The 283767-nt window shown below is 40.1% G+C and overlaps 21 protein-coding genes, 2 long non-coding RNA genes and 1 other non-coding gene across 33 annotated transcripts in view; 9 read left to right on the top strand and 15 right to left on the bottom strand.

Annotated features, from left to right (window-relative positions):
* The first annotated feature begins 81944 nt into the window (after nt 1-81944).
* Nucleotides 81945-104103, top strand: zhx2a (zinc fingers and homeoboxes 2a). 2 transcript variants are annotated; one of them, XM_072394747.1, is made up of 13 exons: nt 81945-82139; nt 94576-94992; nt 95308-96027; nt 98302-98514; nt 98657-98920; nt 99057-99272; nt 99398-99482; nt 99654-99839; nt 101068-101474; nt 101659-101911; nt 102041-102197; nt 102468-102587; nt 103369-104103. In XM_072394747.1, the coding sequence occupies exons 2-12, from the start codon at nt 94894-94896 to the stop codon at nt 102583-102585; spliced, it is 2718 nt and encodes a 905-aa protein (XP_072250848.1). In that variant the 5' UTR covers nt 81945-82139; nt 94576-94893; the 3' UTR covers nt 102586-102587; nt 103369-104103. The 2 variants fall into 2 exon arrangements, with proteins under 2 accessions (XP_072250848.1, XP_072250847.1); XM_072394746.1 differs by having other exon boundaries at nt 81945-82359.
* A 2703-nt stretch (nt 104104-106806) lies between these two features.
* Nucleotides 106807-111970, bottom strand: derl1 (derlin 1). The gene is made up of 8 exons (XM_072394748.1): nt 111639-111970; nt 110013-110124; nt 109837-109901; nt 109155-109181; nt 108652-108747; nt 108458-108510; nt 108133-108243; nt 106807-107692 (listed from the first exon to the last, which is right to left on the bottom strand). Exons 1-8 carry the CDS (start codon nt 111789-111791, stop codon nt 107548-107550), a joined length of 762 nt encoding a protein of 253 aa, XP_072250849.1. The 5' UTR covers nt 111792-111970; the 3' UTR covers nt 106807-107547.
* A 5191-nt stretch (nt 111971-117161) lies between these two features.
* Nucleotides 117162-127213, top strand: tbc1d31 (TBC1 domain family, member 31). Of its 3 annotated transcripts, none has more exons than XM_072394742.1 (23): nt 117162-117541; nt 118152-118292; nt 118432-118547; nt 118809-118987; nt 119173-119324; nt 119506-119665; nt 120287-120487; nt 120622-120783; nt 121030-121109; nt 121200-121346; nt 121505-121638; nt 121973-122118; nt 122250-122429; nt 122503-122735; nt 122844-122916; nt 123074-123153; nt 123255-123390; nt 124275-124367; nt 124853-124981; nt 125162-125356; nt 125535-125604; nt 125813-125983; nt 126256-127213. In XM_072394742.1, the coding sequence occupies exons 1-23, from the start codon at nt 117471-117473 to the stop codon at nt 126408-126410; spliced, it is 3204 nt and encodes a 1067-aa protein (XP_072250843.1). In that variant the 5' UTR covers nt 117162-117470; the 3' UTR covers nt 126411-127213. The 3 variants fall into 3 exon arrangements, with proteins under 3 accessions (XP_072250843.1, XP_072250844.1, XP_072250846.1); XM_072394743.1 differs by having other exon boundaries at nt 117163-117541; nt 121985-122118; XM_072394745.1 differs by having other exon boundaries at nt 117163-117541; nt 125876-125983.
* A 273-nt stretch (nt 127214-127486) lies between these two features.
* On the top strand, nt 127487-132811 carry LOC140316775 (uncharacterized). Its single transcript, XM_072394740.1, has 6 exons — nt 127487-128609; nt 128767-128898; nt 128999-129114; nt 129262-129429; nt 129598-129722; nt 130739-132811. The coding sequence occupies exons 1-6, from the start codon at nt 128315-128317 to the stop codon at nt 132003-132005; spliced, it is 2103 nt and encodes a 700-aa protein (XP_072250841.1). The 5' UTR covers nt 127487-128314; the 3' UTR covers nt 132006-132811.
* A 1-nt stretch (nt 132812) lies between these two features.
* On the bottom strand, nt 132813-136416 carry cunh8orf76 (chromosome unknown C8orf76 homolog). The gene is made up of 8 exons (XM_072394741.1): nt 136260-136416; nt 135484-135585; nt 134861-135004; nt 134306-134356; nt 134051-134195; nt 133660-133768; nt 133278-133410; nt 132813-133146 (listed from the first exon to the last, which is right to left on the bottom strand). The coding sequence occupies exons 1-8, from the start codon at nt 136362-136364 to the stop codon at nt 132988-132990; spliced, it is 948 nt and encodes a 315-aa protein (XP_072250842.1). The 5' UTR covers nt 136365-136416; the 3' UTR covers nt 132813-132987.
* A 289-nt stretch (nt 136417-136705) lies between these two features.
* LOC140316788 (uncharacterized) lies at nt 136706-140399 on the bottom strand. The gene is made up of 5 exons (XM_072394760.1): nt 139666-140399; nt 139302-139331; nt 138617-138893; nt 138039-138187; nt 136706-137530 (listed from the first exon to the last, which is right to left on the bottom strand). Exons 1-5 carry the CDS (start codon nt 139697-139699, stop codon nt 137184-137186), a joined length of 837 nt encoding a protein of 278 aa, XP_072250861.1. The 5' UTR covers nt 139700-140399; the 3' UTR covers nt 136706-137183.
* A 91-nt stretch (nt 140400-140490) lies between these two features.
* On the bottom strand, nt 140491-153131 carry LOC140316785 (zinc fingers and homeoboxes protein 1-like). Of its 3 annotated transcripts, none has more exons than XM_072394756.1 (8): nt 153049-153131; nt 150807-151138; nt 150211-150674; nt 149676-149885; nt 148622-148837; nt 148171-148335; nt 146578-147807; nt 140491-144648 (listed from the first exon to the last, which is right to left on the bottom strand). In XM_072394756.1, the coding sequence occupies exons 2-8, from the start codon at nt 151018-151020 to the stop codon at nt 144367-144369; spliced, it is 2781 nt and encodes a 926-aa protein (XP_072250857.1). In that variant the 5' UTR covers nt 151021-151138; nt 153049-153131; the 3' UTR covers nt 140491-144366. The 3 variants fall into 3 exon arrangements, with proteins under 3 accessions (XP_072250857.1, XP_072250855.1, XP_072250856.1); XM_072394754.1 differs by lacking the exon at nt 153049-153131 and adding an exon at nt 152846-152936; XM_072394755.1 differs by lacking the exon at nt 153049-153131 and adding an exon at nt 152486-152836.
* Nucleotides 153044-166483, top strand: LOC140316791 (uncharacterized). The gene is made up of 3 exons (XR_011917344.1): nt 153044-153118; nt 157559-157687; nt 166204-166483. It is a non-coding gene; the product is annotated as an uncharacterized lncRNA (long non-coding RNA).
* LOC140316782 (ATPase family AAA domain-containing protein 2-like) lies at nt 154372-170778 on the bottom strand. 2 transcript variants are annotated; one of them, XM_072394750.1, is made up of 29 exons: nt 170412-170778; nt 169288-169442; nt 168980-169035; nt 168677-168887; nt 168415-168496; nt 168164-168245; nt 166555-166737; nt 166180-166300; nt 164561-164662; nt 164104-164212; nt 163258-163373; nt 162711-162885; nt 162149-162237; nt 161856-162015; nt 161393-161483; nt 160903-161080; nt 160618-160754; nt 160254-160386; nt 159753-159939; nt 157806-157991; nt 157538-157673; nt 156935-157131; nt 156636-156795; nt 156400-156522; nt 156117-156284; nt 155310-156023; nt 155051-155184; nt 154736-154864; nt 154372-154579 (listed from the first exon to the last, which is right to left on the bottom strand). In XM_072394750.1, the coding sequence occupies exons 1-29, from the start codon at nt 170610-170612 to the stop codon at nt 154550-154552; spliced, it is 4545 nt and encodes a 1514-aa protein (XP_072250851.1). In that variant the 5' UTR covers nt 170613-170778; the 3' UTR covers nt 154372-154549. The 2 variants fall into 2 exon arrangements, with proteins under 2 accessions (XP_072250851.1, XP_072250852.1); XM_072394751.1 differs by having other exon boundaries at nt 168677-168857.
* LOC140317464 (small nucleolar RNA SNORA5) lies at nt 159461-159594 on the bottom strand. Its single transcript, XR_011917763.1, has one exon. It is a non-coding gene; the product is annotated as a small nucleolar RNA SNORA5 (small nucleolar RNA).
* A 329-nt stretch (nt 170779-171107) lies between the features above and the next one.
* psma2a (proteasome 20S subunit alpha 2a) lies at nt 171108-176338 on the bottom strand. The gene is made up of 8 exons (XM_072394761.1): nt 176262-176338; nt 175647-175723; nt 175044-175176; nt 173919-174041; nt 173587-173668; nt 172537-172610; nt 172165-172222; nt 171108-172088 (listed from the first exon to the last, which is right to left on the bottom strand). The coding sequence occupies exons 1-8, from the start codon at nt 176300-176302 to the stop codon at nt 171972-171974; spliced, it is 705 nt and encodes a 234-aa protein (XP_072250862.1). The 5' UTR covers nt 176303-176338; the 3' UTR covers nt 171108-171971.
* A 1148-nt stretch (nt 176339-177486) lies between these two features.
* mrpl32 (mitochondrial ribosomal protein L32) lies at nt 177487-179788 on the top strand. The gene is made up of 3 exons (XM_072393330.1): nt 177487-177639; nt 177879-178075; nt 179452-179788. The coding sequence occupies exons 1-3, from the start codon at nt 177543-177545 to the stop codon at nt 179701-179703; spliced, it is 546 nt and encodes a 181-aa protein (XP_072249431.1). The 5' UTR covers nt 177487-177542; the 3' UTR covers nt 179704-179788.
* A 1708-nt stretch (nt 179789-181496) lies between these two features.
* On the top strand, nt 181497-182738 carry LOC140315740 (uncharacterized). The gene is made up of 2 exons (XM_072393329.1): nt 181497-181785; nt 181994-182738. Exons 1-2 carry the CDS (start codon nt 181652-181654, stop codon nt 182343-182345), a joined length of 486 nt encoding a protein of 161 aa, XP_072249430.1. The 5' UTR covers nt 181497-181651; the 3' UTR covers nt 182346-182738.
* A 264-nt stretch (nt 182739-183002) lies between these two features.
* On the bottom strand, nt 183003-186066 carry LOC140316774 (coiled-coil domain-containing protein 127-like). The gene is made up of 4 exons (XM_072394739.1): nt 185964-186066; nt 185298-185435; nt 184522-184766; nt 183003-184338 (listed from the first exon to the last, which is right to left on the bottom strand). Exons 2-4 carry the CDS (start codon nt 185425-185427, stop codon nt 183898-183900), a joined length of 816 nt encoding a protein of 271 aa, XP_072250840.1. The 5' UTR covers nt 185428-185435; nt 185964-186066; the 3' UTR covers nt 183003-183897.
* A 216-nt stretch (nt 186067-186282) lies between these two features.
* sdha (succinate dehydrogenase complex, subunit A, flavoprotein (Fp)) lies at nt 186283-193556 on the top strand. Its single transcript, XM_072394757.1, has 15 exons — nt 186283-186368; nt 188116-188202; nt 188402-188563; nt 188724-188867; nt 189106-189270; nt 189375-189523; nt 189661-189785; nt 190885-191053; nt 191135-191330; nt 191417-191588; nt 191893-192011; nt 192135-192246; nt 192334-192464; nt 192687-192800; nt 192889-193556. Exons 1-15 carry the CDS (start codon nt 186306-186308, stop codon nt 192973-192975), a joined length of 1995 nt encoding a protein of 664 aa, XP_072250858.1. The 5' UTR covers nt 186283-186305; the 3' UTR covers nt 192976-193556.
* Nucleotides 193557-197185: 3629 nt separating this feature from the next.
* Nucleotides 197186-211263, bottom strand: LOC140316773 (uncharacterized). Its single transcript, XM_072394738.1, has 3 exons — nt 210983-211263; nt 206101-206319; nt 197186-197513 (listed from the first exon to the last, which is right to left on the bottom strand). Exons 1-3 carry the CDS (start codon nt 211127-211129, stop codon nt 197364-197366), a joined length of 516 nt encoding a protein of 171 aa, XP_072250839.1. The 5' UTR covers nt 211130-211263; the 3' UTR covers nt 197186-197363.
* Nucleotides 211264-222445: 11182 nt separating this feature from the next.
* LOC140316770 (phospholemman-like) lies at nt 222446-234159 on the bottom strand. Its single transcript, XM_072394737.1, has 8 exons — nt 234024-234159; nt 226857-226913; nt 226074-226106; nt 225838-225861; nt 225568-225642; nt 224728-224764; nt 224572-224615; nt 222446-223195 (listed from the first exon to the last, which is right to left on the bottom strand). The coding sequence occupies exons 2-8, from the start codon at nt 226888-226890 to the stop codon at nt 223176-223178; spliced, it is 267 nt and encodes an 88-aa protein (XP_072250838.1). The 5' UTR covers nt 226891-226913; nt 234024-234159; the 3' UTR covers nt 222446-223175.
* Nucleotides 234160-234482: 323 nt separating this feature from the next.
* Nucleotides 234483-237181, bottom strand: LOC140316772 (uncharacterized). Its single transcript, XR_011917343.1, has 5 exons — nt 237148-237181; nt 236924-236956; nt 236511-236525; nt 235248-235272; nt 234483-235114 (listed from the first exon to the last, which is right to left on the bottom strand). It is a non-coding gene; the product is annotated as an uncharacterized lncRNA (long non-coding RNA).
* A 7998-nt stretch (nt 237182-245179) lies between these two features.
* Nucleotides 245180-247673, bottom strand: LOC140316769 (uncharacterized). 2 transcript variants are annotated; one of them, XM_072394736.1, is made up of 6 exons: nt 247531-247673; nt 246898-247035; nt 246370-246572; nt 245743-245890; nt 245447-245575; nt 245180-245350 (listed from the first exon to the last, which is right to left on the bottom strand). In XM_072394736.1, exons 2-6 carry the CDS (start codon nt 246971-246973, stop codon nt 245301-245303), a joined length of 606 nt encoding a protein of 201 aa, XP_072250837.1. In that variant the 5' UTR covers nt 246974-247035; nt 247531-247673; the 3' UTR covers nt 245180-245300. The 2 variants fall into 2 exon arrangements, with proteins under 2 accessions (XP_072250837.1, XP_072250836.1); XM_072394735.1 differs by having other exon boundaries at nt 247485-247671.
* A 1896-nt stretch (nt 247674-249569) lies between these two features.
* Nucleotides 249570-252750, top strand: cd22 (cd22 molecule). Its single transcript, XM_072394734.1, has 7 exons — nt 249570-249689; nt 250471-250815; nt 250909-251130; nt 251330-251617; nt 251903-251984; nt 252090-252132; nt 252213-252750. Exons 1-7 carry the CDS (start codon nt 249653-249655, stop codon nt 252261-252263), a joined length of 1068 nt encoding a protein of 355 aa, XP_072250835.1. The 5' UTR covers nt 249570-249652; the 3' UTR covers nt 252264-252750.
* A 959-nt stretch (nt 252751-253709) lies between these two features.
* LOC140316767 (cell adhesion molecule CEACAM6) lies at nt 253710-258384 on the bottom strand. Its single transcript, XM_072394733.1, is given in 9 exon segments — nt 253710-254215; nt 254218-254260; nt 254594-254696; nt 255029-255340; nt 255521-255784; nt 256958-257163; nt 257265-257344; nt 257589-257698; nt 257877-258384. Coding segments are annotated over 9 exon segments (1203 nt in total). The 5' UTR covers nt 257941-258384; the 3' UTR covers nt 253710-254194.
* Nucleotides 258385-258669: 285 nt separating this feature from the next.
* On the top strand, nt 258670-272413 carry hpn (hepsin). Of its 3 annotated transcripts, XM_072394731.1 has the most exons (13): nt 258670-258881; nt 259542-259694; nt 266465-266572; nt 266769-266810; nt 266961-267090; nt 267707-267826; nt 267948-267988; nt 268334-268499; nt 268650-268840; nt 269581-269676; nt 269969-270111; nt 270266-270430; nt 270794-272413. In XM_072394731.1, exons 2-13 carry the CDS (start codon nt 259658-259660, stop codon nt 270836-270838), a joined length of 1284 nt encoding a protein of 427 aa, XP_072250832.1. In that variant the 5' UTR covers nt 258670-258881; nt 259542-259657; the 3' UTR covers nt 270839-272413. The 3 variants fall into 3 exon arrangements, with proteins under 3 accessions (XP_072250832.1, XP_072250833.1, XP_072250831.1); XM_072394732.1 differs by lacking the exons at nt 258670-258881; nt 259542-259694 and adding an exon at nt 263405-263423; XM_072394730.1 differs by lacking the exons at nt 258670-258881; nt 259542-259694 and having other exon boundaries at nt 266245-266572.
* Nucleotides 272414-272617: 204 nt separating this feature from the next.
* Nucleotides 272618-276076, bottom strand: LOC140316979 (B-cell receptor CD22-like). Its single transcript, XM_072395061.1, has 9 exons — nt 276033-276076; nt 275666-275967; nt 274731-275009; nt 274329-274619; nt 274099-274177; nt 273871-273910; nt 273476-273604; nt 273278-273387; nt 272618-272834 (listed from the first exon to the last, which is right to left on the bottom strand). Exons 1-9 carry the CDS (start codon nt 276074-276076, stop codon nt 272774-272776), a joined length of 1335 nt encoding a protein of 444 aa, XP_072251162.1. The 3' UTR covers nt 272618-272773.
* A 3216-nt stretch (nt 276077-279292) lies between these two features.
* The window catches only part of LOC140315739 (sialic acid-binding Ig-like lectin 10), a 9553-nt gene continuing 5078 nt past the window's right edge, over nt 279293-283767 (bottom strand). Inside the window, exons 10-19 of the mRNA XM_072393328.1 lie at nt 283575-283680; nt 283092-283255; nt 282636-282785; nt 282318-282449; nt 281431-281512; nt 281240-281288; nt 280995-281081; nt 280777-280910; nt 280396-280520; nt 279293-279887 (exon numbers count right to left, since the gene is read on the bottom strand). Of these exons, the coding sequence (XP_072249429.1) occupies nt 280418-280520; nt 280777-280910; nt 280995-281081; nt 281240-281288; nt 281431-281512; nt 282318-282449; nt 282636-282785; nt 283092-283255; nt 283575-283680 (1007 nt within the window). The 3' untranslated portion in view covers nt 279293-279887; nt 280396-280417. The remainder of the gene's footprint in view (nt 279888-280395; nt 280521-280776; nt 280911-280994; nt 281082-281239; nt 281289-281430; nt 281513-282317; nt 282450-282635; nt 282786-283091; nt 283256-283574; nt 283681-283767) is intronic.

Raw genomic sequence — 283767 nt, 5'->3', positions numbered from 1 at the left:
AAATCTGAAAACTTTTTGCATAGCACTGTTTCTCCAAATTGCACCCTGCTTTGCACAGTTTGGAATGATTATTTTGACAGTCATTGTTACTTCTGAAGGAAAGATTATACTTTGGCAAAGTAAAATTGTACTTTAATGTTTTTGATTTTGCAACAATATGCAGCTGTAAAACATTTGCAAATGTTTGACCACAAATTAACTAATTATATGTAATTTAAGTACTTTTAAATGACAACATTAAAGTGACATACCAGCTGACTGCTTATTTATTTAGTTCAATGTCTGTGAATAAATGATTTTCTGCTGAGTATTCCATCATTCGTTGGTGTTTAAATAAGAGATTAGTGATATGATTACCATCATATATGCTTTTTACAGTGTAAATTGCATTAGAGCTTTGCCAACAGTTAAGCTACATTGCTGGCATAGACACCATAGTTTAGTCCCTGGTGATCGCTGCCGTCCCTCTCCTTCCTGTCTTCCCTTTTGACCTACTTTTTGGTTTATTCCCTAAAGTCTCATCAATCAGAGTCAGCACACAGCTCCTTGGTGGTATAAATTTTCAAAGATCCGCTCAGAAACACTTCTAACAATACAAATAAGCAACACGGATCAACAAAAAACTAATTTTAGCCCCCGAGTTTTCATGTTCCTGCAGTGCATGCGTGGGTTTCCTCCAAATTCTCTGGCTGCTTCCCACAATCCAGAAATATGCATCATTCTGAATTATGCTTAGGCGTAATTTGAAGAAACAGAGTTGTGCAAAAGCTTTCAGATCTCTCCGGATTCCTGTCCCTCACGCAATATGATCAAGGAGATCTGATCAGACCCAAATTTATTTTCTCCATTGACAGCGAGCTCAAAAATGCAGAAAGGGTTGTAAATAAATTTTTCTCCACCTCACAATGAGAGCATAGTCCTGCAACAGATATTGGCAAAATTATTGCCAAGAGTATTAGTGATTTTTTAAAAGCTCAGGGTGATCATGCCAAATACGGATTTGAATTACTTGCCTTTTAGAAACTAAAAGTCTGATATCAAATGCAAGAGTTTTGTCTTTTAAGAATTATTCATAAGATCCTAAATGATTAAGAAACTTCATAACCTCCCCCTTTTTCATATTGTAGCATATATGAAAATAAAGATATGGTTGTATCAGCTCGATGTACAGTGATATTATGGCTTTTACCTACTAATGACCCTTTAGTCATCACACTGTAACATATTTAATGTGATGGGCCAAAACATGAAAAAGACCAAGATGCACTGACCAGTACATACACTTAAGAAGCCTAAATCAGTCTCTTATGGCAAAAACTTCAGGAACATAACACTGTTCGCAGAGAAGAACCCGGAAACAAGCAGACATTATACGCAACTATACATTATACCTAAGAAAAAAACAGGCACAGAAGTATTAATACAATCTGACAATAGGAACACAAAAGCAAGGAGGGTAAATATACCAGATAAGTGATTAGTTTTACAGACTGATTTCTTTAAAGCTAATGCAACTGAGAGCAGTAAATCATATGGATGTAAGTACTGAACACAGATTAAGAAAAAAGGAGTAAATAACAAACAAGTACACAACAAGTAAATAACACGCATCACAGTCAAGATCTACCTTTAATAACCAGTTGACATTTCTTTGTTGTGTAGAGGATGTAAAGTTTTATTCATTTTACTTAAGCCAAGTTCACACTACAGCATTTTAACATCACAGACAAACAGCCACACATGAAGCAAATCCAACTTCAACTGTGGACTTCATCTGTGTGAATGTTTCAAAGATGTGATATGTGAGTCTCGTGTACAAGACCCAGTTTCCACCTGAATATCCAGCATCTATGATATTCAGGGACAGTCAGCAGAGCAGGAGTTGGTGAGTTAAGAGCTCCAGCCAACGAGGGAGAAAGAGATGGGGTTCTAGGACATGACAGGGGAAAACCTGGGGGAGGAAAATAACATACAATGAACATGACAGAGAGCATGGTGAAGAAACTATCGTCTGCTCAGCAAACAGTAGAATTTAGTTAACAGCTGGTTGGCTCTTTGATGCCTCCAGCCAGCAATACTGTGACACTCATAGATCAGCAGCTCTGAAAAAACTTGGAGTTTGCACTTGGCTTTACACAGGCTTGTGGAAAAGTGAAAGTAAAGACAGGTTAACTGTTATTGTGGTACTGAAAACTGTGGCAAGTACAGTAACTCAACAAGAGCAGAGCCTTCTTGACAATCATAATGTCTGGGAAAACTGTATTATCTAACCAACAGTATCTGGGTTTCCACATCCGTTAAACAAATAAATGAACAAAAGATGTGTCTTCCTAAAAAAAAATCCTGTTTTTTACCACACCCCATCCTATCAAGAGATGATCATGTCTAGACACCAGCTAAAAGTCACTCATGTAATGGGAAACATTTCCAAAAAAGGTTTTATGAAATCTATCAAAATGTCTGGAGGGTGTTCCTCCACAGGTTTATGTCCACCCAGTTGAGGTGTCCTTGAGTACCAGTCTTCAGTAAATCAAAACCTGGATAACAGTAGAGGCGGACAGATTTTGGAGACCCTAACCTGACCCACAGTTTGAGAAACATTGACAGTCTCCAGCTTTTCAGCTTTTTCTCACAGTTATCCAGGAGGAACACCCTGGTGAGTATCTCTCTGCCAGAGCTCTACATATGTTGGCCAGAGTGCAACACACAAACACTCATTCACACACACACACACACACACAGAGTTTAGGTTGTAGAAGCAGTAGCACCACACCCTGCAAGACAACCATGTTATCAATGCATTTTCCAGATTAATTTATGCACATTGGTTTTCTCCGGTTTGGTTTTCATTTTTCAAAAACATGGTCAAATGGATTTTTGCAGGAAATACCGACTTGTTTTATATATATATACAGATATACATCAATATATACATATATGCTGGTGTAGTGATGATGCTACCTCTTACTGTTATAGCAGCTGCTCCTAAAGCAGCAGATGTGGGTGAAGATGACAGCAGCAGATACTCAAATGTGGTTTTGAGAGGTCACTCTGGGGTTAAACACCGGTTGGGTGGGTCACTTTTTTCCTACCTGGAAAAAATCCAGAACACTGGAATGTACAGGAACAGAATTAAGTTCTGATTTATAACGTGTAAATGTTACCCCTGTTCTGATTGATTTTCTCTTTCAAAGTCCATAGTGAGAGGATCCTATACAATTACTGCTTATGGTAAAACAGCCTCGTCAGCTTAGTTTTTTTTAGACTATTTGGGGTTGGAATTCACAATCTGCTCATCATTACTGCTGTCGTTAGCCACAGCAAAAACAAAAGAAAATGTCCCATTTTCATTCAAATACAGGAGAAATGATACATATGTCGGAGAAACACAAAAATGATGAGAGAAACCGTGTTTATGAATTACAAAAAAAAATTAAAGGCCACTGCTGGAAAAACAGGTTTTATCAACAGAGCCAGCTGTGAGGCGAGCGGTGAGAGCAAGCAGTTAACTGTGATGATAAGAAGGGCAGCAGGAGATACAGAGGTTTGAAGTGTTTGGTTTGGACTGCTCTGCTCTGCTCTGGCTTCTGCTCTGGGCTGACTTCTAAAATAAGGTCAAGAAAAGAGGGCTGGGAAGATAAATGATTGTGAGAATAAGAGACCAGGACAGTGATTGATGTTGAATGGAGGTGGCACAGGAGAGCCTGTGTCAGAAGCTTGTTGATCTTATAATGTTTTTTTTTTATTGCATTGAAGTATAATTTTACAAACTTCTCTTGAAAAGTACTCTGACCACATCCTCTGTTTGGCTGTGTGGTTGATGATCATCTATGATCTGTGTCCAGACCGCAATCTCTCTCAGACAAAAAGAAAAAAGTCTAAGAAATAAAAAATGCTTTCTATTGATTACTTTTTTTAAAAAAAGAATTATAAATCACATATATAGAGCAGTAACTGGAGATAGGCAGAACTCAGAGTCATATCCCACCCTCCTCTTGTGGGAACCAAGCTTTTAACAGTTCACTCTGCCTGGCAGCTGGCCTGAAAAAACAGTCTGGGTTGTTGATTACAAAGTTGTGTGAGATTTAAAAGACAAATCAGTGACAGTGCTGGACCAGCACAAGAATTGTGGTTACTGTAATTTGGCCCTTAGGAGATCATGTTGATTTTAATTTCAGGGCTGGTCTTATGTACAGCATTGCTTTACTGACTGTGTAAAATTGACATAGAACTGTCCTTTGCAGTGATGCAAGGATTTGTGAAAGGGTGAACGGTTGGTGTGCAGTACTCTGTGTGGTTGCATATTAATGGCTCACAAGGTCAGGTGTAGAATCTGATGTAGACTTGGAAAGCAGCTCAGCTGTGATCTGTTGGAAAAGGTTGTGTCATTATTAGGCTTTTAAGCACTTACCTTTCCTGAATAAGAAGTAAAATACCACATAAAAAGATTTTGTGACCAAAACAACTAGCAATCAATCACTCAAATTCTAAATTTTCAGCAACTTTATCGCACTGTAAAATACTGTCAATATTTTGCATTATTTTATTGCATAAGAACTGGAGTCCTGACGTCACCATGAATCCTTTGACCTATCCACCTTCTCAGGTTCAACTCCTCATCATCTTCCTTACAACACTTATTACTCCTGAGCCCCTGCTTAACTTTAACTTTCTCTTTAGTTAGCCCCCTTTATTGGACACTGGAAACGTATTGCTGCTTGACTTTACCTGCTATCTTGTTACAGATGCTTCGGGGCAAATCGACAGACTTCTTTATCTAACGTAGGTTTATGCCTGAGTTTACACTTAATATGCACAGACACACACACATTTGAGACTTTAATTTTTTATGCGGTCACAGCAGTTTTCATGCATCCATCCTTCATCTTTCGCTTATCAAAAATCAGGACACAAAGGCAACATGTCCAGGAGGGAAGCCCAGACACCCCTCTCCCCAGCGACACTCTATAGCTTCTCCTGGGGATCCCAAGGCATTCCCCGGTCTTCCGGCTCAGCACCCTCCTCACCACAATGGTCCGGCACAGCAGCAGTTTCGGGTGGTTGTCAGTTGGTTGTAGTCTGCATCTTTTTTTTTAGATGTCACTAAATCGTGGTCACCTGTTTATTTGAAGAGATATTTTGATATTAAATGGGGTAGATTGAAGTAGTCTGTAGTAGTGTTTCACCTGCAGTAGAGAGACGCTCTGTTTGGAGAAGCGAGGTGAAATTCTAAGAGGGGAGCCAAACTAACAAATTCTCATATCAGGTGCCACAGAGGACCTAACTTTTCTGTATAAAAAAAACAAACAAATTTCCAAACATTTAAAGTGGAATTTACACTGTCTCACTTCTGAATCAAGCAGTGACACGGGCTGTGAACTGTATAGTACCACAGATGTTCTGTGGCTAAGAAAATGCCGAGAGAAAGTAAAAACTGCTTCATGCATAAGATGTAGAAGTGATGCTATGTAAATTCTTTCAAAATTGACTTGATGTAATGTCTATTTTATATGGATCAAAACAGAGTGTTCACAAAAATGGCTGTGAAATTTTTGAGAAGAAGATTTTTAGAATGTTTATTTTAGATCATGTTTATTTTATACTGTCACTCAGCGAGTGGACTTGGCTTCAGTCAGCGACATAAGAAACCTAGCCATCTGCTGAGGAAAAAAAGCATTTACTCAGCAGCCCTGTAAAACTGTGTGGGTGTGAGTGTTTTTTGGAGGTATGAGATAGTCTTTATCAGGCAAGCTCTGCAGTCAACATGTCTCCAACATAACAAGGCATCTGTAAAACATAGAGACGCAAAAAAAAGAAAAAGAAAGAGAATATTGTTGTTCTGATTAATGGGGCTGCCCGTTTACAGACAGAAATAACCCAAACCTCAAGTCTGCCTGCATGTAACCTGACACAGCACGATGACCTTTGAGTCAAACTGCTTTCCACCTCGTCATGGTCAAATCGATTACTCTCTTTGTGAGATTGTAGGCTATATTTACAATAGTTAAACTGTCTGACTCAACTTCCATAATAAAGCCTACTGCAGGTATAAAAATACTCAGCTTAAGAAAAACTCTAAATTCATGGGAGATGTGGGGGGTGGAGGATCACAAAGAAGGCCAACAGTAATGATGTGACAGAAAGATGTAAAAGAGGGACGCTAAGGAACAGAGACACAACACTGCAAGAGTATTTTGAGAGAGCAGCCTTGTAATCACTCCCATGGTTACACCAGTGAAACTAAATAGTTACGTTAGCCGGAGGGAGAGACTAAATAGTAATGGGAAAAGCAAGTTGGACTATGTTTTTAACCTTGATTGTTTTTCAGGCCACAAGCATAAAGTTCAAAAAGAAGAAATTTAAGGTTTTTTTGCAGGGTAGATAGATGTAAACAGATGTGTTAACCTGTGTTGTTATTTGTATTTCAGTCTTTGCTGTGCAGTCCACGCCTCCAAATTCTATACATGTCTGTTAGCTACTTGATGTGACATCGCCGCCGACAGCCTTTCATACAGTTAACCCCCTAATGGTTGTTTTTGGTCATTGTGCAAACAGACTTGAGCCCTTGGCTCCATGTCCATGGCTGGACATGTTAACAGGGAGCACTGATGAAAAGGACTACAGGTACCTGTTACTGTTATCACAATCTAAAAGACAGCTACAACCTTGAATTTTTTTGATGTGTGATGAATCCAAAACTAAGAAGGTGATAGCTGGCAGTGACTCAGGGATGCCTTCAAGTGTTAAAGAGCTAAGCTTGCAAGTAGGATACAAAGTCAATAGTAGAGTCCTCTCAAATTTCATGTTTGATCAAGGGGCAGATGTCTTCAACAAATAATGCATGCATGTAATGCAGGCTTAGAGAGACATTCTTAAAGTCTGTATAGAAAAGTAATAAACGTGTGTCACATCATTGGTAAATTTGTGGAACTAGTAACTAGTGAGTACATCACTGTCAATGCTACTAAACTTGTAGAAAAATTACAAAATGAATCCTCTTTTCCCCATCATTTCAAGGCAACTTAAATAGGAAAACTGTCAGGAACCAGCAGGACACAGGCACAGGGTTTTCAGAATAAGTTAGTTTATTTATTAAACTACTTACGTTTCTCCAGGACAGAGAAATCAACAGGCTATGGAAGACTAACACACTTCCCTCAATAACTATGAAGAGGGCAGTGTGACTATAAAACGTATCAAAATAATATTCACTCCACTCCAGGAGGAAAACTGAAAGAGCTATAAAAGTTTAACAAAATAACCTGGCGCTCTCTTCTAAAGAGGCAATAAGAAATCAAACTCTCTCCTGTAAACGGAGGCACTATGAAAAATGACCAAAACCAAAATCTCTCCTCTAAATGGAGGCACTATGAAAGATTACAAAATTGCAACCACTCCTTTAGCGGAGGCACAATGAAACTTGAAACACTAGGATACAAAGCAGGTTATAAAATTAGACGAAGCTAGACTATGACTAGGAATCAAAAGGTAACAAAACAAAGCCACTCTGATGGAGGGAAAAGCTTTCTCGCATGGACATGGATTCAAGGCTGTGAATATCATGGAAGGCTAGGATGAAGAACTCTCACAAGGATTGTAACGAACACACTGGTACGGGACAGAGGGAGACGCAGACTATAAATACACATGAGGGAAATTGGGAACAGGTGGATACACTCTGGGATCAGGGAAGACAATCAGACTGGTGACACATGAAGAAGGGCAAGTGACCTGAAACGAGAGGGAAAGTTACAAAAACTATCTTGTTCTGCAAATTTTAACATCCAAAGATGCAATTTCATAACAAAACCAGCAAAATTAGCTGTCTTAATGCCAAAGTTAGCAGGTTGCATTGAAATAGTAAGCCAGTTAAATGCTAATGCCTCAAATAATCATAGCAATGTGGTGTTAGAGGAGGTGTGGCTAACATGATTATGTTGAAGAACGGGCTTTTCACATATTCCCAATCATTTTAACTAATGCGTGTCTTCTGAAGAAACTTTTTGAATTTGCCTTGATCAGACTTTATCAGTACCTGTCCACTGTGAGGCCCATGTAGCATACTGCAGAAGTCTGCAACAATTGCTTAGTTAGTCAAAACTCTCAATGGGAAATGCTTTTGGTCACTGTGTGTGTGTTAAAAGATTTTCTGCCTCTGGTTTTCAAAATATACACACAATTGCTTCGGTATTGTCATATCAAATTTTAAAATATTTTGGCAAAATATCAGTAGGGCTTTAGATTTCTAGTTTAATGCTTCGAGTGGGGCATTGGACAATAGATGACCTCACGTTACATAAACAACCTGGATTAGTTCAGCTTTTCATCATGGGTTTAAGAATAAACATATTTTCTTTGGGGACTCAACTCTTCTCATTTTCTCATTCATATCAATATAAAGTATATTTGTAACAGTTCTCCAAAGGAAAACAATATTAGTGTATATTAGTTCCATAGTTCATGTGCTATGCTCCCAGTTATGACATAGTTTCCCCAGTCATATCACTCTGTTTATCTGAGGGATTGACTGTATTAAGTTAGCAAGATTGACAGGTCGACGTGTTTGGGGGGGCCATACATGCCACACAGGTTGGTGAGAATGTGTTCTATGTTACCACTGTCAGGCCTGGCTTACATATCCCACTACAGATGGTAAAAGAGACAGGCTAAGGGGGAAGAGAGGGATTACAGGAGTCAACAAGAAGGATGGATATACAAAAATATTTATAGCAAAGGGGTCAGAAAGAAAGAAGAAATAGAGCTTTTAAAGGGGAAGAGAAGATAGAAGAAGTTAAGAAAGATACCAGTGGAGAAAATAGGATACAATATGATACAACAGGTTTGTTGTCCGTTACAGGAAGATTATGCTGGTGGTGTGTAGCTGCCAGAAAAAGTTTATGTATGCATTTGCCAGACAAGGACTTCTCGAACACAATGTGCATAATTAGGGCAAAAACGTAAATCATTATCATTTTTAAAAGAGCACCTGAGCATGGCACACCAACACATGTGCTGACAGTTTGATCAGGGATTCAGATGTGCTAGTTGTGGCTAATGTTGCCCGGAGCCTCAGATTTCTGTTAAACTCACATATCTCAGTCCCAGGCTGAGTCCCAGGCTGCAGCATCACACAAGTTAGTTTATCAGATTTTGAGCAGATTTTAACCCTAACCCTCTTCTGAGATGAGCAAGAGCTCACAAAGCTTGTTTGTTAGTGTTGTGATGAAGATGGATGTTTTTTTTTATTACGGGAATAAATAAGCATGGCCCCATGAAGTAGCTCTTTTTGACCAGTTTTTATTTCTTAATTTAACCAAACAAATAAGAAAATGGCAACATTCAAGTTTTGTGATGATTGTTTGGTTCATAAAAGTCAGCAAAATGTTATGTCGTCACATTAGACAATGCTCATAGTTGTGCGCCGTCAGTGTTTCAAAAGCTGTGAACTCAAAGCAGTGAAAACAGCAATGAGAAGACAATGACAAAAAAAAGGACATGGGATGGTAGGTGGAGCAAAAAGTTGAGTTGAGCAGAGTACTGACAAAAAGTATTGGTACATGGTAAACCTAGTTAGACTAATGGGAATTGAGGGAACAATGGGGGATGGGGCAAAGTTGAAACAAAGATGCCAGTGTGAGGTTGGGAGCTGAGGAAGGAGGGGAAAATAGAAACCATGTGCAGTTACATAAAATTTGTGTCACCCTTTCACCGAGTGATACACTATGATAGAAAGAGGAAAGGGGTTTTTGTGTGAAGTGGTGTTGTCCGTCTCATTCTTAAAGCCTCTCTTTCAGTGTGATTCTGCCTATTATAAAGCCTGTTGGAAAAAACTCACACGGAGTAATTACTTCTTAAGGTAGGTACAGTATTTACTGTAAACTTACCTGGTTTGCATTTTTTAAAGAAAATAAATAACCTAATAAAAATCACAGAACCAGAATTTTATTTCCATATTTTTGGCCAATTAAAGCTAAATCTAAAGCCGTTTCACATAGCTATTGTACCATATTGGCGCAAAAAATATGTTGCTATTCCCCTTTTGGTATTTCACACAGATCAAACAGGGTGCTCAGTGGCACATCAATGTGTGTGTGTGTGCACACAGCAAGCCAACATTGCAGAATAAGCAACAGTCTTGTTGATAAGAGCACTGTCCTGCACCCTGACTTGCTTGCTTTACACAAAGCTCTGTGACAAACTACAATGCCGACTCAGAGACAACGTATCAGTGGTGCATTCACTTCAACCTCCATTCCAACCCAGTAGTTACACATGGGGCACTGATACAGAATGAAGGCACAATACTCCCCCTTTAAATGACCAATATGAAAGGGCTAAAGATATCTTCACTACAATTCAGTCATATCAGGTACAATGGTGCTGTCAGATGTTACAACTCTAAACCAAGAAAAAATACCGGTTTTGCGTTTTATACAATTTACTCCATAGCCCTGTTTGTTTTCCAAAGTTGTACATGATTGTACTTTTTTTGTCAGTAGAAGTGTTAGTATCTTTCTTTACCATGTACATTCTCTGTGGTGATTGCGTGATGGGTTAGAGGAGTGGGCACCTTAACCATTCTCATGATTTTTGGTGCCTAAGAAATGCTGAGAAATTTCTGTGTTGCTAAAAATGTTTTCCAGGTGCATCTATTACAATAGGCATACATGCTTTAGTCATAAAAAAGCAATTTAAGCTATCTAACCGTATATTACTTCAGAACCTCTGTTCACTCTCTCTTTAAAACACTTTTTTGTAGCTCTTGTGTCTTTATACCACCCCCTGCAAAACATCACATTCTGCTCTGATTAGTCTGGCTAACAAGGTAACACTGGTTACATAAAGTAGCACCTATTCGATAGCTGTGATTCCATCCAACTGACAAATGAATTTGAAGGGAACATGTGAAATATCATACTAACTGCACATAAGGCTTGTTGCAATAGCCTGGTTTGAATTGAAGAAACCAAGTTGCAGTGTTGTCAGCAAGTGACGGTATTGGCCAAGTTGCATGTGCCTGCGACAAACAGCAGAGTAGTTGCAAAAAAGACAGAAAAGCTAGATGAATAAAACAAAGACAAAGCTGATGGTCTGGGCCATATACCTAGGGAAAGTAATGAGAGCAGGAACTCTTGGCAACCGGACTATGTTTTTTATCCCTTTATGTCAGTGAGTTTTGCCATTTTTATTCTCTGTTAGCAGAAGCAGCTGGTCATTCACATGATATGAGTAACGTGTTTCTATAAGTGTTTCCATTTGCCCTTACATTGCTGAACAAAAATGACAAAAACCACCACAAGCAAACAAATAAGAGAAATGATTAAGCTCTCCTATCTTTACCCTTTCCATCAACATTACCTAATGTATATCTGCAAATGCACTTAAAAATACAATAATGGAAACATAAGGCAAACCTCCGTAAACATTTTTAATTGCTTACACAACCAAAAATAACCCTAACCCAGAACAAGGAGAGACTCCCACATAAGTCACTGTGTTAAGCATTGACTGCATATATGGGATGGACATGATCACTTGCTCTCAGAACTGAAGCCGAGGTAGAATGGCCTATATACTGTACAACTGATAGGTGCAGGATGCTGGCTCCATGAAACCCTGATATAATTAAAAACATTTTTCTGCACTGGTCTAGATGCTGTGCTACTGGAATAATTTCTGTTGGTAACACTGTTACATCCATGTCTTGGATGCAGAGCAGGAACAAAATTGAGGGAGAGGAGGAGGGAGCTCAAAATACTTCTTCCCTTGACCATAATGGGAAATGTAAGATCAACTGCAGGAAGAACTCTATAACACCTCTCTATCCAGCCGTCACACTTTATGGGCAGAGACTGCAGATAGAGAGGTAATGGTAGGGATTACAGTGAATGTAAACAACAGATGGTGTAATGTAGAACATTTCACTGAGAATGAGCATCACTGCAGCCCGAACATTGAACTGTTTGCTATGAGTTTTTATTGATATTGTTATATAGCTGTCTTGTTCTTATCCCTAAATGACCTATACTGCAGTTATGTAATTTCCTTTCAAAGACTATTGAAGTATTGTTAAACTGAATTGAAATGCATAGAAAGAATAAATTAAAAAACAAATCGAAGCCAAAGCATAACATCTTTACTCACCATGCTTATACGATATGAATTAAATAGATATTTGATTCCAATCAAATTTGAACACCAGAATTTGTGTGGGCTCTCACTTAGGGCTGTTTTGCTATTTGATGCCTGTTGCTCTCATCTATGCTCTCAGTGGTCCTGGCAGAGGTAGCAGAAATACAGAAAAGTTTGTTCTTTTGAGACACTCTAATCTGCCTGCCTTGAGCACCTTTTTATTAATTCATCAGCTTTTTGGCACCATTTTTTACATGGGGTCATGTAGTTTCATCCCTGGATGGTTAATCATCTGCACTCCATCTCTCTCTCTTTATTTTTGTTTTGTCTGTAGTATGCAGTATCACTATTTTATCCAGTCACAAAGTGAAATGCATTGGTGTTATCTTTTCCAAAATTACTTGCACTGTGAGCATTTGTGCCTCACGTGTTTATGATGTAATGCTTAAAAAAATCAGCCAAATGAGTTTGTTCTAGATAAGAAAGATTACATAAAAACACAACAGCCAGAACCCAGTCCTTCTTTATTATTTTTTATCTCAACTTCTGATTGTGCTTCTGCATTCCCACATACATAAGTGAAGATGTGTAAAGTACTGACAGTACAGTTGAGTGTGTCATGGTACTGACTGATGAGCCTAATCAGCACTAACCCTAACCACTTTCCACTAGGCTGCTATGTTTCAGAAGCAATAAAACACGTTTATGTGCCTTTCAGATGATGTTTCTCTTCAACGTTCCTGATGGACGTTCATATAACATACATTTAGAATGTTCAACACCAACATTGTCATGTTTAGTCATCCAACAATGAATGTGGTACTAACTGTGAAGAGCTCTTAGACCAGCCCAGTAACACCTACAAACTACTGTATGTTTACAGTGGAATCTATCCAGCACTTCCTTGCCGATCCAGAAAGCTACAGAGAAATTGTCCTAATGACTAGAAACACATAAAAAGCACACATTTTAAAAGGGGCATCCAGACACACTGATGATCTCCCAAAGTCTTATATGAACATACCACGAGGAGCCTGCTGTCAATCTACAATATTTGGCAAGCTGACACATACCCAGTGTTGTTTATTTTAAGTGTTTTTCTTTGGGCCATCATTCCAAAGTTTCCAGCTGAAGCACTCTTCACACATTATGTCAACCTACTGCACTTTTGATGTGGTGCTTCAGGGCACTGAAATATCTGCTTTAACCTTTTGACTTCTGAATGACCTGCTTAATGATCTGACTCAACCATGAAGCATCTATTATCTTTACTGTGTCACTTCCACATCCTTGACACTGAAACTACTTCTAAGAGAGTGACACATGTGCCAGCTGTGCCCTGTTAACTCAAAACCTTTTCACACAAGAGATCATTTTCTCTCATGTATGTCTGAGTGGCTGATAATGTAACTGCTACATTGAGCAAAGTTCTTAACCTCATTGGCCTTTGAATGGCTTGTCAAAGTTCTTCATGTTTATACCATTCCTTCTGACCCATCTGCTCATTCGATGCCATAAAGTATACATGTACATCAAAGAAATGACCATAAAAGAAAACTACACGTTTTATTTAATGTACCTTCTCTTATCATGTGTTTATCTCATAGGCTTTTTCATGACTTTTATGGGCTACAATCATCACCTGAAAGCTTATCAAAGAACAATGATGATTAATATAAGCTTTCATTAATAAACTAATTATGTCTGTAAGTTACCCCTGAAGATATTGGACCATTCAATACATAGTCTGGAAATTACGCAAGGTTTTACAAAAGGAGTTTAGACAGCATCGTAAAATTACCCCCCACTGACTTCATAAATTACCATTCTGACCACTGCTGGGAGGTGACGTGAGGAAACTGATACTTCAGACTCCTGCTGGCACAACCTGGTGGCCCCATCTTACAACTCATGACAAATTTCCCTTTTGAATTTGGCCACATTTTTAACCTCTGTCATGATCAAGGGACAAGAAAAAGAACAGCAATTAAAAGATGATGTTCTTTGAATAAAAGTAAGTTCATGGTATTCCAGCTCCTTGCTTTGACAACATGTGCTGCAGACTTGTTGTTTGCAGTACTATTCCCGGAAATGCTTTCAATTACTCAGCATAAGCATTCAAAGGAATCCTTGAGTGAAATACTTAGATACAGTTTTATTAGAGGGACATTTAGTTCAATCTACAAATCAGCTCTGAAGAAACCAATCAGTCTCATCATGCAAAGCCGATCTTTGGTTCTGTTTTTAATTTCATACAACATTACTTCCATTGTTGACTTAATAAAATACAGCACAAACATATCATTGCACATCACAGGAAAATTAGCATTGTCACTGGTTTGAATTCATAACATTCTGGATCAATTAAGAACAGGGGTTGAGGACATACTGCTGTACATACATACAGCAGATCTGTTGGTGTGTGTGCTTGTGAGCTTGCAGTTTTACATCTGCTTGACCCCACCTGTGTGTGTGCAAAATATTCTCCAAAGATATATGAGCAAAGCATGTCTATAGTTTTGTGAATATGGTGATTCACCATATGTTTGTGAAAAGTATGCTTTTATGTCACTTTAAACCCTTTGAGAAGAAATTCACTGGATAAAAGTAACTATACTTCAAAAGTTCGTCTTTGCACCACGTCGTCTGACAGAAACATATTTTTTCTATAAGAAGTGACAAAAATCTTTATTTTTCTCTGTATTAAGAGGAGGTCAGTTGTCAAGTTCATGCATACACACTGTTCTGAGGTAACAAGCTGTCATGTGTGAACGGATTTAGCATTCACAATTAACAATACATTTACACAAGTATCACAAGGCTGCGATACTTTTCATTTCTGTTATCACTATACAATACAACAGCTCAGAATCAAGTTATTTTCTTATTGATACATAGCTATATAGATAGACTTTCAGTGCATTGCATTCTGATCATTTTACCTTTGACATATATCCAAGTTTATACCTTTGCAAATCCATTCAAGTGTCTTTTTATGGTCTTGTTATGTTTATGCATCACCTCTTAATACCAAGTGAATCATATTTATCAAGGTACTAATGTCATGAGGGCTTTTGTTTTGTACTTTGTCTTGTCTCGTCATTTCCTGTTTTACTTTGAAGGATTAACTTTCCCTCTCGTTTCAGTCACTTGCCCTTCTTCATGTGTCACCAGTCTGATTGTCCTCCCTGATCCCAGTGTTTCCACCTCTTCCCGATTTTCCCTCATGTGTATTTATAGTCTGCGTCTCCCTCTGTCCCGTACCAGTGTGTTTGTTCCAATCCCTGTGAGAGTTCTCCATCCTAGCCTTACCTTGTATTCCACATCCTTGAATTCCATGACCAATCGAGAAAGCGTTCCCTCCAGAGTGTTTTTTTGTTTGTAAACTTTTTTATCCATAGCCATAGTCTAGCCTCGTCTAGTTTCACAGCCTGTTTGGTTTCCTCCGTAAGGAGTGATCTTTTGTTTGTTAAAGTTGCATAGCTCCTTCGTTAAAGGAGCGATTGCGTTTTAGTTTCTTGTACGTTTCATAGTGCCTCCGTTAGTGGAGAGCATCTCTGATTTTGTATCGCTTCTTTAGAAGAGAGCGTTAGTTATTTGTAACCTTTTATAGCTCTTTCAGTTTTCCTCCTTTAGTGGAGTGAGTTTTGTTTTGATAAAGTTTTATAGTCACACTAGCCTCATTCTAGTTATTGAGGTTAGTGTGTTAGTATTGCACAGCCCCTTGATTTGTCTGACCTGGAGACTCATAAGTGGTTGAAATAAATAAACTGACTTATTGTGAAAACCCTGCATTTGTGTCCTGTGTCCTGCTGGTTTCTGACAACTAAAATGAGTGTTTTGTTTTTTGTCTGTGTCTTTATGTTCTACGAAGTAGTAAGTTGTAAGTTGTAGTAGTAAGTAATATGTTTTTGCATGCTAATGTTAAGTTGACTTTTCACTGAAATTAACATATGCAAATGACAACATTTCCAACGTCAGACAGATAAATTAGATAAATAAAAGAATGCAAGAAAACCAATTAGATGTCAGTTACATATGTCTACTGTTGTGTAATTTTTCTTTGGAATAAATAAAGTATTTTTTCATTTAATTTCACATATATAATGTTATATATCCCAAGTAGGATGTATAAAATCATATTATATGAAAATAAGTTAATCTCATTCTTACTTGAAGAGAAATACAACCCCATCTGCAAAAAAGTTGCAATGCTGTGTAAAATGTGTGTAAAAGAAGGATTCGCAAATTTCATTCAAAAATATTTGATTTACAACAGAACATAGAAAACATGTCAGAAACTGAATGTGGGGCATTTGACTTTTTCATGAAAAATGTTTTGCTCATCTATAATTTGATAGCGAGGACAGGACCATGTTTACCACAGTGTAGCATCCTCCCTGCTTTTCACAACAGTCTGTAAACATTTGGGAACTGAGGACACCAGTTCCTCTTGGGGAGAAGAACGTTATCCAGTTCTTGTCTGATATCAGATTATTCCAGCTGCTCAACAGTCCCTGGTCTTCTTTGTTGTATTCTGTGTTTCATGATGTGACAGGTGTTTTCGGTTGGTGAAAGGTTGGTGAAGGTCTGCATACAGGCCTGTCCAGCACCTGGACTCCTCTACAAAGCCATGCTGTTGTGATAGAGGCAGTAAGCGATTTAGCATGGTCTTGCTGAAATATTTGAGGTCTTTACTGAAAAAACTGTTGTCTGATTGGGAGTATGCATTGCTCTAAAACCTGTATCTATGTCTTGGCACTGATTGAGCCTTTCCAGATGTGCAGTCTGCCAGTTCAATAGATACTAATGTATCCCCATACCATCAGAGATGCAGACTTTGAACTGAGCTCTGAGTGCAAGCTGGATGGTTCCTCACCTCACTGGAGAATGTGCCCTGAAATGTCCCCCTAAAAACTGATCATTTTCCTCAGTCAAATTAAAAAATGTGTTCAGTGCTATTTAGTTATTCATATATTGCAAATAACAACAAATGTCATCTCAAGGCCCTTTAAAGATACAGTCAAACTGAAGCTAATTACAATTCAATTACAGCAAGTTCATTCAAATCTAAATTAGTCCAATTATTATAATGCTAATTAAAATTGTCTTGCCAAGGATACCATGAGATCACATAGAATCTACGTTTTAGTGCAATCCCTTATCTAAGCATGCATAATGACAGTAGAGAGTTTAACACGATTTTACCTGGAAGTAACCTGAATCATTGACATTACTCTGTACCATAGATTATCTCCACTGCTGAAATCGTTATTTCTGAGAGACTCTGCTTTTTTAAGGTGATTTATTGAGCCCTCTCAAGTTAATAACCAATTAACCTAAAAAGTTGCAACATGTTCCTCCAGCTGTTTCCTTTTAGTTCCACTTACTCTGTAGCCTTTTTTATGTTCCTGTCCCAAATTTCATGAGACGTAATGCATCCATCAAATTCAAGATGAGCTCTTTTTCTTTTCATGAAATAGTAAAATGTCACTTTCAGTAATCATTATTGTGACTGAAATGTTGCTTTATGAGATTTGCAAATCATTAAATTTTTTCTTGGACTTGGAGCGGATTGATTTTCACCCCTGGGTAGGGAATATATCGGAATGGGGTTTTTTTCCACTCTTTTTCTAATTAGAATCTCTTTGATTTACAATCACAGGAGCTTATCGCAATGCTTCCACATGATTTGAATTAGATGTTATCGTAACTTTCTCCATGAGAACCCCAATCAGAACTTTAGAATTACTGTTAATCTGTTCATAGTCTGAGTTTTTTTTTCTGAATAATCTATGAGGCTGTTGGCCATATATTTGAGATGAAGTCTAATGAAACAAACCATAAAAAAAGACATTTTACTATCAGTGCTTCATAAACTAGTCTCCTCTGTTTTAAATACTGGCCCGGAAATGTTGTAAAGTTGGAGTTCATGGCCAAAGTAATTACAGCCATACTTTCAGTCCCCTTTCTGTCTTGGTTTTGTTTCTGACTCAACCATTTAGTCACCTCCCTGTATGACCTCAATTTAAGTGGTCGCAGACACTGCATTAATCTAAATTCTGCATGGTCTAAATGTAGAAGTGAAGGAGAATTCAGCCCAGATTCGGCTTGCAGTCCCACCCTCCTGTAGCCAGGCTGCCTGTGGTAGACTGACTCCTGACAGATTAGCCATAACCAACCTCATTAACCCATCCTGCTTCTCAAGTCCTGATAGAGCCTCACCTCGTCAAACGTGAGCCAGCAGAACTCCTTGAGAGGCAAGGTGGTCATTCAGGGAAACCTTTGAACTGTATATCTTTTAAATCGACAGTGCAACTTCTTTAAAACCACATTTGCAGGAAGAAATGTCGGGTTTTGGAGAGCTCACACAGAGTTTCTTCTGAGAGCCACCCAGGGCTTTAGATATGGTGACCCATGCATACACAAGGCCACTGAAGCATTGTAATGATGACTGTTCTTTATGGAGTGCTTTACACTTTCATACACTTTAATAAAAGGGAAAACAGGACCTGCATAAAACCTTGTGGGTATGTTAGTTTGACTTTGAATTATTAAGCCCTTAACACTTACCCTCTATTTGATATCAACAAATTCTGTAAGATTTTCTTCTATAAACACTTTGTTGACACACAATTAGCAACTTGTGACTGATCTGGTAAAATATTGCCAATGATTTCATGTATTTGTGTTTACGTTTGTGTGTGTGTACAAAGGCCACTGATCCATATTCAGGGAATTACAACCCTCAAGTCAGAAAATATTGCAAATCAAGTTTGCGAAATTCTGTGTTTGAGTCTGTTTTACTCCCAGGCTGGAGATTAGTGCTAAAAATGGAGCTAGAGCAACATAAGCCAGAAAATAGGTTTCCCAACACCAGTGTGCAAAAAAAATTGAAAATAGAATTGGATATTCTAATGTCACTATAGGAAGAAGAAAAAAAGATTATACTGAGATAAATGGTGAACAAAACCTTAGAGGTCCAAAAGCATTTACCAAAAAATGTATTTGTTATATGTTTTATGTTATACCTACTTCCTTTTTCAGCTAAAAGCAGCCCTCAATTGTTCTGATCCTTCCATCACCTGTCTGTCACAGACCCATTAAAGAAATGTTTAAACCATGGAGTAGAAAAGCACAGCAGGACATGGACTAGAAGTTTTGCTCTTAAACATGTTGCAGCCTGTGAGTTTGAAAGTCACATTATTGGTCATCACCACAACTATATCCATGAAAGCACCACCACAAAATACCTCCTTCAGGCAGAACACTCACATATGACGCAGTCTACTGGACACATATTCAAACCAAGCTGAATTCGTTTCCAGAGAGGATTTGGTGTGATTTGATTCATTGCTGTTTGAAAGAAGTTTTCATTTTAGTTTCATGTAGATATTCAATTTGAAAACAGGAAATTATTCAAAGTTTCAAAATGAAAACAAGTCACTTGTGTTGCACTGGTTTGCTGTCTTCAAATATATATATTTAACGAAAAAGAAGGGAATCAAAACAATTTATAGAAAAGAATGCATTTGCACTTGTTTGACGTACAAATCTGGCACACATTTGTCATGAATTACTATCAAGTTGATTTAAAGTAGATTTTCCACACATTAAATCTGGTGATGAATTATAAACTGTGTCAGCACTGGTCAATGGGCATATTGCATTTGTTTTTACCTTGTAAGCGCCAATGATGGGCACAATTGCCATTTTCACTGTTACATGTTATGTGATATCTGGCCTGATGTTTAAAATTGTGGTCAAGTTCCGCTCACTGGCACGGGTGTATGAATGGGTCAGACCAACTGTCACGTTTTACTTCCATGTTGTTACAGAAATCTTGCATTGGTTGTGTGCGGGATCTGCAGCAAACTCTTAGTCAGCTGACTTGAAACTGCAGAATCCCGCATTTTATTAGATTTTTGTACCATTTTAACTACATCTTAAATTTTTTAAATCAGGTTCTGATTTGTAACGTAGATATAATTTAGATAAGCATTCTCTCACATCTCTTGATTGTTTACATCTGTACATTATAAATTTCTTGCCACCCCTTTCTTTTTACCAATTACCTTAATTCATTTACATGTCAGTGTGTGAGATCTGAGTATCGCCTGATGAAGATTGACAAATTCTGCATCTTTGAGTCAGCTGTTAGAGTATGGGAGTCTTCAGTGACATTGCTGGCATTTAAAAAATAAAATTAGCAGAAAGTAGCTTCTTGTTGGGATTATTTATTTTGCCTTCCTTTACAGAAGCAGTATTGCAATGTTTGGAGCTGACATTATTGTTAACAGTGTATGTAGCAAAGCCACAAGCATCCAATAAACACTAAATGGACCACAGACTGAGTTGTGTTGAGGCTCGTTGGAGGATGTGAAAATCTCCAAGTGTTGAAAGCATCCAAAAGCTTCCAGAAGGCTTCAGCATTTGGAACCACTGAGACTGTTCCTGGAGCTAATTACTGTGTGCCAACAAAAATAACCATGTCACTCCAGTGCCAGCACACACACACACACACACACACACACAGACATATCTTTTGCACTCACACCGAACACAAGGTCCAATTTTGTCCCCTTTGCATCAAGAGGTGTATCAGCTGAGGGTCACTGCAGCTGTTCCTCCCACAAACTGCACCTGATAACCACCCTGGGAGCAAAATGCAAGCACACACTGAAACACTGCTGTATCTCATTGTGTGAGACATAAGATAAGGAGCAGTTACTCTTACACAGAGTCAGTTCTGCCAAAGGACAGCCTGAAAACTGCTAGATGTGATAAATAAAGAACCCACTTAAACACAACATGCATGTGGTGTCTTTGTTTTCTTCTGAGCAGAAAATTATCTTAAGCCACCTGATTCAACAGCTTAACATAAAATGACAGGAGGCAATGGGCCTCACAGGTCTGCTGGAGAAGCATGTTGTAAAATGCAATGTTGGGTTCCAGGTTATAAAAGAAGGTAAGAGATACATTTACAGGCTTGAGTCTGAGTCTTGGTAAAAGTCCCATAATGTATTGCTACTGGAATCTGAATTTATTAGATAAATGCAAATAAACTACATTTCATTTACACAGACACTACTCGGGGGCCTTAGCAAATGCAATATTAAGACACATGAAAGTGATGGTACTATGACATTACTTTTACAGAGTTTTAGTTAGGTCCCATTCAAAAGGCTAAATGAAATGTAAATAAAAACTGAATGCAATGACTTGGAAATATCATAAGCCAATAAATTATTCACAATAGAACATAGAAACATATCAAATGTTGAAAGTGAGACATTTTACGGTTCAATGAAAAATATTAGCTCATCTTGAATTTAATGGTAGCAACATGTTTCAGAAAAAGCTGGAACAGGTCCATGTGTAACGTCCACTCTTCTGCACTTCTGGACACATCAGGCATGTTGCAGTTCAGAGATGAGGTGGCATAGAAGGATAATAGGTCTTATGTAGCCTCCGATTTATTTTTTCTCGAGTCTTTTGCAAATAAATATATTATTTTTCTCCAAGTGCCTCCTCACCATGTTTGAAGCCTGTTAGCAGCAAAGTTGTTGCATCTATTTGAAATTGTAGACCTTTTTTTAAGAGTTCACTAAATCTCTTTTTTTTATGTATTTTTTCAACCATTTCACTTGAGGTACTATAACTGCCTAATATTTATAAACTATAGTAATCATACACCCACCCTCATTGCACAAATACATCTCAATACATTAATGATTAAATGCAGAAGAAAATAGTCCCTGTATATGTGGGTGACATTTTTTGTAGTTTGACTGGATATTGTGGACAGCAAACCTTAGTCAAATATGTGGATAAGCTCAAATTACTAAACTTAAACAGAAAAAAAACAGTGCTCAGGTATTTAGTGGATTATAGCTATAACCACAACGACAATCATAAGGTTCAGTGTCAATGACTCTAACCCTAACCCTTTCAGAGACTTTTTAAAAAGAGAAAAAGAAGGAAAAGCTAAAAAGCCCCAAATTATATCATTAAGTCATTTCACTTGTGAACCAAGTTGACCTCACTCAGGTAAAATGGTGAAAACATATGTCAAAATCCACGGGAAATATCCTCCGTCCTCCACCTTTAATGACTACAACCGGATTCTGTAGATCCCGTTTTCAACCCTCAAGGCTGTAATTTTCTGGGTGATTACTTCCCCCTCTTTAAAGACGAAAATGGTTTTCATGCGACCCAAAATGTCCTCTAATTCTCGGATAACAGAGTCTTCAAGTCCACATGTGTCTACCTGTGCATTACTGTTCATGAGCATGTGTGGGCTACGTGTGTGTGTGTGCGTGAGTGTGTGTGGGGGGGGGGCATTCAAAGCAACAGCTGGTCCTCAGGTCCATGTGTCAGTGTGATTCTCTCTACTTTTAGGCACTGCAGCACGTTCAAGGTCAATTATCCTTAATTGAAACATTTATGATTTAAATTTTCATATTATACAATTAAAATGGCATGTTTGACACATTTAACTCAGAAATCAATGTTTGCTACTACTTAAAAAGTATTTTTCCCAGTAAAACTAGATAAATATCTATGACTCAAAGCAGTCCCACCTAGGGACTGCTAGATTTTCTTTGCCCAACTGACCCTCCTAAGGGTCACCTGACAGTGGACATGCCTACATAGGCCAACACTGTGAGACAGACAGCCATTTAAGCTCACACATGTGGCAAATATTGAATCACTGATCACTGACATGACATGTGTGCCTTTGGACTGTGGGAGGAAAAACCAAAGCACCTGGAAGAAACTTACGAAGGCATTTGAAGAACATGCAGACTTCACACAGAGAGGCCAACTGGGAGGTTTAAAGCCACAGTACAACTGAAATTCAAAATAATTGCAAATCTTTCAAAACCTCAGTGGTTTTGCTTGTCCTTGAATGCAATGGTTTATCCATTTTTTCTTACTTCCCGCTACTTTTTAATAATCAGATTTAGTTTTGTGTCAGTCTTGTGCTGAATCAGATAGTAGACGCCTCTACTGGGTGATTTTCTGAATGCAGAAGTCTTAATTTAGACATCAAGAAATAGCAGCAGCATTTTGAATGATGACTAATCTAATTTAAGACCATTGTGATATGGTGTTGTCGTCTGTCATTGGGTGACCAATTGTTAAGCCGTACCCTACACAATTTAAGAGCTACTTTTGTGGATCTGGACCTACTGATTCCTGTGTAAAACAATGATCTGTCACTTTTATACTTTTTTGTATGAATTAATCAAACAAGGTAACTTCTTGATATTGAAGAAGCTTAAGATGATGTTTTTTTTTTCTTTCCTTTTGACAGTGACCAGTTTGCTGTGGCTTCATATTTATTATATAGATGTGAAAAATGTCTTCTTGTGCAATATTTTCCAAAAATATTGAGCAATTGCTTTAAGCGAGCATTCACTATTGTCTTAAAAGCTGAAACTACAAAGTTTCACGACTACTTTGGGAGTTAACTGTTATGAGTTGTTGATACTGAAGCCAATTTTGAATGCAGTATTTCAATGGTACTACTAAAAGGAACTGCAGCTAAAGAATTATAAACTGACAAGCATATGTCAACGCATAGGGGCTTAAGCCAACATATAAAGAGCATGACAATAGCCAAGACTGGAGAAAACAAAGCCAGGAGATACTACTGATAACTGTAAAGGGTCACTGGAATCAAAGAAAAGAAAGAAGAAATTCAGAAGGGGACAGAAAAAGAGAGGCTTCTTGTGACTGAAAGATTAGTTTTGAAGTGGTTCCTGATGTCATTTTGAGAGGATTTCCTTTCTGAGCTGCACATCAGATTACATGAGGGTTTTAAACTCAAAAGAACAATTATGGAAACAGAAGAGGACAGTTATGAAACTGATGTTGACGGGGTAAGATAGAACGATGTTTGGATAACCACTACGGGAGTAGTTGTAGATTTAACAAAGAATAACAACAACAACAGCTCAATAGAAAGGATGAAGAGGGTGAGGCTTTCACAAATTATGATATTAATGATATGAATATGAAGGCTACATAAAAACAACTATAGTGGTCCACTGGTCAAAGAGGATATCAGGCAGGGATCAGTTCTGTTGTACTTGATTGCTATGTTGAAACAAGTTAACATGGAAGTCTATGTGCCAGATTGGTACCAGTCACATAGATTCTCCAGGTGTTTATGTTGCAGAAATCCCTATGAGATCCTATGTAAATTTGTAAAGCTGGTCAGAGATGCTGGTTGCCAGACCCCCCCCACGTCTGTCACATAAACTTGAGCGCACACATATTCATGTAAAGCGAGGTGGCCCCCCACATGTCAACTGCTCTCTATCTTAGAGCCAACTCTTGTCCCTGGCATTGTTGGCGGTGGTCCCTGTGCAAGAAAAAGCAGGAGAGTATCAACAGTGAAATCTCCCAACAATTAAGTAAGTGCTGTCCAACATACACACACAAACTGTGCACACACAGTGCTGGCCAACACTGGCTGTGCTGTTCACTGTGTTTTTTAAGTGTGAAATTGAGCCCAGATGCTCGGGAACAGGAAGATGATGTATGTTGAGTGTGTATATGTGTGTGTTTGTGAAGCAGAGATTCCCTACCCAGAGATAAAACAATGTTTTATTTTATTTAATTCCATTTAGTTTTATTTCTATTTTATTGCATCAATGCCTTCTCAAGATCAACATTAATCATGAAAAGTCCAAACAGATGTAGGTGATTAATGTTAGTTAGGGAGGTATTAAGAAAATGTTAGATGCTATCTTTAGGCAAGCAAATAAATCTATGTCCCTTTAGGAATAAGGCGCACTCACGCACACTTAGGGGGTTATTTCTGATCAAGTGTCCACCCTTAACTTTCCTTCTGTTCTTGAGCAAAGAGGGGTCACAGACACATGGAGGAAGTGTTTCCACTGGAAGATTTGCACACACAACAGCAGCGCACACATAAAGACACTCCGACATCTTTTGAGTTTCCACATCTGCTAATCACCAGTCGAAGGAGAGTCACAATGATGTCTCCTATCTGTATCTGAGTGTGTGTTATCCGCTTCCGTCTGTAATGTAATTTTAGATGGAGCCAGAATGGTTTCCCATGCTCACCTACATACAGACTGATACCCACACAAACACACATTTTCTTGCAGATGGGGCTCCTTGTTTTTCCTTCTTCTTTTCTTTTTCTTGGATGTGATGAAAATTAACACTTCATATGACTTCACAACATATTGAGATCCATGACATAAATTATACCACAGGGTGTCACCGCTCTGTTCAGATTTCTAATCATGGGGCGTCTTCCTGGCCTAAAGTGGCCCCTTGTTATCACATCTGTTCCACTTGATGAGGCAGAAAGGCCATCCGCTGTTATTTGACTGACTGATGACTGAGATGCACTGCTATCGTCCTGCTTTGTGGAACAGGATTTATTTGCAACTTGTATATGAACACCAATATGCAGCATGTTTCTTATAAAGGACACAATAAACAGTCTTATGATGGGCAGAGGGACTGACTTACTCTTGATATCTGTGCTCTCATTATTTGGGTTATGATGCAGCTACTTTCTGTCTCCAGGTGACAGGTGGTCACCTTCACACATGTACCATGAGGCCAAGACATAAGCTCAGTTTATATCAACAAATGATGTAACAAGAAATTAAGTAATCTTCAGTGGTATATGACCTATCACTATGTTTGAAAATGTCAAAATCTGAAACGCAAACAGTTTTTTTATTATTAACAGCTCAGTCCTGCAAGGCATTTTTACAGCATTTCAGGTACGCTAAATTTTCACCTTTTAGTCATGAGCCCGCCTCTTTAGCTAAGCAGATGTCATCAGAACAAGGGTTATTGGGTCTTCTCCAAACAACCTGAAGTCCATCATTTTCCACTGAGAAAGATTATCCACACGTGGGAAACATTCAAGACAGTTGCCAATCTTCCCAGATGTGGAAGTCACAGAAAGTTGGACCCAAGGAGCAAACCAAAAGCTTTGTCAAAAACCCAAGAACTCCATCTCAGACTCTCAAGGCATCAGTTAGCATGTTAAAAGTTAAAGGTAATGATGGTAAAATCAGAAAAAGACTACAGAAATATGACTTGTTTTGAAAGGTAGCCATGAAAAGACGTCCTCTTGCTAAAAAGAACATGAACAAAATACAAACCCCCTGGAACAACGTCTTGTGCTTAGATATGTGACAAAAGTACATCTCATACCAGCTGTTAAGCACAGTGATAGAGAGAAGCCAATATCCTCAACTCCCTCATGACTGGTTCTTGCTCTACTGAAATCATGTGAGATGCAGAGAAGAAGTGTGAGATGTGTGTGAGACGGTGACCACTTAAAGATGTGGATCATAAACAGTTGCTTGCTTACTACCTGTGTAATGGACAGAGACATCACTGCTCAGTGGTGGAGCATCTTTTCACTCTGAGTCCATATTTGCTCCTGTATTGTTTCTTTTTTCATCTCACAATCATAAAACATCGGGCTTTTAATAATGTCTCTAAAGACATTTACCAGCACATCAATTTACAGAGCAGACGTGCATTTCATGTGTGTGTGAGAGAGTGTGTGTGAGTATTTGTATCACTCAACTCTTTTGGAGCATAAATTTTTTTTCATACTTACATTGTGAGAAACCCCTGCTTTTTTGGGGCAAAAAGTCATATCAATATGAGTCATTCAGTTCTAGTATAAACACTTAAGTTTAAGAGGTAGAAAAATAAGTATTCATTGTTTGCATTAGGATGAATCTTCAGAAAATGAAAGTAAGTCCTCCTGAAGTGTTGGAAATGTTACTGCCTGCGTGAGAAAGGCGGGAGAGAGATGAACTGAAAAACAACTCTTCATCTAGTATGACTTCACCATGGGGTGTGAGCCCGCCTTAAGTTTCACTCTGATAATGGGGCTTAGGTCGCGACCACGGCTGAGGTTCAGTCAGGGCACGGGCCAATCATAAATGAGTAATAATCATTGCGTAAATGTGCTGACAAATGGATGGATGTAGCGGGAACGATCGTGATTAAACTGGCTTCAAAATGATTAGATGAACCTGGCTGACAGCTCATTTAAAGTTGTGACACAACTTTGTATGCATTATGAATTCAATATATGAGTCAAACATAAGCCTGATCAGCGTATCTCATTGGTGACCATAGCCAAGTATCCATGAATTTATGTTTTTTAATTCCATCTCTGCAGGGTTTGATGTAGCACCATATGTTGTAATGGAGTTGGTGTGTCTATATACTGTATTATATTACTCATGCTACCTTTTCATTTTATCAAGAAAAAAGCTTTGTATTTCCCATGGCACAGAAACCTCAATACTGTTTGCAGGGATCTGACGCCAAAGACACCAGCGCTACATTTACAGTTGGCTGAGAGCCGCTCAGCAGAGTGAAACACTAAAAATCACAGAAATGAGTTGGGACAGAAAGAGCTTTGCAGATGTCAAGTAGAGTGGAGTCAGACTACGTGAGCGTTTTAGCTGCTGGCATAAATGTTTTAGAAAATGGCAAGAGTGTGATATACCATTGCGCTTGAAAGCTCTTTAAAAATGTTTACATTTCTGCATGAACATCCCTTATGTCCAACACAACCAAATTAAACTAATGTAAAAAAAAAACAAATTTGTGTTGTTTTAAGTGGCGAATAAATGAGAACTTTTCTGCCAACACCAAGTGACAGCCTACCAAAGTGACCACATTTTTGTGACATTTTCAGCTTTAAACTGACATATTAAAATTTAATTATGTAAATCAATTACATGCTGATATTAAATTACTTATTAAGTTGAAATCATCAATATTATCACAGGAAAATGTACTGTATGTGTTACTGTGTAACGGTTCCACAGAAATAGATGCTTTATCTCTGTGTAAAGGGAAAGATTTAGGACTTAGATTCTTTAGTAAAATGACCTTAATATCTGATGAGACCGTCTGCTTACTGTCTAAGATTCTTCAGCTGTGGCTTTGTTTGTGAACTGAGATTATATGCTCACGATTGATACCATGTAAGCAGTATTTACTTTGTGTTTCATGAAACTTGTGTGAGCATAGCACATAAATTAATCAGCAAGAAAATTAATCAGCAAGGAAAAAGAGTTGATTGCTGGAAGTTTTGAATTTGCCCTTTTTTGGCTTCACATGATATCATTTGGGGTTACCTCCCACAGACACACTTGCACAAAACAGCGCACGTCAGTCGTCGTCATCAACACTGGGTGACCGTGTGTCCTAATGAGTCAGTATGACCGGAACACCCACACAGCAGATAAAAGGAACCCCTAGGACTCCGCAGCAGAGAGTGTCTGTGTGAGGGTTCTTGTGTGAGAGCCTTTGGGGGGATTAAGTGCTTGTCCAAAAAGTTAAGCAATCTACTCTTCTGGGGAGTGTCTGGAGAGAAGCCTCTTTTAGGCCTCCTTTACAGCTCTCTGTGTCTTCCAAAGAAACTGTACTTGTGTTATTATTCAGACAGGCTATCCCACAGATGTGGATTTTCAGTAACAGCTATAGATTCTGACACTATCTCAAGTTGATGATTGTCATTTTGTTAATTTGTTTCATCATCATCAAGTTTTTTCCTTGAATCTATATTGTTTAGAGTGTTTGTCTGATTTTCCAATCATATATGTTATTTAGGAAATGAATATGAAATTATTTGTCTTTTAAAGCAAGCAAACTTTTGATTCTGTTTAAAACAAAACCAACAGAAAAAGATTGCACTGGAAAGTTAGTAATCTTCAACCATTTTTCAACAAATACATCAATACAGGTCAAATTCCTCCTTGGAAAAAGGTACACACACTCTTATCCTCATAAGCTAGCCTGTTCCCATTTGGCAGAAATTACTTATTTTTGGCATTTTACATAATTGTTTACCAGACATCAGCTCTCTGAAATGTTTGAGCACATTTCCTTTCAAAATTCTCTCAGTTGCAAGATGTTTGCGGGTTTTCAAATCATTTCAAATCTCACTGCAACAGTTTAATGGGATTCAAATCGGAATTTGGACAAAGAAACTGAGTGACCTTCCATTTCTTCTTAACATTTGTGGCAGATTTGTTCATGTAGTATAAATCATTATTTAGTTTTAGGGTCCACTTCCAGTTCAGCTTAAACTTTCATACAAATGGTCTTAAGTTGTCTTCAAGCACCTTTTGATGTGATGCAAACTCATTGTTAAATCAGAGGCATTAAGATGCTCAGTTCCTGAGGCAGCAAAATAACCCCAAATCATTATCCTTCTACTGTCATGCTTCACAGCTGAGCATTCACTTGTAAATATTTTTTTGCCATTGTTTACTATTATTGTGACCAAAAAACTATTTGTTTGATTCATCTGATCAGAGCACATTAACCCATTGATATTTGCTCTCATGTTATTGAGATGCCAGCAGGGTTTCTTTGAAGATTTGGATCATTGACAACACTGCAGCATATACAAGCAATGTTTTCTGGCAGTTCTCCCTGTTGTTGACTCCAATCATGGCCAAAGACAATGAACTTATATTGCTAAGAACAATAATTCATGGGTCAAAACTTTAGTTTCTGATTCAATTCTATTCACAGGCTACCTGTTCATCATGTTTAATTACAAATCCATAGGGATTTTTCAGTAGGTCACATATTACCCATCACTTCTCTAACAGTAAAAAATGCACTTCAGTCTGAAGATCATTCTGTCAGTTCAGTATCTTCTGTAGTGCAACTCATGCCTTTAAGGACAACTTTGTACAGTCAGTTTCCAAGTATTCAACGACAATATTCCCAACAGCAAAGTGATTACTGATGCTCTGTGAGACCAAAAGAAACCAGGCATTGATGCAATTACCTGTTTTTTTTTTGCTATATTCTTATTATGCCAATCTTTTGGCAAACAATATCAATATCAGAGCAGTCCATCAGAGCTATCGGCAATTCTTAACAGAGTGATCAAAACTGGGGAGGGGGGTTGTTTATTTTCAGCTTGCATTTCCTGGGAAGAGGCACTGATTTTGTAACACTTAATGCTGAGCACAATGCACGAACCCTTTACAAATCATGACTCCTCAGCATGGCATTATGTGGCTGAAACATGGAATTAGTCAGAATTACATGCCAGCACAGAAAGCAGCAAGCTTGCCCTTGGATGGTTGTGAGATGTTTTCAGTAATTAGTTGAAAATAGAGATCAAGTTGACATGTGGGTTTAAGTGAAGATAAAGTATTGGTAAATCAGTCTAAACTGATTTTTGTCTCAGCTAAGTGAAAAAAAATTAAAAGTGTTGCTGCTACAGGGCTTTGATTTCATTATGCTAAGTCGAGTTCTAACTCTGGATGGTCCCTGTGCTGGAACATGTCACAGAACTCCTTGTTGGCAAGACACCATGACTATTATCTTTAAGATAATGCAGTGCACCTTAGAACTTGTGTTTGGTTGAGACTGTAAACAAAGCTGACTTAGACCCAGTGCATGAAAATCAATGCATTGGAAACATGTGGTGGACTGCAGCAGGCAGTGGGCTACACAGGACGGTTCAAGGACCTTCTAAGAGGTAATCAGATTTAATTTGTTAGTAAAAAGGATCAACATCCTGCCTGTCAGATAAGCCCAATCAAATTCAGCGGTATCTAAATTTTTTGCAGAAATCTAGATTAGGGTCCACAATAAATCTCCTCACACTGAAAAACAAAGAATTATTCTGTGATTTATTTATTTTTTTGCAAAGAAAAGGCACATCAAAAGCTCAATTAGAACTTCATAACAATTTATGATATCTGTTGTTCAGCATCAAATTTCCCCTGTGTGGTTTCTGTCCGTTAGTTTTCCAGAAACATGTACCTTCATTTAGCTCACACTTTTATCCAAAGCAACTCACAAGTGAGAATTACACTAGGGGGGCATTGTGAGGTTCAGTATCTCACACAGGGACACTTAGATATGTATACTGGGAAGTTTGGAATCAAACCAGCAAATTGAAAGATGGCAGCTCTACCTCCTGGGTGACAGGTGCCCATTTAGCTCTTTAAATATATCTGACCTCAACAGTTTTGTGCTTGTGTACAAAGTGACCAAAAGAACAAAAAAAAACACTTCCATTTCCATTTGAATTTAAATTCCTGACTACATTCTTCCAAGACTATCTTCTTTGAATCCATTCAAGGTCTCACTGAGATTGTATAGATGGTTGAATGGTATGAAAATGGGAGACTATATAAGTATAATGTAAAGATCTTTGGAGGAAAAACTATGTAACATCCCTCGGGCTAAGAGAACATAAATTCTGTGTGATGTTTTAGATTTTGTGGTGAACTCAGTGAGGTGCCACATTGACAGTTTAAGGGAGGCTGAGTTCTCTTTGAGTGATACATGCAAAATTCAGTCTTGCAACACAGGAGGAAAGAAGAAAATGAGCTCCATGTGTGTTTTAGATTATTTTCTTGGTTTGTTCCCAAAAATACCAAAATAGAAACTTTTGTCATTAAAAATTCAGGGAAAAGGTGAGAACTAATGTCCTGTTTCAGGAATGTATTAAGAATTCAACACTCATTTCAAAATAAATGTCTGCTTTCACAGTCTTTATAGGTAAATAACTGTGGACAAGTCACAAATTTTACTCTGAAAGAAAGTGAAAAGCCAGTCAGCTGAGCAAAGTAGCTAGCACTTCACACGGAATATTGTTCTTTAGCTGTTGCTCTGTAGATTTTGTCTTTTATTTAACATAGTCTTGATGTTTTTGAACACTTAATGACTGATGGAGAGTAAGTGGATTGTATAAAGAAGGACTTTCTGAACGTTTGACCAGTCACACAGCAAACAGCCTCGTCTCAGCCAGCTAAATGATTTGTACAGCGGCTTGTGTTCATCTTAGATAAGTTAGATATAATCAGATAAAAAACTGACAAATATGAGAGGTAATTTTAGTCCAATTCTCAGATTTTCATCTAACTATATACAAACCGCAGTCATTGCAGTGAGGCTTCTGTCGAAATAAACAGCAAAACTGAAAAGGACATGGATATTTTGAAAGATTATGACTAGATCAGGGGAAGGAGGAGATATTCTGGGAAGGTATGCACATATCTGGATTCGAAAAATGGTGATTTAAATCTGTGACAATTTCTGTCACTGATTAGCGAGATTTGCACTAAGGCTTATTTTTCTCCATACCACATCTCTAAAACATGACGGATCCTCCTCAGTGATTAACATTTTAAGACAGGTTCTTTTTATGAAGTTCTGCACTGTTTGCCCTCTGTACTCACTGAGTTCAATTTCAATTACATAAGCTCACAAGAATTGTTGCAAAATACATCCCAAAATACACAACATTTTGTGGCCAGTATGCAGAAGAGGTTTTCTTCTGATGTCACAGTTTCAGTTCCTTAATTTTTACTCTTATTTTGTGGGAACCGATCACTTTTATTTGCACTGGCGTGCCAATTTAGAGAGGCCTATGGCAACTGATTTTGGATTTTGGATTTCTGACTCAAAGTATTTGTAAAGCTTTGAAATTTCAGCAGCTTGCCTTTGCTAACAATGATTGTGAACCAGCCGTAGCCCTGACAAATGTTTTAGGGTCTGAGATCTATCAGTAAATGTATACAAGACCTAGAATACCTTGAGGTGCTCAAACTATTGCAAGATGGTCTTATTAATGAATTAATTTATTTAATTATCTATTCATTTAGCCTTACAAATTTGTACAAAGCAAACAACAACTTATTTTTGCTTTAAATGTTGAAACTAATATTTCATCTTTGACTCAGTACCTTTTGTAATCAGGTTGTGTTCTAATCACTTTTCTATTCATATTAACAGAAATTCAGAAATGACACCGCATAGCATTCCCTTACATCATTACTTTAAAGGTGACCGTATGACTACTAACAATCAGAATTGAATCTGGGTGTGTAAGGTCTTTTATTCTTACTTCTTAACTCTGTTTACTCAAGTCTAACGTTTCTCTTTTGACCAAAGCATGACAAACATGAATATTTATCATGTGAATGGAGGAAATCATTCATATTCATAGAACGGCTCTCATGTCAAAGATGTCATGAACACTTATGTATCATCAACGTACAACAAAATTTCCAAAAGTTCATGTTACCATCCTACTTACAGAACAACGCTGAGTGAGGAGTCACAGTGACAAAAAAGTAAGGTAAGTTCTCTTGTTTAATGGTTTATATATGATAGAAGGGGGAGGGTAGTTAATTGAAAGGGACAGAACACAGCATGATACCTAAATCATACTACAGTCTTTAAAAAATTTGGTAAAGTAATGTAAGTAATTATGCAAACATACAAAGTGCTGGGTACATAATTCACTGAAGTTACATGGGTCTTATTAACAAGAAGCCATGTGAGGAACAATGAAAAAGCACATCTTTTTCAAAGCTGCGTGACATGCCAGGTGCATGTGTTTGTGGGAACTCCTCGTTCTTTTACTAAAATATGTAATCAGGATGATCCCAGAGAATTGGTACAGGTGTTTGCCTGCCGGGATGAGCCTGCTGGGCTTCATACAACTTGTGCTGCATTGCAGCTACTTGTGTGTATCCACACTGCCGACATTTCTGTTGTAGCGCAGAAGCTTTGATAAGCGCCATGAATACAGAGTTGTGACTTGAATAGTAAAGACAGGAAAGAGAGAAGCTCTGAAAAAGAAAAGTTTTATAATTCTGTCAATACGCCAACGTCAACCAACATCTCAAAATGGGTTTTGCATAAAACTGTGGCAGGTTCCCATCAGAAGAATTTCTGGATCAAAGTACAAAGGATCAGTTAGTGAAGATTGCAGATAGTTTATCACCATATCATAGAACTATTAAAGGAAAATGTTAAGGTATCTATTAAAGAGAATCTGTATGGGTTGATGGTTTTAACACCATCCAACTTGGCTGGGAAGTCAAGGATTTGCTCCCTGATGTGACTCTGAGAAAATTAAAATACTTAGTTTACTGAAAAAGAGTAATTAAGCTGATCTTTAAAAGAGGAGCATGATAATGTCAATAACTCCTTTGATCATTTAATTTTTTTGCTCTTGGTTCCCCTTAATTGAGGAAGACCTTTTTGACTTTGTTTGAACGCACTGCTGATACAAGAGGGTGATTCAGACTGACCATTGTTACCACAGTGTGTATTAGCGGATCGCACTCAGGAATATGTTTTCTTGTTGAGTTTGAGTGACTGACTATGATTACACCAAGGTGAAAAGCTGCAATAGTGAGGGCATATGAGTTGGTTCCTGAGGCATACTGCCAAAGTTTGCATACCACATGGTCATTCAGCGACATACACAACCTTTACAGAAATACAGTTATTAAAATGCAAAAGAAAATCATCACCATAGCAAGCTAATATGTTTCGAGTGTCACTGACATACTGCCCACATACCAATACTACACTAAAATGTGTTTTGTGGCTGATATAAGATCAATATGACAACCGTATGTTTTTGCTATATATTTTCACTCATCAACTTCCCTGACGCTTACCTCACTCGTAAAAAATATGCAACACCCAAATCTCTAGATGTCATCCGGCCGCATCCAGCTATGCCTTGGACACGCATCACAGAAGTCGGTAGAAATGCTTGACTCTGTTAACATGAAAGCTAAAATGAAAATGATAACATTTCACACACACAATGCACATGTAGAACCAACCTTTTATGACCACGCTCACGTTCATTTAATCCACAAATACTGTACGTTTTGCCAACTCCATGGGACCAATATTTGGTACATATGATGATTTCATTCAACTTCCAAAACGTCTACAAATCATCTCAGTTTTAGTTAGACACAGTGGTTTATGCTGCTGTTTTTACTTCAGTTCAATTCTATGTAGTGCAAAATTACAACACCTCAAGGCACTTTTACATAGCAAAACAAAAGTCTTAACAATGACAAGTGGATGAACTTGTCAACAATTAGTTTGCTGTCCCTTTAAGGTCCATTTCCAGAAAACCCTTTTTTCTTTTTCTTTTTTTTTTACTATATTTGCAATACATATTGTATTATTATAGCATTTACTATCTCTCTGGTTCAAAGGTCCACCCAAATCTGCAGTCAGTTTTTCTCTCTTCACTCCACATTTTTTTCTTTTTACTTGATCGGATCCTTCCCGCTTTTCCCTTACTTGCTCATTTGATTATGTTTTTGATTTATGGTGGGTGTCAAGGACAAGCAAACAACTGCATCTGGATCTTTCCAGAATATTTGCAAGCAAAAATAAATATGGTATGTTCTAAAGTGCACACACAGCTCAAAGCCTCCAGTTTCACAAGCACACAGCTGTATACACATGCATGGCAGCAAAAGTGTCCAAATACAAAGAGAGAAAGATTCTGAATTTCATAATCACACACACACAGAGAGATCCAAACCTTTCCAGCATGCAGTGCACACTTATTCATTTATTGCCATGGCAATGATCAATAACATTCCCACCCTTCTCTGTTAAACCCCTGAAGTCAGTGACGCACAAAACTGTAATTCATTATAGAGTCACATACATGACCTCAAAAATGAAGTCCAAGTTTTTAGACGTAGTCTATAATCATGATGAGTCAACAAGTTTTTGCTCTCAAGTAAAATATATATGTGGCAGGTTTAAGTTTTAAAATACATTGTTGGAGTTCGTCTTTATGTCATGTGAATGCTGCCTTGTGCAAAACATTAAGCAAATTAGAAAGAGGCCATCTACCAATTTTTGAACATTTGTTTCTACATTTTTAAGCTGTAAACAAATAAGTTCTGAAGTTTGGCCAGCAGCTTAACAAGTTAACAATGACAATGCTAGTTTCCTGCACTTTTAATCTTTATTTATATAATTCTTTATCTACTCACACGTTAAACTACTAATCTACTTGGCACTAATTCAAATCAAATATGAAGCACCACAACACTCTTATAGTTAACATCACTCACAGCTGAATACATTTCTTCTTTTTAATGTTCTATCAGATTTCAGGTAGATATGAATATCTTAAACACGCAGCAGATTAAATCAGCTGGTTGAGCTCAAACATGCCAGCAGCCACGAAATTTTGGTTAGCTTAATGTACACATGAATAACATGATTGCCTTTGAATGTCAGTGACTAAATATTCAAGTGCTGCAAATATCTATATCATTCTGTTCAGTTACAATGAATGACTCCATGACAACCATCTGATACTCTGTGTTAAATAGACCCTATCATAAAAAGATATTTTGAGTTCTATCTAATGCCACAATAAAACTTGACAATTAACAAGCTCATATAACAGTAGGACCATTCCTCACATGGAATATCATTTATACACCTGTGAATTTACTATTATGTAATATCAAAATGTCTTGTGAGAAAAAAAGTCTGTTTTTCTTTGACAGCACAGCACCATCATTTTTGATGGAAATGTTGCTACAATCAAATCCATCTACTGACATGACTAACATGGGGTCAAATAAGGTCCATAAAGAGTTTGCAACTTTTTTGATTTAATTAGATAAAAATAAATATATAAATAATATTAAGATAAGATAAATAAAGCCAACTGTTTCTTCAAATGTCCTGTATCCTGTACTGTTGTGAGTTGTGTGAAAGGAAAGAAAAGGAAATGTGAAAAATGACATTGCAGTCTATGGTTATAAGCTAATATAGCTGATTGGTTTGTGGTTTAATCCTCTGGCTTCAAATTTAGCTTTTCAAAACTAGATTATACGGTTGAGGGTTCGAATCAGTCCTTGGTGTATACACTCAATTTAAGTGCTCCATAAATGACTCAAACTTCCATCTTTTTGTATGTTAAAACAGCCGAATTGCCAATAAAACTGCTCTCATTTATAAACTTTTCTGTTCCTTTTGTCAAACGACTTAATGTGTCAGAAACTGTGTCTGATATTAAATGTCAACTTGTGGTCAGTGAAAGCATTTCCAGACTGTCGCTTTACTTTAGTAAAGTCCTGATCTGATCCGCAGCATCATCTGACAAAATCGCCATTCAAGTAACTTTAAGACAATGTTTACATGTGTAGAGTTAAACAAAAGAATGTGAATGTTCAAATGTGGCAGGCACCAAAAAGCTCTTTAAATGGTCAATTTGAATATAAAAGCTCAACATAAACAGAGCCCATGAAATATTTATGAAAAAGCTGACTCAATTGGCAAAAAGTGCTCCCCAAATCCCTGAATCAACATATGATGTCCTATTGGTGATGCTTTCAAATTTGTCTGTGTGCTGTATGAAGTTTCAAAATATAATCATACAAAAAATGTTAATCGATTAATATCAACACTTTCCTTTTTTTGTTGTTGTTGTTTTTGAGCCTGTACACAGTTATTCTACATCAAGCGTGAGTATTGGCTTGATTCCAAGTCATGTGTACACACATATCGTGGAAAACATCCCCTTAACAATTAAGTTTACCATTTATCTACTCTTACTTTCTATCTTTCTAAGGCTCAGTTGAGAATTAGAAGAAACCATCGTATTTCAATCCATATTTTACTGAACAATACAATGGAAGCATCATCTGCAACTGCAAAACAACTCAACTCATTTTGGCAGCAGTTTGTCCAAAGTGTTTTTTTAACACTGATGACTCCGGAGCAACCTCCACCAACCTGCAACTCCCCTAAAGCCCCCTTTTCCACCTCCTTCTTCTCATCTCTTTGTTTTCAGGGTTTTTCTGATGGTTTGGACTCAACATTTGTATAACAAACAAAAAAATGTTGCCATGGATACACTCTTAGCATCCAAGAAAAACGCAATAGTGCATCACTTCTGAGAAGGAACTCCTTAAATCCCTGAGCTACAAGTGTTGCTTAACGCTAAATGAATAGCTGATAATCTAAACCTGTTTTTTGGGGGGGGCACGTAGGTATGATACCTGTGTCTGTGTCAGAGTTTAAGAGTACAGTAAGGTTTTGGGCACGCCTTTACATTTTTGATGTTTATGTCTCACATGTGTTTTGATTTATCATTCATCAAGTGTATGATGCCTTGTTTTTAAAGTAATCTGTGTGCTGCCTGTGTGTGATGTCTCTGATGGGAGTCTGTGCAGCAGAGGGACTGAGGTGGAGCAGGGTTAAGAGGTTAAAGGTGGTCTCATATTCTAGAGTCACGGGTCCTTCCATGGAGATGAGAAAAACAAGTAAAGCTCTGGCCAGCTACCACTATGGAACAACTTGAGATGAACAACTTCATCATATTGCAGCAGCTTAAGATGAGTCTGCAGTTTTATCTCAACAGGCTTCTTCATTTTGGTATCTCTGAACTAGAGAAACTAACTATTTTTCATCAAAGGTTTATGTGGTTGCACATGCCTTGAGTTACTGGACATTCATTACTCAAAATAACGAATGATGATAAAATAGGGTGGCACTCATTCTCATTCTCACCTCTATAAGGTTTCAGGCTCTGTTTAAGCCTAATTTGGTCATCAAAAGAAAACCCTAATCATTCTTACTCCCAGAGGAATAATAATTTACCTCTCTTCTCTGTGCGGTCATGAAGGAGTAGCTTGTCATTTTACCTCATTAAATCCACCATTTCATCATAGTATCACCCCAAAACAGAGTTGTAATACACTGAACTGAAGAAAATGTTTAGGTCAAAACACTATTTACCGCTCCCATGAATTAAAATGTTACCAGCATGTTGGTCCAGTTCAGTGGCTGCTGTTGACTTGGCTGTGCATGTATCAGTGTCATCTGTTATTTGTTATCTGTTAACATGTGTCTGTTATTTTCATCCTTTAGGCAGAGGCTTATGACCAACGCGACACAGAGGAAAGATGCACTTCAGTGCAAAATGACAATTAAGACAAGTCAGTAGCAGTGCAAGATTTTGGAGTTTAAGGAGTTTTTTTTAAAGGTGGAAAAGGGTTCTGTGTTGTCTGCTCCACCACTTAGGGACCACACTTGAGAAGAGTCTAAATTTGGTTTTCCTGCCTCACAGTGAGTGCCAGTTGTACTTGAGAAGACCATTTACTGTGCATAGTGGCATAACATTACAAAAGCAAATGATGTGCCTGCACAAGAAGCACTTTCCACAGTGATGTAAGCTTGAATCTCGCTGATGATATGTTGTGCATAGTAAGTGTGTAGTAAGTTTATTTATGAAAAACTAGTCAGGTGGTCATCAGTTACAAATAAACCGCTTTATCAAAGAGTTAGTTGGGTACTATTAGATGAGACAGAGAAACCATCTGGCTGGGATGACAAGAAGTTCATTTGGAAACAATACAAGGTGGAGCAGAATGATTTGATGAGTATCAAAAGTATGCAAACATCTTGAAAAGTTGCCTTGAAATGCCTTGAAACTCGAACTCCTACGAGGATTTTGGACTTAAATGTTACGCTGTCGTCGTTTTTAGGAAAACTTTTTTTTTTACAAATATCACAGGGATGGACAGTGGGCTACGATGATAGCCTATCAGGCAAGTCCAGAAAGTTTCCCATATTCTCACTATTAGATGTTAAGCAATGACTCTTCCTGTATCATTTGTGTTGTTTCATCCTGCCCCATAAAAAACAATGACAAATTTCAGTTTCGGTAAACTGAAGTGTGAACTGTCTTATGAGAGTTGAGTGAAAATAAGAGTTTGTCAGATTAGACTTGATGAACAGTCTTTCTTTTATCTTGGTGCAACTTATTTTACCTGAATAGTTAATCAAGCTTATTTTTATGGTCTGTCTTGTCGCAATAAGAATCCAACTGAGTTGTTAGTAAATTACAGCCTCCTGATTGTTTGTTTGCAACACTGATCCTGATAGACTGCTTTGGTTATAACTCAAGAGCTGGTTGCCCCTGTTTTTTTACATAAGTGCGAATTTAGAATTCAGAACTGGACGCTCCCATTAGTCCTTTAGAAAGCCACTGTCACACAGAGATCACTCATTGATTGTGCTCAGAAAAATCCTATACAATGTTAATGTTACCGCACCTTAACTTTTTATACTGACAAATTAGATGTAGCATAGCATCATTCAAAAAAGTATGCCAGTATCAGGGCACATGAGTCTTGAAAACAGCATTGTGCAAGTGCAGCATGTCCTGTCATACCTTCTTTCTTTTGCACATTGAAGTTGATTCAGGCCTGGCACTACAGCTGCTGTTGGGTCAGAGGTGCAACAACTTTGCCCAACCATTCCAATTTTGGAAATTGCCAAATGCTACTTTGTTTTTTACAGGTGCTGGTTATATCCATTTATCCACTGTTACTGTTTAGTTTTGGGACTTAAAAAAAAATAAAAAATAGTCTATCATCACCAGTCATGTTTCACAAAAGTTTTTCTTAAAAATCTGCTGATCTGAAGCTGTCATATTTCCAGAACACAAATACATATAGAAACAAACACTTACTGTAGCCTTTCTTCACACAGTTGTGCAAGTTTGGACCTCTCTAGGATACTGGTAAAGTGCATATGTACCCTCTCTCGAGTCAGTGAGAGTGATGTAAATCATTCAAATGCTGCACATCCCAGAACTGGTGAAGGCTATAAAATGTGATATGTTCTTTAACACAGTCAGCTGAAACTACTTTAAACAGAATCATTCAAAGCTAGTATTGGTCCAGCGGGACTTAGATAAAGATTTTACTACAGCAGTTGTGGAACAATGAATTATTCACTTATTCAAACACTAGTAGTTAGTACTGGCTCCTTACATTTCAACAAAACATCAACATATTTGACATTATGTACCACATTTAACACATAACGCAAATTAATTCACAACCAGTGATTTAATAAAATTCTTTTTAAAAAAGGGGAAAAGGCTGTGTTACGTTAGGACAAGGCTGGCAGACTTTTACTTTAGACCTATCCTGGACAGGGTAGTGAGCTCATGGAAAACCTTGATCTTTTACAAAGCACCCAGCTGGTTTCTTAGCTTTCCTTTAATGGTTGAATCATGGGATGGCAACAAACCACTGAAACACATTTGGGGCCAGCAGTAGCCAAATGATTAGTAGAAGAGACATTTACATGGAATGCAGTTGGTTTAAATTCCCAGAAAGACTGAAAAACTGTGTAGTGAACATGACTGAACAAAAAACGACTGTTGAAGAGTCCATCGGCCAAACACTAAGCAACTGCTGTTACGTTTCACCTCCGTCACTGGCTGCATCATATCTGTCTCTAGAGTAACATTATCCCATCAATACCATAATCAGTAATTGAAGTAAACTCTGTAGTTCTTAACCATGGCCATCAGTACACTGAAATTAGTAAATGTGAACGTAATGCAAAGAATCATTTTTAATTTACAACCAGTAACATCCCATAAAAGGTCATTGATAATTGGCTGCTTAAAAGATTACATCAACAAGGAAAGGGGAAAAACAACCATCACCTCATCAATTTAAGCAGGTGAAGTTGTGCTTTATAAAAAATTTGGAAGTGTGAAAAGCGACACAGATTAATTTAAACTGTAAGTGTCTTTGATATAGGTGATTGCTGATAAAGCCTTTGCACACAAAGTTTTTATCTTCCATCTGATGTTGATGCATGTTAGAAAATGAATATAAAGTCATATTATGTCAGTCATAATGATATACCAAAGCATCAGTCAGATGTCTTTTGAGAGTTGTTTGAATGCTCAGAGCCAGCATACATGCTAGCATCATTATCAGAAATGGCATTAGTCAAACTGATTCGCTTTGTTTCCATGCAACAAGCACTTTATGGCAGACAATAATAAATCGAAAGTATCAAACTTTCCAACCGACATTCTGAAATACACCTGGAAATAATGTGATAATTAAAAGCTGCTGAAACATTCCTTGTACTTCACACCAATTTGGATGGATCCAGTATTTTTTCTACTATCAAGAACTAAGAGCCTATCCTAGCTGCCACTGAGCGAGAGGCTGGGTGCACTGTGCATGAGTCGCCAGTCCATCACAGGGCTACACAGAGGCAAACACTCACACCGAGGTTAAATTTAGAATCATCTAACATGCATGTTTTTGGACAGTGGGAAAGAAGCCGGAGTACCCAGAGAGAACCCACACATACACAGGGAGAACATGCCAACTCCACACAAGAAGGCCCCAGTCAGCGTTTGAACCAAGATTCAAACCTCTTGCTGTAAGGCAACTGCACTAAACACCGCACAACCATGCAGAGGTAAAATAATTTCATTACAAAAGCAAATGTAAGTCCTTTCAAATAATTAGGTCAATTGGCAAAAGGTCAAAAACATGAGAAAGGCAGATTATCTCAGAAGATTAACAGAGGTTTAGCGATCTGCAAAAACCTGCCACTGTAAATTATTGACCAATTTCAGGCTAACGTTCCTGTGAATATTCCATCATCTAGAATACATGAAATGATAATAAGATTCAAATAATCTGAAGACATCGGCGTGTGTTAGGGACATGGCTGAAAATCAGTATTTGATGCCTGTGATCTTCAGGTCCTCCGCACTGCATTACAAAAAGCATTATTCTGCCATGAAAATCACTGCATGGGCTCAGGTAATCATTGTTGTCTGTGAACACAGTTCACAAACGCAGGTTAAAGCTCTGTCATGCAAAGAAGAAGTCGCACATAAGCATGATTTCCAGATTTTTGTAGAGAGATTTGAGATTTGCAAATCATTCCATTGTGTTTTCATTTACCCAGCACCCTACCTTTTTTGTAACTGGGGTTGTAAACATCCATCTGTAATGCTTTCATAAGAAAGATACTATTTTCATTGACCATCTCCACTATGTTTCTTTAGAGAAACCTTCACAATATAAAGACACACAAATGAAAAAAATGTCTTCATTTTGTATATAGTGTCAATAAATACAGACTTTGCAGTCCATGTTTTCAGAAACAGATCAGCTTGTTATCACTTCTCCATGCATTTAAACCTAAAAGTTGAGAAAAAAAGCACGATTTAAAAATGATTTATGTTAGCATAAACTCTATGCAAAGGTCATTGTGAACATTAGTGTCACAACGAAGAGGAATTGTCCGTCTTATCTCCTCTTGGGAAGACCTTTTAGATTATTAAGGTCAGGAAGGCAAATCCACGGTATTTATCCGCTCTTTCAGATTTATATTTGAGGAAGTCAGCTGTTTTTTTTTAACTTAGACAAAGAGGAGAAATGTTTACTGGCTTTCTGTCATTCGTCATCAGAGCTCTGAAGTATGTTTTGGTAGTTTTGATGACTAATCGAACAAGGAGTTTACTGTTCACCAAACTTAGGGGCCCAAACCCACTGACTGAGAGTAGATGTTATGAGAGGAGAGGTTGACAGGATTGATAAGAAAATATTATGAGACATTAAAGCTGATATAAGGCAGAGTGGTCATTTAACAATATTTTTAGTCTACAATGATTGCTAATGTTCTGTAGCCACACAAAGCAATTTTACCAGTTTTAACAGTACTCAACTCCACCATTTGTGGGGTTCAGAGTTCCTGAGCTGAGCTATACATAGAATCATTTTACTTTTTAGAACCTCTCTCGGTGCTTGCAGTGAGGCAAGTAGATTTGAGGGTTAATGTTGCAATGAGCTTTGAGTTTTAGGTTCCATGTTTATGTTTCTGTCTGTGGCTGTGTGTGAGTTTCCACAACTTCAAAGGCTTTCTGTGGCCCCTGAGGTCATCATAGGCAACATTCAGGTGTTTCCTTTGAATAGACAAATACTGTCAACAGCATGCGTTTACTAAAAGGAAATCAGGAAACCAAAACCAAGGTTTTACCCAAAACTGTAAAACTTGCAATGATAACCACTCTGCAGAGAATTTAGGTTATTCATCCACTAATTACTTGTGTTTTAATTAACATCTGCTGGGATGAAGCACTAGCTGTGGCTCCTGCTGTCATTTGAACATGTGAAAACCTTTTATAAGTTCATTGCTTCAAGACATTCACTTTCACAACCTGTTGCTTTGAGATAAAAGCAACTTCAGGCCACACAAACACAATTTCTAACTAGTTAGCTGAGGAGAAATAATCCCCCGAGGAAACACGTGTGAAATACTTCAGGTCAAGAACCACATTCTTTTTCAGGGGAGTGAGTCTTCTAATAAAATCTTTCAGGTCCAGGTGAAGGACAGATCTTCAGACAGACAACAAAGACCCCTGTCACAACACTGTACTGTCTGTTGCTCAGTCAAAAGCAGATGTCCTCTCTCTCTCTCTCTCTCTCTCTCTCTCTCTCTCTCTCTCTCTCTCCCCCCCCCCCCCCTTTTGCAGGGAGTGTCTGTTAAGTACATACTAATGAGTGGGCCAATGACCTCGTTCACCTGGAGGGAGAACAGTAACCAGGATGTTGTCTGTCTGGGAGTCTGGATGGATGACTGAATAGCTGGCTGCTTGGCTGACTGTGCACCCACCTCTGACTCTTTTCAAGTCTTTCACTCTGGCCTGCACTTTCTGTCTCGTGGTACATTTGTTGAGAGAGGTGGGGGAAAGCAGAGGTATCCTCAGAGCATCAGAGGAGTCAGTGGAGATACATACAGTTATAATCTTATAGTAAGCAAACCTTTTGTTTCCCTGACAAAAACACTTGGTTGATTTGTTACCACATCATTCTATAGGTGTTATCTGTGCAAATTCTTCTCATACATATGAGCCAGTATGTAACCACTCTCTCTGCTGGAAGGCTGTTTTTACAAGTCATATAGACAGAGGTTTATATCATCACACCATCCCACATTGCACTTTCCATCATGGGATACTGTGAAACAGCTTCTGCACCATTATTTCAATTATCAACTCCAGGGGCTTTAAAACCAGCACAGAGCCAGTTTTCTTTTTCAGTTTGTTCACTTTCTTAGAGTCATTAACTCTGATGCAATTAAATTAGCAGCCAACAAATGGCAGCCAAGAAAAATAAAGTTTGCTCTGTCCCTTATAGTAAAGCCTTAGTTTTATCTTTCCTCTCAAGAGGAAGCGATCCACCAGTTCTCACTATTTAGCCTCCTGTTCACTACTGACACACCCAACAACCATAGAGTCAACTGAGTATTTCTGTAGTTGTCAGGACTCTAGAGTCTGGGCGCATTGTAATTGAATGGACTTGCATTCTCCCATGCCTGTGTGCCTTTGATTGACATCTTTCTATTTCTGCACAATAAATGGTACATGGACTGCATTCACACTGGTATAGTGCTTTTCTTTTAGGGTGTACAGATTAACCAAGAAGATTTGGCATCCAATTTCAATATAGAAAATCCCTCAATCAAATAAAATGTTTTAGAAACTGGGTGACGGCCCCATTCTTCATTTAGAATCTTGCAGCAGATCCTATGCAGGTTCCATAAAAGATTTTCAAACCATCAGAGTAAACATAAGAGTAGATCTGCACCATTAAAACGCCAGCAGTGCACAGAGTGAGCAGAGTTTGCTCACCAATTATATCGCTGTCCAGCCCACAAGATGCCTGATTCCAGACTTATATTTATGTCGAAGTAAGGAATGAATTCTTTTTTTGCACTATGAAGTAACAAAAGTACTCTGACCCCTGGTTTAAAAAAAAATAATTAATACTATAGGATAAGCAGTTAGATATACACAAAAGTTGAGCAATGAATCAGACTACACTGAACTGAATTGCATTGAACCAAACCAAATCATTTTGTATAGAAACGTATCATCCGTGAAATATATCACAGCCCATCTATGATTACAAGGCAGAAATGCACAACCAATTAGTAACATTCACCCTTGCATAAACACATTTATAGAACACATCTTCTCTAATTTAACTTTTTTTTTTTAAGTGAATAAGGAATGGCTATTAAAGGCTGTAAAACATTTTCTCTGAATGATGTGTCTGTAATTCAGCATTCATCGAAAAGCTTCACTCTTGACAGTCTGTGCAGAAAATACTGTGTACATGTTCTTCTGAACAGATTATATGAAAACACTCAAATCCACTGTGTTTAGAAGTGACAGAGAAAAAAAACCCAGAGCAGTGAAAATGTGATGGGAAATTAATTACTGAAAAATAAACACATGACTCAGACATTGTGCGGCTAACAAGGGTCATGCAGCCTGCAATATATCAACATGAAAAAACAGAAACTCTCTGATTGCATGGGCTTTTTCTCGTAGTATTCATATATCCTCTTCCTGAATGGTTTTATATTCCTGCTTTAGGTAATTATTCTAACTACAATTGTTAATGTTTTAGGCAAGTAATAAAAAGATAATTTAGATAAATCACTTAAGATGCCTATGTTCTCTATTAGAATATTATCCCATATCATATGTTATTACTTCATCAATAAATATCATGAATTCATTTACTTAAAACTGCAAACATTGTACTACAATGGACATGTAAACAGGAATAAAGTAAAGTACAAACAGATGGTCATATCAGTATCTTAAAAAGTAAAGAAGTTATATTCTGTTTAAAGTTCAAAGATGAACATTTAGCGGCTTTGATCCTCCAGTCCCTTGTTTACCTGCAGTGTCTTATATGTCGGCTTCATGTGCCTTCATCATAGCCACAGCGAATGAAATCCCACAGTGATCTCATCCAAAAATGTGGCCCACATTCCCGTTTTGGTTTACATCCAAACTTCCTGTCTTCTGGGCAGTGAATGCAGCTCAAAGACCAAAGAAAGGAGGGATGTGTGTGTGTGTGTTTATGGATAACTAGAAGAAAATTTGATTTGTGGCTTTCAGTATTTAGCTTTCAGATTATTTGAAGCTATGTGGCTGTCAGAGAACATGTGTGTTGTATGAAACAGTGGTCTGAAACAGAAGGGGAGACAGAAAACCCTGTATGGACTGAAGACTTATGAGGGAATACACATGAACTATCCCGAGTTTAAAAAAAAAGAAAAGAAAAAAAGATGAAAAACAAGTCTCAAATTGAGGTGGGACTGGTCATATGAACACGTGATGATATAATAGCTTGATTCCACCCTTCCATGAATTATAACATGGCGGGGTATCTTTGCATTGTGGGATGAATTCTCTGCAGGGATGAACATGTGGATGTTAGAGAACTGGAAAACAAAGAGTACAAATTATGGAAATACACACCCTGCTGTGAGGGCTACTGTGAATATCTTTTGTGTTATGGAAAAATTCGTTTGCATTGTGAATATAGGCACACTGATGGATGGATGGATGGATGGATGGATGGATGGATGGATGGATGGATGGATGGATGGATGGATGGATGGATGGATGGATGGATGGATGGATGGATGGATGGATGGATGGATGGATGGATATATGCACTCAACTCCAAAATCTGAATCAAGTGTGTTGTTGTTGTTGGGCTGCTAAAAGACTTATACAGTAGAACAGAGGTTCTGAATGTGTGGTCCTAAAAAATGTCCCACATGGAACCGTAACATTTTTCTATACAAATGATACAGTGGAGCTTTTGCATTTCTAAACACCCATTTGTGCATCCATTTACTCAGCATGTCTTGTTTTACCATTATTGACAGGTAAATATTAAAGCAATCATAGGTGTGGACCTCTACATTGCCAGTCTCAATGACCTGAAATATCAAAGCTGTGAAGGAGAACTTGTTCATAATCTGTTTGATTCAGTGGACAAAACATTTTCATCAACATGCAATTTCCCCCAAAATAGCCATATAATAGGGATTATATTCTAGTCAGCACAAAATACCTTTCAGAGACAGCCTTCAATACCTTTAAACAATAAAAACAAAAGGCAGTTGCAGAATCACAAGTGTCACACCTGAGATCTCATCACAAGCCAGAAGTGTGTAACCTTAAGGTGGTTTGGTGGTGGAGAAAGCTCTCAGGGAAAAAAGGTTGGGTTTTTTACAACCCATATCAAAAGAGATACCTTACAAGAATCACAAGCAACTACAAGGAGTACCACTATATTAAATGATTCTCCACATTACCATTCAAGTCATGTTTAGTACCATAGTAAGAGGTCATGTGGAGGGGTCAGTATGCATGTGCATGTGTAGCATGTCAGACTTTTATACAGAAGAAGTTTTCTGCCAGAGATCTGCAGTTATTCATAGGATCTCCTATTTTAAAACAAACATCCCATATTAACCACATTTTTTCTCCGTAACTTTGATTAAAGTGTAATTGCCACTTTCAAATTGCAGAAGACGTCTATACTTCCAATTTCTGTACCTGCTTTAGGCTGTTCAGGATCTCAGGTTGTTGAAGCCTCTCCCAATTGCCGTGGGGCAAAAGGCCAGAGACAGACAACCATGACAACTTAAATGGCATAATAGCATTGGAGGAACTCCTTATGGGTTTCACAGAGTCCTACAGTTTGTCACTGATGACACTGAGAAATCCAGAAATTAGGACGGCTCGGTCTAAACCAGGTGATAACTGAGATGATGAATAAAACAACTTACACACACTCGCTGGACGCACGAAATGTGAGAGGTGACATGTGAAACGATGTGTGAATGTGTCAGAAAATATCCTGGAGCTGTGGCTGCCACTGTGCAAGTGAGCTTGTGCTGGTGAGAGTTGTCCTTTCTGCTGGCCTTCACGCTGCTTTGTGCACGCTCACACACATGCAATGCTTATACCAACACAATAAGGAGCCTCATCTGCTGTTCTCGACATGATTTAAAGAAAACAGTGATTTCCACAACATAACTTCCACAACTCCATCCCATGCTGCCTCCTGCGCGTTCTAAACACCCCTCCTGCATCTCCAGCAGAAAGCGTCCTGATGTGTGCTTGTGTGAGCAAAAGAGATTGGATCAAATTGTTTAAACATTCTACCGAACATCTCTGGTGTTCATGTGTGAAAAGGGATTGAGTAAAATGCTCAGAAGTATAAACAAGCAATAACCTCAAAGTGTGAGGAAGCTTTGCTGCAAAATGACTCACGCTGACATAACTTGTTGTCACAGACAAGGCAGTGACTGGTGTGCAGTAGAGCTTAGCAAGGGTTTTGTTTTTTATTCAGTTTGTTCTTCAATTAAACACCTCCCAGGCTTCCCACAGCCTTCATGTGAATCCAGTGTAAACTTAAACTATATCTGTGTGTATGTGTTTGTGTTTTCCACTGCATATGACATGAAGGTCTACAAAGTGTCTTTGAAGCCCTGTCTTACCTGACAGATCCCACAATGTGGTTCCCATCAGAACCAAACGCAGCACAGCAGGGGACAGTGAGATGGAAACATACCATAATTACAGCAGTTCACTCAGCTTTGCTTCTACATACTCACACAGGCCGGTTTTATATTACGACCCCAGTTAAAAGCAAGAGAATAGAGGCTGAACAACAGAGAGTGTGGAAGCAAGGGATTGAAAAAGAAAGACAGAAGGAGCACAGCTCCTTGAGGGTACAGAGAGAATACCCAATGGCTGGAAATGATTAAGCGATTTTGAATTTTATAATATGCTTTGTGTTTTCACTATGGAAAAGCTCTGAGAGAAACAGGGTCAGCACAGAGCAAACTATTAGCCTTAATCAGCTCTGATCTACTTGCAATGAGGGTTTTTAGTTTCATAAGAAAAATGGTCTGTCTAAATGAGCTGCCAGCACACAGTCCTTCTGTCAGTGTATCACTGCTTCTTAGGCCCTATGAAGAGAGAATGCATGTCGGTATAAACAACAAGGTTGTACGCTGAAATATTATCTACTTGGCAACCTTTGTCTTTTGATTATCAGTGGCTTAATTTAAATAAAGTGAGGTTTCAGTTCAGTTATCTTATACTACAGAAATGAGATGCAAATTGTTGCAATGATCCTCTTTGGCCAGCTGCTATGCTATATCAATGTCAAAATCAGCTATGTTGTTGCAAGCATCTTGCACTGCAGTACGCTGTTATTAAGAACATACAGATAAACTCAATTCATCATGGGTGCTTCCATCACTGATTTATGTCAGTGTGTCAGATGTTTGCATAAAACCAAGTACTAAGTATACAAGCTAACTCTTGATTATGTATTTAAGGTCAAGTTTTAACTGCGTCCCAATTACTTATTCGCTTATGGGTAAAATGCTAATCCGGTAATGTTGTGCATATGTTGTCAGTTTATTTTTTACAGACTTTGTCTCATATGTGCTGAACTGAATGGGCACATATGGAAAACAGATTACCACCATAAACATTAATTGCAATTACACTACAGCACACAGTAGCTGCTTGTCGTCAGCAGCTGAAGATGAGCATAAACTTCACATCCAGAAAACACCAGCTCTACATCTTGTAGCTATTCATCTAGATGACTTTTGATATTTCTTTTCTTACACAGCACCATATACAATACCTTTGATTTGGGAAATCATGTCTTTCACTGAATTGTTATGAAAAGTTAGTGTTTAAATCTGCTACCAACTCACACCCTTGTGTATCTAATCAAATCTAACCACACCATACTTACACTGCTGAAGACTTTTTGTTTCACTACTGTGATTTATTAACAACCATACTGCAAAGAGAATCTGACCACTTTTACACCAAGCTGTGATGTGGGTCTGCAGCACTGAAACCACAAATGTTAAATAAATATTCTACCAAAAGTGATTTAGATTCTTTGTATATTGCTATCACATTGTTACATGAAGGTTACCTAATTTATTCTAGATAATACAAATATTTCATAAATAATATAAATATGACTTTATTATCTAGGTTTGTTGTTGAAAGAGAAAGCCTGCTCACTCTCACCCTCCTGTCTGCATATTTCTCCACACGACTCATAGTTAGTCCAGCTGGATGCGTCACTATGTAAGATGTGGATGCAAGGAATTGTGGGATGGAATTATCTCCTTTGTCTCATAAAGGATGGTCCAGTGTGTCCAATGCTGAAGCAGATCTTGAAGGAAGCATTGGAGCGCCTTTCCTTAGCATTTGGATAATTCATATCGCTCTTACCATGGCTGCCACATGTAATTTCACTCAGTTAGGAAGGTTTTAAGCAAAACAGACCCACTCGTTTAACCTTCCCAAATGAAGCATTAAGAGGCAGGCTTAAATTCATCAAGAACAGGATGTAGAAAGATCAGAATGTCAGTAGTTGATCTGGTGTCCTGAAAGCTACACAACAATGGCAGCACATATGCAGCATCTGCCTTGTTTTACATTGAATGTGTGATACCGCTTTTCTTATTTGACATTATCAGCTGTTTGATGGTAATGTTAATGGTAATGTGTTTCACATGGCTTAATAAGTAGAAATATCCACTTTATGGTTACTTTGCAGCCTGCCACATTGAAGTTGTAGCTACAGTAAAAATACTTAAGGAAGGGGCGATTGTCTCTCTTTTTTAGCATTTGGTGGAATAGCAAACTGTCCTTGGTGTACCCTACCTCTTACATTGTGGTAGCTGGGATGGGCTCCAGCCCCCTGCAATCCTGATTAGGATAAGACAGGATAAAGCAGGTATGTAAAATTGATTGGTTTTGCAATTTGGGGGAAATTCATCTTTCCAGGTTAGAGAAAAAAATAATTAATTTTGATTTTATTTTCTATCATTTTGGTATGTTTGAAATAGCCTAAATGTATGTATTTATTTATTCAGTATTTTATTTGATCTAACAGCTGAATAAACATTTCCAACTCTTTGCCATATACATTGATTACCAGGGGTAATCACAGTGAAAGAGTTAACGGCTTCACCAGCAACTATTTGGGGAGATAGTGCTACACACAGCATGCTAACACACTCAGAATAACAACACCAACCTGCTAATGCTAAAGAGATATAGAATTTTATGTTAGCTTGTTGAAGCCATTAGATTTTGTTGACCTGTTGGTAACATTTCACAGCCAAGTGTACAGAAAATCAGGGAATTGTTATACTTCCTGAGGGGAACAGAACTGTGTTTCCTCCTCTGATGGGCAAGGATAGATGTGACAAATGTCCTGACAATTCAATTCAGATATTTCCGATACTGAGATGCTTCAGATTGATGTCCCAAAGCGAGCATGGCAAAAACTCAAACCGTTAAAAAAGACAGTAAACATTAATCAGTGGTTCTGGATAAAGTTGTTCAAGGCCGTGGGATGATGTTTTTCATGTTTTCTGTTTGTGTAATAATGGCAATTTCTAGGCAACAGCCTTTACTCTGCCTCACACTGTAATTTATGACTAAAATTGATTTACGGTGCTTTACTCAGAGACATGAGTAAACTACTGCTTTAAAAGGTTGCTCTTGATATGTCAGCCTTCATATCTGAGTGTATTAGTGAGTCACTGAAATTGATGAAACCCTGAACTGCAATAATGTTCACATGCTGAAAGTGTGGAAAATGTCTTCTCTGTCCTCCTCTCATTTTCTGTGTCTAGCAACATTTGGTGGTAATCCAAAGAATTATGCTGCAACAATACCCGATTGTGTTGAGACAACTGTAATATGTTAAGATTGTAAAATGTTGCCAAAAGACTGAAGAATAGTTTGTCTTTATGTAGTTAATATAGTTCAGAGAAAACTGGAGATCAGAAGAGCACTCTGTCAGGGACGATGGTGCAGGAAGGGAGGACCCAGATACTTCAAAAAGTAACAAGATTTATTAACAAAACGAGGAGCAAGAAACAAAAGGAGTGGCTGAGCCGGTTATCAAAAATGCTTGAACTGTGAAAACAAACAAAGCAAGACAAGACTATGACATGAACAAGACTAAGACTATGATTAAATAATGAACAAGACTAAGAGGCAAAACCAGACTTAACAATCGTGGCGTGAGCGTGGAAAGTAAAGTGAGGATTTTGCAATGAGTGATGGTAACCTGGAAACTATATACTGTGGGGAGGTGATTCGTGATGAGGTGCAGCTGTGGAACAGAAAACAGGTGACTTGAGTGAACTAAGTGACAGGGGAAAAAAACCTGAAAATATGACAAAGAACCAGAAAACATAACAAATGACCTGAAAACAAGAATGTCAAAACATAAACCGTGACACACTCTGGCTTAGTTTACATTGAATTGATAGATTACAGTGAGAGTAGAATAATAAAAAAAAAAATTAAGAAAAGTTTTTTTTAGTATGGATAATATTTACATACACCGATGCACTGAAAATGCTTGAAATGTTGACTTTGGATTTCCTTGACAGTCATATACATTTGCATCAGTCAAAATGTCCATTTCAAAGGATAAATGTACTGAATCGCAGAGGGCAGGCACACTGACATCTGACCACACCTAACTCAGTGTTGGGCCACAGGTGTTTCCCATCATCTTTTAGATGAAAAACACCTGCCATGTGACATCGCCACGGTTTCCGTCCAAGGTACAAGAATTTCTGCAGTATGTCCGTTTCTGCTGAGTTGTAACACATACGGTAAAGAGTAGTTTGGGCATTATTTGATACCTCTCTCTACAGACACGTAAGAGCTAAATGCAACTGCAAGCAATGATGTAGGTCTGAGCAACTTGTAAGCATTTCTACCATCCGCCTTTATTGACCTAAATAAAGGCTTAAGGACGTAACACAACACATGTTGCTATATTGTTGGCAACAGGAACTAAGCCAGTTTGCAAAGTCTAACTGTCAAAGCTTTTGAAATGGCTTTTATATCAGAGCCCTTGCTTTATGTTGAAATACCCTGTACATATTTTAGTGCTGATTTTTAACTTTCAGGATAAACATTCTGAAAAGTTTATTTCGAATCAAACCATGATTATTCCAACAATCCTAAACTTAGTCAGTTTAAGCAACCAGCTTAAATCTACTGAAACAGCAAAAACAAAGTGTGAAACACAAAACATTGGTTTCACATGGGGAGCAAGCCACAGTCTTTAAGGGGAAAGTAAAAAAAAAAACTAAAAAGTCACTACCGTACCAATGTCCTCCAGTGAACTTTGTTGCTGTTGTTGATAAAGTAGTGCTTTGTCCCAATAAAAGAAAATAAAGAGAAATAAATAAAATGATTAAAATGTAATTAAAATTATTAAAAACAAGCAACAGTCAGATAAATTAAAAGATACCGTGCAGATTTCATGCATAGACACATGAGAAAATAAATGTTTTTAAACTGGATTTAAAAATGTCTACATTTGGTGACAGTTTAATCTCCACTGGCAGTTTGTTCCACTTGTTTGCAGAATAACAGCTAAATACTGCTTCTCCATGTCTGGACTCTGGACTAAACCAGCTGACCTGAGTCCTTGGATCTAAGAGCTCTGCTGGGTTTATATTCTGAACATATCACAGATGTATTTTGTGCCTAAACCATTCTGGGATTTGTAAACCATCAGTAGGCTTTTAAAATCTATTCTGTGACTTACTGGAAGCCATTGTAAAGATTTTAAAACTGCTGTGATGTGTTCAGATCTCTTAGTCCTGGTTAAAACTCTAGCAGCAGCGTTCTGGATGAGCTGCAGATGTTTAATGCTCTTTTTGGGAAGTCCAGTTAAAAGACCATTACATTAATCGAGTCTACTGGAGATGAAGGCATAGACGAGTTTCTCCTGGTCTTTTTGAGAGAGAAAACCTTTAATTCTGAGTTGGTAAAAAGCTGCCTTGGTGACAGCTTTGATGTGGCTGCTGAAAGTCAGAACTGAGTCTATCAACACTCCAAGGTTATGAACTTGGCCAGTGATTGTAAGGGCCCGAGTCTCAAGACATTTACCAATGCTGACCTTCTTCTCTTTGCTACCAAACAGAATGATCTCAGTTTTGTCTTTATTTAATCATAGAAAAGTCTCTCTCATCTAGCTTATTTCCTCCAGACACTGACACAGTACATCTGCTGGGCTGCAGTCGTCTGGTGACAGAGACACAAAAAGTTGTGTATCGTCTGCATGACTGTGATTGATGTTAAAGTTCTGTAACATCTGACCCAAAGGTAGCATACAAGTTAAACAGAAGAGGTTCAAGAACTGACCCCTGGGGGACTCCACAAGTCATGGCCACTCGCTCAGATTCATAGCTGCCAATTGTAACAAAATAACTCCGGCCTTCTAAGCGGGACCTGAACCAGTTAAGGACCACTCCAGAAAGTCCAATCCAGTTTTCCATATCTTCCGAAGGACGCCGACTTTCACCAAACTGCTCTCGGTGATTAGATGAACGTATTTCAAGCCAGAAATAAGGTCTAGCTTTTAAAATACCAGAGTTTCCCTTTAATGGCAGCTGTCTTTACTGACTCAAAGAAAAATGTCTGATGCCAGTGAGCTGTTACTATTTGTAGGAGATCACTTTCTAATGAGGTAAAAACTGTTTTTAAAAAGTCGATAATTAATAATTAAGTTTACAAATGAACATACAACCAAGTGTGACCGATGCAAATACTTTAACATGTTAGTTTGTAGCACCATCGTTTTGTGTTATTTTGGCCAAAGCATGTAACAGACATTTCATTAAGACCTCAGGATGTCTTAATTCAGGATGTAGTTTTTTCCAAAGCTGCAGTCTAAAAAGTCTCGGTTTATCAGGGTGGATGGATCATCATCGTTCTCATCTGTGAGTCACAGGAAGCAGTCTGGTGAGTTTGACTGCCAAAGGTTCAACACACAAAAACAGTGCAACTGATTAAGAGACACCCTGGCCAAGAATTCAACTGATAAGGTGAAACTCACTGTGCTGTACTTTGGTCGCAAAATTCTCAGACACATCCTGGAGATAATATTTGTCTATGGGTCTACATAATGAGGGTCAAGATATTTATATTCAATCTTTTATCATAAATACAAGAGGACTGGAACTTCCAGACCTTTGACTGCTGAAGCTGTGTCATAGAAAGATGTGATCATAACAAGCTTATCACAGAAAGAAGTCAGACCTGAAGAATGATGATGCTGTTCACAAAATTCATTCAATGCCTTTTACAGCAATGAAATTTGCCAAATCTATTACTATTTTTCAGACATAGGAATAATTCTAACAGATAAAGACAGACAAAACTAAGATGACGACTGTGCAACCCCATCATAACATTTTATAAGAATATGGGAATTTTTCAGCTCAGGAGCAGAGATTTATTATTGGATTGTCCAACAAACCTACATTTTTCAATACTTATAAGTAAGAATAAAACAATACAAAATCTAAAATACCATGTGTAAAACATAATGGAGTTTGATGGGGACAGAAAACAAAGACCTAAGTTTTACAATAATCAGGGAGAATTAATGGTTCATCAAGCAATGCATCACCACAGATCAAGCACAGAAAGTATGGAGCTTGCAAAGACATCTAAACTTGGACAGAAGTAGAATGCGGTTTGATGTTTTAAGCGTTGGCATCCTGTTCTGTCACTCTGGTCTCCTGCAGAAAGAAACCCAAAGCTGGGTTGAGTGCACATATGGAACTGCTACACTCTCCCAAGGCGTTTATGTTTCTCAACATCTGCTCAAAGTAACAACACTGACCACAAATCTCTGTGCCAAAATGTTGGCTCAATATTAGCATATGGGAGATTCATAAGTGCACTGTGAGTAAAAGTTAAACCGAGAGGTAAAATCATAAAAATGATGTCGCTCTTCAACAGTCTGATGCAGATTTGTGGCAGATATGAGGTTTTACGCCTGATCAACTGTCAAGAAATAATAAAAAAAAGAAATTCTGAAAAAAAAAAGCAGTGAGTTGAATTTGAACCTTAAAACATGATGTATGGGGAAAAAAACATCTGCAAAGAAACCACATGTCCATCCAGCTCTGTGGCTTCATATGTTGCACTGCTGTGTAGAAAAAAAAAATGGCCAAAGCATTTTATTTTATACAATTATGTATAATATACAGATGTAACCATTGTATGTCTTTCTTTTATCTCTGTGTTGAACTGATCTCAGTTTAAGGAAAAATTCTAAAGAAAATTCTGATTATTCTCTGCTGGAAACACATAAGAGACGACCAGCAGACAGCAGATGTCCATCTTCTGAAGAACCTCCAACATGTTGCCAAAGTGAAATAATATGTGAATGGATACAGGCATACTGTTACCCTTCATAGTTAGTTGGAGATGATTTGAAATTGAGGAATCATATGCCAGTAATTCCGCCAAAACAGTTCTGTAAGCAGCTCTGACTAAATGACCAATAAGCAGAAAGAGCAAAAGTAGCAGGGCTTTCCATTGTCCTAGTTTCCAGGAGTAGAACTGAGGGTAAAACTTGGTTTTATGATTAGAGTTAGATTTTAGGTTATAGTTAGAGTTAGGGAAGGGGAAATTCTCCCTCCGGGAATGGAAGGATGGTGCGCAGTCCATCTGGTCCTCAGGCCACCCGTAACTCCAGTCCCGACGCTGCTGGCAGGGCTGCTGGCGGGGCCGCTGGCGGGGCCGCTGGCGGGGCCGCTGGCGGGGCCGCTGGCGGTGTCGCCAGTAGTTGACCCCCGTCCAGTCATCCATGATTGTTTTGTTTTTTTAAAAGACATAAGAAAAAAGAAGCAATCAAATATTATCTAGGGCTAGGAGCAAATTAATGCATTATGCCAGTAAAGAATCCCCATTAATCACAAGATACTTTCTTTTTTCTAAAATATGTCTGTGTGCTTGATTTTTAACAATATTCTTGGTCCTTTACCAGTAAAAGTAATACAATGAAAGTATTTTCTAAGTGTGTTGTAAGTGCTTATTGTAAGTGCTTATCAGAAACTGTTTCACTGCTTACCTACTGATGCAGGTAATGTCCAGTAGTTTGATAACATCCTTCATGTATCAGGTTTACAATATGCTTCTCATACTGTTAAACTACCAGTCAAAGTTGTGGCATGTTTGCATGGTTCATTATTTAACTGTTGTGATGTAGTTGATAGGTCTATCCAAAAAAGGAGATACAGACACTGAGATTATGATTAGAATGATTAACTACAACATTTAAGGGGAATGAAGCTGAAGTGGAGAGGTGATGATGGCTGACCAAAACTCAGGCCTGATGGATGTTGGGAGAGGACGACGGGAAGCTTGACTGGCTGGAAAATAATTGAATATCTTACATATTCTGGTGAACTGAAGCATAATTTTACTCGTGTTCTGTGGTCCTTGCTGTGTAACAAACTTGATTCATTTTCCCTTTTGAAAGTATGTATTTATGTATATATTCTGCTAAATTAGATTTTTTTTTTTTTAAATGAAGATCTTCAATTTTAGATCTATTTTAGATCTTCAATTTTAGTCTAATGTGGGGCATTATCTATTAGTGGGATATTATAGTTTCCACTCACAAGTGAATCAAATCCACATCATTCCTGTGAAGTTACTCAGTAGCACAAAGTCTTTCACATACTTAGTATGTGGAGTAGCCTACTCCAATTTTGGTAAAAAAAAAAAAAAAATCAAAGGGAACCATTCCCAGAAGTGCCTTTATCACAGTAATGCAGATGGTTGAAGATATGTTAGTCAGGGCTGGGTTTATCTGATGAAGATAATGCGCTTTAAATTCCAAATGAGCCATTAGTACCATAGTCATCAGTCAGGACACCAGAGAAAAAGTGAATCACTATGTGAATTAACATCAGGTACAATGTATTTCTCATAATTTGCAGTCTGAATCAGAGCATAAGAATATAAGCAGCTTACAGCTGTCGAGACCCCTTGGAGGTTTGTATGAGCTTTGGGTAAACACAAGCCAAGCAGAGTTACAGAGTGACGTTACACTATCAACAGCTGAGACTGGCAGGAATATCATTAGTTTCCTTCAAATTAAATTGATGGACAAATAGACTTTACTAGAAAGGATTGATCATATTTTTAGAAGGGACTTAGTGGGTTTGTAAATTATCACTAGCCTAAGTCACATTTATGATCCTAAAGACAACACATTCTACGTACGACCCAAAAATCAGCTGTCAAGACATTTTATACTATCAAAATATGGTACTTGACATCACTTAGCTGGTTAAACAAAGTTTTAACTAAATTTTATTATGAATTCTGCTCGTGCCAAGAATTGTTGGATGATCACCAAGTTGATTTTCTGTTCAATTTTGTTGAACCTATTTCAGCCTAGAACACTAAAAACACTCCAGAAAATTGGCACTTTTAGATTTTCATATTTAAAAAGCTCTTCTTTGACATTGAAATGAAGGTTTTAATATCAGTTACATCAAAAGCTTGCACAGTTTCTTCTGTCATGGTCTTCAGCTCACTTCCTGTGCTGACGTCATTTGGTTCATCTCCTCTCTGTCTGAGCTTTCCTCACCTCCTTTCTGGCAATCAATGCAAATCATTCTCACCTGTCCTCTCCCCCTCTTATACAGGTCTACAGCTCTTGCCTGTTGCCAGATTGCTTGCTCCCTGAACTTGTTAATGAATCAGTGTTTCTCTTCAGTGTGGATTTGGACTCCTGTGCTTTCTGAATCATTCTGTGTTTGGATAACGAACTTCGGCTCCCCAGTATAGGACCCCCTCACCTGCTACCTACCTGCACCAATAAACCTTTTTGAATTCACCTCCTCTGTCAGTTATCATTGAGTCACTATTACCACTCAATCATTATATTTTCTGCTATACTTATTGCATTATGCACTCTTCCTGGGTATCCAGGACATGTTTTCTCATCATCCACAGCTGCTGGTGGAACAACTGACTGCCATCACTTCCACTTGTAATAGTCTTGAGTACTACTCTGCTGTTATTAGATTATCACAAGATTGTATGTAGCAGAACATGATAAAAATCCTCTGATCTTAAAAAGAGGTAAATATCACCTCAGATGAACGACAACACATGACATAAATATATATATATATATATTAAATATATGTAATATATATTATATATATATTATATATATATATAATATATTTTTTACCATTAATCAATGTAATGACTATGTAATTCATTTCATGTTACAATGTTTTGATATGCTCATACAAAAGTATGCATTATAATTATATTTGTTCAATGTCATGGAATTGGCTACATTACAGGACAAAAGTTGATGCATTGTAAGATATTACAGTTACTAAGCTGTTTGTGTTATACCCACTATTTGGATACATTTGAAATGTATGTACTTTTTTTTTTGTCCCAATGTATACAGTTTCAAGATCCATTCTGCAAAGCTGCAGAGTGTATCTTTAACACTACAGAGCCTGTAAGAAACAAGCCTTTTCTTAAACACACATTTGCAGCCAATACTACAGGTACTATGTTCTACATTATTCATTCACTATAGTCATTCACACATGATCTAGTATGACCTCTGTATACATTGCGTTCCAGCTGTCACTTTATATGATGCATTGTGGAGCAGCTGGCATGCAGCCTGATCCTATACACGCAACACTTTACTCTACATTTGTTTTGCAAATCTTCTCTTTCCATTGCTTACCGTGTGTGTGTTTGGTTTTTGTCAACTCCTGGTTCTACACGTTGCAGATCGCGGTGCTTTTATCAATGGGAGATTCACCAGGACGTGATCTTGATCCCATCAGAAAACAGGGTTTGTTTGAGGATCATTTAGTTATCTTTCCAGGGGTTGTAAAAAGATAAAAAGAAGAAGTACATTACCATCCATGGAGCAGCACTGCAAATATGACCAAAAATGGATTTTGTTTGTTTAAAAACAAAGCAACAAGGATTACAGTGTTCCAGACTGGAAGGTCACAAGCAAAACCAACTTTTATTTTTGTCTTTTGCTAAATAACAGCAATGGGTGTCATCATACCCATTGATGATGGGCTTAAAAAAGAAAAAAGCTGTGGGTGGTCTTGTGAGGGAATTTAAAAATGTCTCAGAAACATTTGAAACAAATTATTCCATTGCATGGAAAGTAATCCACTGATAAAGTTCAAAGAAGTTCCAGGACAGGCGATTCTTCAGCATAAAAGTGGGCCTGTTAGGCAAAAAAAAAGTTTCCAAGAATCCAAAATTGTTGCAGGATCTGTAGGTAATTCTTGCTGCTGTAGGTGTCAAAGTGCAAGTCTGCACTGTCAGGTTAGATTAGATCGATTTAAACTCTGTGGGAGATATAGCAGGCACGAGCTTTTGCAACCCAAATAGAGCATTAGAATACAAGGCGTACAGATTGTCAGTAAACCACTTGGCAAAGACCATATTGTGCTCTAAACAGCTCAATCAAAAAAAAAGAGTTGTAACAGCAGAAATGTTTCTGTCGGCCTAAAAATATATTTTCCAGTGTGTTTAAAAATTTCACCAAGCTGGTCTCACTGATGCAAAAGCAAGATGTACCTTCTGATGCTCAAATGTTTTTACTCCAACTCTGTACAAAACAGTCAACAAATGTCCTTATCCTGTAATTGTCACAACTGTGTCATTATCTATTTCTTCTTTTTCTTACATTTTTGAGAAGCATCCATATGTGTTTGTGTAGCAAAACTTACCTTGCCAAGATAGTCTAACTCCACTGTAGCATCTTAGAGAGGAGTCAGCTTTCTCTCTCTCTTTGTCAGGCAGTAATAACTCCATAGTAATAACAGGACTATTGTCCAAATCCAGAGCTGATGAGGCAACATTTGATCCTCTGATTGAATTACCAGGAAGGAGAACAGAGAGAAAAAGGGGCAAGAAGAGTAATTTACTTTTATAAACATTTGTTCTAGTGAGATGTGGAGGTTCCTGTTGTCATTGGTCCATTATCAGTACCACTGGGATTTAACAAGTTCATCTTTGTCATCACCATTTTAGAAACTTTTTATATCAGAATAATGAGAGACGTTCCAAGATTAAAGAATAAATGTAAAGAATATGTAAAAGTTCTTTAATTGGCTGTTTATTCAATTAAATTTTCTACTGTGTTCTAAAAATATGATTGTTCCGTCAATCATCTTTGTGTTTAGATGATTAATGGAAAAAAGGAATATAAGATGTACACAAGTGTCTTATTTTAGTGTCAAACGTTCATGTTGGTCTATTTTTTCACCCAACACATCTTTATAAAGTGTCAGTGTCAGATGATCTGTCTTCAGATTGTTTTTTCTGCCCCCCTGTGGACAAAAATGTACTAGTTGTTGCAGTATGATGTCAACACACTAAGTGAGCTAACAACACTTGTATAGTATATTTATTCTTTGTATGTCACTTCTCCTCCGGACTAATTTGATCTGTGTAAATCAAAGTTAAAAAGTGTTGAGGAACTAATGCACAAATATGACCATATTCATAGAATAAAAACTAAGCTAAGTTAACTTAGTAGTTAAAAATCAAGTAATTGGTGTGCATGTGCAATATAATGCCCCTCCTGCTGTGCAACATATCACTAAATTCTCTGTGCAGTGAATGTTGGCGGGAAATGAATAGCAGCTTGTGTTTAACAGAGTGAAAGCACCTTTACCTTATTTGGCTGAGTGACAGACTGATAATAATAGTTCTTTAACTCTTTTCGGGAAGCCATTTGAATTTCCCCCATCGAGGGATGAATGAAGTATTTTTCTATTCTATTCTACTTCTATTGTATCAAATCTGTTTTGGTGTGTACATTTTTAATTTCTTTTTAGCTCTTGTTCTATCTCCTCTACCTCACACTTTTACTCTCCACCCCTCTCTGAGTGGGTTGTATACACAATGTGGTTGCAGTCTCTTTGGCCCACAGGCCATCAAACTGTATAGAAACAGTTTGAGTCTGTTAGTTGTTGGTCATGAAGGCCAGCCCTCTAAGGGCCCTGTTGTGAAGTATTGCACAAATTCATCACAATTGGGCAATCGTGACAAAACAATCCGGTGTGGTTTAAATGCACACTCAGAATGTCTGCCAGCAGATGGCTTATATTTGTGAGACTGTGTGTGTAAGTATGTTTTAATCTAACCATGTAATGTGATAGTAAATGTTTATGTTAATATTGTGGGTTATGGAATGAAATACGAGAGAATCCTCAAAAATACAATGCTTACCGTATCCCGACACAATGATGAAAGCACAAATTCCGCTCACATAAATGACAAAGACAGAAGAGAAACAATGATGCTCTGTGTTCAGTACATACTTTTTGTACATTAGAAATAGTCAAACCATTTTTTTGTATAGAGATACAATAACATAACTGTTTTTATTAATGCTAACCAAAAGCAGACTCTCAACAACTGCAACTGCTATTACAAATTTGATTAAATAACCAGCTGACAGATTGTGGCTGCAATAAAATGATGAAAGAGGGCCATTTCTGTCTCAGATCCATGAGTGAGGAAATGCTTGGCCGACTGTGAGAGTAATCCACAGCAGAGGGCCAGTTCACTTTCTATGCCACAACAACTCATCCAAATGTGTGAACACGAATAAGATTAATTAAAAAACTATTAGAAATCTGAATCAGAGGGAAATGTTTTTTCGTGGAAAAGCTCTGTATCAATATATGTGGCCGTTTCTTCTGTTGGTGCAAATGAGAACCTACGTAATAACAGCAAGAAAGATCATGAGCTTTGCTTTGCAGGGGCTACTATTACACTGAAAATGATTAACATAGAGTTTGAGAGCAAAATAAATACTTTTTTTTGTGGGGTTCAGAGGGTTTGAGTTTGGACACAGGCAGACAAAAACAAAAGCGCTGTACCGTTCTCTCGATGGGCTTTCAGTTTTCATTAAGCATGTTTACATGACTTTAAAATTGCATGTAAACATCTTAATCCGACTGAAATCATACAAAATCGAGCTTCTCAAACCTGGACTAAGACACCCAGATAACGCAGGTGTGGACCAAATTACTTCTGTATGTATATGCTCAACTAGACTTAGCTTAGATGCTCCACACAAGCTCCAAAGCGCCAAAAAACAGACGGTTAAACGCAGCCGAAAATGTCACTTAAAATCAACCCCATTAAGACTAAGAGTCAACTCACACACGGTTTACAGCATTTCCAGACTGTCGCTCTGCACTAACAAAACCCTGATTTTATAACAACTTTATCCAACAAATCACAATTTAAGCAACTTAAAGACATCTGCGCAGTTGGTGCCGCCATATTACATATATACGATGATTTCGCACATAAAGCTAGAAGCAGCAGAGTGTCTCAGTTCTGCTCCCATGCATGTAGACTCAGGTCTAGTTGACCAAGCTGAGCTGTAACCATAGCTTGGCTCAACTAACGGACATTAGAGCTTCATGGTTTCACCATCACCAGGCACTTTCACAGCATGAAAATCATCCAACAACCAACTCCTAGGATTGTATGCTACATGAGCTAGCTGCTCTTGCAGTTGGGATCATGTCCTCTGCTCAGCCTGGGACGTTGGAAGCAGGATTCCAACATACACATTTCAGAATTCTACAGTCTGGCTTCTCATTCACTTTGAATGAGAGGATGTCTCGCATTGCCATATTGAATTGTTGTTGCATTGCTTCACTTTGCAACTTAAAGTGGAAACATGACAAATTTCATCTCAACAGCATGATTTATGTCACTACAATTATTTCGTATTTACATATCATGTATGAGCAAATTATACCGAAGCGAAACCTGAGGAAGAACCACATCAGTATGAAGCACATCAGTAAGTCAGTTTCTCAGAAAAAAACCTTTTGCTTGCCATCTCCCAAAATTGCACTCACTCGATTTCTCCCTGAGACTCCTTTTCTCGTGCCTTAGTCCCTCCCATCAAAACAGAGACCAGAGGAGTTGAGGATAGACAAGAGGAGAGAGGAGTCAAGATGAGAGGTATTTAACATAATGAGAAGAGCTTGCTTCAGTTTCATCATTTTAAACTGATGTCAGTTAAATACGAAGCGTGACACAGATTAATCATCTAACACTTGTTTTGTTGCAGTCCACCACTGCATTAAATATGTTTGTGACAAAGTATATATTCACTTTTATAAAAAATAGGAAAAATACTATGAGTTGACAGCACTGTTTTCTTTGTTTCATGGTCAGACTGAAAGTTACTGGAAGACTCATTATTTTTTCCTCAGATGAAGTGGTATATGGAGCTGAGACTAACTGGTTAGCACGCTAATATCATTTGATAGAACAGCTAAGTAAACATCTAGTTTTCCCCAAAATGTAAAACCATTCTTTTGATCATACTAGTGAGCTGTACTTACTCTTGAACGTGGGGCAGATTTTAATAGTCCCTTAAAACATAAGGAAAAGCAGCAGCCATTCAAATTACACCTACAACTGTGCAACCAGCTTGGTTACATTTTGTTGCTGAATAACAATGCTGTGATTGTAATAGAGTAATAGAGCTGTTAGCCCAAATGTTGCCAGGAAGCCAAATGTTACCTCACTGTCCCAATACTTTGTCTGTAATCCCTCACATAACCCCTCCCATTATCTGGCTCCTTCTCTCTCACAGCTGCACACAGCAGACCAGGCTTCCATCCAGATCTATTTAATAGTGCTCAGTGCTTTGCCGCTCACATGTATGCACATAATCATAAACATAGAGACACAAAAGTAAAGAGAAAGCTTTCAGAGATACTTACAAAAGGCTCATTTGTATGGTTCACATCCACTATGTCACATCTGTGCTAAAAGGCATTTCCACTGACATTATCTCTGTACATGTGTTATTGTCTTTGGAGGAATATTACAGTCACTGTTGCTTTCACGGTAATATATGGGGTTAGTATTTGTATGCATTTTCCTTTCATTTTTGTATCTGAGCAGTAAGTCATTTGAAGGCTTGTCAGAACTGCATATTAACTATTTAACCAGCTTATTCATTCATGCTCTCATTTGTCTAATAAAAACAAGCCATCAACACAAATAATCATCTAATGAGGGTAGATTGTTTGAGTCTTTTGATTACCTGGAAGAAAGAGAGGCCACACACAGAGACACACGTAAAAGCATAGATAAACAGGTATGAAAAACATAAGCTAAGATTTCCTGTCCTGGGAAAAAAAGAGAACAAGATGTTGCAGATGAGTGATATTTTATACAGACAGTTTACTTATGAGACAGTAACACACTTTACTGAAGGACCACTAAATGAGCCAAGCAATAATTAAATCCATATGCCAAAGCTTTACACATGGGGGTTTAAATCTCATTATGGGTAAAAGACAAAGTTTATTTATAGGTAGGAGGTGTGGGGAGCCAGAGGGAGGATCCAGGTGAACGGGAAACTCTGAGAGTAGAGGGAGATCGTTAGTGAAGGTCTGAGAGAGTGTTTTATCCAGGTAAAGGTATTGATCTGTCCTTACTGAATCCAGGTTGGGTTCCAGAGTAGAGAAGGATGCTGGCTGTGGTGCAGTGGCTCTGAGCCAGTGGTGAGGCGAGCAGGCAGGTTGGTGAAATAGGTAGGTGTGTCGAAATCCACAAGAGAAGGCTAAGACCTTAGCTTGGGAATCCAGAGCATGGAGAACAACGAAGGAATCGACATTGGGAACACAGGAAGGCAATACTCAAAGGTAATATTTTTGAGCAAGCACATGAATCGGCCTAATTATCACTGATATAGTGAGACTATCTGGCGAAGACTGGTTGTTCTTGCACATCCTTAAGAAAGTGTCTTGATGAGGCCAGACGAGGAACAGGTGTGAGAGCAGGAGCTAACCAGACTCCGCCCTGCAAAACATGCTCAGTCTCACCTAAGACCCAGAAACAACACCATAGCCAAGCATGTGACACCGCTAAGGAAACTCCAAAAGCTAAAAGTGGGGAAAACAGTGGTTAGCACCTCTGATGTTGTACTGATAAAAGAACTACTACAAAAACAAATGTTAATATAAAATAGAACATTGTCTGAACACATTTAGGTAAGTAAAACTCCCAATCAGAGACACGCAGGAAAGCTGTATAAACCACAATGTTAGCTATCCAGGAAATATATCTGAAGTTAAATAACTTCATAAGCATACCTTATATCTTGGCTGTTTTGCCACTCCACTCAGACTTATACTGAATCTACCTACAAAAGCATGCATTTATGGCTTCAGCACATAGTTTCTGAATAATGGCCACATCACTCAGACACATCTGAGGAGTATTTTTGTGCTGACCGTATATGAGTAAGAAAATTCCAGCAACCAGCTTTAGGAATCAGCCCTATCCATCATCTCCATTGTTAATGGAACCAGGCTACAATGCATGATGATGTGAAAATACTGTAGTGTACAGCAGCTTTGCCCAACTTTTTATGCGAGACTTGGCAAGTTTGTAGTGCACTATGAAGTGGTCTAAAAGTTACAGTTGACATTTGAGTCAGTACTAATGGCTTACTTGCTTCATGGTGTACTGCTAGTGAATGAGTGGATGATTCATACAGCCTAAATCTAAAATTTGGTTGTTTTTGGGGGTTTTTTTCAAGCCACCATCTGTAAATGAAAAATATCCTCGTAGAATTTAACAATTCAGTTACTTAAGTTATCCATCCATTTCCTATACCGTCAATCCGTCAGTCGGGTAGTGGGTGGGCTGGAGCCTATCCCAGCCAGCAGTCATTGGGCGAAAGGCGGGGTACACCCTGGACAGGTCACCAGTCCATCACAGGGCCACATAGAGACAAACGAGACAAACAACCATGCACGCTCACACTCACTCCTATGGACAATTTAGAGTCACCAATTAACCTGACATGCATGTTTTTGGACGGTGGGAGGAAGCCGGAGAACCCGGAGAGAACCCACGCATACACGGGGAGAACATGCAAACTCCACACAGAAAGGCCCCAGGCAGGGATTGAACCTGGAACCCTCTTGCTGTGAGGTGACAGTGCTAACCACCACAACACACTTGTGAGAACACAAAATAAAGCTAAAGAATAAGCAGCATACCTCAGTACCTATGTCAGCTTTTAGCTAAATTGGAAGTTTGAGCTACGCTATACTTCTATTTCATATTCATGTCATTCTCAGTCATTTATGTTCTTGGTTTAAAGATAATCAATTAATCATTGACATGCAGACAGGACCTCAAACTTGGACCTCAAACTTGACCATAGGTTAATTAATAAACATGCTTGGATGGATGTCAACAGTTCACGCAGTGTTGGCACAGCAACCACTTGGATATCTGCTAACACTCTCACTAACACGCATTTTTTAAACAGTTTTAACACTTTTCAATTCGGCTCAGTTTGATATTTTGTATGGATGTTCCCTTTGATTTGGTGGCTGCACTCCTCTGTTCACCTTGATCATCAAGTCAAGCGTTAACAGGTGGATTATGCCTGCTTCTCAGAAATGACACAGCAGGTGAATGCCGTGCGTGCACATTTCTTGAGCAGTGTGTCTGAGTCTCTGCAAGAGGAAGTTCGTCTGATACTTGTGTGCATGTATTGCTCTCTGTTCTTTCTCATCAAACAAAGCCTGCTAGATTTAAAAGGTAACAGGCAAATTAGCCTTTGGCCTTTGGTTTTTCACTAACGACCTCATGGTGCTCTGTGTCCTGATTGGCTCTAGCACTGCAGGACAGCACCTAATTGGATCAGCACAATTAGTCACATTCTTACCAATGCTGAGGGTTTCTTTTCATGTATTGATTTACAGCTACATTTCATTTGAAACTCATGCGAGCAGACATGCAATCACACTGCTAAATCTATATGCACGCAAATCTATGCACAAATGCCACTGTAATCTCTGACTAAAAATTCAATTCTCATACTGTTGGTCATACTTAGCACTTTGCTGGCATTTGTAGTATTTTCTGAGCAAGCAATAGTTAGAAGTTAAGATAAAGAGTGCTTTGCTGACATCATAGAAAACTCTGGTTTCATAACTGGAAAACCAACATCTTAAACATTTTAGTACCTCTCTGCTAAATGTTTTTCCAACCCCTTAGCTGTATCTTTGACATAGAGGTCTTTGCCCCTCGGCTTTTGTTTTTCTCTCCATAACATTTTCATGTTCTTGTTTTACTCATCAAACTAGTCAAACATGTCTTATTTACTTACCCCTTTTGGTTACTTTCAATTTCTAAAGTTCTAAAAACAAAATCAAGTCCCTTAGACAGTTAATTATGTCACTTCCTGTAACACCTATATATTTCAGCCTGATTTTCCTATTTTTTGGGTTTTGCTGATCATCTCTGATTTGAAATATATCTTCGGACCCTGAACCTTCTGTGCTTGTTTTGTACTTTGTAATAGTATGCATAATACTAAACGCTACATGTTGGTTTGTTTTCTCCTGAACCCCCCACCCACCATTCGAATTGTTCCAAGTGTTTCATTTGATGCAAATTTAGTCTGTCCTCTTGACTGCAGGATGAGTCAAACAACTTTATTTCATCATTTTCCAATTAATGAAAAAATTTTATCAAAACTATCTACAAAGCCATTTCATTTTTACTGTTTAACCAAATTCTGTTGTAAAGGTTTTAAATGAAGTAAGAAATATTGTCTACAGTTGCTATTAAATTTGTGGGAGCTTTAAATGAATGGAGACTTGAATATTAGGCAATGAAAAGTAACATTTCTAACAACAATATCACAATATTAAGAAAGAGGATTTGGAATGAGTTGACTGTTTTTCACAGCAACTCATTGTTTTGCTTCCAAACAAGTTTGATGAGCGATGTGTCTTTCACCTCTCCAGACCACCATCCCATTGCTCAGCCCTTTGGAGCATTTTTAATTTCTCCCTGTGACCTCAGGTCACTATCAGCCTCCTAATGAACCTGATTTTGAGCTTCATCAGACGCTGAATAAAGCTGAACACTAGCATGAGTACGGAACATTTTGCAGATACACATATCATCATAAGTTTAAGTGAATACTTATAATTACTTTACATTAAAAGGGCACATTGTGAAAAAAACATCCAGGGCTCAAGAGCATTTATTTGAATAGCTAAAGTGATCATAAATTCCTATATAACACAACTCTATTTTTTTATTTTTGGGCCATAAAGTTCTGAAAACATCTAATTCAATGAGCCATTTCGTGCTATGCTATAATCACATGAGTCCAAATCAGTGCAACCAACCTCCTCATTTTTATCTCCACCCAAACTTAAAAATGGTGTATTCTCTGTATCTTGGAAGTAGAAAATCCCAAACTTATCCCAACCTGGGTGAGTGCGAAGCGTAACTCGTGAAATTGTTATGCCTAAAAGACGGATCATTTCCGACAGTCCATGGCTGAACTGCAGACGAGGGAAATAAAAGTATTTGAGAATAAAATTGCAAGTCAAGTTTTTTTTTTTTTTTTCTAACAGTTTTGTATGCCCTAATGTTAATTCTCTGGCTAAGTACTGTATGCCCTCTCATACAGAAATGATATGTTTCAAAGGTTATTGAGCATGATTTCTGTCAGCTTTACATGGAAGCTCAAGGCTGTAGGGCAGATCTCAAAAGATCATACCAGACCGGAAGAGATTAGTGGGATCTTTTGGGACCTATACTTCCAAATACCTTCAATTACCAAATGCCATGAATTCATGACATTTCATTTAGACCAAAGAAAAACTATGTGAGGCTGTGAAAAAAGGTTGTTCCTGGGTACTCTAATATATCATTTTCAGCAAAGCTGAGAAATAAATTTGAAAAGTCAGAGGAGGAATGATGAAGGAGATTGTGTTCGAGTGTCAGGGCTACATAGGACGCAACTTCAGTTCATCTGCTGACCATTTGGCTCCAATTAGCAACCCCCTCTAGCTCCAGCTTCCTCTTTATCTGCCTCCCTCCTTCCTTGCCTTCTCTGTTCTCCTTTCACTGCTCCCCCCCTTTCCTCAGCTTCCTATACCAAACATCTTTGGCACAATTACCTCTTGTAACCTTTCTGTTTTGACTTTGTGTGTGTGTGTGTATGTGTGTACCCAGCCTCCCACTGCCTTTCTCTATAACAGGCCACCACCAAGGTAGTCCCCAGTCTGTTTTAAGACATAGACACTAAACAAAGCCGCTACAGTTAGTCAGAAAGTCCACTGGGCAGCACAGGGGTTTGAGGTCTGTAAATCACTGCATGGGTATAACGAGCACTTACCGGCATGTGACATTTTAAATTATATCCCTATGGTGATATATTCACATAAAAAAAAAATCAACAGAAATCTCCTTTGCTATATGAAAAACTGAGAGAATTTGACATTTCACACATTAAGATATTCTCTCCAATATTAATAGTTAAAATAAAATACCTTTCTCCACATGAATATATGAGGATCTGTTTGTTTTATAAAACAAGATAACATTAACCTGGGCACATACACACACATTTATGGTTAATTTGCGCTTGGTTGCTGGTGTTTGTTCTCTCTCTGACTGGTGTGAGTTCCCCTCAGGACGAGAACTTATTGAGTCATTTGGAGTCCCCACAGTTTAGACCACCCAATGTTCAGACTCTGTGCCTGTTTGTTGCACAATCCCAACCTTTATCTGTCTTATATCTCCTTCTTATCCAGTCATGGATATAACCTATTGAAAATCAGACTGGAAGCTCAAAAAAACTGTCCATTTTTTTTAAGGGAGCCAGCCTCTCAGCACTGCTGGGGCACCGACACAGGGGGCCACTGCTAAGCAACATGGAATTGACCAGCAGAAAAGCTGAACGTGGTTCAGCTACAACAAAGAGTCACAGCACTCTGGTATCTATGCCATTTCACCCTTTATACCAACCTTGTTATAAAAAAAAGCAAAATATTACCTGCCATAACTTTCCAGAGTTGTACAATCTGGTCTGTCGAGCTCTGTTTTAACAAATAAGTTTTCATTCTCTATTTTTGATTTGTTCTTTGCTAGTAGAATTGTGTGACAGCAAACAGCAGATGTGCTTTGAGCTAAATGCTAATGTTTATGCTAAAAATGAATTACAAAGTTAGCAAAACAGTGTCAATGCAAAGTTTGGTAGTACAGTATGTAAGTGTAACGTTAAACACTGCTGGCATTTACTAATAAGCACAAAATACTAGATACAGCTGAGGCTAATGGGAGTATAACTGGTCAGAAACCAAAGTACTTAGCAAAACCTTACTGGTGGCATTGATTAAAAGTTATAATGAATAATATCTTCCAAAATTCCATGTGTTCCATCAAGCAGACAAGGACAAGACTATTCAATCATTAAGTCAGTTGCATAGATGCATGTACAAAATTAAATGGCAATTCATCGGCTGTTTCTGAAGTCTAAACTAAAGGAGTGAACAAGCTTGCAACAACACTGCCATCTGCTTTGATTTAAATGGTTTCAATTATTTGACAATTTGATTTAATCGTGTTAAAGAAGCTATTAACTTTTGGCACGCATTCTCATAAAAGATGTAAAATTCTTTGTCCGCTGCTGTTCTTTGATTGAGGATGTTGGTGTACAGCACAACTATTTGCCCACCTTTGCACTCATATCATATAAGATCCTCTCTGTACATATAATGTAGTGTGGATCCCTTTGTTAAACTTCTCCTACAGTAAGAATGAGGTTACCTACTGTTCATTCTCACTTTTTTACAAAGCGGCTAATGAGTTACACACAGTTTCTCTGTGTCTGGTTTGGAGATTTGCATTTTGTTTGAGGTAGAGCAGCTGTAGCGGTTATTCAGGAGGTTTACGAAATCCTTCAACAAGATGAACAGTTACAGAATCCAGCTTAAATTGGTCAAAGACATATGGGACTGTCATGTTGGATTTTCGTGAGTCAAAAGGGCTGACATACAAATTTCATTGTTCATATCAGTTCCCGACTGAAGGCTAGGCATGAGTCAAGCTGTTAAATTCTGTTGTTAATTTACTGATTTATAACCTACATACTGTAAGTATGATCTGCATCACATAAGTTGTTGGTTTTGCACAGCTTAGCTCAAAACATAACAAATCCTGCATACCTTCATACTCCAGACATTCAGAGGATTCTGTATGTTTCAGTATGATGTGATTTTCTTCTTGAGCATGAGAAATATGATGTTTCCAGAGCATCATTCATTAACTGTAAAACTGCCTATGGACAAGGCTTTCTTAATGTTGAGGAATCACTTATGATCAAAGAAATTCTTTCCTGTTATAAACAACTCCACACTCCAGATGATGAGGGTACATCAAGGTAGTTCGCTTTCTCAAAGCTGGTACAGATGTCAAGTACAGATACAAGTGGGTTTTAGAGTGGGGATAGAGGCTAACCAACAGAAAGCAAACTGTTTTGGGTCTCCCAAGTTTTATAGACGTGGGGACAGGTAACTAGAATGGGGAAAGTAAACTTCTTCTAGGCACCACACACACACAGAGACACACGTGTATGTCAGTAAAAAGAGAGAGATGGGGGTAAGTGCAGTCATTTACAGGAAGTTTTATAATAGATAAGCAATAGTGAATGAAAATAAGGGGTTTGGCAATCCCTCCTTGTTCTCAGGAAGTAAAATACTACCTTTTTTTTAAGAGCTATGAGCCGTTCACAAGGAAGGGGGGTAAAGTCCCAGGGTCCACAAGACTTAATGTGGATATACACAGATTCACAATGTTTACCCAACACAAATCCACTTAAAGCTTTAATCATACATGTATATTTGTTTTTTTTTCTATTGCAAAAGTCCATAAGAGTTAAGGTCTAATGCCAAGAAGCAACAAATTTATAATATTAAAAAAAATAGCTGGATTATTGACTTGGTTGGCCATAGAAAAGAATATGGCTGCTAACAACTTGTTGAGAAAATATAAGGTATTAACTTGTTTTATATTAAAAAAAATTAATTACAACTTGATGACTTAATGCATAACCTCAAATCGGTTGGGATGGTATGAGGATTAAAAAAACAAAAAAAAAACAAAACTTGTTACTATGTTTTTATTGTTATTTGATTGTGGATGGCTCAAGTTATTTTTATATTTTGTCTCTGACTTGACTTCATTTAATCTGCTCAGAAACATTAATTCCTTCATTTTAGGCCTGAACCTTTCAGTGCATATTAAAGGCAAAAGTACAACTCTAAGTTGAAAACCTGTGATCTTTGACCCCTTAGACAATGCTGCATTCAGAACAGTCATTCATCATTAGCTGATATAACCACATGGGCAAGGCACTACTATAAAGAACCTTTATCCAGCACTACATTACATTCACAAATGCCACTTAAAACTTTAAAAAGAAAAACCTTAAAAGAAACCTTACCCTTGTCCTTGTTCAGAGGCAGCCTTGACTTCCCTGGGCTCTGAGGTATCTGGGATGGGCCATCATGTCAGACCAATCAATATTCTTTCTTTTCTTTTGAAGAGATAGACACTGTGCTTCAAGCTAAAGACAAAAAAGGCCATCCTAACTGTTATTAGTATCAAGTCCAAAAGCCGGTATGTGATGGTAAAGTTGTATTAGTGTCCTAGGCAAAGGTAATTTAAACTAAACCTCATACAGCCTTCAAGATGACATCTATTCCATGGACATCCATTCATTTTTAAGCTAGACAATTCAAAGCCCCATTCTGCACATTTTATAAAGACATGGCTGTGGAAGAGAAGGGTGCAAGTACCAGATTGGACTGCTTGCAGTCCTAACCTGTCCACTGACACAAAATAACACCTGAACCTCAAAACGTCATCCATTCTGAATGTAAAAAAAACAGTTAACAAGTTAACAGCAACAATGCAAACCAGACACTAATGATCAGGACGGGACCTGTCCTACACATTGTGTAGCACCATATTCCATCCCCTCCAACCTCCAAATGCAGATGTGTGGTTTATTAAATGTGATGCAGCAGTCAAAACCTCACTATTCAACAAAATGCTATGATACTCTGTTACTCTATGGGGTTGTTGTAATGTTCAGTCGGGTGAAAAAAAACAGCTTAAATCATGACTGTGCACATGCATCAACAGATTGAATATATGTGATTATTCCACTTTTTGCCAGGAGACTGTGTTGTGTGTCCATCTCTTTGAGTTTTGCTGCCACCTCTGAAACAACCAGTCAAAACTACATTTGTTATAAAACACCAAAAGAAAACAGCATGAAACTGGGTAGCAATCCAAATCCCATACTGGACATCAAACAGTGTTGTTAGGGTTCAAACAATTTTCCCCTTCAGTGACAAAATATCTATTCACTGCTTTTCCTCTCCATTATTCCATGAAGCTGTTTAACCCGCATCCCTGGCCACGGTCAAACATTCAATTAAACTCGTAAATCTGAGTGAATTAAACTGGAATATATCCTGCTTCCGCGCTGAGTGCAATTCAAGCTGACCAGCTCAGGCTGTGGTCGCAGCAGTGCCCCCAATCATTCATTTGCTGGCTGTGGTTCATTTGGCTGTAAATGGACACCATTAGCCGGTAGGGTCGTTGAGCCACTTTAGGCTAATTAACTTTCCTTGACACGCAACACATCCAGCTGGTAGGCTCATGTTTGGGTTCTTACAGAGAGAAAGGGAACAGTTTAACAGTTTACATCTTTTCATCTTACAAAGTCTATCATTGTGGGGTTTTGCTTACAAATTAAAGACTGACTTGGCTTTTTTGGTGCAGAGGTTACCACAGCTGATGCTGTAGTGTAAATGAAAAAGAAATGTAGTGAAAGGAAGGACAGGGAAATGAGAAGGAACAGAGGTGAGGTAAGGTGAGACTGAAAAAGTTGCAGCTGGGGAGAGGTGGGAAAGGATGCAAGCTAGTGAAGCAGGACTTTCGTGTTGTTTTCATTCAAGTTTTTCAGCTTTACTGAAGGATTTTTCAGTATCTTGGCTTACCTGACGCAACAGCTTTGGTCCTCATGTATTTGAGATTTATATCTTATGTGTTACACACACACACATATATACATATGTGTATATATATATATATATATATATAAATTAAGTGGATACAGCATTTATTGTGATACTGGAAACATTATTTTAATATATATTTTAAATAATATTTTATATTATTTTCACTGACTCCTACAGAATGGCATCACTCACTTCTCTGAAATAAAACTGTCAATGCTGAAAACTGTACAGAGGAATCAAAATATCTGTAATCAGGGAACGAAATGATAACAAAGATCAACTGAGACGTTACTGTCCAAATAACAGAGAGGATGGGAAAACAGAGAGAGGGAGACCGTTGAATGACTCAATGAGAAATGTACACAAAATAGTGGGAAACAAGACAGAGAAATGTTGTGAGGATGTTGTGTTCTTCAGGAGATTATAGCCTCACCCCGAAGCCCTGCAATAAAAACTTCATATATACCACTGAGCTGTGTATTTACCAGATACAACCACAGCACTGTTTACATCCCTGTCTTATTTGTACTGTGTGATGCATGTTAAGTTTCAACAAGACAGGCAAGAGATGCTCTTTGAAATGCAATATATAACTAAATGAAAGGAGAAATATCCCCCATAAAAAGCCAGCACATTGCAACAGTTAACACAACGTTTGTGTTATATACTCTGATTACAGACCAACACTCAAAGTGCATCATGCATACGTAAACCTGGCATGTACACAGTGAAACCAGTGCAATTAAAAGAGATATGCACATAGAAATGTCTCAGCTGTGAGCAGGAACCAAAGCCTCAGTGACAGTGGATATACAGCAGAGAAATAACCCATCATGATTAGTCTAGTAAAGCCAATAAGCCAATAGCAGTGTTCTGTCAGGTTTGCTAATATACCACAAACAGAGGATTGGTACCATGCTCAGGCTTCGAGCAATGCTGTTCAAATTCTACACAAATACTATCAGAGGTGTTATCTAATGTACATTAGATGCACATCATTAATGCTACTGTTTTTTGTCTTCCTTTCAACCGTGTCATTTAACCTCGTTATCATCTTGCTCTCCTCTTCTGCTTCTCATACTGAGCAGTGAGCAATCGTTTGTCCTTCCATCCCTTCATTCATTTCCACCGCTTATCTTATATTTCTAAAGAAAGAAGGCTACACTTTGTTCTTCTCCCATGTCATGTCCTTCAGCTCTTCCCAGGGCGGCAATCTGACTTTCACATGCACTTCATGCCCATTAGGTGAAGGTGAGAATAACTGGATGATGTGACTAATTTTTTTTCAGTTACTTGTGAATGTGAACGTTTTCCTGGAAGGACTGAATATATTGCCAGTCATTTAGAATGGAAGGTATGACCTTCCACGACGTTAGACAATACAGTCATACTCATTAGTTATTTTCCTCCGTTATCTAATCTGTAGAATCGCCGGGGAATAAATTAATCAATTTATAAATCTAAACTCCCTGACTTGCAGTGCGAGCAAAGTGCTATGGCCTCGGAGCTGATTATCAAGTAAACCATACCATTATATTTGGTCTAGTGAAAACTAATTGGAACATTAAAAACTTTGAAATACTGAAATACTGTACCTTAACCACAGCTGAATAAAACTATCCAAGATCTGGATTGATGTCAAAAGTACAAAAGGGACATTTTTTTTTTTTTCAAGTGACATTGTGTGAAGTATTTATGAATGTCTTACCTGCAGAAGTCAGCGGTCTCGGAAGAAGTCTGAGAATCACATGGTTGTTGGCTACTCAGAACAGGGTCACCGGAAGGGCAAATTTTCATGATTACAAAAGATCTCAACTGTAAAAAATGAACAGCAGATTGGAGCGAGCACTATATTGTAGATCCAGACACTACATGTCTGGTGCAGACGCGATGTGTTGTAAATATCCACAATATAGTTCTCACTCTGAGTAGCTTTTATCTTCAGCTCGACCATCTAAATGTTTCCAACTCTCCAAACTAAGAGCACTCTGACAGCTGTCTATTGTAGCCAAGACACTAACAGTCCTGAATACTACACAAAGCTGTTCTTTAACGCCCTCCCCCCCCAAAAAAATACAGAATCATCCTTTTGATCACTTCTAAACTGACCCTTGCCCCACCTTTTAAACTTTTAATGCAATGTGGTATAAAAAAAAGTGATGCAGCATAGTGTATCAAACTGTGTCTTGTGTGATAATAACCAAGATAATGGTTTAGTTCTACATAGACCCGTTCACAATGTTCATAACGTGTTAGAAAGACAGGAAGGCTCTTTGCCAGTAAGACCTAAGGCAAACCTCTCCTATGTGGGGTCTTTTTTTCTCCCCCAAGTTGCAAAACTACAGTTTATTCAAAACATAGATTTACGTCATTGACCCTTGTCTTATGTCTGCGAGCAAACCACTGGAACAGATTAATTTCCACCACAGAGGAGATTAAAGTGAAGTGAGTGGTGCAACATTTCTTGAAAGTTTGCTTCTTCCATTTTTGACGGTGCTGTGCTCCATTCCTTCAGAGGTCAGCACCATCAGGCCGACTTGCTACTAGAACTCATCACTCGTTTCTCTTAGTTAAATAGAACAAATCTCTAAACACTATTTAGAAAACAAATAGAGGGTTTACATAAAAGGTCATTACTCTCTTTTCTCTCCAACTTCCTTCATCCTTTTCTTTGTTCTCTGCTGGTTTTATCTGTTCATCTCCAACTCCAGCGTCTTCATTTGTTCTCTCAACTTCTTTTCTTTCCCCGTTCTCCTCTCTCTCTCTCTCTCTCTCACCCCTGTGATTTCAGTTGTTTTAGCCTCTGCTATCTCTCTATCTGCTTTCCATTTTTCTTCTTCCGATACTAGAAGCCATATGGTCTAATTGTAACCATGTGTGCGTTTGATGATTACAGTGGTAGCTCTGTCAGACTCTGAGAAATTGTACTGTAACACATGGAGGTGGCACCCACAGACGGGCACAAACCCACGCACATCTGCAGCTTGCCAGCGACAACCTCTCACAAAAGATGTACATTTCAAACACACAAGAGGAAGCACTTTCATTTCTCCTCACAATTCATGTCATTGTGGTAAATATTTTCATATCTTGGTTTGGTGAAGTGACAGTATCCTTAACCGCAAGGATAAGTGTTTCACAGAAACGGAAATGGAGTAATGAATTGCTGTTTAGATGGCTCTTTTCCTCTTTTTTGTGTGCCTTGGGAAAACATGTGATGTCAATCTTTTTTCTATTGTGCTGTTGCCTTGCTCAGTTAGATGAATGCTGGTTTTGTCCTGAAGAACAAAAGAATGAGAAATAAAAGAAAGCTGTAGAAGTGAGAGTGGAGAGGTAGGAGCAGGAGGAGTGGGAAAAGAGAAAGAGCGAGGATTCTGGTTTCCTCCCTGTTATGACTTTCAGGATTTGGGATTTTTCCCTAATCAGTTTAATGAAAGGGGATGGCATGATTAAAAAACACTCATAATTGTGCAAGAACCTCTGCTCCTTTGAACAGCATCCACAGTGAAATTCTAAAGCTAGCCCCCAGTACATCTGTCTATTCATTAAATCAGCCAGCCTAATGAACTTAACTGACCTCCAGAACCTCTAGTTTTAGTTAACCACTTTTCTGCTGAGACTGAGAGAAGGTTTGTCTATTGGCCTTCTGTCCAACTCCTTCTCTTCATCCTTTTTGGTATCTTGCTCTCGGACACTTCAGCAAGCTACTTTGCCAGAATACATTGTGGGGTCCACCTTCATTTCTTCTCCTCTATCCTTCCTGTCCTCTCTGTGGTTTCCCCGCTCTTGCTTTCTCCTCCTCTTCATTTGCGATGTCATGGCTGCGTGAACAGCTGTGTCACAGTTGAACCTGAACGTGGGAAGAGAAGTCAGTTTGAGGCTGCAGCGATAACGTGATAAATGTCTCCCACCGGATGAGCGGTCTTTGAATTTATCTCCACCAAAACAGTTTCTTCATTACATTCCAACTGTCTGCAGTGTGAAAGAGCCAGAACTGCTCATCCGGGAAATAAACGCGCAACTTTGAGACACAACATTCGCAAAAACACATACACTTACATTCACAAACACTTCCCGGGAACTGAAGCATTGTTAAACTGTGATCTAAACCTATTAAGACCTCTTACAACATGTGTGCACACCTGATCACATGGGGGCACCTCATATAACAAAGATATTATACTGTTTATTACCAGCTACAGTAGTTGGTGAATCATTTTAGCTCTATCTCCCCTCAGGTGCTGTTTTGACACTTGTGAAGCTTTCACAGTTTACTATAATGGCTAGATTTGGATCAAATGTTGCTGCCTTTGGGATCTGTTTCAGATCTGTTCTCATTGTTTTCCATCAAAACATTTCAAATGAGCTCTTAACTGTGAGTTCTTTTATCTACGTACTGTTCAACAAGTCTGCAACATCAAAAAATGCGTGAACAAATCCTGGTGAAATTCAGAGGAGAGGTTGCTCATGCAAGCAAGCTTCCATTTCACCAAACATATGACACTGTCTGTCAAACTTAGAGACAGAACAAAAAACACCCATTTTTTGTTGTAAAGATGAAAATTCGATTTAGCTTCACTGATTCATCAATCCAACAGGCACACATCAGTTCGGTTCTGCAATGTCAGTGTGATAATACAGCCATTTGGCACCACCTAGTGACGCTTTATTTCACTCACACATCTACTCAAGTTCATTTAAGTCCAGCTGTGTCACATGATCTCAGTATGTATACACCTGATGGGAAAGGCCCCAGAGTCTGGAACGCCACAAAGCAAGGAGCGGGAAGACAACCAAGGACGTCTTCAAATATTGATCAGGGAGAAGGTTTGAAGGACGTACAGATTAGGGTGGAGTTATCAAGTGATAGACTCTGAATATCCCTCAGAACACCATTAAACCCATTCCATCAGGAAATGATAAGAATATGGCAGCAAAACAAACCTGCGAAGACAGGGTGGACCACAAAATCTCACTGACCAAGAGGGTGACAAATTAGCCAAATGTAACCACAAAAAAGCTGCAAAGCTCCACAGCAGAGAGGGAAGTGTTTCTGCAAAGGGACACTTTAGCTCATACACTCTAAATGGTCTTCTTATAAAACTAGCCATTGCTTTAAGGAAAATGGAATGTTTTGAGTGTGTAAAAAGGCGTTACAAACTCTTCAAATACGTGGAAGCAGGGAGCTTTGGTCAGACGAGACAAAAACTGAACTTTGTGGCCATTAAGGAAAATCCTGCAGAGGTAAAAACCCACAATCCCGAGTATATCGTCCCCTCAATTAAGCATGGTGTGGGCATCATCATGGCGTGGTGATGTGTGTTATCAGCAAGGGCTCTGAAAGTTCTCAGAATTTAAGCAATTATGGATTGTGGGGAAAATAGTATGAAAAACCTTTTTTCAGTTTTCTAGAGAATTGGGACTAGGGCAGAGGTTCACCGTTCAGAATAACACTGACTCGAAGCACACTGCTAAAGAAGCAGTTGAGCGGAGTGAGGGGAAACATCTGAATGTCAAAGCCAAGACCTCAATACTTAAAGGTTGCTGTATACCAGCAGAATCCATCCAGCTCAAAGGAGCCTGACAGGTTCTGGCTTGAGGAACGGACAAAAGTCCCAGTGCCAATGTCACAAACTTATTAGATACATACCCCAAGAGACTTTTCTGTGCTTCCCAGTTGAAAATGTTGTGCAGTCAAAATGGTAAATGTACTCTGAGAAGACATCTGAAATAGCTTCTCAGACTCAAAGGTACTATAAAAAAATAAAAAATAAATAAAAAACACGTTGCTCTACATGATAAGTTGGTTATGGTACACATTTTCCAATTACAGCTCCTCCCTCTTTGAAAAATATTAAATCCTCGAGTGTTTGAGCTGCAAGGAGTGGCCCCGGAGCTCGCTGCTGCGTTGGCATGATTCCTGTTTCTGTATCAAAACAAAAACAATGAAAACTCCAGGGTCACTGCTGTGAAACTAAACCTGTGCACTTGACCAACTCACTATAGACACACTTTAGCACTTTGACCTTTTATCTATTTTGACAAACAGGGGGAATCACATCAGTTCCCTGTTGAATTTGCATGAATCCATCAGTATGTGGTGCTCAGGCCTTGCTCAGCAAAACTGAAATGGATCCAGAGGAGGTCAGTGTTTTTCTTTTTCGCCTCAGATCCGTTTCATCCCTATAATCTCTGACTACCAGCTGACCTCACACTTACCTTTATGATCCAAAAGCGAATGTGTTTCCTGTGAGCTTAGCAGAGGCAGAGGTGTGTGAGGTTTCCCCTGCTGCAAAGTGCGGGACAGCCTCCAGCTGAGAGAGCACTGCAGCAGCTACTCACCTCCCATCACATGCATACACGAGCCAGAGATACCGGGTGGGCGGGGTGAGAGGTGGAAGGCGGGACTATGGCGGCAACAAACGCCCCCTCTGATGCTTTCATATTCAATAAGCTCCGAGCTGAGAGGCTGGCAGGCATCACTGAGGACAACTTGACAGCAACAAGGCTCAGTTCATTCATTTTCAGAGCAGCAGACACGCTTCACGGAGACAACAGCGGTCCTCCTGTCATTTGGACGGAGGACTGTTGTACTTTCCACATGCTGCTATTAAACTTTTCGCGGATGTAGGACTATGGAGCCGCTGTGGACGGATACCGGCTCCTCGGTACGGCATGCAAATACGTACTCTGACGTCGGCGATCATGTGGCTTTTGGCGTAGATCCTCCTTGTGATCGCCAATTTTTTTCTTCACCGTCGCCTGTTGTCTCTTCGGTTATTGGGCTGCCGCGAGAGTGTTCAAAACACATTCTGCGTGTTTCTTGGTTTAGCAATAGCCGTGGGATTGCGCCGCACTACCTGAGCGTCGCGCCAAAACGGTGGGCAGGTAAGAAATGGATCAACTCTTCCTCTGTTTTTCACGCCGCTCGCCTCGGCTGCCCCTGCGAAAAGTCCCTCAAGTTAAGACTGTGTTTAGTTGTTTGTTTGTGCCTCTCTCGTGGCTTGCTCTGCCTTTGCGTGGCTCCCAAACACCCACACGCCTCTGTATAAATATTTTAACTTGTCTCGCCGCATGAACTTTGCCTGCCCCGCCGATAACACCTGCGTACGGAGACCGTGTGTCCGCCAAGTTGTTAATTGGACGTTTTCGTGCCCGAGTGTAAGTTTCACTTTGATCCGTTGAGACGGTGGTGGGAGAAGGCACAGAGGAGAAACATCGTGTCTACTTTTCCTCCTCCCCGTGTCGACATAACCAGCAAAACATGGCCGTCTTTGCCGACATGTTGTTACGTCGATGGCGAGAGGGGGAACATTTGGGGAGAGTGTTTTTCTGCGCCCCTCTGTCACATCTCGGGCTGGCCGGTGGGAACGACCGTTAAAGTCCGCACCGCGGCTGAAGCTGCCGCTCTCATTCAGCCGTACGGAGGTTTGAGTGCAACTTTTGGAGTCCGACGTTGTTCGTAGACTTTGATTTGAGGGACTCTGCGATGTAGGCGTAACGTTACCCCTGGTGATGCCTCCTCCCCTCCCAAACCACGGTTCTTACTGCATGCAGACGGTGCTGTAGCATTAGTCCGCACATTGCAGTGGGCTGGGAACTGCTGTGAAAGTCAGGCGTGGTTCTTCTTCGTGTGTTATTGTTATCTTTATTAGCAACTTTGGTGATTAAAAACCAAGCGCCCCTAAAGTGTAAGGAGGCTGTATGTACTCCACTGGAGCCAGCGGCTTCAGCCAGGGCGAAGTGTGTCCTCAGTGCACCCCGTGACACACTTTGAAGTCGTAGGTGTTCTGGGACACTTAACATTACGCGACTGGAGTTAGATGAACAGACAGGGCACTTACCAAGGGTAGTTTTGGAGTAAAAAAAAAAAATGTTGAAATGTTGCCCACTTCAAACACCACTGTTTATTCTGGCATTCTCCCCAACAACAGCTCACAAACAAAGCTTGTGTCGTAGGTTTGTTGTTACCTGAGTAAAAAGGACATGTCATGCCAGCATCAGGACCACAGAGCATTCTCTCTAAACCCTACCAAATAAGCTATATATGTTTGTTGTTTTTTTTGGAAACATGTGGGCCGTCAGCTTGGTTTTAATTTTCACAGCATTAAATGTATTAGGATATGAACAAGTCCTCAGCTCTGGTGATTACAGATTTAAAAAATGTGAAAAGGAAGCAGTGGTATTAGGCTAGTCTTTCCAGAATCCAAATAAGTGACAGGGATGCCAATTTATTTGGCATGTAATGGCACAGTAAGGGTTGGGGTGGGGGGGCTGTTCTACACTCCTCCTGAGTGGGCTTTTTTATTGAATTCTGTTGCGTATGTTGCATCTCAAAGTAAAGCTCTCATCCAGCTGTTGTCGGGGCATCTTATGAAATATTTCCATGAGATAGCATTTTCTCAGCACCTGATGTTCTGTGTTTCTATATTCTCTGATTAGCCCTCCAACCCCGTCCCTGCAAAATATTCAAAGTGATTTTGATCAGAGCGCAGTTAACCCTCCTGTCAAGCCCGTTACCAGCAATTCCTCAGGGTATAAACTTGGGCTCCGTTCGCTTAGGCCTGAACTCTTGCTCTTTCCTTGTGAAGGGAAGTTAGGCTCGTGTTTACTCTTCACATGTTTCCTGCTTGTGATCTCCCAAATCAGAGATAGTGCTGTGTAATTTGGGCTGTCAGTCAGATCACTTTTATTGGTGGCTGAACAATCAAAGCCTACACCTGCCTCTGATGATGAAAAGCACACAGCCCCACACGCTGACAGTTGTTGCCAAGCTTTTTTTTTTCTCTCTCTACAGAAACACTCAGCTGATGTCTCCTATTATTAGCATGTAACAAATTCCATTTCTGTACTGGCAAAAAAAGAGAATAAAATCATATTATGAATTATCGATGGTTTTGCATAACTCAAATGTTGACTCTATTAAACCAGTTTGCCAGAGAGAAGTTATGGATTGGGGTAGGGTGGTGATTTTGATCCCTGCCGTCCGGTACATGGGACCATATTACTGTTTTTACAGTTTGACAGATGCAAGATTAGGTCCGTTTTTGTTTTTTTGTTCTCAGTATTTGCTCTAGGGATTAGGAAAAACGCACAGATGTCACCAACCTACCTTGTTGCACAGTGAGTATGAAGAAAAGAAATGCAGCTTAAAAATGATGTGCCGTGTTAACAGTAAGACAGTCGGCTGTTGTTGCTTTTTGAAGAAGAAAGCAGAGAAAATAAATCTTCCCTTGTTTAAGTGTCAGTTTCTCCCTGCTTTGCCTAACCACGCAGTCTTTCTCAAAGAACTGTGCCATCTAAGAATGTCACAGCCAAAACATCCAGCTGCGAAGTAATCTGCTGTTTGTTCCTACAGGCATCTATTCGTTTACTGTAGTCGGATGGTGGAAAATGAACAGGGTTTAGTCTGTCACATTTTATTTAGATCACAGAGCATCAAGAATTGGTGTCAGATTATAACGGCGAAATTCAAAGGAAACACAAGGATTGTTCTGTTTGGACAGGTTTCTTCCAACAGTCCAAATGCAAGCTGTGAAAGCAAAGCGGAGCCAGAATTGTGCGTTGCGGTGGTAAAATAGTGCCACGTGTTGTGTAAACATCCAGCATGACATCAAAATAAGTCAATCATTGAAGATTATTGGTGTGGTCTGACGGGGAATTGCTGGCAGTTGTCTCGCAGTCGGACGCTGCTTGCATGTGTCAGTCATACCTGCAAAGTTGCTTTCTGAAGGTGATCTGGAGCAGTATGTGGACGGTCAAACACGGTGTCCTGAGCGGTTCGGTTTGTTTCTTTTCTTTGTAAACGAAGGACAACAGACGGTTGTGATGTGCCCGCTGTTGTGTCTGTTCTCTGTTTTGACCCGGTTTGAGTGAAGTGGGGCCACATTAGTGGTACTTTGATGAGCTCCTTCAAAGCGAGGCACTAAGCAGTACGGTAAAAGCTCAGTGCTACAAAGTAAGGCTGGAAAAATAATATATATTAAAAATGTTTTCAGGGCTGAGGTGCACCACAGTTTTGACCATTTTGCTTTAGTTTGAATACATTTATTGATGACGACATTATTTTAAAACATTAATTACTTTGTCATTATCAAATCATATTTACATAACTGAGGATGACTTCTGTGTTGTTTGGATACGGCTGTGATTCAGGAGGTACAGTGGTTGTCTTCCAGTCGGGAGGATGGTTGTTTGATTCCTTGTTTCCCCATTCCACATATGATGGAAGTGTCCTTGATCCAAACACCGAATCCCACATTGCCTCAGATCTATTCTTCAGCTGTGAGTGTATGATATGAGGTTAGAATGTGTGTGTGTAGAAAAGTGCATTTACTGGTCAACAAGACTAGAAAAAGCACTATTTAAATTATAGAAATCCGGTTAATTTATTTACCTACACAAAAAGTCAGGATCATTTAAACAAATCAGATTTGTGCTGAGTTTAATCCAGTTTTATTTACAACACCAGTCCTGCTCTTAATGTTATGGAACAGCTTGGCACAGGGGGGTGTAAATAATCATGCGTCAAAGGTGTCATTTCACTCTCAGGGTTTTGCTCAGATCCTAGATGTTGTTAATTGGCCTGTGGATCAGTGGTTAATTTCGTAGTTGTATATTCCAGCAAAACATACACCCTCGGGATTAATAAAGTGTCTATCTATCGACACCCATGTTTCTATTCACTCGTTAAGGCATTACCGCAAAAAAACTATGAGCTGTGTGTGACTGTTATTTTTAATGCTGTGCTAGCTGAGCGGTTGTGGGTTTCAGCACATTGTTGTTTCTCATATTCATCAGGAACATCCACCATTTCCTGAACGCACACCACATTTCCACATCCAGTCCCAAGCTGTATAATGGCTGTCCATTCTCTTGGTGAAACACTGGAGTGAGTCATCACGGGTTGGAGGACGGAGGTTGTTGTCATCACTGCCTGTCGTGCTCAGCTGGGCTCTGTGATGACATCACCAGGATCCATGTACACAGGGCTTTGTTCCAGTGTTTTGGGTTCTCTTCTCTGGCTCCTTAGATGTGTTGTTTAGGTGACTAAGGCAACCACAGAGATGAGCTCATCACCTGTAGGTGGGGCTGAGCAGGAGAGTGAGATGGAGAGGCTTCACAGAAGGACAGACGGAGAGGGAGCTGTGAAAGGGAGTAGGTGTGATGTATGAGAGAGATGGAGAAGAGACAATTGAATGACTCTTCATGTGAAAACAGAAGTGAAAACACTAAAAACCAACTACTGCACCTTCACCCGAGAAAACAATTATCCGTGTTGGTGTCGATTTTCACCGTAAATGGCTGTGATCCGCTAGCTCAAGACTCAGTTTGGTTCCTGGAAACCTTCCCTCAGAGCAGCAACATTTCCAGGTAAAACGCAGAAAAAGGTCACAGCGTTCTTGCGTACGATGGCTTTATGAGCCTCTTAAGCTAATCCCCGTCTCTTCTGGTGTCGCCATCTCGTTCCCGTCAAATTTTATTTTGGGGGAGAAAAAACAACAAAACCAGAGAAAACTGACTACACATCTGTGGTATTTAAAATGTTAGAATTTCAAACTGAACTAAAGGTGACACTGAGAATCCCAGTGAGTGACAAAGAAAAGAAAGGAGACACTACAGGCAGAATGTCTGAGTATGTGAATGAGAAACAGGAGATGACCTAGCATAGCTACTGCAAGATGTGTGTGTGTGTGTTAGAGAAAGGATGCTCACACTAGCCCACACGGTCTGTGCCTGCACCCAGTCACCTCATCAGCAGTGGGATCACTGTATTTTATTAAAGAGCTCACTGCTTCAATTCTGCATTTATTATTATTTAAGTGTGCGGGTGGCAGAAAGTTGCACAGTGGTGTGCTTCTGCATTTGTAAGTATGTATTAAACTACCTGGTGTGCATCATCCAGCGGCCAGTGGACTTGTTTCACCCAGACACCCCCGCGTTGTACAACTTTTACTGTCTACTGAACAAAAAGTGCACTTAACAATAAGAACATAAAAGTTAAAACTAGTTTCATGCACACACTCAGTATGTGTGTGACATGTAGTTCATGCCTGAGCATGCATGTAGACGGGGGGGGGGGGGCTTCTGCACTGCAACACGTCAGCCAGTGGATGGCTCAGATACACCCCTCCTGCCAGTCTGAGACCAATGAGGAAAGGCTGGAGACAATACACAAGCCACACCCACTGCAGGGTAGGCCGAGATTGACGGTTGGTAAATCCAGCCGCACAGGAGACCCGAATGGTGGCCAAAGCACATGGCAAACACAAAGTATTCTTCAAGCTGGACTTACCTGGAGACACTTGAGGGGCCTACAGTATAGAAACATGACATCTCATTGCTGTGCAGTGGGACATTATCCAGATTAAAAGGGCACAAGATAATTCCCTGACTCCACTTACAGTAACTAAGAAGTTACTGAAGAAATTATATATATATATATATATATATATATATATATATATATATATAGATAAAAAAAGCATTTTAAATTATTTAAGCTCCTAAAAATGGTGCGATTATTGAGAGGGTACCACCATATCTGTGTGGCTGGTTGGCTTTGTAAAAGGTTATGGGGAAGAGAGGGGGGAAAAAGCATGAAAGTTGAAGAGGAGTGGGAGTGTGGGGGGGAATGGGATGACGACCGCAAAACCAAGTCAAGTGTTGTGGGGCATTCCAGTGGAAGCTACATGAAAATGCTGAAGAAGAGTAATTTAGACCAATATTTCTTTATTTGTTGTAATGGAATTTCCTTTCAGTCCTTCAGCCGCTGCATCAAATGATGTCTACAGATACACTGGCCTTGTGTGAGGGACTACAGGAAATAGCCGATGTGACACAGCTTTAGGTGCCGCGTGGCATTATGTGTGTCGGCTTCAGAACACACTGAACCCAAGTCCACTGTAGTTAGACTCTTATGTTTGTAAGCTGGCTTGCTTTGAGTCCAGAGCAAACTGCTGTGTGACTGTTTAGGAAATCCTCACAAAGGCTGTCTCAGATGATATTTATCTATGTAAATGTATGCTGGCTTACAATGAAAAGGGGAGCCCAATCTCACTAGGCCCCTGATTGAATAAAAACATTGTTTTTCTTACATTTGAGGACGGTTAAAAGTTGAGCGGGATTTCAAGCATCGCCGCTGTCGTGACGCTGACTGACCTCTGTGAGATTTCTGCTCTTAGGCGGAAGCACAAACTTGCGTGCTTTCTGTTGGTTGTAGAGTTGCCATAGCAACGCAAGCATCAGCCGCAGAGTAGGTGACACTTAGATATTTTTATAGCTTGCCCTTTTTGTGTATCATGGCGCGGCAGCGTGTTCAGAGAGGAGACGGTATTGAGGGAGAGGTGTGTGTGTGTGTATGTGTGTGTGTGTTTAGCGTTATGCTAACTGCATTAAATGGAAGAAAATGTGATTCTTGATCAAAAGCAGTACAGAATGTCCGCAGTATACAGTAAATAGGCCACCTGAATAAGGCCACAGCAGTGATGACCAGGCTTATTTTCCAAAAGTTCAAATTGAAACTTTGGCAACTTGGCACAAAAGCAGATTCCTGTGTCGTGCTGCAGTTGTGACAAAACGTTTTCCTTTATGTTCTGTTATATTGAGAAAGAAACACCATTTGTTTATGTCCCTGCCCTGCCTGCAAAGCGGCTCTAACCCATAGGGGCATGGGCCCAGGACCACGGCTTGTGTCCTGTGGTCTCTGGCACTGGGATGGACTTGTTCCTGTGCATCCCACAGTTGCTTGATGAGATTGGGATCTGAGAGGTTGGAGGCCAGATCAGTGCCTCTGGCTCTGTCTCATGTGTCAGGCCTTTTCTGAGCAGTTTTTGCACCGTGGCAGAGCGGTTTGTTCTATTGGAGGAGGCCACTGCCACTGGGGAGTGCCGATACCATGTGCACTTGGTCTGCAGCGTTTAGGTGTGAAAGCAACATCCACACAAATGCTAAGACTCAAGATTCCCAAGCGGAAAAAAATGGATCTTAAATTACAGAAGAAATCTTAGAAATCATATTCCTTTTAGTTTGACCACCGTGGAAAGCTCTTTAACTTTTCAGAGGTCTCGAGTGTTCCAGAACTCTTGTGGTTTGTACAGTTGCAGCTCTGTATACATATGTCATGCTGCCGTGCTCTATTTAGAGAGAAGAGGCATTCTTCTATGGTACTAACCATTCCAAACAAGCCGTACTTGTTTTCTAATTGTACTGTCATAAACTTTAACATTTAACATGCTAACTGAGTGCTGCAGAGTGCCTTTTGCAGTTTCTCTGAGCATTGCACACTCTGACCTTGGGTTGAACTTGCTGAGACATCATCTCCTGGGAAGATGGGCAACTATGTTGAATGTTTTCCACTTGTGAAAAATTGTTCACTGTGGATGATGGATTCCGAACGGTTTGGAAATGAGCTTATGGCCTTTCTCAGGTTGGTGGTTAGCAACATCAGTAGAATCACTGCAAGCTGCTGCTCATCAGGTGCGTTTGATTGGCAGCCCCTGGCTGCTGCTTTCCATCCTAATTGCAATGGAAGTCTTAAGAATTTATTTAGTTTTAGTGAAATAATGTCATTTTGTAGTATGTCATGTGTTGCCTTAACCCCATTTACGACCTGGTCAGAGCGATGTAACTAGTTTTCATGTCCTGATATGTATAACTCTAGCAAAGTAATTGGCTGTACTGTTTTTTTTGCTCATGGCTGATCTCTGGTAGTGAAAGGACGGTTTTTGTCATTGAGTCACATTGAGTCTTCATACCAGGCCAGCAGAAGTAGCACTGCTCTGTTGCTATGCAGAACCTACCAAGCACTTGAACACAGTGCAGCACTTTGCTTTGGTCCAGAGGAGCGGCGTGATGAGATTTAAATTAATTCTGCAACAGTCCAAAATTCTGCCTCCATCTCCTTCCTGCTGGGACACGTTGTGTTAGTTGTGGTGCTTCTCATCCTCACCCACACAAGTCCGACGCACACATTGTGCTCCTCACTGCAGTGGCTGACTTGTGGATCACGCAGTCAGGAGGGAAAACGCACTCGAAACAAGACGGAGATGGAGGAACACGCCCTGCAAAGCCACAGAGCTTAGTGTGAACTCCCTATGTGTAATGTTATCGGGATTTATCGGACCCCAGTTTTTGTTAAAGTGAAAGCAAAGCTATGTCCATGTTAGGGCCAGCGTGGATGCAGCTTGTGCTCTGTGCTGCTTTCTCACCCAATGCTTGTCATTTTGGAGCTCCGGTGTGACCGCCTGCTTTGTACTTCATGCATGGCTTCAAGTGGCTGGAGCCAGAGAGGTTGCCATTCATATGCCTTTGTGTTTGTGACTGCATGCCTGCTAAATCTGGCATTCAGTTAGCTATGCCACTACAATACTTTCTCCAGCCTCATTCTTCCTCCAACAACAATGACCTCAACCAACATTCTACCAGTTATTTGGTCTATTCGTCCAGGAGAGAGCTGTAGTGCTGGCTCATGGCCTCATAAAAGACTAATCGGCCTAGCTATAATATGTAACATTTACTTAACCTTGAAAAAGTTATCTTGCAACCTTTTCCCTCAACCTTTGAGGAACATTTACAATCATTATCATAGTCATCCTTATCAGTGGTCTTAGAAAATAATCACAACATGATAAATGTCAGTCATTACAGATCTAGCCAGAATGCGTAGGTATTGATGTGCTCTGATAGATGCTTTCTCACCTCTCTGCTGCGGAAGGCCTCGCTGCTTTCCCTAAATTACGTTTTTTTGTATGTGCAATGTGAGACACTCGCATGCCCGGCCGCACATTGAGATTACATTCATGGCACCCAGAAATGGGAGCAGAGTTGTGTGCTTCTTTCTGACTCATCTGTTCTGTGTCATTGGCTTCTCACTGCTGTTTGGATGCACGTCCATCCAACAGTCCCATTATGCTTCTGACGTATCGGCTCATCGGTCTGTCTTCGTATATCAGACCAGCTCAGTGGAACGCAGGATTTGTATTGATCGCCACTGTTCTCTCCGTTATGGCCAGTGTACAGCTTAAACTTATTAGTGCCAGGGCTGATAAATGTATTCGCTGCCTTCTTGCATTTTCAGAAAGAAGGGACTGCTATTACAATGCACCAGGCGGCCAAACAACAGGAAAGCACAGACTGACAGACAGGCAGGCAAGTGGCTGCCAGGCTGAGTATTCATACAAGTTTAATGAGCATCCAGACAGTAGGGAGTTTGTGGCTCCTGCACAGAGCTCGCTGTACACACACTGCCTGATGAGGTTAGACACACTAATGGAACAGGTGGGAGTCTGACAGTTCGACCTGGGTCGTGAACAGAGCTCGAGTTTAAGAACGCAAGTCTGCAATTAATTAAAACTTTTGTTTTTTAAAAGGTAGAGAACATGTGGACAGCTTAGGCAGCTGATCACAAGATATTTATATCCAAATTCTTGCAAAGCTCAGTTCCAGAAGAAGTTTTCTTTCAAGGACATCAGACTATTATTGTTTTTTATATATAATTATTATTATTATTATGCGTTCCCTGGAAGCCTCTCTCTAATATCGTCCTAAAATTGTAATGACTGTTTATTATCGACTTAGTATTCTTTTTATTCTCGATTGCACGTATCGTCTGTGTGTGCTCCTTCACTGAAATGTTGAGAGAAGAAAAGTCTGTTGGTGTACTGTTCAGCGGTATTTTCTCTCTGTTTGAGATGGTAGGCACACACCTTAGACCGCAACTACTCAAACCAACCAGGCTGTTTGTGTTTACAATGTGAAACAAGTTTTCATTTTATCTGAGTCAGACTCGGCTCGAAACCTGACATGTTGCAGCAGCTGCTCTATATACACGTATATATCTCAATGAGTCGGCTGGCAACACAAACCAGCATCTGATGTTAGAAAACTTTTTAGGAGCCTCAGCGAGCCACAAGTTGATGACACCGACTGATTGCTGTAGTTGCTGTAACTTTAGATGATGCATAAGACATTAGCTCATCGTGTTTTGCTCTGCTTGTGTGGATACACATCAGTAGGAGGTAAGAATCCAGCTTCAGCTCAGCGATTTCTCTTCTCAGTCGTGTTATGCTTCACATACCATCACTTCAAACAAGTGTTGAGGCTGTGTGACCAGTGAGGCAGCTGAAGTTCAGGAGGTCATGTTAGGCGGCGTTTGTGATGCAGCTGACAGAGGCATTGTTTTATTTATTTATTTTTGACCAGATTTTCACTACATTTTCAGGACCACTGAATATGCCATTCTTTCCATCATATTTACAGCATTCCTGGCGTTAAATCTCTACAGCGTCCTCAGGCAAAGGCAAAGATTTTGACCTTTTCTGCAATGTGTTGAGTACTTTTCTGTGATTATTCTGGAACGTGGAGGCCTCTATTTGGTGGTACCTAATCTTCCAGTGGGATTTCCCAACACATCCGGATAATACCTCTGCAAATTATTTCCCACCCCCCATGGATTTCAAGTAGTTTTTGTCTGTCTTTTAAAAGACACCAAACACATTCCCACATCCAGTTGGATGATGCCTGTATGTACAGCCTCTGTCGGTGACATGGATGTAGTTGCCACTTTACTACAGCTCCATGTCCACTGTTGCTATGACAACACCATGGTAATGGGGCTTCATTCTAATGATGCCTCAGTGGGTTGTTCGAGGAGTTGAGATATCTCGGGACAATGAGTCGACTCGTGAATGACGGTATTCGAGCTCTAAAAGGCTCCAGCGTCATTTGATCCATGTTGCTGTTGGAGAGTTCCAGATTAAAAGTGTATCACTTGTAGGTTATTACAATGCACCTCCAGAGCCTCCAGAACCTCGAATCATATACTTCAGCTACTTGGCTTATCATCTTCATTTGGTAACGCTGGATCCCTGCTGAAATATTGAAGTTGTGATGTGGACGAGGGGCTTGGATTTAGAAGAGGGCTTCTTCTCTGTGCTTAGTTGGTTTTGTGGAACCTCATTACGTCCTGATAGAGGAGCACCACTGCTGCTCCGACTCATTTGAGTTGCACTCGTATGAATATGAGTGTTAAGCTTATGCGTGAGACCTCCAGAATATCAATACTTTTTCAGTCAGATAAGCCTCGCCACTCATTAGCGTCCAATATTACCCAAGGAAAGTTTTTGTCCTTCCTTTTTTTTCTTTTTTTTTTAATGCTTCTTCTTGATGAGGTCATTTTCAAAAAAGAGAAACAATAAAGCCACTCGAGGATTTGAAAAGATTTGTGTGTGAAGCTGATTCATCTCTAGTTGTCTTACAGTTCCCACTTTGAAGCACATTCTGGTGAATGATTCGTCGGTTTTTCTCAGGACAACTTGTCTTACTGACAGCAGCAGACCTGTCAGCTGCATAAATTTACATATCAGCCAAGGTATCAAACCATGGAGATTAATCCCCAATGATAGACAACTCTCTGGTGTTCGCAGGTCTCTATAAGTTATACATTTAATATGATCTAATATTGATTATGGTTAAAAAACTATGGGGGAAAAAACGATGAATTTGTGTTTTAATAAATGTTAACAAAGTCCTCAGCCTGGTGCTACTTATCTACACTTCACATTGACTGGAGCGTTGTCAGTTCTTTATCACACCTTACTGGAGGTATTGCCTTGATTGGTTTGACTAAAGTTGTGGGGATTTGACTCACTACAATTTAAAATGTTTTTTTTTGTCTAGTTTTTCCTTTTGCGTTTCTCTGCCAGCATGAAACAACAAGTGCTCATTAAGAGGGGCGGTTATTTTTCAGTCCTTCTGTGGTGTTATTCCTTAAGTTCCATACAATTACCTACAGTTGTTGCCTACGCACAGCGTTTTGTACAAAACATGTTTAAACCAGCCTCTCTGGTGCCAGCTGTAATACCCAGTAGGGTTTTTTCCCCTTACTTTTGTTGTTTGTTAAAATGTAATTTTCACTTTAGAATAAAGGACTGATGTTGAAAAACTGAAGCATGGCTTTTAAGAGTGTTGTTTGCCCATTTGTTGAAAATGGAATGGTTTGCATAAATTATTATGTAAACTATGTATGCAAAGAGGTAAAAAAAATGCGGATATCTTTCTAATGTTTGAATGCTTGGTCTTTATACTCTCCTGTCTCCCATCCAGGCAACTTCCTGTCATGAAGTTCAAGAGGGTGAGCCAGCGCTGGAGCTGACACTGTCAGCAGAGCCAGCCCACACTATTCTGCAACCAGACCTTCACCTCCCATTGCCCCTTTTCTCTCGAGTCACTATCTCAGTTCTTTAGACCATTTGGCGGCTGAGTCCGATCCCAGAAAGTGTCTCTTCTTCAGCATATTGGATAGTACTTTCTCAGTGGTCCTGCATCCCGAGACAGGAGCCCTCTTTACCACATCCCTGGCGAGGCACAAGCACCAAGTGAGAGCAGCTGTCCACCAGGACAAACCCCCGATCTGCCACCACCATGTCCAGTCGACGTAAGGCCTCCACCCCATGTATGATCCGATCACAGGAGACCATGGTGGAGCCGCATGATGAGGCAGAGGAATCGCACAACATGGAGGTACTGTCAGAAAGACCAAAAGTTGCATGTCTGTTACATGAAGGATTCTACTGTATTAGATTTATGATCACAAAGTTGAATCTTGTGAGACAGACAACTGATAATAGATTTTTGTGCATAAAGTTTCTGTAAATTTGTCATTTGATTTTTATCTTATCACATCCTTATCTTGAATACATTCATTTGATATATATATATATATATATATATATATATATACACACAGTACCAGTAGGTCAAATAATTTCATAGGTGTTCCCAAATACACATTTGAAAACTCCATATCTAATGACTTGTGCCTTCTCTTTTTGCCAGACATTAGCAGAGAACCATATTCAGGAGGCACCTATGAATACAGATCTACCTACACCAGCAGAGCCATCCGTGGACTTGGATCTAAAGGGCAAGGCGTCAGAACTCCCCGTGGCCCCTGACAAACCAGCAACAGAGCCACCAGACCCTTCCAAACCACAGCGTAGACAGCAGGGAGGCTACGAGTGCAAATACTGTACCTTCTCCACGCAGAATCTCAACACCTTCAAAGAGCACGTGGATGCCAACCATCCAAATGTCATCCTCAACCCACTGTACCTGTGTGCAGTCTGTAACTTCAACACAAAGAAGTTCGACACTCTGACAGAACACAATGAGAGATGTCACCCGGGGGAGAGCAACTTCAAGTTCAAACGCATCAAAATGAACAATCAGACAATCTTAGAACAGACAATAGAGGGCTGCAGCAACAATGCAGTCATTTACAACGCGCCAGGTGCCAATCTCAGCAAAGGGGACGAACTGGGCACTGTGCCACTGAGTAAACCCACCACAGTGAAAACCGGTAAACAAAAAATAATGTCAACAGATACCAGACGGACAGAATCTCACATGGGTAAACTGGCCCCTGACCTCACCAAGAAACCAATCACAGCGGTCAGCGTGAACGGGACTGTCATCATCCCGGAGTCGACCCTCCTCAAAACAGACGGCCTTTCTCACATCATGCCTTCCTTACAGCAGCCACTGAACTATACCCAGGTAGGATGCAATTCTTTGTTTATATATTGTTCCAATAAAATAAAAGGAATATTTTGACATTTAAAAACCTGATCATTTGCTTTCTAGCCAGTTATGCAAGCTGTAATCGAACAGCTTGCATGCCTGTACGTTAACGTACTGTCATGATAAAAATAAAATGCACCCTCTTTGCATTGATGTTTTTTCTTATATGGACATAGAATTATCTGCTTCATGGCAGGTCTTGAAATTCGATAAATACAAGCTCAGATAAACAACACATTACATAATACACTTTGTCATTATTTGTTTAACAAAAGCTAAGCCACAGTGCGGACAAATTAAGTCCATCGCAGGATTCAGTTGTTTGTAGAACCATCTTTGAGCAGGAATAACTTAGTGATTGTTTTCTGTATGGCATTATGACCTTTACGAGTGTAGGTCCACTCTTGTGTTCAACCATGCTTCAGTTCATTGAGGTTTGCAGCATTGGTTTATGCACAGCTCTCTTAAGGTCCCATCACAGCGTTTCAATCAGGTTGAGGTCTGGACTTGGACTGGACTGCAAGGTGTCCAGGTCCTGTGGCTGCAAAACAGGCCAAATCATCTTTCAGGCCAAAACTTAGTTGCTCACACTTTATGATAATTAATTAATCGGGTACATTTAATTGTTTGATCTTAATGAAGCAGTCGGGGTGTACTTGTGTTTTCACTCACAGACTTTTGGTTTGGTTTTGTTTGCTGTACTATGTCAGGTGTTGTTTATCTGAGGTTGTATTAACCCAATTTTTCTTATTTTAATTACATCCTGACATGCAAAACTTTGAATTGAAAGAGGATGTACAATTATCTTTTTCACATGACTGTATGAAATGACAGATAGCCGACAGTTTGATTTGGAGTCTCTAGATTCTGTTTAGATTCATATTCATCCTGTTTTACTTGTTGTTTAACATGATCACGAGTCGGCTTTGAAGATGCCTGTGGGCTTTAAATTCAGCATCGACAAAAGACTGTTATTTTCTTCTCTAACTTGTAGCCAAACAAGATCACTGTTCCTTTAAATCCTGGCTCTGCAGCTACAGTCTCCTTAAGTTAAAAGTGAAAAAGGTGACGGGTTGACATTTTAGAGTTTGAACGGTAAGGCCTTATTTTTTTTAGTTTACAGTGTTTCTAGGACTTTTTGAGGGAAAAGTATTTAATTTAGTGCCAATTACAAGGATGAAAGTGCTCCTTTGAGCACCAATTCTAACTAGCTGCAAATCTAACCAAGGGAGGCAGAACACAGCAGGTCATCTAATCATGCAAAATATCACATCCAGAATGAACTATCACCAAGGGCCCATTGAGGGTAAATTGTGGGTTTGCTGATTGCATGAATTGGGGACCATCAGCCAGTAGGTTGATGGATAATTTGAAGTGACTGCTCTTTGTTTTTATGCATACGGTTTGGCACTAATGTAGCTCACTGTCTACCACCCTTACCATGACATCACTGAAAGAAATCAAATGACTTTGATCTGCTACTTTCTACTCTACATCTTCTTGCTAAAAAAAATCTCTTTTAAAAAAAAGAGAAGAAAAAAAAACCATTTAGTTTGATAGCTGACCACTCTGGGTTTGTAAAACCTAAAATCTATTTTTTCTTTACTTTATGTTTTGGTGAAGTAGAGGAAAAAAATATGGAATCACCTCGTAAATTGCAATTCTAAAACAAACACTTGCACAAGCCCAAATATGCAGCGAGTCGGCAGTCAAAGGAGAGTTCTTGCCGAGCTTAAGAAGCTGTTTCACCGGCTCATTGGCAGGAAACATGTTCTCCGTCCGTGGAAACAAGGGAAAGGTTTATAAAACTCCCTCAAGAAGGTAATTCAGCTCAAGGTGTGGCAAAAGGTGTGGGTTGGGTGTCTAAAATTTGCAGCAAGTACAAACAAAATGGGAAAGTTGTAGAAGGGAAACATACAGGTCGACTAAGGCCGAGAGTGTCAAGACAGAAAAGTTAATGTCTGAAAACAGAAAATGCACAATAAAAGAAAGGAATAACAAATGGGGCGAAGCTTACAGTGACTGTGCTATATGTCCATATGATGACATAATCTTTATTCCTCATGACTAAGCGATTCCACAATGTTATCCTCTGCTTTTTCTGAAGAAAAAGAAAAAACTGAAAAGAAGTCAGAATGTTCAGGCACAAAATTGCATTTATTACACACGTGTCTGGTAATAATTTTATTCACATCATTTTGTTTTTTTTCATCGATTATGACTCAAACATTCCGTCTGCATGTGTTTCAGGTGCCGAAGGTCGCAGTGCCCCTCAACACAACCAAATACAACCCCTCCCTTGACAACAACCTGACGCTCATCTCTTCCTTCAATAAGTTCCCCTACCCGACACAGGCGGAGCTCTCCTGGCTCACTGCCGCCTCCAAACACCCAGAGGAGCAAATCAAAGTTTGGTTCACCACACAGAGGCTCAAACAAGGCATTAGCTGGTCACCTGAAGAGGTATTGTCATGATGAATTATGTGTTTGCTGCTCTGTTCTTCTCAAGTGTTACTATGTAAATGAGATGGTGACAACGTTTTAAATACAAGAAAATATGCAAGTGTTTGGTAGGTGTGTAACAAATCCATTCCTTCTATGACAGGTGGAAGAGGCCAGGAAGAAAATGTTCAACGGTACCATCTCCTCAGTGCCTCAGACTTTGACTGTGGTTTCTCCAAAGCTTAACTCCCACTCATCAACCAACCAGCTTGTTCACACCACAATGTCTAAATCCCTGCAGCCGGCAGCCTCTGTCCTCCATTCCCTCCCCAGTCATCTCCTGGGACAGACCAGCCTCGTCCTGACTCCTGTTGCCAACGGCTCCACCGTCACTTGCGCGCCGCTGGCACTCACAGTGGCTAACCAGGTACAACAGCTCAGGCTGAAATGAAAGTCTTGTGGATGTAGAAAAAAAAAAGTTAAGAAATTCAACAGCAGCATAAGCTTGTTCTCACTTGGCACATAACTTGATGCAGGGAGATTAACCTCCATGATTACTGCAGGTGGGGCAGTCGCTCAAACGACCTTTGGCCTCTCCTGTGATCACCACAGAGAGTAAACGACCGTCCATCATTCAGACCATCTCCGCGCCCATGGCCGCTTCCAAGCTGGCATCACCCAAAGTGCTGAGTTTCACTGTCGACCCCAATAAGACAGCCGAGCAGCTGTCAGTGCTGAGGTCCAGCTACACACAGTGCCCCTTCCCTGAGGAAGATGAGGTAAGAATAAGTGAGTCAGTGGACTTTTAGAGTTTACTTTGGTTTTTTTTTTCCCTAAACGCACACTCACAAGTCAACCCACTCACTGGCGGGGTCATCTAATGCTGTGTCATGTCATGTGGTAGATTTACAGGCTGATAGAGACCACTGGGCTGTCCAGAGGAGAGATAAAGAAGTGGTTCAGTGAGCAGAGGCTTCTCAATCTCAAAGGTATGTTGTGGAATCAGTGTTGACATGATGAAGTCCTCCAGACTCATTTGCATGTTTTAAATAAGCTACATTTAGTTCTTTGAGAATAATTCTCTGCCCTATACATGTATTAATCACCTGTGCTGCCTTGGACAAATGCTTAGGTGTTTTCTTTCTGTGTGTCTCTTGGAGGTGTACCTCCTCCACCTGTGTTGGTGAAGGCAGAGGCAACACCTCCAGTCAAAGACGGCCCTGTTAGGAGAGCAGTCCCCAGCCAGTTTCCCCTGCTGGAGAGAGTGAAGGGGAAGTCGTCAGAGCAGCTGAAAGCGCTGGAGGAGAGTTTCCAGAGAAGCAGCTCTCCAACAGAGGCAGAGCTCGGTAAAGCCATCGTTACCCACGTTTCATAAGAACGTGAACTTAATCCTTTACCCTGTCACCACCGGAGCCCTTCCAGTGCAGTCATGGAGGTGCTGGAGACAATTCTAAGGTGGTTCTGTAAAGAACCAGCTTCAAGCAGGCTTCATTTGCATCATTACAGCACTCTCCAATACACGTTTGAACCTCTTCACGTACATTTTTAGATTTGTCGAGGATCCCAGTTTTAATTCCACAACAGATCACTGTGTTTGCCGTGCTTTACCTGCTAACTGACGTCATGATATCACCAGTTTGTTTTCTGATATCTGCTTTAAGCAGCAGTCATGTTTGTGAACGCTCTCTGCAACGTTGACTGGTGTTTCTAAGCAAACTGAATTTATATGGTGTTTCGAGTGGGGTCTGTAAACGCCGGCTGGTGATATTAAAACACCCGACAATATTATTAAAACCAAGCGCTGTTTAAAGATTCAGTTGAAAACAGCAGTTGTGAATGCCTCTCTGTGGGGGCGCATTGGGCTCAGACACGACTGGTGATATTAATACATTAAACAGCATGAAAATGAAAGGAACACTAAGCTCATGTGCTTACACTGCTGCTTCAACTATGGAGAAGGAATATGTATAACTGAACATGGTAGTTCTCCTTTAACAATCTGTTAAAAGACGCCATAATAAGAAACCTCATTAAAACTGGTCTTAAACATTTAGAATCTGATACTTTTTTGGAGTCTTGAGAAAAGTGATTACAGAATTTTTCACCTTCTTATTATTAGATGTCCGATAAATTGGATAATTGGTTGGCACTTAGAATTATTCTTTTCTTGTCTTATTAGCCACTCAGCCTTCTGTTTACCCATTAACGCATTCACACTGAGAGTTTCATCTTTATTTTTTTGTATACATTCTGTACTTTTACCAGTCGGCCTAATTAGCAGTTGTGTTCTTGTTCTTGTCAAGTTCAGCGTCCTTACTAATGATTTAGATATTTAAAGAAATCAAGTTGTGTTTTCTTCCATTCATACAAGCTCCCAGCATGTGACTTGATTTTCTTTCACCCCGGAGAAGCAGCATGCCATCTCTGGTGGGATTATACACGACAGAAATAGCAGAAATGTTTTTAATGAGCCCCTTTTTAACTCCCCTGGAGAGAGACTGAGATTTCTTAAAGAGAACCCCTCCACATGGAGGTAACACAGATCATCTGATGAACCCAACTCTTTTTCTGCAGACCAGCTGGCCCAGGAGACCAGGCTGTCAAAAACGGAGGTGGACTGCTGGTTTTCGGAGCGCAGGGCACTGCGGGACAACATGGAGAAGGTTTTACTCACCATGGCCTCCAAGAACACAGAGGACAGATTCGAGCGGCTGGGAGGAGCGCTGCTGAACGGCGTCTCTCATCAAGAGCAGGACGGGAAGCCTCTCCGCTCCCCTCCTCACCCACCAACCTTCTCCTCCTCTTCCTCCTCCTCTTCCCCACCTGTGCTCGCAGCTTCCTCGCCTCAGCGGCTGAATCATTCCTCGTCAACGTCTCCTCCCGTCCTCACCTCATCAAGCTCCTCTTCGCCACACCCTCCCATCCTGTCAGCCTCCAGCCCAGCGCCCATCTCTGGTCACTCGCTGGCCCTGCTCAGGGAGGTAAGAGGAAGTGATGAAAACTATTCTTCATTAACACAGTTCAGATCAGAGGACAGTGTATGAAAATATGCCACTAAGTGGAATTAATTTTTTTGTGAAATTAATTTGAGGTAATTTAGCCTTCATGGCTTCAGTTAACTTAAGTTACTATGTAAGTGATGTCCACATAACCTTGTCCTGACAGATGTTCTGCCAGACCCAGTGGCCATCTCCTGAGGAATACAGCCAGCTGGAGGTGCAAACAAGCCTGGGACGTACTGACATTGTCCGCTGGTTCAAGGACCACCGCTCGGCACTGAGAAACGGTGAAACGTTGGACTGGATGGAAGGTTTCCAAAACCATAACCTTGTAGAGCAGCAGAACGCAGGCCAGGAACAGAACGGCCAGAGTTCTGAGAGAGACCAGAGTGTTTCCTTGGAAGTCAAGGCTGTGAAGGGTGAGTTTTTTTGGGGGAAGATCATAGTGTTCTTGCTGGTTTATTTTGTAGTTTTTTCATCGTTATTACTATTTTGCAAGAGTGTGATACTATTGTTATCTTTTGTTGATCCAACAACCCTGCGTGCAGTGGACAAGGCTGGTGCGAACGTAGCAGCTGCAGAGAACTCCAAACTGTCCAATCAAGACGAAGTGCAGTTGTTTACTGACGTACTAACCCAGGGGATGACAGACGTGAGCCGGAACAGACAGGACCAGACCAGCTGCAGTCCTGCTGACAAAGAGAGGCGAGTGAAGACATTTTTTTTAACTTGTTTTATACGGACAAAAACCAAACTCATTTTGCTGCTAATATTTGATTTTGTTTCCCTCAAAAACAGTCGAGAGGAACAGAATCATATGGTAGCAGCAAGATAGGATTATTGAATTACTCCACTTTACTCTTATTCGTCCCATTAACTAGATTTTCATGCAGGATTTATGCCATTTTCAAAGTCAAACAGGAACAAAATGCTCTTTTCTTTGCAGTTCTTAGAAGGAGTTTGTTTTGTTGCCAGGTGGGGAAAGGTCACTGTGGCTGTTGCAGAGGAGACCCAAGCGGAAGTGGAAAGACAGAGGCTGGCGATGGACACGGACATTCTGACTCTTGAGCAACCAGGACGAGTAACCGGTTGATGGTAGGTTGAACAGGCGAAATGGCCTTTTGATTGTGACCCCAATGGGCTTAAACTGCTGCAGTAAGAACAGAGGAAGGATGTGTTTATAGATGAGCATCAGATGTTTACAGCTTCTGTCACTTGTTTCTTTTTGTTCATAGCATCGATGGTTCTTTTGGAAATGATATGGCTAATTTACCAGCAACACCCTTAGTTAAGTAAACATTTTAGTGCAGCTTAAAAGCCTGTCGTCAAGTTTTTATTAAATCTGCACAGCTCAGGGGGTAAAAAAGAAAAAAAAAAAAAATTTGACTGTTTCCACATGGCTGCTGGTGTTTCCAAGTTTTTCACCCACTGCATGCTGGGATACGTATCAGCCATCTGTGACCCTGAACAGGAAGGGTTGTGGAGAGTAAATGGATGACAGGAACGGATGGACTCTGAAAGCCTCAGCTTGTGTTTTGGCTTAAATAAATGGTGAACTGTTGCTTTAAGATGCCACAGCTGCAGCCTCCAGTTAGCCAGGGTGTTATTAGTGTGTAATTACATCTGATTGGTCCTTCATAAAGATGGCATACACCATCATTAGCATCAAACACAGAGGCACTTGAGTCCTATGAAGGTAAAGCCAAAGATACAAATGATGATAAACTTATTTTTCAGTTTATCATTTTTATAACCATTGTTTATGTTTTCCCTTGATTTCAAAGTGTTAAAAACCTTGTATTTACTGTGGACTTATTGGTAAACAGTTTGTCTGATATTTGTCAAGTGTTGATATCAGTTGGATTATCTGTTCCAGGTGGCGTGGATTTTCATTGATGTGGAGTCACCAGCCGTTGCGAGACGACCAAACTTGGAGCCAGTGATGCGTCTGCCTGTGATGTCATCACAAAGCGCCATGGACTGTTGTGTTCCAGTGTTGAAGCACTGACGTGAGGTGCAGACGCTGACGTGAAGAGGAGTGCCAAAGCTGGACTTGATGCATTGTTCTCACTACCGTGTTGGGGTTTTTGGTTTGTTTGTTTGTTTTTTTTAAAAAACACACCTGTAAATATTTTTCTGTATTCCAAAAACAAGAAAAAGATTTGTACAGTTTAACTAGGCAAGTTTTATTATTTTTTATTGTTTTTGAATGTCAACCCCCCAAACAGGAATGTTTTTTTCTTTGTTGTTGTTTTGAGATCAAATTGTATCATAGTCTATTTGCTGAAAATCAGCTCTTTTTTTTTTTTTTTTTGGTGGCGAAAATCATACATGACTTTTACTCATTATGAGTACATTTTGATGGCACTTGCATATTTTCCCATGGTAGTGATAGATATTCCCATACTGGGCTGTTTTCAAACACCTTTATAGTTACAGTGGTGACGACGGGAATGATTCAGACGCGTTAGAGGGGGGTGTAGAAGGAGTGTGCAATCTAAACACGGCCTCGGCTTCTCCGCTGAGGCCGAACACACGGACAGACAGCGGCTGACAGCAGTGGTGCAGATGCTTAAACATCCTGGATTCTGGATTTTTTTTTTTTTTATCAGTATCGGAGACGTGTTTGTGAGGCTGAGGCAGTACAGAATGTTAACTTTTCTGATAGAAAAATGATAAATGGGAGAGCAGAAGGTCTGTTCGATCACACCATGCTGCCTTCCCAGCTTATACCCCATGTTTTCCAGCAGCCTCGGACGAGGAGGGCAGAGCGCTGTACGATTTCAACTTTTCTCTTCTGTGTTTTAAAAAGACTGAACACACCAAAAAGCCTTTTGGTGAAAATATCACATGCAATTTGAATAATCAGAGCTATTTTGAGTCATCCATTTTATCCAGCTGTGGTCTGTGAACACTTCTCGTCTTTCTGTCTTTAGGTAGGACCCTCTGTCCAAGCTGGCTCTGGTGATCTCTGTACACTCTATAAATGGAGGTTCATGAATGTCTGACATGCAGAAAAAGAACCTTCACTGCTGATTTTCTGACAACAAAAAAAAAAAAGCATTTGGAATGTCACAGCAGCCAAAGCTGTCATGAACTGCTTGCATGTTCAAGTGTTTCAGGTTTTTTTTTAACTCCTTTTCAAAACATTATTTAAAGGGTTCTCTTTCTTTTCTGGGTCTCGTTTAAAAATCCATGCAATATCTGTCCAGGCCAAGAAAGTGAAGGCCGGCCTGTCATTTAACCCTGATCTGAACAGCAGGTGTATGGCTGTACGCTAACTGCATGTCGGTTCCTGCCGCTTTACTTTCATGTTCAGAGTTATCTGGAGTACTGTACGTTTGGTCGACTAGTACGGAAAAACTGCTTGCATTTTCATTTTCTACTTCAAGTCTGCTGCAATTCAATAAAAACTCAAGTAACTGGAAACGGCCCTTTGGTGTAAATAAAATGAAAACATTTAGACGAGAACAAGGCGCAAGGAGACGGGTCACGGTTGTTCGTTTCCGGACGTATTTTGTACAGAACACGTTCAATATGGGAAGTCCGGCAAACGTGAGAGCTACTGAAGGCTTTCAGTGGGACTGCTTTTGGACTTCACTGTGGCTCATAAGACAGCACGAGAGCGGATGTCACACTGTTTGGATTGTTTGGAGGCAACTTCAGAACAGATCGAGGGCAGTCTATTTAAAGGAAGAGCTTTGTGCCCACGTAGAGTAATGTGTCATTTGTTTGGAGTTGGTCTGTCAGAAACATTTTTCCCTCTTGGGAATTGCAGGTTTTGCGTTTCGCTGCCTGATGTAAGTGCAGAGTTTGACACCTTTTTTCTGTTTAAGTGGGATAGAACTAAAATCAGACCATCTCTGGCTGAAATTACATTTTCACACAACTTAATGTAAGATTGATGAAGCGCTTTAACCTTTTCATAATTGTTTCTGACTGCTGGAAAAAAAAAAAAAAGCGTTTAGTTGGCTCGCGTATCCTTTAAATCCTTTTATGCTCGTCAGCTGCAGAGGTCCAAGAAGCTGTCCAGAAGCAACTGCAGAATACGAAATGTAACATTTACAACGCCAATTTAAAATAACGTTGAGGCGCTGTGTAAAAAGAATGCAATCATCTACAAATCTCATTAGCCAGTATTTTATTCACAATGGAAAACATATTTAAAGGGAGACATTTTTTTATATTTCATGAAAAATATAAGCTCATCTTTTGTATAGTGGAAGGCTGCATGGAGGTGTGGTGGTTAACACTTAGGTTCCTGGTTTTTATCTCAGCTGAGGCCTTTCTGTGTGGACTTTGTATGTTCTCCATGCACGTGGCTTCTTTCCTGATACCCCAGCCCCCTACAGACCATACATATGCATGTTGGGTTGTGTTGGCTCTGCGATAGACTGGCACTTTGTTCAGGGTGCAGGCCCCAGTCCTCCTCCCTCGTCCATAAATGCAGGTTAAATCCTGCATTTGTGCAAAACTTGCTGTCTTCTCTGGGTCAAAGCTTTTTTAAAAAGACTAAATGGAAAACTGACAAACCCAAATTTGAAATGCTTAACGCAGCGCCTTCTGGACTAAAGGAGAGAGGGACCGTCTCTGCCTATTTGATGATATAGGGGCGTATTAGTGCTAATTTAACTGACAACTTGCACATCTTGAGAGGCACCATCAGTGCTGAAAGGTATATACAAGGTTTAGAGCAACATGTGCTCCTGCGTGTAGAAGAGTCCAGGTGCTGGACTGGCCTGCCTGCAGTCCAGACTTTTAACCAGTTGGCACATCATGAAATGCAAACAAAGAAGAGCGGGACTGTTGAACAGCTAGATTCCTATATGAGACAAGAATGAGACAAGATTCCTCTCCAAAAGGTCCGGCAAATGGTCTCCCGACAGCTCCCAGATGTTTACAGACTGCTATTGAAAGAAAAAGGGGTCGCTACACATTGGTAAACAGGGCCCTGTCCCAACTTGTCCCAAAATAATAAAAATGTCTCACTTAGAGCATTTGATATGTTTTCTATGTTACATTGCAAACAAAAACATTGTTTTAAAGGATTTGCAAATACATTTTACACAGTATCTGCTTTTTTTTTGTCCCATAACTGGTGTATTGGGAATTACTGTTTTGAAGAGTCATTAGAGTAACAATGAAAGTAATGGTTTGTGTTCATCCTAACTCCATATTTTCCGAGATGCGTGCGTCCTGCCATAAAGTCATCATCAACCGGCCAAACGAGGATAATATTTTCTGAGCATTCTGGGCTCTTGCCAGACTCGTTTCAAAGCCTTGTATTAAGGAAACACACTTGGACTCTCTCATTCTTTCAAAAAACAACTGTTGTATTTACAAAAGAAGAGCAACAATCCATATTTCCCTCAGTTTGGTTAAGATCAGGTCTTAAGACAGAAAAACATCCAGCTCTGTGCCACAAAGGCTCAAAAAAAACAAAAAAAAAACATTTCACACGCATGGAATTTCAGACCTGGAAACAGAGCTCTAAATAGCTTGGCCCGTGTTCTGCTGAGGGATGGCGGATAGTGCTGTCCCAGTGCGTTGTAATTACAAAGTAATCTGATATGGCATCACAGAGGGAGGAACTCGGGTCAAAATCAACAGCGTGCTGGTGTGCAGCTGCAACATCTCTCATCTTCGCGGTCCAACAGCAAATAGTGGAGAGAAAGAGGGCGGGAAAGAAGGAAACGAGAGGGTGGCAGCAGGATCATCACAGAAAAAGAAACTATTTATTTGTTTTTGTCTATCGGTTTCACATGGACACATCCGCAGTGGTAGAAAGAGTAGAGGCGGCTTTACTTGGAGAGCTGAGCCTAAAGCCAGAGTCTGAGTCCTGCTGTGCAGTGCAGTATTAGTTAAAACGCACACTTCCTCATATTTCATCCTGCTGGATTCTTTAAAACTTAAAATGGACGTGAATTAAATTTGAGGTCAAGATTTTTTTTTATACCCTAAAAAGAGGAGAGAATGCGAGGAAGCAAGAATTTTAGCCCAAAACATCGACTGCCCAGCCATTAGTTAGTGAGAGCTGAGGGGGTGCTGTTCTCTCTCATTCATCCCCGAGGCGAACGCCTTGTCCCCAGTTGTGACGTCCTCTCAATCCACCTCCTGCCTGTTCCTGGGCAGCTGGCCTCCTGCTGGGAGGAACTCCAAAGCCTGACACTCCTCCCCTCGTGTTAGGGAAGAACCGATACCTGGAGGGAGGAGGGAGATGGTTAAAAAGTAGCATTTGAGGAAGGAAAGTGATCCTTCCAGCTTTACAGGATGAGAAACTTTGAAGTATTGCTACAGTTCAAGGTAATCCAAAGCCATGGCCATATCGTTAGCTACATGAATGTCCGCCTGGCATATTTGTTCGTTCTCAGACCTGAGTCTGTCATCACTGAGCATGGTGAATGGCAAATGATTCAAGATGAGTTGGTACAGTCAAACAATCATCCAAACTAGAATCCTGTAAAGTCACTCTTTTTCATGCCACTTGCAGTGTTCACTGTGGCAACAAGTGCCAATTACAATGTAAAAGAGAAGGCTAAAACACAGCCCCAGAGCGGGAAAGTAGCCACAAACGTGTGAAATCCTGCTCAGTAAAACCTGACTGAGGTTTTTGTTCTGCTTTAAATAAACATGAACTTACAAGAAGTCTGGTGTGGTGAGAAACGAGCGTCCTCCCAGGTCCATGGGGTATTTGAACATGAGGAAAAAGTAGAGATGGCCCACCAGGTTTCCTGTCAGCTCGTTCACAAAACTGCACAGTAACAAACAAAGGAAGACAGATCAAACTTCACAGCTATACAGTGATATTAGGAAAAAGAAGAAAAAACGCCTCATGTTAAACTTTCTGTCCCCAGCTTTGACCCAGAAGTAACCGATGAAGCCGCAGAACAACAGCAGTCCACTTACAAACTGTACAGGATTGTGAAGCTGTTCAATACAGCAGTTTATGTAAGGTTTGTACTTACGACCCTCCGATGATAAAGTTGAAGACAAGGATGACCCAAGGTAGATAATATGCCTGGAACAGACCAACAAAGAGCAGCTTCACACTCTAGCAGTACAGTAAGTGCCAGCATCAGCAGTCACGATCACTGTTTTGATGTTTTATCATCATTTTATGACTTTCCAAGATTAAAATGCAACATTTTAAGTAGGTTACCTTGAATCTTGTTCCGAACCAGAAGGACACAATCATGTCTTTGTTGAACTGAGCCCAGACGTACAACACTGACATAATAAGAGGGATCATCAGCAGCTGAAATTATTAAAAAAACAAAACAGAGTTAAACCAGCGGGCACTGATAACTCAGGTGTTTTCACTGTAACTGTTCTTTTTTTAATCCAAGTGAGCAGCATGTCTAAAGGTCTCCAATTAAGATGTCTCTTGTTCTTTACTCCGTAACAAAACGGAACCATTTCCCGGCTGGTACCAGAATATAAACCCCTGTGACAGGCACATTACTGGTGAGCTTCAAAGCAGCTGGTGGTCGCTTTAGAATTAGAGACCAACTCTGCAATTCTTTCTTCCAAAAATGGCAGCCTTTTCCTTTGCGTTAACAATATTTAAACTGGTATCAACAGGACCTAGAATCCAGTCCGAGAATTCAAGAGATGGTTGCAAACAAGTACAACGTGTTTTACAGTACTGAAGAGGATTCTCACCTGCATGTTCATCAGCACCCCAGTAATCTACACACAAAGAGTCAAGGACAACAGGTTCATGCAGTCACAGTAAGATTCAAGCAGCCGGTGACCCCTTCAAGTCCACCACTCCGCTTCAAAAGGACCTGGTGGTCCCATTTGCCATTTTCACGTGAGCAAAATATCTGACCTTGACGGATATTCACTTTTTTAAATCATTCATCTTTTCACTTTTACCCGAGGTGACAAACCGGAATGTATTCTGTACATAGAGTTGGAGATTTTCCGGCTTACGACCAAGAAACGCCTGTAAAAAGCCCAATAAGCTGACAATTAGAGCGTAAGTCCTGACAAAACAACACAGAGGTGAGGTGTGGGCTGGACTGTACTAGTGCTGCATGTGACCTAGATTAGGTTTCTCTGCTCTGCAGGGGTAGACTGACTCTGGGCCACTGGCACAGAGCCACCCTGACATGGCACACTGCTGCAGAGAGAGAGAGAGAGAGAGATGGGGATACAGAAAAGACAGATGAAAGAAAAATGCAGAGAGGGAGCCAAAGCGGCAGAGTGTCAGTGTCAGGGTGAAAACAAGATAACAGGAATGTAGTTTCAGATGCTAATAGGAAGATTTACAACAAGTAGATGGCAATAGTCATTAAGCCCTCACTGGATCTTAAACCTTGTGATGTCAGCCAAAGGATACAACAATGCAGATCCAGTTGAAGAGGAGCATGAAGACATAGTCTGCAGGTCTGCCATCAAATGCCCCTAAAGAAGAAAGGCAAAATCATTTGAGGATCGTATCAATAATAAAACCTACTAGACATAAGAAGCCTTTTAAAGTGACAAGTGTGTAAATCACAAGGCCAGCAATCTCACCTGTTTCTAGCCGAGAGGAGTAATGGTAGAGGAAATATAGGTTGACTAGGAAGAGGAACCCAGTGTTGGGGGTTATTGGGAAAAAAAGGGTGGCTGTCACTGGTCTCCACAGCTGCAACAAAGAGAAGAGACATTTACACAAAAGAAATGTAGGCAACTGAGCCTTGTAACGCAATTCCAAGTGATAACTTTTAAACGAGTAATTACTTTGTCAGATGTAACTTGACAGAGTCATTTCAGCTGTTTAATAGGTCAAAAACTGCCAACCCTGGTCTGATGGTAGCTCCTTAAATCTGAGAACTTAAAGCTTTTCCACTGCTTCGGTTGACCATTGTTTGACGTTTCAGAAACTTAAAAATATTCAAAGTCTGTAAAATAGTTGTAGCCAAATAACCAGAATATGATGGTGGTTTTTCTTCCCCCAATCCATTTCACATTTTAAACAGCTGAACAAGTGGAGCAACACCATGATAAGTTATAGAGCTACTTCTAAGCTACACTGCCACACAAGTACGGTACATCATCACACAGTGCTACAAAAGGTGTAACAACTGCACAATCAAGCAGAAAAAAGGATACGAGCTCTATCCGTGGTAAATTATGGTGGTGGCTGGTTAACGTCAGCTACTTTCTAAACTGTTATGTTAATGAGTGACGTCTATAACAGGGCATTAAACTCAGGAGCCGTTCATATGCTCATGCTGCCATCAGTCTGGGTTCTGCAGACAATCTGCCACAACATATGTGAGGTGGATTTGAACTGAATTGTGTGTAAAAAAACTTTACTATACCTGTAAAAAAAATTTTAAAAATGTACATATTTCTGTTAAACTCTGAACTTTAAGAACTTATGTTGTTGTTTCCATCTTAATGAAGCAAATTATGTGTTTTGTTGTTACTGTAACCCCATGTGATATTTTGCCTTTTCCAATAAAAAGATTTTTGCTTCTTTATGCTTCTTCTAAACAACAATACCAAAATTAATTCGTATAAATAGCATCCTATTTGTCAAAGTTACCAGTTACTGCTAAAATGATATGTTAGCTCAGTGGAAAAGGAAAGCACATTTCCCTCTGAATAAGTCGTTTTAACGAACTCCAACACTGAAAGTGGCTTGATAAAAGGTCATTTTACCCCGAGGTGGTATCTACAGCCCACGTTCTAAGGTTACATAAACTCACTGTAAACCTTGTGGGTAGCTCTTGGTGGGCAGGGTAATACATACAGCCTGAGGGCAATTCAGACTGGAAGTTGTTCATAATTACTCTAAAATAGTGTCTCCGCCTTGTGGAGTGCGCGAGAACAGCGCCTGAAGAAAAAAGAAATACAATACTAACATGAACGTATTATATGTCTAAAAAATAAATAAACACAAACTTTAGCTTTGGTAAAATGTTAGGATTAGGTTTTTCAAGAAGTATTTGTGTGTGTCTACACCGAGAAGCATTTTGACAGCATCCGGAAATCCAAACCTCTTGCGTCTCGCCCTCTCATTGGCTGAAGCATAACGAAAGGCCTGTTAGCCACCTGCTAACTGACCGAACACACCGAAATAATGTTTCTCAACTACCACTGGCTCCAACACACACACACACATACAGATGACCGGCACTATCAAAAACTTACATGAAATCTGCTAAAGATGAGCTCCGGAAACAGCAAGAAATTTCTGAAATCGACCAGTCCGAGCTTCCCAATGAAGGGAACAGCAATCGAAGCAGCAAACCAGGTCCGGGTAATTAAAGGGATGCTTCTGAACCAGTCACCGATGTCCGACATCTTTCCATAGGACACCAGCCAATTTCTAAATACGAAAAAAAGCTCTTCTTCAAAAGTGACCACAGACGTCCAAAAAACTAGCCCTCTTGCCCTTATTTAACAACTGCTCCACTGCTAAGTTTACATGACGTGGCTAATCACAGGGAGCTAGCTTCACATATGATGAAGTCAGTGAGATCAGGGGGGAAACATCCGGTTTAGCTTTTCAAAGTAAAAACCAAGCTGACGCTTTTACCCTTAATACTGATACAAACTAATATTAAAAGTAACCATCAAATCCATTTTTAAGGGACTGATATTACTACTAATGCACGCAGTCCAGGTGATTAGCAATGTTCATCAGAAGACAGTGATCATTAAAATTCTACTAAGCCTATGTGGAATTAAAAAAGAATATTGAAGGTCAGAAACAAAATATTTTAATGATGGGACAGAGACAGTGGATTTGATGCAAATAATGATTATTCTGTCATTACGATGTCACCGAGATTGGGACTTTTACTTTAGTTGGCTCAATGGGCAAGTGCATTTACCTAAACTATTCTTACTTTCTTTGACAGTGAAAGAGGGAAGATGTTTGAGTGATACTCTTATTCTGAAGGAAAACCATCAAGACGGAATATATTCGAATCGAAAACCACCACCTTTTGTTTTTGCTGTCATTGATGTGGTACTTCCTGCGAAATTTGCAAATGCGCCCACTTGACCATCCAGAGGACGCCAGCAAAGGAAAGAGGCGTGTCAGAGTCCGCATTTTTTCCTCCAACAGCCACCTGTGAAGAGTGTTGATCTAGTCAAAGAAGAAGCTGGACAAATTCTTTGAGACAGGCATATATAAGCAATAATTGATTTATGAACAATGTTACAAATCCTATTGAGGAATCTCATGTTATCACACCATTTCATTTAAAGGGATCTTAAGTTTATGTTTTCAGGTTTTGGTGCCTAGACTTCGAAATAATCTGATTCAGTATGCCTCATTTCAATGTAATGATGCAAAACCGCAGGTATTCATATGGTCAAATAAACATCTGATGAGTATCCATAGAAACCAACACCCCAGTTCTCTGTAGGTCTTTCAACTCAGTGTACTGGTGGTGATAATCCAGATTCATGACAAATTTATCAAAGCTTTTTAGCACTTCTGATATAATGGCGAGCCGTTGTATTATCATAAACTGCAGGTACGGTGATTTGATGAGACTGTTTACTCAAGTAATGCATAAATATGCCAGACTGGGAACCACTAACTCAAGTCTAATTCAAGTCATAGAAAATATTGTACTTTTTACTTTGCTACGTGGTCATTTGTAGAGTAACTTAACGTGACAATCTCTAATTGACAATAACAGTGTTATCATTAATCATTCTGAACTTCTTGACAATGACATTGATCTGTCTAACTTGAATGTCTAAAGCCAGGGTGTTGAATAAGTTCCCTGGAAATGCAGTTTCCTCAGCAGGTTATTTCTGTCTTTCATTTCCAACTTTCATAGAGAACAGACCACCAGTTTAGTCTGTGTAAAAACATGGATCGTGATCAATCCAACATCCCACTGCACTCATGGTGCAATTTAATGAGTAGCATACGGGTCTGTTTGTCAAGAAATTGTTTTATGCTGACACCAGTTGCTGTTAAATGACATGCCACAGCTTCAGCTGTACTGATGAAGAGCCAAAATGCTCGGTTGGTAGAGCACAAATGCATTTTAAAATGCGTCCATATTGTTAAGTAAATAAGAAAATTCTATTAGTATCTTATCTTATCTTTTTTTTTTAATATGTCACTGCTCACCGTTTTTTAAATATGGGACTTTGCTTATTTTCCTTTGTGTGAGGGCGATGCTTTGAACTTTGGGATTCATTTTCTTGATATTTTCATACTGAGATTAAATGCTTGAAGAGATCAGCTGCAAACAAATCAGTGATAGTTTTTTGGGGTTTTTTTCTCTATGAGGCTGCACTACATGATATGATGTACATTATGTATCTATATGAACTAATAACGTCAGCATGGGATGTCTGGTGAAGATAAGGGTGTTGTGAAGGAGAAAAATCCATGAAATTAGAAAAGAACATCCACGATAAATGTTGAAAAACTCTCTGCATGTCTGTGATATACCATAAAATGTTCTAGAATGTTGACTGCTGTAACAAGGCAGTGAGAATCTAAGAATCTCTCTGCAGATTTCAGGAGTCTGTGACAACTCTCTCCTTTTGTGGATCCGGATGATTACGAGTACTCTTGAGTCTTTTGAACTTATTGTTCTAAGTTTTTAAATGCAGCTTTGACAGTTAAGTCGGATCTGTATTAAGACGCACAGCCACAAAACACCCATGAAGTTTATTGAAGGAACCAACGGCGTCTACAGACTCATCAGAGTATGAAGAGATTTCTTTGGTTAGACTGTCAGCATTTTCAGGCACTGCTAAAACAAAGAGAGAGAAGAGTAATTGATCTGATAAGCAATATGATCTATTTTCTATCACAGATGTTGTTTGGCACACCAATATTTGAGCAGGCCATGCAGATCTGCTGGCACATCAGCCCCTACAAGAGTCAAGTAAGACCTACTCTAATTCCAAGTCCACACCAAAATTAAACAACAGGTGAAATCTCTAGCTTGTGTTGTCAATTTTGTCATAAACAGCTGATGTCCTGCATGTTGCTTAGGTTGCACTGCTGGCTGAACTCCTGAGGCTGCAGCAGAATCAACAGCTCCCATCTGATGTGGCCGCTGAGGACATGGCCAAGCTGCTGGTGGGGCAGAGCAAGGCACACTCAGAGTGAAGTGGGTCACTGAGACACACACACACATTTTCAGTTGAAGTATTCTGACTGCGATATCTCTGCGGCGCTCTGCAGTGTTTTAAAACGAACCCTGTATCCTGCAGACATCCCAAGATCATCAGCCAGGCAGAGAAGTATGCCAGGAGTCTGACAGAGCAGCAGCGGCACACCACAGGCTCAAAGCTTCTCCGCCCTCAGGAGGTGATGATGGAAGTTGTTCAGAAAGTCCTGCAGGTTTACCGGTTGCCTCCTACGTGAACTTCCTTAAGCTTGCCCTCCCAGCAGCTCAGTAAGATGGCTGTTGGGTGAACACAAGCAGTTCAGGACCAGGTGTCCGCTGCTCTGTCCTCCATGCGCCTGCAGATCACTTTCTCCTGCCCCATCAGACATGACGTGATCCTGTCTATCCAGGGAAAGGGGGGACAGGTTTACACTGAAGACCTCCTGGTGGAGAAGCTCAACTGCTTTGAAGCACAGCTGCTGAACACCATCACTGGTGTTGCAGCGGGAGAGATCCGTGTTCTTTTTCAGCCTCAGAATCAGACAGAAGCAGACTCTACTGGCTCCATCACCTCCTGTGACTCATTCTGATGAAGCTCCTGCCATCACTGCAGTCCAGACTGTGCCAGTTTTGCTGTTTACACCCAGTGAGGCACAAGAAACCTTCTCTGACAGTCTTGATTCGGTTTTCACTGATCCTACTTCCTGCGATGCCTTAAATGCACCAGCAGAGCAGCCAACGCCTCGCTTTGAACCAAGCTCTATTGTGATGTCAGCTCCACCGTTTCCTATGGCCTCTTCTTTCGATGCAGCTCCTCTCCTTTGCCACATCGAACCAGCACAGCAGCCTAAACCCATTTCAGAAATAGATAATGGTGTGGTTCCCTTTTAGACCTCTCCTTCTTTCATGGTGAGGATGTTTGTGATGCACCCAGCAGAGACTCTGTTGTAGTTTCAGCTACGCCCGCTGATAACACCACCTCTGATGAAGCTCCTGTCACCACTTCAAAGCAGGATGCCCTGACTGTCAGTCAGCATAAGACCAAAGCAAAGACTGTGGTTGAACTCAACAGCTTTTTTAACCGGTTATTCTGCTGCTTTGTTCTGCCTGAAGATGATGTCTAAAACAAATTCCTTAGTTTCATAATTTTTTTTTTATTTTCCCTTTGACTTGTTAATTTACAAAATAAATTTTTAAAAAGTACATCTGCATCTGTCACTTTCATTTCTTGTTAACTATTCAAACAAGAAATTAAGATGTCACCCAAGGTATCATCAACATCTTTCAGTGTTTTGAATAAAACCTGTCGTAGGAGCAGGAGCAGATGCATTTAGATCCTATGATTCAATTAAATTAATCATTTAATTAATCAAACTTACATATTGCAACAAATATCATCTCAAGGCACTTCAATACCTGATTCTAAATATTGTCAAGGCTTTTGGAAGTTTACCACTCAGTACCTGGCAGATTGGTTTTCGCACATCATAGATGTGCAGTCCAGGGTCTCATGTTTGACATTCGAGATCCTGTCCTGACTGGAAACTGTCCTCATGTCCATTCTGACTGAGCCTACTGAATAGTGGCCACATACAAAGGGGGAAAGCGATTATGAATCTGAAAATCCATCCATCCATCCAATGATTTTCCACTGCTTATCTGAGTTGGGACTGCAGAGGCAACAGGTCTAGAAGGGAAACACATCAAGGACTTCTTTTTCTCCAGCAGCACTCAAGCTCTTCCTGGGGATCCCTTGGTGTTTCCTGGCTGGAAAGGTTACATAATCCCTACAGGGCGTTCGGGGTCTGCCCCGGGGCCTCCTCCCAGTTGGTCGTGCCAGAAAAACCCTCAATGCTGACTCTTTTTGATGCAGAGGAGCAGCAGTTCTAGTCCAAGCTCCTCGCCCCATCTTTAAGGCTGAGCCTGGCAGCCCTTCAAAGAAAGTGAATTTCAGCCACTTGTATCTGCAATGTCATTCTTTCAGTCATCACCCAAATCTCATGACCATTGGAGAGGGTTGGAACAAAGACAGACCAGTAAATTGTAAGCTTTGCCTTCCAGCTCAGCTCTCTTCACAAATACGGTACTGTGCAACGCATTTGTCCGTCTCCCCTTCCGTCCTGCCATCGCTTAGTGCCCCATACTCCTTCAGCACTCCCCACACAACTGCTCCAGGGACAAGGTCATAAGCGTTCCGTAGGCTCAATGCCTGCAAAGAGGAAATTCAAGGTCAATTGTAGTGTGAGCAGGTGCTTTTAAAAAAGTCAAACAAAATTAAAATAAACAGAGACATGTAAGTCGGGATTTCAGATCAGTCAGTTCTAACAGTTCTATAAAGTAATATCTAATTTCAGTGCATTTATTTAGTTCAACATCTATATTTTTTTTACATTTCGTTTTCTTAAAATGAAGGTGGTTTAGTGTATGGGATGATGTGAAAAACAGCACTTTTTCATACACTGGAATGCCCATAATTAACAAACGTTAAACGATTAATGGATTTATGGAAAGTAAGTCTCGAACTTCAACTCCCACAATTCACGTCTTCTTTCTTTTTTTACGTCAACGCGAAGCGACAAAATAACCGTCCTCAAAACAAACAAAAAAATCTCAACAACTTGCACTTTAACGATATAGCTTAGCGTGAAATCTGTGAAATTCTTAGTGACAGCACTTCTTGAAAAGCTTGTCTCAGTATCCCTTACGTTTTGTCTCGTTGTCTCTTGAAGAGAAAAACACGAATGTTGCTCTTTTAAATTTCGCGCTGTTTGCTCCGCCTGTTATTAGCATGCTAGCCTGTTAGCTAAAGCAATGTAACGTCAGGTGAAGCAGTAAAATACAGGGTTATCTCCATGTATTTCTTGAGTTCGTACTGTCTTCTTTAACAATGGAGGTGACGGACATCGGAAATAAAGAGGAAGGGAAGGTCTGGCATCGAAAACCTACACCAGGGAGGAGGTAGGTTTTATTTTTACATTTTTTAAAGGATGCCTCTTTACAGCATTAATTTCCCAAAACAGTAGGCATTTGATGCTGCTAGTGGTCGCAAAGTGAATTACTGACTTCTGTTGTTTGTTTTTTCCTTTCTATCTGTGCTTCAAATTTCAAACCTTGATATGTCTGTATCGAAAAGTTACATTCAACTTAATCTTAGTAGTTATTATATTACACTATCAGTGTTGAATTTGGACTGCCAGATAATTATATTTGCGTTTGAAAGGCTCCACGAGTATGAAGTTATGTGCATTACCGTCACTTTTACAGAAGTCTCACCTCAAATAAACACCTGTGGATGCGACTTCCATATAACGACAGTGCTGTACACCACTTCCATAAAAGAAGCTTGAATGCACAGGTGTGGGTTCAGATGGTTGGTGTCGAGGTGCACCAGCAGAAGCAGCAAAGAGAGTTTTATTATGATGAAAAGCTATGACCAAAAAAAAAAACCCAGTTTATTAGTTTATCTGTTCATTCATTTTTCCCATGGGTAACTGTGGGTAACTGATAACTGTGAATGTGTCACTTTTCAACCTTCACAGCCGATAATGTTCACATTTGTCTTCCTCAGTGTGTTAGTGACAGTGATCCGCACTGCTCAGCAGGCCAAGACGGTGCGTTTCCTCCATGTGACCTTTGACACCACAGGGGATTCCTTCCTGGCTGGAGATCACCATGGCAACATCTATGTCTTCGACATCAGTAGGAACAGGTGACCGACTTGGGAGTCAGGACCAAAAACACTCACAAACTTATGTCTTGTTTCTGAGTTTTATCTTATCTACGAATTAAAGTGCCAGGTTTTCTCCTCCTTAAACTCTGCATGCTTGCATATCAATTCTCTATCTTAGATTTCGCCTGGTGCAGAAGACAGGACAGGCTTGCACTGCAGTGGCATTTAGCCTCCGCAGAACCACAGAGTTCCTTGTCGCTTTGGCTGACTACACTATCAAATGCTTTGATAAAGGTAGGATGGACACATCTACATAAAGTGTTTTCAAGTTATACTCTTAAAAAAAATCCTTTTGCTGCCCTGTTTGAACGTCCTTTGTGTTGGTAAATCAGGCAATCTGCAGTCAGTGTCTTTCTGACACAAAGCAGCTGTTTATGCTCCTGCATAGCCGGGAGCTGGTGTGTGGCGGTTGAGCTTGTGCTCACCACCACATTAATAGTAAATGCTTTTATTTTTTTGTCTCCCTTCTCTTTGGTTTTCTATTTCGTTAAATAGACACAAAACAGCTGGTCAGTTGGATGCGAGGTCATGAGGGAGCAGTGTCATTCATCTCCATCCACAGCTCAGGACGCTATGCAATCACCACGTCCTCGGACACGGCTCAGCTCTGGGACCTGGACACCTTCCAGAGGAAGAGGAAGCTTAACATCAGGCAGTCTGTCGGCATACAGAGGGTAAACATGCAGACTTAGTGCTTTTTGACTGCTTCTCAAGCAAGGATTTCATTTAGTTCTTCATTTTAAGCTACTATTTGTCTGTTAAAATGATGGTACGTGCTTATTCTGCTCTCCCCCTGTTTTTCTTTATTATTACTTTTTAGCTGTCTTTTTAGAACAACGCACTGTTGCTTCTGTTGCAGGTGTTCTTCCTGCCTCTCAGCAACACCATCCTCAGCTGTTTCAGTGATGACTCCATCTTTGCGTGGGAGAGCGACACACTTTTTTGCAAATACCAGCTCCCAGTTCCTGACAGTGGACCCAGAATCTCCTACAAGGCCTTCGCTGTTACACGGTAGGTCTCTCACATCACAGCCCCTCACTAGCTTAATGACAATATAGCCTCTCTGTGACGTTTCCCACCATTCTATGACATTTCCCACCATTTGAGTATAAAAGCACGTAACAAGGTCAGTGAAAAAGTACTGGGATCAGAAGTCTTTAACTGCTCTTCTGTACATGTGTCATTCTTACAGTGATGGTAAAAGCCTTGCAGCAGGTGGCCGCTCCAACCTGTTGCACCTGTGGTGCCTGGACAGCCAACAGCTGATCAGAGTGATTCAGATGCCCAGTCAAGTTCGAACCGTCAGACAGCTGGAATTCCTGCCCGACAGCTTCGATGGGGGAGCCAGCCAGGTACAGGAACAGCTGGGCCAGCAGATTTTCTCTTTCTAGGATTTTTCTTCAGCTTTTTATCGGCCACACTTTCTCTCCGAGTGACAATTTTACGTTTAGAAGTGGCCAAAGCCACAACTGCTCTTTCAATCATGTGTACGGCTGTTTTAACCCCACCTGATTCTGCTGCAAGTTGAATCTAATTCTTTGTGAAATACTTTTTTTTTTCGTTATGTAGCATTTTTATATTTAGTCTTCAGTTTTTATGTCTTTCAGTGCTATTTGAGCCTGTTCCAGAACCGTTTAGTACAGAGTAAAACATTTAGGCTCTAAAACAAAAATGATGTTTTCACCAGTTTTAGAAAATGAGTAGTTGGCTGGAACAGCTAACAGAACCAGTACTAAGTGCATTTGTTCAAAACATTTCAAGGAACTTGGCCAGCAGATAACTCCAGGCAACTTTCTTTTTAATCATGTAGTTAAAGAAAAACAAAAAAAAAAACTTTTGTGTTTTTGGCTCATGATGACACATCAAATTGGAACAGATAGACACCTTCCTGATGACAGTCTTTCACTTTTGCATAGTGCGATACTTTCATGTGCTCAGCAGTGCTCATGGATGCCCTGTATGTTTCTCCGCAGACATTGGGTGTGCTGAGTCAGGATGGCGTAATGCGTTTCATCAACATTCACACCTGTAAACTTCTCTTCTACATGGGTTCCCACGATGACGCCATTACTACAGTGGCTGTCAGCCCGAATGGCCGACATATCGCGGCCATCATGGACAATGGGAGCATTAATATCTACAGTGTCCAGAGTCTCACACAGGAATTAAACAAGGTGACAGTATGTCGCTGTATGTGTTTCACAAGATGGCAGGAGGAATCTCATTTGTTGTTGAGGGTTTTGGTGTTCATGTTCTGTTTGTATGTATGTGTGTGTGTGTGTGTGTTTCCATCTCATCCTCTCCAAAGCCTCCTTCATCCCTGGTGGCTGTAGTTTCTGGTGGTGAAGCTTATCAGGACCTTTCAAACCTAAAGATGAAGGTTAGGTCTGACGTGGTTCATAAACCAGCTAAAAGCTCAGGCAGGCGAACACAGGTGAAGATACTCAGACCTTCTGTTGAGGATAAGGAGGTGAGAAAAGACAAAATCCCCTCACATTTTCAGTTTTCTTCTTTTTGAATTATTTTTCATTGTACTGTCAGTTTGTTTAGTTGATAATAAAGAAGTTTGATGGAATAAAGTGTATTTACCTACTCAGATACACAAAAAGAAATCATCAAATTGTGCAAGACAGGATTGAGGGACTGTGTAGCTTAATGGTCTATAAAGCTTTTGTCTTTTTAAAAAAAAAATTATTATTATTATTTTTTTTCAAAGAATGAACTACCTGCCGGTCTGAATAAGAAGAGACTGGTGGCAATGCTCAAGGCATTTGGAGAATACCCTGCAAAATACAGGTAAAAAATCCCCCTCAGAGGAGGGATATGGTAACTGGATGTTTTGTTCCGGCAGGATTTACATGATCATTTTCTGCATCCTTGTTGCAGGATGTTCGTGTGGCGGTCTTTGCTGTGTCTCCCAGAGAATCACTCAGCATACAGCAGTCTGACTGACAAAGGTCTGCATTCATCCTTCCTCACTCTGCATGATAAGTACCCCATCAAAAGTCACAAGCTGCAGAGAGGATTGCAGAGGTACGCTTTCTCTGTCACACAAACGCACAAATATACTCATGTACAACACGTCTATTGCCTTTATAACATTTTGATCACAGACTTTTTTTTTTTTTTTCTCTTCTTTGACGCTATCATTTTGTCAGATTGATCATTTGGTCCTTTTGTCTGCTCCACAGGGTTTTGTCTGCCTTAGCTCACTGGGCAGCCATCTTTGGAGAGGTGGACTATCTCCCTCTGGTAGCCTTTCCTTTTGTGAAGCTCTTCCAGAACAATCCAATGCTCTGCTTTGAAGTGGTGGCCACTCTTATCGGTACTTTTTGTTTGTTTGTTTGTTGTTTTTTTTAAATACTTCAGTAGCACACATTTGCAGTCTTACTTATGTCTGTTTGAGCTGCTGCTTTGAGTCTAATTATTACAGATTTCTACAAGTTCCTGCTACAAAAGGAGTGCTACCACTATTTTAAAGACCGTATAGCTGAAAGGCATTTTGTTTTTATGTGTACAGCCAAAGCCCAGAGGTGGGAAATTGAGGGAAATTATATTTACATTTACATCTATTTTGATTTCCATATGTGTGCTACTGCAAGTAAGCCAATGTTTTATGAGTCAGTTGAACTGTTTCACTGGGATCTCTACTGAAGCAGATGTTTTTCCAGTGAACTGGTGCCAACACTGGTTTGAGTATTTCCCCAACCCTCCTTTGAACATCCTGAGCACGGCAGAAAATGTTCTGGCTCATCATGACAAGGAGCTGCTGCAGCACCTGGTGGACTGTGGCATCACTTCACAGGTAAGAGCAGCACGCAGCTGCCGGTCTCTGGGGAAGCTGTGAGACAAGATGTCCGATGCTTTCGCTTACGTGGGATCCCTTTTGTCCGTCCTCATCTGTACGCATATTATCATAGAATTTGTTTTACCCAGCTCTATGTGTGGCCCCTGCTGGAGACGTTGTTCTCCGAGGTTCTGACACGTGACGAATGGCTCCGACTGTTCGACAACATCTTCTCCAATCATCCATCATTCCTGCTCATGGCCTGCGTGGCCTACATCATCTGCTGCCGTGAGCCTCTGCTGCTGTGCTCCCAGAAGCAGGACTTTGAGGTAATTAAACAGTCACATTTTCAACTTCTGTCTCTCCTCCGTGAAGTTTACCCCATTTTCTCCTCCTCTCCAGTACTTCTTTCATCATCGTAACAACCTAGACGTTGGAGCCATGATAAAGGAGGCTTACCGGCTCATGGGCAGCACACCGGCTGACATCCATCCCAGGACTACGCTATCTGACTTTACACCACTCACTAGCGGCCAGTATCCTGTGTTCAACCAGTACCCAGAATTCATAGTGGAATACCAGAGCAGAGAGAGGGAGAGAATACGACTGCAGGAGATGGAGTATCTGCGTGAGAGGTGAGTTTATAGGTGGATGAGAATGACAACCAGAAGTTTACATTTATTTTGGAAAGAAAAGGCATCGTGTTAAATGTGTGTGTGTGCATGTATGTGCGTTGTCTTCAGACAGGAAGTGTCAGCATTGCGTGCAGATTTTGTGCATCGTCAAGCTGAAGAGGAAGCCTATTTTGCACAACAGGTAGAATTGTTTTCAGGTATCCATTAAAGCGCAGATGTTGCACTGTAATGCTCAGGCTGTATACAATTCACCAGGATAAACGAGAAACAAGCACTTAAGTCCCTCGAATTGAAATAAAGTGAACTAATTTGTACTGCTTTAAATGATTCGAACAAAGGATTTGCTGCAGAAAGCTGAGGAGGAGCGCAGAATCATCCTGGCACAAGAAGAGGAAAAGCTCACGGAGCAGAGGACAAAGTGAACAACAAAACACTGACTCATTCATAGTTAAGCTGTGACTACAACAGAAGCTTCGATTTCAGGGAAATTGGTATTTGACTCTGCCTCATCCTATTCAGGTTGGCAGCCATGAAGAGAGAGCTGAAGGTGAAGGAATTACAGCTTCTGGATGCAACTAGAAGGCGCTTTCTGAAACACCAGCAGGACCTGCGAGCCTCACATATAAAAAGACTAGACCAGGAGATCAGCAGAAAGGTGAACTCTGGTGTCAGGCTCCATGAGCGTGTTTTTTTTTTTTTTTTTGTTTCAGTTTGTCCCATCAGATGTTTAACGTTCTGACCCTGAATTAGATTAAGCTGGCAAAGAAAAAAGCTGCATAGGCGGCTTAAAGTGAATAAATGTGGCTGCATGGTGTCTCCAGAGGGTGGCAGTATAGGCAACTCGTGCTTGTAACTCTCGAGGCAGTTGTCCTCACCAGAAACCAGAGCTCTTACATGAAGGAGAAAAGAAGGAAAAGTAAACGGTGAAAGCTCCTCTTAAGGAATTCTTTTCATCTTTGGGAATATCTGGAATATTATATGAGGAAACATGCCAGTCAGTGATGTGGCTCAGACAGCTGCTGATTCGCCTTATTTTACCAGCTCTACTGCCAGGTCGGACACAATTTATAAGGTTGTTTCTATGTCCCGTAATGAGCATCAAGTCTTCTTCCCATAGTTTTTTTTATGTTTGTGGAAGTTTTACTGTTTTGTTTTTTTCCTTTTTTTTTTTCTTTCATCTTTTCTTATTCGCATGTTCTAAATACGAATAAAAAAAACAGCAAAGGAAGCCCGGCTACACTCTAAAACACAGTACCAGGTGGAAACTGATGCCTTCAGAGCTGATATTAATACATACCAGGTGGAAACAGCCTCTAATGCAGTTTTATCTTTCCTGAATCATTTCAGATGTTTACTCCATGTTTCAGTAGGGTTAGGGTTACACTGACCGAGTAGCTAAAAGGAGACATCCTGGGCTGTAATATGATCAATGCGTTGTGAGGCTGCTCACAAACGCCTATGTGCTTTAAGATAATTGTGAACATGATAATTATTTCTTGGATGAAGCTATATTTCTTTGACGTCTTCATTCTGCTGCAGATGGATCTCCGTGAACAAGAGACGGCCACAGCTGTCCAAGATCTAGAGGTCAGACAGATGGAACTGGAAGCTCAAAGGAAACGACTTGAGCAGGTGGGGAACACCGTCCTGAATCATTTTCTAATTTTTAAAAAAATTTTTTTTTGTGATTTGTATCTTTATTTCTTCTCAAATAATCTCATGAAATACTTTGAGGCTCTGACAGTTCACTCCAGCTAAATAAACAAAATGCGTTAGATATTACAGTTAGCTGTTTTGCCACTTCAGATTTTTTTTTTAATCAAAAGTCAGCCGGCGGAAGCAAATCTCCAAATGCGGCGGCCCTCATGAACACAAGGTTTCGGTCACAACGTGCACTCGATTCAACACCGAGATTAATCAGACATTAGATCTGGACTTTTAGCACAGTGCATAATGTTTTTGCCAATGATATCACCTTTTTCTGAAAGTACTGTTGTACAGTTTGTGTTTCCAGCTCTCTGTTACTAAAACTAAATTTCCATTACTGGGTGATAACTACTACCTCTGAGTCTGTTTTTGTGTTGTACCTTCCCTTTTATTGTTGACCTTTTCCACAGCACTTGTTGAAAGAGCAGCAACGTGTAGGACGGGAGGTTGAGGAGGAGGTGCGAATGAAAATGAAGGCGGGAGAGAGAGCAGAGGAGAACTACACAGAGCTGCTGCACAATGCAGAGACTAACATTCAGGTTGGTGGGATGCTCTCCTGTGTAATTTCGACTTCGGACAACATGTTATTATGAAGCGACGCCATAATCCAAACCCGATGTTGACAGTAGTCAACCCTCAGTACTGCACCTACCTGCAATCTTTAACTTCCGTATCTGTTGAATTTATCTCCAAACACACACACACACACACACACACAGGTCCTAGAGGAGTCCCTGGCAGAGGCATACCAGCTGGGCTTGGAGTCAGACTGGCAGAGAGAAGTGGTGGGGCGCCTTCAGCAGGTGGATGATGAGCAGGAGAAGAAGAGGGAGAGACTGGCAGAGCTTCAAAGGCAAACTGTGGCAGAGGAGGAGAGATTGGTTGACACCATGAGAGATGTGGCAGGGAGGAAGGTGATGGTTGGAGACATTATTTTGTGGGCTTTTTAGCATTGCAAGACAGCTTTTAAAAGTAAACACAACTGTGAATAATCCAAAAAAAACTATCAAATATCACTGAAGACTGTTAAATTGGTTCAAATGGGCGGTATAGTTCCTGTTATTCTAACTAATTATACATGTACGTTTTCAGTGGGATGAAGTGATGAGTACCAGAGCCAAACTGCAGGAGCAGCGACGGTCCTGGTCTTCAGTAGAAATGGGTATCACTAAATGCACACATTCTTTTTTTTTTTTCTCTTTTTAAACCTTCAAACGGCCACTTAAATTTGTGATCATTATTTATTCCCACAAACACGTCAGGCCCTGAAAGTCTGGCGGGCTCACGCATTTAGTAAAAATTTGCCCTCACGCAAACATTTTGTGTAATCCAGACATTACTCTGTTTTTGAATATCATTTATTTTGTTAGATGGACAGAGAGCGGCAAGAAGAGGAGTTCCTGACAGAACTGCTTTTTCTTTTGGAACCAAAGGTGCGAATCCAGCAGTCAGAGCCGACTCTGCCTCCAACCTGAGGCCTGCAGGAACCACTGTGGTGTGTCTGAACAGCAGTTCCCCCTCAGATAGCACATCCACCAACTGTGAGTCATTTTAATTATTTGAAAGCTGTCAAATTAAGATAAAAAGACTGTCTTGCCCACAAATATGTTTAACGTTAATTGCTAATCAAACAGGGTTTTGTTGTACAATGAGAACTGTGGTGTGATCTATTTCAGTGGCCATGAAGGATCGGCCTTCGTCTTTACTCGTTCTTACTGAAATGTGCAGTGTAACAGTCCCCATTTAAGAAAGTTTATGATAGGATTTTTGTATCGGTAATGCTGTCTTTCTCCCTTTCTTTGCATCCTGTTAGTCTCTCTGGACCGAGGCCGGGGCCAGCTGGACAGCGGCGAGAGAGAGCTGCTGAAGGAAATCCGAGAACTGAGACAGAAGCTGGCAGCCAGAGCCAAAGAGGGCAGCTTGACCTCCTCGCAGTCTGTCCACACGCTGTCCTCTGTCTCCCAGTGACCACAAGCTGCCTCTCTGACGTCACACTGTCAGAGAAACATGTTCTTACCTCGAACAACACAGTGAAAACAGTGACTCAGACTGTGGAGCATACTAGCTGGTTGTTATGTATTCAGCACTATTTTAGTGCTCACATTCCTCCATCTTAAGCCACTAATTATCTCTATTACACATCAGACCATTTTAACTGTATTATGAGCACAAACGATCTCACAAAGGCCCATCTTTTCCATCAAAAATCAGCCCTCTGAATGACTCAAAACAGGCTCATCCCTTGCGTTTCCTGCTGTGCTTCATGTGATGGTGGTTACAATGTTCACATGGTTACTCCTGGATTCAGGTCAACACGTGATGCATCATTGTATTCTATCATCCAGTTCAAGTTAGTTCTCGTAGCAGTTGCTATTGAACTATTGGATAAACTGATGCACACACACAATACTGTAGATACTGAGTGCTTTTCGCCACACTAACGTGCTGTACTGATTCGTTTAACCTCTTGAAATGACACCTGTGTTTCCTCACTCTAATCTCCTCGAGGAGGAGCAATCCCTTGTCTCTGCAAGAGGAAGAAGTAATGAGTTATGTAAAGTATGTTATGTCTTCCTGCCTCGTCCTGCTAACTCTGAACAACCTTTAGTGTCTTCTGCAGTCTACAGTTCAGCCACGGTAACCACAAACACAAATGGTCACGTTTCGTTGCCCGAACAACAATTAGTCCTGTATTTTAAATTTTTTCATTTTAACAAATTTTACTTTTGTCTTATTTAAAACCTGTTTTTGATAAAATGAATTGGAAAGTCCTGGTTGATCTGCTGTTTCATTGTGAGTTTAGTCCTTGCATTCTGATTCTGATTTAAAAGATATTTATAACATGCGTCTGCTGCTGATGGTTTTTTCTTTATTTTTATTTTTTTTAAAGTAGTTTCAAATGATCACAAATATTTAAACCCTTTGTTGTGGCACTTCCAACTGGCTCTGGTGCATTCTTGGTTTCTAATGAGCTTTTGCAACTTTCCTGGCACTGTGTCAAAGTCACTGAAGACAAGACACGCCTGCATGAGGTTTGGCACATGATGGTGCGTCAGCGTGACAACTTGGTCACAAAGTCAAAAGAATTGTCTGCAAGGATTGTGTAAAAGATTGTGTAAAAGTACAAAAATCTTAAATAATTCTGCTGCAGTGAAAGTCCTCAAAAGCTTAGCAGCTTGGAACAGACTTCCTCTATCTGGCTGCCCAGACAGACTGAGGAATCAGGGAGTGCCTTGGTTTTACAGATACACAAACCATCCGAGGTGCAGAATTAAAAGTGTAATCAGGATTTGTGCATCTCTGTCTGGGTGTGTCTCCTCTGGGTCCAGTGGACATCCAGGTGCTGTTTGACGAGAGCTGAGGTGACAACCATCCCAATTCCTGTCAGTCATTCACTTCTATCCGTCCACCCATCTTTTATCTTTGCACTTGGGCCCGAGAGAACTGCAAAATGAGTCCATTGCGCCAAGATGTTTCATCACTGATCTAGTTAGCAAACAATAACATAAGTCTGTAATTTTAGACTACTTTAGATTTAAATAGACATATTTTGCTGTGTAGTGTTTAATCTTTACACAGTGAGTACCAACACCTGAAAGACTACTGTTCCAAACATGAAATGAACTTCACACTCATTCTCACCCGTCACATCGCATCATGTGTGAAGCAACCACTTTGACTTCAGTGGAGGCGGACCTTTGTCTCCTTTCTTTTCTTTTTAAGTCGGCAGATCTCTTTCAGAGTGATCGTACACAGCTGTAACATCACTCTGTTTGTGGTTGAATGTAGCTTGTCATGTTGAAATGAACGGCTCGAGCTTTTGGCATTTCCCAAACCACAGAACAAGGCTTTGATTGTTGTTGTTCGTAACCATGGATGTATCCGATAGTATCCCTGTACTGTGGTACAGGACGTCCAGACCTTTGGGGAAGGTGAGGCAACGGGTTCAAGACCTCCGCATCCCTTCCTCTTCTTATTCTGACTTCATAGCCAGCAGACCCGGGTTGGACCTCAGCCACAACGAAAGCACTCGCCTTGCCGTGGATTGCTTGTTCAACCAGGGTTTGGAGGGATACCAAAGGGCGTTAAAGGCAGAGGGAGAAGTGGATTTTCTGTCAAAGATGGAAAAGAATTACATCCTGGAAAACGGGAGGGATGGCAGCACAGGTTCTACATGTTTGTTTCTGCATTTATGAATATCTTTTATCTATTTTGTGAGGCCCGCTGTGCGTGAACACTATAAAACCATCAGATTGAGGGCACTGATTGCTGGTTTTGTTCCTTTTATGACTTATAGACTTATACAAGTTTGTGCTTTACACAGTTGATAAAGATGCACCCGATGTGGAGGACAAAGAGATTGAAAGTTTATCTGATGCCGTTCAGTCGTGCTGCCGGGGCTCTGCGGTGTCAACAGACTCTACTGTGGAAGGGTTAGACCAGAGTGGCCCAACAGGTACTGCAGGAGTAGAAAGTTTAATGGAAATGATAGTGTCTGCAAGCCCAGTTCAGAGAAATTCCATTTGCTGTTTTCTATGATGTTTTTGCCTGTCCAGATGTGAAATGGACGGATCCCTTCCAGGAGGATCCCAGCATTGAGGTGTTTTTCCAATCTGACAGGGCAGCAGGCATGAAAGACCTGGTCAGGCAGTTCATCAGAAAGGCTAATACGGTGTGTTTGTGTTTCTTCATGCATGAGTATGTGTTAGAGAGAGCATGACATGCCTGCCTGTTCATGTGAGCAACAGCTGTCAGGACTGCTGAAATGTCGGAAGCAGGTTGATTTATACTGACTGACATCTTGTGTGGCTGTGTTTAGGCCCTGGCCATAGTGATGGACAGCTTCAGTGACACTGAGCTGCTGTGTGATCTTCTGGAGGCAAGCATGAAGAGAAATGTGTCAGTTCATCTGCTGTTGGATCACCACAATCTGAACCTGTTTGTCAACATGTGGCAGGAACTCAAACTCAACAGCAAAAAATTCCCCGTGAGTATTTTCATTTTCACAGTCCTGGTGATGCAAATACTGTGCTTCGAAGGCTTGGGGATTGTTATTATTTTTCCTGCAACACAGTGCTACAACCAAATGTCTGCCTCTGCAAGCATGAAATAAACATTTGCTATGCATCCGATCTTTTTTGTGTTGTGTGTATAGAAGCTGTCTGTACAGAGTGTCCATGGACAGACGTACTGTACCAAGACAGGCAGAAAGCTGACGGGTCAGATTGCAGAGAGTTTCATCATCAGTGACTGGACTGAGGTGCTGACTGGTTCATACAGGTATGTCAGCATTTGTTTTGTCCTCGGGTCGTAAAAAATCAGGTAGATACAACCTCAGATAAACAGCAGTGCTTGACACTGAGTCGTTATTTATTAGAAAAAAAACTAAGCCAAAAATCTTGAAGCTGTGTTTGAAAAACTGAGTCCACCCTTACTGTTTCCATAGAAATGACAGGCGCTGCTCATCAAATGTACTTGATTAATTTGATCCTTAGTGAAGGAGCTCTGTGTTCATTTGGATTATAAGAACACAACTGTAATAAAATTTGCATTTCATGGAAATGATTAGTTTGCACCGTCGCCTCACGGGTTCCTGGTTCAATTCCCAGCTGGGGCCTTTCTGTGTTCCGGGTTCTCTCGGGCTTCCTCCCACCGCCCGAAAACATGCATGTTAGGTTAATTGGTGACTCTAAATTGTCCCTAAGACTGAGTGTGAGCGTGCATGGACAGGATCTGACCTGCCTCTCGCCCAATGACAGCTGGAATAGGCTGCAGCAATTGGACTGAACTTTATTTTTAAAGTACCATGAGATGACTTTTGTTGACAATTAGCTATATAAATAAACTCAATTCCATTGAATTAATTCATCAAGTGCTACCAGCTCTACAAAGAAGTTTGTGCAGTGTGCTGGTCTGATGCATTCAGGTGTACCTCAGAGAAGCGATTGTTGCTGCTCATCAGTCTGGGAAGGTCTATAAGGAGTCACGGAACAGGACGATGATCTCCAGCACAGCAGCAAATCTACAACAGAATGAAAAGAAAAGAATCAAGGCGCTGTAACAGAACAGTCAAGGTCCAGACCTCAACCTGACTGAAAGGCCATGGCTTAGTTTCTGATGAATAAATGACATGGTGTTGCATGCTGTGTTCTAATTCATCTGAGGTTTTATTTACCAAACTTTACATTCTGGTGAGAACTTATTTCCTCAGATGACTGTATGTTTCCATTCTCCCTGTGTCTCCTATCTTTTCTATGATTCCTAATTTTGTGTTGGCATGTGTGTTGTCCCCTCAGTTTCACCTGGCTGTCATGGCAGGTCCATCGTAGTGTCGCTGTACTGATAAAGGGGAGCTCAGTTACACCTTTCCGTCATGAATTCCGCAGACTGTACTCCAGCTCTGAGCCTGTTGTCGGCTTTGTCACTTCCATCACACTGCCGCAGGCTCTTTCTCTTGACTCCACGTCACGTGAAGCTCAGGATAAGCCCTCTGTTATCAGTAAGAAGACATCAACCCAGACAAAAATGATGTCCCTCTGGGCTTGGAATGAAGAGGCTGAAAACACGGTTTTATGCATTCCACAGAGCACAGAGTTTGATGGCAGCAAAGGTGGTAACTGTTCTGTTCAGATGGCAGGGGCTGGTTCCCACACTGAGAGAGAACCTCCACAACTGCACCGGCAGCCTTTGGTTCAACCGGCAGCACATTGTGAAGTGCGGAGTGTTGAAAAGCCACAGCACACAGTGGGAGCTGTCTGCACCCAGCTTGTTTCAGGATCAAATTGTGAGCCTCTAAAGGTGAATCAAAACCAGATCCACAGCCCCTCTCTTCGTCAGATCCTCATCTCAGATGTTGAATCTCAGCTTGCCAACCCCACTATCACCAAAACTGAGTCGAATCTGAGGCTTCAGGAAGCAAACCCTATGCATGCAGCCTCCCCAGCACATGGACAGCACAAGGCTGTTTGTTATCAGTCAGCTTTGAAGAAGAATTCAAATCCTGATCACACAGATGTTGGCAGTGAAAGGCTTTTCCCTCAGCAGATTCAGAGCTTAGTGACAAAGCCTTTAGGGCTCGTGTCAGGCCTAAACACACAAAGAGACCAATGGAATTACTCACTAAACTATCAACCACAGGTAAGGCTTCTGCCTGATAATCCCAACCTCCTCTACCCTTCTACACAACAGCAAACGCAGCCAACGACCAGCCATCAATTCCATTTTACCAGCTCCAGAGGGCACACATCTGGCCTTCAAACCAAAATCTTCAGTGCAATGGGAACTCATCTCAGGCCTCACCTGCAGGCAGACTCAAAGTGGTTTCTGCCTGGTGGAAGAGCCAAAATGCTGCCGCAAAATGCCACCTATCAGCAGCATAACTGTCCTCCGACACTGAACTGGACCCCCCAAAGCCACCAGGCCGCAGGACCCAGAGCTGTGGCTCGTTACAACTCCTTCAGCGGCACCAATGTGACAGGACAGCTGGGTTGGAGGACCCTTCAGAACAGCATGGACACTTCGCTGGGAAGAAGCAGGAGCATGACTGACAGAACACACACCTGAGAGGCGGATACTCGCACTGCAGAGACATTTATTGTTTAAAATGTGTTTTAGTAGAACATTTGAGGGGACTCTGAGTGCTTATGCACGCTCACACAGGTGTTAGCCCGTGTTGGCTGATTGGACGTCTGCTCAGGCTCGATGACACGTCCTGAGAGACAACGCCTTCATGTCAGAGAAACGGGGGACTTTTCATTTTCATTTCGACGCAAATAGCTGTTCAGTCACCATTTCTTTTTCTTTAGTTATTGTGGATATTTTCGGACCAGTAGCGACTTATCCTGAGAGAAGTCCTTCGAAGACTGACTGGCTTGTTACAGCCGCTGTACATGTAACCGAAGGCATTAAACAGCTGCGGTATTTTCTGGTGCAGGTATGCAGAGATCTCATTTGTTTTTTCAACAGCATTTTCTCTCTTCAGAGCAGGAAACCCACCACAGGTGGAGCAAATAATATTGATTATATAACAGTCTACATTAAGATTTTATTAGAAAACTAATATTAGTAATCCTGTTTGTGGCCATTGCCGTTTGTCCGCAACATAAAATAAAATACCAAGCCAGACTTTCCGAAACTACGTGGAGCACAGGTGAAGAACAAACCTATTCACTCTTAGATAAGAGCTTGCTCGCTGACTCTAAAACTGTGAAAGGGGGTGTTTGCATTGACAGAGAAGTTTCTCTGCCAGGGGGCTTCAGTCTGACAGGAGCCAGCGTTGCCAGACTTTTCAGCTGTTGGTAATTAAAATGTAACACAAAGGCGTGTATAAAAGTCTTTTTAATCATTTATGAACATGTTAAGGCATGAATAAAAAAAAATGTTGGTAGAACACATTCACTGCCACACCATGTGTTTCGCACAGTAAGAAGTAAACAATATAATAAGCGGTCTGTACAGTCACATGTCGGAATATTGCCACTTGAAACATCTTGTGCACGTTCTTTTGTCATCTCCCGACTTTCTGCAGACAATCGATGCCGAGCCATTAGGACCGGCTCTGTACTCGGTCCGTCTCTAATACGCCTGTCAGCAGGATCTTGTTCCACCAGCGCTCTGCGAAGCTCTGCACACACACACTGGTCAGGCTCTCGCCGTCCTGGTAGTCCTCCCTCATCTTCTCTGGGATCAGGTCCTCTGACATCACCTAGGAGACGAAAGAGGAGGCGTTAGTGTGGACATGTGATTCATCTGAACGCCAGACTGCCTGAAATTGTAGCCTGGATACTGCATGCTTGTTTAAAAAAAGAAAGAAAAGGTTGTAAAAGGTGTCCTCGCCTCAGTTAGAGCCTGTAGTGTTGTCTCTTTAAGATTTAGCCGCTGTAATGCCTCCTCCGTCTTCTGTAGGGCATTTTCACTGCGCTGCAATACAAAAGAGGACTGCTGCTGCCGAAGGATAGTCAACAGCAGTCTGTGGGAGGCAGAAGAAATGAGTTTGTACCATTAATGTCAAAGTGCATCTCTTATTATTCATCCCAAGCTGATATTGCATTTCATCAGTTTGGAAAAACATTTATTTTTCCAGAATATATGTTTGCACTTCAGATCTGTTGGCAACCACTTGCAGCTTCCTGGATAATTGTTTTTTTTTTTTTCAGCTGTGCACACATGAGTTTTAAATACTGTAAGTAAACAAAGACGTTACAATAGCAGACTGTACCTCGTCCTGATGAAACAGATGCCAGCTTTGAGCCACAGCCAGTCCTTACTGAGCTCTCCCATCTCCTCCTGTTGCTCGCTCTCTCCATCTATGAGCTCCTGTGCAGATTCTAGCGGCGAGATGGAAGAAGAACAGGACCGGTTCATCCCGTGAGTTAGGTTCCCTTTTTATGATTGAATGATTCATAGATCAGTGTTCAGTGACTTAGCGAAACACATTCTTCTGAAAATGGACAAAGAAAAACTTTGAAAGATCTTCAGAAAGCCTGGAGAACTACTGCTTAAAAGACTACAAGAAAGTCTGGCTCCTTGGAAGCTAAATATAAAGAGAAAATGAGGGGTGGCTCAAGAAACACTGCGGGTGTTAATACAGGAAGCTAAGCTAACCGTACCCGTGTTTGTGTTGCTGTCTAGCAGCTGTAAACACGTCTGTCCCAGGCTGAACCAGTGCCAGGGGTTGAAGGGCAGCAGGCTACACAGCTGCTGCAGACATGACAGCTTTGATCCTATGGCCCCAAAACGCTGGTAGATGCTGACCTTTAGGAGAGGTTTGGGTTTCAGTTAAGAGACAGTGCACTCCAACAAACTAATCTAGATTATGAACAAAAAATAAGTTAATATGTGTGTGTTATCTGGCCGATACTGACCTTAAGCAGCAAGAGGCTGGTCAGGTGACAGGTATTGGAGGCTTCTTTGCTCTGGAGAGAGATGGTGTACATGTTACTGTCAACTGAGGAATGGCCATTTTGGGCTTCGAGGGATGCCTTGCTTCCATGTTTGGTTAAGCTGACAGCAGAGGTTGTAAAGTTGGCTTAGACATGATGGTAATTTTGCACTTCATCTTAAAACCTCTGGACTTGCCTAAAATTAAAATCATATCAATGACTTTGGTTCAGAACATTCTTATTTAATATAACAAAATCTGAGATAATTTTTTAGAAGTTATTCAGAATACACATGCCAATTCATAATGAACCCAATTCTAAATAGAATCTTATACTTGAAAAATTATCAAGAGTTCCAAAAGTTAAAGCTACGGTTTTCTTCCAAAATCTAATGACACGTCTGGAATGGCCATTACTGTTAACTGAATAAGATCTGATGTTCAAACCTCTCATCTACGGCTCATTCTACTCCTACGCCTAATCGCATAATGACAGGTTCAGTGTCCTTCAGGTGTTCTTGTTCTGGAAAAGATTTACCAGTAAATCAGCCCAGTTCAGCGCCTTGTCCCTCTGTCCCAGCTTGGTGCAGCATCGAGCCATTCCCTCCAGTACGTCTCGCCTGATGCTCAGGTTGTTGTCGGCGATCCATTTCAGGCAGCTGCCATATGCCTCCAAGGCACTCTGAACCACACAGACAACAGAGGAGGGGATCAGAGACAATGAGATGTTTAAACCTCAAAGTGAGAATGAGTGAGAGTCAAGTCAATAATTTACATTTCACAGCATGAAACTCTGGGCAAAAGTCCCAAGCCAAACTTCACTTCTTTACATTTTGTCACAAGGCAGCCAGACTTCCTTGTTTGCCAAACTGTCTGGCCAAAGCCCAATCAGAAAGGGTCTCTATGGACGGGGGGCTGTCAAGAAACCTATTTGCTACAAGCTCTGTTAACAGCTATCCTAACATCAGAGACAGTCAGATTTGTATACGGTCGCATGACCACAGTGTTTTAGTACAGTTTCCATGGACAGGCTTGCTAATTCCTGGAGCTCATTAACAGTTTCTGCTTTTTGTGTTGGTTTCCGACAAACTTGGCAGGTGATTTGTCAGTTTGGGATGCGAGACTAAGAGGTGACAGATCAAACAGACACACTTTAATCACCTGATAGTTCCCTTGTCTCACAGCCAAGTCGCCTCTGAACTTGTACACTTTTTGCTTCTCTAAAGAATCCCCAGTATCGAGGGCACCGCTCTCACAAAACCACTGCGCAGGGGAACGAGAGGAGAAAAGATCACAACTTAATAAAAAAAAAAATGGAAAACTTGTACTGAATCCAGAAACAAAGACACAACACAAACGACAAAAATACATTAAAATATGTACACACTAATATAACCAAGCTGTGAAAGTGTTAAAGATACAACACAAGAGAAAACAACTTTTTTTTTTTTTTGTTCCTTCATAAATTAGAGACGTTTTATTTCATCTTTCAGCTAAGAGGGCTTTTTCTCCATCATATCTTCTGGTGTCTGTGGTTGCAGCAGCTTCATTTGTTCAGATGAGGCATCAGACTTGGACAATGAATGGACAACAGAATATTCTGGGTAACGCTTCACGTGTACAATTAGGTGTCTTCCCAAAAATGGGAAGATATTGTTATTGTTACTAAATTCGGTATAGGTTATGTTATGTGTGTTGCGATGCATGCGAAAAAAAAACTATTAAACATCAAATTTAATGTGCAAAATTAAATCTGAATACTTGAAAGTAAGAACACAATAAGTCCCATTAATTAGTTTTTAAGCTCTCAATATTAGAGTTTGGAAACACACAACTGTCAGTGAGGAAAGATGAGAAATGCGTTTGTGGTTCCTGTTAGAGAAAGAGCTGCAAACCCCGAGAATCGGACTAGTTTTCCCTTCTGCACGGTGTCTCACCTCTGGTTCACACACTTTGGCGTTGTAAGAAGACAGAGACACACACACTCGGTCTCTGGCCTCCGAAAAAACCGACTCGTCGAACGTGCTCCCTAATATCTCCATCCGGACCCGAAAAGAATCGCCAGTTCCTCAGAATCCCCGTCTGTTCGTTTGCACCCTTACGGTCCTTCATTAACAACTGTGCTTCGAATACAGTGTTACGTAACAAAGGTTCCGGGCACAAAGGTTCCGACTAATAACGAAAGAGCGAGAGAAGCGACGCACGCTCGGTTATCAGCCCAACCAAAATTGAAGCAAAATTAAACGCTGTGTGTGCTCCACACTAAAGAGCTATTACAATGTTAAGCAGCGTTTCTGTATATTTTCCATTCTATGCAGAGATAATACACATACTTAATAACATTAAAGCAACAATAAAATAAATTTGAATGCAAAATAGAGTGTTTGTTTTAATGTATTCTAAAATTTATTTTCAAACAGTGACAAAGTTATGCACATCAGTGAATGTGTGAGATATGGATATATGTATATAGATATCTATAAATATATATATATAGTATGAACCCAATGACCCAGCCAACAGAAATATTCAAATCTATTCTATAGTCAAGCATCCACTTCCATAAAAAAGGATAAAACAACTTAATCTTATCATTCCAGATTCTATGACTCGATACAAGGAAAACAAAAAAAAAAAGAAAGAAGAAGAGACACCAGCCAACAGCAGGACACGTTTACAGAAATGTAAGGGACGTTGTCACAAAAGTGGTCTGTTACACAGGAGGGAAAAAAAAACATGACAACCATTTAACTCTGATACAAACTGAAAAGACAATTATCATTTCACTACACTGACTTTTCTCTAACTAAACTAACAAAACCAAATAATGTGCTTTTTCTCTCTCTCTTTTTTTTTTTTTTTTACTTTGCACAAATGAAATTATACGCGTCAAAGTCAGACTTCACGACCCAGTAATGGTCCTCTCTTTTCTCCATGGCACCACTCATGGCACAGTCTGCTGTTTCGGTGTCATTATGCCAACGTTTAAACTGTAGCCTATGGTCATCAACCCAGAACCAGAACTGCAGGGTGCAGGTGAAGTGAAGGCCCAGCCAAACAAAGTCAGTGTCTGCCTTCTCAGCCTCAAGCTCAGCAAATGCCTGTGCATCTTCATTAAGGACGGAGGCCAGGTCCTCGTAATTATCTCTGCAGTAGTACAAGGCGTCTTCCCACATCATCTTCTTTTTGATCAGAACAAAAGGGGATTCTGGACGAGAAGAGAACTTAACTTAAAACAATTGAAAATAATGATCTACCAAACAGTTATAGTGACTCAGCGAAGCCAATTAAAAGGGAGAAGAAAAATGCTTCAGTTTGATCAGGACAGAGTATTCCTCAATCAGCTCCACCTCACTCTGATGCTTCCTCGTCACATTGAAACAAATATGTACATTTCTCCAAGAGAAAAGCAGAAATGGTGTGAAACTGAGGCCCACACAGACATCAGAGTGCATTACACGTCAATCCTTGAGTTCTGTATCCGTCCGTTGTTCACAGATATTCCAAACCATCCTGGATGCAGCCTTTCTGATAGTGTGTTACAAGTTGGAGTCATACAAATATATTCACGATGAAATCTGAAGTCTCCTAACGTTGGTTAATAGCACGATATTTGCTTTTGGATTATCATCTTACTTTTTTTTTTAACTCAACTTGTCTGCAGCTACTAATCTGCTACTATGCCTCAGTATGAGAGCTGAGAGTGTTACACTCACCTTTCTCAGTGCCGGTGATGTTCACCTCACATAGAATTACAGGCTTCTTGTCATTTTGGATGGTCACAATGATGTAGCGCCCCACTGCTGGATGGTCAAGCTTAAAGTCATTGTTGCGTGTTACTTTTATTTTGCTAATATTGCAAACCCTGTGAAACAAACAAACAAACAATAAATGTCTGGAAGAGCAAGAGAAGTGAGATGTTGAAGCTGGAAAAGGTAAAGCAAGCAGTAACCTCATCAATCATCCGTGTTTTGCCAGTTCATGAGCTGTAATTATACAATTTTATCAGAACATTTAGCTGTCAGTTAAGTAAGTAAAACCGACATTGTGCTACTGACTAATGTGTCAACCACGCAAACTATTAAAAACAACGTTTTCAGCACCTCCAGTATTCTACAGACACTGACAGTTAACTTTAACCATGTATGTCATCACCAGGGCTGTTCCTTAGAAATTTCTATTAGGCTCAGAGATTCCTGTTTAAAGGTCAGTCGTAGATGCAGTACATGAGATCCAACACGAGCCAAAGTGAAAATGTGAAATCAAGCAGCTCAAGGTAACTTGAGGTTCTTACTCAGTGTTGGTGGTGCCGTTGTCTTTTCGGGAGTTGCCAATGTAGATTTTAGAATTTTTCATGGAGGTATGGTCTTCCTTTATGTTGTATATAGAGATACAGGAAATGTTGTAAACACCGTGCAGATCAAGTCTCCACCAGGATTTGTGTAACTCCATGGTGTTGGAACATGTTGATACATCCCCATCGGTAGCTCTGGCAGAACTGTAGTTTAGGTTATTATCAACATAGTTTGAAGACTGAGATGATGTTGTATTGGTCAGATTCAGAATTCTCTCTGTAGAAGAAAAGAGAAAATGACACAGCATTTCAATTCAGGGCGTCATGAGGAGCTTCAAATAGCAGCGGCTTAGTCCAGCCCAGAAGTCTTTTCAAACCTTTGCATCCTTTGTATGTTACTGAAGAGAAAATAAGATGTTTGTATCGGTGACTGGGTGAGGCCTTAAAAACATGGAATGAACCCAAAATGACAACAATCTGAATTCAGATCAGATTCAAAGTTAGCAGCAGAAGCGAAATGTTGGGAAGAAATTAAAACATTAAATCGTATGCTGCTCCTGCTTAGTTGATTTTGTTCCACTTTTTTTTTCTTTTTTTAAATTCACCAACTCATTTGACAGCATATCTGCTCCTACTGTGTAAAACAGGGTGTTTTTGAACAGTGACAAACTCATATAATACTCACCGCATTGATTCCCCTGTCCTGGCTCCCATCCTGCTCACAAAAAAGATGCAGTCAGAACCTAAATCAAAGTACATCTCACATTTTTTTTGTCCTGAAGATTATCCTAGCCCTAGATCATACAGCTGCACGCTGTTTACTCATCCACTGAATAAAAGCAAATACTTGGATACGACAGGTGTGCTTTAAGATAAGTCTAGTTAATATTATTGGTTTCTGCTCAGAGAGCTCAACTTCAGTCCTGTTTAATAATGACTCAGTTCACAGTAAAACTAAGTTGTTAGTTCTAGCATGGTCAGAATTTTTATTCCTTGGTAATAATACGGAGGCATGGTACACTGTAACATGAATCAGATGAGGAACTTACCAATCATACAGATGAACAACAGAATCCACAGCATCTTTAGAGGGCAAAAACAGTAATTTGTTTAGTGAAATGATTTGTTTTATGTCAACAGACACAGATGAACAAAGGCTGAAAAGTTGGACACAGAGGCATCCTCGTACATGAAAAAGAAATGTCTGGGAGGAAAAGTTAACATTTCAGACTGTGCTAACTTCACTCACCTTGGCAGGTTTTCTTCACTCCACACTGATGTTCATATGATTCCCTCTATCAGACACGGCTTCTTTTATTCCCTTTCTCATTTTACTTCCTTCCTAGCTGCCCATATGAAAATTAACTGCCGTCACACCACCGAGTTTCAGTTCAGGGCTGGAATTATGGCATTAAGTCCTCTGGACTTTTGTATCTTTTTTGCATCTCTAAACTTGACAATAATGCTAGCTCTGTTCACTTTGATGCACCAATGTTGACAGATATGTAAATACTTCTGCATTTCCTTGAACTTTTGGTATAGCTCAGTTTTAAAAGCAGTTAGTTGTAGTTTTGTCCTGAAACAAGTCAACAATGTATAACTTTTCTAAATCAAACTGGAAATTAAGTCTAATTAAGAGCTGGGGTTTTAAATGAACATTTACAGCAACAAGCTGATAAACGCAGGGGCCGCAAAGTCTCCTCAGCTCTCCAAAAACAGTACTGCAGATCATGACGTCTTAAGCTTATGACGAGTACTTCATCCAAATCGAACTGTGTGGTCATGAACGTTGAACATGGTAAAGTCTTACAGCTTATTTGCAAGGTAATTAAATCTCGGCCTGAAAGCTGTGTCAGTGAAAGTCAGGAGTAATGTCACTTTAAATTGGCTTTAGCCCATTTATTAAGATAGAGCATACAGTAAAATCAATGCATTCTCCCCACATCATATGTATCAGCTGAACCAACTGTAACTTATTATAAATGCTTAGAGATCATTGCGATGATTCGGGTAAGAAAGCAAAACCGAGAGAAAACCTACAAGCGGTAACTTGGAGAAAAAAAACTACGAACATTATCACCATCCTGACACGGTGTTTTTTTTTCTTCTTTATAATAAAGCTGGAGGTTGTATGGTAAGAACACGTGAATGTCTGATTGTTGTACAGAACATTCAACCTAACTACCTGTCTAATTACAGAAAATGAGCGAGGACCACAGCATAGGTACAGCAAAGGTTACAAATATCACACATGAGCACAGCAGGACGCAAGGTAAACTACTCAGATCACAATGTCGGCTCTTAGCTCTACTGCACAGGGTTAACTGGGACACAGGATGAGTGCTGGATGCAGAATCCAAACTCAGTGAGCAGACATGGCACCTAAACAGATGCTGGGAAATTACATCACAACAAAGTCAATTAGCTTCTGTTTCTACCAATAATTTGCCAGTTGTGGAAATCTTACCTGAAAAGCTGTCTGTATTTTGTGGAAATATGTAAAAAATGAAACAGTAACTTTTGTTAAATATTGTTTTTTCTTTTTAACTGACTCCAAAAGCCTCATTTTAGAACTGTGTTCTATAGTCATGACAAATTAACTTCTTTAAACTTCTTAAATCTTAAAAGCGACAACAATTTCACATGTTTTTGTCTCTTATAATGTTACATTGCGTATGTCGAAATGTGTCTTTTAGGTTCAGGGTCAATTTTGGACCATATCCTTGGCAAATAAAGAAGACATCCCCACGCTGTTCCAGCAGCTTTTCATGAGAAATTCTTCTCCTTAAGTGTATGTCTTTTCTACTGAGTTCTGATTTTGCATTTTTTGCAACCAAAGTACCAAAAAGCCACTTTGGGCCACACAGACTGAACACGATAAGTGTTTCTATTTCAAAGCACCATTCTATTATACATTTTGTATTATGAGTCTGTCTTCTTAGCAAGCAATCCACCGTCAGACTATCTGAAAAGGACACAGTATTTTTGTCGATATAAGCATATAAAATCATTCAGAAGAGACTTAAATGTAAGAAAAGAATAAACAGTAAGAGAATGGGGGCTGGATACCTGGGAGCAGGATGCCTAACCTGTGGACTAAACCACTCATTCTGTGGACATGTAAAACACCAAGAATCAAATGCTTATTAAAGGGGTACAAACTTCTGACTATAGAAGAGTGACTCAATTTGAGCTGGTAACATATACACAAAATGAAATTAGCTAATCAAAGCTGAGTCAGGGACATGAACATGAAACTAGAAGCTTTGACTTCAGTGAATTAGATAAGAAAAACGGAACTGGTGTTATAAAATCTAGACAGGTGGCTTAGCCCAGATTAGACTTCTACTGTCCCAAGTATACAAAGTGAACATAGAATATGTACAAAATGAGCCGTTGTTCGTCTTGGTTACGGCATGCAGTAAATGGCCAAACCATACTTCAACACTTTGGAGCTGTCCTTTCAGCTCTCCCTCGGTTCCTAAAAAAAACAAGCCAGTTTTTACAGCCGACAGACATTTTTTGTTGCCGAGACTCTCGTTCAAATTAAAAATTGTATCCAAAAGATGCCTAAATGTGGTGCGACAAGCGACAAAACCTCAATCGAGTTCAGAACCATCGGGTTTGAGGAGTCGCCAGAGTAAACTTCACGATGCCTCTTATGGAAGTAGATTTTCGATTTCCACAGTCAAGAGTTTGTGAACTTCAGTTCAATCAAGCGTACAAGCCATTTAGGCACATAGGGTTTCCAGAAAAGTTTCATTTCTCCCCGATCGGTGAAGGACAGCAGTTGAGACTGCTCGCTCTATTGTCGTCTTAGTTCAAAAAGTATGAGTGTGTTAAAAAAAAAAAACACATCCGACGATAAAGGAAAGGCCACACTGTGCTTTCACCACAACTATTGCAGATTGTACAAGACTCATCTGTTTTAGTTTAACAGTTCTCTGTCTTTTGAAGAGGTCCCTTCCACCATGTTTCATGTCTCCACGTGTTGTGAGCAATTTCAGGAGACCAATATCATCGTCAGAACACGTTTGGGGAGGTGTGCATCATGAGTGCAGTTATTCATTTGACCATAGAGGGCCACAGAGGAGGCGTCGTGAGTGTCATTTAAAGTGATACAAACAACACGCGTGCAATTTGGTGAAAGAAAACTGCAAAGAAGATTTTCTTTTTTTGTTTTTAGCCATAAAAACATCCAACTTTAAAACACATACTGTATCATATTTGTTTTTAAAAATCATACACTGGTAATATTCCTCCTTGCAAAAAACATACTAAGGATAAAAAAGGCAAAATACTGGTTCAGTTTGTAGTCATACAAAAAAAGGTTTAGTCTCTCAGAGCCATTTCATGGTATAATATGAGAGTAAGGTGCCTAATCACTGATCGACTCAAGCAGACAAAGTGCATTTTTTTTTAAAAAGTTCAGTTTAGGTGCTTCGGGTTTTTCATTTCAGTGCAGAATGGATTCAAATTATTACTTGGAATACTGTTAAACTGACTGCAGTCATGTCACAGGATGGTCAGATGTGCACAGGTGTACTCCTAAAGCACCCAGGATCTGTAGCTGGCGCTTACGCTGACATCCACCGGCAGGAAAATACTGCACCAAAAGTTTCTCTTTGTCCTTTCTGTGCAGCCAAAGGTCCAATTCACAGTGGGCATTATTTCTTTCACAAAAAGTGCCTCTGCAGCGAACTGTAGCTCACTGCCGGGGAGGCAACACATTCAGCTTTGGCACAGTAGATTTGCACTGTCCGAATCTACATACCCACTTAAAAAAGATTGGAGCGGCAACAGGATGTTTTCGATCAAAACGGTGAACAATGAGTTTTAAAAACATTAACAGCAGTGCAGGTCAAACAAATTCTGTGGCATCTTTCCCATCAGATCTGCAGGGGTTCAGTTAAAAATCGATGATATTCACGAGATCCTATGATCCTGCACGGAGGGAAGACATCCTGCATTGTTCAAACGCTTTCATTCAACATTAAGGTTGTTTTTTTCTACCGTCAAGCGAAGCCTTTGCCTCAGATAGATAAGGTCACTGTAAATTCACGTCGGTTCAAACAACCTTGGTTTCGATGATCTGGTGCTTAACACGATTCCTCGTACGTGCTAAAATGAACATATAAAACGAACCACACAGTTAGCTGTATGATCACTGTGAGTGGAGCTCAGCAGTGACATTTAACTGTGAGACATGTTTCAGCACCTTTCTATCAAGACTTTTTTTATTGAATTTATTTCTTTTTTATTAATATTTTAGTTCAAGATCCGTGGTGAAACATTCATATCATTGCATATTAAATTTTGAATTGAATCATGTGCTCATTACAGCATACAACTCCTGGCATCACTGTGTGAACTGCCCTCACTGTTTGACATTAAACTGAAAACAGTCATTATTCATTTGAACGCCTGCATTTTGGGAGAACTACTTCAACTCAGGAGTTTTTGTTGTCAGCTGAGCCTGAAGACTGCACATCACGGAGTTTCTTTTCACAAGCTGTTGTTTAGTGGCAGCTTTACCAACTTGATTAAAGTTTGATTCCTAATATTATGAAGAGAGTGAGCTAAAGCTAATCCTTTAGTCTCGTGGGAACACGATTCTGAAAACCATAAAAAATAATGATTACACATGCAAATCGGCGACAAAACAGTTGAGCTAACTGTGTTCCAGCATTGATCACAAACGTATTTTTCTTGTAACATTCAGCCATGTTTCATCCTGCCTCCCACAATCACTAGTCTTCAGAAACGGACAAAGATTTCCTGACGCTACGTGATGGCTCCCAAACCTCACTGTCGTCTGTTTCATCGCCGTCATCCTCCTCCTCCTCTTCATCCTCCTCATCTTCTTCTCCCAACCCCGTGCCGGTCTGCTCCTCGGTGGTCACTGATGTTTCTCCCTGCGTCCCCTCGTGCTCCTGTGCTTTGTCTCCGTGTGTTCTCCCCACAGCCGGCTCCAGGAAGGGATCTAAGCCCACGTCCAAGCGTCGCTGGACCTCTGCAAACCACTCCCGCACCTTTTGATAGACAAACGTACACCTTAACTGGGTGTTGACTGCAGGTCATGTACTCTAATAACAACATACAACTTTCTTGCCTTTGCTTAGTTGCTTAATTACAGATTCTCATCAGCAATAAGTTCACTTAAGAAGGAAATGTGATAGTAATGCTCAAGTACTTTGTCTAATGCTTTATATCCAGACTTAGAATCCAATTTCTAATTTTTTTATCCAATTTGTCACTGAATGCACCAGCATTGAAGCAGCAGTTTAAGCGCAGAACAATGGAGCGACAGTAAATCCCAGGATTGGCAGCGTCAGTGAGCGCCACAGAGATGGAGGAATAACAACATGATTTTTGACTGTTTTTGCCCAAAAGATTACTTCAGCCTTTGAATCTGTGGTGCGCTGTGTCACCACTTAAACACATGACTCGTGGCATTGCGCTCACGAGTGTGATCGATAACAGTTGTCCATGACCAAACTCCAGATTAGGGAAATGTATGTATTTGAGAACAAAACTGCGATTAAATTTGCTGGCATCCTGCTGTTAGGTCTCAGATTAGGTACTGTATGCTCTCTCATATGGTAAAAATGTTGGTCGAGAGGTACTGAGTTTAATTTGAGTCCAAATTTACATTTGCATTGCAGCTACGAGCTGTAGGACAGGTCTCAATTAGAACACACAAGAGAGGGGTGGAGTGGAGTCGAGGTGCTCATTCATGCCCTAAAAGCAAATGCTATGAAAAGAGCTGAAAATTCATGGCATAAGGGAGGTGTCGTACTGTAGCTCTGCTATTTTGACCAAAGCATGTCACAAACAGTTCTTTAATGCCTTAGGAGACTGTGTCACTTTGAGAAAAAAAAAAGAAGCATGGTGTTTCCCTTTAAAGATCAATACGAAGGCGAATAAAGGCGAAGGTTTGAAGATGGGTGTGGTTCAACTCATACCTACAGAGTAATGATGTAGTAATGAGTTCCATTAATGGCCTTTGAACCTGCTTTTTATCCCATTACAAGAATACACGATTTTTCATGTAGTTAGGCTGCAGTAAGTTCAATCAAATAAAACTTTGGGGCTATGTTATTCTTCAACAATGACAAACTTCAAATCAGGTCGCATTTAAAATCTACAGCCTGTGATAGGAATAGCAAACATGGAAATGAAGGGATGGACTTTATGGATAATTGTCTTGTGTTTCCCACAGAATGAGACTGTACTCGTGGGTGCTGGTGGAGGGCAGACGTACATTACAATTGTATTTTATTTACTCTTACAACATAGCTTTTGTCATTATTCAATATTTTCACTCATTGTTATTCATGTTGCAATAGAAAACCTGTAAGATATCCTGTGTTTCCAGTTCATTCTGCCACTCACTGAACAGACTGCAGTTGAACAGAACTTAATTCTGGATTTCTAATGGTAATGCAGTTATACAGGGTCTCCTTGTCCGTGTTTGAAGCAGAGAAAAGCAGCACGAGGGACAAACAGTCTTACACAGAAGGAAATCACAGTTTGTTCGTAGCATTGCTACATTTTTTGCTGGGTGCTCTTTTTAAGAAAATAAAGTGCTGAAAGCTTCTGAAAAGAGGTCTAAAATTTGCTAAATAAAACTGGACACGATGCTGAGCATTCTTACTTTGACTGCGTCTTGATCCAATGTGTTTGCATTAAGTGTGCAGGGGCTGATGCACTATGTGTGATATGTGTGATAGAGAAAGAGGGGTAGGAGGCTGAATCTAAATGCTACATGTAGCTTTAAACTATTTCAGTTCACTCCTTTGGGTTGTAAATAATAAAGATTTGTGAGTGGGTTCTCAAACATATTTGGGTAGCCTGTCCAAGCACTAACACTGTATGGGAAACTCTGACCTTTTGTGGATCAGCAGCAAGGGAAATTGAGCCACAACAAAATGTGATTTTCTGATAAAAAAATATATTACCTGTTCATAGCTCATGTTGGTCTTAGTGACAAGTTCATCCAGATCTTGCTCGTTGAGGAAGTGGTGCTTTAGATAATATTCCTTCAGGACATCCCTCCCAGTCTTGAATTTCTTTGACGGGGTTGATTTGATGAGATCTGCACTGGATGAGGCGGATCTCCTTGGTTGCTTCCTGGTTCGGGATCGCCCCCAACCACGATTTCGACCGCGTCTTTTTCGACCTCCACTGCCGCCTCCCATTTTAGCACCACCTCCGCTGTTTGGTCCTTCGATGTTGCCACTTTGGTACTGAAAGAACCATTTCAGGTTTCCATTTTTCCAGGAATAGCGAGAGTCCCCGAACCAGCTGACAATGTAGGGGCGAGGAAGGCTGCTCTCCTCTGCCAGCTGGTCGTACTCCTCTGGTGTCGGCCACTGGGTCCGCACAAAGGCACTTTTCAGAATATGGAGCTGTTCCGGAGACTTTTTGCTTTTATCTTTTATGTCTTTCTTGCTGCTGCTGGGCAGCTGCTTACTGCGACTGCCAGGAGGAGTTTGACTACCCTTTCGAGATGAGGTGGCTGGTAAAGGAGAGGTGCTTAACTCTCCTGTTTCTCCTCGCTCTCCTGTCTGTCCAGTGTCTGCCTCCATTTTTCCTCCCTCAGAGGACTCCGGGGAGGAAGTACTCCCGGCTGGCATTTTTCGTCTCTCAGTGAACCACGCGTCAATCTCCCTCCGTGTCAGTTTGGTCTCTGTTCTCAGACGATTTAATTCTTCGTCTGATGGAGTACTGCTCTTCTCAAAACTCTCCTCTAGCACCACCAGCTGCTCTGGCGTCTTCTCCTTAAACTTCTGCAGGGTGAAGTCTGGGAAAGGGTTCCACGTTTTGGGTCGAGACTCCTTCTCCTTCACAGGAGGAGTGCGTGGCGGATGGGGAGATATGGGGGTCTCATCGCTCGAGTCAATAACAATTGTGGTGTTTGCAGCACTGCTGGAGCTGCTCCCTCCTCTGCCTCCTCCATCGTGGAAAACAATGACATGGCTGCTCTTGGAGTTGCGCTGGTTGTACCGGGTGTCACTGAACCACTTTTTGATCTCACCCTTTGTCAGATTGGTGAGTTTCATCAACCGGGCAATTTCTGCATCAGTAACAAAGTGATTTTTCAGGTAGCTAGCTTTCAATTCAGCCAGCTGCTCTTTGGATTTCTTAGGTCGCATGCTGAATGTGTCAGCACTAAGGGCCGAGTTCTCCTTAGAAAGAAAGGGAGAAAATTAATCCATTAATCAAGTGTTTGTGCTGTGCAATGTCAAACACTGAAGTATCAAACACCTGACCAGAGAAAGACAAAACAGCCACAGGTGAGACTGCTGCAACTACCATGAATTCACAAATACAGTTAATACAAGCAGAAGCACCAATGTGGTTATTTTCTGCACCGACTGAAGTCTAAAAATCATAAACTTGCATGCAGACAGCAAGAGTGAAGATATCTCTATCGTCCCAGAGGGCCAAGTTTTTGTGCAGTCAGCAGTAATACATAAATACAAACCCACATTCAGTGCCAGATCTGAATGCGGGTACCAAGCAGAACCAGATCTAAGTGGTGTCCCAACCTGTGGAGACAGAGAGGGAGGCTGGACTGTGGTAGCCCGTTTCAGCTCACTGTTTGTTGGAGTGGGTTGACAGGAAACTCTACTGGAGCTCTGGGACTGACTGGGTAACCCTGCCACAGTCAGGGTGATGGGACTGGTCACTGGAAGATTCCCCCCTGGACCAACCTACAACGTGTACATGTCATTCAGGGTGATTGTGCTCACTGCTTATATAAAATATAATCAATGAATACTAGAAAAGCCAGTTCAGTATTTCTCAGTAGATTATCTAACATTACTGGAATTCAGGACTGTTGGTAAACCCAGTATTCATTTTATAGCTGAAGTAATGTATGCAGGATTAACAATGTTTTCATGTTTATATGATCGAAAGGCAAAAAACCTGACAGCCTAAAGTATATAAGTCCCCTAAAAAACTGGCTCAAATGTAACACGTTCATTCCTTACCTACCTGTGTGAACACAAGGCCAGGCTGGCCCACTATCTGGCAGGTCTGCAGGATGGACTGCAGGCCGTTAGCAGCTGCTGACAGCTGGTGCGCAGGTATGACAGTGATGGTCTGAGGCACTGTATGCACGGTCCCGTTAAATTGTTTCCTTCTGGCCTCCTCCACTTCTTCTGGAGTCCAGCTGACACCGTGTTTCAGTCGCTGGGCTGAGAACCAAACCTATGCAGGGATAACGTAAATATAACTGTAACCTTTAGTTAAAAAATAAAGAGTCATTAAGGGGTGCCAAATTTCTCAACTGATTGAGCTGGCATTCCATGTTCAGAGGCTAAAGTTCCTCTACAAACAGGGTTTGAGTCCCGGCCCAGGCCTGTTGCTACATTTCCTTATCTCTCTCTTTGCGGCCCTCCTGTAATACAACTTTACAATAAAGGCTACTGGAGTCGCCTGGGGGTGTTTCTGATGTTGTGACTGATTTTCAAAAAAAATTCCAAGCGTCAGGCCCACCCTCGATGCTAGAGGGAATAGACTTTATGTGTGCAAGGGAGCTGGCATTGCAGAATACACCACTCTTACCAAGGTCACCGTTCTCACTCAGCTGATTCTGTGATGCCAGTTAGTTGTGTCTAAGCTTAAGTGTTTAAGGACCCATCTTTGAGATACTGAGGTTGAAAGCATCAACAGTCCTCCTGACTCCTCGTATCAGCTAAAGTACAACACAGCTGAAAATTAATTATCCTTTATGGACTCTCTAAACTGTGTAATCCTTATATTAGAAAACAAAATATCACCTCAGTCCAAAAATTGAATTTCTGTTATTTCAACCATTTTCACATTTAAATATTAATGTTAACACTTAACATTACATAAGTATTGGCTACATTAAACAGGTAACTGTCATATATAGTTATTAGACCTGGAAATCCATACTGGTCCATCATGATATTGTGATGTAAAATTTCAGCCACATCTACAAACTGACACAAACAGGTGAAAAATGAATCTACCCACACACAAAAAAATCTTCACAGTTTTCTTTTCTTTTCTTTCCTTTTACCTTGATCTGCTCCTCTGTGAACTGTGTCTGTGCTGCCAGGCTGCTGATTTCTGCCATGGATGGGTAAGGAAACTTCTTGTAAGTGCTGCCCAGAAGAGGGTTGGTGTCCATAGCTGCACTGTAGGAGGGGATACTGCTTAGGGGAATCAGTAGCTGTGGCTGAGCCGCTGCCGCTGCTGCACTCTGCTGGGCCTGAAAGGCAGAAAGCACCTGGAAGCAAAGAAAAGTGAACTGAGAAATACCGTGGCTGCTAATGTGACATACTGGTAAAAGTCAAATCATGCATGAGCTCTATTTGGCAAGTGACAGTCCGGTTGTATTGTTCCCTGAACTAAACATTCATCAACTGCAGGCCTGCTGTTAATGTTTAACTTAATCCCGGCATCCTTTTTTCAAAATCTTCCAGAGGTTTTTATATCTCCAAGCTGCTGTCGAGTCTGGAAACATGTATTTGACCTTTCACATGCATAAACATGGCAGTCTTACAACAAAGCCACTGAAAAATGTACCAAATGTAATAATCTTCATTCTCTACCTGTGCCAGGCCAGCAGGCAGAATAGTGGGGTTTAAAATGGATGATTTCCTCTGCTGTTCCGATGGCGAGCTGACCAGGAAGCCACCTCCCCCAAACTTCATGGGGTCATGAAGAAACATCTCCACAGGTGTCATTGGTCCCAGTGGGGCTTCAATAGGCTCCTGCTCTCCACTCAGCTCCCCGTCACCACCTCCTGCCAGACCCTCTGTTGCCTCATCAGCTGATTTTAGGGAGACAGCAATTTTCTTGGGTTCAGATTTGGTCTTCATCCTCATGATTGGAGTCTTGCTAAGAGAGATGGCAGAAACAGCTGCAGGGTCTGCTCCGCCCTCCTCAGGTGAATCACTCGGCTGTTCCTGGATCGGCTGATCGCCAGTCGGATCCTGAGGAGGATCAGTGGCTCTGCACTTCAGTGAGGAGCTGATGACTGTGTTGTCCTCAACAGTGGAGACACTGGCTTCATCTACAGTGGTGATAAGAACAGTTTGTTTGGGCATGTATTTCCAATGTGTTTTTTTCGTCAGTTTAGATTTACAATAAGGTTGGGTGTCGGCCTAGAAAGTGGCCTTGTTAATTATCCGTAACAGACACTCACCTGCATCAGGTGGTGTGGGGACAACCACTACAGCGTGACCAAGCTCCTCTACAGTCGGCCCCCCCTCTGTTACCTCCTTCACCTTCCCCTCGTCCTTCTCATCCCCCGCCTCTTCCTCCTTTGTCCTTTCTGTTTTCTCCTCAACAATTTGCTGCTCCACCACATCAGAAGGCAGCACCATGCACGGTGTGGTGGATTTCCGGCGACTCGACATTGTCAAACCAAACAGTTCACTTCGACTTGAGGTAAAGACGATCTGTGGCCGAACTGTTGAGGTTCACATATTGTACGTAGATGAGCTCACATGCCAGGGTCCTGGATTTGATGGTTTTCTGATGGGAGAAACAAAACAAAAGTCACACAGAAGACTTGACGCTCGAGATTTTACGTTTAAATCAACGGTTGTTTAATTTGCTGCAACAGTGAGGAAACATTGTGGGTGACAAGAGGCCAACATACAGAAAACATGTTGTGTATGTCTATAGCTTTTTGAAATGGCTGTTTTGTATATATAGAATATCTGTCGCTTTTAGAGACACACTGTACCATTCTTCAAATTGATTGTAAATGTTACTCTTAATAAAAATCTATAGCTGCTTATGGTCAATGGCGTGATATGCAATAATATGCAAATAAAAAAAAAATTTCCAACTAACTGTAGGTAAATGAATCAGTGACAATGTGTAAATCATTAAAGTCGGTCCTGTCTGTGCACAATGACTTATTTGGGGGCTTTTTACTGTGACTCAGAAAATTGCTTCAAGCTACTGCGCTTTGTGACAGACTATAATAATTATATTCAAAGACTAAATGACTACTTGACAAACATGATTAAAGTAATGTGTTTACAACTAATTAATATCTATAAAATCAGTATCCGGGGTTTCAGATTTAATGTCAAAGACTCGAAAGTCATCAGTGAGTAACAGTACGAACCAGTCAGTAGGAAAAAAAGAAAAGAGAAGACTGGGTCTCTTTGCTATTGAGCTGCGTCATGTCATCAGGCTGTTACCCACTTGACTCACGTTAGTAACACAAGGAGAGCTCCTAGAAAAGGAATGATATGCACAATTTAGCGTACTAAGAAAGGACAAAGAGATAAGGTGGGATGTGGAAGTGTAAAGCATCAGTAGGGTGAGAAAATAAAGGGATGTTTATGTGAATGCTGTGTAAGGATACAACAAAAACTATCCATACCATGTGGGCAAGGAAGGTTGCCCAAAGAGTTCAAAGTGGACTGAAAGAACAGGCTTCTGTTAACTTTAATCACCCTCCACCACCAAACCAAAATGACTGGCTTAAGCCTCCAGGTATATTTTGAAAAAGAGTATACCTCTGTATAATATCAAATTAAGAATACATGATTGACTTTCAAGTGCAACCTTTTATCCTGTTCCCTCACAGGTACAACTATGGAACAGGAATACACAATGAAGAAAACCAGAGGACTTTGGAGGCTTGGATTATTTCAGTAATGTTCGTAATAACCACATGAGAACACTACAAAAATAATTTGAGTAAGACAAAGATTAACCTCCTTTTAAATTATGACACACATTGCCTCCTTAAAACAAAACATGTGCCTTTTAATTTATAGTAATAGCAGTTTTGTCTCGATGGTTACTGTCGTGTGTACTATCAAGTCATGCCAGTGACACAACAAATGTGTAAATATTCACCTGTAATACAATTGTATTATGCTTTGGTCCAACCTTTCATGTCTTGCTGCTGGTTAAATCTGTGTCAGTTCATTATGCAGTGGTAACAACTGTGTTCACGATGCTGTGTTGCTCTGCCATCGTGATTTCATCTGAATTGAGTTAGCAGCATGATATTGTGGAGGTGTGAGCTAGCCAATTCAAAATCATTAAAGTAACGACAAAGCAACCACTGTTTTTTATATAAGGAGGTCTAAATTAGCTCTACAGCATCCAGTCTACAGATAATTTGGGCCAACTAGCCAATGTTAGCCGGGCCAGTCATTATCACTTCTGGCGGTAAACTTGCTACAACTACAGAAATGTGCACTGTGTTGCTACCAGGCTGTGGAGACGAAGCGTGGAGTGATTTCCTGAGTCTCGTCTGAACAGCCTCCAGGTTGTCTCTGGTGGTATCTGTCGGTGTTTCTCCTTCCCCAGGCTAACCATTCAGAACCAGCCTGGCCGGAGAGGCAGCAGCGTCAACGCTATTAGCGCTCGCGGGTCTCCCAAAACCCAGTCGAGTGACGGACAGACAGACGGACCGGTCTAACGGCTAGAGCTCTCGTTTGCAGATGCTCGAAACACCGGACATCTCTCTCCTCGTCGGAACAGGTTATTTTACGCCAGAGGCGCGTCTTTGTGAAAGTTTAGACATCAAGCAGACGGCCAAGCAGCTATTCATGACTAGACCGTCGGTCCTATGTTGTTTGCCGACCTAATTCTCAGATATTTTTTTAACGACTGATTTTTTTAATGATCAAACGGCGTCATCATTCAATGTGATACGTCCTGACGTCATTCCTCGGCGACTTTCGGGGCTCTAAAAATGTAGGGAACTTGGCAAAAATGCCTACTTTCATACTACTACAGCCAACATTTCAGGTGGTTGAGTAAACTATTAGAAGTCTACAAAGCAATAGGGTGTTCAAAAGTGTGCAGAGGACCGTAAAAACATTCACTTTCCGTTATGGCATTCTGCCAAGATGTCCTTAAATGACCTGTCGGGGCAGTTTGAGAAGCTACTTAAGGACACCACTGACGCTGCGCGTCTCCTTCATTAGAGCTGATCCAGTTTACGGCTGCTGTTCAGTCACTTCGCCTGCCTATTACTTTTATTTTCTTTCATGTGATTCAGACGCTTAAAATACACTCACAGCAATGCGAAAGTAAAACAATAAAAAGGGGGAGTTGAAGATTCTTTGAGTACAACTTGGAAAATTCATGATGCATATTAATTAGCTAAAATGATTTGAAAAATCTTGGTATACCTATGTACAGTATATAATCTGCTTTGAATAAGCTGTATACAAATGGAGATGGTGACATTTATCTTGGGTCAGATACCCCAGAGTACTGGTATTTCCACAATATAAGCATTCAGTTTCTTCAACGGAGATCATCCCAGTTAAGCAGTTAGTCAACGCCAACACCTGCCAAATACCAGATGCCCTGTTTTGAACAATGTTACACAAAACTTGATACATTTACTGACCTAGTTCATCCAAAAAGCGCAGATGATATTAACTAAATGTTCCCACACTTTGCGTACAATCCTTTAAATGATCTTTTGTAATGACAGTTGACATTTCCTCACCCAGTCTGACTTTAAATCCATCACACAATGCAAGAATAGGATTACCAGCATATGGCAACATCTGTAGAGAACACACGGGAATTAAAAGTAAACACAATGATTTCCAATCCAACTGTCACTTGTGGTGGTCCATCGAGTAAAGATTTGTTAGAAAAGATGGGAAAGGCTGGATTATCAGTGGTGACGTTCTTCACAAAACACAAACATTTTACAGTCCAACAGTTCTAGTTAGACAGACATTTTGAGCTCACATAAATGAAACAAACAAATAAAGGATTTGGAGGAAGACATTTAATTACATATCAACAAAAAAATACGATTATACAAAGTGTAAGTTAAAGCACAAACATAATGTTTACAGATATCTATGAAAATAGAACCAATGTTTGTATATTTACACAGCTGAGAAGATAATGATCATTTTTAAAAATGGTTTTCCTGTAGAAAAGTCAAAAGTCTTCAATCTCTTGTTCCAACTCCTAATAAAACAAAGACAGCGACAGAACAGCAGATTAAAAACATTCAAATAACCGAGGCACAACTGTTAAATTAAAAATAAAGCCTCTGATCAACTCTGGCAGTATAAATGGAACACATTTATTACTCAGATAAAATGCAGGAAATGTAGAACAAACCTGTATTAGTGCAGTTTTATTGTAGTCTCGTCTGTGTCTGTAGATGCTCTGACAGAGCAGGGCATAGAGTTTCTCCAGCTTGTAAACCTCATAGCCTTCAGTCTTTGACACAACCCTCTCCAAGAGCTCCTGAAACATAACACACACACAAACACAAAAAAAAGACCACCAAAGGCGTTATATGTAGAAAACATTTTAGCTTCATGTCCTCTCTGGCAACAATATCAGGAAAGACTAATCTTCACTTTCACCATCTTTTTTTCTTTCGTGTCATTAAAAACAAGTCATCGCAAACAATTAGGGAGCATGGCGCACTTTTAATTTGTCTCTGTCCACAACCAGAGGACGCGTCTCGTGCTCCAGGATCTGCAGAGCTTGGTCCACACTGATAATCTGCTGCTGCAGCACAGAGTTTTTCAGAGCCCGTGTCATTCGCCTCACGTTGCACTCTAAGACAAAATACACACAAAAAGTGTACAATATTAACCATTCATAACAGTGTTTGGTATAGAGAGATAATGGCAGTATTTTTCTTTAAACTATCAATGAATTAACTGTCTTCATATCAAACAACCTGTGCCTGTGTCAGTCTCTCCTGTGGCGGCTGCAGAGGCATCTGTGGTGAAGGCTTCTGTTGTGTCCACCTCCATTGGTTCTGCAGGAGTCGGCTCTGCTTCCTCTACTGTAACCATTTTGCTTTCTGGTTCTTCTGCTGCAGACTGACTCCTCACAATCTGAGTTTCGGACTGATTTTGAGTGATAGTTTCTTCTGTTGTAGTATTCTGAGGATCTCCCTCTGTCTCTGTGTGGCTATTCTTGTTAATGTTCACGGAGGTGGTTTCATGGTTCTCATCTCCTCTGTTATTTTCATTTTCAGATAATCCTGACTGCTGACTGACAGCTTTGTCTTTTTCGCTCTGCACTTGGCTGTCATTTTCTGTTTTCTCTTTCTCACACAGAACAACTTCATCTTCAGTGGCTGCTTTCATCTCTCGCTGCACGTCCTCCTCCTGACTGTTCTGTGCTCTTGCATTTGGCTCAGAACTACCTTCTTGAGGTGCAACAGGTTCTGGCTCCGTTTCATCAACTGAATGACCCTTCTCTGCTCCATCACCCTCATGATGCTCCGCCTCTCCTCGTTTCTCAGCTTCATCTTCATCCTCTCCATCTTCTTCGTCCTCATCAGAACCTAACTGTGCATCATCTCTTGACACAAGAGGAGAAGATTTCTTCTTTGCAATGTAGCCATTAGACCAGCGCTTTTTCCGGCGTTTTTTGTTCTTTTGGACTGGAAGAACAGAGAAAATCAAATTTCTCTGTTGTACTTCTTCAACCAAATCACTGATAACTACTTTTTTCTGCAATCAACAAGAATTCTTACCTGTGTTTTTGGGTGTTGTAACAAAAGTTGCATTAGGGACAGCTGTGACTGTGGATCCATTCGGCTCTCTTTGTGGGGTCAAGTCAGTGATGTTGGCATCTGCTGGGGGTTTGGGCTGTTTTGGAAGGACATGGTAGAAGGAGGGAGTAAATCGTACCGTGGAGCAACCTGTGAAAGTCAAAAATAATAATTCAGTATATAAATAGATTATCAGATTCTTCTTTACAAGATAAGAATGTTTTTCCTTAGCCAACTAACACACACACACACACAAAGCATTCACCTCTTGTCCTGTGTGACTCTTTGATCTCCTCACAAATTTTCTCAAAATCTTCATCTAATTCCTCTCTGATGATAGCATGTACAGTGTCCTTCAATGCACATGCTCTGTGGCGGATTTGGCGGTCTGGAGGAAACACAGTCAATGTTAAATCAGTTAGAATGCAAATTGCAAAGATAATAATCTATTACTGGAAGAATCAATATTCTATGCTGCTCTTGTGCATGTATGTGTGGTACCTGATGGGTCTCTATCTGGGTTGTATTCAAGAGCATTCTGCCAGATGAGATCCACATCCTTGAGAAACTCTTTGACTGTCCCATACTGATGGAGGTCTATCTTAGATAGAACTGTTGACAGGTCCATAGGCTTTTTGATCACTTCAGCGTAATCTGGAACCTACGTGGCAATATTCAAGTGGAAGCATATGGGGTGAAATGATCAAACACAAAACTTTTACAAATAAAATCAGCGGATACAACCATCGGTGCAAGTAGCATGTGATTAACAGGATACTGTTCAGCCATTTATGTCCTACCTCCTCTAAATCCACTGGTTTTGTAAAAGCTTTGAAACGTTTATCCTGAGACAGACGATTTGTGACATCACGCAAAAAAAGACGAAGTTCCCTGAGGGTGTCTTCTTCTTGCTCGTCCAATCGCTGGCTCTCCTCTTCCGTTAGCTGACGTGGGGGAGGTGGAGAGGCAACTGGAAGCACCTCCAAAGCATGGAGCACTGATGATTCGGGAGACACAATCAAGCCATAAAATAAATGACTCCCCAGAGGCAAAAATTAAAAAGTATGCATCTTTTTTAACATCCACTTTCTCCCTCCAGTACCACTAAATAAACAGACTTTGATTTTTTAAACGAAAGTATGATATAATTTTTTAATCTTTATGTGTTCATGCTTTTTGCACAGCCATAACATTGTTGTATCATGTTAGCCTAATATGTGTATTCTCAACCCTATCCAGTTTCTTCTTATTTTTTCCAAATCACAAAAAGTCATTTCAATTAAAAAAAAGAAAAAAAAGAAAGAAAGAAAGAAAGAAAGAAAGAAAGAAAGAAAGAAAGAAAGAAAGAAAGAAAAGAGAAGTAATTTTTTAAATGCACGAATCACATCAGTCTACACTCTTACCAGCTTTCTTTCTTGAGGCAGGGGCTTTTGCAGCCTGGTTGAGAATTACATCCTCAAAGAAGTCCCGTCTCTCTCGGCTGGTGGGGACCTGGATATGAAAAACCTCTCCATATTCGACCCGAAACAACTCCTGCACCTGAGACAACAAAGGTGAGAGGTGATTAATGTCGTTATAACCATACAACTAATATTCTAAGTTTGTCTACGTTGACAAAAACTGCAAATGCTTTGTTCCAGTGCATGACCACCATAATGCTTTCTTCCATACCTCCATACTGAGTTGGTCATAATGGAGGCTGCAGGTAGCCAACAGCAGTATAGGAGAGAAGGCAGGGATGGAGCTAAGAAGGCTCAAGAAGGTAGCCCTTAAGGCAGGACCCACTGTGTCCCACCACTGTCCAATGTGGGGGATGTACAGGATACTGGGAGAGGTACGCTTGGCTTCAACAAAAATCTGCAGAGTGTATAACACAGGAACACACATTTATGGTACTGGTCATTATAACAAGAAGAATTACATTAAGAAAAGATCAAGAAAGAACAGAACAGAATGACCTAAAATCAGTTGAATGAAAACTGTTTCCTTGTTGAAAAAACAAATATAGCATAATAACTGAAGCTGGAATAATAGACCAATAAAAGACCCTGGACAGATCGCCAGTCCATCACAGGGCCACACAGAGACAAACAAGCTCACACTCACTCCTGGGAACAATTTTGAGTCACCAATTAAACTAACATGCATGATTTTGGACAGTGGGGGGAAGCCAGAGTACCCAGAGAGAACCCACGCATACACGGGGGGAACTCACTCCACACAATCCCCAGCAGGATTTGAACCCTAATCCTCTTGCTGTGAGGCGACAGTTTTAACCACCACACCACCGTGCAGCCCAGACTAAAACCAACTTTGACTGTATAGAGGCAATATTTAAAGAGTCAAGGTGTTCTTCACACTCTGTCCTCCATTGTTGTTTACGTCACAATACCTTATGGGCAGTAGTGACTTGATATGTCTGGAAGCTGCAACTTGTCCGGTCTCTGGGTGCTACAGTGGTATGACTGTATATGACTTTCATACAGCCTTTTCAATTTGAACTCAAGCCCAGCAAACATAGTGAAGCCAACACTGAAGATATTTCTTGAAATATGCACCAAAGTGGAGACGATCAGAGGTGGGAATTGGAGAGTGAAGCAAGTTCTATTGTGTCTGTGCAACATCTTCCTTTCACTGCTAACGGAGGAGCTCTGCCATCTGTCATCAGTTGTTCAAGGTAAACACATTTTAGTGAGCCAAAAGCTGCTGTGACTCTGACTGAGGAGAGCTTCACACTGGTTAGTACAAAGCTCAAGTCCACATCGTTAATATGTAACACAACTTAAGTTTACGTTTTTTGCATTTGAATTTTGATTGTTTTCAAATTCTGAATGGCTGAGAACAGTGTTAAATTTAAAAGAATCGAAACCAAGAGCTGCCGTTTGAATCAAACTGTTGGGAAAGCAGAGTTCACTCATTTATCATTTGGAGTCAATGTGGGACAAATTATTTTCACCACTCTTAGTTCACAGTCCTCTTTTGCAACAAGCGACAAGTGTGAGCTCCTTCCCACTAGCACAAGTTGGGAAAAGTTTTTTTTTTTTTTTTTTTACATCCATCCATCTACCATTTGCTCTGTTAAGACTTGTGTTTCCCCCCTTTTGAATATAAACTACAACCAAAAGCAAAAACAAGTGGAATTGAATCTATACTTTAACTGTTGACTGATGAAAGTAGAAACCTAACTGAAACTGTATCTATCAAGTTTAGAAATGTATGTCTCATCCTTTGGATGCCATTTGGAAAATTTGATAGTTTAGGTCAAGCTAAAAACATTTCCAGGGTAACCAAAGGTAACCAACATTTTTCTTATCACAGCAACAGGAACTTGTCTGTAGTACATATTTATCCCCACCTCCCAGAACAGAAGAAGGTGGGGCCCATGAACTACAGTTTATGTGGCAGCCATATAGGCCAGTGAGGTCCACTCAGAGAACACACTGAATTTGACAAGGCTGCAACAGTGAAGTACCTCCTGACTACCTCAGCTCTAAAAGGGCTCTGCTTTTGTAAGATCTTGTGTTTATGAAAAAAATACAACACAACATACATTAGTTACAAATTATTTACTCTAAATTCATTATTTATCTGTTTCAAACATCTTGGTAGCTCAGTTACCTGCGCACAGATTTCTTCAGGGGCCATTGCGCTGGCTCCAAACAGCACAGCCATGTCCAGAGTGTACACGGTGAATTTTTCCAGGGCATGGAGAACAGCAGGAGCCAAATGGGAGTTCTGACCTGAGCCTGGTCTGCCCTCCAGCAGAAGCCTGGGACGGTAGGAGGTCGGCTGGCTCAACACGCTTCTATTCAGGAGAGATGAGGAGAGGTTTCCATTCATTTCCAGTGAACCTTTAAATAACTTTTTATCTTCCTGAGTTTTATTAAAATCTAGGTCACCGTCTCTCGCTGGCTAATGGAACTTCTCAAATAAAGCAAAAACAGACTACATATAACCATACTCAAATAGATGAAAGCCATCAATTACATAGTGGTGAATCCAATAATAAAACAAAAGTTTGTTCCTGTAGATTTATAAGATTTTTAATTCAAATATTATGAGACAATACTTTTCACAAATGTATAATCCATCATATCATAATCTAAAACAAAGGTCTACCTGTTGAGGTTCAGGAGGCCATTAGCAGCAGGTATTTTGAGGTGAGACTGTGAGGTCGGTCCACTGGACGAGACCTCAGAGTCTTCTTCCTCACTAAACATCTGGTCATCATCAGACACTCCACAGGCCACATCTGGAAAAACAATCACTCACAGTAGGTACAACTCAAGTCCAACTGATACTCCTCAAGATTTTGAAGTTAACCTCCAACCTTGGTGTCTTGCATTTTGTTAATACAGAACATAGCTGCAATAATTTTGTCAGCTTAAAGGAAGAGTGCAAAATGATGAAACGTTTAGGAGAGGGACAGAAACAATGAAGGTGAAAGCAGAAGGGGTGAAAAACAGCAAGAAAAAGACTGCACCTTGTCCTCTCCTCCTCTTTAAGCCCTGCTCAGCGTGTGGGAACACTCTGCTGACTGTGTGGAGGATGTTCTTCAAGGTGGAGCTCAGCAGAGGACGAATGGCAGGTATCAATGCTTTGGCTGGTGACACGACTGCCCTAAAGAAGATAAAGGAAGGCAATCGGCTTCACAATTGTATGCAGTAAGCAGACATACAGACTGTGAGAATGGTGTTCACACTGTAATAAATAAAAAAAATAAAAAGCACTATGGCATTACATTTTCTTCAGTTATCTAAAGGTCTACCTCTGAGCAGCCGGCACCATCTTGGACATTGCGCACATAAAGTCTTTGTTAGTGATGACAATGGAGTTCACATCCAGAACAAGTTTCTGTGACGACGAGTAGATCTGTGGGTAGCGACGTCGCAGAGCACACAGGGCTGCCTCTGAACACACTGCCTTGATATCTGCTCCACAATACCCTGAAAGACAATCAACTTGTTGCTGGCCTGCAAGACACTCAGTAAATCTCTAAGTCCTGAGTGAAAAACCTTTCTGTAGAAATTCATAAATGGAGTAAAAAGGATCTCATTGGCTGTGAGACTCAAACACTTTCCCCTTGGCTTATGCCAGGAAAGTAGTGCTTTTAAATGGATAAAAGTAACTTTCTTCATTTTCACACCCAGTTATACAGCATGGAAAGCTTGAGCACAGAGGCGGTTTTGCAGTAAACCGTGGGTTCATCTTGCACGCTGCTGCTAAACATCATTTTGCATCAGTGTACGCAAACTTACCGACACATTTATCTGCAAGTTCCTCCAGGAAAGTGTCAGAGGGTGGAGGAGTCCATTGTCTTGTGTGGATCTTCAGAATGTCCTTTCTTGCCTTCCGTAAACATCAGAGCATCAAAAGTTAATGTTCAAAACAAGTAAGTTTGCTCGCTGGGAACTGTTTACTGCAGCAGTTATAAATCACATGAGAGCTTTCTGTAAGTTGCTGCTCTACAACCTGAAGATGCCGCTCACTTTAAAATACCTAACAGTACAAAGAACATTACTAAAATGACTGCAAATTTAACATTTTTCTTCAAATGAAAAACAAATTAGGAGCTTGATTCTCTTGTCAAGATGTTTCTATCAAAGAAAGCTAGATAAAACGAATACGACTGTTCCACATAACATCCTGTTAACGCTGGTTTCTAAAGATTTGTGACACGCTGACAGCATCTTCTTAGATAAGATTATTAATATATCTCACTTCTCGGTCTGGCAGGCCGAAGAGGAACTCTCTATCAAACCGTCCTGGTCTTCTCAAAGCTGGGTCGATGGAGTCCAGTCTGTTTGTTGCTCCAATTACAACAACTTCTCCTCTGCTGTCTAATCCATCCATCAGAGCCAGGAGGGTCGACACAATTGAACTGCGAAAAAAAAAAAAAAAAAATTTAAATGCTATTCAGCACTAGCCTCCCTGTAATAGAGAGAATGTGCACCGAGTTCAAATTCCAGACAGTGGAGTTAACTTCATGCATGGACTGCATTAAGTCAACTCACCTGTGGATCTGGTCCTGGCGGCTGGACCTGACAGGAGCCAAACCATCAATTTCATCAAAGAAGATGATGGCTGGACGCATCTGATAAGCCTAGAAAGAATTCAGAAGGAATTTCAATCACCTTTAGATGGCAATTCGTTCACACTTTATAACAAAATTATACAAGCATCTGTGTAGCTAAATCATATATATAAGCTGATGTATTTGAAATTCTAAATGGCAATGTCCAAAACAGTCGATTGCCAAATGCATGGACTCCAATGGAGGAATTCCCATGAAGTTGTTATTGCAATGAAACACATGACAGCTTAGCCTTTCATGGCATTATCTATTCAAATAATTGTTTTGTTATTAGTGAAAAAAATTATTATCCTTGTATTTGACAATTGAGCCTCATATAAGAAACAATACTAAAAATCAAAAGCCGGAAAAGTTCATTCATTTGGTGATTGACTGTTTTGGACTACAAAGATGGAGGGCCAAAGTTTAATTCTGGCACTAGTTTTGCTTTAAGTGACAAGTTCATGTTTTTGTCAAAAATATGTATGAGGAGCTCAGTTTACCTGGTCAAACAGTAGTCGTAACTGTCTCTCAGATTCTCCCACCCACTTACTAAGACAGTCCGCTCCCTTCCTCATAAAGAATGAAACCTTTCTTTCTCCCTGACTGCACTCATTGGCCAGAGCTCTGGCCACCAGGGTTTTCCCAGTGCCTGGAGGACCATAAAATAGGCAGCCCCTGAAGACAAGAGAAAACAGAAATGATGTTCAAGGGAGAGGCGAGACTGATAAGAGACTCTTCTGGACAAGCAGAAAAAAACAGAACAGTTAGGAAAACTTGGAGTGACACAAAAGCACAGAAAAGAGTGTGAGAACAAAAGTAAAACACACAAACAAGAAACGCACAGTGAGCGCTGGCAGCGGCTATCAAACAGAGCTGAAATAGAACATTAAACACTGAGTGAAGCTTATCTACAAAAGTCTCTTTAGCTCAGACAACGTTTGTGGTTTTTACCCATTTAAAAATAATGTGCAACTCCAATTGGTGATATTTTGATGCACGCGAGAAAGCGCAACACGTCCTCTTGTGCACAAAACACACATTTCTCACCTTGGTGGTTGTATCTTGAACCTCTCAAAGACCTCTGGGTAAAGCAGAGGGAACACCACCATCTCCTTCAGAGCTGAAATGTGTCTGCTCAAACCTCCGATGCTGTCAAAGCGCACCTACGACAGGTGCATAACTTGGTTAATACATTTCCTAACACAATATTTTTAACATGTAAAATATGGTCTTCCTGTGTTTTACTCACAGGAAAAGAAACAATATCATAGCTTGTATAATAGCTTACATTCTGGTAAATAACAGACAATCCCCGAGTTTACGTGGGGTACTTTTAATCAAATGAATAGTCCAATCAGTAGAAGATCAGATTAATCCGATCTGGCTCAATCAGAATGGATTTTTAAATCAAATCGAGAGGAGTGGTGTAAACCCTTTGATAATCTAAACAACAGGAAAAAGTTACCATTTATAAACTGATTTCTGACCGTTTCTCTTATTAGAATAAACACGCTGATGCCTGAACCATGGGGCGAGCACCAATTTGTCGGCGATATTAGAATAGATAAAGATTGCTGAACATCTTGATGAAATATTTTGGCAACGCTCCATTCCTAATCGGTAAATTCAGTATAGGCAACTCTTCCCCTCCGAGTTTCATCCACGGGCTCCTTGTCTGCTTCTGGACAGGTTGCAGAGTGAAGTGAGCTGTAATGCTCCACTTCTACTCTCTTTACTAATTCCTTAATCAGAATGTTTTCAGTCAGACTGAAAACAAGATTTAGAAATATGGCTGTTGTTTATGATAATGTTTTTAAATGTCCCTGTTTGAGGAAGAAAGAAAAAACAGCTTGGAAATATGCTGTTATTTGCAGTGTCAGCCTCTCAGCTTACCGTCTTGTCTATGTGCATGGGGTCCACATCAGCAAGGCTGGCTCCGATCTTCATTCTGTCCTTCTGGATCCCCAGCAGGTCTTCTTTAACAAGGTTCATTGGCAGACATCTTCATGAAACACGTGAAATAAATACTGGGACTTAATCAATGTCCAATATCCCGTAACTCGCTGGCCCAACTCTATGCGTTAATATTACACCAGGATTTAAGCATTACACCAGGATTTGTCACATGACAGGGTGATGGGGTCTAACACTTTGAAAAATTTGTTTCAAAGAAGAAGACTCTTTTAGAAGACATGTGGTCACTATGAGTATTTCTAGGAATAAAGATAAATTTTCCAGCTTTATGTGTCACAGGAATTAAAACATGTTCCAGTGAACTTCAGACCGTACACTTGTTCGATATAACTTTGCATTCGAACACCGATGCAGATGTAGCAGCTGCTGCTCTCACCTGTTGACCGACCTGCTCCTGTTCTTACTCCTGCGTCTCTGGAACTTCTCATCGTCTGAAGAAGAGGATGTGGAGTCGCTGCTATGGATGGCATGTCTTCTTCTGCCAGGTCAAAAGATGCAAAGCATACTTTCTTTGATATAAAAAGAGCCAACATCATGCCGAAATGTCACTCTTTGCAATGTGTCAAGAATTAATGCCTGCAGGGGCGTTCAATACTGAAAGGCTGATTTGCATCAACGGCTGCAAATGATACCATCACCATGTACAAAATCTGACCGATACAACATAACAGAAACAAAATTGGATTCGTGTCAGATGTGATGTCCCCTTAACCCTTACAAGAAGCGTTTGATGCACATTTGATGTGCAAGAGACGTACTTTTCAGTCAATTGTAGAAAAAAGTTTTCTTTTTCAAAAAAACTTTTAAGGTGCAAACCTATCAAAAATATCTTCATTCTATGGGCTTAAATTTATCTAAAAAATAACTGCAAATGCCGCATTCACCCCACTCACACACATTCTTACAGCACGTCTTAAGATACTTAACTACGTGCTTTCTAATCATTCACACACATTCATACCCCCAATGATACACTGGGTGGTAACGTGGGGTTCAGTGTCTTGCCCAAAGACGCTTCGACATGTATCCTGGGGAAGCCTGAGTCGAACCACCGACCTTCCGATTGAGCTACAACTGAATTCACAGGTGAGCTAAAAAGTAAACAATGACATAAACGTGACAAAAGGATGGATGAAATTCAGCTTCTCGTCAAAATATTTACAGTAAGGTTGCAATGATGCAGTGACTGCCTCAGAGAACTCCAACTGTTTTCACGGTTTACAGAGTAATGCAATAAATACTCTCCGTTTCAGTGACTTTTATGGTCATGAAAACAGAAACATTTTTGAGGTGAATACACTCGGTCATGATTAAAACTTCCATACTTTAGAGTAGAGTAGAATATGATGCGAGGGACAGCCATGAACGTGACAGACAGCAAAGAATAAAAGAAGATATGCAAACACAAGTCTAATAAACATCTGTTCTCACACCGTGGTACACAGCAAGACACGTGTACCGTTGCAACCCTACTTATCATGGTGCAGGCATTCATATATAGCATTACCCAAGTGTGACACCTCCCAACAACCCCATCGCTAACAAAGAGACAGACAGCACCCCAGAGACAAACTAAATACAAACTGTAAACACCGACAAAGACAAGGAGTGAGGATCTTACCGATCAGAACTACTCCTGAGGGTGGGAGGAGAAGAATCAGAAAAAAAAAAGGGGGAAAATAGGAATTTTGGGATGGCTTCAACATGAAAATGATAACCAGGTGGCAGTAAAAGACATTCTATGACAGTGAAAAAAGGGTTTGGCCAAACTTGTTTTTGTGAAACAGTCATGCTACGACTGTTTTGGTTGGAAGCAACAGTCCAGATGGCTTCAGCAACGTAACATTTGTACGTGTATAAGTTTAAAAAATTAGGATAAAATGAGACTGTTCTGCATTAGCAAATGAACATTTTCCTGTCTGAGGCAGCAAGTTGGAATATTTGATCAAAATACCATATTTCTGCATTTAGGGAAGTGTGTGCTGTCATACTAACCTGCTGGGTCTCCTCCTGTTGTAGGGGCTCCTGGGGGCTGTGGAGCTGAATCTGAACCTGCGTCTGGTGGGAGATGAGTGTTCTTTGAAGTACATGCTGCGCTTCCTGGGCTCTCTGGGTTCTGTCAAAAGATCAACAAACCTCCTCAAACACTTCAACGCCAACGTAATGCAAGAATTAGAATTTGATTAACTTCAATGAAAACACTGAAGATTTTCAGCCACATTCATCACAGCAGTCTTTCAAAGACGTTCTGCAATTGTTCTGATGTGCATTAAACAGAAATAAATAAGCATGTTTAAAATGTTGTGTCCTTCTTAGGTTGGTGACAGAGACAGTGATCAATGGATTTATTGTTCTGGCATGTGGAAATACCGTCTTGTGGGGCCTGGTAGCGAACCACAGTCTTTCTCTGCCGGAAGTCATAACGACATTGGTTTTCTTCTTCCTCATCCTCGCCATCCTCATCATCTTCTTCTTCTTCCTCCTCCTCCTCTTCTTCCTCCTCATCTTCTCCATCTTCTTCCTCGTCTTCATCATGATCATCTTCACCCCCACCTGTGAATAAAACACAAAGTCATGATGCTTTACTTGGAAGGGAGCCTGGAGTCCTAACTTTTTCTACCATCTAACCTCTGGGCCAATGTAGGGCGGCACAAATGACCACAGTGCAAAGAAAAAGGTAGAAAAAGGTGAAACTTTTCATCACCCGCAGAATCTGGATTTTTTTTTCTTTTTAAAACACATTCTGTACATAACATTACAGCTCTGACAACATTTTTATACTGGAACTATCTTTAGAGGCCAGTTTCTGTCAGATTAAAAACCACATGTGGACTTTAAAGTGCATAATACAATTACCGGTAGCTGGATGAGCTTGACATTTTTTCAACTGTGTATTTCCTAGGTTTACCAAATTTAGGAACTTTGACAAGCACCCATTACAAAAGTGACAGACATGCAAAGCTTTCTAGAGCCCTTAAATTTGCCTTTAAATTAGGAATTTTAGAAAAAACGTTGAACCAGATCCCTCAAATATAAATAACTCCCCATGCCTTAAAATGTCTGCATTTTGCCATCCTGTAAATTCACTTTTCATCAAGAAAAGAAAAATAACAGAGCAAATGATTCAAGATGGGTATATTTCTTCTTAAAAACTGCTGAATTCACTCAAAATGGCCAAACTTAGTTTTAACAGCTGATGACATTGGATAAACTGTTTTAGTCCCTCCCAAGTCTCACTACTGTCCTGCTGAACCTGAAGCTTCAACTATTTCAGTATCTTAAAACCTGCATCTCATTTTGCCCTGACCTGTCTCTCCTGCTTCCTTTTTCCTTGCTTTGGCGTTCTCCTGCTAGGTTCATTGAAGATAGTGGGGCTAGTGTTACGCTAGCTTTTGTGCTTTTATAGTCAGTTGTCTTTTATTTAAAGTTAATTAACTATGTCCTTTTTGTCCAGAAAATAAACTAGAATTTATAAGACTGGTTTGCTAAGTCAGTCACCTGACTTAAATCCAAATGAGCATGTCTCCTATACGCTGAAGAAGAAACTTAAAGGGCCCCGGAACAAAGCAGGAGTTGAAGGTGGCTGCAGAAGAAGCTTGTGACTGTGTGACTTCCCAATAATTAAATCTGGGTAAAACAATAATACCTTCAAAATTTTGAGGAACAGATACTCGAGAGAATGTATAACTGAAATTAGCTTTACAAATTAAATTAGCTTGGCAAATTCACTGAAGAAAAAGAAAAACTCTGAAATAAAAAATATTGCATTGCGGACAATTTCTAAACAAAAGCATTAAAACAAATCTGTATTTAATGAAGTTAAAAGGAGTTTCAGTGTTGGGAAAAAAATGTTCTGCAGATAGTTCTCAGCATGCCTGATGGAGACAGAGACCCCTGCATATAAAACTCTCTGACTTAATTCTCTTTAGAAAGGGATGAACTCAGGCGTGCATGCTTTATAAGGGATTTCCCATCTCACCTTGGTTATTCTCCTCAGTTTTTTTGCTCCCTGCATTTGTCCTCAGAGACCTTCTCATTCTGCCATCGTATAGGCCCAGCTGCTAAAATTAAATCAAAACAAAAGCAGATCAACTTTACTGTTTGAAACCTGTTAGTATCATACAGCAAAAAAATAAATAAATAAATAAAATAAAAGTAATAAAAAAAAAACACTTAAACACTATGGCTGCAAAGCACAATAAAGAGTTTGAACTCTGTGGTGATGATTACCTCTTCTTTAGTGTCTTTGCTCCTCAGCCTGCGTCTCATCTTCTTCATGTCGTCCATCTTTTGGAGAACAGCTTCAGCAGTGCTGAGAGACAGTGACGGAGACAATTCAACACTGTATTCAAAGTTTATCTCCAAATGATCATCAGATCATAAAAAATTACTACTTAAGACACAAAACTTTAAGAAATTTAAATTTAAATTTTCAACTGAAGCAGTGGTGGATGAAGTCAACAATACGTAGAGTGAAGGTTGCTGGACTCACTTGGTGATGAGGCGGTCATAGAGAACTGACTGGTTCCGGGAATTCAGTTTGTATCTGGTGATTCGAGAGCTTCGTCGCACCGACCCATCTTCCTCCTCCTCTTCTTCCTCAACATCTCGGCTCCGTAGGTTAAACCGACTCCTCTTTGGAGTGGATGACCCCTCCACTTCATCTGGAACCTCTGGAGAGTGGAAATATGGCACAGACCCTCCTAAAAACAGTATGCTGGCTCAACTTGCTTTGCATGCTTGATAACTATTGAGGTTCTCTGTTGTTTGTGAAGAAATCTGTAGGTTAATGTACCTGCTTGCTGCTTTCCACTGGATGCTTTACCCTCTCTCTGCAGCCTGGAGGAGTTCCTGGAAAAACAACATGCAAAGTCAAAAAATTGTTTCTTGTGTTCTTTCATTATCTCATGCATCATGCCCTGTCTCCCTCTACACCCCAGGCCAGAGTTCCTAAAAGTGTACATCTAGTTGTAAGAGTGTATCTCGCATGGAGAATCCCCTGCAATGATGTGCAAGTGTGAAGTGGAAGCTGCAGAGGAGGCCCACACCTGGTTCTCCAGTGCTCACATGTAAACAGCTGAAGTGAGTTATCCTGTGAGTTACCTGGTGCAGCAACCTTCAACTTTGTCCTCGTCCATAGGAGAGCTAGTCTTTGGCTCCGTGTCAGTAAAAGAGACATCTAGTTTAAGCCTTTGTTCTCTGGTCCTAAGAGAATGATGGAGACCACTTCCATCCTCCTGCTTTGGATCAGCATGCCCCTGATGTAGTCACAATAAATTTAAAGTTTAGACGCCATGTAGTAAGGAGGTCAATGTATCAAATGATTCTAATTAATTGCGGCTAAAGTATTTCTATGAACTCGCAGATCATAAAAGTAGGTATACATATATCAATACACATCGAAAAGGGTCCCACAGGGGCTGCAGGTGACCTCTGTTCAGCAGTAACCTCAGTGGGAGGCTTGTTATGTCTCTCAGACCGTTTGTTATGCATCAGTTAGATTGGTGTTCTTAACACATTCCCGAAAACTACTCTGAGATTAACTTTATTCTTTAATCCATACAGTTTAACATCACCACCATGCATGTATGTGTAAAAATACGCAAAGCACATGTTTAGAAAAGAGAGGACACAGTTATAACCTCATGAAAATTTCATCAGTCTACCTCACAAGATAATGCCTCACTGGGAACAGAAATATCCATTCAGCACACTTAGCAACTCGTTTTAAGGTATCAGGTAACCGATGGGTCTGAAAAGAAGGTTTATTAATAATTGAGTTGGTGAAAGAAATTATGAATTAATAAAGATATGTCACAAAATAAACCATTAAACCTCTACAACAAAAAATACCACCTATCAACATAATTAACATGCGACAAAAGGGACATTACCTGCCACACTATCAGTTCTGTTATGGGGCTATGGTGATTGACAGCAAAACATTAGGTGAATATAAGAACTATGTAATATGACAGGAGGAATAATTAATGGTCACTATATTTGAATCAACGAACGTTCAGCAACCCAAAGCGAGTCTAAGTCAAACATTATGTGATACTGATGCACAATTAGATGATCTGTCAAAGCTGTAGCTAAAAGATGGAAAGGCAGCTCGCTAGTTAGCTTAGCGCGCTAACACACCGAAGTTGCATTCAATGACAACTTATTTATCTAACAAACGGTGTTCTAACTAGCTAAACAGTTGTGTGCGTGTTTGTTCTCACGTTCACAGAGTTGTTGTCAGGGCTGCTACAGCTGTCGTTCAGGGACCGGGAAGACCGGGTGAGCCGAGCGGGCTTTCTCTGAGACGCGGGAATAAGCGACAGAAACTCGGAGCTCGCATCCAGAACAACCGTCCTCCTCTTTGGTGTAGTCGCCACCGGCTCAGCTCCGACGCTGCCGCTACTGCTGCGTAGTATCACCATCTTGACTTTTGGTCGAACGTTTATACACACTAACGACGGAAAATCAGAGGACTTATCAGGGGTTTATGGAAGCGCCAACATAGCTAGATAACAATAAATATCCACCAGCTGACTCAAGCGTCTCACGAAACCCTTGATTTCTGGCGCCATAAACGTCATCGGAGGTTATGGGGTAAGACGCTAGAAGCTGCCGCCGACAAAAATAGATCTATTGCTAAAATTGTAAATTAAGTCCAAGTATAACGGTCACTTTAATTTCATCACATTAACAGTGGTGTATGTTTGTATGGTGGCGGTTGTTGTCATTACTGAACCACAAACAAAAAATATTAACACAAGAACAAGCGGAAGAATACATCTACTATTTGACAAGGTGTTCCGGTAAATGTCAGCGCGCGCTGTACTCTAAAATGCGCGCTCATTTATGGAATCCTGACCGCGTTCACTGTGCGATGCCATTTCAAAATAAATAAAATATCAATTTACAACAATGAGTCAACACCAGGTCATCTTTTTTTTATTTGAATAAGTGACATAAACCATGAGAGAAAATACAAATTTAAGAATTGTTTCCAGCCTGAAAAAAAAGGAATACATTGTGTAAAACTGCTGTACAGGCAACCAGATCCTGACTGTAAAATCTCAAAACTTTCCATTAGATCCTATGTAACATCTTCCTTCAGTTTATCTACCATCCTGGTATGTTTTAGGATTGATGACTTTTTGGAGGCTATAAAGCTAAGACTTAAGTCTCATTACTAATCAAATTACGTTGTGTACAACCATATACCATATGCACAACTTCAAATTAATTCATACTGCAATAGTGCTTGATTTCTAAACTCAGTGCAGTGCTTTTTCCACAGTAAAGAATGATAACAAAACAAGGATTCAATGGAAGAATTGAGATTTAACACATCAGATCCCCACATTCCTTTTCATTTGCACAGTAGCCAACTGCCACATTTCACAGTACTAGGGCATGTGTAGGTCAACGGGGCCAATTAGTTTTTATAACCTGAGTCTATCATCTTAAAACCAACTTTTATTCAATGTATTTGTGAGTGGCAGCCTACTTAGCTTTGCACAGTATAAACTGTCACTAAGTCAACAGATCTGTACAGATCAGTAGTGGTCAGTAGCCAGTCTGATTCTGTCATTTTGCATGAACAATATGGAATATAGTGAGGCCGCTGCAGGCATACTCGGATGTTTGTGGAACAGAAATGAATAACACAACAAGATCAAACTATCTGAATAACTGTTTTTCAAAAATGTGTTATGAGACTGTTGGCTACTGTGTCGTTAACTACGTCTTGAAATGTGGCCACAGGGCTCAGCTGTCAGGGAGGATGTTGTTCACGCAATGGCTGCCAGGTAGTCTTTCACCTCTGCTGGGGTGAGTCTTTTGAAGCCAGCCTCATTGCAGATCCCCACCTCAATATTCTCCTCTGTCATCTGACCTTCAAAACTCTCCTGGAACACAGAGACAGTACAGTGAACATAACTGATACCAATAGCTGATTCTAAGACAAGTCACTAATAATACTACCTTCAATGTCAGGATGGCTGTGTGAATGGCATCTTCTAACTCCAGGTCGTTGTTATACCTGGGAAACGATAAAGACATAGTTGACATCAATAATATAATGTAGTGTCCCTCTTTGGCATATTGAACAAAATTAAAATATTCCAGAATTCAAACTAGACCTTATTTACAAAAAAACTAACATTATTACTCATGCATATTTAATTAAAAATGAGCCGTGATTTAAATACATTCTTACAAACACTCCATAAGTCAATCATCTAAAAGATACCTATAGTAACCATAAAGAGCCCAGCTATCAAGTATGGTAGCTAGATATCTACACGCACAGTCATTACACTGAAACTATTCTGATTCAAAACCCTAAACTTGTACCTTTTCTCAAGGAATGTCTTTCCATTAACGTAGTTCTTTCCCATGGCCGTAGCTTTCCATGCAAAGTATGCACCCTGCCGGTCACAAAATAAAGAATAAAAGTCAGTAACGAGTCGTGCATCTGACAAAGACGGTTCTAAAAATAATACTTAACCGTGTAAAGATTGAATTAGGCTTGTTCGGTATACCAGTACTAAATTGGAATGGGGGTACTGAGGCATTTAAAACGGTACTATACTGCGCATGGATGAGATTGGTCTTTTTTTCTTTTTTAATAAACGTTGCCGTGTGACATTACCGCATTGCATTTTGAGCCGAGGTGAGCTAGCCGGAGCAAGTGAGCGAGCAGCATGGAGCGACAGAGAGGGATAAAGCAGAGGGAGAGAGAGAGAGAGAGAGATACAGGAGCAGGGAGAGAATGACGGCTGCTAAATAGATAAACCAGGTGCACCAAGTGCAATAGGGAATTACTTTGGCTTTAAAACAAATGAGCACGGTGAAGCCATTAACACCGAAGCACCACTGTGCAAACGGTGTTACAAAACATGTCTGACCAAGGGTGCAAACACTTCCAACCTGGCAAAACACTTAAAGGACAAGATCCCAGACCCGCATAAGGAGTTCAGAGAACAGGTAATTTCACTTATATACCCATGAAGAAAAAAAAGCAGCATTTGGTGCTAAAAGCAAGCAACGCCAGCCCCCTTCACTCTCCACAAAAGTAGCTCTGCAAAAAAATAAATGCTGCACTGCAATTAGCTACCACTTTCTTTGGTTTAAATAGCCTATATATATATCTTAAAATCGGGTTATCTCTTCATCAGAAAAGCCTGTCTTTGTTTTTGTTTTTATTTTCTGATACATAGTAAGATTTTCTATTAAAATAAAGTAAATAATCCCATCTTTTGTTTTCTCTTTTTATTTGGAAAAGTAACGAAATACATGTTGGTAACAGTATCGATACCAAACTGTGGGTCTCATGACAACACTAGATTGAATTGAAAGAGGACTCAAATTGTTTCTGTCCAAATGTGAAGTTTAGTTACATACGGAAGGGTCGGACTGGAACAAGTAAGGGTGGTCCTCATCCCATCCAGCTATCAGCAGCGACACGCCAAATGGACGCACTCCACTAGAGGGGGAAAAGAAACCAGATTAAAAGACCTGACATAACTATATACTGATGTGGCTCCTGGCCCTTCAAATGATGAAATTAAAATATTTTTCAGTGGTTTGACTGAAATTTTTGGGGAAAAAAAAATATGGGAGGAAAATCACTGTCAATCACATAAAATAATAAATTAACAGACTCCTCCACCTACTAAACATATAGGTAAATGTAATACGAATGTGCATGTTAGTGTGTCTTTGTGTCTACCCACCCAGACTGTGTGTACTCCTGCATTACCGAAGCCACTCTCTGCACAAGCTGGCCTGTGGGAATTGGCTCCTGATACACCAGGTAGTACTGTTGCGCCAGCTTCCGGGCTCGTCGCACTAAAACCCTGTCAGCATGACAAAAACCATTAATCCATCTGTGCGTGAGACATTCAATAGTCCTTACAACTCTAAACAATATCTTCTAGATACTGGATGTTTCTTATGCAAACCCTCAAAGGATGAAACTCTTCAATATTAAATATTTCCAAAAGGAAAGCAGAATATTGATCTTAAAAAACCTTTTTTATTTAAAAAAAAAAAAACTCAAGTATGCTAACACAGTAACAAGACCCGAAAAATGGTTGGCAATGTGACGAGCACTGTGTTTTAAGAAGTTATTACATAAAAACCTTTGAGTATAAATCGAATAGACAAGCTATTTCAAGTAAATTCAATTTATCTTTGCTCCCCAACAGCTTCTTTTGAAGCTGTTCGGGGCCTCATTTTACACCAAGCCAAGAACTGGCAGTTGAGCAAAGCCTAAAATATCGGCAAATGTGTCTCTCTCTTGAACATTTGATGTGCGCACTCTATCTGCATTGTCATACTCTTTTTTTCAACCATTATGGCTGTCAGTCAAAGCTCACTCTGATTGGCTGATTAATGTAGGAGGGAGGGTGGAAGTAGTAAAATTAATAGCTACGATTAACCTATTACGCAAAATCTCTTCCCATTTGTCACCTTCTTATCTCCAAAACATGCAAGAGTTTAACAACAGTGTAGGAACGTGGACTGAAGAAACAGAAAATTAGAGGCAAGCTCTGTTCGACATTATCCAGGAACAATAAAGGTGGCCTTCCAGTTTCCCTTATTGTATAATGTATGTACTTTTGCCCCCCTCTTCTTGCACAGGTGCAGATTATTTGTTATGGCCAGCAGCTGAAAGTAGTATTTGTGCCATTTTGTTTGTTCAGACACTGGCGGCAGGAGGAGACCCAGCAGCAGGCCTTTCATCACCACAGTTCTTACATCTCGGTTTGGTGTATAAAAGTCCTTAGACATCACGCTCCTTGTCTTAAGTTAGGGGCGACAGCTTGTGTGCATTCACATTCACAAACACTGCACACCTGTAGTCAGGCCCCATGCCGCTGTAGACCATGCCTATGTGTTTAGTGATGGGCTCCACTTTATGGACGCTCTGTTCGTCATACAGAATGGACTTTTGCTTCTTCTCTGTCGCCAGGACAACGCCATTAGAAGCTGAAAAGATACCATAGTTAGCATCCTTGCAAATTTTAACAAATGGTACAAGTTTCTGTCGCAGCTTTACCAAATATATCCGTTACACACTGTGTGCAGGTGACTGCTTAGTTATTAATAAGTGTGATAGTGTGCAGTGTAATATTTTTCTGGTATGTGGTCAATTCCCTTTCTGTGTACTCATTGAACTTGCCAACACAACTTAAAAGTGAGAATGTAGAGAAAATTTTTCAGCATTATATGCTATGTTAATTTGTATTAAGTTACCTTTAAACAATCAATAAGCCTAGAAAGAGTATATACCCTTTGAAGTGTTGTGTTTATTCCCTAAGGGCCATTTCTCACCAAAGTCATGTCATTTAATGACATCACATTCAATAAAAATGTGTTAACCTTATTCAGCAGGTATGCATTAAACCCAAATTCATTCTTTGGTTCAATATAATCTATTGATGTCCAATATTCCTCACCTTTGATGCCAACTGAGGGAGCTCCGGCTGCTACAGCTGCCAGCGCATATTCAATCTGGACCAGTTTACCAGAGGGGCTGCAGGAGGAAACACAGTATGCTAGATTATCATGGGGAAAGGTGAGGGGAAAATAAACTATATCGCACAAACAAGCGATAAAAGACTTTCATTTGAAAAAAAAATAGGAATAGATCTATAACAACGGAAAAAGACGAAACTGAAAGTAAAAACTGAAACAACTGACTCATCTAAGCTAACTCAATGCTAGACAAGTGTCTTAAAAGGTTAGCATTTCAAAACGCACTATTTTCTGCCTGTTCAATTATTGTCACGCAATAAAAAAAATGTACAGAGTTTCTACTAGTAAACATAAAGCACAAGCATCTCGAGTGTTTCGTTTAAAAAGCTGTTAGCCGCTATGCTAACAGGCGACGTTAGTCGATTCATTATTCGGCAATGACAGTGCATCAACCACAGCGGCTCCAAAAATGTATCTCCGCATCAAAACGGACGGCGGCTCGTACATTTAATCAAAACGTGATTCAAAAACAACCGTTGCACGTTAAAAGTTTGTGTTTCTTCTTCAATTTCAAACAGTATTTTAACTAAGTTTACCTAAATGTGGTGAGGGAGAAACTATAGCCACGTTCCGCCATCTTGAACTTCTTCTTCTTCTACGCTGCTTGGACGGACACGTAGGAGTGTATAGCGCCACCTGCCAAGACTAAATGTAAATCCCACGACCGAAATTGATTGAAAACGTGACATGTAATTTAATCACATTCTCGAGGTTTGCTTGATTAAAGTTTGATTATGTCTTTACAATACGTCAGCCAGAAACAAAAGAAACAGTGCAGAGATCCCGTTGCATGGAAAAGTTATAGACTGCTTTAAAAGGTTGATCGTGACTTTTATTGGTATGATTTATGGATTATGAAGATTTTAATGATTACACTTTCACTGAAAATTGAAGTTTAACAAGAGGAAACACTCCACATAGCTGAAAACGGTAGTAACAAAGACTTACACAATAATAACAGCATTCCCAGTGTTTAGAATATACATCAAACCTGTTTGTGCCTGTAATGGGGTTATAGGCTTTATTCTAACTGATCAAGTATATATGCTAGCCAGTGCTTTGGAGGTTATTACAGAGGGAAACACTATATACGTGCAACTCAGTTTGATTAATCTATTTTCCAAATAATTTTTAGTAAATAATTTTTGTCTTAAAATTTGTCTGGAGTCATTTTTTGGTATGTAACGCAAGATTTTTTTACATTTGGTTTTGAATTTGTCTTAAAATAACCACAAATTATTTTGATTAAATTCTGTTTTAATATAATCCAATGGATTATGTAACTAATTAGTAAAACTGCATGTAAAGTATGTTTAACAGTTGACTGCAATTTAAAGTAATTTGATGCAATATTAGAAAGATCAGACAATGACATTGTTTATCTGGGTCACTGTGAAGAAAACTGATTTCAATTCTACCTTACTAATTTCTACCTTTTTGTTGGTTCCCTGCAAACTTTTATCGATTATCTGACATGTGTCTCGTTGCCACAACATTTTAGAGCTTTTATCTCCTGTTAAAGCTCTTTGTATCTAAACAACATCTTCCAAAAACATTCAGCTATTGATCTTTGACCAAAAGAGATGTCCATGAGAGGAAGCACAGGACAGAACATTACAGGAGCGTATCGAGAATACGCTTCAAATACACGAATGCGGTTTAGCTATTTTCACCACTAGATGGCGGCAAAATGTCAACTGCCGTTTTCTCTGCCGGACACCAGAAGAAGAAGAATATTTTGCTGTCGCTGATTAATGACGCTGAAAACCTCAGTGACCGTGAGCTGTTTGACATGTTAGTAGGGAAAGCAGCATAAAATGATGAATTTAGCCGCGTTGGTTCACAGTCTTAGATGCTCTTTGCAACGCATTGAAAGTAGACTTCTTCGGGTAGCTGGACTCGATACACAGCTGGGTGAGTTTACTCACTGGACCACCCGCGCCGGGTATTTTTACTCAGACCATATCGGAGGCGCCACACTCGCACAACAATTAAACTTTTTTTTCATTCAATTCAACCCAGTTGCGTCAATAACTTTTGTTTGTAGTTGTATTTTCCTGACTATCATTTCACGTTCACTTCCCATTTTCTGAGCAGAGTGAAGTCGGTTAACATCCGGACTAAATGTCACGTTATGTCCTCTCTGTATGCAGCTCCAGCGCTGGCAGTGAATGGCCCCAGCCTTCTGCCTCAGCTCGACCAGGAGCATCAGCTTGAGGAGCAGGAGAGCCCCGACCAGCCCGATGCCCTCCTGGACAGCATCCTGTGGATGGCAGCACCCAAGAAAAGACGCACCATAGAGGTCAACCGCACCAGGAGGAGACATGAAAGCAAACTGATAAAAGTTCAGGTATATTCAGTGTTTCCTTTGTCTTCTCGAGGTGTTGATTCAACCCCAAACAATATTGTTTGCTAAATTGATCTTATTTGTAGCTGTATACAAAATAAAGATGGTCACTATTGTTTTGCTGTGAAGTACTTTGAATGTACACTGCAAATATGGACAATTTGACCAACAAGATATAAAGTCATAGTCAAATTTATTTGTATTGTACATTTCATGTACAAAACAATTCAAAGTGCTTTACATAAAATAAAAGCATTAAAATATGTAAAAGAATATAAATAGAAATAAATGAAATTATTAAAATTATTAAAAACAAGCAACAGTCTAGATAAGTTAAAATATACTGTGCAGATTTCATGCATAGATACATGAGAAAAGAAATGTTTTTAACCTGGATTTAAAAATGTCTCCATTTGGTGACAGTTTAATATAACTAACCAGAAGCTCAGTTAGAGAAATGTGAATAGGAGTAGCACCTTATTCACACCATAATTTGAACAGTTTCGTATAGAATAATGATATTGTTTTATAAAATGCTGGTTCCCTGGAATAATGTGTGGCTTTTAAGAAATGCAGAGCAAGAGACTCTGACGTTTATTACAGTTTTATTAGTGCAGAGACCATCTACACAGCCGGACAACTATCAATAACTGAGCATTTTCATTATATTTCAGTTAGTCTTCAGCACAGTGACTTGGACAAGCTAGAAGGAAAAAGAAAAACTATCTTTGTGAAGCACCAAAAGACAGTAATACCAGATAAATAGATGCCACTATGTTGTCTGGCACTGGCAGCAAAACAGTGTTTTCAGTTGAATGCATAGTATACAGAACACTGAAGTTCAGTTAAAAGCAGATCTGTGTTTACAGCAAAGCAGCTACAGCATAAACTACAATATACAAGCTTTGTATACAGGCATGTGTTTTCATTATTAGGCCCTCTGTCTGTTACCTTATTTACAGTTTGGTAGTATTATTAGGTATTGGGTAGCTTCTGTCTTCGCAGTAAAGTCACTATTGGAAGATTTCTTTCATTAAATCAGCAAAAGAGTCATTTTTTGACATACTGAATAAAATATTCAGATTCTTCAGAGAACTGCTTGAAAGAAAACTATTTAGGGTAGTTGGGCTCCTCTAAGATTGTCATGCTAATCAGAAAATGTAACAGGAATGTATTGCAAAGTGTTTTTTCTCCTAATTTTAACTTCATCTGACTCAAGTCATGCTCAGTCTCGTAACAGATCCAAATGCATAAATGTAAACATTTCTTTTATTCTCAGTTATTTGTGTTCATAAATCCTAGTAAATAGAAGTTGTGTTCGCTGATAACTTTGAAGGAATAGGTAACAACGTTAATCCTGCTGTTCGTCTGTCTCTCAGAACAACATCGAGCCCTGTCTGGAGTGTGGCCACTTGAAGCAGAAACACATCCTGTGTGGCTTCTGTTACGCTAAGGTTTGCAAGGAGACTGCTCTCATTCGCCAGCAGATTAATGCAATGGAAGGCGGCCCGCTGAGGGCCCCGACCGTGGAGACTGTCATCCTGTATGAGGGTGAAAAGCCAAGGGAGCAGGACAAAGACAAGAGGATAGTGGAGAGGGCCAGGAAGAGGCCTGCCTGGTTCAGCTACTAATTCTGACTTATTAAAGCTGTGTGCTACATACACTGAGTTTTATAAAGGTCTGTTGTTCAGTGAATCAACTTCATTTGATAATTCATTGAAAGGGACCCGTGTGTGTTATTCTAAGAGAAACTAGAAATATGTAGACATACATTAGGTACAGGCGTACATTCTCACTTATCTCTGTAAACATATTACGGTATGGGATTAATTTGTGGGTTCAGTAAAATATCCACAAAGCCTTCGGAGATGTTAACATAATGTTCACTTGTTTTTGTGACTGTTTCAAACGATTGTTAACGTTAAAACCCGGTCAGTCAGATTTATAACAAAACTTGAATTGATATTCTTTAATGATTACAATAAATTCATTGTATGTAAAAAAGTAATAAAGTGTGGATTTATTTGGTTTAAATCTTTAGTCCTTTGCTTCAGAGTCCAGTCGTCTCCAGAATTAAGATGACAGCAGTTGTGCTGATTGAGACTAATGTTGCAAAAGATGCTCAACTTAATGAACAATACTCAATGCCTTCCATAGAACATGCAGATTAAACGACAGCCAGAGGCTTCATCAGCTCCGCTGTGCTAACGACTGCCACAGGAGCTCATTCCGTCCCACAACAATAGCCTTATGTAATGACATAATTATATTATATGATTCTGCTTTCCTCGCAATTATAAAAAAAAAAAAGTTCATCAAATGTTCTTCAGCGTTATGTGTTAACATTCATAATCTATTTAATCAATGTAAAGTTAAAACATTTAATGATTTAAAAAAAATAACTCAAACTGAAGCTCAAACCTCACGTGGTTTAATCCCGTTTAATTGAATAAACGCTGATTGAAAATGTATCTCAGGCACTCCAACACATCTCAAGAGCACGACTTTGTCTCAGAAAGAGAAGCCACGTGGGATTGGATGTCATAGGACTTGAGACATTTAATACCAAAGTGGCATGACGGACGACCGCATGAATACCACGGTCAAATGTTGGCGTTTGTTTTGGGAACGAACACTGATATCACAGCAACATGTATAAGTCAGGATTGGTCATCAACCTGAAGTCATGCAGCGCTGAGAGCAGACTGTTTTTGCTGGGATGAGTCCAGCATATCTTCCCCACCCACCCTCTGATTCAGTTTCACTCAGTTTGATAAAACATTAAACACATGACTGACCCTCACAGGGAACACTTCTCCAGTTTTGACATGATTTCAGTCCACTTGCTGATGTGTTTGGGGGTTGATGTGCTGGACTGATCAGTGATCTGACTCCCTTCAGCTGTTTCCTTCCTGCAACATGAGGTCCATGTGAGGACACATTTGAGGTGTGGATAGATGGAATTACACTTAGAATCATTTAATTGGAGCACATTGCTCACTTTATGTCTCTGTCATCGCAGATATACTCAGAAACGTTAACGTCTCCCTAAACTCGTGGGTATAGTCAAGTGTAGGAAACAAAGTTCCCCAAGGTGAGATACTGTATATGTTGGACTTGTCACTATTGTATAGATATAGACTCAATGGCGGAATCGAGTTAAAAAGATTAGTTCTCAGTTCTGTTTGCAAGCACATGGAACACTGGAATTCTGAAGTTCAGCCCAAGAAGTTGGTGAGGTTCGCATTCAGCGCCCAGCTGGCTGAATCCAGTTTGCTGGCATCACGGAAAGAGCTAAAGCTACTTTTCAGATGAAAGCCAACCTGCAGGATGGCTGAGAAGAGAACATTCACTACAATATGACACAGAGGGGTAAAAATAGAAACAAGCCTGGACACTTAAGACATTGAACAGCGCACACAAACACATCTCAGACCCACACACGCCTATGATGATTGGATAGCTTGTTGTGTTCTTTTTCCCCTTGAATCCAACAAATTTCAAGCAGGACCCACGTGAACGTGGACGTTAGTCTTGGCACAGACAGACAACTGCTGACACTCTTTACACAATCACACCATGCACTGTGTGAGCAGAGGAGGCTGCTACCTGCTGAACTCCCATTGTGATCTCGAGGAGGACAATCAGTGGAAGAAGGAGAGCTATCATGCCTCCTGGCTGAGCCTGGTCCTCGAGACAAGACCTCAGTACAGGTAAGGACACAGGTAAACGCATGACACTGGGATTATGTAAAGGTAAAATATGCAACGTGTAATCTCAGCCTCTGCCAGGTAGAGGAAAACAGCTGTAACATGTCATGTGGAGTGGTTGAAAAAAATAAAATGTGAAAAATGTTTACATGATGATGACCGCATGACTCTGTGTTAGTGGATTACAGAGACTGTGTGCACCCTGTTGCAGGCTGACACTGTCAGAGACAGACCGCCTTCGCAGAGAGAGTTACAAGCAGCAGCAGGTGGTCCACGTCATGGTCGAGAGGAGCCCCAGCCAGACCCTGATGCTGGGCAGAGAGGGGGGCAGGATGACAAAGCACCAGCTGCCCTTCATCAGCACACGCAGAGCCCCACATCATACCACAGTGACCCGCTCAATCAAGCCTCACATACCGAGGACGGGGGATACTGGATCAGATAAAGAGGAAGTAACTCCCACACCTCAGGACCTCTGCAAGCCTGTCAGAGAAAACTTCCGAGCCTCGAGCCTGATGTCCTCTCAGAGGGAAGCCTCTCATCAGATGCAGAGACGAGAGTGAGGCAGGGAGATGGAGGGAGACTGTAACCTTAGTTCCTGTAATGTGTACGCAACAATTAGTCAAATCAATTTTTGAAATTGTACCATTTAAAAAAAAAAGGAATGACCTCCTGATATTAGCCTCAATAGTGTGTTGTATAATTTCATCTAATGAGCTAACTTCATATTCACAGTATCACCCAGAGAAAATAATGTATTCAACAGTCTAATAATGATATTTTGTAAATGAAGTGTCAATATTTGCAAAATGTATGACACATTTTACTATAAAGACATTCTGACACCGATTCTGTAGAGCTGATTCTTGTCATACTGTCTTGAAGTTTATTTTGCCTGCTCTTCTAAATGGCCCAGATGAGTGTTGATATGTCTTGTTTCCATGCATTTTCATCTCATGACCTTTTTTTCCCCCTTTACTTTTAACCTTAAGCAGCATGAGCTCTCTGTTGTGTTACGTGAACATGTTTCCAGTATCGAGCACAGCGCCCCCGTGTGGTTAGACAGTGACACTGTAAAGGAGTCTTTAAGGGAAAGCAACACAACCTGGAGAATGAGCTGTTAAATAAAAAAAAGAATGTATTTAAAGGATTGCATTTTGTTCCAAAGTCAAAACAAAAATATAAAAGCAAAAAACAATGAAAAGAAGAATTCATACAGATTTCCGTTAATCCTTTAATCATAAACGAGTTAGTTTAAAATTCTCTGAGCGTTTTTTTTTTCTTAAATAATATTTCAGTTGCGTTGATATTTTGTACACATGCACCTTCAATAATGTCCAGACTCACACATTGTTATGAAGCTCCCAAAAACCTGCAATTAAAGTCGAAAAATATCACAACAATGATGGGAAAAAAAACACTCAAGACTATTCTATAGGCTTGACTTTATCACATGATGGCATCAGATCGTTGTAGCAGAAGAGGTCATAGATGATGGAAACTCCACAGACTGAAAGGATGGTAAAGTGAAAGAAGGTCCCACTGGTATAATGTCAAATATATCCAACTGAAGACCATTAGCATGTAATTCAACACAAAATACATTTTCTCCAATATCAGATGTGACAATGGTGTAAAAAGATTGATGCGGATAGTGGTTTTACTTCATTTTCATCCCAAACAAAGGGTTAAAAAAATCTAAAAAAATAATAACCTTAAGTTTGTACATTATTATCAGAAACATTACAAGAATGCGAGCTGACGTGTTTTTTTTTTGTTTACATTTTACAAGCTATTAAAAAGGAAAAGAAAAATCTTTTTCTATTCTATCAGGCATCGGTTATGTATCTCGTGTGGATACCACCTGATGAATTCTAGTGCATCTTAAGTTGCCACGCAGTTAATTTAAAGCTAACAACTCGAGGCCTCCGATGTTGGGTTAAATACTGTGTGTTCCTTTAATTCCGAGATAATAGATAGGAGGATTGCTGAGATAACCTCTGAGGTGTTTGCATATCAAGTGATGATGATTATACAAAAACAGGCATTTTCCACTCCTGACACATAAACTCAAAGTCAAGTGAGGACGCCAGCTAATCTTTGCTCTTTCTCACTTCATGGAAGGCTGGGTTTCCAAGCTACGATGGCTTCCTCAGCTCTTTTGTGTTTCTGCATGGTGATTTGCAGCTGCCAGTACTTGAGGTACACCCACATAAGGCTTCCGTTTTTCCTTCTGTCCATGTTTAGGAGGTCCGCACAGTGCTTGTCTCTCTTAAAAATATCCTTCAGGTCAGACTCTAGATCCAGTTGTGCCACGGTGGGATCCTTAACGACCTTAAGCAGCATGTTCTTCTCCATTTCCAGCCGCTGGTCTCGAGGTTGGATCAGGGAGCAGTAGGCACTCTGCCGCTCCACGAGCTGACCCTCCAGCTCCTTCAGAGTGGCTGTGGCGCGGTGGTACCAGTTGTTCTCTCTCTCAAGGGCCTCACGCAGTGCAGCACCTGCAGCACCGGATTTCACCAACCTTTGCTTCTCTTCATCCAACGCCTCTCGCTCCTTGTAAAGGATGAAGACAGAGTTTTGATTTATGAAGACGAAGCTACAAGTTACACAAGAATAGGAATGGAGGGCCAGTTTAAGGTGAGAGTAAGACAAGAAAAAGAGTTGTAAGGAGTATCAGTAGCGGGACAGAAGTAAGAGCGCCAAAACCGTGCATGGATAAGACCTGCACAGCATTACCTGGTGCAGCCGTTTTCGCTCCTCCATAAGCTGCTGTGTCTGAGATATAAGAGCCTGCTTGTAGCCTTTCACCCGCTGTCTCTCCTTCTCCAGCTCCAGCTCCAACGTTGCCGCCGCCCGGCTTCTCTCTGTCAGAGTCTCCCGGTAACGTGCCTCCATCTCCCCTTTGATTGTGGACACATCATTCTCATACTGGGCTTTAACCCTCTGGATCTCCTTCTGAGATTCTCTTGTCCAAATCCAACCTGAATAGATGATGGACAGAAGTGAGGACAATCTTAAGGGAAGATGGTTAATTACGATGGTGACTGTATAATCTTGACATAAAAATAAACTACCATTTATAGAAGCAGAATGCTAAATGAGGATCTTCTATTGCTTGAATTAAAAAAAAGCAGGATTGATTTGCTTAACTGAGTTGATAAAGCCTAATAAGACTACAATAAATGCATTCTACTGTAACTGTAATTCAGTAAGCATCCCCCATCTTTGGTAACCACTTAATCATGTCAAACCCCACTGTTTCATGTTCTAATGACCAAAGAGACATGACAGTAAATATGTTAAATATATTGTGTGTATGCATACTCTTTCGATACAAGCACAGCAAATGAGCAAAAATGACTGGACAGAGGCAAAAATAGGAACTCATAAATTCAGTCTGTTTTTTCCGTGGAGAATTCTCACGTGTACATTAAGTAATAAAACGCAAGCGTTGCTCTCCTCTGTATGACATCTAATCCACAAACTTCCACGCATCTCCTTGTGTAACTTACGAAATGCAGCCAGTCCCAGCATGGGGACCAGCAGGGCGTAGTTCCATTGGTTGCCATCACCAGCCGCCGCCTCCCTCCCTCTAGGGTTTGGTTGGATGTTCCATCTAGGGGGATCATTCAAGTTGTTCATGGAGGCTGCTGTAAACACACACACACACACACACACACAAACAAATGCATACAGTAGACCAAAGTATTAAAATTGAGGGATTTCTGTATAATTGCTGTAACATTGTAACGCCTAAAAGTAGCTCATTATAAACATACACAAATGATCATATGCTTAGTTAAATATCAGAGTATTGTTTCAATGCAACATAATCACACGAGTGTCTACTACAACTCAGTGGGACTGGTGATACTGTTTTGCAAATGAACACAAGTACTGAAAGGTTTGTTAGTAATTAGCTTGAGGGCATTTTCCAAACCAACGTGGCAGACATCACTTACAAGCCCCTCAGACTATGTTCATGACTCATGACTTGGAAGTTTGACAGCCCAGCTAAGCACAAAGCAAGCTTCAGCTAACAAATGCTAGCTAACATTTAGCGTGGCGTCTTGTGCCCTCTACAGAATTTAATATAAACATAACAAGGGGAATCGCAACTGCGCAATTATGAAAACATATCAGTGCAGGTCTGTTAGATATATACAACTGTGTCTCACCTTGAATGAAATGTCTAGGTCACTTATGCATTCGTTCCTACATACCCCGATTATACAATTATTACGCCTTAGCAGTCCATATACCGGCATAGGGTACATCGTGGGAATCAACTTGCATGACATTCTCTTAACATGTCATAACGCAAGTATTTTGTATTTAGTCAATTTTAAAAATACCTTTCCATCCATTTTTTACTGTTGAGAAGATTGCATATACGTTTAAGGTTATAAAAAGTATGTGTAAAATAAGTCACACCCCCTTTATTGCAAAGTGGTTTAGTCCAGTCCAACGGAATATCTCTTCCTCTGCGGTGCTTTCGGAACTGTTCAGCAACTGACAACATGGCGAGTGTACGCGTTGCGTCTCATCTCCTCACCAAGAGGGTGTTATCTAACAAAAAAGCAGTGAGTAGTAATTACTTAACATTTAAACTGTATTGATGCATGTTTAAGTAAATGTGCATTTGCTAAGTGTGTAGATTTTCTATTTTCTTTACCCTGAATGTCAGAAGTCAGCTTTCGTAACCGGTGAATTCTGGCTTGCGTAATCTGTTATGTAGCATAGGGTGTCTCAATGTGACACTTTGGAAAGAAGCTAAATAGCCAGTCGAACCAAGAAAAATGCACTTATATAGCTGTGTCATCTCTATTTCTTTCACATTTACGTTGTAATAGTCCTTTTGAAATTGACGGAGGAATTTTGTTCCATTTAAAAGGTTACAATCAGCTGCCTTTGTGGAGAACAACTGCATGCTAGCACAAACATGTTCAGAAATATACACTGTATTGAGGTAATTTCATAAGATAGTAACTGTATGGTGATGAAGACCATTAAGTTTGACCGCCCCGAATAAAAAGGTAGTTTTTAAAAACGTAGTTATAAACCGTTATGAATATTAACGTCTGAGATGTTGGATTAAAATAAAATGCGTTTCATAATGAATACACATTGAACTCTCTAATGCTTCGTGGTAACTGCAGAGGGCAGTTTTCGAAATATGATATTCTTGTACGTGTATGAGTTTTGATAGTTATGCCAATCGGCTGCTCAGGTGGCTGCACTTCAAAACACTACAGCTACCTAGTGGCAGGAAAGTGTAAATGAAGAGAAAAATGGCAATATTCAAGATGGCCGATGGGGGACACGGTGTTATTTAAAGAAAAACTTGACCTAAACACATTTTCAAGAAACTTTTTTGTAACCTTTTCCGATTATTTTACCACAGAAAATGACAATAAATCGTGTGTACACCTCATTAAACGCCATCCGTACTTCGCTATAATTAAACTGCATCTCATGTAGTACTTAACTTTGAACATACTTTGACTGTAGGTTTTTTTTTTTCCTTTTTTCAGGAAAGTATGCCTTTTTGTTTTTCTTCATGCTATTTTTTTGTCTAACAGATACCATTTATTGTCTCATTTTGCTCGTATTTTAAAGTCAGGTTTAGCTCTTGAAATCCAAACGGAAACTGCTTTGGATATTTTTTCATAGTGTGTAGAATTGAGGTTTACTGTTCAAGACTATTAAATAAAAAATATAGATTGCCGAATTTGACATGAGGAAAAGCTATTGAAAAGGTAAAGTTTTATTTTAGAATTTCAGTTTTTCTTGGCTGGCAGAGCACAACGGTACAAGAGTTTCCTCACGGTGCCAATATTTTAGTTTGGGTTTCCTCTTACCGTGGATTGGTTCAGTAAACACTATCATAAGAAACTCTTTGGTTATTCTAATAAAGCAACAGTTTCATAGATGTAACCGATACAGTTTTGTTGACGAGACTGTTATTACATATTACCTATAACTCAACATTTGAGTGCATCCTGTCAGTCAGCCATGTCCAAAGACTCAGAGCAGCACTTCAGATTAAATCAAGCAGTGACTGTAAAGGACCTTTTCAGTTTGAATATAAAGATAGTGTGATTTTTGATGGCTGTAATTATCGTGCGTTTTTCTCTTTTTATTATTATCATTATTTCTTAAATTATCTATGAGTGATTCCTCAACAAAATGTGGTGCTGTACTATAGCTTTACACAGCTTATTATAACCAGTGTAGTATATGTTTAAAGTTATCTTTCAGTTGTTTAGCTGCTTTCATTGTATTTTTTTGGTTTCTTTGCTGATTTTAACTTGTTCATTTCTCTGCCAGGTCCCTGCTGCTGCTGCAGTTCAGGGTTCCAGAAACTTTCACTTCTCCATCTATGGCAAGAAGAACAATGCCAAAGTATCGGATGATGTGAGTTCCGTCCGCTGTTTTATGGAGCTCAGTGTTCACATGATCTGGATTATCAGTATGGATGAGTATAGCTCTGTGCTCCCCATACTGTGTGGGAAATGCTTGTATTGAACACTCCATGACTATTGTTACAACTTCAGTTTCCTCTGTGTGCTCTTTAATGGAAGTTTCACAGTTCCTTCTCTGTCACTGTCTTCAGATCTCCACTCAGTATCCAGTTGTGGATCATGAATTCGATGCGGTGGTGGTAGGAGCTGGAGGAGCTGGGCTTCGGGCAGCTTTTGGCCTGTCAGAGGCTGGCTTCAACACTGCCTGCGTCACCAAGCTCTTCCCCACAAGGTCTCACACTGTCGCTGCACAGGTACGACAACATGTTGTCTACTTTCATTGAGGATATAAACAAAATTAAATTAATCTGCATTTTATACTAAAATGTAGCTAGTTGCAAATCAAAGACTTCACAAATGACAACTATTGTATTTAGTTTCATTGAATATTTTCATTTTAACCTTTGCTCACAGGGTGGGATTAATGCGGCTCTGGGGAACATGGAGGAGGACGACTGGAGGTGGCATTTTTATGACACAGTGAAGGGATCTGATTGGCTTGGAGATCAGGATGCCATCCACTACATGACAGAGCAGGCTCCTGCAGCTGTAGTGGAGGTAAGACCCGACATATAGACACCTGCCCATTCCCACTGGGTTATCTTAGCTGGCCAGTATTAGGTCCTGACCACCACAGATGGAACGTAAGCCTTTCAGTTTGAAAGGGCAACAGTCAAATTGAAACAGTTGCCTGTGTAATTGTTCCGGGATTCGAGCTTAAAAACCTAAAACTTTAGCAGTTAATTGAGGATTTGATTCACATTAATAGATTTGAAACGCTTTTCTTTTTTCCCAGCTGGAGAACTTTGGTATGCCATTCAGCCGCACTGAGGAAGGGAAAATCTACCAGAGAGCCTTTGGAGGTCAGAGTCTCAAGTTTGGAAAGGGAGGCCAGGCCCACCGCTGCTGCTGCGTGGCAGACAGGACAGGACACTCACTGCTGCACACACTCTATGGAAGGGTGAGCGCATATGATTCTCTCAGGCTGGGCACAGAGAAGCTTGTATTGTTGTTGAGCTCCATTTGCCTGCATTTCCCTTATCTGTGTTTCTGACTTTTGTGCAGTCTCTTCGTTACGACACCAGTTACTTTGTGGAGTACTTTGCCCTGGACTTGCTGATGGAAGATGGAGAGTGTAAAGGAGTGATTGCTCTCTGCATGGAGGACGGATCTATTCATCGCTTCAGATCACAGAACACAGTCATTGCCACAGGGTAGGACGTGCATTCAGTCATAGTTCAGTATTGTCAGCTACACGAGATGACATGAGGACATTTCTGAAACAAATTTCTGTAAATTTGTGTCTGCAAGTGAATGAAAGTTGAGAAATGCGTTCTTCCGTCCCTTCCAGCGGATACGGAAGAGCCTATTTCAGCTGCACATCTGCTCACACAAGTACTGGAGACGGAAATGCAATGGTGACCAGAGCAGGTCTGCCCTGCCAGGACATGGAGTTCGTGCAGTTCCATCCCACCGGTGAGAGGAGGCTCTAACTAACTAATTTAAGGCACAGGCATAGAAACCACCAACCATTTAAATACCAGAGAGTCTTATTTGTGTGGAAGCTTTAGTTAAATGCATACATAGAACACAGACACAGAACAAAGCAGTAAATCTAAATTAAACCTCATTCACTTATTGCTTCACATTGGTTGCGTTACAAATCACGAACAAAGCCACTCTGTATTCAAATTTTCCTTTTAAAGTGGCTGGGCCACGTCTGTGCTCACACACTCTGTTGATTCAGTGTTCCATTACCGTTATCTCACTTCCATGAAGACAGAAGGTCATCTTTATTTTTGCTCCTGTGGACATTTGACACCAGAACTCCCAGTCATATAACGCAGGGAAATAGCTGTGTGAGCTCCAACTCGGAGGTTGTTTTGCCTTTTTATAGTCTATTCACCCCCTTTGCGAGTGTTTTGTAAACGTATGCAGTTGGATTATCAAGTATTGTGATAGCTTGTGGGTGTAGTGGGAATTTAGGGTGACATCGCTGTGCAGTCGACCACCTCAGCTGCTGTGATTTCTTAGATTTTTGTTATTTCACAGCAATTGGAACACAAAAAAACTGCCACCAACCAGGAAAGGATGATGGTATTGACTAAGATGTGTCAACTTAAGTATTTTATATGGAATGAGAAAGATTCTCACAATATTCTAGTTCATCCTGACGAATATATTCTTATCATGTTATTGCAGTGGCATATGCAGGATAAGCATGTTCATCACTGCTTGGTTACATTAAGCACAGAATCCTAATTGTTATTGACACAGTATTACAGTATTATGTCATGACTGTAGAACTTAAAAGCTTGACCTTATGCCTCAAAGAGGGGAAGGTAGTAGAAATGTTACACAGACAGTACGTAGGATTCTTATGAAGCTATCGTAAAGACGGCTACTTTTCGATAGTTTTCGGCACATATTTTGGTTTGGATTCATTCCTTGTTTTTTTTTTTTTTCCATACTTGGCTCGAACTGCCTGCTTAAGGTTGTGCTGCTGGGACACTACACTGACATATTTGTGCCATAAGAGCTGACAGATAGCCATTTAACATGCGGATTCTTGCAGGAATCTACGGAGCTGGTTGTCTGATCACAGAGGGTTGCCGTGGTGAGGGAGGAATCCTAATCAACAGCGAGGGAGAACGCTTCATGGAGCGCTACGCTCCCAACGCCAAAGACCTGGCCTCCAGAGACGTGGTGTCTCGCTCCATGACCATAGAGATCAGAGAGGGCAGGTATGAACACGCCTATGCCTGCGTCATGGTAACCGTATAAATTTGAAGACTGTTTGACTGCATGTCTGTCTGATTCTTCAGGGGTGTTGGTCCAGAGAAGGACCATGTGTACCTGCAGCTTCACCACCTGCCTCCTCAGCAGCTGGCCACAAGGCTGCCTGGTATCTCAGAGACGGCCATGATCTTTGCTGGAGTCGATGTCACTAAAGAGCCAATCCCCGTCCTGCCCACAGTTCATTACAATATGGGAGGAGTTCCCACAAACTACAAAGGACAGGTACATCATTTGTTCACACACTCCCACCTCACTCGTTTCTAAGTTCCCCCAGAAAAGTGGACACGTTTATTGATTTGAAATTTCAGGTGATTGATCATACCAACGGCGAGGACAAGGTGGTGCCTGGACTGTACGCCTGCGGTGAGGCGGCTTGTGCCAGCGTCCACGGTGCTAACAGGCTGGGTGCCAACTCCTTGCTGGACCTGGTGGTGTTTGGGAGAGCCTGCGCCCTCACAATTGCTGAGCAGCACAAACCTGGTGAGGACTTCTGTTAGTAAATATTAGAACAAAAGAGTCATACATCCTAAATGGTCTCATTTACATCTGTTTAACTCGATTATGATAAAACTTAATTTAGGAATTGTGAATAACACATTATCAAAAGAGACTAAAATAACATACTTTGATTCTACATGTAGATGTCTAGAAATATTAGTCAAATGACATATTAAAAGCAGCTCTGATGTCTAACAGTCATGCTCGGCTGCATCACATCAGTGTTTCAGTACGAGTCGTCCATCCTGCTTCAGTCTGACGCTGCTCATGTTGTTTTTCTCTCCAGGTGAGAAACTGTCCCCCCTGAAGCCCAGTGCAGGAGAGGAGTCTGTGGCCAACCTGGATAAGCTGAGGTTTGCCAATGGAAGTCTCAGAACCTCTGAGATCAGGCTCAACATGCAGAAGGTACACAAACACATCCGTGTGTGTATAGATTGTATCTGTTTTTGCAGATAAAGCATTTACTCAAGAGGTGTACTTAATTCCCGGAATAAAAGCTAAAGGATGTCTCTCTGCCTCTGCACTCAGACCATGCAGAATCACGCCGCCGTGTTCCGTACCGGCTCTGTTCTCAAGGAGGGATGTGACAAAATGGACAGCATCTACGGCACCATGGAGCACATGAAGACCTTTGACAGAGGTGCTGCACCTCATCCCATTACAGTGTCAAATTATTTATACGCCTCAGCAGAAAGCTAAAACAGCATTCTGCCCCCCTCCCCTCCAGGCATTGTGTGGAACACAGACTTGGTGGAATCGTTGGAGCTGCAGAACCTTATGCTGAACGCCGTCCAGACCATCCACTCTGCTGAGCAGAGGAAGGAGAGCAGGGGAGCCCATGCCAGGGAGGACTTCAAAGTCAGTTTTCCCACTTTTCATCTCCATTCTGCTGATTCTTTCTCAGTTTCTTTCTATATTTTAGCCAATTTTTTTTCTCCTTCTTTTATTACACTAAAGACGACCTGAAACCACCAATCCTTTGTTTTTTTTTTGCATCTGCACAAATCTGCGAGTGTAGCATCTCATTGTTCATTGCACTCAGTCTGCCGTCTAACAGTATTTTTTTTCTCTTTGTTCTAGGATCGTATTGATGAGTACGACTACTCTAAGCCCCTGCAGGGTCAAGAGAAGACGCCCTACGATGAGCACTGGAGGAAACACACTATGTCCTACGTCGACCCCAAGACTGGAAAGGTAATAACTGCTCCACTGGCCATCATCAGCTTTAAACTTCGGTATCATCGGTGACAACCAACTTACCTTTGCTTCTGATTAATTGTAGGTGACTCTGAGGTACCGTCCAGTTATCGACCATTCTTTGGATGAGCAGGACTGCGCTCACGTTCCCCCTGCCATCCGCTCCTATTAAGAAGATATCCTCATTTTGTCCTCTCTCCTCTCCTCACACTTCCTCCCTCCTCAATTACAGAATGCTATTTAAGAAGACTCACTGTTTCTGTAGTAGTAATGGCATTTTGGGACAAGTAATGGTTTTTGTTGCACATTTGTGTCCATTTAGAGATGTCAAATACAATCCTGTCTTGACGGCATCAGATCTTTGTGTCACATTCCTGCTCCTGTTCTTCATGCGTGTTTTGCCTTTATTTAAATCAACAAGATTCTTGTGGCCTCTTGCGCTGTCTTGTACATATCATATCATTAAAAAAAAGTGGAGTGGAGGCACTGAAGAAGGATTTTCCGAATGTCTAACCTTAGCAACAAAAGAAAAGTGGAACATGTTTCATAAATCGAGCTTAGCTTTGTGTGATGACATCATACTCTCATAGGTTTGCGTTGTACGAAATGCTTCTATGATTAAAACTTCTCAGCTTTTGACTGAGTGAGGAGACTGTAGGATTGACTGTACTTCAAAGTGCACATGTCGCAGAGACAGGGAAGTTTTAAGTATGTAAATATTGCAGACATGTACAATAAATATGGTGAAATGTACTGTATTTACTAGTTAAAATATAAGTTCATCTCACTGTGGCCTTCAATCGTGGCTTGCATTTACATAGTAACCTTCGTGTGTGTGTGGTCTTCACATGGCTCTTGTTCAGTAAATAATCCGCTAACAGCCTTGATTGAGCTTAAACTATCTCTATAAATGTTAATCATATGAAGCAGCTTAAATGACTGTATCCACATTTGCATCTCAGCCGATGGAACAATGGCTTCTTATGATAGTTAAGTATGGATGTTTTGCTCTGAACAATGAAAAAATATTCAATGAAAGGTCAGTGAATGCCACAGGCTGTAAGAGTAACTTGGCTTTGTTGGCTGCAGGGAAAGAGTCCTTCAGGGAGTTGTTTTCATTTGAAAGAAAAGAGAAAGCTGCGTATGCGTGGCATTATGTTAAAGGATGGACATTACCTCTCTCACTCCAACTCGTATGGACAACTTTAACACTGAGGATGAAGGATGTGGTCAGTGTTGCCTCTTTCAATGCAGAACAACATCACACACAATGCTTCTTGTGTTGAATCGACGAAAAGGGTGACTTAATTTATTTGCCTGTATTAAAAAAAAGGTTAATTTTCTTTTGGTTTTGCCATTTGTACTTGTTTTCATATATTCAATAAATATGCTATGCATAGAAACAAATGCTTTTGGTTTGTCTGTGTAGTAGGAAGGAGGTGGGTAAAAATAACACACCTATGTACTTGAATGCAGGTCAAGAGGAATGCAATGATGCTTTTTAGGAGCAACATGTAAGAGTTGGTGTGACTCATAGGCTTTAGTGTGCTTTTATTCCACTAGGGGGCAGCAGAAGCACACAACTGAACGAGGAGTTCTGCTGCAGAACTTCTGTGCTTCAAATGGAAAGTGCCTATGAGGCTGGTCATTTGTGTTTGTTCAGTTTTTTCGGTGTTCGTGCTGAGGTTAGTAAGATGACACAATCCAGAATGATCAAACAAACAACAAAGTAACTTGAGCTCATTCCATGTCCTTGTCAGCTTAAAAAAACAAACTCAAACGGGTTAGACCTTAATGGAATGGAGTCAGTTGTCGCTGGCCCTGTTACCGCAAACGAAAGAGTTGTTTGATGAAAAGATGTGAAATAATCAATCCACGGTTTGTGTCAGGTGAGTTCTGCACGCACATTTATCAATGATTAAGGATTTGATTTGAAGTTATTTTATAATAACATGCCGTTCTAAGAGAACTAGAAAGGATGAACACGGCATCTTTATTGTTAAGAAAATGAGTCGAGGCTTTCTTTGATTTCTAAAAGTGGAGCTTCTCTCAGTTGACCTACTGATGGAGTGCGATGGGACGTCTATGGATGAGCTCCTGCTTGAAATAATCCCTGAACCACGAGCAGCATGTGAAGTCAATGAAGAACGAAGAAGTTATAATGCCATGCATGTATCTTCTGAAAAAAGCTTTGACTGTTGTGTTCCCTGATTATATTATTGCTACCTCATAACACTAGGTGGCAGTGTTGTAAAGCACAAATTGTTGAGATAGCGGAAAAAAGAGCAGAGAAGAGACTGAAAATGGTGACTGCTGAAGTGTTTTGTTGTACAACTAATCTGTTAAGTAAACAGTATTTTTGCTCTCCAGCCTGGCCTTGTTATTCACGTGCCAACATGACACACTATAACGCGAGTTAAAACGAATATGTGCACACGAGCAAGGTCCGAGCAAACAGTAAACGGTTGACTCTTGTTTGAACAGCAGCAGATGTTCGGCGATCGAAAAAAAGTACCAGAAACTTTTTAGTAACACTTTTCCAGCAACTGAGAATATCCGGAGATACAACTGCAACGTGTTGACAAGTGTGCCGTAGTTTCAGAGGGCGAGTACTGAGGCAATCACAAGAATGAGGAATGCAGCAGCTGAAGGAAATGAAAACTCCAAATAACAAAACAATCAACGCGTCAGAACTGTCCGACCACAACACCAACATGTTCCAGTCTCTTAACCCTCATCACAGTTCGTGTGGTCATCCATCAGGGTGTTTGATCACTCAGATTTAAGAATAGATGTAGTCTATCATAGATTTGACTTTTTAATCTTTATTTCAGATTTGTGGCAGAACTTTGCATTAAAAAAAATCCTTTCCCTTCCTCTTTCTGGTGCATTGGAAAAACGGTTAACCCCAGTCATCTTAAACTCCCAGAAACAGATCAAAAAAGAAACCGAAATATAAATGAGGCACAATCATAAATACACACACAAAGTGAATAAAAAGAAACATCATAGAGAGGAATCCCATGTAATAGACTGGTTGCTTGTCCAGGCTATATTCCACATCTCATCTTACTGCTGCTGGGAAAGGCCCCAACACTCTGCAGAACAGGATGTTGGCTGTTGATAATGGCTGCCAGCTGATGGCAAAGAATTTTCATGCCCAAACAGATGTGCATTCGCTGAAGAACTGAGCTACATAGCCATGCCATGTATCAAGGCATGTACCTTAGAAGCACGCTGGCTCTAAAAAGCAGACAGATTGTGTCTAGTTTAACAAAAAGCATGTGATAACTTACACACCCAGAGGAGAAAATCACCATTGGCTTGTTGAAAGTCGCCGAAACCAAATCTCAAAACAAAACAGAAATGTCTAATGGCTCAATCAAAACCACAGACTAAAGATTTAATCACAGCAACTCAACAGAGTAAAGTCAACAAATAAAATGAATAAGCTTATAAAGCTAAAGTGATATTCTTCATTAATGTTGTTATAACAAAAACTAGCATTTCTCTTCCAGATCTGTGAAATGTTTCATGGTGCCTCAGGACTACCAGAAGCTTTTACAATTAGGCCAAGTGGCTGATGCAAAAGGAACAAAAGCAGGGGAAGAGAAGAACAAACTGAAGACAGAAAAAAATTCACAAGGATTGAAAAGCAGAAGCGTAAAGATTCAGAAGAGCAAATGGGGAATTAAAAGAATGGCAAAGGAGATGCGATGAGGTCAGCAGGACAACTGAAAGGAGGGGGAAAAAAGGTGGGGCAGGGAGAGCAGAGAAAAGCAAATGTTTTACTGTTACAGCCTTGGAAAGTTTACAGGAACTGTTAATGACTCCAGCCTCTGCTCTAAAACCATGCAGCTGAAGTCTTGAAGTCATTACGGACATCCTGAAACTTTTCTTCCTTTCTTTTTTGCTGATGGATCTGACATATTTCATAATTTAAGATACACAAACACTTGAGAAGTTCTAATTGTGCTTGCAGATGAGCTGATGTGCCAATAGTTGCGTAAACACAGGAATCTTTGTCCAAACAAAAGCTTTTTTTCTTCTTCATTTTTAAATTTTTTTTTATGTCAAAATTCTTTATCAGCTGCCTCCAAAGAGAAAAAAAAGAGCTAGAAATACGACGCACGGTTTTTGGAAATTTCATGTCCCCTTCCAGAACTTGAAGTCATCACAACAACGCACGCCATCATCCAGTACTGAGGGATTCTACGTGCTGAGACCTGCCGCTGCGTGTGAAAGGGTAAACAGACGACAAACAGCATCAAAGAAAGACAAGATCTGAGATGGAAACGCTGTTGTTAGAAAGCCAACGATAATATCATAACAAACCGGCAACATGGCGCTGAAAACCACAAATGACATAAAAAACACAAATGTTTTTTTTTTTAACATACTTTATTTATAAAGACATTTTTGTTTTTTTAAAATATTTTTTTTGGTTACAGAATTTCAATACAAATTCAACCTGTGCCCGGAAATGTTTCTTATGTTGGCTGATTATTTGCCGTAGAATGAGCATGACCAATAAAGGAAGTAAGGGGTGTCGAAACGGACTTAGAAGATAGAGACAATGACCACCACGTAGATAATCAACAGGACGATGGCCCCAATCCCCAGCCCCAGGGCCACGTGGTTCAGTGTCCTGGCTGTCCTGCTGTTCCGCTCCGCTGCCATCCGGTCACCCGTGTGGTTGGCTTCACGGGCCTGAAAAGTGGGAAAAAACAAACAAGAAAAAAAAAAAAAAAAAGGGGAAATGGTTATATCTGTGCTTTTAGACAGTTTAAAGACTTCCAACAAGGTGAACACCATATAAACGATTAAACAATTGAAATAAGCCTCAGTTGACTTTCTATTAAAAAGACACGTGACACCTCCCAAACACGCGGAAGAAGAAGAATTCAACTTTTTGGCCACCCAGGAAAACATTACAAATTACACAAAGCCATTATTGCGAGATCACCAAACCCACAGTGAAGCATGGCAGTGGCAGCATCGTGCTGTGGCGATTACTGTCATCAAGAGGCCCCGGGGACTTTTAAAGGTGATGGAAACAAACATTCTACTCATTTCACATCTCCATTTAAAGATGCAATGTAACAAAAAAAGGAAATACACAGAGAAGAAAATGTCGTCAGAGTTGTGGTTCGCTGACCTTTCTAAAACCTGCTGACTAACCACACAGTAGAAAACGCACCACCAAATGCAGCTGTGTCCACACTGGCTGTTGGCTGAACACTGAGCAGGAACTGTTCATTGTGACATGATTACATACGTGACACACATTATGGCAAAGGTAACTGGTTAATGCGAGTAAACCACAATGGGTGAGATTGTAAACTGAAAAGCACATTTTGGGAAAAAATGATTGCCCGAAAAAAGGCCAAGTGCGTCCTGTCTTTCAATACAATACAAGCTGAGCTGGTAGTTTTTCCAGTTTTAATGCTGCAATGATACCGTTGCAGTCAAACTAAAGGTTTTACAGACAAACTCACACTAAAGAGATCCTTCCGCAGTTTGAGGCCTGATTTAAAAAGATGCCCTAGAACATGCAAGCAGCCACATTTTGGCTGCTGGGTTAAATTTAAATTGAAATAAGTCTGTTTAACATCTATTTATTTTCTTAGATAGAGAAGTCAGTGTTTTAGCTCAGTTCACCAGTTGCATATTAGTTGAAACACGGTGCTAGGTAAACATTTTGGGAAGTATGGATATTATCTTTCTTCCTAAGACAAAAAAATCAAAATCACTCAAATATTTGGCACTGCAGCCAGAGGGGGATGTGTTTTCTATTTACTTGGACCGTCTTCTTAATGGCCTTTTCAAAAGAGTCAGTGTTGCTCAATACATCTGTCGAATTGTACAACACTGCTGTGTACAATGTGTGTTTTTGAAAGAAAGCTGTGGAAATTCCCCAAATAGTTTTCACAAATCGTCAGAAATGTCCCCATTCATAACGGAGAGGGAGCGTTGAACTCAATCAGGACACCTCATTCTGCATAGTAACATTTCAACTCTCTTTTTTTGGTGCCACTGACTGTATTCCAAAAAAATATGAAATAAAAAAAATAAAAATATATTACAATTAACAACAACTTCAGTCAGTGGGTAAAGTAAAAGTAAAAAAAAAACAAACAGTGGCTGTGTTTTGTAATAACTCACTGATTTTTTCCCCTCACAACTATATATTGTCATATAAAAGAAACCAAACTTGTGTAGCGACTCTGAAATGCTGTAATCAAAAGCCTTCGGCTCACACACCTACATGAAAACACCCGCTATGACTCCTGAATCAAAGGTTAATTCCAGGAAGTCACAAGGAGTTTACAACTGCCGATAACCCAGCTGTGCAGCAGCACTGAAACCACTCCCTTCGTGCCCGTATGAGTGGAATTACATTGGTCTGTTTAAGGACATTTGAGGATGTAGCTGTAGTAGATCATCCTCCTTCTTCAATAACCTACAGTCACTGTTTGTTTTCTCTGGAGTGAACAGAGTAAAAGGTGAAGAGCTGACACAAGCTCTCATTATGACCATTACAAGAAAGCAAATGCTGCGTATTGCACTTTCTAGCTTCTGGGACAGCTGCTGCACCTCTCGCTACTCTCTCACTACATTTCCAAAGGATAATTGTTCACTTTGCTTTTAGGGACCTGATCTCTTGGAATTAGAGACTGACAGGGGACAGTGCAAGGCAATGCATGAGCAAGCAATCAACAGGACATTTATCATGGGCTTGCGTGCAAAATGAATTTTTGCAGCTGAGCTCAAAGTATATGAACTTGTAGGATATCATTAGGAAGATGCATTACTGAAAAGCTCCTCAACAGGGGAGAAACCTGCATGTAGAAATAACACATACAAACAATGCCTACTAAAGCCTCGCAGAGTATGACAGGTTTCCTTCCCACCTACATTATTATACACTGCTGGTTAAATTTGATTGAAGAGCTTTTTGCAGTTTTGGCCGGTGGCTTACCTGCAGCTGCCTGACCAGATGTTTGCATTGTTAGTCTGTGTGCTCTGTGTATGTGAAAGGGCCTGTGTGGTTATCAGTGCATCTGTATTCTTTGTCCTCATTGCGAGGAGCAGCGATTACGCAAGAGCAGGGGCCTGATGTTTGTGGGAAAACTGCAGAGAGCAGATCTGAATGCAGCAGCTGAAAGACGGGGGAGGAAAATAAAATCCAAAAGGTCTGCACGCCCCCTCCCTCACCCTCACCTCACGATGGAAGAAAACAAAAGTCCCAGCGGTTTTAGACGGTTTCAAACTGATTGACCCAGAATTTTGTAGCACTCTCGTATCTTCCCCTTTTTTTCCAATGCAAACCGTGGCACCGCCATTTCAACCACTTTGAACTTCACCTGCTACGGTTTCACCCTGAACCCTCACCTAATATCTGTAACATGACTCTCAGCCTCTGTGGTTGTTCTGCTTTCGCCCCAACCACCGAGAAACACAGAACCAGTGTTCTTTCGCTGCTATGTGACTTTGTTTTTTTCTCCTTTCTTTTTACGTTCTTAGGTAGCCGGGAATCGCATGACCGGCACAGACAGCCAGCCTGTTCAATGTGAGCCCTGTGTGATTTTCAACTTCAAAGTTCCACAATGCATGTCTTTAAAATCCTCCATCTGGAATTTATTAGTCTTTTCGGAAATGTGATCTGTAACAGGGAGCCACGCCTTTGCCTGTTGCCTATCCCAAAGAGAGAAATAAGCTCTATACCTGTCTGTGGCGGGATTGAGAATGTGATGAATGGATTTGTGGTATTTATGGACCTTTTGACCTTTTTTTGTAAAGTAAAACCTACTTCAAAATGACAAAACCAAAGAGAAATCCTGTGTAACGCATGGGGCATTTTGATATGTTTGGCAGTGATGGTCGCTGTCAGCTGGAAAGCTTACATAATCCGTAGTTTATCTGAGGTTTAGAAGCCAATTTAGGACCATATTTGGAATTTTCCGAGGACTTTGAAGCTCAGATGGAGGGCTTGTTTGAAGAAGGTGGGGTCCTGTTCGGGGAAACACTCAAACATGCAACACACAAGTCTTATGAAAAAGAAAAGAAAAGAAAAAGAACAAGCAGCTTGTCAAACTGCACTGAGAAAAAAATAAAACATGCTGAACAAATACTGACATTACCTGTGGCTGAATTGCTGTTTATCCAGTTTCAACAGTAATAATGAATATATTCAATTCTATCTGAAGGTCTGCTGGGTAACTAGTTGATGTCATCAGTCATAAAGTTTTATTTAATTCGTCTTTGCTTTGGATTCCTTGACATTTAGCTTGTCGTAATGCTGTTTGGGTATGACACTACTGACATAAACTGCAGTAACTCAAACAGCAGAGCTCTCTCTGACCTTACCACCAACGGGTTTTTGCTCTCTGCAGCCCAATAGCAAATGTGGAAAAAGTGGAAACGAAATGATACAATATGAAGAAAATACACAAGAGCACATCAGGGAAGTGGATATGTAGAAATAAGGATGCCATGTTGGAAGTTTTAAATGAATGTAAAAAGGATTTGACAACAGACAAAAAATTTAAAACAGCACAAAGCCAAAACTCTGACATCACAACAACTTCAATGACTGGACACATTTCAATTGTCGGCAGCAAAGTTTCAGACACCTCGCAGTTACTGTCTGGATGCTCATCCACCGTGAAAAGCAGATAAGCCCAAATAAGCAAATACCAAAAGAAACAAAGGAGCGTTTCATGGAACTTTCAAAGAAGCAAAGCGTGGTCTGGAGCTTGGAAAACTAGGCCCTGAATTCAGATCCCCACAAAAAAAATTGGGGGGGTAAAAAAGAAGAAAAAAAGGACCAAATTAAAATTGAGCGACTTTCCTAATGGGTTTGTCCGAGTGGTCAGTTTTCCTCTGTTTTCCGCAGTGTTTGAAATGCAAATAAAGAAAAGAGATTCCCCAGCCAGAAGCCCTTTCTTTATCTCTCCCCTCCCTCTTGTCAGTTCTAGCATCATATTTTCCAGTCTCTGGCTTCCTTCCTGTTTATTCTCTCCGTTAGGAACCCTGAAACTGACAAAGAGCACGCACTGTTTGGGATACAATCACGTCAAAGCACAACTCAAAACAAGCCAACCAGCCACCAGATCTCCATCTGCGGTCTTCCCTCCCTGTCCGGTAACATGAGCTCCCAGACATCTTGGTACACTCTATTCCCAGCTCATCTCCTTGTAATTTCTGGGAAACACCATGACATGATCTGTGTTTCCTCTCCCTCCAATATGTTGTACTTTTTCTTATTGAAGGCAAATTCAAGGAGGAGCCTCAATCATCATTTTTATTGTCAGAGTAATATAAACATACAAAATAAACAGAGATGCTGTCTTATTTACATTTGCAAACGCCACAGTGGGACACTGTGCCGTAAAACCTCAGCATGGGGGATGTTACTTTCACACAGACTTCACACTTGTTCCAAAAACCCACGCTTCTTCATGGTTTCGTTCTTACCGATTGCACCAGCCTATCCTGACAAGAAAATGCCCCCCGGCAGAAACTGTTCACAAACACGGCTAAGAGTTTTAAGTTGTTGAGCTGCTAATTACAACTGAATGCAGTTCAAACGTGCCTCAGACGATTCGCTGTCCGAAGTGAGCTCTGTTTTAAAGGCAGCAGATAGGCAGCAGTGGCAAAGTCGCCACAAGCTTCACAGTCTTAGCATGCATTTCTATGATGACAAGCAAAGCCAGTTTCCCAGCCACGCTGAAAGTGCCCAGAGAGTAGAGTGCAGCATACTTCAAATACAGATGCTGAGGCATCTGAAAGGGAAGTCTGAGGTTCAGACTGCTGCAAACTGGTGTGCATTCGCAGTCTTCTCTTCCCTCCAGGTGCCTCTCCACACGAGGCTGAGTGAAAGATTAATTCACTCACTTTTTCAACTGCTCACTTTTTCTTTTTCTCTTCCTTTATAAATAAAAGGCATCCCAGATGTTTCTGTGAAACAAACTACGTACAGGGTCAAGTTATTGAATTCTGTCTGCACTGAACAAAACCCACAAAGCACTACCGGAAAATTGACCGATTTGGTTTTCACGTGAAATATCCAGCTACTTTTAAGCTGGCAGCAGCGACTGCCACAGGGCAACACTGAGAATCTACCCTTCAACATGACACTGTAATAGCATTAAGGTAATGGAATTATCTTGTTTTTGACATTCTTTGTTAACATGCTATGCAGCATGCTAGGAGTATTTGAGATTGTATGAAAAGTCTGCTTATTATCACTGCATAAATGTCAAGGCCAGAGAGGCCATCACATATCAAAAACTCACAAGGAGGAGAGGTGAGACAAAGAGAGCTGTGTATTAAAAAGGAATGTTATCTTCACTCTGATCATCATCTTCCCACTGACAAAATAGACTGCATACTCATGATATATCCCAGGTCTCGGCACATGAAATATAGTAGAAGATTGTATGCGTGTTTGTGACACCAAATAAAAGGTAAAGGGAGGCAACCACTCGCTGGAGAACTCTTGTGAATCTGCAGAGAGAAGGTTTGTGTGTTGTTCTCCCCTTGCAAGTAAAATACTGAGGCCTTTGAGTGATTTCTTTGTTTCAAGCCGTTGTCTGCGAGCGGATTTTCTAACAGAGATTTCTTTCAATATGTCCACGGGCTTGATGCAAGTTCAGTGGTAAAATGAGCCTACAAACTGTGAGGCAAGCTGAAGTATTGATGTATATGAAAAAAAGAGAACGCTCATCGTTTTGGGCCCCATCAGTGTATGTACGGCTGACATCGTTGCAATTATACACAGCACCAACTGAGGCACGTTGCCCTTGCAACGGTGCGCTTCTCCTAAAATATTTACCATAACTGTAACCCTCCTTGGTTTTGATGTTTCATAGAGATGCTTGTCCAGGCGGACACTTCTTTGCAGCTCTTCCTGCTATTCAAACGTGCTATTCGGGGACAGGGATCAAAAACGGCGAGGCGCCCGGCATCGTCAGGCAGGTGTTCGCACCGTCGTCCATGACCTTGCCAAACGTGAGCATAAACTCAGCCTAAGTTCCTATCCACAAGCGAAAAGGTTCTCAGGAAATAATGTAACACGGACAGTGTGTCAGAAAAGGTAAAGACACTTTATTCACTCAAAAGTATGTTAAACAGTAGAAATAGAACGAGAAATGTTAGCCACAGCTAATGCAGTGGCATGGCATTATAAATAATTAATGTTTCAGTCTGAGTGATGATCACAATGGCTTTTCTAACAATGTTCTTTTTAGAAATTTTATTTCTATTTCTATTATCTTATTTGGTTGAGAATTCATCATGGAAACGGCAGTCTGTTACAGCTGTGCAAAAAAAACCAGCCAAACTGTTACAACACCAGCACATCTGTGCAACAGTGACTTCTTATGGTGCCAGATCTTGCGTGGCAACACATATAACTGCTGTGACATACTCTGAGTAATGAGGATAAAATGGAAGCGCTTATCTAAAAAATGTGTGTGTGTGGGGGGGTACTTTGGCCAACAATGCTAACAAACTATTGACTCAGCTAATCCAAACAAGCTAAATCTAAATGCATTTTATTCACAGTCTTCAAACAGGAGCAAAAGGAAAAGAATATCTGAAAGGGCACAGTGAGTCAGTAAGTGCAGCAACATGTGAGCTCATGTTGGGGTTTTCCATGTGGCTTAACTCTGTGAGCTGCATGGGAACGAACACAAACACTGAGGCTGTTTTAACCTGTTCAAGTTCAGGCTAGATCTGGCTGAGATCTCCCCGACTGTGTTTAAGTCGGATGATGATCAGTCTGGATGAGGTAGTGACAGAGCTGCTAAAGCGTGATGCAAAAAATCCAGAGACAGTCATCACCATACCAAATCCAATAATTTGTAGCTATAACTAAAGCTCATCATAGGTAATCTTTTATGTTCAATGTCAGTTTATTCAGACTGCACAATAACAACAGGAAGCTATTTTTTTCCTTTTTAGCACTTCACACATTCCTATACAAGACATGTGATGCACTATCATACAATCATTCATCACATGAGTAAAGAACTCTTTACCAGATTTGCCTCATAATGACTTTTTCCCGCAGCATTAACAATGATCGCCGTCTGTTTGCGTCTATGGCAACAGCACAAAACAAAAAGTTTGCCCTGCCTTCAAATGCTTAAAGCAATAATAATAATAATAATAAAGCAATAAATGGACTCAGCCGCAGCTTATCTCAGATAAAGTGTATTGTGTCATTCTTAGGTCTATACGCTGGAGGATCATTAACAGAAGAACAAAAAAAAGAAGAAAAAAAAGAGCACTGAAAGCAGCGAAATGTGAAACACCTTCAGTCTTTTGGTTTCAACAGTAAAATGGGTCACAGCTGGTCAACATAAGGGTGGTTTGCTGACATCAGCTTTGCATGTGCTAAACGCTCACTCATTGCTGCCCTTTGGAGCTGCAGGGCTGCCTCATGCAATGCAATTATCACATTATTCATTTGTTTATTTATTATTAAAATATCATTTTTTCCTGAAATGCTACAGTCATGAAAAAAGGAACCTTGGTTTTGAACAATTGTTTTACTTATTTTTTTTGCCCCACATAACTGCCTTTATTCAAATTACTTTAGGTTAAAAAAATGTGCTGCTTGCGATGCACCAACCGTTTTTTACTGCCAAATGAGGTACTGCTGCTGTGAAAAATAGTCTAGTAATAGGTATTACTCAATAGCTATTACTCAAATGATCTACAGGAGACAAATTAACATCAGTTAGGGTTTCAATGGAACGTGTACATATTAACCAGAGAAGGAGAGAGCTTCACTCTGCTCCGCACAAATAGCCACGTAAACAATGTCAAAGTGGAGCCGTGGTTTCTGTGCCAATCCAAACAACGATACAAACACCAGATGCTAAATGTAGACCGCCCAAATACAGAATTCAGCAACTGCTGCTCGAAGGAATGACAACGTGAACACAACCTGAACGCAGCGTTGTAAAGCTGACCTCCGGAGGGTTACGCAGAAAAGGTACAAAAAGTTACTGTAAAACACGTACTTTCACCAGAACTAAGTTCAAGTTCAAGCTCTCAAACGTCATGTTGTAGTTATCCAATACACAGGGCAGAAACATGTTGAAAACGTTCATAAACATCTTTTAAATATCTCTTTTAAAGGTTTTATGCACAGATCAATTTTGTATTTGGGCTTTAACTATTTTAAGTAGCACAAAAAAAGCAATGGGTTTCGTTAATTTGATTTGGACAAGGCACAAGTCAAAAAAAGAGGAGAGCACAAATACCAGGTAAACAAACTCACTGAGATGGAGAAGATGAGGGCGGCGATTCCAAGAGGCAGGCAACAGCAGATCATAGTGAAGATGGAGTAGCCCAAGTAGTCGTTGACAGGGTGTTGGAGAGGGCCCTGAGCCATATACACTGTGGGCTGGACAGTGACGGTACCAGGTGCTGGGTACTGCTGGCCCATGGGGTAAGGCTGCTGTTCATGACCTGCATAATGATGTGGATACCCAGGACCCTGCAGGCCACAAGCAAGAAAGACAGTTAAAACTAATGTTTATAAAATGCACTAAACAGCCTGGGAGAGGCCATAATGTTTCCATTCCATCTGCTCGGCTAAAGGAGTGAGAAAATGATGAGGAAACCAAGTGGGCGTTCAGGCTATTCTGCTTTTAGACCCTGTGTATACACTGTTTTCTTGAGAGCGCAATGTAACTACAACCCCGGTTCCCACAGTTTGGAAGCTGTATAAAATGAACATAAAAACAGGGGGCAAGGATCTCATAAATCCATAACTTACTCACGGTGGAACATAGAAAATATATCAAATGTTCCAAATGAGACATAATACTCTTTCATGAAAAATATTAGCTCATCTTGAATTTGATGGCAGCAACTTGTTGGAAGAGTCGGGCAAAGAAGACAGTTGAGCAGCCAGATCCTATATTAGACAAGAATGGGACAGCATTTGTCTGCCAAAGATCTGGCAACTGCTCTCCTCAGCTGCCAGATGTTTACAGACTGTTGTTAAAGGCAGTGGAGACGCTATGCAGTGACGAACAAGACCATTAGCCAACTTTTTAACGACTTCTATGTGAAGATGAACTCGTATTTTTCATGACAAGGTAAAATGTCTCACTTTCAGCATCTGATATGGTGTTCTGTGTTCTATTGTGGATAACACACACTCCTGGAACTGTTATTCAGCTGATCAAAAGTTTAACACCATAGCCCAAAAAACCATGTTAGGGTAACAGAACTAAAAAGTGTCAAAAAAAGGACTCAGTAGTGAGTAGCCCCAGCATTCTTGTTGGGGTCACTTCAAAAATTTGTTTAGGTATGATGCGGCGGTGTGGTGGCTCCTCACAGTGAGAAGGTTCCAGGTTCAACTCCCAGCTGGGGCCTTTCTGTGTGTTCTCCCCAAGTACTCCAGCTTCCTCCCACCATCCAAAAACAGGTTAGGTTAATTGGTGTCTCTAAAATTGTCCTTAGGAGTGAGTGTGTGTGGTTGGTTGTCTCTTTGTGGTCCTGTGATGGACTGGCAACCTGTCCAGGGTCTACCCTGCCTCTTACCTGATGGGATAGATGGATATATGGCCACTAACAGATTAAGTGGGTATAGAAAATGGATGGATGGATGCTTGACAGCTTCACCAAGGGTGTCGATGGTCTAGAATTGACCTTCATTTTCGCAAACATCCTTTGCTAATCCATCCCCAAATGTTCTCAATGGGCTTTAGATCAGGGGAATGTGGAGGATGCTCCAAAAGCACAACATTATTCTCCTGGTAAAACAGTTCTTTGTCACAGATGAGGGCCCTCAGTCAAGAGGGATGTCCGGCGCAACATCTCCATGCAGCCCACCCCTGCACGACCACTGCTCCACTGAGGGAAATAGCACCCCAGATCACGATGGAGCCTCCTCCACTGTGCCGCTTAGAAAACATCTCCAGCGAGATCTCCATCAGGACCGTTCAGGTTCAATTGTTTCTCGTCAGAAAACAAAACTTTCTTCCACCTTTTCAATATCCCATGTTCGGTGCTCCCTTGCAAAATCCAAATGGGCAAGTTTGGGGCGTGGGACCCCCTCTCTCTGTAAATGAATTGGTCAGTGATTTTAATAACTCCTGCACTGCTGTTTTAGACTCAATTGCACCCGTAAGGTACAAAAAGAAGACTCCCTCTCCATGTCCATGGCTGAGTGAGGATCTTAGGCTCTTAAAGAGAATCTTAATGGAAACAGGATATGCAGTGGCTCCCTTGCTTCCGTTTCATGGCTTCCGATCAGCACACTGTCAAAGTGGCTAGAAATGCATCTTTACTAACCTGATTACCAGCCACGATCATAATCGGAGAGTGCTTTTTAAATTATTTATTCCATGACTCAACAAGCTCCTAGCCAGTCTCCTGACCCCTCCCCAGAGAAATGTGAGGACTTTGTTCTCCATTTGGCGAATAAGATCGTGCAGATCCGACAGCAGTTTGGCGCCGTTCTTAGAGAATCTGACACAGACCCACACCTCCACTTTCCTTTAAAAAAGTTTTATGAAATCTCCTTGCTCTCGCTGCAGCGCATAGTTGCTACATCGAGATCTTCCACTGCCTCTCAGACTGCTTGCCCACTTGGTTTTTAAAATCTGTGTTTCAGACGGTTGGTCTGGACATGTTAACCTCTCTCTGTCACCTGGCATTTTTCCACCTTGTTTTAAACATGCCCTCGTCTATCCACTTTTAAAAAAGCCCACCCTGGGTGCTTCAGTCTTAAATAATTTTAGACTGATTGTTAGGACCGGCTCAAGAGCCACAACAAAAATGGAGATGCGCACGCACGGATTAAAAGTTAACAAAACATATTTTATTAAATCAAATATTGGAGAGAGAATGAAGTGTGAGTGTCAATGTCAGCAGTGTGTGTAAATGTGTGGCTGCAGTGGTCCATGAAGAATGCGTGTTGTCGGTGCAGCCATTTTTATCAAAGGTTTTAGATGCAATTGTTTCATCACAGCTGACTCAGGCTTCTGCTCAATTTTAGTTGTACTTGATCTCAGCTCAGCCTTTGATACAGTGAACCACGATATTTTAATTAACCGTCTGGAACACCTTATCACCGGTATCAGTGGTGTGGCACTTGAGTGGCTCAAATCCTATTTATCTAACAGGTCATTCTCGGTGTTGTTTGGTGATGCTTGCTCCTCTCATGTGCCCCTTTTTTTGTGGGGTCCCCCGGGGGTCAATTCTGGGGCTCGTTCTCTTTTCCATTTACATGTTACCAGTGGGGAGAATCATTCAAAAGCACAATATTAATTTTCATTTATATGCAGACGGCACCCAGTTATATGTAGCAAAACCTGGCTCTTCAGATGTTTCCCACATTCTCGCATGCCTAACATAACATAATTTATATCAAATCATGGATGTCCAACAACTTTCTCCAGCTAAATGAATCTAAAACAGAGGTTATCATTTTTCCCCATCTAGCACCAGCAGCCCTGACAGTCTCCCCTCTACTCAGAAAGAGGCTCGAAATGTTGGATTCATCCTAGACTCAGAGCTATCTTTTGACACTCAAATCTCAACTTATTATAAAATGCTGCTGCCAGGCTTTAACAGGATCAAAGAGAAGTGACCACATCACTCCACCTCTTGCTGCTCTCCAGTGGCTGCCTGCGAGTTTTAGAATTGATTTTAAGATTTTACTACTTGTTTTTAAAGCTCTAAATGGTCAGGCTCCTGCCTATATCCATGACCTGCTTTTACCCTACGAGCCTAAACGCTGCCTGAGATCCGCCGGCACGGCTTTGCTTTCAGTCCTGAGGTTCCACCTCATTACCAAAGGCGGTCTGGCCTTCACTGTCCATGCTCCACAGCTGTGGAACTCCCTGCCCTGCGATCTCCGGCAGGCCAGCTCAGTGGCTTCTTTTAAAGACTCACTTTTATCATCTAGCCTTCTATTAATTTTTGTTTTATTTTGTTGTATGATTACGTTGTTGAGATGGTTGTTTTTAAGTTTTTATCTCTGTTGTTCGGCACTTTGTAACTCGTTTTTGAAAAGTGCTATATAGATAGAGTTATTATTATTATTATTATTATTATAATGAAGACGGAAGTAAAGGTTACTACTGACTTGGAGGAGTGGTGAGTTACAGTGAAATGAAACCCAGGCCCATGCAGTACAACCTGGCAAGAACAAATCCCCTGTGACTCATCCACAGAGGATGTGGGACATTGATGAGGCTTTTCACGCCAAAAAGATGTCATGCCCAGGTGAGGTCTTTTGTTTTTTAGCCTGTCTTGTCTCGTCATTTCCTGTTTTACTTTGAAGGATTAACTTTCCCTCTCGTTTCAGGTCACTTGCCCTTCTTCATGTGTCACCAGTCTGATTGTCCTCCCTGATCCCAGAGTGTATCCACCTGTTCCCCATTTCCCTCATGTGTATTTATAGTCTGCGTCTCCCTCTGTCCCGTACCAGTGTGTTCGTTACAATCCTTGTGAGAGTTCTTGATCCTAGCCTTCCATGATATTCACAGCCTTGAATCCAAGTCCATGCGAGAAAGCGTTTCCCTCCATCAGAGTGCTTTTATTTTGGTTACCTTTTTGATTCCTAGTCTAGCTTCGTCTAGTTTCGTAGCCGGTTTTGGTTCCTCCGTAAGGAGCGACCTTTGTTTGATAAAGTTTCATAGTGCCTTCGTTTAGTGGAGTGATTTTTGATTTTTCGATAATCTTTTCATAATGCGTTCGTTTTACAGGAGAGTTTGATTTCTTATTGCCTCTTTAGAAGAGAGCGCCCGGTTATTTTGTTAAACTTTTATAGCTCGTTCAGTTTTCCTCCTGGAGTGGAGAGAATATTATTTTGATAAGTTTTATAGTCCCACTGCCCTCATCATAGTTATCGAGGGAAGTGTGTTAGTCTTCCATAGCCTGTTGATTTCTCTGACCTAGAGACACATAAGTAGTTTAATAAATGAACTAACTTATTCTGAAAACCCTGCGCCTGTGTCCTGCCGGTTTCTGACAAGACTGTTCAAATACTTTTCGACGGAATTTGCGTTTAAAAAATGCTCTAACGTTAAGTTTGTTGGTGGCACTTTAAAGTGTGGGAAGCAGGGAAAACTAGCCGTTGAACATTTTTAACGGTGGAAATGAAGTCTTCTTATACATTTAAAAACTATTATGTTGGTTACCTGCTGAGCTGGGTAACTCGGGCCGGGCTGGTGGGGTCCCGGGTAGGGATAGTCCTGGTATGGCGGAGGAGCCGGGGAGTGAACCATGGACGACTTCTCATCTGTCCATCCCTGTGGAGGAGCGCTGGGTGTCTTGTTGGGATCCATAATGTAACAATGCTGTGGTCTCTGGGCCTTTAACTTAAAAAAGAAAATCTTCCTCTTCTCTTTTTGTCTCTGAAGAATTGAATATATATATATACATTTATCTTTTTCCCAACCAAGTCTCCAGCTCTGAACGCTTCAGCAGCCAAACGAAAATTTGTCAACGGCCAGAAGTTGGAAACATTTTTTCCATCAGTATCAAGTGTCACAAGATGAATGAAATACTTTCCCGCCGTGTCTTTCAAATTAAAGGCTCAGAGTCGCTTATGAACGTGACATAATCTGTCTGAAATAGTCAACATTTTATTTTTCAATGTAGCATGTATTTGATTTCCGGTCTCACACGGACGACGACAGTGGGCAAAAGGTGCTGTGTTCCTCCATAAAGTCAACCACTGCAGGGAGGGGCAAAGAGGTTGACTTTTTGCAACTCCCACAGACATTTACTGGAAACCAAAACTCGCCATAACAGTTAGATACTGTTGTACACATTTAGAGTACAGGTTTTCCCTTTAAGGCAGTACCTACCATTACACTCCTTTAACAGTAGAAAAACAGTAAAACCAGTGCATATCAAATAAAGGTTAATTTAAGTGTAATCCCAATGTGGCTGTTGCATTTAAAACTTATGGTTCACCATACTTTTTGTTTGTTTTGTAAAAGCATAGCAATGAAGAAACAAAACGCAAAAAAGTCACAGAAAAGTATTTTATTTCATAGCTCAACACTGATTTAGTTAAAGCCAAAGTTTGTTTGCTAAAACTGCCGTAAAACTGATCCACTGCAAAACCTGCACACGCATAAACAGCAATGAGTCTGTGCCTGCCTGTGTCAATGCCTGATATAACAGAGCGATAACAGTATTGTTTTTCATTGGTCAAATCCATGCATCAAAGAGTCCAAGCTGTTATGAAGGAGCATCAGAGGAGGGTTCAACACAGTACTAACTGTGATATATATATAGATTGGTTCATAACTTCATTATTTTCTTTTTCCACTAAAGACTGAGAGACCCCCCCCCCCCCCCCTCCAGCAGCAACTTACGTTCGGTAACTTTCAGAAATAGACCTGCCTTATTCTGCAGACTGGATCTATATATGTATTTAAAATGATTGAAGACATGTAAGTAAATGATAAGTTGCTCTAGCCAACTCTGTTACATTGATATGTTAAGCATTTACTTAGGTGTGTACTCCAACATTTGGTAAAACTTGTCAAAAAGGGATTAAGTTTCCTTTTAGAAAGTACCTAATTCACCGTGGACGGTAAATATTTTGTGTTTCCTGGATATTAGCGTTATGGTTGTACCAATCGAAAACAGGCTGTTTTTGTCGTGTGTAAAACTAGCTGGTCCGTTTCACGTGCCACGCTCGTGAAACATGATCCTCTATTCATTTTTATCATTGAATGTTTCTGTTAGCATCTGCAGGGAGTTCCTTTCAGTGATATAAACTGAATTTTGCCATTTGTCGCATGAAGCTCATATTGATCCCTGTGATGTTTGAGCACACTGTAAGTCTCATATATATGGCCACAAGAGGGTGCTACACGCTCATATTTGTTATTAAATTGCAGCCCAACTGAGGGTCATATTGTCTGTTATTATCAGACATTTATGTCTTCAAAGTAATGACGATTTATACTTTTTATGATTAATTAATTTCTTTCCCATATTGTCATTCTGTTAAGTAGATATGCTGTATTTCAACAGAAGCCATAGTAGTGAATTAGTAGTATTGCCCTTACTACAGTTAATTGCATTACTGTTTAATTAAGAGTTGGAATTATAGCTACCATGCCTCCTAAGTTATAGAGACCACATATGCAAACATGCCCACAAAGCAAGACCTACCAGTACACCTGTACACAGCAAATTATGTTATTAGATATTAATTTCTGTTGTGTCCTGACAGACACCTCATTGGGAGAGTATTACCGTCAATCCTTGTACTGAATATAAAATTGTTTTACATTTAAGTCGATCTGACAGGTCTTTTTTTTTTTTTTTTAAGAAAGGAGAAAAGAGAGTACGAGAAAAGGTATGCAGAAAAACACAAGCCGCTTATATTGGACCATGTTTCTCAGGGGCAGTTGATCTTCTTTGAAGGAGCCATTTTGCCATTAAATAGCAGGTAACTACAGTTACTAATCACATTTTTCACTGCATACATTGTGACCTCAGACATCATGGAAAGCACAGGTGTAATAAATGGCAATAACGATGGCTTATTATCTGTGAGTGACTCAGCAAACTTTGCTATGAACCGGCATCTACAAGTTCAATCAATCATTAACACACCCGTATATTTTCTGCTGTGACGTGTCCAGTGTCTGCTGGGAAAAAGGTCTGTTGATGCTTTGTACCTAGTGACATTATATATAAATATAAATGGCTAAAACTGCAAGCCACTCCCTGACAGTTGGCCTACTGATCCCTTTCCATGTTGAAACAACCACTCTCCTCACTAATGTGCTTATTTGTAAAGAATATTTGTCATGTGATCTTATAATTGGCGGAGTGCAAATCCTCTATGAAAAGTTTAGGGCTGAAAACTGATCTATTTGTAGTCTAATGAATATTCTCAACCATATATATTTGAAAAACTGTTAGCCAGAAACACTATATTTATCAACCTGTTCTTCAAATGACATAACAAATTTATTGTCAGGTTTATATAATTCTCCTCTCTTCTATTGTCACTTTCCTTCAATTCTTGGATATAAAAACTTTTAATCATTGTTGTTATTTACTACGGTAAAGAGGAGTAATTAGATAACTCACTCTATTATTCAAGTGCACACATTTACTTCACACACACAAAAAACCTTAATTGTGTCAGTTAGAGCAAAACTAGACTTTTAAAATGTGTGTAATCATGTTTGTCTTACTGAAATTGAACCTCTTAAAAGCAGGCTAAAAACACTGTCAATGTGGTTGAAGTTGAATCACTCCTGCGTGTATATGCTGAACTAGCATAGGTTTTCTGCACGAGGTTCATCCTGTGGAAAATCTGGAAAATGATCATAGTAAAAGCCTCCATGAAGCTGCTCTCTTTTGCGTTTATACATTTTTAAAAGGCTGTTTGGGCACTAGCAGCCTTTGTTCAACAGTGGGTTGAGAGGAAAGGGAGCAGAGAGAATGGGAAAAGTGATGCAGCAAAGGACCCCAAGCCAGCTGTTGTAGGGAAACTAAAGCCTCTGAATGGAAGATGCCTGCTCAACCAGTTGAGAGATATGGCAACCCTCATTTTCAATAATTATGTTGATTTTCTCAGATGGCTAAAAGCATCAGAAACTGTGACTTAAAAAAAGCAACCCATAGAGACAAGTTAGCTTGTGGTCGTATTTCAGACTGTTGGTCTGCTCTAAGAAATTCTGATTTTATAACCATAGCATAATCTGACAAAATCACCATTCAAGTGATTTAAAGACTGTCTGTTCAGTGAATCTGACTATACTTATGTGTACAAGGATCACTCAAAGTCCACAGTGCTGCGGTGTCGGACATACTTCAGTCAATGGCTCCACTCTGCCCCTGTGCATTTAAACATATAAATGTCAAATATAAAGCACAACTCTGGATGAAAAAAATAATCTTTTTCCTCATTTTTTGGTGTAATGACAAATAAGCAAGAGGAAAACAAAGTGAGGAAATATGAGGAAGGAGATTTGAATATGACATAATAACAGCAGAACAAGACAAGATGAGTAGCATTCATTTTAAACTGAGTTAAAGAAGGAAAATTGATGAAAGCTTTCAAGAATCTAACAGATGTATTTAGTTTACGAGATTTAAGTCTGAAACAAAGACAAAAAGTGACAGAATTTGTTTTGTCAGACTTTAATTCTGTAATTTTTGAATGACTTCCACGATCATGTCCAGACAGCACAAATAACCTTTTTAATCTTAATATAATTTTATAATAATCTTAGAAACACTCAAGAGATTCCTGATATATAGAAACAACTCAATGTTCAGCATGATCCTGTCCAAGTTACATCGGAGACACTGCGTTTGACTTCTGTTCAGTCAAACAAAAGTGCTTTGGTGGATTTGATCCTGAATCTTGATCCTCTGGCAGAGTGCAGTCATATTAGATATTAATGCTTGACAATAGACTCTGATTACGTTGTGTTTGCAAAAATTGAGCAATGTTTCAAAGATTTTTAGGTGACTTCAGTTTTAGGCGGTAAAAGCAACAATCACGAAGATGATAGTCGATGCCATTATTGTGATTCCTAATCCAAGAGCCACGTGGTTTAATGTGAGGGCTGTCTTGCTTCTCTGCCTTGCTGCCTCCCAATCAGCCTTGTTGTTGGCATCACGAGCCTAAAAGTGTGAACAAAGAGAAAGAAAAGAGAAAAAACTTGCATCTATGCTTTGGGGTAGCTCATAGTGTTGGACTTAAAACAACTCTCTCATGAATTTAAAATTATATGAAATTTGGCAAGAAGTGTATTTCACTGGATCATAATTCAAGTCATAAATCATGTCTGTAGAACGTCCCACAGGAGGATTCAACTGAACATCTTACTTTTGATATTCCTCCATACAGTTTTTTATTTCATTAACTCATTCATTTCATTAATTATTTTAGCTTCCTACAAGAGCTTCATGTCCTGCCAACATCACCACATTAGGTGATACAGACTAAAGCACTGGTGCTTAAATTTGAGTAAGTGCCTTTTTGTGTTTTTGGTCAGCAGCTCTCTTGCTGCTAGTCGGCTGGATGTCTGCATTGTTAATTATGCAGCATTATCTGTGTGCTCTGCCTCTTTCAGTGGATAGGTTGGGTTGTTAGTGTGTGTTTGAGCATCCTGATATTTGAGAGAAAACTTAATCCAGCTGATACAAGGGTGTGGAAGATGGAAGATGCACTGGAAACCTGCAGGGTTGTCCTGTCACACTCATAATCTTATTTTCACACAAAAAACTAAGTCGGGTAGCCTTTTTTTGCACATCACCTCCTTGCAGGCATTGGTATAGAGGCAGAGTAGGGGGCTGAAGTTAAAACACCTCTAAGCTGGCGATGGAGGTAATCAGAATCTAACTGACATAAAAGTGTGATGTCATGACTCAGTGTAAAACAGTGTTCTAACCAAACATGCTGCAGTCAGTCTGCTGATTCTGGGACACCAGCTTAAATGTTAACCTCTTAAAGGGCACTCACTGAAATACTTGTGAATTTAAAGTTTCAACCTTTGATTGTTTTTAGAGGCTATTAAAAGTTTTAATTTATTTTTCCTGCATTGATCATTAAACAGCGATCACATGGATACAATGAAGCAGCCTTTATTCCAAAACAAGGGAACACTTATCCAACACTGTGCCACTGGACTGAGGAAGTGTAAAATGATTTATGATTTTCTTATTATTTATGTCATACATTATATACTATATGACTACCAGTGAACTGAAGAACATGGTGAACGTGTTGCAATGTTGCTCTGTGTCATTCCATGCATGGTGTCTGACAAACGCTGAGTCCACCAACAGTTATGTCTGATCTCTCAGGTAACTGATGGGCTTTACTTCTGGAAAGGTTTGATAGATAGTAAATGTGTATCCAGGATTTTCACTTGTATTCACTGGCTTGTAGTTGGTATTTTGGGATTGGACCAGCAGAACTATGAGTCACAACTGGAGAGCAGCAGAATACTTTGGGCATCCTTGGCACAGTTGTTGACAAAATTTAGTTTAGAAAATAGTGACACAACAGACAGCTGCCTGATGCAAAAAAGATATGGTGTAAAAATCACTACAGATCATTTTCCCTCAAACTATTATGGAATTTTGAGATTTCAGGTTTTTTAGATGGCAAGACTCATTTCAGACCTCGTTCTGAGTAACTGTAAGCTTAGCTCTCTTATCAGGATTTTCCCTGATTCCCCAAGTTTCCATGCACCAACATGCAGTAGCGTTAACAGTTCAGCTGACTTGGCTCTCGGCTTGGGTGAGACTCTCCAACGTGCGTCAGTGACAATGCACAAGTTAAGGAAGAATATATACAAATACAAGTTCAATAAACTCACTGAGATGGAATTGACGAGAGCCCCGATTCCAATTGGCAGGCAGCAGCAGAGCATGGTGAAGATGGAGTAGCCCAGGTAGTCATTGACAGAATATCCCTGAGTGCCTTGAGAAAATTGAGGGCCTTGAAGGCCTTGAGGGTGTTGACGGTCTTGAGAAAATTGAGGGCCTTGAAGGCCTTGAGAAAATTGAGGGTGTTGATGGCCTTGAGGACCTTGAGGAAACTGAGGTGCGTACGGTGAAGGCTGGACAGTAAAGGGGCCAGGCTGTGCAGGGCCCATAGCATGAGGCTCCTGGTTAAATCCTGCCCATGGAATAGAGAATCCAAAGCCCTGCAGACCACAAATATGAACTGCAGTTAAAACCCATTTTCATAAGACACACTTAGAAATGTTGGAGTGTTCTCAAAAGTAAAGAATATTATTGCAAGTTCAGCAAGGCAGACTGCACAAGATCTCCTTTCTTTTGTATACTTTATTGGCACATTTGTGTTTATTTGTACTTTGAAGTGAATGTATACACTTAATAGCAGTTTAACACTACAGAAAAGCAGCCAACCAATGTTCAACCAAAAAAGTGTGTTTGTTAGCCGTGGTACTTTTAAATCAAGAAATGTTTTTAGGGAATTTCATTAATTAAAAATTATTTACACTGATTTACATACAGCATGTTTAGATAAAGTAAAGACAACTATGAAAAGCTGGAATGTTTCATGCAAAATTGATACATTTTAGCACGTTTATGTTTTTGTGCTGCTTACCTGCTGTGGCGTGGTGTGTCCTGAGCCAGACTGAGGGTACTGAAAGTAAGGCGGAGGAGCCGGAGACGGGTTGGTATAGCCCTGTGGAAAAGGGCTCTGTGACTTGTTGTAATCCATGAAGTAACAATCTTGTAGCCTCTGGTCTTTCACGCGCAAAAGAAGCACCTCCTTTTCAACTGCGGGGTTCTTACATGTATTAGTATTTCCACTGACTTAAGTTCTCAACACCTCTGACTCTAGACTGTAAATTGTTGGAGAGGACTAGGAAGAGGATATGTTTCCATCCTTATAGAAAAAATATGAAATACTTCCTGTCACAATTTTCAAATCAAAGGCACAGCATGACTAATGATGTACTTTGGACCATCAGTGGTGCATAAGGATAAATGGCTGAATGTATTACAATTTACACCAGAAACTGTTTTAAAATGTAAAGTAGTCATCTGTGGAATAAAATATAAAGTTATAAAGTTATAATCCCTCAGTAGCTTCATCATTACATCATTACTGTTATCATTACACCTGTATTTTTTTAAGACTTTTACTTTTCATGCAAATCCATTTAATTTCCGGAGGTGGTGTCTCCCTACGTATGGTAAACCAGTAACAGGAGGGGCAGAGAGTGGCAAGACTGGGCCTCTTGCAACATTCATACAAACATTAACTGGAAATAAAAACTCTTATCCTAGCAATAAGTGGTTTATAGCCAACATTAATTTATATTCATGGTCAAGAGTCTCTTAAACTGAGAAGCTGTTGTTGGTTTATCTATGTTTAGGCTCGTAACAATATAATCCTGAGCCAAGTAATTGCAGCTAGTTATTGAAAGTTATTGAAACGTGCAAACATAAATGTTACTTACATTACTGTTTCATTTGGCATACCTCAGTGTTTTCTCGCTGTTTCTCTTCCTTAAGTATGGCTTCTGGACTGCCACCCTTCTATGGAAACCATTTCTTCTTTTCCTTGGGCCGGAAACCATTTCTGATGAGGCTTTTGATGAGTAGATGGATCAACTGAAGGTCTAGATGGATATTATAGGTTCTGCTTGAGGTCTTTGCTCTTTTTTTTTGTATCTCTTAAAATCATAATTTTCCATTAAGCTGTTGGAGCCTTTACTTCTTATTTTGTCCTCCCCTTGTTTAATTTTTCTCAAACATTTTTAAGGCTATGCCTTGCTTCACGCTGACAGCTCTTTTAGAAAAACTTAGTGCAAAAATGTTTTTTTTTATCACCGCCAAGCTTTTTTTTTTTTTTTCATTTTTCATAGATTGAACTAAATAAGTGTAAATAAATGTTGTGTCTTTGTGACAGGCTGCTCATAACTAAGTGCCTAAAGTTACTATTCAGAACTGGATCGTTGCTAAGTCATCAGTTGTGTGTAAACAACACTGGCAGTTCCCACACACACTTCTCACCTTTGAATTGATTTATTAAAGAAGTTTACCTGAACCCAATGCAATAAACCAATACAAAGGTCAAAAGTGTATCTGAGAATTTCTTATTTTATCCTCGGTTTATTTGCCGCTTCTATAAATATAATTCATTTTCACTTATGTGAGGAACTCGTTTTTTCAGTGTATTGTTGTGTTTATTCGTAATATTAGTTGTAGTTGTGCAGTATTTAAAGATATACTTCATTTTATTGCTTTTACTGTAATTTTGTTATCATTGCAGCTATCATGCTTATCATGTCCACCTTTATCGTTACAGAGAGCAGGGGAGATGGTTCATTGTCTCGTGGGTAACTGAAGCTGGCATACTGTAACCAATAACCTCAGTTAGCATAGAAAAATAAACTTTGCATTGTAACTACTTGAAACTAAATTAATTTGAAATATACTTTTTTCATCCCAAAGGGAAATTATGTACCTGTAAATTTAATTAAATACCAACACTACATGCACAAATATGTCTGTTGGAATTTCCTATTTTCTTCCTGGGGCCAGTTGTTTGGCAGAGAGCTGAAACTTTGCACCACAAAAGAGTTGAAGTTAGCAGTGTGCGCCTATTTTATGCTCGAATGAATGATCAATCTTTGCTGTATTTATGCTGCTGACACAGGATTACAAGGTCCATATGTGCACACAGAGGGACTCGATCTGATAATACTTGCTCAATTTGTCTTGTGGTTAATTGCATTTGATTGGGAAAGTGTCCTGTTGTCTATTTTACTCCAAGCTTTCCTGGCCTCTTTCCTGTTCATAAACTCTGAAACTAACAGAGAGCATCATAGTTTGGTGTATACATATTCTTGTGCTGAAAAGGAAAGGCAGCATATAGTGGGAAGGTTGCAACAAACATCGCAATCTTGGGATACACTTCAGTTACACTGAAAATGCCCAAATCATGCACTTTGCAGTTACAGTGAAGAGTTTTTGTGCGGTGGCATACATTTTATGGGGATTTTTAAAAAATTCAATAAAGAAAGTTAACTTTTGGAAAAACTGCATTAATTGATTAATCTTGATGAAATTTATGAGATTTACAAGATCAGAATAATGAGAGAATCCACGCAAGGCTTCAAGTAGCATAACAATGCAAAAAATACTGTAGATCAAACACTTCATTACTTTAAAAAACGCGGTGCAACTTTGGCAGCGCCATTGGTTGCATCTGCCCACAGATACTGACGTTCTTTTGAGCTGCAGTGTCACAAATGGGCCGATGTGCTGACAGTATTGAAATCTACTTTAGAAACTAAAATGAGAAATGTAAAATAGTTTACTGAACCTGTCCAGGGTGTAACCTGCCTCTCGCCCAATGACAGCTGGGATAGGCTCCAGGCTTTTTTAAATAAAGTATAATCACCTTCAGAACACTATTATTTGTCCTAAGTACTGAAGACTTTTATTTTCAGAGTTCAAGCATTTAATTTCTGTTAATGCCTACCTCAGCAATCAGTGAGGCGGTGTCTCCGTCCCCTACAGACTGGAAATGAAAACCCTCCATTGACTAATAACAACACAGAGGCTGTTAGTGATAAGGTTATATTTATATTCATAGTTTCTTCTTCATCTTTTTTTTTTAAATGATCATTTGCAGTTGAAAGTATGGACATGCCTAAACATTTAATGGACCAGATCAAATCTTATCCATAAGTTTTAGTATCAAGTGCTCAGTAAATTCACTCAAGAGAACATTTCTGAGCATGTAGTGTTTGTATATAATTACATTTACATGTATTGTATATAATGTAAGGATATTTCAAATGAATGTAGTTTCATGTACAATGCGAAGTTTATCATTGTAGGCTAACTGAGGTTATTGGTTACAGTATCCCAGTTTCAGTTACCCACGGGACAATGTCTCCTCTACTGTCTTTAGTAGTTTGATTAAATGCCATTTTCTACATTGATTCCACTGCATTTCACAGGTTTTTTTTGGTAAAAATGTAACTGACAGCTATTTTTAGAAATTGCTTTACGACAGACTAGGACATTAAAAGCTTTTAATGACATAATGATGGACGTGATAAGCATGACAGCTGCAATGATAACAACATTACAGTAAAAGCAATAAAATGAAGTATATCTTTAAATACTGCACAACTACAGCATCTGCTGACATACAATATTACTAATGAACACTATAATACACTGAAAAAACGAGTTCCTCACACAAGTGAAAATTAGTTATATTTATACTCAGCGAATAAACCGAGGATAAAATTGCCTTTACTGACATGGTTCTGTGGAGACCTCCACTTCACACAAATATAAGGCTGTATCGCCCCCCTGTGGCGTGCCATGTAACTTACAGCGTGTTCCAAGTTTTGAGTGAACAGGAGCTACATTTAGCACTCGACAAAAAAAAAAAGTACATACAGCTATAAAGCAAAGGGAGGATGATGTACCATGAGACCCATGAAAGTGAAAATATATGCAGTGCGATAATTTTTGTTTGGTAGAGGAAACTGAGCCACTTAAACTGAGCAAGCAGCACAACATATTTATGTTATGTTGGATGCCCACATTGAGAAACTTTGTGTTCTTACAGCTGGAGTACAGAGGTAGTTATCTCCTATCAAAGATAAAGTAATAGACCAATTTATCAAAAACCTATTTATCCTCACAAACTCACACAATGGCATAAATGATGGATGAAATCCACTCTTATGAAGACATTAGTAAAAATGATTAGGCGTACAGTGCATAACTTTGTCCTATTTACTGGAATCATCAGTGCATACTGAATGCAGACCTCTGCCTCCCTCTAGTGGCCTTGATTTGCTTCGCAAGGATCAACCATATAAGGGTCAGAGGATATCTGACCAGTGACGATCACTGCTTGTGCAGTTGCTGCACAGTTGCCAAACACACACATGTTCTCCCTCAGTCAGGTTTCAGGATAAAGTCGGAGACCAGTGCAAACCGCAGGAATTAATACCAGGTATCCCTCCTTTAGCTGCAATGATCAAGGACAACATCAAGGTTTGATAATGTAAATTAATCTCAGTCAAGTTATAGTGGCGTGAGGGCACACACATCCACACTGCACACACATACAGTGAAGTCCACGCACGTAGTTGTTTTAACAGTTGTTTTATAGAAACGACTCTCTGAACAGTACAACCCAGTATACTCCTCCATGAAGTCAAACAGGGAAATGAACAGATTCTCATGAATTACCAACACCACTAAATATTCACGGCTACATGGATTTCAAATAATTGACATTAAAAACATAAACAGTGGGTTAGGTTGGTCACGGTAGGTGGCTAATATCTAAATCAATCTTTACCTTACACATACAATATGTATAACAGAAGTAATGCCAGGCACAACCTACAGAATATGGACATTTAGGATAATTTTTGGTAAGAAGTTTGTTATTATTGTATGAAGTCACTTTCACTTAAATCAGTCAATTCTTCCAGCACATATAGACTATCATAGTGAATGACTGAGCATTCCATCTCTTTTAGGAGGTTTTCTCAGTTTTTAGGCCTGGCAGCTGGCTAAAGTGGAGCTATTTCAACTTCTCAGTAAAAGAGGAGTTCAACTGAGTGAAATGAAAGTGACAAATGTATGGACGGTATGTCCGAACACACGAGTGGAGGTGCAGGCTGTAGATCAGTAGCTCAGGTGTCAGGCGGAAAACTTCACACTGAAGATCAGGAGCCAACTGACTACTTTCCGTTGATCTCTCTAAATAACAGCAAAAGGCATTTTGTCTGGTGTAATGAATCCCACCGCTGCTCCTCTGCGTCTTCTGTTGGTTGCAGGTTTGGGAAGTCAGTGTGTGCTGGCTGACATCTAACAGTCACAGGCACGACCTGTGGACACACATGCAGGGAGACAGAAGAGGGTTTCAAAAAATAACCATCAAATCCACTTCTCATTTGCACAACTACTTCTTCAGTAATTCCTTTAGTTGAAATTTTTTTAAACACAAAATTGATATAGCTTAGAAACGTTTCTCTGATATAAAAACAAGCTGGCTCCTGTTAGGAAACGGCTACTAAGGGTGTCACAATTCTGCATCGGGCTTTCACAAACAGCTACATATCAGCGGAAATTCATCATGACAGCCAAATAACTCTTAATCTGCATTGTTATGTTAGAATAATAATTACTGTATGTGAAAAATTTGTCACAAATTAAACACACGGCTGCTCATTATCTGAGAAAAAGTGGCGGAGGAGGACAGAGGGTGTGCTCATGTGCCAAGCTAAAGCGAGTGGAAAATGTCCATCGGTGCAGTGTGTCCCTATGGGCCCCCTTCTGAGTTGCTTACATATTACACACAAACTGTTTTTCCATATGGGCCACAAGTGTATTTTGCCCACATCAAAGCTGCCACAATTGAACATGCGTGGATGCGTGGAGTCTGGCAGCATCTGTGTCATCAAGGGTTTTATTTCCTTAAAGTGAGGACCAGGGTACCTCCATATAACTTCCTTGTGTCAAGTTTTCAGATTGAGCTTCGTTTGGACATCGTATGACATACAAATGTGATCATAAACTTAAAATGTACCTGCAGAATTTTACAAAAGGTCTTAAAAAAATAAAAAATAAAAAAAATCACCCATAATAAGATAAATGTGGCCAAAAATGAAGTTTAGATAAACAATAATATGGCAGTCTCTAACATGGCCTGTCCTCTCCCTCCTCCCTTTATCTGCCTGATTGGACACCCAGTGTCCCACCACCTGTTGAACAGCGAGGTCCATGGCATCACAGTCCAGCACTGAGTGCTTTCCATTCTGTGTCAGTACGTGTGTGTGACGTGAGACTGTTCACGGTGAAGCAGATGGACAGAGTAAATATAACTGTAGACCTTGGCAGAGTGCCATGTGCACTATGAAATACTGAATATTACTGAGAAAGAAGCAGGGTATCTCACAACAGGCTGCCACACAGACTTGCTTTGTTTGTACATCAAGGAAATGCTCCAACTACAAACCGAGCTGTATTTGATTTATGCGACTACTGATGATCTGGAGAGGAAAAATTCTTTGCAATCCATTTAGCTTTGATATTTTCTGCTGACATTCACATCTCAGCTGTAACTAAATATATAGTTTCTTTTATACTGTAGATTAGAAGGTATTTTAGCACAACAATATTTGACTATAGTCAAATGAAGTCAATCAACTTTTTTTCAAGTAATCTCAAAAAGGTTTTTTTTTAACACGAGGGTATACATTACCTTGGTCGTTAAGCATCTGTTGAGCGTTGCTTCCTGTCCTCCTTCTGCCAAAAGAAGAGAGGAAACAGTCAGAATAGAAAGTAGGTACTGTGAGCTTTGAATTTCCTCTCAAATAATGAAAAAAATTAATTAAAAAGTAAAGTTGTAAAGTCTCACCTCTTGTCCTGGTTGAACTTGCACCTGCAGTGGCCACCTATAAGAGAGAGGAGGAAAAGTGTATGTTTTATGGTAAATGGACTGTACTTGTATAGCGCTTTTCTAGTCTAACTAACCAATCAAAGCACCTCTAACACTACATGTCATATTCACCCATTCACACACACTCATACAGCACGTCTAAAGTCTATACAGAACTACGTGCTTTCTAAGCATTCATACACAGATGGATATATCGGTAGGCAACGTGGGTTTCAGTGTCTTGCCCAAGGACGCTTCGACATGTAGCCCGGGGAAGCCAGAGTTGAACCACCGACCTTCCGATTGCTCTTCCTCCTGAGCTACAGCCGCCCCTTTATGAGTACCGTATTTTCCGCACCATAAGGCGCACCTAAAAGCCTTAAAGGGGGACTCTGGTATTTTTAAACCTAGACCTTATTTCTGGCATGAAATACGTTTATCTACTCCCCGAGAACAGTTTGGCAAAAGTCGGCGTCCTTTGGGAGCTATTTAGAAAACTCGCGATAGGCATATATCCATATAACGGAGTGAACTGGGCAGGGACGATGCAGCCTCTAAATAAGGCATTAACTGTTCTCGGTGAGTAGATAAACGTATTTCGACGTAATACATACACTACGTGTGCTGGCAGCGATAAACCAATCAGAGAACATTAGGTAATACGTACGCCTTATAATCAGTTGTGCCTTATGTATGGGTTAAGTACAGAAATGGACCCCATAATTGAGGGTGCGCGTTATAATCAGGTGATATAGTGCGCAAAATACGGTATGTATATGCGGGGATAAGGGTCTGTTTGCATGCACGTGAGAATCTTACTGAGCAGGATGGTGATGCCAATAAGACAGAGGACAGCAGCTAGGATGAGGCCTCCGACACGCAGTCTGTGGTAGTCTGCACAAACAGAACAGGTTTACCATTAAACAATAAGCAAAGTAAGTCTAAGAGGGGAATGTTTCACAGTCATGAAACTAACAAGCTCAATATACTAACACAGCCATACACGTAGTCATTATAATAACTGCTAATGATACACATAATCTTATTACTGCCATTTACTATAATAATGATAAGTAAGCAGTGGATTACCAAAGGTGAAGGGGTCATCTTCCGCTGCAGAAGCAGAAAAGAAACGGTTCAGTTAAAATGGTGAAGACATACAGTAACAACATGTAAACAAATGACATCAAAAAGTAAACAAAAGTGTGATGGCTGAGATACAAATGATTGACATGCCTAAGAGATGTTAAATACATTTCAAACATTACACTTCAACCAAACTTAATGTTAAGCTGTTAAATTTAGAAACAAATCTCAGTACATACAGTTTTCCTTCTCGGCAAACACCAGGGACACAACTGCAAGAGAACACACACACATCATCACACTGGGACAGAGCCTGAGGCATCTCATGCTCTAAAATGATTGGATAGAAAACAAAAATATCCCACTGCTGGGATTTCAGCTTTTTACATACGGACTTACATCTAAAATAACACTGAGAAAGAAAAAAATACCTGCAATTGTACTCAACTGTTCCAGTTTATTGATACTTTAACTGGTTTTTATTTCTATCCTCCATTTGATAAAGTTGTTGGTGTATGTTCACCTTTTCAGCACTTCATTAACTAGAGGCTGTTTTATTATCTTTGACTGGACCGCCAACATCAACCCAACTTTCAGCCGCAGCCTGTTGCACTCTAATTGACGCTGATCAGATCGGAAGCCGACAAAAAACCTGTGACTTCTACATAGCCATGTGATGCTGGACTGCGGATGATATGCCAGTTAAAACTACTCAAAAGCCAGAGGTAAGTTGGTTTGTTGACCAATAAAACAGAAACAGAAACTCTTTTACCATCCAATGAAATACATATCACTTTTTAGGACAGAGTCCATAATTTTCCTCTTAAATCTATCGTTTTTATTGTAAACCTATTTTATTTGTTTGCCTAATAGAGGCACTAAGTTAACTCCATATCAATAAGTGCTTGGTGATTTAATGTTGAGTAAGCAAAATCTACTCCCTGTGCTGCTCACTAATTTAATGAAGTAGGTCTTTTTTGTCTTGTTTGAAAAAATAAAGAAATTACGGACTTCCAACTTACGTGTCATCAACACTAAAGCGCCGATCTTTGACATCTTCAGGCTTGAGGCTGTTTACACTGGAAGAAAGACACAAGAATCAGTTAGTTAAAACCGTCAATAAATGAGACATAAAAAGCCTGCTTTTGCTAAATACCTGCAATTTCCACGTTCGTGCTGAATGAGAGCAAACTGAATTTAAAACTGTGTGTTCATCAACTGGCCCTTTATAGAAGTATTTGTAGTATCATCATCAAGGGGCAAGTGATCAAATTTCAAATTTGTTTTTGTGTGTGTTGTTACAGATAGCCTAAACTGGCTCGTACCAGCCAACGAAGTAAAAAACAAACAAAAAAATCATGCTACATTTAGCCTTTCTCTGTTTTCTGAGGGGCACTTAAACACACCCAGAAATGCTCAGTACTCTCAGAGGACATCCTCTGACGCACAAACAAAGAAATTTGATCAAATTCAAATCAGCACAAAGTGGCCTCCGTCACCATCCTTTCCCACAAACAGAGACACAGAAACCCGAGCTGATGTTGATTGGCACAAAGTGCTCTGATGGAGCCTTCAATCCCTGTTGGTAACTGCATTACAACGCTGCAATGATAGATCTCGAATCCTCTTGCTTTGTCTCAGTGCTAACTTTGCGTTCAACCATTGCTGTGACTTTAAAATAAAGAATTATAATAATAAAAAAAGGCCACGAGAAAATGATTGAAATGCACTCAACATTCTCAAGCTATTCCAGGCTGAAATGACTTTTGCATCTTATTTTCTACAGTAAATCAGTGTACAAATGCTGAGATTTGTTTCCTTTTAAAGTGTTTCTAGTCAGTGGAGATATATTCCTATTTCCCAGAGCCCAGAGGATTACAAAAATGGAAAATAATAGTCACAATTAGGTGCTCTTTAACGAACAATACACCTCCTGATAGCTGTGATTACAACACACACACAATCAGAGCAGCTCTGTTTTCACGCCGTGTTAGCGGCCATGTTGAAGCAGAGGTGCCATGTGTAACCGGGAGGGGACACACCTTAAGTAACACAGCAGTGATTTTCCACTTACTGCACTTTTCCATTTAGAGCGCATCACGAGCAAACACACTCGAGTCATTTCAAATTTACACACAGTCACATGTGTGAGGTATGCAGTGTTGAAGATGCAACATCTGGACGACAGACATTCGAAGCCAAGTTGATGGGCTTTATCTCAGAATTATCTCCCTGTTTCCCAAACACAGAGATAATTCTGAAATCCAAAAAAGTGAAAATACTAATGCAGATTAATTTGAAAAACAGAGGATGTGTATTTTTCACTACTTGTAAAACAAAATAATAGGCAAAGGAATGAATCTTATCAACTTGCAGCTTTTGTGTAATCTAGCATTCATAAGTGTGAAAGCAACCTTAAAGTGACCTTTAAAGAGTAAGGGATCAGAGTAATGGTTGTTATTTAAACAGTGTCTGCTGGAGTTCAGCAGCAAGGGAGAAAAAGACGAGTAGGATGAGTGCTTCTCTCCTGGTGCTTCCCCACAGCAACCCCAGGCGAAGCAGGGGGAATGCAGAGGGATGGGAATCAGGCCAACAACCAATAGAAAATGGTTTGCTGAATAAGAACGACCGAAAAGAAAGGAGAGAGGAGAGTGAGACAAAGTACAAAGACAGAAACGGGACAGAGACAGTTGAAAAAGGACACACTGCAGGTAAACTGAAGGTGAGACTGCTGAAAGCTTGGGCAGAGAACAGAAAAAGGGCGTACAGGGTATACAGTATAACAAGACCCCGCCTCTATGAAGATTTTATTCTAAAACAAATGTTTGTGTAAGGTGGGGCTGGGAGGAAGGTGCCGAAGAAATAATAATGTTCATGGGAGGGTTAAAGCACAGTAACCTGCAGGGCAGCAAAGTAATATACCTGTACCAATCCTTTAAGTACAACGACCTGCTTTAATGCGACAGCACAAAACACTGTGTTTCAAGGCAAAAAATGTGACACATTTACAGGATCCAGCATCTCATAATCAATCATTTCATTTAATTTTAATTGCATATATGTTATGTTGGTCAAACAAAATGATTTCAAGGTGTCGGCTTTGGCTCTGAAACTATCATGGAAGCTACCATCTGCTTTTTTTTAAAGATGTTTTATAGATCTATTATGTAAATAACACGGCATGAATCAATTGCAAAAATATACATTTTTCCCCCTAAAAGAATCAAACCAAAGTTGCCGTTTCACTGTGTGCAGACTTCAACTATGTGTGTGCAGCTTTACAACTATTAAATGTAAGAGGATCTCTAATGATTATGTCGCTTAAGGCTGAAATGACGAGTAATTTTTATTGCCGATTAATCAGATTAATATTTTCATGATAAGTGGACATAGATATTGCTGGATTTTCCCAATCAACAGTCCACAAGCAAGAGTAATACAAGACTATGAAAAACAACGAGAGAAAAAACAACCATTTCCTGAAATCTTTACTGAGATTTATAGTTTATAGATTATAGTTTTGCGGTCTGTATTAGTTCACTATGGATATTGCCACAGAACTGCTGATTGCCCATATCTAAAGGGTGGTTTGTTCTCCCCTCGTCACAAACTTCCTGTAGAGCTAGAAGTCCAGCTCTGCAGGGATAAAGAGTTTTCTGTTCTGGCTCTGTCACGCTGCTCAGCCTATCTCTGACTGTTGTTTCCAGCTCTGCAGCATCTCTCTTTTTCCTCACGTCTTTAGGAGTGCTCTCCTTCTTTTTTTCATCCTGCTCTCTTACCATCTCTATAAATGGCTGGCTCCTTTCACTTAGTCTTTCTCGCACTTTCTGAAAGCTGTAACAATTGCCTCCTTGTTTAAAACGACTGTCACACGCTCCCTCTGGCTCTGTGGCTCAGCTTTTGTCTCCGCTCTGGTCCTCTTCAGACATCTCTTCCACCGCTTCTCTTTCCTAAGACACTTGTTCATGTCCATGCACTTTGGCCTTTCTCCTCTTTTGCCCTTTTCTTCAGCATTTTTCACTCATTTATTCCTCACGTTACATCCTCCCCAGAATTTTAGACACGTCCTCTCTTCTCATCCTCTCCTTCCCACCCACTTGTACGCTCTCTCTTCCCCTCACTGAAGTTACGCAGTTTATTGCAACAACCAACTCGCTGACAACCCAAGTCATCAGTCTAGAAATTTTTTGCATAATTGCAATGGTTTTCATTTGTAGAAATGACTCGTGACCTAAACTGTCGAAGTTTGATTTTCTCCTTGGGTCAATCACTTTACTACGTCTTGGTGCCAATAAAGAAATTACGATTGGTTCTGCGTTGACTGGCAACGCCGACAGTTTAAGATATGTTAGTCTATCAAAGTGAGAGAAAAATGGAGAAAACATTCAAATGTGAGTAACACATATGGACACAGTGAGAGCACAAACACAGAGAAGCCTTCGACAACAAACAAACCTATTTAACCCCCTCGAGTAACCCACATTGCAAAGATTTCTACGACAGTATAACAGCAACATCACACTTGAACCTGGTTAGTGTGTTTCGAGTCGCGGTGACACACGGTATGTACCAGAGATGTCAAGCAGTTAAAGTGTTTGATCCAAAATAAGTGGGTGACTCTGTGTACTTGATAATCAATAACTGGAATTAGAACATTTTGACTTTAAATAGGACAAGCACAGAACGATTGATCAGGGCTGCATAGATTAAGTCACGTAGATAAAGTTCTGATTTTGTGCTGATTTTACAGCTAACTAGTATGGACAGGTGCAGAAGTGGGCTGCAGCCCTCAAGAACAGATCTGAGATTAGAATCATATATCTAAGGATATCTTTATATATCGCAAGTTATATCATCATTCCAGTGTCCACTGTACACACTAGAGTAGGAAAATTTGGCCAACCCTTAACATTATCAAACACCCGGATCACTACCGTTGATGCGTTTTCTTTTTAAAAGCGTGGATTGTCGATAATAATTTGAGAGCTCAAAGTAGGGCTCGAATAGAAACAGTTGAAGCGAGCAGTGACACGTCCTGTGTAAGAAACTACCCATTCATTTGCATTGTAGTGGAGGAGACCAGAGATGGAATGTGGAGTCAGAAATATTTGTCCAACATTATTTGTTCCACCATTTCAATCTTCTTAGATGTGAATCTAAAATGTGAAGAATGTGAAGTCTGAAAATACACCCCCCAGGGATCTGCATCCATGCTGCCTCTCTCTGTCTGCCACGGCCTTGGTGGTAGTTTTGGGCTTGGCTTGCGTGTATTATTGTCCTCTGGTGAAAACTAAACGCTTCAAAGACAAAAGTGTGTTTCCTTCTCAACGAACTGTACTGCAGTCGGTGAAAAGACGCAGTGGTAAGTTTTTAGCGTCTGCTGGAACGAACCGTGTCTCAGGAGTCAAAACACACATTAGTTTTCATTATCAGCAATAACTTTTCCCATTGTGATAAGATTTTGTAACCTTTGACAGCCCTGATCCATGCAAGATGTGCGTGTGTGTATGAAAAAAACAATACACTTGTAAGAAAGAATGCGATGCATCATATATTTGCACTGTATGTCTTGACATGCGAGATTTCTGCCTGAACCCCCACTTTGTGTGTTTGGCGTGTGCTCAGATATGCGACACGCATGCACAGGCAGCTTGTTTCTATTTTTTCCAACGCTCCACACACCCACCCATGTGTTTGAATGCCGGACGTCGGTGCGTTTGTGTTACTGGACTGCACTACAAAGACAGCTGCCTATTCTCATTGGCATTTTTTATTCCTAAATTAGCAGCAACGCATTCCTGTGTGCAACACATCCTCTTTTAGGGAGCAACACACGCACATACGCTCAGCAAAGTAGATTAAAGACTTTCCATTCTTTAGGAGTAATTTGCATTTACTCAGAAAGCTAATGATAATGGACACTAACCGATGATAAGTTTTCAACAACTAAGTGCGGACTTCACTCATATGGAAACAAATAATAAGCAGAGATAGGAAGGAAGAAGCATGACGTGGAAAATCAGTGCAGGCTGTACACTGGCGTACGAAGGGAAAGAGAAAGGAAAGTTTCTGTTTGGAAATAAGAGCCAACGAGGAAAGCAGTGTTGAAAGAACAAGAACTGAAGCCTCGGGGAAGGAGGGAGGCAGGAAGATAAGGGAGAGAGCGGTTGGGAAATTTAGGGAAGGAGGAGGGACACAGACAGACAGAGAGCACGAGGGAGTGCTGCATACTGGAGCCATGAGTCACACCTGGTAACCACAAGTCTAACAGCGAGCTGCTAGCAACAGACTTCATGCTTCACACTCCACAGTAAACCAGCAGATGAAAGGATAGAGTACATTTCCATCCTTTCATCTCACCTCCAGCCTTTTTTTAAGTAATGAGAAGGGACTGCTCTCATAAACTTTGATTAAGACCTGAACCATCTGTTTCAGTTTTCCATTGAAAGCATTGTCCATGAATATACACGGTTAAGGAAAAAGAAATGACTGAACCGTCAGTAAAAACTTTGTGGATACAGAGTGAATGTGCTGAAGGTCACAGCCTCAATGCTGGAAAAGATAAATAAAAAAAATCAATGTCTTCTTGTTGAGGTTTCTAAATGTGTGTGTGTATCCAAAGTGAAGTGAGGAAAGGTGAGGGTTTTAGTGTGTCGCCTGTTAATGCTCTCTCTTCTTCACCTCGGTCTCTCTTAGCCGTTTTGCTCAGTTCCTCTTTTTTTCCCCCCTCTGTAAGCTCTTTGATCATGTGAGGAGAAGTGAGGACAAAGAGCTATGTCTGTCTCACCTGAGAAAAGAAAAGACAACTGTGCCTGTCACCACCCTCTCTCCAGCTCTCTTTCTCATCCTGCAACCTCTCCACTCTAATGCCTTTCACCTGAAATCATAAGCCTAATATGAGCGTCTGTAGGGACATTATCATCTTCGCAAACCATAGCAGAGGGGAAATTAACTCCCATTAAAGATAACTTTCCACTGAGTGTATTCGCTTTGAAGCATCATTGTGGCATGCACTCTATGAGCAAACCATGGTTCACATATAAACATTGATAAAGCAAACATAAGCCTACACCCTCTCCTAATCAGTAAACTTTTTTTTTTATGTGCCTCCAACTTCCATTAGTGCTGAAATAATTGGTCAATATTGCAGATGACACTTATAAGTAACTCATTGTTTGAACTTCTTATCAAGACACTGCATTCTTTTGGATTACGCCTCAGCAAAGGAAACTTTATTTTCAGCCACTCCAGTTTCATTGCTTTTGACGTTTGTGACTATTTAAAATACTCCCTGCACCCCTCCTTCTGACAGCTCTTGTCCTCTGTCCTTGTCCCTGTTTGCTCTGGTGGCACTTAGCAAACTGTAGTCACTACTGCTCTTATCAGACAGCCTGTTCTCACGCACGTACTCACACATATACACCATATTTCAGTACGCTTTTTAAAAAAAAAAAAAAGCTGGCAACAATATGACCTATCCAAATAATTTTAAAAAAAGCCGCAGTGAGTGCTTAACAAGATGACAAGCCCGGTGAGGAGTAATGGTATTTAATCATTTAAGGCCATGCTCAACTCTGTTCTCGTCTTATTTACTTGATTCCTAAATAAATAACTTTACTATTTTTTTCATGTTGGGGGTGTCAAAAGGTACAAACAGGTGCAAGTTAACGTTTTTAAGTGACCACCCCTCAACTTAATATAAGTGTGTGATAGAGGCGCGTGGACAAGGACGCTATAACCCGGTCCGTTACGCACGTTGGCTGGTGGACGCGTGCAGTTCCATTGTTGAGGGGAAACGTTAACCGGATATTATAAAACATATGCGTATATATGTATACACATGACAACTACTCTACTATCTTTTTCGTTTAAAACAAAAATACTATTAATTCACTTTAACCTGGAAGTTTAACGTTCAGTAGTTTTATTAGAGCCTTTGTTAGTTTTTAATGAACTGAGTGAGCCTGCAAATAAAAGTCAGTGATTTGGGCGCAGACAAACGTGCTGGGAAAGCACTAGCGAGGTTTTCCCTCAAAGTTGCCTAACGTTAGAAAAACTGGCCCAGTTGCTTGAGAAAATCCGCACTATGGAGAACTTGTACTTCAGTAACCAATTTCCACAACATAATAAAACGTTTGAGGCGGCAATGCCCAGCGGAATATGAACTAGTTTCATCGGTCAAAACTTACCTTTTACACGAAAATCACCCGAGATATTTCTCTCAAACGGACGGATATGTGACTCAGAAGCGGCGACTTCTCTCCACTCTGTGCGCCAACACCCAGCCCTCAGCACTTCTCTGTGACACTCAACAGGTTGGCTTACTTTTGGAAAAAGGGGGCAGTGTTTAAATTGCTGCTACAGCTTTGTTGTAGTATCCTGATCCCGGGTCGGTTTCTGCTGATGCTTGACAGCTGATGAGATGAGCGACCGAACAGTAGCAGGGCGTGGAAGCTGATCCAGGGTCAGCACGTAGCTGACGTGGAGAGAAGCGTTAATGTTAGCTCGTCGTGAACGGAGGCGTAGAAATTTGCCGAGTTGGGCTGAGCTACTCCATTCTGAGATGTAAGGCAGGAGCCATCAGCACTATGGGTCATAACGTAATGACTCCACGGCCGCAGCACAAACAACACTGTGTGACACGGGAACATTTTCAAGATGTAGTGACATTTATTTCAGTTTCATTTTGCATAGTTTCCCCCTCCCTAATTCTTTTAACAGTTTAGTGGTTGACCAGGTTTGTGACTGAACCGATCTGTCGTTGGCCATATAGAAAAACATGCAACAAGTAGCACGTAATAATGCTAAATACCCCCCCACATTATAGACTGAATAAGGAGCCATTTCACCAGCATATTAAACATGATAGCAAAGGCATGTATGTATGCCTTTCAGATAGACAGAATACTCTGTGGAGTCTTTTTGTATTTACAGGCACAAACATTTACATATAAATACACATACAGATTGCGTTTGGAAACCCATGATACATCAGGGGCGGGGGCATAATTCATCACATTTTACTGCGTGCAATGCCAATTGATAAGGCTTGCTTCCATATAATTCAGTGTAGAAAGCAATCGATTTCAAATAAAAATGAAGGGGGAGAATTATTTGCACTTCTTTAGTCTGTACAGGTCTAACCTGAGCAGGTGTGCTTTCTCTTAAGCCCCGACCACGCACCCAATCTGTCCACCCATTCCCTTTCAGCTTTTCTTCCTGCCTGAAACCGGTTTGTCAGGCGCGCTATCAGATGTCATTGTTGTCAACGCTCGATCTTCTGTAAGGTAAGAGAGGAGGGCGTGGCAGCAGTTAATATGGCAGTTTACAAAGAAAAAGTCAGAGAGATATTAAGAGGGAGAGGGAGCATGGACTCAAATACAGGTCCACACTAGCTTTCAGAAGCATCTTACCTGCCTCTCCTGGCACAGCGGTTATCTGTGAAGACAGTCAGGGATGTTTTCAGTAGCAAATAAATTACAATGAACTTCTTTGTTTGTTTCACCACCCTCTGTGCAAAGGTTTGGGCAGTTTCTGTTACTGTGAATAGCTTAATGAGTAAAAGATGCACTTATTTAAAAAAGTATGATGTTTTAGATAAAAAATGTATTGATCACAATTATTTCTAATTTGCATCCTTTCCATTCTGTTAAGGTTTGAGCTGTGTTGCATGCACTGTTCTTTGGGGTCCAGCCAACGTCTTTGATGATGGTAGGTTGGGGTACAGAGATGACCATGGTAAAATCCTTCAGCACATGTCCCTTCAGGTCGTCATATCAATGTTGAGGTGTTTCTTGTTAAATTAAATTCAAAATGAATTCTTTTGACTGACAGTATGATACTTTTCCTCACATTTTGCTTAATCCATTCTCTCCTCTACCTGTCAAATGGTTCCTATGGCACTGCTTGCTACATGCAGCAGCATGTTTGATCCACCCCTGCGCTTCACAGCTGTAGGGGAATGTTTTTCCAGTTCCACTTGCATCCCTTTGCTCTTTGCAAACAAAGAGTCCTGTTTTATCCTCATCTGGACACAGAGCTTGTTTTCTAGAATGTATCAGGTTTTTTTTAAACGTGATATTGGGTTTTTATTCCAATTACTCTTGTTTTTCAGCCTTCTCCTGGTGAGCACTTGCTTAGAAAAGCTCACAAGTGGACAACATTTGTCGTTAAATTTCTTCATGATCCAGATTTTCAGACCTTGGTAAAGTCAAGAGCTCAGATTTCTTGGGATGCCACAACTTTTGCATGGTGCCCCTTTTTTTCCTGCTGTATAACTCTAAAAAAATAATACATTAATCTTAGTTAAGATGTTCACATTTCAACATCATTTCACCTCCTACTTACTCAGATATTCACAATAACACTAAAAGTATGACCAAACTTTTGTGTGCCACTGGAGACCAAATTATTCTTCTACGTGATTGTAACACTTACAGACAACGATGCCAACTCCTCCAGCTATCAACAAGCAGGCAAAGACGAGGCCTCCGATTCTTAGCCTTTCATAGTCTGTTATGGGCAAAGCAAACAGATCAGCAAACAAATTTGCCCTGTTTTGTCGTTGTGCAATAACCTTAAGTGATACATCTGTATATATATATTTTAATACATGCAAATGATTGAGATTATAGATTCATTTCTGTATTATAAGAAATAGTAGAGTTTGCACTTACTGTAAACAAATGGATCTGCAGAAATAACACAAAGAGGAGAAATATAAGAAAAGGGGAAAAGAGATGAATGATTCTCAGATTTTTAGATCTTTGTCCGCAATAAATTACTACATGAACCTAAGAGCTGGTAACACGTTTGCCTAGAAACTAATATCTTTGACACCTCCGCTTCATCATCATTTATTGACAAGTTGAATAGTTAATGTTAAAGTGAAGGTTTTAAGATTTGTCTGTTCTGTGATGGGCTTATCTGATCACTGTTAACACTTTAATGCTAAAAGTATTTGCTCAGAACGCCAATGAACCGAAACTAAAAACAGAAGAAGTCACTTGTGTTTGATTCATTCACGAACCAGTACCACGGAAAAGCAGTCTCAGACCAACGAAAGGTTTATGTAGACTTTCAGACTTACTTGCTTCAGTTTCCATGAAAAGCGAGAACAGCACTAGAAAAAGAAAAAAAGCCAGAAAAGTAAATGTAGACTCTTTTGCTGTCTCAGTGTTTTGCAATATTGTCACCCAATAGCGTTTTTAAAGAATTGAGAAAAGCTGCTACTTTTTCCACTTGAAAACATTTTTCACTCATGCACAGTATGCATGTACAGTATGTTAGGTATGTATTCCCTATTTTGTTTACCTGCTGTGAAAGCCACAAGAGTGAAATGTCCCATCTTCAACACGACTGAGTCAGCTAGAGAAAGACACAGATAAACAGAGAGAGGACGTGACTGTGAGACATTTTTCTCATCACCTTTCCCTCTGTCTAACACATGCATCCCAGCAACACTGTGCACACTTTGCCCTCTCCTGAGGAAGAACGTCCTTGTGTATGAAAGGTCAGTGCCTCGTCAGCAGGGATGCATTCTGGGTGTTTGGAAAGTAAACAGCGGATCACTTTTTGTTATGGGACGAAACCCAGCAGGTGTCCAGACAACTTTCCTTCAGCCTACTCTCAGCTACAGAAATCCTTTTTTTTGTTCTCGGTATCACTTCCATGTGCTTTTCAGTAGAAATGTTCTAGAAAATCTGACAACCTATCTCTGACTTTTAATTTCAGATCACAAGGTGAATTTATAACTGATTTAATGAATTTTACATTCTATGAAGTTAAAACAACTTTTTAATAATATCAGCCACTTGTACAGTTTTAATAAATGGCAACTTGGACTGAAAACAGGAATTCAGAAATATTGTGGCTAAACTGTGGCTAAAATAACCAATTTTATATTGGATCTATCTATAATTATTACTGGATTTCTTTTTCAGATGGAATTGCACATCAACACAAGTTAATAGTGTGCTCCTTTTTTACTTTGTTAATAAAAATTTGCTTTGCTCCATTTAAAACAGCTAGCGTGCAGACGAACAGACAGGAACCTTGCCTTGTACAAGATGGCGGACCATGGTGGTACCCTCCCATCTGTGTTGACTGTAAATGAAGTTGCCATTACAGTGCGAGCTGATCTTCTCTGTCTTGTTACTGCTTGAATTTCAACATGTGTGTGGTTGACTCGCAGGTAACATCTAAGATTACAGTGAGCAGAGGTAAAGCCTTCTAGTGTGGAGGAAAAACATTTGAATATGTCTTCAGTTTCTGCAAGTTGTGTAAAAACTTGAGAAATGTTTGTGTAACTTCAGTTTAAAATGAAACAAGAGTTTTAAGTGAAACACGAGACTATGTTATTGGATTATTCTGACTGCTGGATCACATTATATTAGCTTGCTAATGTGCAGCAGCTGCTGCTGCTTGGCCGCTCAGTCCAACTAACATCTGTAATTATTGCCTTATTGGAATAAACAGATAATACTCATAAGCAATTTGTTGTTATCCACAGCCATAACATAGCCCTATGCTATGGCTGTGGGCTGGAATGACATCCTGTACCTTCATATATTCAAACAAATATTATAATATATATATTTTAAAGCCATAGCAACTAACTTATTAGACTTTCTGAATTAATTTGATATTTGTCGACATTTAGAATGTCCAATGTCAGATGCCTGAGGTGTCAGTGACCACATGGTCGGCCATTTTGTCTTGTCACCTGAAAATGACCTTGGCCTGTTAGCAAAATTTACAGTGTCTTTATATCTTAACATTAATCAACTGAATTAAAAAAAAAACCTGCCTGCTCTTCAAACCATACAAAGCAAAAGCATAGTGGACAAAATGTAAAATACAATGGCAATAAGATCAATTACAGGCTTTAAACAAATTCTGCTACAAAATGTAATCCATTTTCTGTAGCATCTTGCAGAGATAGATAGTTTTCAGCAAGTGAACATCAAATGGAGACAAAGACAATACAGAAACCTATTCTGATGCTATTTTTGTTTCTTCCATCATGACCTTTGTCTGAGGGTTCTCAAGGTTCAGTATCAGATTGCGGGTCAAAGTCAAGGTTGACGAGGCCTTTGACTTTCAAATGCCTCACACAACAGAAGAGCAACATCTAGAGCAGTGACAACTTTCGCTTGTGTTTGAACATTTTCTTTGAGTTTTTCCATTTTAATGATTGTTATTGATGGTGGTCTAAAGAGGCTCATATTCTTCTTGTTGGTAAAATTAACAGTCGTTTACAAATCAAGTTATGGCCTGAATAATGCAAATATTAGAATACATCCTGTTGCACATGTAGGGAATATCTTAAATGCATAAGTCACTACATATTTTCCACAAAAGAGGAATTAATAAAATGGAGCTGTTTGCAATCACAAATCATTACAAACATATTTGCTGTTTGATCACATTGTTACAGGGATTTAAAAGCTGTAGGCATGCAGTAATTAGCTGTACTTAACATGCATATTGCTGTCTGTCAGAAACACGTACTTCAACTATAAAACAACTACTTCATTAATAGTTATCAAATGAGAATGGCAAGCCAAAAGATAAGACAAATAACCTGACCTTGACATCAAAATCCTGAATATCATCATTCCTTGCGCCACCATACCTGTGCTTACCTGAAGTGATCGTTCAAGAGCAGAGGAGTTTGTGTGAATGGCCCAAGACACTGCCTGGTTAAAATGGTCTTTTCTAGTTTACCTGAATAAGTACTCTGAGCCCCTCCTCTTTATTTTGAATGAAAACATTTGTATGTGTATATGCACAGTGTGAAAGTGACATGGCTGCTTGGCTGACGCACGCTTGTGTAGGAGACCAGTGGCAGTGTTATTCCATAAACATTAGCACGTCTCTATGCATAGTAGAGAGAAAGCCCTCTAATTTGCCACAAGAAGGTCTTTTTTATATGAAGTGACTTGACAATTGACTATATATTGTATAGATGTAAGTTAAGAAGTGCTTATATACACTTATTACCCGTTAAATATACAGTTAAACTTCATACTTATTCACCATCAAAACTACTTTACATCTCAGTTTGTCAGAGAAGCCTTGGCACAATTTTAAGTAATATTTTGTTTCTCTACAAGTCCAGAGAGGAGATATGGATACAGTGACAACTGAAAATCCCAACCAGGAGATCGGGATCTCCACTTTCAGGCCAGCTTGAAGATACAGTATAATCCCTCTTAACTGACCTGACCCCATAGGCCAGCGCCCGACTCACCTCCATCACAGTGTAACTCTGAGCTTCTCCAGGATTCCAGACCCTCTTAATCCGTCTCATAGGGTAACCTCAGCTCAGCTAACATTTGGAGAACTTTCAGCCATTTGTCTTTGCGATTGTATTCTTTTGGACATTACCCAAAATTCAGAGCCGTGGTAACAGAAAGGATTTGATCAGCTGATTAACCAATAGCTTTGCATTATGCCTAAATCACTTCATATGGTACGGACCACTTTACTGTAAAACCTGCAAGCAACTAATGGTGGATCCCACTTCTCCTTTTGCAGTCGGATGAAAAAAAGAATGCAAGATACATTTACTCCTCCACTTGAGAGAGTTTATTCCTATTTAAAAGGATCATACCATCCTTTTTCAAGAAAGAACCTTGGCCTCTGACATTCACATTCCAGCCACATGACACTACTGAAAATACTGCAGATGAGCAACAAAAGCCCTCTTGTGATGGAACCAGAGGACAACATTACCTGCAAAAAGTAGAAATATGATCATTCAATTTACATGCAAGATGTATTCCTCATCCTGACAAAGCTTTAAAAATCATGTCGGTGAAAATCCCAAACAGTTTTTGGCAGCCTATCTTAATTCTGTTGCCAACGGAGAACAGGTCAAAGTTATTATGCCGATCATGTTTACAGGGACTTAATAGCAAGAGGAGTGAGTGCAGAAGGCTGAGGAGAGTGATCCCCCGATAATTATCACACACCCTCAGGTCACCTTTCTTTAAACAGGGGATCACCACCCCAACTGTCCAGTCCAGACATGTTGTCCCCAAGGTCTGTGCAATGCATTGGCCTGTCAACCAAGACAGCACTACAACACTACAAAAGCTTTTATCAGTTCAAGGTGAAACTCATCCACTGCATCCACCCAGGTGGAGGGCAAATGCCAGAGATTCAGGGGTCCCCCATCTGGTTTCAAATGCCCAACACTATCACAAGTTGAGGTCAGAGAGTCACAACCCTAGCTGAGAACAGTTAGGGCAGTGTCCCTCCTTTCTCTCTATAGCTTTCATTCTGTTTTCCAGAACTTCCTGGCTAAGTGGTAATAACTGTCACGGCCTGTCTTAACTTATTCCTTCTTCCCATCAGATATTTTGCTTTAGTGACTACAGCCATTGCGACTTTTTTTTTTTGTCTGCCAGTACCTATCAGCTGAATTTAAAGTTCCCAAGCTAACCAGGCTCCAAAAGCTTCTTTCTCCACCTTGACGGCCTCTCATGTTTATCAGTGGGGTCCTTTGTTTGGCACCATGACAGGCACCAGACAGGCTTCCACAATGGGAAAACAGTAAAAGGACAATAAGACATATTGTCTTAATTCTGAAGGCTTGAGTCCAAAAATTTAGCCTTTCAAGTGTATTTATAAATATAAAGCAAAGAAGAGATGTGATTGTGTGTTGACCATTATTTTCTCCTTCTCTCAGTTTCCTTTTCCTCATATGCCCTTCTCTCAATCTATTATTCTCTTTCTAACTCTCTTTGTCAGATGTCCAGGTATCCTCCAATGCTCCTTTCCCCGCAGAGAAGATTACATTGTGTTGGTCTGGGGGGTGCCAGGCCTTCTCCTTTTATCACTCTTGGGCAGGTGGTAGAGTTTTTTCTCTCAGCATATTACCAGAAATCATTCTGACTTCACCTGAAAAAGACGGTTATAACTGAGCTTGACTGGGTAGTGTGAGCTGCTACATGTTCACACTTTGATCACACTTGAATCCATTTAAAGCGCACCCAGCAGGTGTAAATTTCTTCTGGTGATAAACAACTCATTCGTATGCATCCCATTGTGTATCTTTGTGGGAATCGTTTTGTGGATTTGCTTGTGTAATTCCTATCTGTGCACATTCATACAGTGTGCAGAAATATGTGAGTACATGTGCCTCAGTGGTGACGTGACTATTTATACCTCTGTCTGTCACCCACTTAGAAAAGCAAAAGCACATATCAGTCTCTTCACAAGTGATAACTGCTAGGACTGAAGAGATATCGGCACAAACTCAAAGACACATAGTTCAAGGTGTGTATTGCAGTGTGAGTGAGAGATAACAGAATTATTTGGCAGCAGATACAGGAGAAGCTACTGACAACAAAGCAATAAAGATACAACTTACAGTTAATCACTTCCACCAAACTGTTTACAATACATAACAAGGTATTACTTACTTTACCTCATTGAAATGGTTGTATGTTTGGGGACTTTGTGCAAACACGTTAACATCTAAGTATATGAATCCCTGAAATGGATTTGGAAAGGGAAAGTATTAGTTTTACAATGTACACCAGGAAACATTTGAAGCACTCTACAAACACTATTTATCTTTGTGTTTGCTGGTTGTTTGTATCAGTGTAAATTTAGGTAAGATAAAGGTCACTGTGTTCCAAGTTCCATGTAGGAGATTGAATTAGATACCCGAGGGAATACTGTATTGAGAACACTTAACTTGGTATGATGATATTTTCTGGAAATGTTTGTTTTTTTCTTCAGTATCTGAATAAAACTTCAGGAAATCACCATATTTCCTTCAAGCTGAGTGTTCTTGTGAGTGACACACCCTCTTGTGTGGAAAAAAATGCCCATGGTTTGGAAGCTTAACTGACTCTTAAAGCTGCTCTTCCACCAATCACTGTATATTTTTATTAACTTCATTTGTAACATTTTAACATTTCCCCCCTTGGTTTTAACAGATAAAAGTAGGATGAATTGTTTTATTGTCAGTAAAAGGTCATCTTGTGAACACACAGTAAACAATGTAGGCTATCTCAGACACACACGAGAAGACACACACTCCTGTGATTATGGTGGTATTTCAGTATGTTTGTCCTTAAACAGCAGGACGAAAGGTCTAAGGAAAGGTTAGCTGACATACCCCTCACCAAGTCAGTTAGCACATAAAAAAAATATTCTCCACAAGATCTGTAAAAATTTCAGAAATTTAATTTATAGGTCATAGATATGATTATATCCACGATCCACAAATGACCCCGTGACCCCCACCCCAACCCCCACTTCAGCATGCTGACCTCCGCAGGAATGTGTGCGTCGATAATGATAGACTTATCAATATTTTTTACAAAGTCCATGAAAGCAAAGTTACGTTGTGATTTGCATGAGAAAAAAATTTCATTTTTATAATCTACTTGCTTGGGAACTCGTGTTTGTATACTCAGGAATGTGGCTCCTTGCCTGTCAGTGGTCACATGACATGACTGTTGTGTATTCAGGCAGATTTACACCACAGACCTTTTCTCACATCCAAAACTAAGACATTATGAGTAACTTGGGAGCAAACATAACCCAACTGGCTCTTACATAGCAAATATTAGCAAATATTTCCAGCACATCCCTGTTCTTTCGCGTCATCTTCTGTCGTGCTAATACCACAGACTTCCCACTCAGTTCAGAATAGGAAAGAATCTGATGCCAAAATAGGAAACCTAACGTGGAGTGAAGAGAGTTGTAGATGAGCAGCTGAATCAACACGTTGCTCCATACAAACTCTGCTGTATCAGCTAAAAGACAAAGGAGCAATCTCTCCTGCTGACTGCCCTTGTGTGTGCTGTGTGTGTGCGTGTGTGTGCAGTGTGTGTCTTTCTGGCTGTTCGTACTGCTCTATCAGATGTCATAGCACACAGTGAAAGGAATGCAGGCAACAGTCAAATTATATTGTGTAATTCAATTTATTGATAGTTTATGTTAAGTAGGGGTCACATGTTCTCTAACAACAGCCTCCTAAAGAATCAGGGGAGATGTTCAACAACATTAAGTCAGGAGGTTCAAGTAGAAGGTGTAGTCTAACATGAGCGAACAAACAGTATTTGTAATGCAAGGAAATATTTTTTTTTTTTCCTTTTGCTCGTGTTGCATAGTGCAGAGTAAAGGCAGAAGGACGAGCAACACGTTTTTCTTTGACTGTGGAACTCTTCACACAAGCTCACATGTAAGGTCATCACCAGAGGGCAGCAGAGATGAGCAATGAGGTTACACATAGAACTGTACTCTTTCACATGTTGATCCTGTAGGCAATAGTTAAGAGCAGAAAAATGTCATGTATTATGTATACGGTGACTGCCTGAATTCAACCAAATACATAAAAAATATTAAAAAGTATTATCTGTATGTGATGAGCTGATGATATCCTAACTTCTCTGCGTTATTCAGTTATTTAGGTTTCTACAGAGTGGTTCAAAGCTCATACTAAGTCATTTCTATTTATTAAATGTATTCATTTAAAAACAAAACAGGGTATTGCTTTGATGTTGACTAACTTTATTTGTCTACAGAGGCTGCATGTGCAGGGGGAGCAGACAGAAGCAAATCAGAAATTAGAGAATTTTACTCACAAGATGTCACAAAATTGTATGAAGACATCAGAAAGGAAAATTAAATGCACACAAATATATTTCTGAGTTTACCAAGGGTAAGTGCCTACATGCTTTATTATAAGAACATAAAACTCACTGGGAATGACAACGATATAAAATATAATTCCCTTCACTAAGTAAATTGCACATAAAAGGAATTCATGCATTGTTTAAATTGACTAATTAAAGGAAGATGTTCTGTTTGTTATTAAGTCATTTTTTGGAATTGAAAGTCAGGGCCTCCCTCAAGTGGACAACCTGTGACAGTGCAGGTAACTGACCAAGTATTAAAGGGTTATTTAGGTTTTTTTTCTCTTTGAAATAGGTTGGTGTGATGTATTTGTGAGAGTCAGTGAGATAGACTGGTTGATGTAACACAGTGTGTTACAAGGATCCAGTCCGTATAACTGTCTGTTGTTAAAGCAATGTGGTATAAAAATCCCCAATATAACTTTTTCTCCAACTGCTTTAACTTTTTTTGAGGCTTAAGTAGTTTTAGAAGGAGAAAAATCCTCTCATCTGAATTTCCCCTTGATCCGCCAAACTGAGAGCCCTCTGACCGCCTTTAACTGCAGGTAAAACAAAGACTACTCCTTAATACTCACACACAAGCCCATTGATTAAAATACATAATATCCCTTTAATGCAAATCAGTGAATATTTTACTTTACTAACAGTAAGAATTAGCTCATAGTTTAGCTGTTTTTCTGTTTCTCATGTAGAGGTCAGGGGACAGACTGAATCTTGATAATTTTTTGGCAAAATCCTCTCCAGAACCGGGTTAGTCCAACTGTTAATCTAATTTTTTCCTTTTAGTCTTTTGGTGTTCTTGCTTCAGTCTTTTGTTACTATAGTGTCCAAGTCATCTTCTGTGTTGTCTCTCGCTGAAAACACAAAGATATCACACGATATGTTGTAAGTCTTTGGTCAGTTTGTTCATGTATTACAATTCTATAGCTGTGAAATTAAGCACTGCTTACAAAGGCACAAGGCTCGCCGGACGGTCTCAGATCTTTGCAGCGTGATGAATAGTAGACCAAACACCAGCAGGATGCCAAAGAAACCGCCAATTACACAGCCAATGAGAGTGTAATAGCTGGCACCATCATCTAGGTGTGAAGAAAAGAGAAACCAAAGGATTTAAACTGGCAACATGTACAAGAACAGTAACAACTGTTTTATTAAAACAGGTGAGGGCAACAATAACAATACTGATAACAGTAATTGTCAAAATCTTGATTATTTCTGTTTGTATTTCCAACATTTCAAAAGTCACCATAAACATGCAGGACGGCAGCGGGCGCTTCAGGATTCTTCGGCTGCTGACAAACGACTCTTGTGCCATTGTCAGAGAAGGAGGTTCCCTTGAGGGTCCACACAGCCACGGTCTCTCCGTTCCTCACATCGCAGCTTCCATAGAGGGCCTAAGAAGAAGAAGAGTACAAGGCAAAGCACAAATTGAGCAGGGAAACCATAATTAGGAGATTTAAAAGATTTTTACCACAATTAGAGCTGTGACAGCTTGGCCAAGCCACAAAACCCCCCCCATCGTTCACACATTTAAGACGACAAATATTCAGTAAGTATTTGCATTTTTTCGACTAAATTGCAAACAAAACCCATGCTGAAACTGCAAGTTCCAATTGATAGGCCAAGATAAACAGGGGTTAAATGTCTGAAAGATCTTTTGTTTAAAAGCTTGATCAAATGTTTTCCTTTTTGTGCAATTCCTGTTTCTTCCTCTCTTTAAGCGGAACCATTAAAAAAAAAAAAATCAAGAAAAAAAATGGGGAACAATTGTTGGTTTAATTTCAACGTGATTCAGCACTTCTTGAGTCAAAAGAACTTTAAAGAATAATTAAGTAAACTACTGAATACAGACTGAGATGATCCACCACCTCACCTGGGGAACATCTTCAACATGGCCGTGAGGACAGGTGAGGCTGTAGTTACCATGACTCCCGTAGAAGGTGAATGTGAGATTCGAGGATGTTTCGGGCACTCTACAGCTGAACACTGCAGGTTCACCCACAGCCACTGTGACATCAGTTGGACGTTCACGATAACTGAGGGCTGCAGGGTTTGGCGTATTCGTGCTGTCTTGTGCTGTGACAGTGTTTGGGTGATATGTGTTTGAGAGATTGGGGAAAAAGAACACAGAGTAAAAAAAAGTACTGGAATGTTTTCACAAATGATCCAGTTTTAAAACACTTTCCATCTGTAGAAATTTTCTTGGTGGTGCTGAAAGGTTTGCATCAGGACGTTTCTGTCAGTTATAGTCTGTATGAGGCCCTCCTGCCTGCTGTGGTGTTCAGTTTTATATTGTGATCTGTGCCAAACCACATCTTCTTGATACACAGCAACATATGGATTTATATTTATTTGCTGCAAATCTAACCGTGAAGCTCAGCCAGCGCATGTGGTCAGTTACCTGAGGAGAGTGTGCTGATCTGGAGTACAGCCAGAAGCAGCAAGCAGACACGAGAAGCTTTTCCCTTTTTCTTCATTTCTTCCTTCCTTCTCTTTTTGACTTCTCCTCCAAACAGTGTTTCTTATTCCATAGATTAATCTGGAGAGTTTCAAACGTCTCTTTTCACACACTGCTGAAACATTTCAATAAATGCAGTAGTACACATGTCATTTTGAAAAGGAAAAATATATATTTTTCACATCAACAAGAATTTTGAAATCAACAATTGCATTTCACACCATGAACAGGAAGAAAATATGTTTCCGGTCCTGAGTATTAAAGTTGCAATCAAATTCAATTATTTAAAAAACAATGAGCAAATTGCTTCTTTGAAATGAAGCTCTCTACTGATTCAAGGTCTCACATTGATGAGTTAGAAACAACTGAAACTTACTTACAGACAACTTTACGTTTTAAAATGGTTACAGTGGCAATAATTTAAAAACTATTACGTAATTACTGTTTATCAAATGAAATATTACAATAATTCCTCAAATATCACTTTGTTGTGAAATAGTGCATGATAGGAAAAAAACGATAACACGAACCACAAAATGAACTGGAAATTCCACAGCAGCTCTTCGGGCTGGATACCTTCTCAGGACTGCTCTGACAAATATCTTCTTCCAGTGTCCGTAAACAGTTGAGTGGACTGCCTTCAAACAATGCCTGCTGTCTCTGTCTTTTTGTCCTTCTCTAACAAGAACAGAAGTTTTGGAGCAACAAGGCGCCTTGAGGAATGCAGACATCTTCCTGATTAACAAGGTGGATTCCTGTAAAAACAAACAGGTTTAGCAGGCCTGGCTTAAAACCAGTGATGGCTGCTTGGACAAATACATGCAAGGATTCACTGCTGCTCTTTGAGAGTTTCTCTTTCTTACACATAGATAAATCTGTCCTAGCCCCCTCCCTCATTCACTCGCAGGTGAAAATACCTTAATGAAATTTCTTTGTCAGAAAAAGTTCCTTTTGTGAATGACAAGTAAGTTGACCTTGTGCTAACACAACAGGACTTGCATAACCTTTGCATGGCATACATGTACTTCCTGTTTGAATGCTCTTTGCAAGTTAAACACTTTTCTGAAAATAAATTAAGGGAAGAAAGAGAAGGATTACTTCCTGTTCATGCATTGGCTGATTCAGATATTATTATGCTTGACATCGCCTTGTACACAATTATTACAGTTCTCAGATCTGTATGCATTCTTAATGCATCTTGACTGCATTCCCATCCCGAGGCTATTTTGTGCCGTCCACTTGCTATAGGTTTGATCCAGAGCACATGAAAGCACCCGCCAAAACGGCATAGAATGTTTGGCTCAAATGTTTGGCTCAAATGTTGCCTGTTGCTGAGACATTAGTGCCAAACCTGGTTTGCATGCGATCTCTGCATCTTTGGCTCGGCCTTCTCCAAAACAAGATTGATGGCATGTCATGATGGCAGGTCAGTGGGACTCAGGCACAATGGCATTAAAGTCTGACATCAACATGTGAACAAACAATATTTGTGACGGACGTTTGGCAACAATGTTGCTTAGCAGGTTCATCATCTTGATTTAGCCTGTACGCAAACTAACATCACCTAACATGATAATAACTGAAGCAGGGAGTGATGGGAATATAGCATTTAAAAAAAAAGCTTAACTTGATGGCAATAACAGAGAAAAAGTTAACCCAAGTCTACTGAGGCAATGTGAACCTTGATACTTGTTTGAAGTTCCATATTAATCCCTCATATGGGTTAGTGATCAAGTAATTATTGATTACTACATAATTTGTTTTTGAATTACTTAATATCAATAAATAAATAGTTTCTTGATCTAAAGAAACCAAAGGCACTGCTGAGGCAGGAATTATAAACCACAAACAAAACTCATAGAGAATCAAGGAAGGATGAATTTACTGACCAAAAGATAAGCCACAAGGCGGACGTCTAAGTTAACTGGAAAGATAGAAGTGCTGGGAAGGTTGATGAGTTCAGTGACAACAGGCAAGTGATTATCAGCAGACAGGTGTGAATGAGACCAGGGGCAAGACCAAGACAAGTGAGGACTTCCCCTGACAAGAAACAAGAATAGAACAGAATCTAACACTTAGGACTGAAACTAAAATACTGCATACACAGAGCAGAGACTAAACCAAGGCACTAAGAAATAAGTAAACCAGAGCTTATCCAAGAAACCAAAAGACAGAAAGCCAAGTCCACAGTTCTTCTGTTGGGGATCATTAAAAAATTTACTTTTTGCTATGCCGAAGAACTAAATGCAAGATTTGCAAGAGGACAGAAATATGAAAAGCCTCTTTTGAAACTTTGCATGTGATGTGTATAATAGTGAAACTCGATGATGGTGCTATTATAAGCACACACATTTTTCCCTGCTGAAAACAAGACTGCACCCTTTTCAGAATGCCTTTTATTTGTACGTTTAGTAAGTGCTTTGATGTATCTTCGTTTTGTAAGCCTCCATTAAAGAATTAAGTTTTAAAGTGAATATTTTCTCTGCATTAACTGTTTAGTTGTCTTATACTATTTCTCCAGTCCTCCAGTCATTTTCCTCTTCTCTGTTCATTGAAAACCTCACATTATAATGATGACTCATGGGGTCTGAGAGGGTGGAGAGCAACTGATCCCTCCCATCGAATAAGGGACTAAGCAAACCTCGTTCCCAGGTCTCAAAGTTGTCCTCATATTTAGTGTTGTGGTAATGCGGAGAAGATGATTGCAGTCCTGTTGTTTTTGCTAATGAGGCCAGGTAAGGAGTAGTTCTTTTTCCATTTAATTTCTCCTCTTTCTCACATATATCTATTACCTTGTTTTTATTTGAATTTTTTTGTTATTGCATATTGCCATATTGTTTCGACACCATCATGCAAGTAGTAAGGAAGATCAAAATTTTGCATTTTCTCCACACCTCGGAGCTGCTGGATCATGCTTGTTTGGGCTGTTCGAACTTCAGCCAATGCATTCATGGTGGCTGCTTTCAAAGCTTCCCTTTTTAAGGGACTTACTGTTAAAGTAGGTCTGACACATACAGAATGTCTACAGATGCTTCCCTTTTTGTTAAAGCTACAGCTCGATCATAATTCACACAAGTGGCATTATGAAATTACTGTTGTCACATCACTTCATTTTGATAGCAGAAGCCAACAATCATTGTTCTTACTCAGTCAACATAATATCCCTGACATGTTTTATGTTGTTGTGGAAGCACACGTTGGCTATAGATTGAAGGAACCCATTGTTGTGCCTCAGTGTCTGGTTTAACTTACAATGGAAAACGCTTAATGAAACAGTAACAGAGTAAGAAGTCAGCTTAAGAACTTACTGTGTAAATACCGGTGAAGGGGGTGGAAACCAAAAATATATAGATAAATAAATAAAGGTGATATCGTAGTAAACGATGATATTAACCTGAATTTTGCTGAGTTGGAGAGTACATTGCCTCAATTTTCTCTGCTTTCTGTTTTAATGCATATAAATAGATGAAAAGTTGTTAAGATGTATTACATGTCATGTTAATGCTTTTTCCACAGGAACAGTGAGCACTATTGGGACTGTGACATTTGAAAACCCAGATTATTGTGCACAGAAGGGTTCATCAGTGCAGTTTAAATGCTTTTACAACTACTCGGATGGAGAAACTGTCATACAGACTTCATGGTTCAAGGGAGAGATAGAAGATGGCATCTTCCAACGAGTAAATCTTTCACTAATTCCGTCATATCAAAACCGCTGGGAATATCGTGGTGATCATCAGCACAACTGTAGTCTGGCACTTCATGATCTGCAGGATAAAGACACTGGATATTACTTCTTCAGGTTTGACACATACAAGTACGGATGGCGTAGTAAGGGATCAGTGTACCTGTCTGTTACAGGTAAAATGATATAATGAGTGTCACTGTTCAGGTTTAACATTTTTAGTTTTTTTAATGACATAATCTTTTTGTCTTTCACTGACTGATATTCAGGGGTACATGCTGAAGTTAAGGCCCGGAGAGCGCGAGCTGGAGACAATGTGACCCTCGAATGTAGAACATCCTGCCATTATCCCAACATAGTCTGGCTCAGAGATGGACATCTGGTGACAAAACCAAAGTTCACAGCTCAGGCAGAGGATGCTGGGTACTATTCATGCTCTATAGAAGGACATGAGTCAGTACAATCAGACCCTGTGGCTCTGGAAGTTTGGTGTAAGTACACAGATGAGCTTTGAATTTAACAAGTTGTAGAGTTTATAGGGAAATACTGAGGTGTTTTGTTGCCCTCAGGCTCTCTGACAGTCAAAATCCTATTCTTTTAGTGTTATCCATGAATCTTTAAATGATCAAGACAATTAGTGCCTAAAAACAAAATACAGTGAATAATTTAGTGTATGTGTTTCCGATGCAGATTCTCCTTTGAATGTATCTATTGATGTGAGCCATGGTGAGTACCTGACAGACGGCAGCAATGTGAGTCTGACCTGCAGCAGTGCTGCTAACCCTGCAGCAGACACCTATACCTGGTACAGGAGTAGTGTTTCCAGCTCCAACTCCCTTCTCTGGCTGGGCTCAGGACAGGTGCTGACCATTTCCCCTGTGGAAGCGTCCCACAGTGGACTGTATCTCTGCCAGGCACAGAATCGTTTGGGCAAAAGCAATTCAACTGCAGTGATGCTGGCAGTTGGAGAAGAGGGCCGTGAGTGTGCATGGTTTCTAATTTTTCTAGTCTGAGAACTGTAGTTGGAATGTTTCAGATTAGTGATACAATTTAATCAATCCCACATAGTTGGGGAAATCAAAATGTGAGTTTAACCAGAAAAGTAGTCTGGAAAATGCAGCGATACAACAATTAACAACAGACAAACTGTGTTTAGTCAATTATTGTACAACTGCCCTATTTTTCTTACTACAGTATATTTGAGATAAATCTATAAAAAATCTGAGAAATTTCTCATTCCTCTTTTTTTACCTGTACCAACAGCCAGTTGTTTCACCGTCCTTAGAATTGGACTTTTAGTGATTGTTGGGCTGCTGCTGCTATCGCTGGTGATTATCTGGGCTTGGTGAGTAACACAAACCACACCAAATTTTGAACAAGTGTAATTGTCATTAAATACATGTGGGGGATGTGGATTCAGTGTATAAACATCTCTTTTTGATTATTAAAGGAGGCAGTGGCGTAATTCTCATTATTCTGCTGCAGTCAACGAGGTAAGAAGGAGAGGATCAGGCTGCGTTTAAAGCAAATAACAGCAGTCTCACAAAATGTCTAATGTTCTCTTATGTTTCAGACGGACAGTCATGATTATGAAAACATCCTCAGTATCACAGAAGGTAAATAACATCTCCAAACTAAAAACAGGGTGACCCAAAAGGAAAAAAATAAGAGAAGAATTTTGACCTTTTATTACAAGATTATGACATGCTGGCAAAACATGCTGTTTGTACGGTTTGCTGCCTTTTTTCTTAACTGAGCTCCACGGCAGTCTCCTACTCATTGCTCAGTGTTACTCTGGAGTTTCAGGGGTTACTAAAAACATATAACTGATATTTCCTGAGTCAATTCAATAATTCTGATCTTTAGTATCAAAATTTGAATAATCTAAATCATGTTGCTGGTCTGAAAATAGTTGCTGTCAGTCTCTTGCTTCTGGTGCACCTAACTGTATCAATGCATTACTGTGGTTAGACTGAGATATGCTGCCCACCCCTGCCTCGAGTTTGAAATGCACATGTAAAATATGTTCTGGTAAAACTGAAACTGTTGTTACTTTCAGCTTACCAATTTATCTATAGTTTTTTACATCATCTGTATCCAGAACAGTATTTTTATTTAGTCTGCATGAGGTTTTTATTTTAAGTTTTTATTTCACAATACTTCGTAATACTTTAGTGGTCACTAAATGCAACATTTTAAGCTTGGGTTTATTCTGGCTGCTGTATTAACTGAATTATGTTTTTGTAAGGGAGCTTGTCACAGTTTGCTAATCATGTGTGAAAGGCATTTCCATTTATTTTTGTGATTTGGACCATATGTTATTTACTTTGCTATGTAATAAACTTGAAGTATTTTGTAAACCTGGCCTTTCTTTATTATGATAAGTGATCTGATAGAGTTAATGTCAAATCATCAGTGTTGAAATTAGAAATCACAATATATGCACCAGTAAATGCCATCATAAAAACATTAGATACATTGTAAAAATGGACTCTGCAGATGCGCATGCATGTGTAAAAGTATCTCTTAATACTTTCATGCTTATTCAATCAGCATTTACAAATAAATCTGAGTATCCACTCTCAGTTTAAAACAGCAAATTAGAAAAAAAACCCAGACAACCTAAGAATAGACTAATGAAATCCAAGTCTTCTTTTAAAAGCCCTCTTTTAAATGACTGTGCTGGTGTCCAAGTCACTGTCCTCCTGGTTTTTATCCTTCCCCACTTTTCCTCAGGCTCTGGTAAATATCTGCTGGAACCCAGAGTTTACTCAAAAACACACAAACATAGCCCTGTCTGAAATGATAACAGCTCCTAATTGGATCATGGTGACTGTATTTCCTATCATCGTTATAATGCTCATTGTCATCATCAGTAGCAGGCTCTCAGTAAGACTTGCCTTGGTGTTCTCTGTTTCCGGACGTTGCTTACACAGTACTTGTTGGAATCTATCAGTGGTAGTAGTTGCTCATATGAGATAAACTGTGGCGGATATCCTGTATTCAAATTCACATCTGTTTTCTGCAACACTTCAAATCCAGCACAAAAAATCTCAGGTTATCAGAAGGAAGAAAAAAGACTATTTATTGTTGAAATAAATACTTTGATTCCATGGTTATTTCCTGACAGCAATTTTATAGTTTATCCCACATAGAAAATGCACTTTGGCCCACTGGCCTCTCTCTTTATGCCCATTCATCTTATTTATCCCAGCGCAGCACAGAGCTGAATTCTGGAAATGAAGGGATTCGGTGTTGCTTCTTACATGCTTGAATATCAACTTATGCCACAGCCAACAATACTGGAATGTATTTTTTCTCTGTGTATGTACTTTTTAGTCACGAGCACAAGTAGGCCAGCCAGGAGAAGCATACCCTGCATCTCTAATGCAGAGGTCTATGACTTGTGTGATGGAAGCTTTCTTGAAAAGAGAAGGTGTTGTATTAAAGCATGGCACTTAAAAAAAACTGCATAATGTTAAAAGAAGATTTCTTGTTTTTGCTGGGTGGAAAGTGCTATGGATATTCAGAATAAGTCCCGGTCATGCTGAATCTTCAAGGTTCTGTGGCGGTTGTTGTTCAGTGAGGACATATGAACGATGTCTGGTTTTCTTCTTTCCCCTGAATGTGCAAGAGGATTGAAAAAGAAAAATCTTTAAATTCTTACTACTTTAAACCTTAATTTGATCATATATCCAATTACTTAAAAGGTAATCATCCATCTATGCTTTTCAAGTATAAGACAAACACTGTAAAGCTTATGGTAATATTTACACTATTGTGGATACACCTAACATTTTGTATGACGATGAGACACTTTGTTACTTCTAAGCACTAAGTTAAGTGGTTAAGCACCAGTCTCCCTAGTAACCCTGAAGATGCCTCAAGTGTAAATACTGACAACAAATAGAAATATATGATAGTCTGATGGGAATAAAGAAATAAAGACCCCACCTTGCTATCAGAAAGGCAACAATGGCAAAAATAGCCAGTAGGATTCCAACAGTTACTCCGACATATAACAATCTGCCTCCTGAAGAGTCTGATGGGCTGACTGCTGTAAAGAACAGAAAAGTTGGGAGGAAGTGTTAATACATGCAAATAAATTGTAGTAGCTGGCATCAGAAGCATCTCTGTATATTTGGACATATTCAACTAACAAGTTGAATACAAAAGGTAGACAGAAAATGTAGGGCGAGGCAAGTCTGACTTGCACAAAAGCAACAAGAACTGAATCCAGGGCAGACATGAAGTTTTGCTTGACCAATGGTCTTCATATGCACACCATAAGTACATCTTATACTCAGATTTGTCACAGAAGATTAATCAAGGTCTGAACTGAGTGTGTACATCTCATCGATATGAACGGCAAGCCTTTCATTCGCTCACCTCTTGAACCTCTGAGAGTTATGCTGTAAGTCTGCGATCCATGTCTGTTGCGTGCAACGCAGCAGTGCTGCCCATGTTCTTCAGTAGTGATGTTGGCACTGCTGAGTGTTGGGCCTCTTCCAGTTGGTGCTGCCTGGGTTTGTCTTCCTAGATAAAAGCTTTTGTCTGCTGTAGGGACACATGCGGCACCCTGGTACCAGAAGTATGTGTGCACGGGTGGGTTAGCATCACTGCTGCAGGTCAGAGTCACATGGAGCTCATCCTGCAGCTCTCCAGCAGGCAAGACTGAGACAGATGTGTTTTGAGGAGGGTCTGGACAGGATGAAGTTGGTTTATATCAGAAAAAATTGATAAATATATAGATAAAAAACTGAGGGGATGACTTTGTATATAGATTTTAGTGCATCTTCACGACTGTACATTTGTATTCAGTACAATACATTTGTAGATTACTTATTACAAATTCAAATCATCAGCTGAAGCGTCACTTACATTGTACATCAATGGCCAGCATTGTCGAGGTCTGCTGTTTTTCTCCAGTCTGTATCTGACAGAAGTAGCTGCCTGAATTATCCAATGTAATTTCATTGATTTTCCACACCTGTCCACCATGTAGTGGGCTGGTATTTGTGCTCTTGTACCATCTGAAATCGGCATGCGAACTGGCTGCTGGGCTGCAGCAGGACAGACGTAAGGCTGCACCCTCAATCACGACTCTGGATGGACCAGCTGAGACTGCAACTTCGTTGGAAGAGTCTGGAGTATTCAAGCATCAAGAAAGAGAAAAAGGGAATATAATGTTACATTTCTTATTGATGTCCTCTGTCCCAGGGGTCCCACATTTAAAGACTTAATGGGGACTGTAATTTGAGTCTCTCCCCAGTCAGCAACATTAGCATCTCAAGAATTCTTTGGATGTCTTTTAGCCCCTTTTGGTTATTCATGTTTATTGGGGTTTTGCACAATACCCATGATGCCTCTGCACTGTAACAAATGACGAGACAAAAGAAAGCAAAAGACGCACACACGTGTTTCTAAATTACTGAAAGTCTTAAGAATATGTGGCATTCTTTGTGGTAGAACAACAACTCTCTTGTCCCAGGCACACAAAAAGAGTCAACCTCTTGTTGTTTAGAGGGTTTTGGTTTTAATCCCTTGTAATGGTCTTAATCCCCTCTTTTTCTAAGATCAACGAAGACAATTTGTTCTTGCACGTTTAGTTTCGACAGCAATCAAACTGCACAATTAAAAAAAGTTGGTTTTGTAATTGAAACCGGGCGTTTGTGGAGCTTGTATAGAGCATACGTTTTTGATGTTATGTGATTATTACTTAGCTGTGTGGCAGCCTGTGGTCAGTTTCAGTTCTACTTCCTACAAATAGCGCGTTATGTCAAACCAAAGTTTGAACAAAGGAAGTGGTTACTGGATAAACAACTGTGCTAAAACAGTAACACTTGTCAAAGATATGCAGAGAATCAATCATTTTATGTTTGGCTCCTGGACCATAACACTGATATGCCAGCACTCATACTTGTGTTTTTTGTAGCAGAGAATTGACACCCAGAGAGACCACTTCAGGCAAGAAAGTGTCAGGAAGACCAAACACGGACATGTTCTGTGAAGTCTACAAACAGATTGAGCAATAGGAAGACATGAAGCGACAGACACTGAAACACTACCTTTTAAGACATTGTGCCAGCAAATGAGACAGATAAATAAATGCATGGATGAATACAAACAGTCACAATGCAGAGGAAGGTTAAAAAAGAAGACGTGTGGCAGGCGTGCTGACAGTGAAAAATCTATTTTCTTGTTTCTTTTTAGAAAGTTTTGAATTGTGAAGGATGATTGCGATCGCAGTGCATTTAATGATAGTTCAGTGTTAATGACAATGGAACATGACATGTTCAGCTATAATAATATTCTCACCTGCCACTAGCAGCTGTATGCCGCTCTGTGCTGGCATCTTCTCAGTTGGATGACTGGTGATGAGGTAGAAGACATAAGTTCCACTGTCCGACTGTTTTAGATTCGAAATCCTCAGAGAACAGTTCTTGGTTCCTGGTTGTCCAAGATACTGCACTCTGTTTTGATAGGATGGATCTGGGAAGACACCAGCACTGTGGAACACATATCTGACACAGACAGACAGATAGACAAACATAGAGGAGATTTTTCCCTAAACTCTGCTTTGAATTGTTTTATTCCATATATTCTCGCATTTTATAAACAATACCTTTGTGTAATGCACTGACTGTCTCCCAAACACCACATCTCTGAAAGAACTTTGTACTTGCTTTTTTCACTTTGTCCGACCTGACACAGAGGAAAGGATTAACAAGATTCTAGATGTTTAAACCAAAACAGTTTAGAATGTTGTTATCTTAGGGTTCCTCCACAACCAAATCCTGATATTACCTATTAATTCTGATTATAGAATTATAGATGGAAAAGAAAGCGATCTGGTCAAAACAAATTTTAGCTTGCAGTGCAAGCTGAAGAGACAATGCCTTCTTTATCAAAGTACCTGAGCTGAGAGTGGCCCCTCTCCCTTACTTACATTTGAGCTCTGGGGGTAGTCATAGGAACAAGGCAGGACTACTGAAGAACCAGTCACAGCACAAATGGGACTGGAAGGGACATGAACTGACCACATACCAGCGAGAATACCTGAGGAGTGGAGGATGTGTATTAAATTACAGAAAGGCACACACGAACTGAAACTTAAGACTTTGAAATTCTTACAAGAGCTAACTGCTCTGTGATGATACTGACTTTGTGTCAATTCATCATTGCAATGTGAATATGAATGGAGTGAATGCTGCTGAAGATTAATAAATGTTCTTACCTTTCATGCAAAGTGCGATCAGCAACCAGAAGCTGTGTTGATGTGCCACCATACCTGCTCCCATAATCTGTCCCTCCTCCTATAGTTTTTATGTTGTGGTCCTCTGACCTACCAACTTGTATCCCTCTCCTGTCCTCTTCTCAGCTTTTGCTGGGGCTCTGTGGTTCCACAGCAAATGCAGACATAACAAAGTGTCCAGCTTCCCTTTTATTTTCTCTTCCAAAAAAGGAACTTATTACGATGGGCTTTTATGTCAGCAAAAGGAACTTGCTACATAAGTGTGAAGATGTGTGTGTAATTGGTGGCAGTGGAGAAGGTTATCATGATCATTGTTATTATCTTTATGCACAGCTGTTACAGTTTAAATACAGCACATCAGCTGAGAGCTTCTGTAGATTAACAATGTCTGATATTCCTATAGTTCATACTGAGCCCATTGGCCTGTTTTATGAAACCAACAATTTCATGTGGGACAACATGTTCAGTTTCAGCAGGTCTGCGGTTATGATAGAGCTCTCGTGCCCAGTTCGTCCACTCAGAGACGTCGACGTGACGTCACTTGTGCCCCCCTCGTGTGCAGCTGACCGCTCACTGAAGGACCACACAGCACAAAGCGACGAACCTCGGTTAAACTTCCAATAACCTTGACTTAATACTCTATAGTCTTCCAAATGTTGCTCTCTTTTAGATTAGAAGCAGGCGTTGGTGGTTTTGGTTGATAGAAACGGATGAAACGGTGGCAGGAAACTTTGCTTCACTTTTTTTTTCTTTCCTTTTTCTTTGGGGTCAGTAACCTGTGAACAGAGGAAGAGAGGATTCACTGAAACCGGGATTTATCTGGTGGCGTATAAACTGAAATATCGTTCTGTACAAAACTGCTTGCTTGTTTTATTTTTATTTTTATTTTTTGTAAATGTTTCTTTTAAAGCGTTAGCCTTCTTAAAACCATTTCAGTGTTTGTCCAAAGCGGAAAACCACAGCTTCACCTGTTAAAAAGGACGACAGGTGAGTCAAGCGCTGGAAGGAAACTCGAGCAAATCTGTTTTAAGTTAAAATAATTTCATAGCTTGCAAGTTGGTCTAAAGGGATATAACCATGGTTAAAAAAAATAGACAACGAAGAAGCTGTAGAAACTATATTTCATCATTTCCATTTGAATTTTGAAACAATTCAACCTTGTCTGTCGCCAGACAGTTATAATTATTAGCTTAGAGTAACATAGGCCGACTGTGTCCCTGCAATTATTAACCTTAGAAATTAGAGGCCTCCATCACTTTGTAAGTGTGTTTTAGTTTTGTATGTGCTTGCTCACATGGGACTCTGATTGTAATTTTAGGATTATGAAGTCTAGCTAGTATTTATGTTGTTTAAAGTGGTGTGTTATGCTTAGTTTTCCTATTCGAACACGATCACTTACACCATCAGAACATGTTAGTTGATCTGAGAGACTGGGCCTGTGTGTGTTTGGGAAAAAATAACTTAACACAATGTGAAAGCAGCTGCTCTCAAATATTGTGTTTATCCTGTCTGCATTTTAAGGTGCACTGAAACAACAATGTAACTGACATTTGTAAAAACTGTTGAATGAATGTACCACCTGAAGCAAAAATGGTGTAGTCGGAAAATGTGACCTGCAATGTGGACTATTTTTCATTTGATTAACAGGCAAAGGGGCTGCCAGGGATCAGAACACCTGGCCAGTGTGTTCATTCTGAGAGGGAAGGAAAGAGGAACGTAAGCTACCCTCATCTTTGTCTGCTGTTGCTGTCTACATCGCACAGATGTACGCTGAGAAAGTTGTAGCAGAGGGGAAGATGGGTGAGTGTGCATAGAACAAGCAACCTTGTTTTTGTTCTCTTTTGCCCAGTTTGCCCACAAACATACATTACATGCACAGATTAAAAGTGCTGTGCAGGTCATGCTGCTGCTCACGCTTCCAGTTTTCTGCATTTGTGTGCAGACATCAGCTCACTTTACAGTTAAAAATTAACTGGCGTGCTCAAAACTGCTTGGCTGTCTGTGTGATGTTCCCTGGATTTATTTTTGATGTTTGTTTTTCAGCTTGGACGGCTTATGCTGGTCCCGGTTGTCATATTTTTCTCATCCAACAAGTCCTAAATCAAATAGAGTAACTGGAGCACAAATAACCGTAGTCCTTTACTCCAGGGTACAAAACATCATATTTACAGCAACAACAACACACTCTCTTGGCAATCGTAACTCAATCTAACCATGTGGCTGTAAATATCAGGTTTACCACCTCTGTTCCAACACAGTCCCATCAGCATCAGTGCAACCCAGCGTTAAGAGGAACACTTGTCATTCTGATTAGCTGAAACGCAGAGTGACGTTGAGGTGTTGGCCAGACGTTTTGCAGCTTTATTGCTCGCCTACTGGTCTGCTGCAAGTGATATAAAGGCTATCATTGAGGGAACGATCAGACCACTTGCTGCGTTTCTGCTGTTGCAACAAAGCACTTGACCTGTGTGCGTGAAGTGGGATTCTCTGCTGGCAGTGTGTACAGACACATGCTGACCGGTCACAAACTGCCGTTGCCCTGAAAACCTACGTGGACTTTTTGAATTGATGAGATAACGCTTCAACCAATATCTAACACATTAAACCTTTAGCTGTTATTACCACATAAATATGTAAATGCTGTAGTTTACCTTATATCAGGGAACAAATGAAGTGCCTGCAGAATTAAGCCAGAGGTCTCTCCACTGATGAAGTTGTCTTCAGCCAAAAGAGCATTTCCACATCCTCTGCTGTTGTTGTCAACAGGTCTCTGAGATCCCTGTGTCTGGGTTTTGTTCGTTTCTGTCGCATGACTGAAAGGATCCACCCAGAGTGCAGTGAATCACGCTGTGTTTTCAGTGTGTGTAATTACAGGAAAGAAACGGTTGAGCTTCAGAGCGATACATATGGTGGGCCTAATTCTGTTTATGTCTGAGCTAAGATCAAGCGGATCACCGCTTATTTTCAGAAGCAATCTGTGTTTACCCTAATTGTGACTCACGCACCGCACACGTTTGAGTCAAGCAGAGAAACGCTGATTAATGCTCCTGCACATATAAATCTTCACTGCACAGCGTGATTGTGTTTATTTTTTACTTTTCTCGTCATGACAACCACTGCAGTTATGAGTCAAAACTTCTGCTCTGACTTCAACTCTTTGTGTGTGTACTATTATCTTTGCTTGGTGCCACTTATGTGGTTCCACGCCTAGTTCAGCTTTGGGCTGCTCATGGGCTCTATCTCAGCATTCAATTGAGAAAAACCCTTCTAATCCTTTTTCTATTTAAATTGGACACACCTCATGTTGAATAAAGCTCAGAACCCATTTTTTTGGTGAAGCAGATGATAAAAGAATACATGTATCTACCAAAAGTGTGAAGGTGAGAGCTGCTAAAGGGACAAAAGCTAATATGGATGTAGATATGATTTTGTGCAGTGAGGTAAGAAGAAGGTAAGGAGTTCAGTGAAACATCAGCCTGGTGTACACAAAGGTTACATGTTGTCATTCACGCCCATATTTCAAAATCAGAGAACAATTTAGCTTTCTTGAAGCAAACAAAAGGGCTAAAAATGAACAGATTTATCCCCACGACAACTGTGTGAACTATCTGCTGACAAAGGGTGTGAGATGTGATTAAATGCTCTGCAAAAAAGTTTGCCAGAGCATCTAGCTGTGATTTTTTTGTCAGATAAGTGAATGCTACAGAAGCTCTCGGTGGAAAGATTTCTGACAAAGAAAGTTTTTGTCTTTCCTTTAGGAATATATTTCCAAACACATAAGCCTCAGAAACACCTGGAAAAATGTTTTTTTTTTTTAGATCAGTAAATATTTCCCTTACCATAAAAAAATCACTAACAATAACAACAGGTATTGTTTTTCTTAATAAACGTATCCTTTTCTTTTTTCAGTTTGGCACGAGGGGGAAAGTTTTCTGTGGTACACACGGTTCTTTTTAACCAGCAGCGAGGCACTAGAGTGGAAAAGAGGGATGACGAACAAGGGGTGTAAACTAAATGTATTTATGCACAGTGGTTGTGGTTTGGTCACATATCATTTACTACAGTAGCAGCAAACCACAGCAACAAGCCCTAATATTGGGCAGCATTGTGAAATGAAAAATTTAGGGATTATGACACCGTATTTGTCAATAATGCACGTTTGTCTGTTATTGTTAAGAGCTCAGAGAAAGTCTGGAAAAATAAATAGTTTCTTGAGCTGTCCAGGATGTACTCTGGGCCTCTGCAAAGATCTAAAATGTATATATGAATGACAGTCTAAACTTAAAAGATAACTAAATCTACTGTGATTCAGGAGAGATTATCATGAAATGACTGCTACTAGCTTTGTCCCACAGTCAGATAATCTAAATGCAGATTATCTCAGCTTTTGTTACGTGTCTGGCATTTGTCCTTAGGTTCCAGGAAGAAGTGAATCATGGATGGTTGGAGCTCTTTTTGAGCCACAGGTTTCTTGTGGGACTTGTACTGTGTTGCTTCATGTTGTATTCTCCCCTGTGTGCCAGTGTAAAGCTACTCTAGCTTGTAGTTAGATTTGCTTTTCTTAGTTGTAGTTTCCATCATAGTCCACCAAAATCTGTCTTGTCTAAGCAGTAATTGTGTTGCCTCTCCAGATTTATCTCTGACAGGCAAAGTGTCTAACATTGATCATATAATTAGAAAACAATGCTGTGTTGTGAAACCTTTGGGTTCAGGCATTCAGCTTGGCAGCAAAGACAGAACAAAATAACCTGACCCACGTGTGTTTTTTTTATTTACGTTCGACCCCTTCTCTAGAAGCCCCCCGCTTTCTTTTACAGCACATTGGATCTAAGCTGAATCATAAAAAAAATGTTATTTTTGAAAAATAGACCGAGTGAAAATGTAGGATTTGCAATCAGTTTGTTGGGACAAGGAACAAGGGATAAGAATGTTGTGCAGTCCTGCACAAAGCAGGACGCCTGGCCACTCAACTTTGGATCAGCTTTTACTATAGAAGTGTGCTTATTGGCATGTTTTACTCCAGTTATTTCTAATGAATACAGAAATGAATACACGCGTACAAATACACACAAAAGATTGCTTGTTCTGTTCTGCCATGTGGGAACAAGGTGGGTGGGTGTATGTGCTGGGGTTAAGGTGAGAGGGACAGGTTGTGGTAAAGCAGTAGACTCAGAACAAGTTGTCATATTATAATAATATGACATATATATATATATATATATATATATTTTATTATCATTCAGCATTTTTCAGTACTGTAATACATTATATATACATAATATAATATGAGGTCAGTCCCTGTCTAATGCGATTTATCTTGCAAGTAGATGTTGATGCCATGATTTTGTTGGCAGGTGGGGCTCTCTCCTCCCACCCCTACTATAACATCATGTCATAATTCCTCTGTTATATGTGCTGTTCCTCCAGCTGCATGGACAAGAAATCTTTTCTTAGCTGATGCCTAGTAGCTTTGAAAATGAAGTGGATTGGTTTGGCGTGAAACTGGAAATAGCTGAGCTTACTGGGCAGGTAGAGGAACAGACACATGTTGGTTGGTTGGTTGTCTCAGTTCTGTATTCCATTGGTTGATTTATATCTTTGGAGCTGTCTGTGCATACCTGATTTTGCAGTCTAGGTGACGCTGGGGTCTCTCTGCTGGCAGTCATTTTTCACAGCTTGAGTGATCTGAGCTGGTTGTCTCGGAGAATGTGATGGAACACTTTGTTCTTGATTTTAGGCTGATAACAGTATCAATGTGAAAAACGCTGTTTATGTCCACTCGATCAAGCATAGCCCCTTCACCCCCCACACATCTCTGAGTAACAGGGGGAACCCAAACCGTTTCAAAGAACAATATCACCATTATTATGCCGACTTGCTGTTTGGAGAGAGTACAGGTACGGAAAGGGAGGAGGAGTAGATTTGAGGCCCATAGAGGAGGCTGGAGAAAGCAGAGAAATGGGCACAGAGGGAGGCAACAAAAGGTAGGGTGTTTTTAGGGAAATGCTGTCATTGTGGATGTACAGTTGATCAGGGACACTCTGTGGTGTGGTGGGGAGGAGCGGATGTGAAAAGACTGAGAAGGAGTTTAAGGTCACTGGGCTAGAAGGTCTCCACAACTATCATGTTTCGTGACCGCAAGATAGAAATTGGGCCACCTTGGTTCTAAGCAGCAGCACAATAAAACACTGGTTGTTTTATTTGACAGATCAAGGGTGCACTTATCTAAGACAAGTAGAAATAAGTAAAGCTAGGTATTTAGGGTGTTAACTGGCCCTTGACTGTCTGATTTAGATTCCTTTTTAATTGTTTTTTGAAGGTAGTGAAAAAGTTTAACAGTCTGGAAATAAACTACTCATGTAGAGTGTTTTCTTTGGTTTGTTTGGTTCAACAGGGAAATTATCTCCAGTTGCCTCCTGGCACACAGATTATGGCCTCTTTTACAGTCTCGTGCGCTGTGGATTACAGAAAGCAGACATAACGTCAGCAAACAGTGTAGACGTCCTTGAAAAAGTATTCACCTCTTTTGTTGCCTTCCTACCCAGAATTAAAATGGATTTTTGGAGGGCTTTTATCAGTTGTTGAAACCAACACATCCACCTCTTTGAAAATGCAAATCGTTCGAAATAGGTGCAAACCAAGGGACTGAAAATTTGAGTCTACATAAGTATTAATCAACCAAAAGTCGAAACTTTGTCTAGTCTTTTGGGGTATGTCTCTTACGTTTAGCACATTTAGTCCCAGGAACCTTTGCACTTTACTTAAAACAGAACTGCTTCAGCTGTTTTGATCCAGATTGATTCTGCTGGTGTACAGAAATCATTAGGTCATACTACAGACTTTACCACTGGTGACAGAGTTAGTAGATGGCTGATAGAATTGAGACACCTTATAGAGGAGGAGATGGTTGGAGAAGGGTTGCACTAATTGCACTGAGGATACCTGGATATTTAAGGAACAGTGACGATGGGCCAATTGGCTTAAAGATTACTGTCAAAAGAAACATTGGAGAGCAGCGCCATTAGCGGTGAAATTATTTTGATATTGCAGGAAAGTGGAAGTGACAAAAGAATGTAGACCAGCTAGAATAGCCCATATTTACCACAAAAGAATAGCAGGATAATGTGAAGATGCAGGTCCTCCTTTATCAAACTTGGGTTGGATTCATTGCTATTGATAACCAGAAATGACTAAATTATATTTGAATAAGCAAAGACAGACCCTTCTTTCTTCTTTTAAAAGCATTTTTCAACTGCCTCTTGGAATGTAAAAGTGAGTATGGAGGGTTTCCCCAGCAGGGGTGGTGAACTCCTGTAAATCCCACCATGTGGAGCCTTATCGCCACACCTTCACAAGCGCAGCTGCAATGTTAACGCTTATTTGAGAAAATGCAGCATTAAGGCTTTAAGAAATCAATGGACAGAAAGTTGTGCAACACAACATATTTAATTGATGTGGGCTCTAAATGATTGTTCTGAAAAGAGGATGTCAAGTTGTGTTTTGACCAGATACCAGAATGTTGAGTCAGTTCAGCTAACAGCGGACTTTTAAAGATAGATCTGACTGCATGACGGCAAAAACTTGCAGTTAAGATGAGTTCTGATTTAATGTCTCTGTATTAGGTGTAACCTCAGTCGCCGGCTATTGTCTACGTTGTTGCTTTAACCGTAATAATGTTATACAATGCTTTGTGCGAATAGAAGGTGGTGCGAAGTGATAGGAGCCGATGTGTGATGACTGATAAAGGCCTCGTGTGGCAAACTGACAGATCACATTCAAAAAGGAGTGTGCACTTTTTTTCTCTATTTTTTCTCTATAACAAATAGAACTAAAACATAACTGGCTCTGTACCATCTACTGTCCTTTTTCTATGTGAGACATGTGACAATCAGACATGTGAATCTATGTTCAAGCATGGCTTAATAGATTAAGTTATTAGTGTTGATCATACATGAGAACAGTGAAAAACATAAAGTTAAAAATGAGAAACATGCCACAAAGCAGTAGCAGTGGCAGAAAAGGGCACAGAGATAACATCTGGATGCAGGTGCACTCTGTATGTGCACATGGGACAGGCATGGCACTGTATCCTAGTTTTAAGAGTTTGTTCTTGCATTGTGGAGAAATGCTAGACTTTAGACTATTGATCGAATCGGTATCATTTGTACTTTTCAGTTTGTGCCAGGAAATGAGCAGAGTGCCTCTCGCATCGGGGCGGTGAGCTGAAACCAGTCCCCTCACTGATGTTTGCTGAAGGGTGGCTTGGGAGCTAAAAAAAAAAAAAAAAAAGATTCCAAATTAAACAGTCTGATCTTGTTTTTCATATAATTTTGTTTGAATGCACAAATATATATCTGCAACTGCAAACCTTTATTTAACTTTTTAATGTTTGCTCTGTGGATTTCACCATCTCAGTCTTGTCTTCAGCCAAATGTGCCCGTTGGTTTATTAAATAATGTTCAACAAGGCTGCAATGCACATTTTTATTCTGATAATGATTGTGTGTGCTTACTATGAAATGACTTTGTTTGGACTTATGCATGCACGTGCACGTGTGTGTCTGAATGTAGGGAGCAGGGGGATCTCTCTGACCTGCGTATTGACCCCCTGGCGGGTGGTCGGGGTGTGTGTGACAGTGATGACCCTGGGAGCCATAGGAGCTGCTGTCTGGGCCGTAGGTCAGGCCACATTGCTTTCACACACAGTTCACATAAACACATACGTTTGTCAAATACATGATGACCGTTATCTGTTGTTTTTCATATTTTTTTTTATGTGTGTATTCAATATCACTATCAAGTGTTTGAAAAAGTCAGCCATCAGTTGCTCTCACAGATCTAGCTGACCTATTTTTTTTTAATTACATTCCTGTAGTTACATTTTGCACAATGGAGGAAGACACAGGACTCTATGATGGTGAGTTACTGGAGACTTGTTGATTTTTGTGAATCTGTTGGTACAAGATGACAAACCACATTTAACTAACTGAATTCAAATGATCTTCCAGAGGTGTGTATTATTGTTCCAGTGTTTTTGAAACAGTGTAGCTCTTATCTCTCCCTGAAGTCCAGGTAAATTCACCTGACCAGCGTCTCAGAGTCTTCGACTCGGCCCAGAGGAGGTGGCGTCAGGTGTGCTCCTCCTCAGCCAATGAACTTCTAGCTAGCATCAGCTGTGAAGAAGTTGGATTTGTCAGGTGAGATGACTCATTGTTAGATTTTATTGTTTTAACATGGCATAAGACTTTTTCAGAGATATTTTGCTTTCCATTATTCTGACTGCAACTGAATGTGTTGGATTTAGATTAGATTTGATTAGATTAGATAGAACTTTATTAAATAGAACTGGGATTGCTTTTGCAAAAGGTCACAATCTTACTTAGTCAGATCAGTTAATGTTTACACATCACGTTCATCGCTGTGCAGGTTTGAAGTGCAGGAGGTCCCATTAACAGATAAGCACAAAAAGTTACGGTGCCTCTGATTTGTTATGCGATCAGCCTTTTTTCAGAATTTGAACAAATAATGTTATCAAATGGATAAATAATTGCCCTATCCAAACTTTTCTACTCTGTGTTTTTTCCAGCCTTTATTACTTGCAGCACTCAAGCGTTTTTTTTTCCACTTTGCGTTTATATGTACAGCTTAACACCTTGACAGGGGACAACAGTTTGTCTGTAAGAAACATTAATGTAGTAATGAAATGATGGCATCACTTTACAAGATTGATGAAGCCATTAATGCTAATTTTCCTTTGTCTGAAAATAGCTGTTGCTCTACATAATACAGGACTAAATTGTGTGTTTGTTTCAGTGTTGTGAATTACTCGGTCACATCAGTACCAGAGGCCAGCGGTGATGGTGGAGAATTCTTCTGTGTCAGACAGGAAGAGCTCAGCTACGGAAAGAAAATCAAAGACTCGTTGTACCCATGGTAACTAACACCTGATAACCACCTACTTGGTTAACGTTGAGGACAGCTGAACACTAACTTCAATTGGGATGTTTTCTTTTCTCAGGCAGGCTGTTACTAATGTTGTCTGTCTTTGTTTCAGTGACTGTGGGAGCAGGGAGGTTCTCACACTGCTGTGCCAAGGTAAGATATCAACCCCGCACTCATTCCATCTGACATACTTCATACGTTGATACCTCTCACCAACTTCTCATCTTTGTTTGCATGCTGGCTTGTATCCTCCTGAGCAGTACACTGTGGTATTTGTGTATCTTACACTTCTGTATTGTGCTTTCCTCACAGCCTACAGTTATGCTTTGTGCTAGTCTCATATTAATTTATTGAACATTTTTCTCCTTTGATTGCCAACTTTTTAAAACTAGTACTATATTTTTTTTCTTATATTTTTTTCTCTCTGTACAGTTACTATGATACATCTTCTTGAATATTTTAAACATGTCTTCTCTTTCTCCTTCCGTTCTTTTGCAGACTGTGGCAGGCGTAGTTTTGCAGCAGATCGTATAGTTGGTGGTGTGGATGCAAGGCAAGGCAACTGGCCCTGGCAGGTCAGCTTACAGTATGATGGCGTTCATCAGTGTGGAGGATCCATCATCTCAAACCGCTGGATTGTTTCTGCAGCCCACTGCTTCCCAGAGTAAGTGCGACATGTTGCTGAAGTTTAGTATGTTGATGTTTATGTATGAATGTATATGTTTGTGTGTGGGGGGAGCTTAGGAAACAAATGGAAAGCAAAATGTGCATAAGACATCACAATGTCCCTTTTTTTAAACTTTTCCCATGCCAGGCGCTATCGCTTTGTTAACCGCTGGCGTGTACTTTTGGGCTCCATCTACAACAAACCAGTCAATGCTAACGTGGCGGAGGTGAAGACCATTGTCTACCACAGCAGCTACCTGCCCTTTGTAGTTCCCAACATTGATGACAACAGCAGGGACATTGCTGTTCTGGCCCTCACCCAACCTCTGACATTTAATGGTAAGACACGCAGTAGCATGAGAGCATGTGGTTACCGATGTCTGTGCACATTTGAATACATGATGATTTACTTCAACTTCTGTGACTCATTCTGCGCTACGTCTGTAATATATACTGATCATGAGTAGCAAGACTTTAGTGACTGTTTACTACTGTTGCGGATACAATGCACTATTGTCATGGCTATGTGATACTATGTAAAAGACAAAGCATCATTTCAATGGATTGTGCCTGACATCTAGCGTTTGAAACATGTAACTACAAAAGCAACTATAAATATAGCAATGTATTGATAAATCTGAGAACAATTCAAACAGCAGGTTTGCAATAGGCAGGCAAAGATCCATCCACTTATTTTCTATAGTTGCTTTATCCTATTCAGGGACATGGGAGGGGCAGAGACTATACCAGCAGACAGACTCAGTGAGAGAAGTAGAGTACACCCACTACATCATTGGACTAATACTGACACGAAGACACCATACACAAACACAAACACACTCACACTTAATCTCAATCAAGAGAACAAAAGTTAACCGAACGTGCATGTGAGTTTATAATCAGCAATGTGATCCATCTTGATGTGGTTACCAAAGCCAGATTAGTATCCTGATCTTAAATCTGTTGTACAGGCCAATGGTGAGTGGTACACCAGGGCATTTGGCCAGGAATAGGAGAAAAAAAGGTTTAAATACTAAGAAGGTTGATGATGTTATGAATGTTTGTTTGTGTGGTTGTAGAATATATCCAGCCTATCTGTCTGCCAGCATACGGTCAAAGACTGATAGACGGACAGATGGGAACAGTGACAGGCTTGGGGAACGTAGGATACTATGGTGAGTCATCATTTCACGACAACCGTCTTGTTATACACTGCAAAGCTGTTTTTGTTGGTGATTTCTTGACTTTTTTGATGAAATTCACATATTTATATTTCTCAACTTCATGATATACAGATTTATCTTTATGTATTTGAATGCATCATGTGCATCAACACCAATATTAAACTACATAAATGTACTTGCAAAGAGTCATGATAACTGCTTAAAAACAGCTGATGAATACTGATGTTGTGATACTTATTTTTTTGTGAAAATATCAACTCTTTTTGATCAAACTGCCTTACAGATCATCTGGCAGATGTTCTCCAGGAGGCAAACGTCCCCATCATCTCTGATGCTGTCTGCAATGCTCCTGATTACTACGACAGCCAGATCACCAGCAGCATGTTCTGTGCTGGTTATGAGAAAGGAGGCACTGATGCCTGTCAGGTCAGAGTTTGTATATCTAAGTTGTGTTGATGTTACTGGATTTCAAATGATGAAAATAGAATTTCTCATCATCTCATTGTGTAAGTGTCCTGTTCAGCAATTACTTGTTCGATACTCGATGAGTCTGAACTGCTGTAACCCTCTGTGAACTCAGGGAGACAGCGGTGGTCCGTTTGTGGCAGCCGACTGCTTGTCTAAGGCCAATCGCTATCGTCTGCTGGGAGTGGTGAGCTGGGGGACGGGCTGCGCTATGGCCAAGAAACCCGGTGTCTACACCCGAGTGTCCCGATTTCTGCCATGGATATCAACAGCCATGAGGGTGAGAGTCTGTGCACTTTTTTTGTTGAAGCCTCATTCCAAAAGGTTGGGATGCGGTGTAAAATGTAAATAGAGCAGAACTTTCAGAATATTTGTGTTCTTCATAATAGAAGATAGAAAATGTGCCAAAAGTTGACAGTGAGACATTTTACTGTTTCATCACAGCTCATCTTGTATTTGATGACAGCAGTCATCAGAAAGGTTTTGTGCTACTAATTACGGAAGCTTCGATATAAAAATACAAGCAGTCAGTAAATGTAAAATGTCAGCATTTACAGCAGAGAGAATGCTAGTCTCTCCTTACACTAGCTCACATCAAATAAATCATTTTCAAATCTTGAAATATGCTCTTGTCTTTCTCCAGAATTATCAGAACTTAGCAGGTGTTCACAAAATGGCACGAACATGAGATTCCTGCATCCATGACTACCCACCCACACACTTCCTACACTTGGGCAACAGTGTGGACAGTTCCTGTTGATGATATTGTGACAGGAGGATGAAAAGCTGTGATCTCTCCCTTTTTGACATGGCTTTCAATTTCTGTTCTCACGAAACCTTTTTTCTTTCTTTCTTTTTTTACTGAGAATTTACCTACTTCTCCCAATACCGTGTGAAGTTCAAAACTCTTCCGTAAAGAGATGAGAGGGAAATGTACAAGCATTGTTACGACAAAGTTATGGAGAAATATTGTAAAAAAGTGAAATGTTGTCGATATCACTATACTGGATTTTAATGTTGGATGTATGGGATCATTTTTCGGAGATGTCCCCAGTTGAGTCAGAAATAACCAACGTGGCTTGAGCTAAACAAGCAAATAACAAATATTGCAGTTATACGTAATCAGCTGAGGTCAAGCTGATGCCTCCTGTGAGTCGTCACAGTCTACACTTTCTGTTTCAGGAGACTCTTTTTTTTTGGGGGACATTTTTATCAAATTGCTTCACATAAGTCACTTTGTTTGTGTGTGGAATTCCTGCTGTCATTTCTTTTAGTCAGTCCAGATGTCATGCAGACAACGTGACATCTGAAGTGATAGATTACTTAGCAGCGCTAATCATTTTAAGAATATTATCGGATAACTTTTTTTTTCTTAAGTTACAAAGCAGTAAGGATGCCATTTTCTTGTACAACTGAAACTTGTGCTTATTTGATGCATTCCTCATCTTTTTACATGCTGTAGTTTGTCTGTAGAAAATAAGAATGATTATCCACACAACATGCAGTATATCATCTACAGAATATCTAATCCTGCTTAAACTGATGAGGGTGATGTTCGTATTCCAATCATTTTTTTCCTTGTTGTAAATAGCAGTCAGTTTCTTGTTTCTGTTGATGTTACAGATGCCTGTAGAGTGCAATGACAACTACAATCATGTTCTCATCCAATTTAGACCTCACCGCTTCTGCGTGGGACTTTCAATTTTCAAAAGTTAAATGCCTCACCTCACATTAACTGATGAGTGTGTATGTATATATATTTATGAAATGTGCAATAATCCCTACAGTCATATTTAACACAGGCCAAAAAACACAACGTTTTGGATTGTTTCTCACTTACTCGTCCTTGACACACAAAAAGCCTATTGTGAATTACTTTAAGAAGCCGTTACATTCATACATCATCAGAGAAATGTTTCATTCTGTTAAAAAACAAAGCCGACCAGAGGCACCATACAATATGAAAAAAGTCACGTACTTATTGCTGAATGTGTATGCTGACCCTGAATAAATGACGGATGTGAATGCAACAAACTCACTACCAAGAAACACCTGAAACAAACAGAGGTCGTTGTAGTTTAAATAGCATGAACAAGAGACTCATTCAAAATCTGTATGGATGATTTATTTAAATTCATTTAAAGGTTCCACCATCACTTTAATTAATGTATGTTTTATAGCTATTCTGTGTACATGGGAAATACATATTGTGAAATGTAAGTTGTTGCAGTGAGAGTCGTATGAAAATAAAACCTTTCTATAAACAACTTTGACTCTGTAAAAAAAATATTTTTTTGATAAGTTTAGCATATTCACAGTCAAGACTATAGTACAGAGCAATAATGCAAGTATTCCAGATACATCACAGGAATCAGTATTAATGTTTTTCAAGACCAGCTTCAGTATACAGAACTTATAGCAGGTAAACTAAAAGGTAACGTTATAACACACATTACAAAATGGCATCATAAATAGACATAAATACGAAATAGAAATAAAGGAATGATATGAAGAACAGCAACACTTTTAAAAGCCAGTACTGCATGAAGGTCAACATTGAATCCCTCTGAAATACCGACTAAGTATTTTAACTGAAAGACAACATGTGACAGGATGAGAAACCTCAGCTGGATTTAGTTACCGTGGCATAGATCACTGAACTGTCAGCCTTGCTCACTTTTGACCTGAGAAAGAAAAAGACACATTTTAAAACTCAAGTGAAACAGTTCCCCTGCATTTATTTTTGTATGTGTTTGTGTGATAAGTGACAACAGCAGCATTTAAGTTCTGTGCGGCTTACAGGAACCATGGCTTGTTTGTTCACTTTTGACAGTCAAGATTGTGCCCTTTGAAGTAATGTTTCTTTAACACAGTGTGTGTTTAAGTTTGATTCCAGTATTCCAAACTTGATATTAAGACCAATTTGTACGACATATTTAATATCTTATTCTATTCAGACCCGAAGAGTCTGAAGCTGAGGGTTTTACTGGAAAACTTCAAAACTGTCCACCAAAGTTTTTTTATCTGAAGAAACTAGAAGCTTAAATACATTTTAAGAGCTTAAACCTTCTGCTGTTATTATACAATATTTAATGTAGTATTTTGTAACTTTTGTCATTTGACCTACCGGGAGTCATGTGATACTCCACTGTTGTTCATGTGCCATGGAGGATGCTGTTTTTTTGGTTTGATGGTGACTGTGGAGTAGGTAACCTCCTCCTCATAAGATTTGGGAGCCTGAGAGAAAAGAAAGAGATTAGACTATTCATGGGTGTTTGTGCTGTGAGTGTTATCTTGAACAGTCCTGTCTGTGTACAATATTTACATCATGGTGTTGGTCCCTCTGCGAAGCTGTAGCGACAGGCAGAGGAGAGGAGGGAAACATGTGAACGTTGGCATAAACGTTGTCATATGGATCTTCAGAACTGGACCCTCTGCCATTGAAGTCAGTCTGCTGGAGAGAATATGACAACAGAACTCATGAGTAGTGTTTCAGGTTTAGTAAAGTTTCAGATTTAATATTAAATTATTAAGATCAAGTACAAAAGAATGTTCAGAGCAAGCAAAACCTAGGCGGAAAAGCTAAGTCAAGATGTTCCCTGATTAGAAGCACTAATTATATGCCTGTGTGGCACACCCCTCCCAGTTCCCCTTAGTTCTTGTGTCACTGACAGCTTACGCCATAAAACAGTCAAATGATGTGAATTTAGATGTACTTACTTTTGTGTCTGGACTGGCCTGCTGTCTCTTTTTGAAAAGACTAAAAAGAAAAAGACAGAAAAAAAGTGCCAAATGCTTAAAAGAATGAAACGTAACCAGTCACACTTAAGAAAATTGTGCAACAAGTGGAAAAAGAGATGCTGAGACAATGAAATCATACGTGATGTGTCAAACAACAACTAAAGGTACAAAGGGCATATTAGCTTTCACCATCATTCACTGACTCACCAGAACAAAAGCAGCACTATTATTAACATCATAAAGAGAGGGATTACAATTCCAGCTAAGACTAGGACTGGATGGCTGCCTGAGGAGAAACACAGTCACGTTAGACTGGAAACATGTAATAAAGTTCAAGTTGCAGCCGTGGCTGATTAAAATGAGTTATTTGATTCTTTTCTTATGAGGACATGATGAATAGTCCATCTGGTCTGAATGTGTAAATAAGTGGCACAAACCGTGCTGCTTTTCTTTCATGTCCAGCATCACCTCAGTTGAGTTGTTTTCTCCCAGACTGTTCCTGACGTGGCAGACGTAGAAACCAGTGTGGGACGCCCCCATAGAGGGAAGTGACAGCACCTGTCCTGAACCCACCTGGACCAGGGAGCTGGAGATGAGGGTTTCTGTCCTCTTATACCAGGTGTAGTTATCTGCCGCAGGGTTAGCAGTGCTGCTGCAGGTCAGATTTACATCGTTGCCCTCAACAACTGGTTGTGGATCCACTGATACCGAAATGTTCACCGGGTGGTCTGAGAAAAACAAAGGTCCAAATATTGCATGTGATAACAGATATATTCCAAAATATATAAAAAAAAAGAAGCAATTAAATTAAAAAAAAGCAGACTTCTCTGCCTACTCACACTGGACATCGAGGATAATCTCTGCTGAGTTGATCAAGCTGCTTCCTCTCCAGCTGATTCCGTTCCAGGCCCGGCAGTGGTACCGTCCGCTGTGGCTCGGCTGGATGTCGGAGATGATGTGATTCTGCCCCAAACTGATAAACTCTCCATCCCTGTACAGGCTGTATCCACTTTGTGTCACAGGAGGGTTGGCATCACTGCTGCAGGTGAAAGCAACCGTGCCTCCTTTGATGATGTCCTCTGATGGGCTCATCGTCAGATTTACTTTCTTGGGAGCGTCTGTTTGAGAGAGGATGGGGAGGTGTAAACACAGAAATGAATTATGATCAAAGAGACCGCCATAACTGAATAGTCAAGTTACATCTGGTTTGAGTAGATAGCTGTAAGAGGCAAAAATATAGACATTTTTTTCACCTGTTTTGGTGTAACCCACTTTGGCTCAGCAATGTTATGTGGGTAAGACATCAATCTACTGTGTGTTTGTCTACTGGTATCCACTCAGGTATCACCCAAGAGAAGATTTCAAAACAAAACAGAATATCTTTTTAATGTTTTTTGTTCTGTAATCAGAATTGTATTAATTTCTAGTATGTCAGCTTGCCCTTACGAGGATACCAGGGCATGCTTCTACTTAAAGTAGAAAGTAAGGAGCATTTTTCCCTGCTGAAGAGTCATCTACCAGAATTCCAAACAAGCCACTACTGATCCAAAAGCACCAGCAAAATTGTGCATAATCATTTGGAAAGGCCACAGAAATTTTCAGATGCTGTTCTGTGACCAAACTGGAACCATTTCCTTTCTTTGCTATAGTTTGAATGAAAACAATAAACCAAATTTGCAATGGGATTTGAATAATGTCACTGCCAGCTGCACAGTGAACTGGAGCGGAGCGACAAGTTGAGCTTGATGATATTTTTTGAGTATCACATACTTACAATGAACTTTCAAGACCACGGAAGCAGATCTAACCGCCTCTTGTCCGAACAACCCCACACAGTAGTACCTCCCAGCATCTTCTATTCTGGCCTGGAAGTCTGGACGCAAAACAAGTTGTCCATCTTTCAACAAGACAGTCACCACAGGTTGAGGACAACCTGACGAACAGGTCAGCCTGACAGTGCCTCCCTCTGTCACAGTGCTCGGCTGCACAACAGTGGTCAGCTCTGATATGGAGACAGAAACACATAATCCTTTACTGCAGTCATTTTCATTTGTGAGACGTGAAGATTTTTCTACTCTTGTGTCATCATTACCTTTCACAGACAAATAAGCTCTTTGACTTTTAAAGTTGCCAAATGTTGCTTTAAAACCAAAAGCATATTCTCCTTCATCAGCAGGTTGGACATTATTGACATTCAGCTTGCAGTCACCCCGGTAGTTGCCAATGTATGTAAAGTGGTTTGATGGTGATGGAAGGTCAGACAGGGGAAGTAAGTTCAATTCTTGCTGGACTTTAAACCAGCTTACAAAAGTGACAATATTCCCAAAGGGGTAGTCGTACTCGCATTTTAAAACAACTGACGTCCCTCTTACAGCACACTGGTTTTCAAGAGTCACCTTCCAATCTCCACCCCAGACACCTTTTGGACAAAAATACAACAGATGATCATCACAAACAATCATGATTTGCTATACATTACTTAAACAATGGCTTTGCTTACCTGACATTATTGTAAGAATAATCAGAATCCACCTTTCCATAGTTTAAATTAAACCTGCAACACTGTAGAGGCAACAATATGTGGACAAGTGAAATGGTGTAAAAAAAGGAAATATCAGCGCATGAAAGTAAAAAGCTTAAGCAAAATTACCTTCGGGATCAATAAAGTATCTATCTATCTAGCTCTATCTATCAAAATGATTCTGTATCATGCTTTAAATACCTTTTTGTTATATAAAAAGCAGAAGTGAAAAGTCCTCCCTCTCTCGCTTCCTCTCATCATATTGTCACACATTCTGAGTGCTGTTTACTTTTAGTTACAAAACTTTTTGAAAAAAGGTGAACGCAAGCATACAAGATGAGACGGGATGTGGGGAAACATGACTGTGACAGCCGTTGCATTAGGCTCACACTGTGTTGAGACACAGTACATCATGTTCAGCATCTGGCAGCTTCTCATATACTGACATAATATATAGAGTCAAAGTTCAGTGAGATGTGCACGTTGCATGTTGACAGGATGTTGGTGTTTTCCCCGACAAATTGAAAAACCATAATTTAGAGAAGGTTAGGAGCATGAAGGGAAAGTTTTAATAAGCAAAATTTCAAGAAAATGTTGTGATCTAATTTTTGATCTGATGATATCTTCCAACTCTTCTAAAGAGAATGATGCATCAGGGATGAAGTTAAAGCCATAATCATGGAACATTTACTGATATCATTCTATAAAAATCGGTACACACTTTGGCCAGTTAGTTTTCTTCATCCACTAGGTGGAGTTCCACAACCATTCAACAGAGACAAAAAAGAAGTTACAGCTGTGCTTGATTTCCCAGCACATTTTTACTTTCAAATAGAGGGGGCCATTTTAAGTGATTTGCTCCTTTCATATCTTTTTGCTTGAGATGTGGGATCTAATTTACAATGGGGTCCGAAAACACATGCAGTAGGATAAAACACTTTCAAACAACGTCACATAAGCCTAAACACAAAATTCAAAGACAAAAGGACCTTGCATGTGTCCGAGCAAATATGATAATGTATATGGGACAGTATATAAGGAACAATCAGAAACAACATGCTTCAGAGTATAATGAACCCAGTGAAAAGATCTAATTTGAAGCGCTAATTCAGTAAATCGTAGATAAAACAAAGGTGTTATCTTTATGTCAATCGCAATCTACAAAGCTGAGAAGGCTAAGATGAGTGCGAGGTGTGTTTTAAACAACACTGACGTAACCAGTTATAGCAAGTAGAATTTAATAGATCAGTTTTCATCTAACTTTAAAGGTAAAACAAGAAATCAACCTATAAAGGAAGCAGTATCATTGCAAAACAGTTTTAAGTGCGGCAGCAATATTCAATTCAAGTTAACACACACCAATGTGGCAATGTTTTCTTAAACCGACCGAATGTGGAAATTTCCCAAATGCATTGTGAAAACGGTGCAGTCGACTGTGCAATTATCAGAGGGTCAACACTAGCTAATCAGCCAGTAAATAGATCAATGTGTAGATCCTTCTGAGAGCAACATCTACTTATATGAACAAACTTTTACAAAAAGGATAAGATGCTGTGTAAAATGTATGTTCTCTTATAAAATGTTAAAAGTGAGACATTTTACTATTCTATGAAAATATTAGCTCATCTTTGATTGGCTTAAAAGATGACTTAAAAATGTCTAAAAATAGATTGTGACGTTGGTTACAAAACAATTAGATTCTAAGATGTAGTTACAGGAAAAAGCTGGAAGAACATCTCACAACTAATTAGGTTAACTAGCAACAGATTAATATCATGACTGGATATAGAAGAGAGCACCTGCGGGAGGCTGAGTCTCTAAGAAGTAAAGATGGACAGAGGTTCAGCAGTCTGCAACGACTTTGTTATCATCAACAACTTGTAAAGGAATTTTTGAAAAATGTTCCTCATCTTAACTTTTCAAAATATCTGAACATTCCATCATCTACGGTAATTGATAATATTAAAATATTCTGAGAATTTGGGGACATATCCGCGTGCCAGAGACATGGCAAAGTAATATTGGATGTCTGCCATTTTTGGGCCCTTTGACAACACTGCATTAAAAACAGCTTGATTCGGTTATGAAAATCACTACATGGACTCAAAAACACTTCCAGCAATTATTGTCTTATTTTCTGTTCACGTGCCATCCACAAATGCAGGTCAAAGCTCTGTCATGGAGAGAAGAAGCCAGATGTAAACCTGATCTTTTTGAGCCGAAGTTAATTTAAAATGGAAATTATGGATGTTGTGTCCCCTGGACTTAAGAGGTGAGGGACCATCCATCTTGTTATTACAACTCAGCTCAGAGGACTGAGCACCACCATACCAACTTTTATGGAATTGGGATTATAAATGTTATGTAGATTAAAGTTAAATCACAATCTGTGACATCGGTTGTTTTTGTTATGTTTTTAGTTTTTGGTTTTATCATGTTTTACTTTGGTTTCCCTTGCCCTGTCACTCTTGATCATTAGTTCACTCACTTCACCTGTGCTTTCCCCCTCAGCTGCACTCCATCACTAATCACCTTTCCTTCAGTATTTAGTTTCCAGGTTCCCCCATGCACAGTGCGAGATCCTCACCGTCGTTAATGCCACTGTAGTCAGCTATTCATGTCATGTCAGGTTTAGTCTATGTTTTTATATTTTCTCATAGTCATAGTTAAGTTTTTGTATACCGGCTCAGCTGGGATTTTTTGTTCTTCGTTAAAATAAATCAAGTTTTATTTTGAAATATCTGCATCCGGGTCCTTATATCCATCACGCCACGCATCAACTTCACCACTTCTGACACAATCAAGTATAGTAGAAAAACAAAGCAAGGCAAAAAGAACAGACAAAGTCTTTTCTTTGATTTATTTTTCTTCAGTGTAACAAACTACAGTGTGTAATCCACATTGTTCATTGCGTAGTGCACCTTACATAACAATAGAAAATAGCTGTATCAATCAAACCAAGCTATAATGACTAAATTAATGTGGCAGGAGAAGCAATCATATCAAGCCAAATGTACATGGATATTTATCTCAAATACTGCATATACATGTCAATTTTAACGTCTACAGGTTCTCCCCGCAAATACGTCTGATATCACACTGTCATTTTTCTACAACAGACTCTTACAGAGAGTGCCAGGGATTGGAGACGGATATGTTTGCATCACTTGTCAAAGGATGCCATCTGCCTCTGCTTGGTTGAAAACATTTGTGAAAGAATGAGCAAATAACAGATCAATCAAGACTGGCTCTGAGAAAAGAAATGCAAGCAAGGCTTTCAGAGTTTTGTCTTTCATGCTTTCCTCTTCAAGCACTGTCATTTCATCAGGCAGTATGGTGTGGTGAGATACACAGAAAGAAAAGGGAAGACATGCAACACATTTCAGGAGTTGGATTTGAAGACTGGTCCACATGCTGCCTTCAGAGAGAATCTCTCTGATCGCGAATGGTGTCAGGCTTCACAAGGATAGGTTTCCTGTGCCATAGGTGGACAGCAGCAAAGTGGTTCAAATGTGAATGGCACATGTTTTTCCAAAAAAAAATGAATATATAGACAGTAGAATATAATATAATATAATAAGAGCAGAAACATCTGTAATATTTATTACATCCAGGAATTTAACTGGATTCAATTGAGGAGTTTTATATATATATATGTATATATATATATGTATATATAATTGGAGAATGTGTGGGCTTCTGTCTTTGGCAATAGTTGTTGCAAACTCCTCCAATTTTGTGTCTGATTGATTTCAACAGGTATTCTAAGCACCAAAGTAAATCTTTCAGGGGCCTAATTTTGTTGGGTTACCACCCAAACTTACAACTTTCTGCTCTATGTGTGTGTGACTGTCATACTACAACTGCCAGACAATATGAAATACACTATATCCATTAAAGTTAAGAAACGTGACATTAGACCTAGATAAAACTGAGACTTTGGGTTTACACTTGACCACAGTGAGACAGGAAAGGTGTCATACCTGATGGGGTGTTTCCTCCTGGTCAGCGGCGCGACTGGGGCAGTAAAGTGTAAACTACTTTGGAGGAATCCTTTGGTTTTCTCTCACTACCCAGTGGCAGGTTCTGCACTTGCACCTGATCAGTACTGAGCCAACAAAAAAACAGGAACCACATGACTTTATCTCCAGTCAATTAAAAAGAAAAACTAGATACTCCAGAAGCACTAAAAAGTTTTGTATTGTCCTCTCATAAGCAAGAAGGTGTTAGAAATCACAGAGAGAGTAAAAAAGAAAGCAGCAGCACATCCACAGTGTGACAATTAGCGCAGAATAACTGTTGCAGAATGAAAATGAAGACAGACAGTCGATCTTCTTGAAAAATATAAGGGATGATATAAAAACCTGGACAACTTGGAGTAGTGGACAGTGATGTAGTTTGAAGCATGGCTGCGACTTCCAGCTTCTGTGATTGGGGGGGTGTCCATCAGAGGAACGATGGAGGGATGGGAGTTGTCACTCAAGTCCTCTGGCTCCTCCTGCACACACACACGTAAAAAAATGCATATTACCCTCATATTCCATTGTTATATCAACCTCAGATTAGATAGTGAGTTGCTCACTGGTATGTCGGACATCTTGTCCTTTCTAGCTGGGAAGGTATGTTCGGCTGACTCATAGAACATGGTGTCAGTTGATACTGATGGACGCTGGGGTCACACACACACACACAGGGCAAAACATAGAATCACAATCTGACTTCTTTGTGGAATGCCGTTTTTTAAATTTTTTTAAATGTTGCTACAGCAAAAACAGTAAATGCTGTGTAATTCTAGGATGTACAAAAATAGTTTCAAGACAGTTGTACCTTGTTTGCATCTTCGACTGACTCAGTGTCCACTCTGTGCATGTTCTTACTGAGAAGACAGGCACACAGACAAAAAAAAGTGAGAAAATCCTCCTCAAAAGTTATGCAAGAAAACAAGAGTTTTTCTTTTAATGTCCTGATATAGGGTACAGGAATAGCTCTGCTGTGGTGATAGCAGTACTTCTGGTCACCTGATCATGATCGTCACCGTGAGAGTGATGAGCCCAGCAGAGACACCCACTGCTGAAGCCAAGGCAATTACCTTTAGACGACCTGACAGCAGAGGGATTACAAGGGTTATCTGCCTGACTACGGACATGAAGGAAACAGAGGAAGTGATGGATGGATAAAAACAGAAGTGGAGCAAGCTAAAAACAAACAGCAGACATAAAAATAGAAACAGAACAGAAAGTGATTAAAGAGCTAGCAGTACATCAATGAGCGACCGTCTAGACTTGAGTCTAGTGTTTCCACTTCTGATTTCCAAACCTTCTTCAGCTGTTTAGACTCAAATAGTAGTTTTCCACAGCACCTCATCACCTCCTCCTCTCCTCTCATAGTTAGAGCACTTTACATGACTCACCGTGACTCATAGAAAAACAGTCAGAAATCACAAGACAATGAAAACCAGAGCCCGGACCACTGTGATAGTGACAGGGAAGTTTCATCACTCATTGTTTCAAACACACAGAAACCATATCTAAACTCTCCTGTGGCACAATTACAGCTGAATACTCAAAGTCAGGGTTTTTTATAGAGTTTCTGAGATAATCAGAAGCATATCTATAAATAAGAGGGAAGTATGTTTCACTACAGTTGTCAGTGACACCTCATCTTAAAGATTGCTCCACTAAAACTGACAGAGGCAGACAAAGAGAGAAAAAGGGGAAAATCTTTCAACAGCAATGTGGCATTGTGACAGAATACAGCGGAGATGAGGGAATTTAGGCCTTCAGTCCTCAGGCCTCAACAGTTGATGGAATATTTCAGGTTGAAAACTTATTGGTGCTGGTAGAAGAAAAGTAAAAAAATCAACAAACACAACAGGACATGTGACCGTGCAAGAAAACATCCATACCTCTGACTCTAACGGTGAGGACCGGAGAGCTATGAGCTCCAATTCGATTCCTGGCCTCACAGTAATACTGACCGCTTTCACCAGGGCCAACTTCAGAGAAGGTGAAGACAGGACCAGACTTGGTACTCCATGCTGCATGACAGAGAGCAGAAAAGGAGAAGATATACTTAGCCATTATACTACGAGACAAAAAGACAAACCGCACAAATGCCATGTGGCTTCACTGACTACAATTAATCCCCACACAGCGAGTTATTGAAAGTATTGTTGATTTTGTAATGTTAACCTTGAATGGAACCACATTTTTATGATGCTAACATTGTACAGAGCCCCCGTCCACAGCTAAACGGTGCCATGTGAAGTTGTCCACTGCTGGGTTGGCCTGACTGCTGCAGGTCAGAGTCAAAGGTCGGCCAGCATCCACCACACTGGAGGGGCGAGCCAGAACGGAAGTGTTCTTAGGGGGATCTGGAGAGAGCATCAGAGAAAAAGAGATTATTATTGTTGTAAAGTCCTTGTTGTAGAAGCGAGTAACTGACTACAACCAAGGGAGAGCCTATCATCTTATTGTTACTGTTTAAGATAAGTGTTAGAGGAGACTGAGAAGAAGCATCTTAAGAGACAGTCAGAGGCAGGAAAGAAACATCAGAGGTGAAGAGTTTAAACAATACAGCAACTGTTAATCATGTTCACAATAACCGTAATAAAAGCCCTTTCACCCATGATGATTTTCAAGCATGTCACACATACACTCATCAAAATGTCCATACTTACAGAGCACAGTGAGCGTAGCAACAGGGGATGTTTGGGATCCCAGTCGGTTTGATGCTATGCAGTAATACTGACCAGCGTGATGAGCACGCACAGATGGGAAGGTCAGGTTCTGAAAATTACCTTTAGTCATCACCTGGTCACCTAGGATATGATACCAAGCATACCTGCAGAAGAGATTATGAAGCTGATGACGACGATGAAAAGGACCCATGGCACTGGGCAAAAACCAAGTAAGGGAATTTCTTATTTGAAGGATTGTCATGGTCTGAATTTGGATCATTGTAATATGATGACGAGCAAAACAACAGAACCATTATTAGTACCCTGATTGAAGAAATGTAGCTGAACTATGTATAGTTCAGCTGCAAGTACAATTACCCTTACATTTAACACTTTAGAAGACCATTCTATCCAAAGTAACTTACAAAGCAAGGAAACAATATTTCTGCTTTGTGTAATTGATGTAATCAGTCATCGTTGTACCTGCTGGGGGGAGGGTTGGAGTGGCTGACACAGTTCAGGGTCACATATGAGCCTTCTCTGATATCTCTTTGAGGAGTCATCAACACATGCGAGTTCTTTGGTGAGTCTAAACATGCAAGATTAAGAGAATCAGGAGCATCATCACTGAATTGTTATAAGAATTAACACAGCGCACATGCAAATCAAATCAAAT

This window comes from Leuresthes tenuis, unplaced genomic scaffold, assembly GCF_036924035.1.
Source record: "Leuresthes tenuis unplaced genomic scaffold, fLeuTen1.0.hap1 SCAF_10, whole genome shotgun sequence".
Taxonomy (NCBI): Eukaryota; Metazoa; Chordata; class Actinopteri; order Atheriniformes; family Atherinopsidae; genus Leuresthes; species Leuresthes tenuis.
Note: the sequence above shows the minus strand (reverse complement) of the source record. Positions and strands in the feature narration are given on the sequence as shown.

Bases quoted from the DNA above. Each gene is read 5' to 3' on its own strand.
- zhx2a (XM_072394747.1), top strand. From the start codon at position 94,894: ATGTCCAGTCGACGTAAGGCCTCCACCCCATGTATGATCCGATCACAG. The intron at 96,028-98,301 runs GTAGGATGCAAT...CATGTGTTTCAG, and splicing joins AGCCACTGAACTATACCCAG to GTGCCGAAGGTCGCAGTGCC. The intron at 98,515-98,656 runs GTATTGTCATGA...CTTCTATGACAG, and splicing joins TTAGCTGGTCACCTGAAGAG to GTGGAAGAGGCCAGGAAGAA.
- derl1 (XM_072394748.1), bottom strand. From the start codon at position 111,791: ATGTCGGACATCGGTGACTGGTTCAGAAGCATCCCTTTAATTACCCGG. The intron at 108,511-108,651 runs GTAACCTACTTA...GGTCTGTTCCAG, and splicing joins GGTTCGGAACAAGATTCAAG to GCATATTATCTACCTTGGGT. The intron at 108,244-108,457 runs GTAAGTACAAAC...GTTACTGTGCAG, and splicing joins AACTTTATCATCGGAGGGTC to TTTTGTGAACGAGCTGACAG.
- tbc1d31 (XM_072394742.1), top strand. From the start codon at position 117,471: ATGGAGGTGACGGACATCGGAAATAAAGAGGAAGGGAAGGTCTGGCAT. The intron at 122,119-122,249 runs GTAAGAGCAGCA...TGTTTTACCCAG, and splicing joins ACTGTGGCATCACTTCACAG to CTCTATGTGTGGCCCCTGCT. The intron at 125,984-126,255 runs GTGAGTCATTTT...GCATCCTGTTAG, and splicing joins AGATAGCACATCCACCAACT to TCTCTCTGGACCGAGGCCGG.
- LOC140316775 (XM_072394740.1), top strand. From the start codon at position 128,315: ATGGATGTATCCGATAGTATCCCTGTACTGTGGTACAGGACGTCCAGA. The intron at 128,899-128,998 runs GTACTGCAGGAG...TTGCCTGTCCAG, and splicing joins AGACCAGAGTGGCCCAACAG to ATGTGAAATGGACGGATCCC. The intron at 129,430-129,597 runs GTGAGTATTTTC...TTGTGTGTATAG, and splicing joins TCAACAGCAAAAAATTCCCC to AAGCTGTCTGTACAGAGTGT.
- cunh8orf76 (XM_072394741.1), bottom strand. From the start codon at position 136,364: ATGGAGATATTAGGGAGCACGTTCGACGAGTCGGTTTTTTCGGAGGCC. The intron at 135,586-136,259 runs GTGAGACACCGT...TCCCCTGCGCAG, and splicing joins CCAAAGTGTGTGAACCAGAG to TGGTTTTGTGAGAGCGGTGC. The intron at 133,411-133,659 runs GTACAGTCTGCT...TGCCTCCCACAG, and splicing joins ATCTGTTTCATCAGGACGAG to ACTGCTGTTGACTATCCTTC.
- LOC140316788 (XM_072394760.1), bottom strand. From the start codon at position 139,699: ATGCTGTGGATTCTGTTGTTCATCTGTATGATTG. The intron at 139,332-139,665 runs GTAAGTTCCTCA...TTTTGTGAGCAG, and splicing joins GTTGTTCATCTGTATGATTG to GATGGGAGCCAGGACAGGGG. The intron at 138,894-139,301 runs GTGAGTATTATA...TTTCTTCTACAG, and splicing joins AGGACAGGGGAATCAATGCG to AGAGAATTCTGAATCTGACC.
- LOC140316785 (XM_072394756.1), bottom strand. From the start codon at position 151,020: ATGTCGAGTCGCCGGAAATCCACCACACCGTGCATGGTGCTGCCTTCT. The intron at 150,675-150,806 runs GTGAGTGTCTGT...TCACCACTGTAG, and splicing joins CCCCACACCACCTGATGCAG to ATGAAGCCAGTGTCTCCACT. The intron at 148,336-148,621 runs GTAGGTAAGGAA...TACACGTTGTAG, and splicing joins CTGGCCTTGTGTTCACACAG to GTTGGTCCAGGGGGGAATCT.
- LOC140316782 (XM_072394750.1), bottom strand. From the start codon at position 170,612: ATGGTGATACTACGCAGCAGTAGCGGCAGCGTCGGAGCTGAGCCGGTG. The intron at 162,886-163,257 runs GTGAGAAATGTG...TCTTGTCTTCAG, and splicing joins TTCAAGATACAACCACCAAG to GGGCTGCCTATTTTATGGTC. The intron at 161,081-161,392 runs GTAAGTTTGCGT...ATTGTCTTTCAG, and splicing joins ACTTGCAGATAAATGTGTCG to GGTATTGTGGAGCAGATATC.
- psma2a (XM_072394761.1), bottom strand. From the start codon at position 176,302: ATGGCGGAACGTGGCTATAGTTTCTCCCTCACCACATTTAG. The intron at 175,724-176,261 runs GTAAACTTAGTT...TTCCTCCTGCAG, and splicing joins TTCTCCCTCACCACATTTAG to CCCCTCTGGTAAACTGGTCC. The intron at 172,611-173,586 runs GTATGTAACTAA...TGTGACCGGCAG, and splicing joins TGTTCCAGTCCGACCCTTCC to GGTGCATACTTTGCATGGAA.
- mrpl32 (XM_072393330.1), top strand. From the start codon at position 177,543: ATGATGAATTTAGCCGCGTTGGTTCACAGTCTTAGATGCTCTTTGCAA. The intron at 177,640-177,878 runs GTGAGTTTACTC...CTCTGTATGCAG, and splicing joins TGGACTCGATACACAGCTGG to CTCCAGCGCTGGCAGTGAAT. The intron at 178,076-179,451 runs GTATATTCAGTG...TCTGTCTCTCAG, and splicing joins GCAAACTGATAAAAGTTCAG to AACAACATCGAGCCCTGTCT.
- LOC140315740 (XM_072393329.1), top strand. From the start codon at position 181,652: ATGCACTGTGTGAGCAGAGGAGGCTGCTACCTGCTGAACTCCCATTGT. The intron at 181,786-181,993 runs GTAAGGACACAG...ACCCTGTTGCAG, and splicing joins GAGACAAGACCTCAGTACAG to GCTGACACTGTCAGAGACAG.
- LOC140316774 (XM_072394739.1), bottom strand. From the start codon at position 185,427: ATGAACAACTTGAATGATCCCCCTAGATGGAACATCCAACCAAACCCT. The intron at 184,767-185,297 runs GTAAGTTACACA...TCATCTATTCAG, and splicing joins GCTGGGACTGGCTGCATTTC to GTTGGATTTGGACAAGAGAA. The intron at 184,339-184,521 runs GTAATGCTGTGC...ATCCTTTACAAG, and splicing joins AGCGAAAACGGCTGCACCAG to GAGCGAGAGGCGTTGGATGA.
- sdha (XM_072394757.1), top strand. From the start codon at position 186,306: ATGGCGAGTGTACGCGTTGCGTCTCATCTCCTCACCAAGAGGGTGTTA. The intron at 191,054-191,134 runs GTATGAACACGC...CTGATTCTTCAG, and splicing joins ATAGAGATCAGAGAGGGCAG to GGGTGTTGGTCCAGAGAAGG. The intron at 192,247-192,333 runs GTGCTGCACCTC...CCTCCCCTCCAG, and splicing joins CATGAAGACCTTTGACAGAG to GCATTGTGTGGAACACAGAC.
- LOC140316773 (XM_072394738.1), bottom strand. From the start codon at position 211,129: ATGGATCCCAACAAGACACCCAGCGCTCCTCCACAGGGATGGACAGAT. The intron at 206,320-210,982 runs GTAACCAACATA...TGTGGCCTGCAG, and splicing joins CGAGTTACCCAGCTCAGCAG to GGTCCTGGGTATCCACATCA. The intron at 197,514-206,100 runs GTGAGTTTGTTT...CCCACTTTTCAG, and splicing joins CCCTCATCTTCTCCATCTCA to GCCCGTGAAGCCAACCACAC.
- LOC140316770 (XM_072394737.1), bottom strand. From the start codon at position 226,890: ATGTCAAAGATCGGCGCTTTAGTGTTGATGACAC. The intron at 226,107-226,856 runs GTAAGTTGGAAG...GTTCTCTTGCAG, and splicing joins CGCTTTAGTGTTGATGACAC to TTGTGTCCCTGGTGTTTGCC. The intron at 224,765-225,567 runs GTAAGATTCTCA...TCTCTCTTATAG, and splicing joins TGGCATCACCATCCTGCTCA to GTGGCCACTGCAGGTGCAAG.
- LOC140316769 (XM_072394736.1), bottom strand. From the start codon at position 246,973: ATGAAGAAAAAGGGAAAAGCTTCTCGTGTCTGCTTGCTGCTTCTGGCT. The intron at 246,573-246,897 runs GTAACTGACCAC...ACACTGTCACAG, and splicing joins GATCAGCACACTCTCCTCAG to CACAAGACAGCACGAATACG. The intron at 245,351-245,446 runs GTAAGCAGTGCT...TTGTGTTTTCAG, and splicing joins CCGGCGAGCCTTGTGCCTTT to CGAGAGACAACACAGAAGAT.
- cd22 (XM_072394734.1), top strand. From the start codon at position 249,653: ATGATTGCAGTCCTGTTGTTTTTGCTAATGAGGCCAG. The intron at 251,618-251,902 runs GTGAGTGTGCAT...CTGTACCAACAG, and splicing joins GGCAGTTGGAGAAGAGGGCC to CCAGTTGTTTCACCGTCCTT. The intron at 251,985-252,089 runs GTGAGTAACACA...TGATTATTAAAG, and splicing joins CTGGTGATTATCTGGGCTTG to GAGGCAGTGGCGTAATTCTC.
- hpn (XM_072394730.1), top strand. From the start codon at position 266,350: ATGTTCAACAAGGCTGCAATGCACATTTTTATTCTGATAATGATTGTG. The intron at 266,573-266,768 runs GTCAGGCCACAT...ACATTCCTGTAG, and splicing joins AGCTGCTGTCTGGGCCGTAG to TTACATTTTGCACAATGGAG. The intron at 267,827-267,947 runs GTAACTAACACC...TCTTTGTTTCAG, and splicing joins AAAGACTCGTTGTACCCATG to TGACTGTGGGAGCAGGGAGG.
- LOC140316979 (XM_072395061.1), bottom strand. From the start codon at position 276,076: ATGTCCAACCTGCTGATGAAGGAGAATATGCTTTTGGTTTTAAA. The intron at 275,010-275,665 runs GTAAGTATGTGA...TCTCTCAAACAG, and splicing joins CGTGGTCTTGAAAGTTCATT to ACGCTCCCAAGAAAGTAAAT. The intron at 273,605-273,870 runs GTAAGTACATCT...TATTCTCTCCAG, and splicing joins AGGCCAGTCCAGACACAAAA to CAGACTGACTTCAATGGCAG.